The 288358-nt window shown below is 41.8% G+C and overlaps 4 protein-coding genes across 14 annotated transcripts; 1 reads left to right on the forward strand and 3 right to left on the reverse strand.

The window, feature by feature from the left end:
- Positions 1–65230: 65230 nt before the first annotated feature.
- foxp1b (forkhead box P1b) lies at positions 65231–219737 on the reverse strand. 9 transcript variants are annotated; one of them, XM_072382841.1, is made up of 21 exons: positions 219650–219737; positions 215554–215620; positions 199372–199433; positions 180790–180838; positions 165333–165399; positions 146561–146730; positions 118721–118855; positions 101383–101520; positions 101031–101123; positions 97525–97675; positions 91522–91711; positions 85665–85772; positions 81323–81410; positions 80018–80101; positions 75840–76044; positions 75644–75720; positions 74843–74944; positions 73681–73802; positions 72731–72800; positions 72361–72527; positions 65231–69738 (listed from the first exon to the last, which is right to left on the reverse strand). In XM_072382841.1, the coding sequence occupies exons 6-21, from the start codon at positions 146717–146719 to the stop codon at positions 69594–69596; spliced, it is 2034 nt and encodes a 677-aa protein (XP_072238942.1). In that variant the 5' UTR covers positions 146720–146730; positions 165333–165399; positions 180790–180838; positions 199372–199433; positions 215554–215620; positions 219650–219737; the 3' UTR covers positions 65231–69593. The 9 variants fall into 9 exon arrangements, with proteins under 9 accessions (XP_072238942.1, XP_072238948.1, XP_072238941.1 ...); XM_072382847.1 differs by lacking the exon at positions 219650–219737 and adding an exon at positions 219385–219532 and having other exon boundaries at positions 101031–101120; XM_072382840.1 differs by lacking the exon at positions 219650–219737 and adding an exon at positions 219385–219532.
- Positions 219738–225081: 5344 nt separating this feature from the next.
- LOC140303888 (eukaryotic translation initiation factor 4E type 3-like) lies at positions 225082–230407 on the reverse strand. Of its 3 annotated transcripts, XM_072382850.1 has the most exons (7): positions 230084–230405; positions 228891–228963; positions 227518–227612; positions 227264–227324; positions 227115–227181; positions 226855–227010; positions 225082–226556 (listed from the first exon to the last, which is right to left on the reverse strand). In XM_072382850.1, the coding sequence occupies exons 1-7, from the start codon at positions 230266–230268 to the stop codon at positions 226510–226512; spliced, it is 684 nt and encodes a 227-aa protein (XP_072238951.1). In that variant the 5' UTR covers positions 230269–230405; the 3' UTR covers positions 225082–226509. The 3 variants fall into 3 exon arrangements, with proteins under 3 accessions (XP_072238951.1, XP_072238952.1, XP_072238950.1); XM_072382851.1 differs by lacking the exon at positions 227264–227324 and having other exon boundaries at positions 230084–230407; XM_072382849.1 differs by having other exon boundaries at positions 226464–227010; positions 230084–230406.
- Positions 230408–232730: 2323 nt separating this feature from the next.
- On the forward strand, positions 232731–235394 carry gpr27 (G protein-coupled receptor 27). The gene has a single exon (XM_072383206.1). It carries the CDS (start codon positions 233328–233330, stop codon positions 234441–234443), a length of 1116 nt encoding a protein of 371 aa, XP_072239307.1. The 5' UTR covers positions 232731–233327; the 3' UTR covers positions 234444–235394.
- Positions 235395–240617: 5223 nt separating this feature from the next.
- prok2 (prokineticin 2) lies at positions 240618–242506 on the reverse strand. The gene is made up of 3 exons (XM_072383207.1): positions 242279–242506; positions 241092–241217; positions 240618–240848 (listed from the first exon to the last, which is right to left on the reverse strand). Exons 1-3 carry the CDS (start codon positions 242504–242506, stop codon positions 240723–240725), a joined length of 480 nt encoding a protein of 159 aa, XP_072239308.1. The 3' UTR covers positions 240618–240722.
- Between the last annotated feature and the right edge of the window lie 45852 nt (positions 242507–288358).

The raw sequence follows: 288358 nt of genomic DNA on the forward strand, positions 1-288358 counted from the left end.
ATGCAGCAGCTTCATAGCAGTACATAATCATGGAGACTGGTTTGCACTTTCAGCAAAGTGTCAAAGCAGCTACCACGCTCTTTATGAGACTGTTAACAGCAAGATGTCTTTTGAAAGTGCTGTCTCCCTGAAATCTCACCTGCTGGTAATCGACAGCAGAATGCTTTGATAAAATCTTTGATCAAGAAGATGCACTCACTTTGCATTTAAGTGTGACAGAAATCTCTGAAAACAGATATGCTGTGTGACTGAATGAAAATTCAAAGAAAAGACTAACAGCCTTCCTCTGCATTTTCGCCTTCTTTTACCGGTTAACATAACAGCTTTCAACAAGTGATTTCAGTTGGAGGCTGGAGATGATGTATATTCGGCCAATCTTAACTTGCTGTACATGTCAATAATTAGGTACAGAATAATCAAGCCTGCCATTTTCTGTATATCTCAGGGAGTTAGACCTAAAGTCCTCCATTACTTCTAATATGAAGATGCTAAAATGAGGACCACATTTATTCAAAAATTGCACTCAATTAGGCCTGAAAAAGCATGTGGTATTGCTGAATCAAACAACTGATAAGAAAAACTGGGCCAATACCTAATACCAGAGCTTTCTCTTAGCTTTCGTTAGCTTTTGTTAGCTAAACTAGAACGCAGACTGGTAGCTTGAGTAAATGCCTGTCATAGATTACATGGTTTCCTTCGGATTTGACTTCTTTATTGTAACAAGCTAAAATTGACTTAATCAGAGGCAGTGGGCTGATTTAAAAATCCATAGAAAAATTTTTTTGCTCTAAACTAAACTAACTGCTTTTGGTGTTGCGACACAATGGTGGTATATCGATCTTTCGATATGACTCTCAACAGCAAAGTGTCTTTTCCAAAATATCGAGTCCTTTCTAAGGGGATACTTTATCATCTCTGATAAACATTACAAGACTTAAAAACTGCGAGTGATAAAAGACATTATTCCTCAGATTTATCAACATGAGGAGTTGTATGTATGGAGTTGACTATGGAGTTGGGATGCAAAATATCTAAATTCATATTGTAGGTACTTTTGTAAACATCCATCTATCTATACATTAGATAATACCAATTTGACCTGCATAAGATCACAGGGGTGCTGAAACCTCTTCCAAGTTGCTAACATCAGGCGAGAGACAGGTTACACCCAAACAGGTCTTTTTGTAAACATCTGATATATTGATATTAATGAATTTCCAATGCTTACATTTTCACCACGTCTTGAAAATGAATTATTAAATATCCTTTTCTGTTTATTTAACATTTAATGCCAGGAGATTTATTCATTATTGAAAGTCAAACTGTATTTGTCTCGCCTAAATTCTTGAAAGAGCGATACAAATGTATATTGCTCAGGGCTGCATGATTTTATTTTTCTTTAAATTTGTATGAAATAACAAAGCTGAAAACAGGGTTGCATGTTATCACCTTTTGTCAGCTTGCAAAGTTCTTTTATCTCTCATTAGGATTGTCAGTGGTTTTATCTGTCATGTCTCCATGAGCGACAGAAAAATAAAGGGATGGCAGGGACTGATATTTGAAATACAACATGTTGAAACTCCAAATCAGTGCCGCCAGTGTGTATGTTTGAGCTTAGAATCAGCATGATGCTCCGGGGTTATCTAACGAATTAAGTAAGAAGTGCAGCTGGTCCATGCCCATGAACATTAACTGATAGAGAAATAAGGCCTGCAGGCAAACTATGCATTTTTCAGGTTTTGTTCCAGTGTTCACCAAGCTGCACCCACTCACTAGACACTGTGATTATCCAGAGTAGTGTGTCTGAGGATAATTTGACTTCATGTTAAAAAATTGAAATGCATACCTAGATTTGCAGCTCACACTGAGGCATCAAACATGACACATCTTGAAGGATGCTTGTATGTAAAACAAATTACCAAAGGACAAAGAGGAAGCATGACACTATTTCACATTATCAAAAAAAGAGGTTTAAAAGAAATAGAATGAATCAGTTTTGGAGACTTTTTCTACAGACCTGAGTTAAAGTAACTTACCTTCTCTCACCCATGCAGAGTTCTCCTCGGCCATGCTTACTCTCCTTTTGTCTTTCACATCAGCTTTCAGAGTGGTTTCATCTGCCATCTGGTCCATTGCATCACAGATAAAAAATGCACTTAGTATGACAAACCTGATTATCTCAAGCCAAAATGTGTGGCAGCACACAACGGAAGCCAGCCTGATTTAATGTCTAACACAGTGTTACCACAGCTAGCTGTCTTCATACACTCCTCAGCTCTCAGGACGCAACAAAGCTGTCTTGTCCTGGCTGTGGGGGCAGTTGTTTTCCTCATCAAAGCGGCGAGGATCCGGGACAAATTACCCTCTACATTGCATAGGGTCCATTTGGCCTGCTGCCCACTGTACTGTAAGCTTCCTCTGATGTTCCAATGACGTTGGCAAAAAAAACCTCCAGATCCACTCTTATCTAAACATCACCGGGACAAAGTCAGCAACATTTTATTAGTTTGAGTTATTTCCTACTGTGAAGTGATGAGGAAGCCAAAGGCAAAAGCAGAGTATCACTTAATGAAAGGAAATACCATATTCTACCTCCAATTCCCCATTCAAATGCATTATTAAGCAATCAAGTCATAGTATAAAGAGATTTTTTTATGTTTGAGTAATACTGTGGAGGACAGAGAATACCAAAAGGTAGCATCGTTTTTCAGCCTACATTACAACACAATTGTTAGAAAAGGCTTCTCAGTCACTCCTACAAGGCTTTGAACATATGTATGAGGCAGCAAGTGCCATTTTGTTTGCTGGGGCAAAACACAGTGGATAGGGAGCTGCATTCAAATTCCACGAATACAAGCCAACCAATTTACTTTAATTAGGCTCAACTCTAGAGTTGCATTTTAATAGAGGACCCGCTGTGTTTGCATATGTTCAGAGAACAAGAGTCATGCTAATTGAAAAATTAAGATGTGAGAGCATTTGTCGACTGAGCTCTTGCCATGCTGCACTCAGAGTAAATGTAAATCCTAAAGAGGAGGCCTGGTGTTGCTTTTCTTACCGCACTGCAATTTTTTTCTACCTGTGTTGTGACGTGTGATGGAGGATGGAAAACTTAAGCGGTCTACAGTGACGACACCACACTCTTTGGTCCTGTTCGTTTCTCACTGACGCAGCAGGTTTTTCTTTCATTGGTCAGCGTCAATCATGCTGTCAGAAAGGTCCAGCAGGGTTACGTTGTTAATTTGCCTCCCATGAAATTTGCTCTTTGTGAGGTGAGCTGCGTGGCCCTGCATCGGCACAGATGTCACTGTGGTTGACACCGTACCCCATTAGAGTTTTCCCTAATGCAGAGCAAAGTGACAGTCTGAGATCAAGTTCAGGTACTTACAGTTGTAAACAAGTTTAACAGAATTTTGGAGACTTGTAAAGCAAGACCACAAATACAAACCAATAAGAAGTACTCCATTAGTCAAGCTGGACCATCACGATGCAAATCAGCGATTCTCAAACAGGGGGTTCTTAAGATATTTTACTGGGGTTGCCAGGTTGTAGGACAAGATAAAATAACACCTTTTATCCCGAGGAATGGATTATCCTGTACATTATATCAACTGTACCTGTGATATAATTTACATTAGAATAAATATTCATTGAGTGTTTTCATGAGCTTCAAAGTGTGTAAAACAATTCTCTGATGGGTAGGAGTCCAGTGCAGTATCATGGCAAAATGTGAAATTGTATTGTAAATTTGATTAATTGATATGTTTCCACAGACACAATAGTTGCTGTTTTTCGTGCAACTGAACAAGAAAATAGCATAAAGTAATACAGTGTCACTGCATTTTGTAAAATATTCACATTTTAACTGATGCGTCATATTAGATAAGCCACATTTGGAGGTTGGAGGAGGATGGAGACTAAAATCACCAAACAAGCAGGACACTTGACCCAGTCATCCTACTGAAATGTGTTAGAAAGTCGTGTTGGACAGCACAAAAAAAAATACAGATTTCGTCTTTGTCAGCATGAATACTCAGTTTTCTGTTAGATGACTATGTCACAATTTTTCTTGAGACTGTGTTAGGAGTCGCAACCAGTAACTTCATTATTATGACTTGACAAGTTAGGGAACCACTGATCTAAAAAACTCTACATGTACTATATGCTCAATGTGTTACTTTTTCTGGGGTCCGTGCTTTGGTCCCCGACATGCCGTGCAGCGGTGAAAATGTAAAGAAGGTAAAGAGCTGTATAACCATAAATGGTGATGTTCATACACATCAGTCCCTTTGTTTGAAGTATTGAGAAATTCATCCAGACAAATAAAGCAACAGAACCAATACAACTTAGTTTTGGATTGAAAACAGAACTTTTTCATGACAAAATTTTGAATACAACATAGAATACATTTGTTTACTTCCATCCTATATTTGCCTTTTCATATCGTATTATTACTTAATTTTCAGATGCCTTAATAAATGATCTAACGTAACCATATTGTAGTTAAAAAATAAAACCAAATTACTAATCTTCAGCTTAGTTCATTAGGTCTCCTCATCACTCAGTGTCAATTATTTTAATTTCTTTCCATTTCTGAATTGCCCTTTTACAACAAAGGCTATGTCAGAGCACTATGCAAGGAAAATGAGCAAGATAAGTACAATAAATACAGTCTGATTCTGTTTCATCTGCCTTGACCAGGACAGAGACACAAACAAACACAAAAACACCAGATCAGGAATATCTGCTGTGGAAAAGAGGAACAGAAAGTTATTCACAGTAGTGATGGAATACACTTACATTGTTATCATTAGAATTAGTTCATGACACCTAATTAACCTGTTACATCAATTTCTATCTAGTATTGCAATTAATGCACATCTATAATACAATTGCCCTCACCTGCTTATTACCTTGGTGGTTACATTGTATTACTTGATTATTATCCCTTTGTCATCAAAGCATTACCATCTTATTAACAAGTTGTAATGCATTGTAAGGTTTTGCTGCTATATTTGTACAGCAAAAAGGAAAAAAAAAAAAGCTTTTTTCTGTCCTATCTCTTTGGAAGGACAATTCAATGTTTACTTTGTGCATTTGTGCGTCCCCAGCAGGTGCTTCATGGAACTGAACTGGTTTTAGTGAAATGCAATGGTTTGTTGAACATGCTGCCAGTGCAGAGGTCCCCTTTGCCCCTTAATGAGTTCCATGGAGAGTAAGTGTCACAGTTGGCTCTGGTGATGAGAGCAGACTCCCATGTCACCTTGAGGCCGCCTAACACAAAGGGAAAAAGACACTTGATATCATATTAATTCTTTCCTTGTAAAAATGGGTTGTCCTGAGATTATTCTTACAGGCAGATGTCAGTGTTCTAAAGAGAAGAAATGCAAATACAGAGTATGGCACTATGACAAAAAAACAAATTGTTGCTTTTGTTTCAATGATTATGTTTATTCCCTTATATGGAAATAGAACAGGCATGTACAACAGAGCAAACAGTGTATACGCCATTTAAATGATTATTTTACTGAATTACTTTGTTTTCTGCCTTTTTTGTTTTGCTTCAACAGATAATATATTATCTGATGTACAAGTTTAGGAGTGTACTTTAAACTGTGAAAAATCACTATGGGGTTCATGATGGAGCACTTGCTGTAGCTTAAAGCAGAGCTCACCTTGTGTGCTCTGGGGAGTGTTTTCTGCTCAACCCATTAAGAGCACAATAATTCATTTTCAAGATCATTCTGCGCTAATTGCACACGTCTCTTATATTCCATTTTTTTCAACATCTTTAGGACACCTGCCTACCTTTATGACACTTGAAGCGGGAGGGGGAGGAACTCCTGCTGCTTGTCACAGAGGGAAGAAATCACAGTTTCCAAATTAAGATTTCAGATAAATGACCTTACAAAGTAAAGGAAATCAAAGAAGTATGGGAATGGGGTAAATTGGATTCTTTGGCGTCTAACAGTATATGACTTAAACCAACAGGGGATTCTCTCCACAGTGGAGGAAGTGAACATTTCCTAAGGCAACAGTCCCACCTGGGATCTCCTGATGATCCATGGGGTGTTCGTAAAAAGCCTTGAAGTTATTCAACCCACTAAAAGGCTAAATAGATTTTTTTCTATTAACATTTAGACTGTATTGCTCCGATTTCAGGGCCTCTACACCAGTTTCAGGCAATCTATTTCATTTTATTCAGTCAATACTTTGTATTTAATTAGCATAGCTAAATGTTTGAGGTCTCTTCACCCTGGATATGAACAATGATTCTAACAATGGTAAATAATATGCAGTGTGTTTGGGTAAATCAAACACATTTTATACATGATAATAAAGCATACAATAATAATTCAAAGATTTTTAATTTAGATGAGTAATTATGCTGGATTTAACAAACAATATTCTGTCATACTATGTATGACTTTCTGTGTCTTTAGGGGCAAAAGAACAGCTTGTAGAAACACATCCACGTCGATAATGAATTTGAAATCACTTCCGGACACATCCAATAGACACGTAGCAACATTATTTAGAGTTGTTTATTTGTCCATTCTTAATCTTTAACCGGTAAGTCTTCATCAGTGTGTTGCAACCCTTTCTCTGTCTTCACTGGATTCTGACCAAGTTATATAAAATCCTTTCTTTTTTTTTTTTTCTACAGAATACTGTTTGTTACAGAAAAATATAGTGGGCCTTAGAAACCAGAATGATAAAAATAAAAATATACCCCGCAGTAGGAACTTAATGCGGTAAAATTCAGTTTACCTTTCATTCCAGAGATTCTGATCTTCTTTTTTTAATACTTTGTGAGACAGTTAATCCTATTCAGTATGGATACCAGTGAAGTTTAGTAATTTTCAGAGACATTTGTTTTAGTTGCTCATTGCTGGAGGGGCTGGTTTGGTTTATCCGCTGTCTCTTTAGAATACCTCTAAGGTGTTGCATTGAAGTCAAGGTGACCTCGCCTCCTCTGACCAAAGAATTGGCTGTCAGTATTTCTTTCTGTTTTCTTTGACTCTGTCGAGAGATGTTGACATTATGGAGTGTCCTTGCACTAATAACTCCTGAGGAAGCCGTAAAATCCCACTTGCTCATCAGCTATACTGTTCAAGTGGAGTGGAACAACATGTGGCATAGACGACGATAAACCTGAGCTCTATATAAAGTCAGTGTAAAACTGCAGGTTCACACAGGCACCATAAGAAAAATTCCCATTATTACGGACCAATTTGCTCCTTCAGATAATCAATGTTGGCACTGACTCAAGCTCGGATCCACAGGCTAAATGCTTGAATTGATCAGTAATGCCTTCTCACCAATAGGCAGTATAAAATGACTAATTGGGTGGGGCAAAGAGAAACCTGGTTCCTTGCTATTAGTGTAATGATGATATGACATCAGACATTTTCTGTAAAGCATTGTCTTGTTGTTATTGGCCAAGACAGATTATGATTGGGTTTAGTCAGTGCACATTATGAGATGCTCCTTAAGTAGTGTTCATAATGCAAAGCTTCTTTCTTTGTCAGAGTGATAATAAGGGTTGTGATTCATTTATACTAAAGGATTCTAGAGGTGTACCATGTCGGACCTGTATTTTCTTTTATTTGTCCTTGCTGTTGGGGATCATGGATCTTGTGCTTCCTTTGTTACTGCATACATCAGACAGAGACCTTCATCTGGCGAGTCATTGATATGCCAGCTCTGTTTTTACACATTGTCATTTTATCTTTCTCATTACTGTCATTACTACAGACTCAGATACATCTCATTACAAGGGTAATTGGGACAAACATAAAATCTATGCCCCCTGCCTTTAAGTTGGATATCTTTCAAATGCTCAAAGTAGATAACCAGCATGTTAGGTCCACAACAGCTACTAATATTTCAAGATAATGTAGCTCTATTCCCACTGATATCACTCTGACTTTGTGTTTCTTTTGATGGTGTGCAAAAATGGAAAATTAACATGAGTTAAAATGGGTCTACTTTATCTGCATTTGTCTCCAGTAGCCTGGAAGTGCACCTGTGTGGTGAAATCTTTGTCTTATATGCACAACTGCATTAAAGTGTGTATGCACATGGACACATAAAGATTATGGAGGCAAAGATACTTACACACATTTTGGAGCATACACACGTGCATGCTTCTTTTTTTTTCTATATTGGGTGGGCTCCAACTTCTGATGTCTTTTTATTTTTAGCTGGTCCTCTTTTCTGTTGAAGCCCCATGAAGTCTTTTCCATCTACAACTTAGTTCTTCAGCCAAATATTGACTTTGGGATCTGATTATTAAGCAATTTCTACAAAACTTCAAATTACTATCTGAACAATTATTTTAAAGACGTTACAAGACCCAGTAGACCCCCAAGGTCCTGAAACAGATTATGCTAAAAGATAATTGCTATGAAGATTTAAAAAGAATGAAATTGGTTTGACAAACCTATAAGTTGTTAACTACTGCTCAGTGCAAAAGAATACATTTGCTGACAAGGCCACAAAGAAGCGAAGCAGAGGAGACTTTTCCCGTGTGCTCAGGTGGGCGGGAGGTATCGTTCTCTTTATTATCGGAGCTAATGGGCTTCCAGATCTGTCCTCAATTATACAGGACGAGATGAACTATTAATTAATAATTCTTCTGATAGATAAATTGTGCCATGTTCAGCAGATGTGCACTTTTTAGAGATGAGAGGAGACACAGATGGAGGCTATTGACCAACAGTGGCCCCATTTTGTGTCTGTCCTTATAGATGTGTGAGCTTTTTCTCAGCTCTGCGTGTTGTTATGTTCCCTGTCCGCCTGTCCTTCTTTAACTGTCTGCGCTGCTGCAGCAGCTGCCCATGTTTTCCTGATTTAGTGTGTGTAAAGCCAATGTTGCATAATTTGTGTTTAAAGTAGAGATATTAATCCTTCCTCACTTTGCTGAAAATGGATATTTTTTCCCTCCCAGGTTAAACGTACACTGCCTGAAAAATGACACATCCTCAAAGTACTTTTGAGCAAAAGGCCGAGTTGTATAATTTTCCCATAAGCTGGGAGCGTCTAAGTGTAGAGAGGAGGAATTATATGGCTATGAATGGCTTCCTTAATAGTGATATCACTTCCTAGAACAAAAGAAGGTGGCTCCGCGATGAGCTCGGGGAGTGCAGATGCTGGCTCGATTGGCCATTCCCGTGGCTTCCATTAAGGTCACGCAGTGCGCCACCGTGCCAGAGAGTGCATGAGTGACAACACAGCCAAGACGAATGGAGCACTCTCCCACAAACCTCGTTAAGACTGAAATCGCTGAAAAAATAATAGTTATTAAATTAATTGCAGTCATAATCTCGTAAAATATGTGTCAAAAAATTATATGCGGTTCGATTAACACATAACATGAGTGTCAGATCTGTAATAAAACCCTGATCAATAAAACAATAACCATGTTGTTAAAAGCAGTCATTGAAAGGTGCTGCTGGCATTGGGCTCCAGGGGTGAGCAACCCTTTTAATATAAACGGATTTCATCTTTCCACAGTGTCACCTAAATCACCTCAATGTTTGTGTATACAATTAAAATAAGATAATAAATTGCAGCAATGGATGGATTACGAAGGCTCCCTCCGACCCCATACATCAGGTTTTGTCAGCGGCCCAGAAAATGCATGTCTAACAATCTGTTGATTACAATGTGGTGTGAGCAGAGGCCCCTCTGGGGGAGGGTGATGACTGTTGCAGGATACATTATTTTAACATATTGTTATGTCTAAATCGATAAGTTTTAAACGAGCGCTAACGACTGCTATTAATTAAACTTTGAGAATCTTTATTAGAAAAGTTACCAGTTGTATGCTTGATTTAATGAATGGTTTATTATTTCATTCTGTCGGCCCAGACCATTATTCCCAAACGACTGGTCTTTTATCTTGAACTGAAATGAGGCTAAGCGTAGTTTATTTGCCGTGCAGAGACGATAACGCGTCAGTTGAAGGGCATATTTGTTTAAAGCCTTGGAGGAGTAACAGATACGATTCTGCCTGCTTCTACGCCATATTGAAATCATCACACACACACACCCCTTTGCATATTTGGCCTATGAGATATTATTATTTTTTATCAGTGTGTTTATGTGAAACCATTTGAGTGGGGATGTCAATTTAGAAATGAAATTGTCTGTGGAAGGGAATCATTCGGAATGGAAATTAATGGTATTGCAATTAAAACTTGAGAGTTACAGTATTTGGTAACAATTATGATAATGACTGTAGCTGGAGGTGTGAGTTTCAGAAGCGTGGAGGGGGTGTAACATGAGAGCTGTGCTGGAAAGCTAGCAGAGGCACCCTCTTCTTCCCAGTCAGAATTTTTCCTCGTACCAGTTTTTTTCTAATAGAGCAATGCCACTGAGAAAATATCTGAGCCTCTCCTCAGCAGAATATGTGTTATTCCATTACTGAACACAGATAAACTGCCTTTTGTGATATTGCTGCAGGAAGCTCTTTTGCTCTCAAGCTGCCACTGACTGAACGTGTCCTACATTGTGCTGCAGTAATAGAGTGGTTTATCAGCTCATGTTGAAAGTAGCTATAGGCTAAGTATGGTTGAGAGTCACAATTACCAACAGACACAACATGCTGTTTGTCTGCTCATGATTAATGCTCTGGATCAATGCGGGTTGTTGCAGAGATGCAGGGTGATGGAAGATTCCTGTGAGTTTTTTTTCCTCCCTCCTCTCCCTGTTTTCTTCTTTTTTCACTCTGCTATCAGCCAAATTGGATGATCAGTGGGGGAATTCTCCCACTCTCTGGGGTTTTGCTGTCGTTTGTAGATTTTGCCTTCAGGTTTGAAATTCACTCAAACTACTTAAGTCCTTTATCCTTTCTTTTTCTTTCTTTTTTTTTCAATTGAGCATTAAACTTAGGCCCAGATGGGAAAAGCCCAACCCTTACTCTTTTTCTTTCTTTTTTAGCAAGGTAACAGTGTTTGCTTTCCTGCTATAGTTGCAGTCTCTTGTCAGCTAGGATGCACCATGAATATCTGTTTCTTCTTTAACACCATAAATAAGGAATATAGAAATAATAGAGAAGTAATATTTTTTTGTTATTTGCATGTCATTTTGTCTTTTGGGAAATGGATTCATTCTGTTTCCACTTCTTTGTCAGTATTCTGAAGCAGTTTTCTAGCTTGGCTTAATATAATCATTAAAAACATGAAAAATGTCCACCTGGCAGCTTTAGAACTCACTTATTTACATGTTATAACTTATTTCTTTAATAATCACACTTTTTTGTAGTCGGGATTTAGTACTGTTTATAACCTCCAACAAAAAGTAAATGTTGGTCATTAATTCTTCCCCTCCAAGTACTGTCCTGATAAAACATGCTAACTTTAAAGCAAATACAGTCAGCTGGTTATTTTTTGGAGGTCTACTCAAGAGTTTTGTTCAGAAGTAGATGTAGAGATTGGCACACAGATTGGGGCTGCAGTAGAAGTGATAAGGATGCTGTACTAGTCTGCCATGATGAAACTGAGAGGCAAAGCTATTGATTTACCAGTCAGTCTACCGTCCAACTCTCACCTATGGCTATGAGCTGTGGGTAGTGACCAAAAGTCGAGAGTGCAAAAGCAACCTGCATAGATTCCCCTGAAGTGTGTTTGTGGCTCGTCCCTATTGCTCAGTCATTTGATAGAAGCTCAAAGTAGAAACACTGCTCTTGAGAAGAGCCAGTTGAGATGGTTTGGGCATCTGGTCGGGACACCTGTTTTAGACACGTTCCACCAGGAGGAGGCACCAAGCCAGACCCAGGATTGATAGGAGAGATTATATATGTCGGCTGGCTTGGGAACAGCTCTGTTTTCACCCAGAAGAGCTGGAGGAGGTGGCTGGAGAGGTTTGGAAACCTGTGCTAAGACTATTACTCCAATAACCCTGTCACAGAAAAGAAGCAGAAAAAAATAGATCAAATACATGGCTAGAAGAATAATTCTAAGCTCTTCAATGTGTAAAAAAAAAAAGACAAACAAACCAAAAAATTCCACACATATATATTATAGATGCGTATATAGATTATGTATATTTTTAGAAGGGACCTCTTGCTGCCCTATGAAAACCACAGTACACCTGATTGGTTAGCTAATTAATTCAAAATGGAGCTGCTCATTCATTGTTTATGGCCAAACAACTGTGCAAGTATTGTGTTGTTAAATACAAAGGTATCAGATTTTTTTATTCTTTTTGCATGGAGTGTGGATTAGGGGTTGAACTCTGAAATATAATGAGTGCAATTTAACATAAACAAGACCAATTTATGGTATAGGCTGGTCAGTAACAGTGATCTTGTTCTAGCAACCTCAGTTACGCCATCCCTCCTTTTAACTTGTTGTTAAATGACACAAAAAGCTTAAGATGTAGTTAAACATTTGGGTTCACTTAAGAAAGCAAGAAAAGCCTGAACTGAAAATGAGGCAGCACAGGAGCAGTGTCTTCTGTGGGAGAGAATAACTCCCTCTGGTGTGGATTTTCATGCACAAAAAGCTCTATAACACCCTAAAGCAGGGATGTCCAAAGTCGGTCTTCCAGGGTCGCTGTCCTGCAGGTTTTAGATGTTTGACCCCTGCTTTAACACACCTGATTCAGATGAAATGGATCTCTTCAAAGATTGTTAACATCTAAAACCTGCAGGACAGCGGCCCAGGAGGACTGAATGTGGACATCCCTGCCCTAAAGGAAAGGGGAAAACAGCAAAAAGCATAGAATGGCCTCTTTAATTTGTGCTCTTTGGTGAGATGCTGGCAGGCAAATTTTGTAGAGTGAACCGACTTTGCTGCCAATTCTTTTTTGCAGTCTTTATGATAAGCTACAGTAACCAGAATTTTGAATTATGCCTTTAATGAACACCGCCTTTCGTTAAGAAAGTCTAATGTCACTCCAGTAGGCATTCTGAATGCTGCTGAATTGCTCCACCAGACTCAGAGCAGGCCATTAAAATGACGAGTACACTCATCTCAGATTTCAATAGCTTTCAAACAAAAGCCAATCACTCAACATGCACGTCTTCCACAGAAAATAGCAATATGAGGTTTAAGTGCAAAGGCCAGAACTGCATACCAGAGGTTACTTTTCAAGATTTTATGGATAAGCCTGCCGACCAGTATTTAGATCTAACCCTTTCATGGTTCAGACAAATTATAATGTAATATGCTTTCTGGACAGAGACCAAAAACGTATTTAAACGACATACTATCCACCAGAAGTATAATGTTCCTTGTTTTTTTTTTGTTTTTTTTCTTTTACCACGATGTTGAATGCTAAGCCCCGGAGCCTGAGCCGAGAAAGAGAATTACCCATCAACTCCTGAGCAGATTCAGTGGTCAGTAATTGAATGAGTGAATCCCATTGTCCAATTACCCGCATTATCTGTGGATACTCCTCTCATTAAAAGGCCAGGGAGGAAGGAGAATAATTAAAAAGATTTGCAGCATGGGCATTTAATGATGACGCTGCTTTTGCCTGATATACTCTCCAGGACCGAGTGAGATCATGTGGGATTGGAGGCAGAGGAGCAGCCCCTGCAGCGCCAGCTGGCTCCACGGTGAAGCTGCTGTTAAGTGAGAGGGCTTCAGCCACAGCTCTGCAGGGACAAGCTCACAACTGTGGCTCTGGAGGGCTCATTCTGAAGCCATGCAAGCTTAGTGTCTTATTTGCCAAGTTTTCAAAGTCTTCCTCTAAATGTAAATACACTATGTGTATTTAAAAAACACCAAGATACAAGAAAAAGTCACAGAGCCAAAGTGCAGTGTAAACACTAAATTGCTGTTTGGCCAGTGGTTCTGCTGGCAGCTACAAAACATACCTGTGGGAAATGCCTTTGTCAGGTAGAAACGATTTGCCCCATTAAGTTTGGGAGGGCTTTGAGAAATATAATCCCTGCATGTCTTCTTCCATGGCACACAGCTTTGATTGGTGCAATCTCAATGAATAACACCAGTGTAATTTGTGAAGATCTATTTTGCAGCAAGAGAATGCTTTTTTCAAGATGTTTTTTTTACATCATTCCCAAAGAGCGCATCACATGGCCAAATGGGCTCTTGCATGGTTTGTCTGGAGGGTCTTTGTTTTACTCTGAACATGCTTGAAGTGTTGCTCAGACTATAACACAGCCACATGATTTCATATCTCAGTGGGAAAGCTGTCCAAAAATTGATGAGTCATCCCAGTGATGAAACAGCTGGCCATATTCAGTAAAATCTGATTAAAAGTGTTAGTGATGTTTGATGTTTAAGGAACTTCTTAATTGGTATAAATATCAGTATATATGTTTACAGATAGTTGGCATGGGTCAAGAGCCTTTGGTCTAGATGAAGCTGAGAGAGTATGATCTGACCATGCACACACAACTTTTGATTATGCAGCTTCTCGAGGCTGGCCAGCTGATGTGTCAATGAGCAATAACCGGAGCCAGAGTTTAGAAAAGATGAGGTGATAAATATGATCAGCTATTATTGTTGAAAAACTAATATGAAAGTGATGTTGTTTTTTAACTATTTTGGAAAGTCAAGGTGCTTGGGAAAAAAGAGGAAAAAACATAGCAATTCTCTGGTCGATAGTTTCTACGCTTAAAAACAATATGCCAGTAGTGAGCAGCCACTCAGGTATTAATCTTTAACCGATGGCTGGTCGCAATTGGACATTCTTTGGTTGAGAAACTAGTAGTAGAAAGTAACCTGAGTTTGTAAGGTTTGACCTGTTTTTGGAGGGGGAAATTTGCTCTTCATCTGTTAGCATGTTGAATACCTGCTTGCTTGACTCCTCCGTCAGAATTCCTACCTGATTCTCCAAACTGAGAGCACCTTGACCGCCGTCTCCTTCAGGTAAGACACCGACTAATTCTATGTACTTTACACAACCCTACTTAAAAAACAACAACAACTCTGAAATCACCTGTGTGAGTTTTTAGTGAATTGTGAGTCACAATTGTTTCTGCTCTGTAATAAGTTCAATATTTAGTGTATTTCCTGTGATTCTTACTATGATCCAGTGAATTGAGAGATAAAAAAAAAGTGCTCAGAAAAAAAGGAATATACTAAGATAATGTTTACTTTCTATGAGGAGTAATGTGCTTTGAAGGATGCAAATGTGACGCTACAACTCACCGTGAGACCCATTCCTTCACACTGCCATGACCTAGCTGTTATTTACTATGTAAATATCTGATAGTTTAAATATTTACCGCTATTTTTACCATAGTAAATATCTTACATAGTAAATAAATGAAAAGTACCTAAATCTTTATACACACCATGACGCTATGGTTAAAAATGTCCTCTATTTGTTATAGTGATCTCTCACAATACCCAGTAGAGATATTAGTGGTAACTATAACTAGACCAGTTCTGTTGTAACCCCTAAAATAGCTCAAACCCTAAATGAGCAGACATTGCAGTTATCCATGAGGCAGATTTTTACTGTCATCAGAGATATATCGTTTCCCACACATTTCTCCTGTGGAGCCTAGAGATGAAATGCTGTGTAAAAGGAGCCATAAGAATGTCAGTTGAGATGAATCACACTTATCCCTGATCTGTGGTGACATTCCTAACTGGGGCACCTGAAAAAGATGACTTTAGAGCTGAAATTGTCTTGCTCTCTTGCAAAATATCCAGCGCACCAAAACACCCCATAATCCCCCTAAACAAACCAGAGAGGAGCAAGTGAGCAGCTGCTGGATCACAGAACAGAACACTGGTTTTATATAATGCTGAGATGATACTGGTTGTTTGATGATTTATGTCTCTGTGCGCAAATGTGTGGTTATGAGTGTGTTGCACAGAAGAGGAAATGGAAGCATGGTTAGTGGTTAACCTGTGTAATTTGTGTTCCAATTTTTTACAATTTAGGTTCAACTTTCAAAACTGAAACTAAGTAAACACAGGTCAGGAAATGGGAATAGTCTGTATTTTGTTTTCCAGTAATTAGCTTTACTGTTTTAAACTGGTCATTTCTAAAAAATATACTCTCTAATGCTCTCTCTTCTGCCTCACCTATGCTCATATTTATAATGGCAGCAAAGCACATCATTCAGAGTTCAAGCACCTCATACTGGGATGGTAGTGAGGCATCTTTGCCAGCTGGACTCGGATTAACAGTCAGCAATTGTAAAGAAACCTGAGAATAGCCCCCTGTTTCAGGACCTCTTGCTTTGCTGCGTCTCCAGGCTTCATAACTTTTCAGAGAACAGAGTTCTGTCTCAAAGTTGAGCAGCTCAGGCCAAGGATTTTCCTTAACCTCTTTTGAGAAATGGACCGCGGGGTGAATTCATAAAAGAGCAGTCTGTTGGACAATTTGTCTTTTGACAGGAGGGAACATTGGAAGCCACCAGAGGGTGGTCAGCGGTGAGAGGCACAGCCGTGCCTGGGGCGGTACCTGTAGGCCATTCCTCCTCATGATTTGTCCTGAATGTGGAGAGGAGGGAGCAGCAGCACGGGCCGCCATCTGGCCACGACCAGGGAATTAGGTGGTGAGGTGCGGGTGGCGGGTGAGCGTTCGGTGTCAGTACGGCTCCATCAGGGCTGTTTGTGAACAGATGTTCTGTGGTGTGTTCGCTCCAGCATGGCTCAGGAGGGAAGACATGTCTATCAGTGGCAGCAGGCTTTCAGGGGAGCAGCAGACTCTGACCTTGAGTCTGCTGCATGCCAATCCCTGTACCTGGTAGCCCGGTGAGAGTATTAAACGCTGCCCTATTTGGACATCAAATTGAGGGAAAATTGTTCAAACGCAATTTATTTAATCATATATATGAATTCATTAAAGTGGCCTCAGAAGAGGTTATCATCCTTTGGACTTCTCAGTAATATTGACAAGAGTCCAGTCCTCAGTTCTCAGAATGTAGCACCAGTAAAATCTTTTTTTTTTCCAAACCATAGAATCGACTTTGCCTTGGCTTCCTTTGTTTACCCTTCCTCTTGAACAGAGGACAGTGTAAAATGCAAGGGTTAGAGAATCCATACCCTGTCTCCATCATCCGGATCTCCGCAAATCAATAAGCGTTTAATCAGTCAATTATATAGCACCAATTTAACAGCCTGCAGGTAGAGCCGTCTCCGAGCACTTCCCCATGAAAAACAAGCATTGGAAATTTATCTTTTGGAAAAATGTCAGAGCAGAAAATTAAGTTTTCAAAGGCAGGGATGTGGCAGTTCACGATACGTCATCCACGCTGGAAGATAGGGAGGGCAAACTGGAGAGCTGCAGTTTAGGGGAAAGGGTTAAAAATAAGATTCTGTCTGAGCAGGAGAGATTTCTGCTTAGAGTTATCAAGAAAGTGGCAAAGAGAAAGTATTGTAGAGAAAGTGGAAAGTGGGGAATATGCCCCGTGGTAGGAGTCATCTACAAATAACAGTTCTGGTTTTTAATCAGGCAGCGTAAGTGGAGAGAGAAGCAGTTGTGGTCTTGGTAGGGATAGGAATATTTCAACATTACTGATAGGGATTCCATGGAAAAGATCTGAAATATAATTCAGTATAAGAGTCAGCTGCTTTCCTCTCATGTTCATGGTGAATAATGTTCACTTTCTCCATTCCACTAATTCAACTCCTACCTTTTCACTGACATCAGAAACTGAATTGTGCAGGGCAACAAAACTGGCTACTTTTTTTTAGGATTGTACCAAATCCATGTTTAGCACATAAGGAACAAAAACAAGAAGCCAAACATAATTAAACAGAGTTCGATGGAGACCTGGCTTGTTTCAAGTGTCAACAATTGAATTGTTGCAGGGAAGTATTATGGGCATGGGTCAGCTTTGGAGGGTGCAGTCTAGCTCCTTGTTCACCTATAAAAACTAACATCTGCTGAAGCATACATTAAGTTTAAAAATATCTGTGCAGAGATCACCGGGTAAAGTACAGTCAACCAGATGTCGCTTTAAAAGTGCCAGATGGAACAATGAAAGCTGGATTGGAAATTAGAAAGCACTGTGAAAGGTCAGATCAATTAAGAAAGCTGCGTTGGCTGCCATATGACAATTAAGGCAAGTTTAAAGCATGTGAGCTAGCAGGGCAGTGGAGTGAGTAGCTGTCACAGTTTGGAACTTCTTGGGGGCACAGAGAATGTGGGCATGCAGGACGGGGGACCTTCCTAGACTAGAGTGCGATTACACCAGGTCAAGGTTAATGACCTGCGCAGATAAAGCTTATAGAACGCCTCACAGCACTGCTCACGACCTTTGTCCATCAGTACCGAGGAACCAATAAATTACAGCTGTGACTTTAAGTGACATTGAAATTTACTCTGCTGTAATGAGAGAAGAGAATGAAGCAGCAGAGGGGGACACGTGTATGAAAACTGAATGCATCTTATGAGGAGGTTTGGTTACAGGAAGAAATCTATCTAAATCTAAAGAGCCTGACTTGCCCTTTAATTTTGTTACTTACAATTTCAGCACATGTGTTTTTTTGGCCCCAAAGTGTTATGTGACCCTGCAGTCCCAGAAGACTGAAAAAACCCATGAGTGCACATGAACCACAAGGGGGCAATATTTGCATTGTTTGTCTGCATCCTCCCCCGGCACACACACTGATTTACATTTATGTTTTGCATTTGCACATTTAGATCAAGTACAGTTTAGCTGTTCATTTACATTGCAACATATTAACAGAGACCATGATGAGCTGTTTCCTGTAGCGACAACAGCTCACACTGCCTGACTTACAAGACCACAGGCTCTTTATGTTATCATTTATAGCCAATAATAATTTACAGACTAAAACAGCAGCTTCTTTTCTTTATATATCCAGAGCTTATCTGTGTTTTTGGAAGATTTCTCCAGAGCAACATCTGTTTTCTTCATCTGCTCCGGTCTCCTTTGAACTGTGGATTAACAAGCCATTGTTCTAAGTGGTCAAGCATGCGGCGGTACGGCTTGGTACAAAGCACTAGGAGACAGGAGAGCTTTCCCACTATTAAGCATTCAGAACAAGACCATTTAGGAATTTCTTACACAGTTTGTCCAGTTGATTCTTCCAAAGTTCTGCTGTAAGCACTTCTGCAGTGTGCAAACGGAATTATTCATCGCATTAATGATAATATAAATGCAACGGCGACAGAAATTAATGCAACCATGGAGATTACCTTTATTTACTCATGAAAAAGAATACACTGAACTACTTTTTTTGGAAAGAGGGACCTCTGGTAAAAATATTCTTTAAAACTCTGTCCCTGGCACACTGGTAGGGATAAGTGTTATTTCTGCTAAATCTCCATTTGCATGTCCTTTTTATAAAGTTTCAATTATAGATAAGAAAACCCTATGATAGCACCTGTGCACCTAGGGTTCCCTCACAGTATGTTCCCTCACAGCCCACAATTTCTACAGATTAATGTTCATGTGTTCTCTTCAGGATAATAAGATGGAGTCACATACACACACACACACACACACACACACAAAAGACACCCACACCTGATATCAGCTCAAAATAGATTAAATGACCAATAAAAGTAATTTTTATTACCTGGATGTACATGTCCAGTAGCCTTGTACTTCTTTGGTGAAAAACAAACTCTGCAAGCAGGCGCAACATCTCCGTATGCACTGACTGTACCTGTTCAGTAGACTCTTCTCAAAGTGTTTTAGTCCCCACTGAGAGTTGGGCCAGTGTGCTGGAATGTTGGAATTAATTAGACAATTTGTATAATGGACTTCGGCACATAAAGACAAGCAGGGCTCGACAAGAGTGGCAGCATCCCGTGGCTCCCATTGTCCTTGAGGAACTCTCATCCAGATGTTCAAAGGGATTGGAGGCTGACCCCTCACCTGCTCCTAATTATCATCTGAATGACAACATGGCACAGATCAATAGTTCCCAGTCGCAGTTTGAAGATCACAGATAAGAAGCCACCGTGTTGTCAGAGAGAAAATGCTAATGTAATTAATGTTCAATAATCCTCTGCCAAAGAATCTGAGTGTGGATGTTACAGGAAAGTATTTACTGCAAACAGGCCCATGAGAGGGGGGGGGGCACACCAACCTGGAAAACAAGGTTTTAAAGCTTTGGTGGCTTGTTTGTGCGGCCTTGCTGCAGGCCACAATATACAGGAGTGAAAGTGTAAAACAGAGGAGACTTCCTGTTGAGACTGCGACTCCTGATGAGGTCAATGGGACTCTTTAGAGTGGTGTCAGACTTGCTCGCCGCTCTTGCTGTGCTGTAGGTGCGTGTGTGTGGCCAGTTTCTGTAGACACACACTGCAGGCATCTCCGTTGCCATCGCAGACATGCTGTTTAATTACACTTCATCATAACAACACTATAATGTGCATTCTCTTAGGAGGCGTGTTAACCCTTTCATATCTCGTGCTTCTTCTCTCTCTTCCAGCTGCTTTTATGATGTTGTATATTCTTTATCAGCTCTGTCTTGTAAAATCTTTGCACAATTTGTATTATGTTATCATCATTTACTTACTCTTATACTGCTTAAATTCACTGTAGCAGAAAATGTTTCACACTACGCTGCATTTATTTGTTTGCCTTTGTCATTTTGTTGATTTTGCACACGTAATGGTTGTACAAAATTCTTATACATTCAACTACCTATCAATATAGAAAGAGCTTTAAAAAGTTTAACAGTTTAACTTAAATATTGTATTTTGTATTTTGATCTAAAACTGATTTTATCAATATTTTTTGATAGTGATGAATTATTACTCAAATAATGAATAAGTTTTGTGGTGAAATCAGGGTCAGCTCTAACAGTATTTGAGAGTCCACCACTCCTTTCAGGCAGCACACACCTTTGTGTGTTTCAACCTCAGGTACTGCTGCTTTGAACCTATGAAATCTATGTTCTCAAGTTTTTGACTAGAGAAAAGAAAGGCACGTACTCAGGAGTAAGAACTTCTGAGTGACCCCCAAAACCAGCTTGGCGGGTCTTGACACTGATTGCTCCAACTTTGAAAAAGTTATATCTGAAAAGCAACCTACTGTATCAAGGGAAAGACAAAGATCGATATGCAACCGAACACTTGAATATCATCATCAACAGCATCAAACTTGCCATGCATAATAAGCGGATGCAACGAACAGCCTATGCAGCAGCTATCTTGGTTTCATTGCTGTCTTACAGATCCATATCTGCACATATAGCTTGTGTTGTTTTGGTACCTTCGGAACAGATGCCACTATTGCAAAATTCTGATGTCAACTTCTCAATTGGAGGATTATTGCTGTCTGTACCTTCTCTCATATCCTCTCATCCCCCAACTGGTTGGGGGAGATGCGCTCCATGCCCGAGTGTGGTTGTGCCGGAGGTCCCTCTCTTTTCAAAGAGAGTTCTCCTCTCCACTATCCCACTATCATCTGATCCTTCTTGCTTGTCCAGGATGGGGGAATGAATCATAGATGAATCAGCGTGATCCGTTTGTTTCTTTAGTTTGGCAACTTTTCATGAATCAGCATTTTATGAGTACAGTTTGAATTAACCTGATGAGAATTTGAATAGAATGAATAGCATTTGAATGGATTGTAGTTGGTTCGATCTGGACTGTATTTAATTGAGCTTGTACTGAACTTATTAACTTTCTCCACAAAGTGCCCTGAGATGACTTCTGTACTCAGTTGGTTCTATATCAATAAACCGATCTGAATGGTAAAGGGCTGAATTGAAGCTGAATTCTCATAATATTTTAGATCACCATTACGAGACAGTCCATCTCCTTTTCCCTATAGCTTCCACCAACGGCTTCTTAGATGGTTACTTGCAACAGCCATTATGACAAAACACAAATGATTGTTTGCGTATCTCAATTTTACTGTTAAGTGGAAAAGTGTTAAAAGAAAGATGTTTTCTAAAAAGTTTGAAAATAAATAAGATGGGAAACTAGTATTTCTGCATCTGTTTTTTCACTAAGCTTTCTTTTCTGCGCTAACAGGCTGCTGGCTGTAGATTCATATGGAGTTGAGACTGGAGTTGATACTGAGACTTAGAGTGAGAAAAACTACATAACTGTTGTTTGCACACTCAAATCTTACAGTAGGCATGACAAAACTGTAAAACGTGGATTTAAAAATACCAGATATTTCCAGCTAGGGTTACACATTCACAAGGCTGCACTCCTCCTCTGCTGCTGTCCAGCACTGCTGTCTTGTAGTTGCTAATGACACTGACCTGATAACATAACACCCACAGCATCTCTGCCCTGCTGTCCTTCTCTTCAAGGTGTGAATTTCACAACTCTCCGCCTGACTGAGTTCATGATTAACTTTTATCTTCAAAACCTCAGCTAACAACAATGCGTCCCACTGAGGCAATAACAATTTCTCTACGAAGTCTCACTCTTCATGATTCAAAATCATAAACCCAGCATGACTCAGTGAGGATCCCATCCTCGCTTTTTTGCTAAGACGAATAAAGCAGGTTGTCTGGAAATGGGCTGAGATGCCCAATTAAAGGAATTGTGATTGTGAAATAGCTCCAGATCTCATTGGGATTTTGCTCCAGTAGCTATCCTCTTCCAGCTGAAATGATGTATAAGAAAGTTGAGGAGAGGAAGGAAGGGATGTTTATACGTGTGGGAGGGTGTGTTCGTTGAAAGATGGAGAGAGATGGAGCAATACAATTTATTTCTTAAGTGAGGTAAAGGCCATATTGCCCACCATTAACAGAGCAGAACGTCGGCACGGGCAGATAATTAAGTAATCCATGAAAGCATGAGCAATATAGGACAATCACTAACATCCACTGCTTCTTTGGCACATCGAGCCACTCACCATCCCTCCACCCACCTCAACCCCTCAACATCATTTTAGATTACACTGGAAAATATTATTGCATTGTGATTTGAAACTGCTGCTGTGGAGGAAAATGTTCTGCTTGCAGCTCCAAACTAATGATTCCAGTGAGATGAACTCATTTCAAAGATGCGTGTTGCCTGTCACACTTTTTGGATTTGCTCCCTTTTGAAAGTTTGACTTAATATTTGGCAGAACACATGAGATTTGTTGCTTGCTTTGTTTGCCTGCCTCTTAGAAGGGAGGAAGAGCACAGGATTATATGTATACATGCTGTCTCACACTAGTTTAGGGAATTCACCTTTATGAATGCTTTATGGTATTTAATTTCTAAACATTCTATACATAATTTTATACTGTGTTCTGGAAATTACACAAAAACACTTTAGTAGTGGAAAATAGCAAAAGAATAAATCAACAATAATGAATCCACGTGTTTGCTTATTAAATAACAGAAAATCAAAATAAAAACAATATACTCATTAGAAAGCTGTTGCTTGTCATAGATACTGCGTAAAAAAAAAGATTTTTAGATGATTGGTACTTTCTGAGGTTTTTATTCAACATAAATATTCCAACTGATCACACTTTGTATTATGTGGAAAAGAAACGTGAAGATGCGTGTTGGTTGAGGATTTGTCTGGTGTCACATGAGCATTTCCCTCCTAACACATCCTCTGTTTACATTTTTAGTTTTTAAACAACATTTCAGTTCAGTTTGAACATAAACACTGAAGAATAACTAAACATTATGAATACAATAGTTTTTTAATTAAAAAAAACTCTGTTTGTCTTTGGTGCCTGTTTGATCTTTTCACGTGTAGAAAAATGGACAACATCTCAAGCTGCATTTCATCATCTTGGTCCAGTTGCTGCTGAAATATTTATCCAGAGTGCAATTTACAACAACGTACAATTTACAGCAGCAGTCTGTATCATCCATCTCCTTGCTTGTCTAAATGCGTTTCCTTTGTTTCTTAAAAGAAATTGAATCATGGGAGGTTTAAGACAAGACTCTTCAATTTTTTTCCTCGCTTCCTAACAAACGGCAACATTTTAATTCTTGCTTTCATCCCTCAAGACTGAAAATACAATTTCATGATCACCTCACTGCAAGAGCCTTGTTTAATAATTTCCAATTATGCAGTCAGGCACCTAGTCCACAGCGTGAGCCCCACCATGCAGCCTGAACAGCAGCTGGCCCGCTGCTCTGTGTGTGTTCAGTCACCTTGATATCATCGATGAGCATGTTCCCCCATCTTAGCAGGTTACAACACCAGGACCAATGCTGTTGTATTAATAATACAGTACGGTATTGTCCAAGAGGGAGTTTACTCTGTCTCCAGCTCCAGCCTTTTTTCTCCAATTTGTTTCCGCAGTTTACCCAAACATGGAACATGGAGCGTTTAAGGCCCTGCATGTGGTGCATGGGGGACAACTTGCACTTATTATGAGAGAAAACCGCATCCTCTACAAAAGATTGCTGTATGTTTGTGCTTATTTCAGTTTAGAATTTATGTTGCTTCACAGGAAATTCTGAAAGCATTCATAAAGAAATCCACTCTAACGTATTTTATCATGTGAAGTCATGGCTACTTCTGACTCGCCATTCAGACGAAGATGTTGCTTGAGGAATCACCTGGCTGACACATGGCTCTATGTATATGACAGGCAACATCTCTGTTTCTAGATGTTTCAAAGGCTTTCACACAGTGGAGGAGCGATAAAGTTTTCGATTTTTACAAAAGTCCTGTTTCACAAGCTTTTCCTGGGTAAAATGACAGACATAACCATGGAAAATACTTATTATGAAAGTGTTTTGAAATGAATAGACAATAGTAAAAATCTGGGAAAAAAATTCCACTAAAGAGTTTATATACTCAGGAAAGGTGGTTTTCTTTGCCTGCTTCAAGACAGTTTGATGCTTATTAGGGTTAAGGAAAAGAACTACGAAACTGACCTGTCAAATATTACAATTTCCAGTCTGACCCAGCAAAATAAATAAAATCACATGTGACTGATTGATATCTTTCAGATACAATGTCAAATCCCACATATTCCCAGAGTTTAAAGAATCTTTCATGTCTCTTTCATCAGAAAGAGCTTACACCATGCTCCTCTTGTAGATGTCTAATGCAGTTGTAGTTTTATTTCCTCTTCAAGGCTTGTATCTAGTTAGAGCTACTACTTCTTCAACAGAATTACGACCACTAGCAACATAGCCCATACTGCCACCCTTTGGAGACACTACACTAGTCAGCCTGGTTTATTTGCCTCAGACCAGTTCATGGAATGATAGCTGATTCACGTTTCTATTAATCATTATTTTCTTTCTTTTCAAAAGATCACTTCAGCAATTTGAAACCCAGTGTTCCATTTTTTTAAAAAATGTTTTCATCTAAAAACTTTACTTCACATATACAACCTAATTGGTTGTTTTGCATTTAAAGTCTTCTTAACTTCTTACACATAAACTGAAATCCGAAAAAGAACCGGACAGAATTATTCTTTTGAACAAATATACTTTGTATTATACTGGCAGCACTCAGTCTTTTCCAATGCATTCACACTGGCATAAAACACGGCACAATTTTAATCACTGTAGTCCTATATTGGGGATGTCTGTAGAAAGCACGGGCTTATGTAAAAATATTCAAAAGTGAATGGGGAAAAAAATCATTTTACACCCAATGAGGAAGTCAGTGACCAATAACCAGCTGAACTCATCAACTTCCTGGGGTAACCCAGACGTGGAGGTTGTGTTTTGCTGTCGTGTTTCAAAGTGTTTTCTTTGCTCAGTGTGCCTTCTGCATTTCCTTCCTGCTCTTTGTTCCTCCGCTAAACATATCTCTAAGTCACCCTGGGTATCACAACGGGACATGCTCTCACCCTCCAGCAATGCTTTACATCAGACTATCGCCTCAGCGTCTGTTGTGTGGTGCTGCATTAAAGCATTAGTTTGTGTTTTCTTTCCTTCGTTTTTTTTCTTGCTGAATATTAGCCAAGAATCCTCTCATACTTTCATGCCTATGTTCTTTTCATTCCAAATCAATATCACCTTGGTCTTAATGCATGAGGATTAATGAATGGGAGCGTATGCAGGAGAGTATACACACACACACACACACACACCTGTAATATCATTGCCAGAGCATGCATTACATTACACAGTGAAGCTATTCAGGAATGAAAATGTCTCACTGTGGCTTGCCAGTTGTAACACGGTACAGTTCGATATTTTATTTGTCAGTGCTTTCTTCCTTTCTATTCATGTCAACTTTAATACCACACTCCTCCTACATATGGAAACAAGCTTCATATTAGTGATTGCAGGTTATGTTCGGGTCAAAAGTCTGATCAGAACCAGGTGTTCTGAACATTATGTGTACATTTTTCACGTCAGTCCTTGTGGAAATCAATCCTCACAGTGACCCACCCATGGGCACCCAGAAAACACATTTCTAGACTTATTTTACACTCACACATGGCATAAAAAACAAGAAGGATGATATTTACTCACACAGGGAAAGTTTTACTCACTGCATCGAGAGCTCAAACATTGAAGCAACTAGTCTGAGGGTGCGTAACTGTTAAAAACTTTGTTTTGATCTACTTTGACGAATCTCTTCCCTCCATAATTGACCACATCTCATTGTGTAATATTGCTTGTCAAACCCAAATTTTCCTTCACACTGAGCAGCAGTTATTTGATGAAGTTTCTGATCTGAAGTGTCGTTTCATTCGCTCTTCAGGGGAAGATCTGAAACACAGCTTGGAGCACGTGACAGAGGAACAAGAAAGTGCTCGTGTTTATGCATGCGAGGTCAAGGGTGTGTGTGAGTGTGCTTACAGGCACGTGTGCGTGCTGCTTGTTGTATACCATTGTGCAGGGTCTGTGCAAGCCTCTTCAAAGCAATCTCTCCCCATATGGTGTTGTGTGCTGTGAGGGGGTCAACTTGCAGCACAACTCTAGAGAGGGGGATTTTCTCTCGGCCCATTGTCTGTCCACAGGGCCTGCGGAGAGAGCCTGCCGCTTTCAGGACATCACTGCCAGCCCCTAATATGGCAAATGAATGCATGAGCGAATACAAGGGTGAATAACTGAATGAATAACCAAAGACAATTTACATAATTGCACATAGGATATGTATTTTCTAACGTTTTTGAGCAGATATTTGCATATGCGCACTCTATAGAAATTATTCAGTCAATACTGAAGATCCATCATGTAAATACAGCTCCTTTGAAATAACGGAAAACACGAGGAAAGAGGAACTCATACAATAATAATGTTAATGATGTTTTGTGCCCTGAGAGAAGCGCTCATTCCAGCCTCCAGAGCAATTACTGTCAGAATAAGCAGCGTAATCCAAAAAAAATTCAGTTGTGACATGTTTGCTTAGCAGGTAAATATAAAGCAGGAAAAGTAAAAAAAAAAAAAAGAAATCTTACTTGTGTTGTATCCTTTTTCTTCTTTTTTTTCTTCTTGGCCCGCAGCATTGATCTTAGCTCAAACAAACCATCCATTTCAAATGTCAAGGGGTCTTTGTTTCACACATGTGATCACAGTTTGCAAAAACTCCCCGCAATTTGTCGCCACTGTCTTGTTGCATCATTTGAAGTGCTATTTTCCCTCATGTCACCCTCCTTTGTGATCAAGATAGACACGGGGTTCATGCATGCCGACATCTTTTGAACTATTCAAAAGTGCCACTATCACTCCACGTTCCTTTTGTTGTTGTTTGAGGCGGGATAAGAGGCCCGTTAACCTTCACATCGTTTGCTGGAGAATGAATGCAGGTTGCAGCTTGGTGGCGGTGGAGGGGAGGGTGGAAGTGAAGAGAGTGGCAGATGAAGAGGAAGATGGGGAAATAGGTGGGTAGCAAAAGTGTTGTGTGTGTGTATGTGTGTGTATTAACCTGCCTACCCTTCACCTTTTGTCTCACTGTGTGGTGGGGTTGTGAGTGCTGGAGGAGGACGTGTGAAGAGTCGGACTCTTGCCAACAGAATGGCACCCCTGACTGGGTTTTCACCTGCCCGCCCCTTCTTTTTCTTTCCCTCCATCTTGCTGGCCTGCAGCTACAAACACATTTTCTCAGTTAGAGTGGGGGTGGGCGTAGTGATGATGGTCGGGGGGGGATAAAGCAGAGGGGAAACCAAACACATCAAAAGCCCAAGCGTGGAGTATGTAGTTGTGGTTGACCTGGTCATTCAGCATTGTTAGATTTTTACGCAGTGCTGAAGAACTGAAGGGTTCCTCTCACAGTCACGGCATTCTGCAGCTCACATTAGAGTCCAGTTCAAGCCATTAATGCCTCATTTTGCTTATTATACTCAAATTTTTCTTGTTTGTCAACTATAATTCATCATCTCATGAATTAGTCATGAAAATAAATGTTTTGATTTACGACTTAAACCTGTTCAAAAATCCTCCTTGACTGACTTGGCAACAGCACACACATTTTGTGCACGTATTACGTGGCTGCTGGAAGCAGGAGGCATGGAGCTACTGTAGATTCCCGAAGCTCTGTCCTCAATACAGTGTGGGGGGTGTAAATGAGATGGCCTGCGGTCCTAAGGGAAAAAGGGAGGCACTGATCGCTGTCCACCACATTAAGCACTACTCATTCCCTCACACAATCATCTCATCATATGCAAAACAGCAGCTTTCCAGTGAGAAAAACAAAAACAGCCACACTAATGAAACATTCACTTTTAATGTGATTCTGAGTACTATTTCATTTGCTGAAGATGGACTGATGTAGTATTTAATAAGGAATATCATCAAAGTGGAGACATGCTGCACATAGTACAGTGAAGGATTTAGTTCTGTATTAGTGCTCTGTTTTCGGGTCCATGTAGCATCCATCCCAGCTGCCAATGGGCAGGGGGCTGAATAAACCCCGAACAGGTTGCCAGGGCTAAATTAGAGTTCAGTCCTGCATCAAATGACTTCGCAGTAGTCCCAAGTATTTTAGCTCAAGCTCTGACTGGCATTGATAGGAACACAATACCTGGGTGCACATGTTAATTTTAACTGAATGTGCTACACTCGGGGCTGTGAGAGTGGGGACAGCTCTTATTTTCTTCAGAAACACACATTTACCCACTGTAACAGCTCACATGGAGGCTCACAAACTTACACCAACAACTCAGAGACGAAGCAGACAAGTCCAAACCTGATTTCATGAACAGAACATAAAATATTGGTCATGAGTGGATTGTCATTATTATATTAGAATTATACCACTGTGTTTCCACTCTCATTTCCCTTAATCTTTTTTGTGGAGACAGAGGTTGAGTAACGATATATACGTTCTGCGTATACTCAGGTTTTCTCTACATAAAGACATTTACCTGCTATGTTTTGATATGCGATAGCATTGTTCAGTTGCAATGATTAGCTACATGCCAGAGTACACATGTTACACTGAAGAGGAGGAGGGGGAGTGGATGATTGTCTTACCCTCATGCAAAAGATCACTAGTTTGAGACTCATTCTGCGTTACATTTTCCACAGTCCTTTCACGTTTCTGCTTCCTCTGCCACAAGCGATTCTTTATTTTTCTTCTTCTTCTTCTCTCTCACCAGTGATGACTACATAAAGTTAGGAGTTAAAATGACATACTAAGCATATAAATGAATGTACATTATTTTATTTAGATGTCAAAAATACATAGATAGGGTGTGGAAAGGACATATTATGGGTTACACATTTTCATGTCACGTGACTTTGACATGGCCCTATACAAAATAACGGTCTAGTAATACAGAGCCACCTCACAATTTTTTAACCATGGATTGCAACACAACTACGCTTTGGACAAATAGACAAACATAACTATGACACATTTTCTGGTATGACTGGTCTGTAGTACCGCTGTGTGGGCTAAAAAAAATCTAAGAAAAAAAACAAGACTAATTACCTTATAAAGTCATACTTATCAGAAACTGTGGTCAAGCAGAGCCTTTAGGATACAATGTTATGCTATTCCTTCATGTCGCTGCTGTCCCCTGTCAGTTAGATGGGACAGCAGTCAGTTAGATTCAGTAGTTACTGAAAGCAACTCCAATTCTGTGTGTATGTTTGAGCCCTCAGAGAACTGAAGGGTGAACTCTCAACCAATAAAGGATGTAATTGCTCTGTTTTAGAAGATGGACACCAGCTTTAACACCTTACTTTTGCTGTAAAAACTGAGCCGTAAAAATGAAACCCCCCCAATTTTATAATGGCTTATGTGCCAGACTATTTGTTAGCCTGATTAAATTACTGAACCTCATGGCAATGATAAGTCCTCATACTGTATTTATACAGTTTTTATAAAGAACAGATAAAGGACAGATATGTTATGAATCTGCTCATCTGACTCTCAGCGAAAGAGCTATGTGGCATATTTCTCACAATGTTAAACTACTTTTTGAATCATGCTTCAGTTATCACATGCAGATAGAAGAAAAACAAAGGAACCAGTTGTTTGGGCCTCCCTACTCAAGCATAGGTTTTTCTTTGTTTTGACTATTTTCTTCATTGGAGAACAATACGGAAGACAACTAAGCTATGAAATAACCCATATAGAATCCCAAGAACAATAAGTGTTGCAAAATGCACCTCAGATGAGAGTCCACATGAACCCTCACCTAATGTCACAAGATTTGGGTAGTAGGTCTGGGAAATATGGAAAAAAAAGTTTTAAAAAAAGTGTCAAAAGTAAACTAATAATGGCCGCAATATAAAACAAATATAGTTAAACTTTAGAGAGAGTTTATTAAAAACTTCATACCATTAAAACACACCTTGTAATTTACTAAAAACTATGAAAGTAAAACCAAAATCTGTTACTATACAAAAGCTGAGATGATGCTTTACTATTTGAAGTTTGCACTGCAAGAAGTGATGCACCGATTTATTTTTCATGCTTTCTGTGTTGTCACTGGGGTGATATCATTTCACGTGATTAAACCAAATAATTGTGTTTCCCATTACGGTGTCGTTCACCAAACAACAACAAAGTTTACACATTCTATTAATCTGTTCTTCATCATTTTTACTGAATTTTGCAGTGACATACCATCCCATCTGGTTTGTGTTTCAGTGAGATCATTTGTTTTTAACTGAATGAAAACACACCTAAAGGCTATGAAGGTCTATTTCATCGGGGAGAAGAGTACTGCATCAGATGAAGTGGTCTCCACAGTCACCTGACCTAAACCCAGTTTAGATGATTTTGGATTAGTTGGGCTGCAGAGTGAAAGTGCTCAACATATCTGTGAATTCCTTCAAGACTATGAAGCTGAATGGGACATGAATGGGCCAAGTGTGTGCAAAGCTGTCATCGGAGCAAAAGATGGCTACTTATAGGAATCTAAAATATGAAGCTTTTTTCTAGCCTTTTTTTCTTGTTTCTACTCTTTCCTTTAAATGGTAAATTGCAAACTATTGGTAAGATAAATTTAGGTGAAAGAGTGGAAGTTCCTTCAGAGAAATCAACTCTGATGAATTATGGATTCATGCTGATAATAGACATTTCCTGTGCTGATTTGTCAATAGAATTGACTTTTGTCAGTAGGACAAGAGCAGGACTGTGACCGGGGAGGGTCTTCACCAGACTAGACTCAACAGATTCTGACAGTACCGCATACTGCAGGTGCACATTAATATCCCATTTTTGCCAGTGACAAATGCAGCATGAGCCAACACTGCTCATGTATTTTACTCACATTTACGCTCCCGTCCACTCAGCAAACAGTTGCTGCTGAGCTTGTTTACAGCGGTTGCGAGTTCTGTAGCAGTTAACACATTTGTACTCCCTGAATGCTTCATTTATTAAACTGCGTCAGTGCAATTTGTTCACTTAGCTGCATGCCTACCTATTTGTTCCTTTACATGACAGGATAGAGCTTCCTGTCAGGAGTGGTTTTGTTTCCTCTTAGTACGCTTCCAGCATTCAAATGTGCTGAACAAACGGAGCGCAGCCGAGCAGGGGAGGAAGGGAAGGAAAGGAGAGCAAGCAGACTGGAGTAAACAACACTTTAGCTCTTTAAATAAAACATTTGTTTGTGATTGAGGCTTCATGATGTGAACAGCATGACCTGTTTTCCTGGGAGTCTCTAAACAGCCAGCCCATTGCCCTCACAGAAACAGATCCCATCTCTGTACCCAAAGACTCAAGGCCTATTTATATTGCATGAGAACAAATTTTTTTGACAACTTGAGTGATAGATTCATACAAGGCCCAAATGTTTTCTTTTTCTGCTGAGGGCCTGTCTGAGTGACATAAATTGTTATTAATAAAAATTTCAACAATACATGGCAAATGAGTTTTTTCTGTTAACATGGTGCAAGTAGGAGCAAATGGTGCTTGTTGATGGCTTCCTGGGAATATGGGGCTCTGTCTGAGTCAACATTCGAGGTAAGCTGAGGAGGAAAGATAGCATGCGGGCCTTTATTCAGTGGAGTAATGGCACATATAACTGAGAAAACGCAGGCTACAATGATGACAATTAATTCCTCGTCATTTGAATTAATTTAAAATCCTGCAATTCTCTTTAACAAGCTCAGAGAGATTTGCTAACGGTGGAGTTTACGCTTGACTGATGTAAAATGAATCTATAAAACATTAGAGACACTTTTCCTGGATATTGCCTCAATCGATTCTTCTTCATTAGTGTTTTTCATTAAATCAATATGTCTGACCAAAATATGCAATACTTTAAGATGTGCAACATGTCAAATAAAGAACTCTAGAGCTTTTATACATCAGTTTACTCGTCAAAAATAAGACTAATACTCCACGGTGAACTGTGTGAAGATGAAAGATTTTTTCAGGTTGCATCGTGGAAAGTGTAAAATTCAGTATTTCAGGGGCTTTACCCCATTTGTATGATTTGTCTGATTTTTGTTGGAACTTGGAATAAGTTCCCATCGGGGTGGGTGGATCAATCAAAATATTGATTGTATAGATTACAAATCGTTACTGGTATAGGATCATTACTAGCATGAATGGACTGATACTGTAGTTTTAGTTTCTTTCCTTTCCAGGGATGGAACCAAAAAGGGGCCTAAAAGAATATTTCTAAAAGCCAAAGGTTGAGTATGAGAGCGAATCGTAGTTTGTGCTTTTGTTTAGTTATTTGCACTTAGTTTCTGTTCAGAAACACTAATAACAAAGTAAAATGTCTTCTTTTCATTCCACTTCAGAGCTATTTTTTAAATAAACCAAGTCCACACCATTATTTTTGAGAGACGCCCATATTTTATGGAGAAGCTAAGTTACCTTACTGGGGCGTCTCTTTACTGTGGTTGTGAATGGTCATTTTGACATGAAAAAATCATTCCAATTAAAGAAAATGCCTCTTTTCTCTGGTGTGATCCTTGTGAGGGTTTCTTATGTAGAAATAACTCTGAAGGCATTTGCATGTATGGTACATTATCCAAAAACATAAAACACAGTTTCCAGAAAGATGTGGAGTAAAAACTAATTTCAACCAAATCTATCTACATGTTTGATAGGTGTAAATGTTTTTTATGTGTGCTTTTGTGATTTGTTTGAGCTGACATTTTGGTTTACAGAAAATAAAGATTTCTCTGTTTCTTCTTGTTTTTATTTCTCATTCTCATCCTTCATTTTCTATTATTTAGTTTTGGTTCAGTCCTCATTAAAGGCTGGCTATGCTGTGTTCAGAGTCCACACACACACACACACACACACACACACACACACACACACACACATTGTATGAGGCGGAGTGACAGCAGCCAGCCAGGATTCCACAGTTGCCTTTCTCTATCTCCCACTCTCCGTATTTCGCCTTTCACTTTGGCAGAAATAATTAACTGTGTGCATGTTTGAAGGCGGGATTACAGTTGTCTAATTGTAGTGAGCGTTGTCCTGGAGACTATCTGGCCATCGGTGAATAAACAGCCTTACTTGGCAGTGTTTGGCTAAAATGGGGCTTTGTGCAGATGTCAGACACAGATTTATGATGGTGAAACAGATTATATTTGGCAGGGAAATCAATAGGCTGACCACTCTGGACTGGCTGCTTATTTTGATAAACAGCTCTGTGGATGTAACCTGCCCAGAAGCTTGTCTGTTATGTGTTTGCTCTGAAAGCATGAATTAATGCAAAAGTTTACTTACCACAGTAGCACAGCTGGGTTCGACTTCAAAGTTCTACACAAATTCACCCTTAATCGCTGTAGGGTTTTATGGAAATTTTATACTTTTTCAGGACATAATGTGAAGTATAAGCAATGTCAGATTTTTGATAAAGTCCCTTTGAAAGAAAAATTTAATAAATGCTTTAAATATTCTTAAAATTGGATTCTTAAAGCAAAAAAAAACAGTGACCAATGCAATGTTGGTTTGGATGGCTCACTTCAAGGAAAAATCTGGAGAACCTGTTACAAAGAAGATCACCTCATGGAGAATTTCTGGGAATGATTCTCAAACATCTGGAAAACGTCAGTCCTCTTTTCAATGACATCCACAGGTCAATGATGAAATCGCTGATGGCGACAAGCTGATAGCGGAGACAGTTTCACAGTAATGTGATGTAATGTTGATGACATAGGCTACACTTTGTGTGCGTAATAGAAGTTTGTGGTAAAATTTGTAAATAATAGACAAAAGCTGAGCTAATATGGTCTCTGAGTAAAGAGTTCATTCATTTATTCCATCTGGCTGCAGGTATAATCTGCCACATGGAGCACAAACAGACTGATGAGCTCGTTTATACTGCTGCCACCACCCCAGATGAGATTTTTGTTTTCTTCATACTTTCTGTCCACTTTTAATCTACGAAACAATTTCCCCCACGGATAGTGATGATATCCTTAATCCTTTTTAACCCAAACAAACTACACTTGTAGCACTTGACCTTTAAAGGGTAACCTACTGTGTTTGTGTTATCGTCATATAGAAACGCTCAGGAGTTGCTCTAACAACTCGCTTATTTATTGTTGATTATTATCAACCCATTCTACTTTTAAACTTCTGCTGTGTATGATCTATGGGATCTGTTGTCAGATGTTCAGTATGATATTCATAACTATTTACAACCATGTTTATGTGGAGAAATGCTTTCTGTGACGGTGCTAATGGTGCGTGGCCTGCTTCATGGAGTCTGCCATGACCTTAGAAGTTATAAGATAACTGTGAATATTCACACAAGTGACCTATCATATGGTTTTTAGGAGGGCCGTTTGAGTAAGTGCATGTTTAAACATCACCTATTGATTTTCTTGATCTTGATTATTTATTAGTAGTTAAGCAACTTCAGTTCATAACCCAGCTTCCTCTTGGAAAATCTGAAATTATTGTACTAAAAAGCTTGATCAAGGCTGTGTCATCAGTTTTTATATAACCTGTGATTTATGTAACAATGCACATAGTCACTGTGAATACAACATGAATGCTTGGTTGATGTCTTTGTATCTAGCATCAAGTTATTGTAAAAATTTGCTTCCATCATTTAGTTAATCCTCAAACACTGTTAGAATTGACGTTTTAAAAATACGTTTTAACAATATCTTTTATCTTTTACATTTTTATACTGACTTAACATTCTTCCATGACAGTATGTTCTGGAGCTTGCGTAATGCAGCTATCTAACATCTCATCTAAGGCTCTGGTGTGTTCCAGGCATAACTACAATCTCCACTACAATGACTCATACTATACAAGAAGAAGATACATCCTTTATAAATCTACTTTATGCTCATGCCTGCAAACTTAAAACAAATTCAGTTAACAGTCAGGAGAAAAACATTCCAAGACCAGGAAGTCAATAACGCCGGTATCCCCCTCAGGGTGCACATTACCATTGTTGTGCACCAGGTTAATGTACTTCAAACAAGGTTTATTACACACTACACTGCACAATGGTGAAGTAAGGAGTGTAGTGGTCGTGTGCTGTAGATGAGGGAAGGAGCAGATCACTTCTGTCTGTATTGTCTGTAGCTGTGGAGTACAGTGACCGCTGTACGACAGAATTATGGATGTGTGAGAGGTATTAATATTTTGATGGTAACTCTACAATAACATTAAAAAAGTGCTTCCTTTGGTAACTTTTAGAACTAAACTTTACGTATGTAGCCAAGAATTTCTTTCCAAATCTCCAAGCTGTTGTACTGGATTTAATTAATACCATCACACATCTATTTTATACACTTTACTGAACTACAACACATACCAAAATCTTATCTTTATTAGCTTAGGTCTCTTTTTTTACTTGCCATGTTTCCAAGAATCACACATGGACCTTGCCTTGACTTGATACAGCCACGTATACAACAGACGGATCAATAGCTACAGTACAGAGATGACAATTTCAGTAGAAAAAAAAAAGTTGGATTATTTAGTTCAGTTCAGTTCACTCATTAAGCAAAGTTTGGCTTTTTTAATGCTGGGGCTGTATCTAAAACACTCATCAGTGACCAGGTCCTGCCTTTGATCACAAGATCTGTCAGGGTGTCCTGTGGCCATGACATTATTAGCAGATCCTTTAATACCTGCAAGTTGAAATGTGGGGTCTCTGAGGATCTGACTTGTTTTTACAGCTTATCCCAGCAAGTCAATACAGTGAACCCCTTGTCATGTTCTTCCGACCAAATTTGAAAAAAGAAGACAGTTAAAAGACTGTCCTCCACCCACAAATGACCTCATGAGCCATTTGTTTATGCAGGCTGTAATGACCTATAAGTGCTTCCAAAGAATATGTGATCTCTAGTGGTGGTAAGAGCAACTTCATGTGAAGTGTCAAAATTATTTCCGTTAAGATGATGGTGACATAGTGTTGCAGAAAAAAATGTATCTTAGTGAAAACCATAATAATTCTCTAAATGTAACCAAATGATGGTGTTGCCTAAACCCAACCAGGAGAAGACTAAAGTGTTTTAGTGAAGTCTTGTTTTGTTACCGACTTAATGTAACCCAGGAGTGTAAATTTGCTGTGATATCGGGGAGGTCAAAATTCGCGCCCCACAGTTGAGATTGCTCTGTGTAATCACTCCATGCAACCCTACCTCATTCCTCCTTGAGAGAATTTTGTGGCTCATTAAGGGTACAACTTGAAATTGGCATTTGCTTCAATGCGGAAACACTGAGTCATATTTCCTTCCTGCTTCCTGTAGGGACAGTAGGAGACTACTTATATGAATCGTACTTAATGGTACAAAGAAACGACCCATTAGGTTGTTTTGATTGGAAGATTTGTTGAAAATACAAAGTTTGTAACAACAACTTTTGATTAATTCAGTATGTGAAATATCAAGCGAATACAGAATGTCAACACAATGATGCAAAAATCCAGTTCTGCCAGAAAGTGGTCCTGTTGACACCTGATTTACAGCACTGTAGAAGCAGTCTGATACTGTAGCAATAAAGGAAAAATCCACCTGACATGATCAATCCCTGACTTACCACTCCATGTAAAAAAAAATTGTATTGAAAAAAATATGAATAAACTCCAAGGACATATTTTTGGCAGAATGCCACAACAAAAAAAAACTTGCCGTTTTCATTTTGCTACAAGAGATGTATGAACAATAATCTGCTATATTGTGTCACTTTTCAACTTTCTCCTTAATGCCCAATGCAGTCCACAGTTACAAATGCAGTCCATTGGAGTCACCCTCCCCTTTCACTCTAGCTTGCAGTCCACAGGGGGTTTTTAGGCCATGCTCCTGCACCAACGGGCCTGCAGCTCATCAATATTGCAAAGGAATAAAGTAGGCTGGTGGTGATGGACAGGGGCGCTGAGGCCTAATCAACCATCACTGTACTCCAAACGTGGATATTACAGGGATATAGATTTAGGGATACACTTGGCCATATCTGTTCAATAAATGATGAGCTTATTGCACATCCTAAAGAAATTCAACTGTGGTTAAGGAGATAGATACAATGTGTCATTGTGGTCTTCAGGTCTGAATGAGGACCTCAGCAGCTCTTGGTGAGTCCCGAACGGCTTTAGGGTCAGCAGCTGAGCAGGAAGGGACACTCTTTATTCTTTAACAAATTCCCAGCATTACCATGTTGCTTGTTTCTTGTACGCAACAGAAAATTAGAAGCTGCAGCTCAAATGGATGGAAAAATTACTTCTATTTCAGCTATAAAGTATGGATATGATGGACTTTGAACACAGCGGGGGCACAGGAGCCCTGCACAGCTTTTGTTCATTATGCTGTGGTACCTCAGCGACGGCCTACAGTGCTCGCAATAAAAGACCAATGAACGGTGCACATCCTGTATTGATTTGTTTGCTGAATATCAGAGTGAATTTTCAGATGTATTTATAATGGCCTTATTAAAGCCTCCTTTGATCTAAAGAATACAACAATAACAGAATCGTCTGTGTTGTTTGCAGCCAAAATCCACTGTGGTAAAAATGTCAATATTAACCGGAGTCTTTCAGAGCTATTCACTTATTATTTTCTTTTAATCATAAAATGTAGTCTGTTTCAAAGGTGGGGGAGATGAGGAGGGGCACATGCTGTTGTTATTCTTTTCTATCATTGATGTAAAGCTGTCTATCGAAAGGTATTTCTCCACCTGAGACTTTTTTTTGTAAATGAAATATTCTATTTGAAATACAAATAGCTTTAGTTATAGAAACTGACACACTATCTCACTTTGAAAGACTGTCAGCTGTTCACACTGAAGAAAAGAAACAAGCATTCGTGAAGATTGTTATGCTCGACGCTCTGATGTTGAGGACGGCATTAAGAGGTGACTCATCTGTGGTAAGAGATACTGAATTAGGCGGACACAAAGATGAGTGATCTGATGAACTTGCGATTAATGTGAGAGGGCCTTAAGTAAGGATCAACTCTATCTGTGCTTACTTTTTAAATGATGCTTGAGTGGAGCCAAAGGAACAATTGAGACAATATGAAGTGAAACTCAGTGTTGCATTGGTTATTGAAAAAGAATATGTTGGTTTAAACATTGCACATTTGAAAGAGAGGAAATAACCTGGAGCAAGATTATCAGGACTATGACTGCACTACAAAGAGCAGCAGTCAAGCACACAAAGATGCTTTATCTCATCTAAGAAATAAGATTGCAACTTTGGATATCTTGGCATGAAGATTTACAGTCCAAATCATGACAGCTCTCCAGGTCCAGTGTTTCAACATTTAAATGATGGATATTATATTGAAGCGTCACATTTTAGCTGTAATTTCAGTAGGTTTATAACAATATTTGAATGGAGATGTGGAAGATGTATTTTACAACAAATATTACATCACATATACAAACCTATTCTTTCTTTATCTCTTGTTGTATAAACAATCTGAGAGATACAATCTCAAAGGTTACGATCTTTATATTTTAAAGTTGACCATAGCAGTAAGCTACTGTATGAGCTGTAAAAAGTATATAATCGCTGGTCTCAACCTCTCAAACGGTGGCACGAGCTAAAATTGACAACACCATTTCAAGTGTGCCAGGTGGTTTTGTAATTTGTCCTCTGCAAAACCCAAAAACATACCAAATACCACCTTAAAAATAAAAGAAAAAATTTGAAGCTGTGTAGTCACGTTGTTGTATACATTATGTACGTCCTTGTATGACTTCTTCTAGTTCGGTGTCATTTTATTAGTAGCAACACTTGCTATTTAGGATGAACTCTGCAGTGATTCCAGGGCACCTCCAGCTCCAATATAAAGAGTCGAGGCCCTGTGCTGATGTCACAATTCGCTCACTCAACGATCAATGCAGTGAGCATGATCTCATCTTTACTCCTCTCTTACACTGCAGTAGCTAATGCGTGCACAGTGGAGTATGTGAGACCCTGTCGCACAAACTTCAAGGTTTCCCCCCACCAAATCAACCAAGTCCTTTAGCTAAAAAGAAAAGGCTAAAACTCCTTCAACTAAAACGTCTCCAAGCTGCTGAAAGACTCCGAGCTGGGTTTCAGTTTGGAATTGTTTGTGTGTCTTTTATCGAACGTTCTGTCAAACCAGCTATCCACATTAATTTCTTCCTTAAATTAACTTAAGAGGTCTAGAAGTACATCACGATGAATAGTATTGGTCATGATATGCAGCTTGGACTAAAAGCCAAAATGATTTGCAGTTTTGGGAACATATTATCTTAATAACAGACTAAACATCCCATGTTCCCTTGTTTTGGAATGGATTATAGCATTAACAGTTTTAATATCCCATAATTGGTTGTTAAGTCAAATTAAATTAATTTGAATTTGAAAGTCAGTCCAAACTGTCCTCTTCTGGCAGTCTAAGGTTGCATTTGCCATGAAAGTGGTATGTTTTGTAAATTTGGTTCAGTGAGTATATCTACAGTGTCATGGCTCACTCGAGTCGCTAATGAAAGCTGACATAGGGAGTGAATCAGTATTCATGAATGTGTCATGCAAATGACATGAAACTATTGTTTTGGTGATAGAAATGCTAAATAAATAGGTGCTAAATTGATCACATATCTTCATGATCAAACGAGTTGTCTGGTGGCTCATTATAAATTTTTCTTTCTAAAGATTTTTTTTCTGGTACTAGTGGCAGAGAGAGACGTGTAGCAAAGGGCTACAGGCCACCTGGGATGAGGACTTACAGCCTTTCTTTAATGGATACCTGCTCAACCAGTTACATTGCATCCCGATCATTATGTTATCCAAGAAATACTGTTAACAGATGTGTACAGTCTGGAGACAGTAAAGCTGCATTATACCTTGAACAGCCCCTGTTTTCTTTTGTTGGTAAAAATAAAAGTCAGAAATATGACACAAAACTACTCTATTTAACTTCTGAACATTTTGGTTTTGTAAAACATCTACTAAAACTGTTGTAAATAATGGCTACATTTTTTTGTTCAGATCAAATAGTGGAAAAAATTAGGAAATCATGGACCGAAATAACTCATAATTGGTACTTTGTTGCACATTCCCTGACTGTTATGACAGCATGGTCATGGACCTTTAATTTTCCTTATTTAAACTCAGATTGCGATCCGGACTGTTTGCCTATCATGCCATTGAATTTCCCGCAGAGGCAATAACTGCTGTCTTCCCTGGTTCTTTACCTGACATCGACCCCCTATCATCAATGACCATGGAGATGCGCTTTCTTCAAGCAGTCATCTCTATATGTTGCATTGGACCTGCAACAAATCAAAAATTCCAGAATCATCTCCTCGTCCAATGCAGATTGTTAATTCATCACTAAATATCACTCTCATCCAATTATTCACAGTCCACAACTGCTTTTCTTTTGCCAACTCCTCTTTCTACCCTTTCTCTAACCCCCTTTTTGTATCATCTCTGTTTCCAAGGCATTGCTATTTGAGTTTTTTATCCTGATGATTTGATGTCTTCCTTGGCCAATCTGTATGTTTCCCGTTTTCTGCCTTCTCATTTTGTTTGTACCTGCTCTACATTTGGGGAACAAACAATTACTTTTGCCACAGTTTGTGTTAAAGAGTCATTCTTTCCACTGTTTCCACTGACAGCTCTCTTGGTGGAGCAGCATTTCCTGCCAATCTGCAAGGTGTAACAACTTGTCAAGATTTGCAAGAACTCGCTTTTAACTGCATATTAATTGGCATATTTAAACTGCATATACTGCACAAAAATGTTGAGCCACCCCTTTTTCTTCATCTATTGCCAGGAAATGTGGTTATTTGCTAAGCTGTGTAGACACATCCTCTGAGTCTGGTGTCCTCTTTATGCTTTAATGATTCATAGGTCAGTGTTAAATGGCTTATACAAAAGAACACAGTCCTATGTGTCATTGTAAATGGTCATGTACAAGAACTTGACTGAAGTGAGTGAAAAAGCAGCCAATGTCCAAAGAAAAAAGAAAGCCTGGAAATCTATTACTCCAAACCACTTTCAAAGATTACAAGAAAGTCTCTCAAAGCAAAATATAAGGATATGACAAATCAAAAGATCAAAAAAGTTATTATTTACAACCATCTTTTAGTCATGCTTTACAGAGACTGAATGTAATAGTTTAAATAGCTTTGTGTCAAATATCAGATTTTTAAAAAAGATTCAGCTAAATGCAACAGCTGAATAAACACCATCCAAAAGTGGTGATTCTGGTTATTTTTCTTGGTCAGGTGTTGTGACTCTTGAATGTTTTGTAGATTTGTGTTAATTTTTGTGAAACTTCGTAATCTTCAACTGTATTTCCCAAACTGCGACACAACCATAACATGCTGTTGTTTTATAAACCAAGAATCTGTTGTAGTAGAAACTGTGAAAATTGGTCAAGACCCAAGAATATTACTTGACTTGGCAGACATCTCTAAGAAACCAGTTGCTGCTGCCTTCTGTCTTTGTAAATGAAAAACAGAAACAGTTTTACCCCCGTATGGATCCAGTCACTTGGACTTATCAGGCAACCTAATTACAAACCCTCGATCGTGTTGGATAGCACATGCATGTCTGTTTAACATTAATATCTTTACGTCCATAGCAGCGAAAGCTGTCTTTACTTTTCACAAACTCCGCACCGACTACATATGCTCGATGAATTTAGAGCTGCAGGCTATTTGATCCTGTGTTGAGAATTGAGGAGGTATGAAGATTTAATATAGCTACAGATAGTAACTGGCCAGGGACGGTGCATCTTTTCCCAGACTGTCAGTGACAGTTGTGCTCCTTTTCTGAGCATGACATGAGAGACAGTTCCTCAGTTGCCAACAAACACAAATTACTTTCTCTGTATCTAATTGTGTTGATGAAATTCTGCAAAGGTGCAATGTACAGAGTGGCCAGAGTAAACTGAGCTGTGATTACTCAGAGCTGAAACGCTTCCATCTGAGCTGATCAGCGGTCCCTGTGCTCTCTGACAGCAGTGTTTGGTTAAAGCACAGTTCCACATTAAACCAGAGCTGTGAAACAGTTTGACTTGTGCAAATAGCATTCATACATGAAAAAATGTTCAAGCTGTTAGTAATGTTTTCCTTTTTATAGAATCCGTGGCATCAAAAGTTATTTCGCAATTGGGACTTTTTTCAGACAGGTTGTCGAATGGGCCTCATGTAAAAGCACCTCACACACAGTGCATGAAAGCATCAGCAAATCTTAGATATCTATAAAGCGTTTTATTCAAGAAAAGCTGATAGAGCAGGGACCTGACACCTCTCTTCTCTGGAGGTAGGACAATACTGAAGTTCTTCTCATGGTTTTCATTACAGGCGTACTGGAAGCCAGTAGCTGGGGCACCGGTTTGGCTGCTTTAGTAGACAGGAGACAGTGGGAGGGCAGATTGAACATTTGTATTAGTTTAGGATTTCATATCTCATAAGAAAACAGACTGACTGTATTTATCCACAAGTGGTACTGTGCTTTACTCTGCCAAACTAACACCCCTCTGTCACATAACATGAAAGACAGGACTGAGGGACGTGGGCATATAACAACAATAAGTCTCTCATTGCAACACAGCAGCGCCTGGCTCCACTGTAAACAATACCACTGACAAACAACAAGCTAAGTACACCAGAGTACATTCAATCCTTGTGAAAATGTGTTCGTTTGGAGGTGAAATTAAAACAAGAAATGAATAAACAATTGGATTTCTCCAAAGAATTCATTCTTCCGCATTTCAAACGCCATGGCGGCTAATTATAGCCTTAAGTCAAGCGCTTTGATGCATTTTCCCTCAGCAGGAATCCCTTGTATTTCTTTTCCTGGAAGTGCTTTTCTCTTGGTCCTGAGGTAAACTGCCTGACGGCGCACAGTGGGGCTCTGATCACCCTCAGCATATAGTCCCTTTATGTGTAACTGTGTGTATGTGTGTAATGCAAAGAGACAAACTGAGAGAGGGATGACCCCATAATATGTTTAGTGCGCCCCACCGCAGCCTTCTTCGTATGCAATTTCTAGACTTTGAAGGTCTGGTGAAGCAACCACAACTCCAGTTCTTGACATGATACAGAAAATGTGTGTCTCCACAGCAAAAATAATACCCTCCTGTGCAACTCCACATCTGACATTGGCTGGCCCTCTTCTGTTGCGTGTGCAGCACAAGCCCAAAGTCAACAGAAAAGAAAGAGAAACCTCCCCGGGTGTTGCAGACCGCTGCTGTTGGGCCTGTCACACACAGGAGGGCTGCTGCTGTCACACTGAAAAGCAAAAAAAAAAAACGGCAACTTTTCTGGCCCATATGAAACGCTTTGGAGGGTAGGATTAGAGAGGGCGACTGGGGACTTGTGCTTATACAGGATTGAAAGTGTATACCCTGGGTGCAGTACTGTTGTTTCCTCTTGGCTTGCATCCCAATCTGTCCTCAAGGCCACACCTCACATAGGCATCCAGGCCGACTCAAATGCAAAGAAGTGTGAATATAGCGAGGGGGTTGGGAGGGTCACTGTTTGGCCAGCAAGGTTTTATCCAAGAAATGACGCTGCTCCATCGCACTCCTCTCCCATTAAAATCAACCCAGGGTGACATATGACATCCAGACATGCAGGAAATAATTGTTTTTACTGATGCTCCCTGATGATGCCTCATCCATGTATGAGGCTCCCTGCCTCAGCGGACTGCCGCTCATGTGTTTCCCATCAGGGAAGTCTGTGGTTACCTTCCTGATTTTGCTGGACTGGAAAAACATAGCTAATATGGTGTGATCTGGAAAAAGCTTTGATGCAGGGGCTTTACAAATAAACCTCTGAATGCCATATGGTTTGCATTCATCTCTTAATTTATTTCCTATAAATGTCTATTGAATATTCTGCAGAGCCAACTTGTGTGTAACCAGACTTGGAAAACAGAGGGCCAAGGAGAGCAGTTTGTGGCAAAGTGTGATTATTATGATGTGTCCATTTTTTTCCTCCTTGCTGCATGATAGACGAGTCGCATAGCTGTTCCAAGGCAAGCAAACAAGAAAACATACAAACAATTCTCCTCTGATCTTGGCTGTTTCCAGTTCACCTTACAGCTCCAGGCCAGACAAAGAAAATTCCACTTGAGCAGCAATTAAAAAGTAATGATTATCAGCTTTACGATGAGTCATCAGCTGACAGATTTTCCTCCATTAGGTTAAATATTGGGTTACCACTGACAGAGAAGTCAACAGACAGGAGGCGTCCAGTGGTGGAGGACATGGAAGTTAGCTTTTCCAAACGCAGCAGACTTTCCTACAGCAGCTTCCAACACAGTGAAAATGCAGTGTGTGCAAAAGTCTTGAGCCTCTCTCACTTCTTTAATATTTTTGCTTCAAAGCTGCCAGACTTTTTGTAAACTTTTAAAGTGGTCATGAGCAATAGTTCTCCAGGCTTTCTGAAGGTCTTTCAATGTTTGCCTTTAGACATTGGCTGCTTTTTCACTAATTTTGAATCCAGACCTCATACCTGACCATTTTCTCTTCTTTTTCTTTTTTAAATTTTAATTTTGTTAAAAAACTCAACATCAATCTGTGCATCATTCAAGTACAAAAAAAGCCCCTAAGCACAAGGGCTGTCCCCTTTTCTTTTGTTGGATCTATGAAAAACAACAGAGATAACACAGTTTAACAGATGTAAAACAGTATTTCTGCACCAACACACCAACAATGTAAGTGCCTAGTGGAAATCCCAAAAAGCTCTTTTTTTGGTTGTTGTGTGTCATCCACCTGGCCCTTAGTCTGATGTTTTGTCTGAATTCTCAGAGTCATTTAACAGTATTTCCTCAAAACTCTGTCTTATCTGACCATTTTTTTTAAAGCAAGTGTCTATCAGAGAATGCTGTAACCAAATTTAAAGAATTAATTCCAATATCATTTTCTTCAATGCCATGTGCAACTACAGAGGACAGCTACCTAAACTTTACTCCCGCAGAACTTCACTCTCTTGTTGACAGCACTACAATTTCAATGCATACAACATTGGACATTGTTGCTCATCTGAAAATGAAGGAAATCAGTCAGAAGAAGCTGGTTCCTTGATATAATTCTCAGCTGCCTGCTTTAAAGAAGACTACAAGAAAGTTGGAAAGAAAATGGCGTTCTCTCTAATTTAGAAGAGTCTCAATTCGTCTGGAAAGATAGTCTAATGACATATAAGAAAGCCCTTCGAAAAGCTAGAACTGCTGGCTTTTCATTATTGATAGAAGAGAATAAGAACAATCCCAGGTTTCTTTTCAGCACTGTAGCCAGACTGATGAGGAGGTCGAGCTCTGTAGAGCCAGGTATTCCTTTAACTCTCAGTAGTGATGATTTCATGAGCATCTTCACAAATAAAATTGTTTCTGTTAGAAAGAAGATTCATGGAATTCTTCCCACTATTATCATTGATGTATCATCAAGTACAGCAACTTCAGAAGTATCCTTAGAACCTGATTTGTATTAAGACTGTTTTTGTCCTAAGCAAACAACAGCAATACAACTTTGTGATAATTTACACATAAATAATCTGTTTGAAGAGTTTCAGTCAGGTTTCAGAGTGCAATATAGCACAGAAACAGCACTGGTGAAAGTTACCAATCCTCTTATTCTTTTCACTTTATACATGCTTCCATTAGACAATCTTATTCAACAGCATGGCATAAATTTCATTGCTATATTGATGATACTCCGCTTCACCTGAAACCAGATGATACCAATCAGTTGGTTAGACCACAAGCATGCCTTAAAGACTGTGCTGGCCGCACCTGCAGCCACAAAACTAGATCGGTAACTTCATACACCAACACTTTTACATAATGAGAACTCACTATGAACTCAAATTATGAACTCAAAATAATAACTTTATTATTTTCATGTGCTGTGACACATTATCCTTAGCATATATTTATTTTATATTATTATTTATTTTATATATTATTTTTCAAAAAATCCATAATTGTAGCGCGCAGATTTAGCTTTGGCTTTTGTATGTTTAATTTAATCAATGTCTTTTTTTTTTTACGAGTGGTGAGGAGGCTGTTTAGCAGTTGACTTTGGGGATAAGAGCTTCCTGACATGATTGGGCCATACCAAGAAATGCTGCATCATGGGGGGATAATGCAGTTGTTTGTCTTCAATATTTTGTATATTTACTTGTACAAGTTATTTACTTAATCTTGTTTGATTAAAATTAGTTAGTAACTGTTAAACTAACTGGTTTGGTTCTTTGTTAGATTATCTGTTAGTATTTGTTTCACTTTATGTTAAGGTGACCAGATGTCCCTGATTTCCCTGATTTCCGGGGACAGTCCCCGTTTTCAATGACCTGTCCCTGGACAAATGCTGTCCCCGAAAATGTCCCCGATTTTGACACTGAATGGGGGGACACCAGCTATTACGGTACCCATTCAACGCATCGCCAGAGAAGACGTCGTATGACGTAGAGACGCAGCAGCGTCAACAACAACAATATAGAGGCTGCAAAAAGGAAAGGAAAGGAGACCAGCGGCCACGATAAATGGTATGTTGTGTATTAACTTTTTTTTTGACAGATGTTTCACCTCCGCATTGCAAATGTCCCAGATTTTCATTTCAGAGTTGTTGTCTTTGGACCTAAGCGCTTCAGGGAGAAACTGTCTCCTTATATACTTACTCTAAGTATATCACTCACTCTTTCCTTGGCTTCTAGTAGTACAGTGAGGAACGTTGGAGTTTTTAAAAAAAATTTTTTTTACCAGAATTGATCATTTGACGCACATATAAAACCGGTTTCCAGGACTGCCTTCTTTCACCTTGGTAATATTGCTAAAATCAGGAACATCCTGTCTCAGTGTGATGCAGAGAAACTAGTTCATGCATTTGTTACTTCAAGATTGGACTACTGTAATTCTTAATTATTGGGCTGTCCAAAAAAGTCTCTGAAAAGCCTCCAGCTGATCCAAAATGCTGCAGCCAGAGTTCTGATGAGAACAACTGAGAATTTAGCCTCTCTTGAGTAGACTTCAAAATTCTATCACATATAATGCTCTTAATGACCAAGCTCAATCATATCTTAAAGATCTCGTAGTGCAATATTTTCCAAACAGAGCACTTCACTGTCAGACTGCAGGTCCACTTATGATTACCAGAGTTTCTAAAAGTAGAATAGGGGGCAGAGCCTTCAGTTATCAAGCCCCTTCCTTGTGAAACCAGTTGCTAGTATATGTCCAGGGAGCAGACGTCCTCTCTACCTTAACCCTCTGAGGTCTATGATCACGGCGGCGTGATCAGATCGCATGATGTCATTGTGGCGTCATAGAAAACAAACTAGGTCACCTGGAGCGCTGGAGACCAGGCCTAAAACTTTCCTTTTTGACAAAGCTTATAGTTAGGAGTGGTTGCCTACTTGGCTTGAATTGGATTGGGTCTTTGAAGTGCCTTAAGATGATATTTGTTGTAATTCGGCACTACATAAATAAGATTGAATTGAATTGAATGAAGTGCTGAATCTATGTCCTGCTCTTCTGGGAATACATAAAGAAACAGGAGGTGGCCCAGCACTGTTTAACGTGCTTTTTCTTTGAGGCTTTGCTATACGGAGCCCATTTGGCATCAACAGCTGCCTGCGTGGGTGTCGGTTTTATTAAATACACCATCTTGTTACTTTTTCATGCTCTGAGCCGCCTGCATGAAAACACTAAGTAACAAACACGTCAAACGTTTGTTTCACAGTTGTGGTCAACAGTAAGCCCACAATACACAAATTTTCCATTTCATTGACCTTTTCCCCAACGATGTGTTAAATCTCTTCCGCTGAATGCATAAACTGAGCCCATATGTCTTTTTCTCAGTAATATTCTGAAGCACAGTGAGAGATAAAGTGTGTGAGGACAAAAGGCTGTTATTTCTGAATCTGCGTCCAAACAAACAGAAAAGAAAAATGATCGGTGCCGACAGAGTGAGTGTGCTGGACACTAAACAGCTGCTTCGGAGAACATGTCACATTGCATTTGGTGGACAATATAAGCCCAAATTAGATAGTTTTAGCACGTCTGAGGCTCCTGGCAGTTTTAGTGCCACGCTGTGCTGTACACAGAGCAGCAAGCTATTAAAGGATGCACTTCCAGCATGTGACACTTAGCTGCAAATATGCACTAAACCGAATATTCATGTCTATCCCTCTGGTCCCATTGAAGGCAGTTTAGTGAGAGATAGTGGAGTCCTGTATTTACTTTCAGCAGGGTGAGAGGAGGAGAGGCTATAATCACTGATTGAAATGTAAATGTGAGGTAGCTAACTGAAGTATTAGGGCCGGCCGGCATGAGAGTGGAGATATGAATTACAATCTGTCTGACGAATTTTTCTCATCGGACATTATGTAAATGGAAGTATAAGCGCCTGGTAGGATTTGAAACAGAAATCGATGCAGCAGGCGATAAGCGAGAGAGGTTGACGGAGTGGTTGTGTTTTTCCGCAGATATTTTGAATTCAGAGCTGATAATTTGATCATGTAAAGTATATTCATTACAAAAGGGTCCCTCTGTGCTAACAGAAGACAGTCTATGTTATACAAAGTTAATATTTACATGAGGTAAAAATTTAAACTAGATTTTTTTATTCAATCAATGCTTTTTACCTGTTTTAAAGTCAAACCAAAGTGTATTTGTCATCCCATCTGTTTATCTGTTTGACTTGAGGACTGGTTTGGTCAGTATTGGAAGCACTAAAGAATATTTCAGCACACTAAAACAAAATATCAATTCCCAGGTGAGGATAGTAGTTTTATAAAATTCTTCTAATATTTCTGCTTGATGTGTCTTAGTATGTCCTAAATGCGTGCACCCTATCCTGTCATTACAGGCATTTTGAACTAGAAAACAAGGCCCTGTGTGAGGGATCGCATCCTACTCATATTCCATATACATATTTGGCTAAATTCTGTCTGATTTATGAACTATGCCCCATAGTGTTCAACATAGGGAAAGGCATTTTTTTTTGGACGGATGAAAGCTTCAATAACCTACAAGAAGAGGGGTAAGTTAAGATAGGCAGGTGTATTTTTGTGAAGGCTATTGTAAGAAGACATACACGATAGATACATCCTTGATGAAACACCGCTTCCCATCATCCCAAACCCACGTTAGCTTACTGTGAAGTCATCGTTTGAAATTGCAGTGATCAGTTTGATTGTGAGGCTGTAGTTTCTTAGCCTGTTTGATATTACCTTTATCCAACTTCTTGACACACAGTGAGGTCTTTCTCTGCAAAATCCGAAAAGGTAGAATTTTTAAACATAAAAACGGGAAGCAGAGATTTCCACACTTATCAGGAATTACGGGGATTCCCATAGGAATGAATAGTTTTCCATGTGAGTCACATGTTAACATGAAAAAACGGACCCTGAAATATTCATGAGGTGTACTTTAGTGTTGGTAACAGGACTCAAGTTCAAGACTTCACTGAGACAGTTAGCTTTGCACTTCACTGTATTCATACACTCACTGTTAACTTTCAGATTGTTTGGTGAGGTTTAAGCATCACAGCTACTTGGTTAGGTTTAGGGAAAGATTATGGTAGGGTTTTATATATCCTGACTCGTATTGTTAAGTCAGTCAGTCAAAAAACATTTCATTATATTTACCTGGAACTTCGAAAACTGGAGCTAAAGTCTCCTCTGTTGTACAACATTGCAGTGTACAACGCCATGGACGTAAACAAGCTGTACTGAAAAATGTGGCTTCTAAGAAATGTAAAATGGCAAAACACGTTCTCATGGCATTTTGCAAACTGTCCCAAAAGTAATAGAATTTGTGTTGTGAGACATATTTTTACCATGCAATAATAAAATACAGGAGTACAGCACTGTGCGAAACTGTCAAAGATTTACCAATTTTAACAGATGACAAAGTCTGTACTTGGCGTTTGTTTCCCTGACAACAGGCATTTTACTCCAGCAACTGTAGTTGGGTCAAACATGTGTGGAGCATGGAGCTTTTTAGAATGTGGTGATTACAGCCTAAACATTGAAACATTTCTATCAGGAGAATGTGCGGGTTTATGATATATTTAGGTTAGAGACACATTTCCATTAGTTTTCTAATGTTTTTCAAGTCACACAATCAGTCCACTGTACACAACCTACTTTGGCAAATGTTATCTCCTGCTGGGGTGCTCTCAACCCCTGCTACCCTGAGGCTCCAGGCTTAGATGTTCTCTCCACAAATTCACACAAGTTTCATTCACATTTTGTAAATTAAAAGCTTTTCACTTTCAGTTTAGGATGGTGTTTAAATGAGGTACATTTCAAAGAACATAACCATGAGCACAAGTTCTGATGCTGACCTGAAACAACATCAAAGTGGACTCTTGTTTTTTACAGTTTTTATCTTTTTCCTCCCCTGTTTAGAAATAGAGTGGCCTTGACAGGAGGTGGGGGTTTTGATCGGGGTGGACCGGCCTGGTCTGCACCCAGCCCAGTTCCCCATCTGTAAACAATAGGGGTGTGGATTAGTTTGGAAACAATGTGTTTATTTAAAAAGCCCACTTCCTGTATGGACTCAGCAAGTCTCCCATTAATTTTATTGGCGGCGGCTCCAGTTCTGCAAATCATTGTTTAGAGGGGGGAAAACAAAACACAGAAGGCAAGAAAAGGGAACACTTTGCATTTGGGCTTGGTTCCTGTGTGATAGGACGACAAGCATTAATAGAATTGGTTCTCGCTATTTGTGTTTTTTAATCATTTGCAAGGATCTGAGCTTCAGAGGAAAAACAAAAATGAGGAAACATTTCTGTTTTTGTTGAGGCTCCTTTGGCTTCGGTCTGCTGCTGCGTGCTCTACGTGTGCAGTTGTGAGTTTCATGAAAAATAAAAGAAGAGGGAGGGAAAAAAGGAAGCCAAACAATTTTTCTGCTTAGTCTAAACTGCCATCAGCTGTCTGCAGTATCTGCCTGCAGGGATTGAGATTCAGCTGAGGGCTGTGGAGCCCAGGAGCAACGCCCACCATCCCCAACTGCCCAAAGCCACATCCTGTCCAAAAGGAAAAGACTTGCACTTTTTCCTCAGGAGGAACACATACATTAATGTGATCTCAATTACCCATAAAGCAATCCAGCAGCAGCACACACACCTCGCAGCCTCGGTCGGCGTCGATCACATCCTGCCGCACACATGCTCTTTAATTGTAGCTGACTTGACAGCTGCTGTGGAAACATGTGAGGCTATAGGTGCAGGAAACAAACAGAACCCCCCGCCGTGCCGTCACGCCAAAGCAATTTTGCAATACTGAGTAGCCCCAGTGGAGTTTATGAGTTCATTTCTGAGACTGACAGATATGATGGGGATGAAAAGGCATTAAGAATAAGCAGTGCAACCTTAGCACATCCAGACGAATGCTCACAGGCCAGAGAGTAACAGGTAAACTCGGGGGAGGGTGGTTAAGCCTTAGTTAGGCATGTAAATCCCACCCTTTACAGGCAAAGCGCTCCAGTAGATCCCTGTCAATTTCCTGCAGCTGTGCTTGGGCGGATTTACATGAATACACTCTATCACTAGCGCTTAGCCTCCTGTGTTATGCATTTATTCACTTTTGTGTGGGTTCTAAAATTGGTTATTTTCTCTTATTTTTTGTCTTGTACAGTGAAAGAATGGTTTTATTTACAAGCCACCCGGCATGGCTTCTTTTGAAAATTGACTCCTCAGTTTTGTCCACAGGCCAGACACAAGAAGGTTAGCTGCCTGTTTCCCGATAAGCTGGCAGAACCTATCAACCCCAGCAAGAAGATAGTGCTCTGTATTTCTGTCATGCTTTATCATCAGCTGGGGTGAAACTAAACCGGTGTTAAGCGAGAGTAGAGGGACCATTTCCCTGGATTACAGGCGTCAACTTTAATTTCAAAGACCAATGGTGTATCCAGGGAAGGTGCAGGCTTCGCTTGCCACAGATTGGCAGCAGGGTCCTGATAAGGCCTCTGTAGCGTTGTTCGCATTCACCATGGGGGCCTATTGATCTCCGAGTCGCTGGTTCATTTCATAAAATACAAGGCAAATGGTGTTAGAATGCCAGTATGGCTCTCTATTCACCTCACACACTGCTTCCTGTGCCAAGTTGTCTCGACTCTGCGCGGTGATGAACAGGAAACACGCCGCAGGGAGACGGGGCATTTGTCAGGAGTCATTTTATTTACTTCAAAGCGGGTCAGGTTGCAACAAAAGTTTTACTTTGAGACTTCTTTCAGCTCGGCGTGAGATGTTCACATTGGTCAAGTTAAAGCAGAGCTACTGTTTGTAGTGCTCACCGTCTCAGAGTTACATTCATATCAGTATATTGAGCACTTATTCATACTGAAACGTCTCCCTCTGTTTTTCCACACCGAATTTATGAAAAGCATAATCACAACATGAGGGCCCTCTTATTTTATTATCAGTGGGTGTTATTAGAAAACCGTTTCAAATGATATGTCACATGGGAACAAATATCATTTACAAACCACTAATGACTTGCAAACACTCCTCTAGCCTCCGGTGCAGAATGACGCCTTCACACAGTGTGTGCTCTGCTCGCCTCTCTACGGGGACGTGCAGCGGGATGCTGTACGCTTCCAGAATCTGACGGAATAAACAGGAAGACCTCTTTCTCTCTGCTCAGGCCGTACAGTGGCAGTAACACATTAATTCTTAAAAATCATCCCATTTAAACCTGTCATTACTGTGGCCATCTAATGGTTTTTAGGTGCTTGTTTGTTGCAAAAATTCAAATGAGACACTAAAATATGTACATATTCTCTGCAGAGATGGATTAGGTTTGGAGTATTAATAATTAACCAGGCATTATTATTATTACACTTTGCATCCTCTGCGTGGATCAAACTCACCTCACTGCTGGACTGCTAATAATGAGTCATCAATAAAACATTCTCATAATGTCAGAGACACTTGCGTAGATGCAGAGTCTAATTTTACACAGACTGACTCAGTCATTAGTTCAGTACGGCGTGAATCCTCGCCTTGCAAGCCACAGAGGAAGGTTACAGAGGTGGCCTGATGTGGCCTGACAGTTGGAGCCTCAAACCGCTCCTTCATTAATGTTAATCACCTTGATATTGTGAAGAACCAAATCAGTGCACCTATGTGCAAATATCTTAAAGCATTTCACTTTTTAATGGAAAAGGTTTTTTTGTTTTGTTTAGTTTCTGGCACGATAATTTGCCTTGTTTTTTTCTAACCTCAGGCTGTGCTACATGAGAACTGGTCAGTCATCTGCGCTTGAAGCCACATGCAAAAAAGATGAATAGGACAGAGTTATTCAAAACAAATGAATACAAATGACAACTCTATGTGAAAGTTTCTTCTTCCAGTCAGAAATCACACAGGCTGTTGGACTTGAAATCCTCGGAAATTTACACCCATCTGTAATGAGAAACTAAGAAAAGCACCAACCAGAGGCAGGGTGCCATCTTTATTGCCACCCAGACATAATAACTTAATGCAAATTGTAACTAGTTAAGCACAGCAAAATAATATGATACCATTGTCAGCAGCAGATTGGTATTATAATGTTCGCATGTGCAAATAATCACATTTTCAAGCTGATACAATTACATTATTTGTTCTGGTTGTATCATACACCAATAAAAGCAAACATCATATTAGGATTCATGGCACTTTTCGCATTGCGTTATCAATATGTGGAAATAATTGTCTGCTGAGAGATTAAATTACATTATTGTGTATCTTTTTCATGCCTAATAAATAATGATGGATGGCTCTTATTTTCATCACCACCTGCAACCGTTTTGTCTTCTTCCCCCTGCAAGTTAAAAATGAGAACATAAATAAAGAAATAAAAGGGGAGCACGAAGGACCTCGAGCAACACGACGCCTGAGGGGCTCGTCGCTGAAGTTTTAGCGTCTGATCAAGGAGGAGAAACTGCATATATAAGCTGGTTAGACATACTTAAAGTCAACACGCCACTGTCTGTTCATTGATCCAGCTACACACGAGCACACACTTAGAGGTGAAAAAGAGCTGATTGACAAGGAAAGTGCCCACCGGGGAATTTAGAGTATGTGACTGAGCATTTCTCCTTCTGACCGAGGCACTTTTTAAACTGAGATCCAACAACACACCCAAAATGTTCCTCACCCAAGATGTCGAAACTGTCTTTAAATCATAGTATTTATGGAGTGACGTGTTCATAATCTGTTGTAATCTGTCAATAAAGAAGCTGATTACAAGAGCTGAGTGATAAATAGTTAAGATGATGAAGTCTCTTGTATTTATGCTACTTATATGCAGAGAAACTGAGCAACGCATTTATTTAGTTATGTTGATCATTTAAGAAAAAAACAATGAAAAGTATTATTTGAAAAAAAGGGAAGTGGAGATATTACTATACTACTATATTTTTGTTATTGTGTTAACGGCAGTTTGGACACAGCAGCCAACTACTTTACACTTAAATGAATTAGAGTCAAATCCCAACAGCCTTAACCCCTTTAATGTTTTGCTGTACTGTTTAATACAGCATTATATCTCTATAGCTTATCAAAAATGAGTGGAAATAAAGTTGATGAGTCGCCTCCAATCTCCACCTGTTTTGACATTTTGATACAGTTAAAATGAAACAATGCCTCAATCATTTGTTTAAAAAGATTCTTATTATTATTATTGCCCCAAGGAGCTGGGGGGAAAAAAATTGCTTTCTTCTTATTTTTTTCTCAGTGCAAACATTAACTGATTAAGGATCAAAGATTACTTAACTTAATATTGCCACCAAAAATTCTTCAAAAGTTTTTTTAAATTTTCTTTTCTAAAAAAGGAAAATAGTTACATGAAATAAATGTAAAAAGAAAAAGCAACCCTGAAATAAACCGAATCGCTGCTTGAGGGGGAAAAAAGTCACCACTCAGGTTATTTGATATAGAAAACCCCTTTTTTTATTTCAATGAGGTTTGAATTCTTTTGGGAGAATTTTCAGACTTTTTAAAAAGTCTCCTTTAGCTGGTAGTTTTTAAATCTGTCATTTTTAATTGTGTCAAAGCAAGTTACTGAACTGGGCATTTAAGCTATAGAATATCATTCAATCATGTACACTGATAACTTGTGCTACTGGATCAGGTTCCATTTAGTCAGTCACGTGATTTCTGCACAAAAACATCCAAATCTCCTAATGCACCGTGACATCCTGAACCTGAAGTGAAGGTAAATTTATATAAAACCAGTACTGCTCGAACAATGATGCTGAGGTGAATTCAACACCACACGGGACAGAACGGCACAGATAATAAATGCACAGATGTCAAAACGTTTCAGCATGAGGTAAAAGCAGCGCTTAAATTTGACAGTCACACATAAACAACCACATTATTACAGAGCCTTCTGTTGCGTCCACATGAGCCTGAGTGAAGTCAACCTTTAACATGTTGTTTTTTTGAGTCTTGACAAATGTCAGAGATAAACCGCCAGCAGCCAGCTGTGTGGACGCTGGCTTTCACTTTCTCGCTTTTCTTTGCATAGACTAAATTTTAATGACTTCATTTGCACTTTGGTGAGAGATAAGAGAATTGATTAGCCACTACTTTCACCAGGAGCCATCATGTTTGCCTTTTTTTTCCCCCAGGCCACCAGTCTCAGCTGCCAATACCTGAAAGTCGTGTTGCCTATGATGCATTGGTTGGGTGCTGTTGTGCCACGATAAAACAAGGTGAGGACATTAAGCACCCTCCTCCTTCTCCTAGTTAATTGGCATCACAGAGAGAAATTTCTCTGTAACTTCATAACTTCTTAAGTCATGCCTTGTGCACAGCCAGATGTACGGTGTTGTAAAAATTTACATTTTAATGAAATATTTGAATAAGCACTTGAAATTCACTCTACCAGGTCTCCCAGTTCTAAAACCAACATTTCATGTTTGTGTTTTGAATGGCAGCGTCACAGAAATTAGCATGCCAGTCCCACAGATTAGGAGGGCATCAGTGTAAAGTCACAGGCTTCCTCAATCAAGGCTCACTGCAGGTAAACACTACCCATGACATGTTTGAATGATAGCTTTTTTTAAAAAAAAAGGGGGGGGGATAAATTCAGTGGGAAACGAGAGAACCCTTATAGGAATCAGAGCAGGATTGAAGTGAATAGAAACTGTTGCCAGTGAAGACTATCTGCAATTTACAATAATGCGCCTCTTTTTAACCAAATCTGTCAATCTGTCAGTGGACCTCAAATGTAGAATTTTCCACATGAGTGGTGCTTCTTAATCTAAAATAGACTGAAAGCTTGTGTATTGTGTGCAGTTTCATTTAGGACGCTATTGGTTATATATAGTTATTTAGTTGCCAGCCACTGGGTGGGTATACCTTGCCAGCATCAGATTGGGGACTCTTTAGAGTTTAATTCTTCAAACCATAACTTTAAAAATGTTGACACTGGGTGTCACTCAGTTGTTGCAGATCTTATGTTATGATTATCTTAATCTCATATTCAACCCTTACTGAAACAAATGTCAACAGCGAGTTCTATGAAACCCAATATCAGCCCAGTCTCACCAAAAAATGTGTAACATATACGTTTGTCCAGATTTCTAAGACGTAGGTGTGTCACAGTCCGTGGCTGTACAGTGCGAGATGGCAGCGTATCCCCAGGCTGTTGTTTGTTGGGCAGCGTTCACGTTTAATGACGGGAATCGAAAATCTTTAACAAGCAAAATGTGTAAGCCATAAAAATGTTGATTTTTGCAACCATCTAAAACTTGAAGATGTACAATAATTCTGATTTTCTATAACATTTATGGCTCCAGGTATCTCCTATTCAATAAACAAATTTGCTTATCAAATATTAAGTCAGTCATTTTTCTTTTTTTCCCCACAAGGCTTTATGGTCTCTTTAGCTAGATTTCCTACCCCTGATCAGAGTGCTGGTGATATTTCTGAAAATAAATGTATAATTCAGTGGAAATAAGTCTTTTATGTCATGTTAGAAGAATGGCTTTACTCACTCTCCTGATCTACTTATTTGTTCATAGATGGTTAATTCCAGCTCCAGGAAGATCAAATTGGTGAGTGACATCATGTTGGCTACTCCCATCTTTCCTTATACTCCATGTTTGAACTTGCTCTCAGTCATGCTTATGTGTCCACATACACTGAGTTTGTGTTATGCTATTGGCTGATGATTTGACAGGTGCACAGAGGAAAGGGTTTAGTGTTATTGCTACATGAAATCTGTATCAGTCTTGAAACATTAGCATCAACTTGGCTTTTAAGCTATGTGAATCTAAACGAATATTCTGTTTTATTTGTTTATTGGACTTTCCTTTCCAGGGATGTGCTCTAAGTTCCCCATATCTAGGGTTTCTCCTCATCATCTCCTTGCAAAGTGATGTCATGCTGGTTGTCAGCTTGGTAAGCCAACCCGGTTTGGCATAAAAGGGGCAGTGTGGCAGCAGCTGACCAAAAACAAATATGGATCTAGAGCCACAAATGCGTCAGAAGAAGAAAAATAAACTATGATCTACGTAATCTGTATTAAAATGATCTAGTACTGCCTCATAAAGTTATGGGAAAGTCAGATTATACAATAACTACAGCTGTGCATTCCATTAGCTTAATGTATTTCTACAGTACATGAGATCATTTTAGCTCTCTTCTGTTGGGATATCTAATATAAGTATTGTATAAGAGAGAAGTCTTGAGTAAAATAACTCATTTCCATCATCACTTGTAAAAATCACCTGAGCAGCAGCCACTTCTCTGGTAATTCACTATGACACAAATAGTGAGCACGAGTAATTATTCATGTTATTTTGCATCCCTTCAATTGTCAAAACCAAAGATTTCCTCGGATAATGTGGGATGCTGGGACATGAGTACAAATCAGACTGCCAGGACTGCAGCTCAGCGCAGACCTGTAGTGCAGTTCATCACTGGAGTTACTTTGTTTACAGCAGAGCACGATCAACCCGAGGCTCTACGCTCCACAGCTGCTCCACAATGGCAGGTTAGTCAGTTTGCATGCAGCGGTCCAGCATGAACACAAAGACAAGCTATGGTGACTCATTTTTCAGCTCTTTTACTGTGTCGTCTGTTGTTTATCCAACAAATCTAATGAGTTGAAGTTTTTTGCATACCATCTAAGGTCCCAGGTGGTCATTCTTGAAGTGCTTAACGCATCTTAGAATACGTTTCTGTTTGGTATGAAAAAATCAAATTGGTGTTTCAGCTCTAACTTCCCACACAAACACTTCCACACCTGGACAGGACAGGGTGGGGATTTAACCACTGATGTTCTGAGTGGAAAAAAAACACTCTATACCCGAGCAACAGCCACTCCAAAGAATGACCTCTGAACTTCCCGTGGTTTTTTTTAGAATTTTTTAGAAGATAAAGTAAAGGTTAGAGTAAAGGTTTTGTCTCAGGGACAGCTTTCAGCTGATTATAATGAGTTTGTATAAATAAGTATGTAGGAGCACTAGTACTGAGTCAAAATGAACTTTTTTGTAACGGTGCACCAGCGGTAAATAAGATAGCAAGCGGGAATACTTACATCCACTGTCATCTTGGCCTTGTCTAGTTACCTATGTTTGTAGGTTTTTTTCTTTTAAAGAAGAAATGTTGGCTCCTGAGCTAAATACAGATAAAATCACAACAGATTCTGGGGAGCACTCATACCAGAAACTGGGTTTCAAGGCAATAATGATATGAGATTTAAGTCTGTGAAAATGGAGCCAACTAAAGAGCAAGAGGTACTGATATGTATTTTTCTTAAGGTCAAGAATAAGTTTCATGACTGTGCAGAAGCAGCCACTTCTTAAACTTATTACAAAATAAAGCTCATTCTAACACTAGTCAAAAGGCCTGCTAATACCCCCTAACATCTGCATTTGAGCTCAATGGGAAGGTATTTAATTAGCATTCTGTCCCCCATCAAATGAATGCAGGTAGGCGTTTATTTGCCCCAGCTCCGATCAGCATTGTTGGGAACACCCAGATGCACATGCCAATATTCATTGAGGGTGCTGTTCTGAGTAGGTGCAGCTCACTTTTTATGGTGGTTCTGAAATTGACAGCAAGAGCTCACGGATAAAAAGAGGCAAGACTGATACCTGACTGCAAGACAGCTGGCAGCCCTGTCTCAGTCCTGCCATGTGGCGCGAACATCTGCGGTCCAGTCAGAAATGATAAACACTTCTAATTATGTTTGAAAGATGAATCAGAAACTGTGGTCCAACACAGCCTGGAAGGCACAATGTTAGGCCATTCTTTCGTGTTGTTGTAGCTTGCTTGTGCCCTGGGAGGTAGATGTGTTGCTAGGTGTACCTCCAGTTCTGTGTTTGTTACAGCCCCCAGTGCACTGAGAGTAACCACACTACCTCTGGCAGTGGGAAAGGATTGTATCAGCTTGTTGTGGCAGGTGTGACTACATTTACAAGAAACATGTTTAAACACATTATTTTTGGCGTAAAAATGTTACAAGTCAACAGAGTTTCAAGGTGAGGCAAATGAGGGATTACCTAACTGCGTTCATATTTAGTTCTCATCACAGCACCTGCATTGTATTGGAAGTCATCTTCAGTTAGTGAACTCATCAGTGGATCCAACGTTTCCTCCACCCTTAGCCTTCTTTAACCAAGAGAAGGAGACATCTGAGCTATTGACTCAGGGAGCATAATTACCACTGGCTAATCACACGAGGCCTGCAAACTGATGTGATAAGCACCGTTGTACTTTCATCTTCCCTTAGTTCCCATTTTAATTGCTTGTACTCTTTGAAACCTAGCTGTGGCTCCTATTAAAGAAGAAAGCAGGCCCAGCTGAAAATTACCGATTGTTGTGTTGGAGCTGGTAGTGACGCAGGCCCCATGGCATTGTTGTGTATATCTGTGTGTGTGTGCAGGGGTGGGGGTAGCGAGGCATGCCTTTTGAACAGCAGGTGGTAATTGAAACAAAACAAGGGCTGATTAGGGAAGCGTCTGGCAACTCATGATCCAAACAGTGAGCCGCCGAGGAGCCCAAACACAAGAGCCCTGGAATAAAGTGGTCATCATCTAATTAACAGAACACATTTTAATTACCGGGTAAACCAAGCAGTGCAGTGTGTCAATTTAACTGATGTGGTAAGTGCCAGTTTACAATATCAGAAACAGACAAATAATTGGAATCTAATTACAAGCAGGTCTATTGCACACCAGCGCCTGCAGCCCATCTTAATAAACAAATTTTTACATCAAACCATGAATAACAAACACTGCAGGACTGCTAATTGCCTCGCTACAATGTTGGGACTTTGCCAGCTTTGACTATTTGACTGAAGCTCTTGTGTGAATGAATGAGGCTGTGCCATGCTTTAATTAGAATGAAGTGAACAGCAGCAATCCATGTTTGTTTTTGCAATCATACAGAGCAAGACAATATGACTGATCTGTCTGCAGGGCAGGATGGGGCAACAGAGCCTGCCCTTGGGGTTAAATAGCATTATTTGTGATTAATGAGGAAAATTAAGTATAATCTGTTAAAGACTATGAGGAGTAAGTTTGCAAAAACAACGTATTTTCTGACTTTAGATCATTTTGGTTGCATTTATGCAGGTTTTAACACACTAAACGGCCCACATTCCTGTCTTCACTTTAGTGCAACAGAGCCAAGTGGAATTTAATGTCATTTATATTCATGTGGCTCATGTGCGACATGCAAGAAATGGACCAGAGGAAGAACCTGTGGCCAACATTCGTTGAGAAACTCAACTGTCAGTCACAGTGGCCTCAGCCTCATAGTGCATTTTTTGTAAGTTAGTGCAATACAATAGAATCTAAACTGGCAAGTTACAGGAATGGTTACATTAAGATAGTTGCTGTTCCTGAGTCTGGTTCTGCCTTTAAAAGTGAGTTTTTTCTTTCTGCTGTTGCCTCATGCACGCTCAGAACAGGGGGATTGGATGGAAGAGAAGTTTAGATGCAATCTGTTAGTTTCCTTAGCGAAGCAACTTCTTTTTGTCTGTTTGTTTTTTTAATTGGCTTGATATGACTTGGACTCAGTTGGAATTTAAGGAATTTAATTTGATCGGATTATGATTGTTTTACATTACTTGAATTGAAATTGGCTTGAATTGTACTGTATCTTTGAAGTGCCTTGAGAGAACATTTCTTTTGATTTTGCACAATATAAATAAAACTGAATTGAATTGAATGTGGGAGCAGTTGATTGAGACTCCAAATCCCGATAAGTTGAAGAGGAGAGACCAATGTATGACCAATGATGTAGGGCAGAGCAAGGTGGAGGAAGTTTAAAATATTTCTTCCCTTGATTGTCTTTAGGGAATGTGATATCACTGGCAAAAATAAACAAGCCTTGAGTATTTATGATGCAACAACAGGAATATCAAGAACACGATGTACGTGCCTCTAATCAGCTTGTACAGACTGTACGAATAGACAGAGACTGCAGATGGAGTGGTAAGAGTATAGGGATTGCTGTGCTCATTAACAACAGATGGTGCAATCCTGGACACTTTACTAAGAATCAGCGTCTTTGCACATTTTGAACTAAGAGTATCTGTTCGTGTTGTCTAATGAAAAAGGAGGCCTTTGTTAACTGCCGATGCTGCGTGAGACATCATCAACTCAGTTGTTGCCAAACTACAAAACACAACAGTCCACTGCATTAATGGCAGTCTCTGGAGATTTCAACAACACCTCTCTGTAAGCTACAATTCTAATTTACAACAGTTTGTTCAATTATTTTTATTATCGTATTTATGTATTTTTCATCAATAATTTATTCTAACACTTCCTAATATCCCCGAAGGGGTTTCATAAAGCATTACTCAGTTAGATGGAACTATGATTGAAAATCACGTTTGTTTTGAAAAGGAGCAAAATTGCTTTAAATCCAAAAATATTTTTTTTGTGCCAGGCAGTAAACATTACTGCAGTAATCTTATGAATGACACCATAATGATTTGTGGTTAAAAAGTATTGGCTTAGTCATTTCTGGAGAAGTTTACCTCGGTTACCACCAGATGTGAGTCATTGCCTGAAGTGAGATCTGCAAGCGTAAACACTCTGGATTAACAGAGATCAGCTGGTTGTGTGTTAATATAAAATTTTGTTTTTATGTGAGTAAGATGAAAGATGTAAATAGAATATTCTACCCAGAAATGTTTACACTTGATTATGTAATGTTATCTGTCCAGCCTGCAGAACGGGACTTCTTATATGTGTCTAGGGATATGGGGAGGGTTACTTAACTGTTATCTGTTTTCTAGGCACTGGCATAGTCATCTACACTTCCGCATTGGTTCCACTTTTGACAGTGAGTGACGGCATCAATCATATTTAAACAGTACGAGACGTATAATTTGCAGTCAGTCTCAAATTGCCATTCAGGGAACAAGATTTTCTGGGGGATATTTCTAAAGGGATATCTTATTTTATGTTTTATTTCAAAGTTGATGTAGCATGAGGTAATTGTGAGAAGTCAGTGTCTTATCTCCACTAGACACTGGTCAGAGCACTCTTCGTTTGGAGAATCAGGAAGGAGTTCTGGCAACAAGCTAAGCTAAATACATTTTTTACCATGTGAAACAACTCAAAACTCAAAAGTTTCATAGCAAATCGAGCAAACGTGATATTTAGGGATTTTTACACAAGGGCACTTTGGCATCAGACAATTCACTTCGTCACTAATTTCTTAAGTGATGATAGGCATATCTGCGTTGCTACATGTCACTGAATGTCCAGTGTGTATCCTGCTGCTGATCAGCTGTGACTCAAAATTCAGCAGGTTTAATCCCAAAATACCAACTGTGAGACAGTAAAATGAGTGAAAAGCCTATGTGAAACACTCAGAACCTTTTAAATCTTTCCAAATGAGTTGCTATCCAACAGCTGACAGACTTAGCTAATCATCACCACAATGCATGCTGTGATGATGCAATGATGCAACAGTGACACGGTATAACAACCTGCATATGTAACCTTCGGTTCAACCCCTATTAAATTCTTGAGGGGGGAGTTGCTTCAGATGGCAAAAAGAAATCGTTCTTTGCTCCTGAGTAGGTGTTAGCTTAGCTGCCCCATCAGAATTAGTCCCTGATTCTTCAAACTGAGAGCGCTCTGTCTGCTGTGCATACCCCACGTAGACAAAAAGAAAAATGAAAAAATCCCTTCAAGTGTTGATTTTTCAGCGATGAAGATCACCATTTTCTCCAAACTTCCGTAAAAATTAAAAAATATAAGTAAGAAATTATGCACGATAACAAGCTGTGGTATTTCAAAATTGGGAAATACAAGTTTAAAATAATGTAGTATGAAGATAAAATTTTGACCTTGTCAAAGCATAAATGAGTTTTCTTTCAGTATCTCCATTACAATCTGGAAGATCACATCCTGTCATACTTTGCAGTTTTATGCACCAAAATAAAAACAGGTTCTTATTTTTGATAGCATTAGCATAATTAGCATAATTTCCACTCTATTGTCACTGCGGACACAACAAACAAAACTGAGGTTAATTTGAACAAGAACAGAAATGGAGCCTCAGCTCCCTGCAGTGAAGTTCAATTCAGAACACTGACAGGAAAAATATTTTTATTTTTATTGTTAATGAAAAGAGATGCTCAATGGTAATGAAAATGCACCCCCACTGGTAAGAGACATTACTGGGTTTTATGACCCTCAGAAATTAGAAAAAAAAAATTGAATCATATGTAAACACATGCTGTGTTTGGAGGCTCTTTCCAGACTTAGATGTGAAATAGAATAAAATCAAATTTCATTCTAACCTAAGTTTTGCCCAATTAAACTAATGTGTTGTCAATAGTCAGCAAAGAAATGTGGATTTATGTGTGAGACCAGTATTGGCTGATTATGGCTATAATAATAACATCATGGTAATGCCCTTCTATAAGTTATTGAGTGATTCAGTTAGTTCAATCTTTCTGCCCTTTTTGAAATCATAAACACCTTCAGAATCTGTGTGTTCGCCTCAAATTCAACAACGATCTGATCCAGTTTGTGATCAAAGTCGTGAAAACAGCAGTGATCCACATGAATCAGAGTATCGGTGAAATACTGCCCACGGAGAGATTGCTTGTGATTTTATATCGCTTCCATTAAATCTTGTCTTTCACTGGCCTTTATTAATAATACACTTGACATTTATGTTTTCCAGCAATAAGCTAAGCAAGAAACGATTTATGTCACCTAAAGCTTTTTAACAAATCAATGCAACTATTTGTAATTGCTTGTTTCACAAGATTAAAAGTGCTTAGACTTGATCTCTGTCTCCTGTTTAGTGGCCAACATGACCTGCACCTCTGTCGTAAAAAAAAAAAAAAAAAAAAAACCAAGTCCTGGTCATCAGCATTAGCTCCCCAACTCCATATCGCTATTATTTCTGGGATTTTAATGCCGTTACAATTTATAGCTTATCAAATGCAGTTACCTAAATTGCTGTTAGGAAAAAGACAGTTTAACTGTCTCATTTTAATTACGTGGTAATTTAAGGTTTTAGGCTGAGGGGAGCGTCCTCCGATGGGTGACAAACACGGGTCTGTGCAAAACCATTCAGCAGGGTGAAATCGCAGTGAAATGTTCTAAAATCAGGAGTTTCACCTTCGATTTGTGATGAAAAAACATACAAAGAGAGACGCGGAGGAAACAATCTGAAACAACCAGCATTTTATTGCATGTTTAGAATGCTCACGTCAGCCGTCGCCACTGACTACAACAGAGTGGTCTGCATTAGACAGACGAGGAATGATGAGGTTACAGACTAATGGAAGTGATGAGTAATCATATTTCTCTATAAAAAAAGAAGAAGAAGAAAACACAGGAGGAAAAAAAAGGAGAACTACAGAGTACAACTTTAAAGATAAGGAGGGAGAAAAAAAAAAAAAAAAAAACAAGAAAGAAAAGAAAAGCTGCTGCAGGATGAGAGGAGCGTGACAGCTCCTGGGCTGCAGCCTCCCCGCTTCCATCGAGAGGGAAACAAAAGTGTGACGTGAGAGTGGGAGAAAGAGGAGGACGGAATGACAGCGGGCCGGATGGTTGGTGATAGATGAAACAATGGCATTTTAGCTCGGGTGACGCCGTGTGTGTATCTGTGTGTGTGTGTGCTGTTTGGGGGGGGGTCGGATGGCCGCAGTTTGCAGGGCGTTACACTCCAGCAGCATGTAACCTTCCACCTGCCTGCTGTGCTTGGTTTGACTCATTTACAATGACCACTCGAGATAAAAAAATATAAATATGTTGATGAAAAAGGAAAAAGAAAAGTGTGTTTAACCTACATGGCATGAGTGAGGACACATCTTTGATGCGTGGGTGGAAAAAAAAGAAAAAAAGACAGCTTTTAACAATATTCTTTACATCTTGGCACTGCATATTTTTCTTCTTTTCCTCGTAATTTCATATAAAATATCATTAGATTGATACACCCTTATATTATTACTGACCACTTAAACCACCCCCCCACCCCACCAATCTCTGTAACCCTGGGAATAGTCATGCAAGATATCTCCGTCTTGTAGAGGAAATATACCTGTCTGCCCTTTTTTCCGAGCAGGTAATCTTTAACATACAGCCACAGAAGGCAGGGGTTGGACCATGAAAAGGAAGTATCAAAAAACAGCTTAACACAAAGAGGGAAAAATCTGTACAAAATGTTTAGGTCTATGATAACAGAGAAAAGTCTGTTGTCTATATTACAGTTTAAAATCCAAAATCAGGGATTAATAACCCCCGCCTGCCCAGCTCACCCAGATGTGGATGGTGTGATTTTTTTTTTCTTCTTCCCAGTTTGTTTTAAAGCAAGGATTACTAAGTAAAATACATTTGCAGCACAGTTTGCTATTCCAATACATACAGCAGTTTTTCTCATAGCTATTTCATAGTTAATACAAAGCAGTTGCAATAAAGCAAACATCATAACACAAATGTATTTTTTTGATCTTTAAAAAAAAAAAAAAGAGAGAGAGAGAGAGGAAAGGGACAGGAGAAGACAGAGGCTATACAGACATGTATGTACAACCTAACATTGGAGCTCCCTTAAAACAACCCATCAGAACATCAGAGAGGAGACGAACGCCGCCACGCACGGCTGGGTGACGCTTCCACCAACAGAAGGCCTGAGATTTGGAATGGTTTGGCAACAAAAAAAAAAAAGAAAAAGGATGAAATAAACAAGCTCTAATTTTCTTTTCTTTCTTTTTTCTGTTTATTTGCCCTCTACAGTATCAGACTACACATGCAAGACATACAACTAAGTGCAACTGAGTGAAATGTTTATTTTTCTCCTTTAATTGAATCATTCCCTATAGGTTTGAATTGAGGTATGCGTACGAACGGTTTTCTCATGCTGTTATCTTTAGTAATGTGGAGCTACACATGCTGAGAGTGATCTAATCTACCAGCGCTTTCCCTCCTTTTTGAACACCAAACAAAGCAGCCAGATGACTGAGGGCTTGTGGATGAGCTCGGTCCTGTTCTCACGATCCCAGCCTGGCTGTAACTGACCCATCCCGCAGCTGCCTGGATATTAAATACATCTGGAAACGACAGATTGCCCCCTTTTTTCCTTTTTAGCTAATGAGCTGCAAACTGAAACAAATAAGAAAAAACAAGAACTGCCATAAAGTACCTTGTACCCAGCTTATTAGTTGACAGGAGTGTTTTTTTAATATAAAAAGTAATAAGTTGACAGAAACGAAACACAATCATAAAGTTTTGCCAATCTCGACAAAAAAAAAAGAAAAAATAATAATGAAAACCCCTAAAAAGTGGCATACAATCATTTCAAAGGATACAAAGAGAGAAGGAATAAAAGAGGAGAGACACTGAATCACCGTGGTCCAGTTGAAGCAAAGAATCTGTTTCACATTGTTCTCTGCAAAGCTTTTTCCGTTTTCCTAATCAACCTTTATCTACGTGTACACAATCTGCTCCTGTTCAGAAAGCTCCCTTCTCTACCCGCTGGCCCAAAGACAGAAAAAAAAAAGAAAATTTGGTCGTCGTGTAGTCAGCCCGTCAGCGCCTCCCTTCAGTTTTGGTCACCGCAAAGCGTCAATGCAGCTGTCCTGTCCCAGACCCCCCCCCCCTTTGGTTTTAATGTAAGAAAAAAAAAATCAAACAAAAATACGAAGGAACGAAATCAGCAGTCTCAGAAGCGTTTGTTTTTTCTTTTCCCCTTCGATCCGATCGGCTCGGTCAGCGCTGCTGAGATCGTCCAATGGGAGACGGGAGATATCTGGCCTCATCTGCTATTGCATGGAACACACAACACTGACTTTGTAGTTTTATCTTTGGTAGTCACAGAACAAGATATTAAAACACATCAATGACTAAGAGAAAAGAGCCTAATAAAAACATGAATTACAATAAAAACTAACAATAAATAAAACAAAAAGTGGTTGATTGCAGTCGGGTAAATCATGGTCTCTAGAATTTAACTACCAAAAGTGGAATTTTTTATCTTTTGCTGCACCACAAAAGCACATGTGGATTCCACTCGGTTCCATGCTGCAGGCTAAAACTATTGGCTTTATTTGGGCGATGCTGATCGTCGAGGTATCCACACGCCGCCCCCCTACATGTGTGTTTGGGAGCTTTACGTTGGCTGCCGGAGGCTGGAATGTGCAATGTTTAGGTCTGGCTGCAGGTCCTGGGATCGTTTCACCCGCTGTGCGATCGTCATTAACACTCAAAAGTAAAAACTAGTCATGCACGTGATACAAATAAAACCACTGGGAATGCAGGTTTATCTTCGAGCGCTGAGTGAAATGACAGCGCAAGACGCCTTTGATTAACGGTGACAGTTGCGTTCAGGAATCACAATTAGTTGGTCTAAATCATTATCTGGCTGGCGCACACCTGACATTTTCATTTTGCTTTAAGAAACCTGGAGCTTGTAAGTGATCAGAAATTGTGTTGCAGCTCAGCACGCTCTGCCGTGAGGGGCTGTTTTAAAGAATAATTTCATAAGGATAAATCATAACCTGCATGATTTCTCTGTCATTCATTCGCATCTTAAATTAAACTTCATTGATGCGTGGAGAGAGCCTTCATTATGAGTAGTGCATTGCCAATGGACTTCATGAGCAGGGAGGGAGGGAGGGGGGGAGGCAGGCAGGGACTTTTTTTTTTGTTTTTTTTGTGGAAGATAGTGGAATAAATGACAGAAAAATACTACTTGGTATCTGACATTCTGCTTTGTGTGTGTGTGTATGTTTAAAAGAACAGCAAGAAAAGGGAAATCATAAACATTCATCATCAAGTGCTGACCACACAGAATCTCCACAGCATGGGCATGAGGTCTGATCAGTTTTAAAGAAATAATTAAAAAAGATCCAACATCTGGAACAGCATTGAATAATGGAGAGGACACAATATGTTGAGATTTTTATAACATTTCACCCCGGAACGAAAAATAATCCCAGAAGAAGAACGTCCCTCCCGCCCCCTGATGGAATCTAATCAATGAGAAGTGTTGAAGGCAGTGACAATGAACACAAGACTGCAGTCGCTCTTGCTCGCACACACTCACTCACACACACACGGTGGTCTTGTCTTTATCTCTTGCTTCAGTTTATGGTCACATGTGTGTGTATCTGAGAGAATGGGGGTGGGTGGGCGGGCTTGGGGGTGAGGGGGGCATGACCCCCTTTTGCAGTCCGCTGAGTGCAGTCCGTCGTGGCTGCGCAGCGAGGGTCTCCCGCAGTCCGCCCCCGTACCAAACGGATCCGTCACGAGTACAAATGAAGTTTCTTTTTCACTTTTTAAGTGTTACTTAAATCAAAAGTAGAAAGAGATCTGAAAACAAAAACCCCTCATGTGGGGTGTATTCTGTGTTTTACCCTTCTGGTGTGTGTGGGTTCTTATGTATTTTAATGGCACTAAAAAGTCAACTTGGAGACATTTGAGAGCTGTCATCAGTGACTGAGACCGCAGTTCACTTTTATCTGCTGAGAGCCTCCGTCTCCCAGGCGACCCACACTGTCTCGGCCTCTGAGGCTGGGGAGGGGTGGCGCTGGCCTTACAGCATGTCATCGTGGCCGTGGTCGTCATCGTAATCTCTGTGGTGATCGAAATCCGGACTGTGATTGGCAGTCGTTACCAAGGAGAGGGGCCCGTCGTGGTCTTCTGGGTCCAGAGGTTCCTCCTTAACGCTGATGTGATGCCTGGAAGAGGAGGGGAGAATCAAAATGTCACTTTGGTTTTGTTATACTAAACTTTCTTCTGTATTCTTTAGAAGCTTTCACACGCAGGCACAAAGTGATACCTGTGCTCATTCTGTTTATAAAAGAGCGGCAGGGGAACAAAAACAAATGTCTGGCTTCGGTGAGACTGTGAGAGGGAGCCTCACTGGTGCCGATGATAATTTCAGCCTTCTTTTGAGGTATTCCAATCCCGGCAAAGCTGCAGGCTTTTTATTTTCATGGCAACCGACAACAGGGTATTCACTTAGAATTGATAAATGAGGAAGATTAACAACATGAGACGAGGAGAGGAGCGAATGGACTCTGCGGAGCGAGTGGGCTGCTGTTGTCAGCCTCCTGGTGGCGGAGGATCAGCGGCGCGCTGTGTGTTCCCCTTCCTGCTCGTTAACATGCACAACCTGCGAGGCGGGTCTCCAGAGGACGACCCCGAGCCGGCTTCTATCATTAATCAACTTCAAGCAAACACAGCAACCAGACACCGGCATCCATGCTTTAAACTCCAGAATTAATGCATATTTTCAACCAAGTGTCAATAAGGGAAGAAAAGCGCTGGCAGGAGAGGCGTGCGAGGAGAGAGGCAGCGGTGCGCTCGGCACAACACCGCGATAAGAAACAGAGCCCTTATGAGAATAATAACGCTGTCACTTGTAAACAAGGCAAAAACATGAGCCCCCCACCCATCCCCTCCTCCTCAGCTCACAGCCTGGGCAAAAGAGCCACTAAAGAGATGAGATCTGCCAAATTTCTCATTACAGAAGCAGAGCAGGAATAAAGCGCAGAGAAAGGGGAGGCCTGGCTGTGGCAGAGAGGAGAAAAGAAAAAAAACATTATGAGCAGCTGCAGGGGACTCGCTGCTCTAACCTGCGGTGCCAGGCTGCTGTAGTGGAGGCAGTGGTGTCAGGATGAGGCACCGCGCTCATTTACTACAACAACAAGGGACAACTGGCACATTCCTCATCACAAAAGCCCACATTTGATTTTTCCACATCGGGATGTCTTCTGTGACTCGCAGCTATTGTGATGGAGGCACTCGTATGCAAATGAGCTGACATATTTGGGTGTAAATTATAAAAAGGGGGAAAGTAAAGTCAGCTTTTCTATCATTTTCACATCAAAGTAACTCCACAAGTGCCGTTGCCTCAGGTCTGACTCTGTGGCTGCAGGGCAGACATGAAATTGTTATTATTATGCTATTGAACTGCATGCTGATTCTACACTTTGCTGATAATTAGCCTTCTCTGGATACCTGATTTTCATCTGGCTGTGTGAGAGAAAGTGCTCTGGTTTCCACACAGTGTGAAAAAGCTGTGTTCTGTCAACCAGCAGCGTGGTGGAACATGTGGAAAACACACGTCGTCACACAGTTAACAGGAGCGTTGAACTTTTATTCGGAACAGTGAGAGTCAAAGCGTCTCAGAATAACAGGGATGGTTTTGAACATTAGTTTGTCTCTTAGTGTAAGAGTGACGTTATATATGGCATATCATTAAAAATCTGTCAGCACAGAATGCAAGATATGTTTTGTTAATATGAGGATAATGTTCTTTTATAGCAAAAGAAAACAGATTTAACTCATTTTGTACACAAAGCTTATAGACTTTATTATGGAGAATAGCTCTATCAGCCCAAAGATAGAAGCAGAGGGGCAGAGGTAGAAGCAGGCTGCCTTCAGGCCAGCACACCCATCCTGTCTCTGCCTTTCCTGTTCCACAGCCACGCTCAGAGCTATGTTCACAGTGATTAGGGATGGCACTTTCCTCTATTTGGCCAGGAGCTCATTACTGCACCTTTTTTTTTTTCTCTCAGGCAGACTTTCCCCCAAGCTGTGACATTTCAGGAGGCCATCCCCGAGTCTACCCGCGCTGCGCATCGGTGGTCTGCCCCCACATCTGGAAACGATGCAGCGTGTGCTGTATTATTTTAGGCTTCAAACAACTTAGCAGACACTCCTATACAACAAGTGAACGGGGAGCTGCGGTTTCCAGGCCGACCGCAACTTTCCTACAAGAAAATCTTGGATGATGTCTCCCAGACTAATTATGCATGTGTGTTGTTTTTCTTTCAGAGGCGTTTCTGAATGTGTTGCAGCTCATGTTGCACCATGTCAGAGCCAGCGGCTCTGTCACTCTGCGTCCTGGCATTTTGTAAATATTTTAACAAACTGGAATGCTGATTATGGCGTGGCACAGACAGGCAGCGGGACACATTAAGCAGAGTTCATAAACTCACTTTTAAAATAACATGGGGGCTCCTGTCTTCTCTTCCTGACTGGTCTGGTTGTGGAAACTTTGAAAAGGTGGAGTTTCCTTTTCTGCAGGGAGGCCAGCCACAGCACTGGCCATGACCCGACACAACACTCCAATATCATCCCTCTCCCTTTTTATTTATTGTCCCTCTAACATTGTTTCTGTTTGATCTAATGCCACGAGTTAGATCATTTTAGTGCATTCTGGGTGGGCACTGAAACTGTTTGCTGTCTACATCTATCTGAAGTTTCAGTTTAAGTGAAATAAGCAGCCAAGACTCTTTTTCACTTTTCAGCCAGAGACTGTTGTGGTGATAGAAAGTGTGCGTGCCACTCACATAGCTGGCAGGGGCGAGCGTCCCGGGCTGCTGTCACTCCCGTTGCTGTTTCCATGGTCCATCGCTCCATTCATCTCCTCACGGATGGCGTTGGCCAGGGAGTTGAGGGTAGGACTTCCAATGGAAGCAGTAGTGTATAGAGGTATGTTGTTTTCTGCCATTGAAGCCTGAAAAAGCAAAGCCTGAAGCATTAAATGTGAAACGGAAGAGAGTTGTCAGCACTTTCTCAGATGCCCATCACTCTTTTCATGCCAGAACATCGCCCCGAAAAACAAAGACTAAGTGACTGGGCGTAGGAGACGGAGAGAGACTTATTTCTCACTGTCTTTTAAAGTTCAGAGCTAAAGATGAAGTCACTTATTATTTTTACCTGGAAGGCAGCAGAGAGAGTTGGACCATAGCCCAGGCTGGTCTGAATGTTCTTCACTAGGGCTGGACTTCTGCAAACAGAAAAATTAAGTTACAACCACAGACTCATGTCTCACCTAGCATGCACGCCTCAGATACAGTATCTTATTTCATAAAAAGAAATCAATGCACTTTGAACTAAACAAATTTACTGGTGTAGTAATGTGGATATTAAGGCTATAGTTCTAAGATGTTCAATCACTCTACAACACCACACAACTGTCTTCAACGCTTTGCATTTCATGGGAAGGAAGAACAGGTTGATGGAGGCAGATCTTGTGAAAGCATGATTGATGGTGAGCTTAGCACAAAAAGCATGATGGCAACACAGAGAAGGGAGGGTGTGTGGAGGGGGCAGCATGCAGGTGGGGCTTGGGGTCATTGGGTTTTGCAGGGTGGGCGGAGGTGCTTACTGTACGAGCAGCTCGTCAAAGTTCTCGTCAGCGGCGATTTTCCGAGGGCGGCCTCGCTGAATGTGTCGGCCGCGCTTAAACTCCTCATCATCAACTGTCCAAAAGGACCCAAACTCATCCTCTACTCTCACAAAGCACTTATGCAGGGAAAGGTTGGTGCGAATGGCACCCTGGGAGAAGCAAACCAGCAGGGGGAGGGGGGGGCAGCCAGATGCAGATGCAGTGATCGACAGCACAGACGGGGGACGGACAGACACACAGACACACACAGGAAGGAGGGGAGAGGGTGAGGATCAAAATGAAAATAAGCCATTGTGGGTTATGAGGCATCACCAAAAGGCTTCTGAAAGCATGAAGGGGAGGCACGCCAAAGCAAGCAGGGACTTTGGACGCCGTGGCACACAGACAATGAAATGGAGCAGCAGTGGCGGCAGCAGCTTCTTCCCATCAGTCAACGGTGAGACAGACGCTAGTCAGGGCTCAAAGAGGCCAAACGTACCCACTGATCTTTTGAGGCCGTCTCTTTTGGAACTCTATTTCGTCGACTGTCCACACAGCCCCTTTTACGTTTTCTACTCGCACAAAACACTTGTGAAGACTAAGATTATGCCGGACTGCATTCTGCAGTTGGTGTGAAAACAAAGAGAGAAGAAAGGTTTCTATCAGTACAATAAACATGTCGTCATGGGAAAGAAGAAACATTTTGACAGGCACGAGATGAATCCTGAATGAAAACAATAAATAAACCAGAGGGTTATTGGCTGTAAATGGTCCTTAAGTTTCAAATTACTCAAACAACACAAACATATTTAGTGGTTTCCATGGCAATTAAAGTCAGTGACATGTCATTTCTTATCATTAAAATGCAGCTTTTTCAGAGCAGTCAGGATATAGAAACCCAAATGTCCTCACTGAAAAGAAAGTTGTTGTGTCATTCTGACTTTGCATTATAAAAGGCAGAAAAAAAGAGATATTACAACTTAAATGTTAACTCCAAAAAAATATGGCATGAAAGGAAACCCACATAAATCATCCTGTTGTTATTCCACGAGCAGGAGAGTGGGAGAGGAATCCAGTGTTTATAACACCAGTGTGCCCCTATGGAAGAGCTGTCAGCAAGTGTGGGAGCTGATGGAGGACACGGGTGGAGCTGGGTGGTGATACTGTGTGTGTGTGAGGAGCGGTTAGAGCTGTGTGTGACTGATCAGCTCCGGCACAGAGGGGGCTTTCACTGCTTCATCACTACTCTTTTCACTCTAAAATCACGTCTCTGGTCATTTGTGTTGTGTTTCGTTGCTCTGTGTCCAGATGTGCGTGAGTGTTTTGTGGCGCGGTGGAAAACAGAGTGTTCTCCTCTAAAGAGAGAGTCAGGGGCTCAGCCAGCAGTCACTGGCAGAGTGTGGCTATGTCTAACTAATGCCACCCACTATCAGAACATCCCTGCGTGTTACATGGAGACATTTTTTTTGCCTAATACTCTCCCTGTGGATCATATGTTTACATAAGGGGCGGTTCACTTGAACAGAAAATGTGGTGAATTGTGAAATGGATTTGGGCAAAGGTTCGTTTATTGAGGCATTATGCCGGACAAACATTTTATTTTCTCCAACATCAACACAATGTCGACAGTTTAAAAGCTTTAGGAAGAAAAATGAAATTACCTTCCATGTTGCTGCGTTGCGCCTAAAATATGCAAACATTCGTGTGAACCAGTTGTAGATTTCATTTAGTGTTAGCTGCTTTTCTGGAGATTCGAGGATTGCCTGGTTGAGGAACAGTGACAGAAACAAACATTTACACTTTTGCTCGCTTCACAAATTTATTAATAATTCACAAGAAGCACGCAGGTCTTTGTGAGCTCTCCTGAGAAAAACCCAAGACAACAGGGAGGAAACTGTCCATGTAAAGCACACTTTGCTTCCAGAAGTGTACAGCACAGCTGAATTCAAAACAGCAGATTTAAATATATTTTCTTTTGTGGGTGTAAATGAAGGGCAAGCCAAAACATTTCTCAGGCAGATTACAGGGCAGCAATTACGGACGGCTCAGATTAATTCCTGAGATCCCAGATTACTGCGGTCGAGCGATAATTGACTGGCCATCTTAAAGCAGGTTCATCCCTACTGTTGTGTGAAATGAATTTGGTGGCAATCACAGCCTGCTTAATCAAACAAAAATGTCATACGTGGCTGTGCTTTGAGTCCCAAATGCATTCGAACACTCATTTGAATGGATTATCAGCTCCTCTGTCTAAACTCTGCTCAAATACAACAAGAAATGAAGAGTGAAATAAGTTGGAGAGGTTGTTTTTTAATAGGTGAGTGCATCTGCATATGTTGCATATGTTCTACAAGATGGAGGTTGCCAATGTTCCATTAAACTGAAGAAAAAAAAAAAACAAGTGTTACACACACACACATATATACATATATATATATATATATATATAAAGGTTTTCTTACCTGTCTTATTAGCGAGGCGTACGTGAATGGCGGTCTAACATCTGCATTCATGTAAAACTCTTTGTTCTGACTGATATCTGCACGGGGAAGAAATAAAAGGTGTCAATATGGAATAAAACTGGTTACCGATAAAGTTCTATAAGCTTGATTACAAAGCTGCATGTAAATGATCCGTATTTGGGTTGTTGTGCAGTACCTGGAGAGATGGGCATGTTGTACTTTTCTGAATAGCGCCGTCGCATCGGGCCCACGCTGTGGAGGCTGTTGGCTGTGATGACGGAGTGGGTCTGGGATAGGGGTGTGAGGGGTGCCGTGGGTGTGGTGGGGGTCTGGGGAAGGCTCAGAGGAGGAGAGGCCTCAGGGGCTGACTTGGACAACGTAACGCTGGACACAAGGTTGAGCTGAGGAAAGGGAACCAAAGTAAACACACGGAGAGAAACAGACAGAGCACAGTTAGTTTCTGATTACCATCGTGTCTCAGATGCTTCCCTGGCTGTGCATATCTTCTCTCCATTTGCAGGCGCATGCAAAGACGATGGCTCAACATTTGTAGGACCACTCTGGGGCCTCTTTTCTTCAAGCCCAGCTCTCCGTCCTCTAGCTGCCATTTTCCAGCTCTGAGTTTCACTGCCTTTGTTTAATCTTTTGTCCTGTTTAGACAGCCACCTCGTCTACACACTGTGGCTCACCAGCATGGCAACCACTAGTGAGGGTTGAGCTGTGAAGGGAAGATGGGTGGCCCGTGCAGCACTGAAAAATGACAGTTTGATTCTCACCAACCGCTGAGCAGCCCTCCTAATAAGGCAGCCAGAGGAAGAGGCCAATCTGGGCTAATTACAAGCTGAAAATGTATTGTGAGGACTCTAATTAGGAGGCGCTTATAGAGGTGATCTGATGATTAACTACTGTTCCTGACTGACCTCCATCATTAAGGCCAGGATGGCCATTGTAGAGATGAACCTGCAGTGTTTTCACAGACAGGCCTCTAAAGAGAGTCTTTGGTTTCAGTGCTGAAGTCTGTGGGCAGGCATGGGCTGGGTCAGCTAAGGCAAAGGAAGGATTTAAGAAATAATGGCTACAAGGTAAACTAATTATGGCGAGTGCTCCGAAGGTATAGCATGGTTTCCAGCAGCTGGGGCAGCTCCAAGCCGAGAGCCAAGCCTCCATACTGGAACAGCAGTCAAGTGGAAAATTCTAGCCTGACCCCCTGCTCCAGCTATTAATTGGCAGGAAAACTAATGACACATATACATATTCCCGCAAAATTGTTCTAATTGCTAATTTGCCGAAGGAGGCCTGTTTCCAAATGAAACATGACTTCAGACTGTGAGAAGAAGAAAAAGGAGAACAAATAAAGACAGAGGAATAAAGAGGACTGTGTGGGTACCAAGCAACTCATCTTTGACATCACATGATTTTCAGGGATCAGGTGTCTGATTTCAGCAGATAATGGAGGTGACGTGATGAAGGTTTTAACACCTGACACTACACAAAAAATTAGATCCTGCTCAACCATCCAATTACCAATCATATTATTTTTCATTAATCATATTATTAACACTATCACCAGCAGCTATGATATAGATGTCAGAAATCTGACACAGACATGCCAAGAACTCAGAGGTGATTTCATTTCATTTCATTTTTAAACTTCTTTAGTAGAAAAACACACAGAGAATGTCTCAGGGTCGCAAAGTGCTCCCCTCAAAATGAGAGACAACTGTGTTTTTGCAAACCTCCCAGTTTAAAAGACGTGTCCAAGTCCTCACAATGCCTATTTATGTGAACTCTGCCTTTTTTGGCAGAGCCTGTGCAAATAATTTGGATTTCTCCAGAGATGCACGCATGTAAGCTGCATCCTCACCAACAGTAGCAGAAGATGTGTTATTCTAAAGCATGAACAAAATAAATTACACTTGGGTTTGCGTGTTTCTGACACAATGCTATCAATAGAATGAGGCTGCGGTGTTGACTTCTCTTCCTGTGGATTAGCAGGCTTTGTTTCATGTTTCATCCATATTCCCTGGCCATAAACACGGAGAGGCTTCAACAATAGGCCAGACAGGCTGGTAATAGCCTCGCCTTTGTTTGCCTCACCATTTGGGCTCACTCCAGTTCCTAGACAAAATGAGACTTCAGACTGAAATTAATTAAATGGTAATTGGTGATCTAATTATACTGGCTTTGACTCGGCAAGCTGCTAAAGAAAATAAACAAAAAGTCCCTCCTTAATTATGTATGGCGTAAAAGGTCAGATTTCTGACAAGAATGCTTAGTGACACCGGGTGCAGACACCCACCCACTCACATGGAGACAAATACAAACACACACATGGAAACACGCATTGCTAATGTGGCACATTTTGTTTTCACCCCTCTGCCCCCATCTACCTAACAACTCAAACACACACGCAAAAAGAAGAATCCAGTTCATTCCATGCTGTGAATGCACGGTAGCAGTTTGTTTCATTCTAACTAAATGTAAAGCAGTAAGTTCATCTGAGGCAGTTGGCCACTCATACATGCCTTGCTTTATATGCAACACCATGGGGCACGAGAGAAGTGGCAGCAGCAATTACTGGAAGAACACATCTTCATCCGTCAGGGAGGCTCTATTTCCAGTCATCTCTGAAGATGCTTTCATTCTGCATCATCTTTGTGGCTACCTCTGATGCAACCTCACTGTAGCCTCAGTGGGACCACGGGTCCCGACCCGTGTAAGTCCTCCAACTCACCCCGCCAAAGTCAGACACATTCATCACAGCATTTCACAGCAGCTTTCAGCAGGCAAAGCTGCTCCGGAGAATGGGAGTCTATTTATTTGAATAAAAATCCCAGCTCACCCCCTTGAGAGTGTTAACGCTGAGCTCTGACACAGCCGTTCTCGCAGGCCCAGGGGAGAGAGGAGAGGCAGCGAACTCAAGATACTATCTGCCGCCCCGACCACTTTTCATATACAAATGTCCCCGTGTCAGAGCCCTCGTTCCGCACCCTAATCTACACAATCAGAGTGTGTGACACAGGCGCAGCTTTAACAGACAGCTTATTGTCATTCAACATCTCCAGGCGCTTTTTGTTGACTGGCTGAGCTGTGCTGAGCACGCATGCAGCCTCTGGATGTCAATAGCCTCCTCTTTGACTGTAAATAAATGATACAAGCAGCACAGGAACAAGACTCCTGCATGCGTGTTGTCCATTTGTGTGCATGCGTGTGTGATTTTACATTCACGCCCTGCAGTAAAATGATCTCTGCTCATTTGGCTCCCTGAATGAACTGTCATACAGACTGAAATATGATGGCCAGGCCCCATCTTCAACATGACAAAACAGAGCAGATACTTAAATGCCATATGTTAAGCTTTTGCCCCTATAGGATGGGGATTAGGCAGTACCCTTTATAGCATTGGATATAATGTTTGGAATATGTCAGAAAGATAATAGTTTGAACAGCCATTTCAGTTTTCCCCTGCACAAAAATATTCTAGTTTCTTTTTTCATTTTCACTTCACAATTTAAAATTCTGCTGTCGTAATTTCAAACACAAAACATGGAAGATGAAACCAAAACTTTTTCTCTTTTTATTCTTACTGAGCCAAGAGCAGCTCAGAACAGATTCTACCAATTATTAGAATTACTGGAAGGTTGGCTGAGGGTAATTCCTGACAACTTCTTAACCCTTTAGATGAGGACTGAAATGTCCTCAGGGAAGCATCTAAATCAGATGCTGCTAACATCAATACACAGGAGAGACACTGATGTATATCAGCTCGCACCTTTAGTGTCTCTGTCAGGAGTAATGGGCATTACCCTGCATATCAATAATTACAGTTTATCTCCGAAATTATACACTCCACACTTTGTTGAATTTATGGAAAAACATAATGTGTTGGTGTCGTTTTTAATTTTCCACATCTTAAAGTGGCTTCACTTTTCACGTTTTAGAAAATGTTAGTTGTCATACTGATACTGTCAGACAAGAGAGGATGTTAATGTGCCTGAAAAGGCACAAATAATACATGTTTAATGTGATCGTATTCATTTCTTATTTTATTTAGAGTACGTATCCATTATTTCTATTTTCCTGCACTTTCTCATCTGTCCTGTAAGCTCACACGGGCACCGCTTCTCTGAAGCACAGATAGGGGCCATTACAGAGTGTGCATCCAGTTCATCACAGGCACCAAATTGAATCTCGGATGTCAGCAGATGTGGTCCAAACTATATTTACTGCCTCCCTCAAGAGAACAGCTGTTTTTATTTAGCAGATAAATAATAAGATGGAGGAAGGGATTAATGAATACATGTGTGCCAATTAAGACAAACAAAAGGATGGGGGAGGAACAAGAGCGAGATGTATGACAGCGTCGCTGCTCACCGGCTGTGGGGTGGCTTTGGGCTCTGTGGACTTGACATGAAGATGCGTCATCATAGCTTGCAGACGCTCTTTGTCTTTTGCTAGCTGTAATGAGAAAGGAGGAAACAGCATGTATTTAAAGAGCACACACACACAAAATCTATTTCTGTGGCTTTATACTAAAGACATATTTAACAATGACTGCATAGAAACACAATTTACCTTTTGGATTATTTCATTACTTGTTTTCAAAATGCCCGTGGAAGCTGTCAACAAGTCTGCACCTCTGACAAACTCGATTCTGACTGCAAGTCAGAGAGAAAATCTACTGTGTCTCATTCCCTTACATAAGCCCAAGTTCTTTCTACCTTTCTGAAACTCAGTGCTGTCTCAGCTGCCAGCTTAAATTACGGTGACAGGCTGCAGACAGAGGAAGTGTGTGTTTGGTAAACCTTCTCCGATCCCTTCGGATGATAAACCACCAGAGCAGAAACAAGACATTGCCATGAAGTATGGTATGAGCATCTAAACTCTCATAGTTTAAGATCAACGTCCTGTAAACCATAACCGTTTTATACTCATTATCAGTCATTTTGGGGCTATTACATTACTAGTATGTGAACCACAAGTGAACAATGCCCATGGTCTGGAACACATTAGTTTGGATTCTCACTGTATTTGCTTTGCAACTGTTGCAGAAGCTAATAAGTCAAAATATTTGCTTCATGAAATGATTTGTTTAGTTTCCCCCTGAAAAACCAATAAATAACTTCAGATTTGCATTAGCAATGACAGTGATGTTATTACAGTGAACCATGTATTTTTTACATAGTTACATTCTTAATATAGACATTCATGCATATTTTTCTTTCCAGCAGAAAAAAACAGAATTATACGTCCACTCGTCAGGGACAAGGTATTAAAAGTGCAGTTTTGTGCAGTGGGCAACAATAACCTTTCTGTTCCTCTAACCGACTAAACGCTGACTGCCTATCCACACGGCGCTGCCGACTCATTTCACCAAGTGTTTTATTGTTGGTGCCAAACAGTTAAAAGTCATAAATAACTTTAAAACCCAGTAAAATTCAAAATGTAATTATCTTCTCTGCTTAGCCCCAGGCCCTTCATATATCTTTTCCTGGCTGTCATGCATACATAACACATTTTTAATGACTGGTTACTAGCACATGTACAAAATTATTTCACCCCCCCCCACCCTTCCATGAGTGACCCTATGGCTGATATCAGACATGTGAGAGTCTGAGGGAAGTGTCAGCAGAAGAACACACAGAAATATTTGGGTGAAAACAACCGCTGGGACAATACCTGCAGCTCCAGCTGTTGTACGACCTGCATTTGCACCCGACACTGGGCCGTGCTCCTGTCGTCCAGGGCGTGCTCATTGTTAAGATGCCTGGAAAACCAAAAACAGAGAAAGGAGGGGGGACTGATGTCAATTACCTTCCAGAAACATTTTTGGGACGTAAAGAAGGAAAGTCCTATAACATCTGGTTTAGTGTTTAATCTGGAAACGTTTCTTTCAATGCTGCCGCAGTGATTACATGTGCAGTGCAAGAAGAAACACTTCTTTAAATGTATAAGTATGACGATCAATATTTTGTGACAGTCCTGTCTTGCGCTTACAGTTTGCTGATAAGTGGGATGATTGAAGAATTTCAGGTTGGATACCTTTGCTAAATTATGCACCAATGCCCTGATGTCATTTCTTCTCACTGCAGCTCAGCCTTGCTTGGTTGAATTAGCTTCGTTTAATTTTTTTTTTTTTTTTTTTGGCGTGTGAGCGTGTGTTTTGATTGTTAATTTTATCATTAAAATGACAAGAAATTCAAATAAAGCCAGACCAAATGTAGAGGACAACAGGACAAGGAGATGGGATCTGTCACAAACTTGAATTATGGACATAATTATGTGCGATTATTTTATTCAGGAAAGATGTTCTCTTTTCCAGCGCATTTATAACTAATCTAAATAAGTAGCTCGCCGGGTAGCAGACAGGGTTTTTTTTCTGTGATTTATATAAAATGGTGGAGATAAGGTTCACGAGTGAAGGAAATATGATTGGAGGAATTTTATCAGCTGCCGCATGAATTACTGTTTGAAAATGCTTATGCAGGGGCATTTCATTAATCATTTAATCATAATCCGAGCAGGATGTTTGAACTGATTTCACAAATACCCTTTCATTTCACTACTTCATTATGCTCGCTAATGGATCCAATATATTATATATATCATAAATTATATCGCATCTGCGGTGACCATGTAGGTCACTGTCGCCAAGCACGTCTGCGTGTGCACAAAGTGGCGCAGGCAGATGGGAGAAAGGTGAGTAACGCGTCTGCCTCTTCGTGTTCACTTTTTCTGTCATTTACAGCAAATCAAAAATAGCCACGGTCAACCTGCAAAAGGCACAGAGGCAGCGCTGGCTTTATGATGGCCCAATAAATTTGATGCCATTTTTTTTTATGTTCACACAACACATTTGTGCATTAAACACCACATTTACACTCAGAAAACAGACGTACGAAAGGACGGGAAATTGATGGCGTCTTCTGTGCAGCTGCGGTACGTTCAACCTTGAGGTGAGCGATTTAAATCTTTATGGGAAACGTGGACTCCCCTCTTCAGGTCCACCTATTGTGTTTTGATAACACTTTTTTTTTCACAATGACTGATACACATTCATCGCTTGAAGTTAATTATCGTGGCAAAAAAAAAAGGACTTAAAAAGACGTGTTTAAGGTAAACGTGGCCAATAACCCCCCCCCCCCCCCCCCCCCCCCCCCCCCCCCACTGAAATCAATTCCGACTCCTCTGGGCTTTCCATTTGTCTGAATCAAATAAATGGCCGTTTAATTAAGAAGGTCAGAAAATGAAACTGGTAAACATTTCAGGACATCTTACTAAATTTCAAAGAAGAAAATAATAGGTAAAGACATTTCAACTCCAATTTAACTGGCACAGAGTGAATTTTCAATGAAGGGTGGCCTACGTGAGCAGCTTTGGAATTTCTCTGTTCATACGAGACGTGCCCTGCTTCTTTTCATCCTTTGTTACATTCCACTTTATTTCTCCTAATGACATGGAGAGTCACAGTGCATAATTAATAGGAAATGAAATATTCAAATGGCCCTAATGCAGCCTTGAGAGGAGTGTCTGGACATGGGAGCAGGGGATACGGGGAATTGACATCGGGAGAGACTATGAACGCTGGCATGTGTCACTATCTGAACTTCAAATGAAGCCACTTTTAAAAGCTCTCTGGCAGGATGACATCTCTGATGTAAATTGCCACAATAAAACAATTTAAACAGATATTCACACAGTCGGCTTTTTACATATCAGTTAGTTTCCCTTTTTTTTCCTCCCCCCCTCTCACCGTTTCTAATTATATGAGTCAGCGCCACAGCTTAAGGGTGTCTCTGAGGAAGGTTTTATCTTCCCCACAGCTGGATGCAGCTTAAATTAAATGCACACATCTGTAGGTTAGTATTTACATTTTCAATGCGCAGAATTTCTGCACAGATTTGAAAAATAACAACTTATTTCTATATTCAATGCAGAACATAGTTTTTTTCCCATTTTGATTTAACTTGACATTACTTTCCAACGGTCTTATTCTCCTGTTTGCAGAACTCCGAGCAGTTAGAAAACAGTGAAGGCTTGCTGTTGAGGTGTGAGGGATTTTCTTTTTTCTTTTTTGTGGTTTGAGCGGGCGGACAGAGCAGCACTAGAGGGCACTGCCGTGTTTCACTGGCTCTGACCTCTGACTGGACACTGAAGAGAGGGGCCCTGACCCTCGTAAAAACACCGGGCTCTGCTATGAACCCGGCCCCGCCCCTCTGCGTGCTTAACCCAAAAAACAGGAACAGGGATTTGGTGCTTTGTATTTATCAAGATTGTGCGTGTAGGTATGTCATGTTTTCTTTAAAAGATAAAATAAATACACACACAGTTTAAAACAACATTTCAGTCCAGTGTTAGTTGTTACTGTTGGCATGTGGAGCTGAAATCTGTTTGACGTTAGAGTCCTCCTCACCTCTCTGTCTCCCAGTACACTGTGTTCTGCTGACTACACACTCACACACACACCTCACTTTAGTTATATTTGCAACCTTAGGAGACTTTGGAAGGAGCATTATAACGTCTGATGTATTCTTTGTTTTTATTTTTTATTCTTCTTGGAGGCCTGCACTATCAGTTGCTGGGCTTCATGTGGAAGTGCTTAAGGGTTTGAGAGTTAACACCTTGGTGAGCTGCTCGCACTCTCGCCTGCTGTTAAACAAAGGCGGCTTTGTGGAGACTCTCCCCAAATGTTTTCTTAACATGTTCCAAGCGGTTTGAGCAGGCAACTAAAGTAAACAAGATGTTGCCATGATAAAAACACTTGTAAAAACATAGTTGAGTGCACTCAGAGACTTTTTAAGGCAGAGCTCCACCGGGCACACTGACTTTAATTCTCTTCAGTTCTATAAACAAAGGGTGAGGCAATGTCAGAACACAATAAATAATGATAGATTTAAACAGGCACTCCCTAATCTGAAATATGTATGAAAATGTGTGTGTCTGTGTGTGTGTGTAGCACACCGTTTAATAACTCAGTGTTTATATAATCAAAATAGCAATAAATACATTTTTTTTACAGAAACTGTGCTACCATACGATGAACACCACACGACGAGATGAGCATCTCGAATACATGTGGAAGAGGATTTATGTACACAGTCCAAAGAAAATTTAAGATGTTGAGGAAAAGGTCAAAACTTTTAGCAGCCTTTGAGGCGGTCCTCTGCAGCACCTTTTTCTCATGTGTCTGTGAGGAAACTATGTGTTCGCTGAGTGCTTGCTTTAGGATAATGGAATTGTGTCATATCTTGTTTAAAGTGCGACTAATCCGGGGTGACAGTGAGCCATTGATCTGCTGCCACAACAAAGATGTTTTCATCCTCTCTGTAACCATGGCTCTGTTATGTGTTGGATTACCTAGAGCGCACTGCACACAGGGTTGATTAGTAAACCAGGGCTCTGACTCAAACAAGGAATTGGAGAGCAAAACAAGGGCCCATGTCAGGCTGGACAGAGTCCTACGGGCTGTACAGTACAAACTGCAAAGATGCTGCAAAGAACAGCAGGTGAAGCCGACTTGGATTAAGCAATATATACATGTATATATATATATATATCTTCTTTTTTTTTTTTTTTAAAGAGCGGTGTTCGCAGTCAGTTAAATCAACTGCAAAGCTAGTCGCATATGTACAGCTGCAGACAGAAAGGCAAAAATAAAAGAAGGACGGAGCTGAACAAGAAGACAGAAGTCCTTCTGTCCGGTGACAAGGGCAAACATGCAGGGCTCCCTAAGTGTGAGCTGCCACAGATAAACATCCTACCGTTGTTTGTTTGGGAAAAATGGCCCCATCACCATAGGAACTGCACTTATCACAGGAATTAGAGGCCCATGCAGTTCCCAGAAGGAGACCCCACCACAGTACTCTTTTTCAAGAGAGGGCCAACCCAGACTCAGCGATAACGACCAGCTGCACCTGCAGTGCCTCTGTGTTGCCAGGGGTCTAAAACGTGCAATCGACCCAAAAAAAGAGGACAAACAAACTGTGATAGAAACATACCTCCAACTATGACTTTTACTTACTTGAGGAATGACTGGAAATCATCAAAAACTGCCTCACACCCAGGCCACTTGCAGACACCGTGGCCATAGAGAGGGTGACTGTGGTGGGAAGGCTCTTCCAGCGTCGACCTGGAGGAAGGATTCAGAAAGATATCAGCAAAAACCCATCGCAACACGACAAAAGGTCGAAGATGATGATTTCTCCTGTTAATCCGAAGCCTCCCTGTGTGTATTGTATCTTGTTTTCACATGAAAATATTGACTTGTACTTGATCTGTGAACCTTGGGCTTTGTGGAATCAGTGTACCTGTGTGATCATTGCTCTGCTTTTTAGAAGGGGGAACTCTTGTTGTGAAAGCACAACCAAATCAATATGTAATTATTAAGTATCACTGAGCCATGTTGCAATTCACTTTGATCAAGACGGCTAGGGGGCTCCCAATGTTGCTGCTTTTCTAGTGCTGCCTGCTGCATCATGTCCCACAGCCCACCTGGACACAATGCAACACAATATGAAACCCCTACTTTCACACCGTGCACAAACTGTAAACATCCCCGCCTGGTATCAATTTATCTCCTGACCAATTCATGTCACCAGGGGCTGACAAGAATGCATCTATGGGGAGCGTATGGCTTGGTACAATCAGTCTAAATAGCAGGAACATCCCTGAAAAACAAACTTTACAACATCTTCCATATGGCGAGAGGCGTGGAACCACAGCTAACCACAATCAGAGCTGAGAGAAAGCGGCCCGTGTCTGCTAAGAGAGCGAGACAGGCAGCCATATGGACACAGGCACTATACAAGACACACAACTTTCAGATACAAGAGCCTGGGGGACTGGCCTATATTGCTACCACCTGTGCTTCTGGCGGCTCGTGAGCACAATGCTGCTGCTTCTCCTCCAGTGTGAGCCCTGCTCTCTAAGACAGCGGGACAGATAAGGAGATTCATTGCACAACAAACTGTTGTGTTGCCACATGAGAATAACTCCGAGAGCCCTAAAATCTCATTGATATGCATATATCCAATAAGAAATAATGTTCGTTTCTGCTCTGCCACAGTAGGGGATTACTTTTAGGTCAGAAAGGGAGAAATAAATACTGAAAATCACATCTGGCATTTTCTAGCAACTCCTCCGTTTGGTGTGATTTCAAAATTGATCCAAAAACAAATTTGTGAAAAGGAAACTTAACAAGGTGCGGCAGTTTTTTTCATTTTAAACAAGCCGACGGTCGGATTAAAATCTCATTTGTATCAATGTTAGCAAAGCTGTATCTCAAGTAGGAAATTTTAAAGGTCATCACAGGTTTCCTTGTGTTATAATTACTTGCTTAAGAGTTCACATTGTTCATAACATGTGATAATTGCATTGCAATTAGGAAGCAGTCAAGCATTCATGAATGCGGTTAGCAGCTTTTTTTCCCTCCCTCTTTCAAAAATCTGATTTTTTTTCTCTTTATTCAATTATGAATTATGCATTCGCATTAAAGACCTCTGTTTGGATACAGCTAATAAATAGCTGGCTGACGACCATTTATAATGAGTTTTTGAAAAGGAAATTTGTGGACTGGTGAAGGTAGCGCTGCTTTTTAATTTAAAGAGATCTTTTTAGAATTCTTTGTGAGGAGGCTTGTTGGTTAATTCTGTATTAATAAGATATTGAAATGTGGAGTGGGCTGGGAGTCAGCGCGCACAAAGCGCTGTGAGGGGCTGGCGGCTGAGGAACCCTTTTAAACAGTGGATGGCTAAACAGTGGTAAATGACAGAATTTACACCAAATGAGCTACATTAGTGTAATAGGAGAAGACTGTGGTATTCGTGGGGTTTTCTCCCATTTGAGGACATGTTCTTAAAAAAGAAAGAAAAAAGATCAGCAGTTCCCCGTGTTGTGTTAAATTTCACTTGCACCTATGACAGTTCTGTCAGGATGTTATTATTGTCAGGCAGCCTGGGGGGAAGAACACTCTAATGATCTTGTAACAGCGATGAGAAAAACCATGTCATCAGCTTTCTTTAGAGCAGGAACATTAAAGTGCACGTGGACGTGGACAGGCAGAGCGCGAACCTCCCAGGTGTTGCATCGTGTTTATGTGTGGACAGACAGGAGCGCCTGCGCATAAAGATGATTTCGACAGCTGCTGGCCAGTAGTTTTCTAGCTCACTTACTTTGATGAGATGCTTTGGGCCATAAACAAGTCAAGATCTATGGCATCCTGTGCTGATGGACTCAATCTATCGGCAAAAAATGGAAAGATTGATGTCTGTCATGCTAGGTCAAGAGTCTAGCCCTAGTATATCCCCTCACTGTTGGTACAGCTGGCATCTTCCTTCATGTCCTCCCCCTCCAGTCTCCACCCATACCTAATGCCCTCCCCGCTTTAAGTCCCCTGGTCTGTCCTGGATCCTCCTCTTGGTACCGCTGCATGCTTTACCCCTAAATGATTTAATTAGCATTTTTTCCTGGTGTAAGACAAATGAAAGGCAAGAGAGAGATGGCAGAGCTGTGCCAAATCTGATTATTTATCTCCTTAACAGATTGCTGTGTTACAGTCCCTGAGCTGTGGTTACTGATGGTTGTTGGGAAGTAAAGTGGGCCAAGTGCTTTGTGAGGCCGCTCCCTCTTTACAAAGCTGATGCAGCACCGTATTGGGAATTTGTGTCAGATACAGATCAGGCACGTTTGATTTAAATAAGCAAATCACTGAATAAAGATGACCTGGCTCACAGGGGTATACCTCTATCTGTGCATCACTTTACGTCGACGGGGAAACAACACGGTCTGACAGATTAAGTGACTCAGGCTCTGGTCATATCCTGGATGTTATTCAGACAAACAGAAGTCCCAGCCTGCCTTGCCAGGGTGTTTTTTGAAACAACTAAAAGCAAGAACACGTGCCTCATCTTTGGTGTGTCAAACCGGCAGTGATTGAATTTCTCCTCCTTCCTTAAGACGGAAGCGCAAAGCCGGTGAGTGATTCCTGTGGATGCACTTAAGGTTTTAGTTGCAGGCGTCGTTGTGCCTGGGCAGATTTTATATGACACATGAAACTAACTACATGGTACTTAGGGCCTGCTGTAAACCAATCTGAAGCCAGTCGGGAAAACAGGCCCATCAGCAGAGAGGCTTGTTTCTGTTGCATGACAAAAGGACTTGCAAAACCGCATCAATTAAAAGTTCATTAAGTTCAGCACTGGGGGGATGAGTGGATGCTCTCTATTTACGCCCAGACCGGCCCAGCCCATTATCTTCAACCTGATTATTCAAATCCCCAGATTATAACACAGACGTTTTCTCAGAGCCTTGCTTAGAATAATCATACTTAATAATATTTCATTTTTCTTCCCATAGAGTCTGGTTAGAATAGAGTCTGCATCATCAAAAGAAGAAGCTGGGGATAGTTTACGTGCTCCAGAATTAACACAAAAAAGGATTATTGGTTGTGTGAATCTCAATCAGCATCATTCACTACTTAATAGGGAATGTTTTGTGTTCACTTTGTGTCACTCGTCTTTCTTCATAATTGCACGTTTGAAACTCCAGGCAGGTAATCCACTTCCGTGAACAGATGGGGTGGATGAGAATCACCTGCTTGGTTCTCTGACAGATCTAAGATACTGCGAGAATATTCAGACTGAGACTGCCTTCTTCACTTAAGCCTGTGTTAAACTGCTGCTGACATCTTCTTTAATCTCTGACAGTCAGAGCGAGGCAGAGGGGCTGCCAGCTCTCGTGTTATGTCTTCTCCGATGTTTCATGGAGCCTTCAGCTGAGGCTGCTTCATGCCTTTTGCTGCCATCGGTGCTCACCTTGTTTGAGACGATGTTCGATGGAGTGAGCGAGTCGATATCCTCCACTGTGATTAGTCTTACTCTATACAAAAAAACTAGACTTTCAGCCAGCTGCTGGATAACAGACTGGAAGCCTGTGGATACTGTTATCTGTGGGAACATCGCCCATTTTTTTACAGTTTTCTCCACAGACTGTGCTGAAACTTGAAAACAGTGGAAAAAGGATGAGTCCATTCAGGTAAAGCTGAAACCACTTGAAAAGAAATAGCAGCTCTCTAGAAAAGCAGAACACATCCTCTTGGTGTCACTCGCATCATCTCGACAACCCCTCGTGTCCCTCCCCACTAGCAAGCCCCTCTTCACCTCCAGAGGCCTGCTGGTGCACTGTGCTAAGCATGTTTTCATCAGCATTGCTTTTATACCGGCGCGCAGGTTTTGATCACTGTAACACAAGTCTGATGCTATGCAGTGAGCTCATGTGTGCCTGGAGGCTCCTCACTCACAGTTCAAAGATCAGGCTTTTGTGCAAGAAAACAAGCAAGCGTGCAAGATGCCAAATTAATTCCTTCCTTAAAGACAAACTCACTCATACGCACACAACTCGGAGAGCAAATGCCTTTTACAGATGATTCAGCCATGTTTTGAAAATATGATACACCCTGTGTTTGTTTTGGGTTTTTTTCCCAGCGTATAATAGCTTTCTGTTCTTGTTATGTTTTATTTCCCTTCTAAACTGACGAGTTAATGCTACATGTCAACAGATTCCTAGTTTATAGGGAAATATGTTTTTTTTCTTTTAGGAAAAGATACTGGTGATGTAAATGCTCTCAGGAAAAAGCAACTGAAGTCAAAGCTGCACTTCTGCCAAACCCTCTTTATTATTAAGTAACCTGATGCCATTTCGCAATCACGATATTCCCCCCAGGTGTCCACCTGAAAAGGCCAGGTGCAGCAAGCCTCATGAATACTTACTAACTTTAAATGAATAATATCTTTTCCGTTCTATGGGGGCATCGACTGAAGCCGTGTGGAAAAAAAAAAAAGTCTTGATTCAAACCGAAACACAGAGATAAACACCAACAGTTGTCGGCTTGCCCGGGGCGACTAAAACCCTGTGTTCGGGGAAGTGGGATCAGGCAAGTGAAAATAATCATAATGACTTCATTTATTTTTCTGTATTAAAAACTCTGTTGTTGTTAATCGTTCATGATGGTTTGACACGAGTCTGTCCACCAATCACAGGCAACGTTCACAACTGGTGGACCAATCAGAGCCTGTCATTTCTCATTGTGGCATGTACAAACACACAAACACACAGGACAATGGATTAAGGAGCAACCAGCTGAGAAATTGAGAATCGAGACACAAGACTTAATAATTCTATAAACGCTTACGGGTTGTGGCCCAGGTCTCCAACAACTGAAACTGTCAACACGCAGAAAACTGTCAGCACAATTGTTTTAGCAGTTTAATCTAAGAAGCAGATTTTAAAAAGTCTCTAACCGACTTATTGGTTGAAAAGTCCCTTTCTGTGTAGCTGACATCTGTGCTGGTGAGCATGTAAAACCAAATTTACCAGATTTCTGACCTAAAAACACAAAAACATTTGACTTATTCTTACCAGAAACAGCAGGTAAAACTCTGTAACTTGACTCTCTGAGTATTAACAGCAACTTTACTTTTAGAAATGCCCAAATATATAATATAATATATATAATAAATAATTTCTAAATCAAATCTTTGTCAGGATATCATACTTGGATTAATCTTCACATGGTATATTTTGTACCTTTATGAAGTCTTTTTTTTTTTTTTTGGTCTGCTTGACTGCTGGGCAAGCAAAACATGTCTGTCACTTTCCAAAAAAACAAGAGGATAAAAAAAGTCCTAATATCAAGGGCTGAGATGTATGACTTAACAGTGACGTCTCGTATCAACAGACACCAGTTAAAGACTACAAAGAATGATTCAGAAAACCATGAATTTTCAGCCTCTTTACTGAACCAAGGTCTCATGCAAAAACTGCAAGACGCATGCAAATAAGGTAAATAAATAAAAGAGGGGAAGAGAAAGAAGGCGACTCACCCTTCTCTCTTGTGACTCATGTACTGCCCGTTGGTGGCAGCATGCTGGTTGAGGAGGGGGTTCTTTGGCGGTGCCGGGGAGGACAGGTCAAGGCCTCGGTGGCCGTTGTTGCTGCTGTTGTTGTGCTCCTCCTTCACATGAACATTAGTCACCTCTTTCCACAGTTGTTGCAGCTCTGCTGGAATCATGCCTGAGACAAACAAATTGGATAATTAAATCAATTAACAGCTAATCCAGCTCTCTTCTTCATCACCTAATTAAATCAAAGCATCTGTAAACAAAGCCGAGTATTAATTAGAAAATACTCCACTACAGGGTAATGCACAGAGAGCTCAACACTTCCCTCCCCCCAAACCCCCAATGCCTACTTCTCTCCCTCCCTTTTTCCTGTGATCTGAAGCGTGTTTGTATACACAAATCCCTGGCATTCACGCACATTTCATGCCCAAAGTAAATAATTAACATCCAGACAAGGCATGAAATCTGAGTAATCACCATCATTTTCCCCCCAACAACAGAGATGTGCAGAACACACACAAGAAAAAGTTTACAATGGCAACACTAGAAAACATCCCACCCCTGTCTCCTTGAGAAACAGGACCCTGGGGTAATATTCTCAAAAGCGCATTAATGTGCAAAATACTTAAAGCTCTGCGCCGCCTCCAATTGACACAGACGACTTAAACCTCATTTAACGAGTCAAGCACACTTGCAGCTCGCATAGCCTTTTGAAAAAAAAAAAAAAGAAAAAGAAAAAGAGAAAAGAATCCCTTGAAGACAGAAGACATTTTTCTCGGTGTGCTGGAAACACAGCTACAGAGCGGGTGTGTTTACTTCTGCCTCTGAGTGGCGGCAATCCCGGCACTCGGGCCCAGACTTGGGATGAGGCGGGATGATGCTGTGCGTGTGCACCCCACTTTGAGAGAAGAGAAACTTTGCTGGCACACAACACACATTTATCCATCTACTGTACAGCGTGTCACTGAGCTGGAGAGGTCTGTTTTCATGTCACACAAACGGGGGAAAAGCTGATGTAAGATAAAAGCTTGTGTTCAAGAACCTGTGGCTACTTGTTTTATCAGTCTAAACAAAGTGCATCTGGATACGCCTGATATGAATAATAGCAGTATATAAAGTGTGTTCACATGGACTGTTCATTTAAATCTGTGGCAGGTAAGTCATATGTGCTAATGGTGAAAGAAGCCCTTGGATATGTGGTGAGTTTAACCACAGAACAAATGGAAGAGACCATTCATTTTTCATTACAATTAATTAAATCCATTCTCAAAATGAGCACTGGTAAATGAAAGACGATTTGCACATGCTTATCTAGTTGGGTTTATTTTCCCCAGACCCCCCTCTCCCCCTCCACCTCCTGTTTCTCATCACCAGCTCTATAGATACCAGAAGTGCTCCTTTCAAGCACCAGATTGTAATACATTGTCTACAAAATGCTTACTCTTAATTTATTCCTGTTGTGGAAAATAACTGTGAGGTGAAGATCTCAATATGATCAGCAAAAATATTTTTAATTTGATAAGCTACTAAAGATTTTAATTATGCTGGTAATGGAGAACATTGGCCTAATGAGGCGGAGGACTCCAGAGAGACGCAGAGGCTAAGAACTGTGAAATGAGTCTGATAGGATTGCTGTAAATTCACACCAGATCGTTTGCATATCAAAGAGCAGGAAATGATTGCAGGACAAATCAATAACCTTTCCACGTTCCAAGGAGCGTCTTTCCTCATTCGAGTATTTCAACACACTTGCTCTGTTCTGTCCGCCTGCATTTGCCCTTATTCTCTTCAGTGCCTTGATGTGCCCTAATCGAAGTGCACGTCCATGACAGGCCAAACATGCTTAATATTGGAGTCTGTGTTGTAGCATGCTAATCACCTTGTTGTTGCTCTCCAGCTGCATTATCAAAGGACACATTGTTGTTTGATGGTCTAAGAAAATTTGGGGTTGTCCTTTTTTTGTTTTTCTTTTTCAGAGGGTTTAGCAGGGGAAGGTCAATGCTGATGTGAGTGTCCTGTGCTCCGGCAGCGGGAACAATCATTTTCCCCCCACTTGGTGCCCGGTGACAGTGGGCGATGTATTTTTAGCCAGCATGCTTGACAGAGCAGCCCGCACCGGCTCAATTACCCAGCAGTCCAGGTGACCCCGACCCCACTGTTTACTGAGATGAAACCAAGGCAGATAGACTGGCCTGATGAGAGAACTATCGGAGTGGGACCAACGTGTCTCTCGCTGCATCTACACTGTAGTTTTACTGCTCTTTGTTCGCACCTTCATTCTAAGTGCAGCAATCTAACCCTAACCTCTTCCAACTCAACAACAGCTATGGCTCATGATTCCTCATAAATGACAATAAAATATCATTACACAAATGTCTTACTGGGTATTATATTTTGTGCTTGGACAAGATGCATTGAGTTTCCCTCCATCTGATTACTGTGGGACACATAATGACATTGATCTGTAAGTCCCTTTTCTTGGGTCCCTGGTTTGTCCATCCTTTAAATGCCAGATTGGTTTATCTTTCCGCTTTCCATTTTTCAACACAACTGTTCCACTCATTACGACTGGGAAATACGGACAAGCACTTTAAAAAATGTATGTTGTTGGGACACTTGATTGATCACCGGCCTCTCAACTCAATTTTAACTCTGCAGGTAGCTCTGGCACAGAGACAGGCCGAGCTCTTCAACCTTTTCCTGTCCTTGTCCCCGTGTACCCAGGTGACCATGTTCAAGCAAGCAGAAAGTTGATTTAAGGTTCATAATGACATCAGTTGCAGGCCATCATCCCCCAAATAAAAAATGGCCCCCAGTGCTCCGGGCTCTTTAAACCGCGCTGTTACTTTTCACACACAGTGCCGGTGCCATGGGGGGACAGTGACATCGCTATTAGTTTATTGTTCCATCAGACTGGGACCTTTACTGCACCCCTGTTTATGTTGCCGTAATCACTGGCCTGCTGATATGCACCCCTTAGGCCTGAAATATGTCCTGTCTTAATGCTGCAGGAACTATTACCAGCGGCCCACTGCTGGACGTATCAATCACTGACAGGTCAGCCGCCTTACCCACCGCTGTCCCCGGTGTGCTGCTGCTCTGTGAGCACTTCATGGCTCGCAACATTCTTTGCTTTCACATTACCGACAAATTTGTCTTGTCACTGTCCCACTGGCCTCTCTCGGACAGCTTAAATGATGTTGTACGGCCAGAGGAACTCACTCTCTTGCGGAGCAACCTCTGAGGGTGAGGGTCCATTTTAGTCTGGATGTGCACAAAGACCGGCCACTTCTGCAACACACACATGGCCACATGTGCAAAGACATGCAAACACACACACACCTGAGCAGCCAGTGACTCACTTATCAGGTCAAGAGGACAGGCTTTTTGTGAGGCGGGTGAGGGGGGCGGTGGTTGGATCAAATTCATATTTATGAGAGTTACATCCTCCCCAAACACATTGTGGTAATTTATAACAGATACCGTCTGGCTGCTTCCAGGACTTTGAACATAAATGTCAAAAGAATTTATGACGAGAGAGACAAATTTTATGCCAGACAATGTGAGCAATTGTTTTTCTCTCAAAATTTCTATCAACAAGTTTATACTTATTTAATGCTATCAATGGTTTTGTTTGGCTAATGCGAATGCTCTCTCTCGGTCCATCTGTAATGCGACAAAGCAAAAGACTGGTGCAAAGCTATGCTGTAAACAGCATCACAGCACCCAGGAGCACACCTAATTTTCTGTAATTCCTCTGTTATTTGAAAGCCTTTTGTTGCTCTCAGTCTCTCAGCACGTACCAACATGGATACAGCAGATTGCATGCATTAACTTTGGCCTTTTCAAACAATTATACTGATATCTACATTTCTAAATGAAAGAAATAAAAACCATCAGTTAAAAAGTCATGGCAATTTACAGCTTGCAAGTTTGAATCCATAATTGCTGGGATGCAAACAGGCCAGATCAACTCATCACTTCCGACACAGTGCTAACTGCTAGCTGAATATTGCAGATTAGATCTGAGCACCATAGGCCTGGCCCGCTGATGCATGAAAGAGTGTAGTGATGTGGAAAACAGAAAGGTCATCAATAACTTCAAACAGTCAAGCAGAAAATGTGTAGAATAAGAAGACAAACTGGGGCCCTGGAGCACTAACCTAAGTGTTGTAACAGCTGTTGGAGACACAGAGTTAAATATCAGGGCAAACTAACCAGGTCTGACTGGTTGTAACAAACTGAAACAGCACAGCAACTGTTTCTGGACAGATTCAGGTCCTCATACTGGCACGTATGCAAACAACACCCTGGAGAAAACGGTTTATTGTTCTATTCCTTTTACAGCATTCCATATAAAAATGTAATTGTTACCCAATTTAAATTGGAATTCTTAGCTGAATTCTGTCATCTGAACCTTCGACAGCTGACGGGGTATAGTGGTTCACTGAGGTCTCAATCGTTTTATTACTCGTTGAAGTTCCAAATTTGAACAGAATTAATCATGTAGCTCTGACAAAGCACGCTTCTTTAAAAAAAAGATAAGAGACTCAGGATGCCCACTTACCTGATAAGATAAGATGTCTCAGAGGTATTTTATGATACAGAATAAACAGGATGTATGAGTCTATTGTGAAATCCATCAAAAGTACAGTACCTGGCCTTATCACTGATATAATGCTCTCCTCGGGGGGTGTTTGAGTGTTTGCCAGACATCTGACACACAGCAACTCAGCGAAGCGCACTCACAACAACAGCAGCAGTGCCCCACGCCTGTGCCCATGGCAATCGTCTGCAAGCGGATGACTGATTCCATAGCCAGTCCAAACAATAACACCACTGTACAAACCCTGTTTGTGTTTGCCTATTACCTAAGCACCCCCCCCTCCGGTTTTTTATCTTGTTATTTCAAAACTGTTTGTCTTAGCTGGGAATGAATAGTCAATGTCATGCTCTAAAAACCCTTATGACGGAGTTTTTGTCACAAGGGGGGCCACTCCTTTACAAAACATTTCAGGATAAATAAAGACATAAACTTCTTGGCCAAACAACAAGTATTGACTCCATATCAAGTAACAGGCGGTTTCACAACGACAAGTTCACTGGCAGTTTACGAACAATAGATCCAGTCATGTTGGGGGCTGAGGGAGGCTGCCACCAAGATGCCAATCACAGACCCAGGACAATGACTTGATGGTGCATCTTCATTTTTGAGCCTTGGGATATTTCACAATAGTTCTTGATGATATCAAACAAAGACCCAAATTGGAAAGGTGCCACAGACAGCGGACTGCCCAGAACTGAAGGCATAAGATGCAATTTAGTGAACTGGAGAATGTACAGAAGGTGTGTCCTAAGTGAGTGAAACCATGTACGGTGTGTGGTTACACACTTAAGCCGCGTATTGTTTACTTTTGTAAAGCAAATTTGCACAGGTATTGTAGCAGGGAAATAACAGTGGCAGGTCAAACCTGTGGGAGAGCACTGTCACACACCTACACAAGCTGACGCATTGAAATGGATTCCTGCTGAAATTATGAAAGAAAAAAAAACATTTTTTAAACTATGAGCACCATGGGTTTTTTTAAGGGGAATAAAGCTACAAAGTTTGAGTGCAAAGGTCAGTATTCATTTTGCCAAACAAACAACAAAAAACTATGATAACAGGTCATTTCTCTGGGTAAATAACAGTATCTTTAAGCAGAACTAACGCAATTTTAAACATGCAGTCACAAGCTATGCTCAGGTAACTTCCATTATAAGAGGAAATCAGCAGTACAAGATGAATTTTTTACATACAAGGCAACAAATATATCAGTCAACTAATGCCAGAGGAAACTGTCTTGTCAGCTGGCCAAATCTTACCGCCAAAAGACATCTCTGTCACTTGCAAATTTCTGAGTAAAAATAAGTGAAATCGTACAGTTTTGTTTGAAAAGTGCCTCAGCTGGGGGGGTTTGAACTGGTTTGGTTTGAGGTACTGACCCTGAGTGAGCGCGTGCAGTGGCAGGCCGGTCTGTCCTGGCTGGATGGTGAGCAGCCCTTGCCTCTGGAGGTTGAGCAGGTGTTGCTGCTGGACCTGCTGGACCTGCAGGAGCTGCTGCTGGAAAGCCAACTGCTGGGCTGACACCTGCTGCTGATGGCAGACAAAAAAAACAAAGAGAGTCATGCTGAAAGCAAACACACGTACTGTATGTAGAAGCATGAGGGCCAGTGGAGACGTGCATCGGGCTCGTACTGCGCTCAATACGTGTTCTGAAAACAGTTTTAAGTTCAAGGCCACGGAGTTTATAGAAAAGGACGTCGAATGCAACACGAGGCAGATTCATAAAAAACGAGAGTAGTGCATTCTGTTTGCGCTACCACCGAATAACGTACAGTGACTTTCATAAATTTCGCCTTAAGTGTGGGTTTGTCCGGGCACACTTAAGACAGGTAGACCATACATTTCTCTCTCTCTCTCTTAATTAACGAGGAGTCAGGAGGCAAATGACAAACAATGAAACAACATAGTTAATCATTCATAATAAGAGCCACAGGAATTTAATTACAGCCATTCATAATTCAGCAAACAACGTGTGACTAAATCAAAGTGCTTAATAACCACCCGAGCAGCTCACAACTCTCCCAGGCATGGCGCTGAGCTCAGGGATGCACTCTTCCCCCAACCAGCGCAGCAAGCTGTGTTCAATCACACACTGTGGACTGACAGAGGTTTTTGTTGATTTCGCTGCGCTACAGCTGTTTCATCAAGAAGCATTTTAATGAAAAACCGGTGCATCAGCTCTGACTTTGGGGATAGGGGAAAATTCTGGCTGGAAAAAGTGAAACGTGTGAACTTTGATGGTATGAAAAAGTGATATGAAAGTGGAGAGGAAAAAAAGACGGGTCAGAATAATAAATAGGAGGAAATTATCTAATATCCCCAATCTCCTATGAGTCAAAACAAATGAGAGATTCTATTTAGATAACAGGCAGAGAGGGGAGAGATGACTTTTAACCCTTTGATCAATCCCTGTTCTCAATAAATTCACAAAACCTCTGTTAAACCAGCAGAACACCTTCTGGTGTGTTTTTTTTTAGATATAGACAAAATAAGCATGTCTGAGACTCAACAGGATAGGAGGTCTGTTTATGAGTACACAAGGCCAGTTGTCAAGCTGCAGAGAAGCGAGGAGGGGGCAGTAAAAGCAGCGCTGGGGCTGCCAAGCTCTGCACCGCACCCTCTTACCAAACACAGGATACACCACTTTGTTTACTTCTCACAATTGAGTGCATACAAAAAAAAAAAAGGTCTGAACAACATGGCAGCCAGGTCACTTGCGGGCGCCTCTGAAACCACTGAAACAGCCAGATAAAACGGGTCCCCTCCGCCCATCCCTGTTCGGTATGTCAAAAGGGTCCCGCAGCCTTCCTCTGCCTCCCTCCTGTCCCACACCCAGCCCGCTGCTCCTGTGCTGGCAGGCTAAAAATAAAGCACAGATCTAAGCAAATTACCGCACGAGGGCTTCATCTTGTTGGATCACTCAGGAGAAGAAGGCTCTTTGACAAGAGGGTCATAACTGAAGAGTAACCACGTCCATTCTCAGGCTCATGAGTGAGAAGGAGAAAGTGGGACAGGGAGAGAAGACGCAGGTTCGACAGAAATTCAGGATGCAGGTGGCCAGGGATTTTCTCTGATCCTTCCTGTTCACGAAAAGATGGTTAGCTCCTTTCCTCCTTCCACCAGTGTGAGAGAAGTTTCATTTCTTTTGTCGTTCTTTGTTCATCAGCTCCTCCCTGACAGCCTGAGATAAAGATAATAGTGCTACGGGGGTGGGAGTTCACAAGGAACAATGTCTTTCATCAAAATGCTAAATAAATAGAGGGTGGCTTTTTGGAAAAAAAAGAAGAAGAAAGAAATGGAGCACTGCAAATGAATTTAACCCTCTCCCCTTCACATCTTTTTTTCCTTAAGGTCCCATCAGCTGACAGCAGCTCCTGTGCGCTCCCAGCATGCAGACACATTAAAAACCCCAGACCCAATAGACCAAATAAGAGGTTAACAAGAAGTGGCACAACGGCGAGAAAAATACAGTCCCTGACAAATGATAAAGACTGGCAGTGGCAGGCCTTTATTGTCAAGCTTCAAATATAAAGTTAAAGATCTTTGAAAAACTAAATTTTGATGTCTTTAAAATAAAAGAGGCACAAAGCAACAACAGGGGGTTATTGTCTGGCAGCCACAGGGGAGTCACTGCATAATTCTTATTCTGTCTTTTGATGGCTGCTAGAAATGCGAGCGTAAAGGAGGGATAGCGATGGGAAGAGAAAGAAAACATCGGCAGAGGGGGAGAGCCTCTTGAGGCTGCATCCATTTCCTGTGATCATACATAATATGCTTCAAAAGTAGTTTTTTCTTTTATTCTCATGCTCTATTCAACTGATCAATTGCACCCCACCCCCCAACACCCCCCTCTTCCCTCCCCCTCTTCCCTCCCTGGCTCCTCTGCTGTTTACATCAGATGCGACTTGGTGACAGGCCCTATCTGAGGCCGAGGAGCTCTGCTGTCATGTTGATTTATGGGAGCATCACGACACAACTTGTCCAAACTGAAGCCCGCAGTTCATTAATTAAGAAGCTGCAACTTTGAAGTTGGGACTTTCGACAGCACGCGGACGTGTGTGTCCGTGCGTGTGCGCCCGTGGACGAGCGTGTGTCTGCGTTTAACACTGGGCTTAATTTTCTGTGCCTCCGTTACCCTCCAAGCATGGAACTCAATGGGGACACGAGCAAAAATTCCCAGATTGCCTTTGAACTTCTTCTGACCGCGCAATAATAATTTGCTTTGTCCACAGTGATGCCTGTATCCGCCTGTCATTAACACGCATTAAGCTGCTGCCTATGAACAAGCCCTGCTGCGCTATGGGGAGCGAATGGGCGAAAATAAGAGAGATAGAAAAAAAAAAACGGGGAAAAAAAAACCAACGCAGGCAACAAAGCTGGGAGCGCTCTCTGCACTGATATCTCACAATTACATGCCTTCTCTTCCTCTGCCATTTCCATGTTAATTACCGAGAAAAGCCCCTCAGATTTATAGCTCCGTGTTTCTGCCTTTCATTATGTCCTACACAAGGCTCACAGGAACGGTCATCTCTTTGTTGCATAGGACACTCGTTTACTTAAAAAAAACAAAATCACAATGGACTGAGTTGCAGTCTCTGTAAAATAATTCAAAAACAAAATACATTTAATGTGGAGATGAGTCCAGAGAGAGAGAGAGTGTATTCTTAGCACAGCATCAGTCAGTTGTTACCATTTATCCAGCAAGTCTGACATGCTAATCAGAAGCATGAGTGCACTTGATCCCCCTCCCTCCCTCCTCAAGTCTCTGCTTTAACCACAGCCTGAAAGCAGATGGAGTTGAGGGAGGGAGCACACATGCCTTCCATGCTCTGTCTGGCCGACGACGTTTTGGAATAGGCAGGCGGTTGGAGTGATGTCAGCCTACCTCTTTACTCTGCTTGCTGCCTGCATGTTGCTGCTGTAGGAGCTGGAGGTGGAGCTGTTCCTGCTGCTTTTTGTAGAATTCTTGAAGTTGCTGCTGCAGAAGAGACAGGAAGGTGACGTATGAGTCAAAGTCTGTCAGCAGCAGATTGTCAGCAGTGAGTTTTTGGGAGAATTTTCAATATTTTAAGGAATGTTGTCTGTGAGGCTTTAGAAAAGAGAGAATAACGGTTTAAAGTAAATTCATCTTTGTGAGACATGGTCCACACATGGGGGGGGGGTTCATGTATTCTGAAACATGACAGCCTTGCTTGAAGAACTTAGGAGTAATTGTGACATGAATGTTGTACGATTACCTGCTGTAACATGAGGGCCTGTTGCTGCTGGAGAAGAACCTGGAGCTGCTGTGGGCTCAGGACTTGCTGCTGAAGAATCTGCTGCATTTGCTGTGGAGTTATCACTTGAGGTGTCATCATAGCCACTGACACTGGAACCTTCAGAAACACACACAACAGACACATTATTGCCTTATTGTCCCAAATGGGCTGAAACTTTTAAGCAAAACGAACTTTTAAACTTTTAAAACAAAACGAAAAAGAAAAAAGAAAGCGCTAATGAAAAAGGCCCAACTGAGATGGAGTAAAGGACACAAAACAGAACTGGATTAACTCCAATGAGTACATGCTCAGTGCATCCAAACCACATGCCATCCTCAGACCTCCCTCTTCTTGTGCACAAAAGCTTTTATACACCCTCTGCATCTGCTGAAACACCCCCACGAGCTCGCTCTTTATACAACATGTGAAAAATGTCACACCTGAGGACAGGAAAGATTGCCTTAAAAGAAATGTTGCTGTTCAGCCGTCACATGCACACGTCCCGTCCCGTCACGTCACGTCACGTAGGAATATCTCATTAGAGACGCTGTCACCAGCGATCTGTTATTTTGGAGATATAGAGCGCCCGCAGGAGGAGCCACGGTGAAGAACACACAGGCCTCTAACTAACTCTCACAAGAAAGGTGTGAGTACACGAGTCCTCAAAACAAGTGATTTGTTGTGACACTGAAAGAGCACCCACAGTTGTCAGGGTGCCTTAATTGCTCTGGCGACATAAGGGACTCAGAGAGTGTGTGGATGCTGCCACTCACTGCTATGATGTGTAACACCATTAAAAGCTCCTTTCCTTGACACTTGGGTGACAAACAGCGACTTGGACGTGCCAGATACTGCTGCGTCTTAGCAATTGTTAACGTGTTATGTCAATGGTTCTTTTGTGTACACGCACAAACACGTCAACATGTATGTGCATAAGTGAGCATTAAAATGTGCTGCGTGTCAGGCTGCTGTCAGCCGCTGATAGAGCAGACGTAACTGGTGACGGTCCGTCTCCAGGAAGGTACCAACACTGCACGGCCACCTCAGAGCTAATGACAACCCTTTGAATTTTTCATGTTTTTCTGAATGTAATTTAGCTGCTTAAGATCATGCCGGGTAACCAGGACTTTTTTTTCCCCTACAGGACGCACACCCTTCATGCATATAACCTTCAGTCTCTCAATTCTAGCATAAAACAAAAACAAAGCACTTCCATAATGAGCAGCTTGGACTGAAAAAGCGGAAGAAAGGGCGGCGGTGTCAAATAGGACGGAGCAGCTTTGATGTTCTCCGTTAACTTTACTGAGCGGTGCCAGACTACACTGGGCTGTGTTCTTTCAGCCCCCAGAGAATGAAGGAGGCTCAGCCCCACCCAGGACTAACACACGCTTTACATTTCTCATTTCCAGCGCCAGGCGTAGGGGCGCAAAGAGCAAAATGCAATATTAATTCCCCCTCGTATTATGTCTTAATATGCAGTTCATCTTGACTTTTGCACATGACTTGTCCTGTCATTTGCATAGCCTCGCCCTCCCATTTCCTAATTTCACAGTCATTATCCACCAAAGTTTTTTTTTTTCTTTTCCCTGAGCATCACTAATTTTGATGAACTATTTTGAAGGTCAGCCTGGTGGCCTTGTCTAGCTGAGATGCACCCCCGACATATGATGTGAAATATATACATGGTAGTGCCAGTCTAAACATCACCTGTACCCCCCCATACACACAGAAAATGAATAATAACTGCTCTTTTAAAGCCAAACTTTTACGGCTTGCTTGATTCTGCAACATACTGGTCATGCTCTATTTTATCCAGCTGTGCAAAAGCTGCAAATCTGGTCTTAATTTCAAACGTACAATCCTTCTTTCATACCTTATAATACAGTCTGATGTGAGAAAACGGAGAACAAAGCAGATCTCAATACCTGTCGATTTCATTACAAATAACTCAGATGTTCTTGAATGGAACGGTTTTAATTCTTTACACCTGAGGTGTCATCATGGTTTCACACTTTGCCTTGTAAGAAGCGTCTGACTCACAGTAACTACAGCTAGAGCAGCTTCCCTTGTGCACAGCCCCAGCAAGAGGCTATTACAGACCTCCATTTTATTACCCATTACTACTGAGGTCATTAGCAGCAAGAGGGATTGTATGCTTCTTAACCTATTGATCAATGTAACTACTACCATTTAATCCTGTGCTGAAGGAGTGAAAATCTGCCTAAGACTGGGTCCTATTGAGTGGAAGGGCGGGAGGAGCACTTTAACTGAAAAATATTGCCTTGGCCGCTGTGTCATGCCCATTTAACGCAAACACAGGACGCCAGTCGCCATTTAGAGCACTCCCATATGGTGCACTCCCTTATCTCCTGGATAACATCATGACTCCAGATGATCCACAAAAATATATCACCATCTAGAGATAGTCTAAAAGGGGACTCGTACCGGGCTAATAACTGGAGGGATCCACTGAGCCCAGCTCTAATCTACTCTACCAATATGAGGGTGTGAAAAAGAGGACATTCTGAGGATGCCAGAAATAGCTGACGTTTATGAATTTCATGAAGGTGTGGTGCTCTCCAGGTGCCTCCCATACATAAACATTCAAACCTGGAACATTCTCACACAGCTGCAGAGTGACTGGAGGCAAAATACTGTACCAGCACAGGCCTGCTGGCCAAACACACACACACACACACACACACACACACACACACACACACACACACACACACACACACACACACACACACACACACACACACACACACATATCCACACTGTGGCACAATAGTTGCTGCTCGTACACATCTGCAGCCCATAACATATAAAGAGCACAATCATATTTTCAAAATAAAATAAAACACCTCTTTGTTCTGTATATCAGTATTTAAAAAAAACACAAGTGAATGAATTATTAATGTTTAACATTGATAATTCAAATGTTTTTTTTCTCTCCCTTGAACAACAATAAAACTGGTCAAAAATATTCCTTTTGTTCTCGGCCCCATCTCTGACCATGCACCCACATGCAGAGAAATCAATTTATCATTCATGGACTACAGTCGGCCCACTTCTGTTTGCGCACCACTCAGAGAGTAAAAAAAGTGCAAAATGTGGTAATCGAATAAGGCGACCCGCTCAAGTAGATCTGAAAAGGTTAAAGCCACTGATTCACAGTTAATAAGGATGCTCCCTGAGCACTCCGTCCTATCACAAGTCAGAGGTCAAAGCCCAGTGCAGAGGAATCTTTGGTGAACGAGGCTGCATGACAGGTTCTGTCCCACACCGAGGCCATCAAGAGTAGCAGGGATAAGGGACGAGGAGGTGAAACGTCAGTGAGACCACAAAAGGTGCAGCTGAGCTGAAAGAGGAAAAGGATGAAAAAGACAAAAAAAAAACAAAAAAAAAAAACAACGAGAGGGAAAATGATCAAATTTTCATTTGTGCTCCCTGGGGTCATCTTGTTTTCTGGGGGCATCAAATGGAATGGAGAAGTAACAAGAAATATCAAGCCCTGGAGAAATCACAGAGTCGAGTCCGTTTGATGCTGTTATTTTACCTCGGCCTACTGTGGCGCAAGGAAACGACTTCCCGTCCCGACTATGATCTCCTGAATGAAAATGTTGCAGAAATGAGGATTTCACGGGAGCTATTGTACTTAAGTGATGTGTGAACATAATTAGTCGCCGACAAGACTGGAAAGACTAATTCCATATTACCCATTCGGGTTGATTGAAATCTCTCAAGTGGAGAGCATTTTCCTCCTTCTCAGGAAAAAAACGAGTGTGTTCATTAATAGCTTTTCCATCTAATGATAAAGAAATAGTAACAATTTTCTTTTCAATATAAAATGCAGGGAATTGGAATTGTTTACAAAACAGGACAATGAGAATGATCAAGTGGAGCTGCGTAGTTTTAAACAACTAATCCCACATATCTTCAGACCGGCATCATTTCTTTCTCGTCATCCATAATCAAGCAGTTTTAAAAATATTTACAGCTAAGATAAACAGGATAATCACGGCCACATTCTGTCTCCTTTTATCACACACTCAGCATGCTGGATGTGGGGTGTCGGAGCGACCGCACATTATTTGCAGCAACTGTAAAAACAAAAGTTAAAATTGCATTTTAATTAACTTGTCGACTGCAAACAAACAGGTTTTCGCTGGAGCTCGACCCGGTGCTGGGTTTAAACAAACAAGCGGCACGGCGATGTGAGGGAGCTCTCACCCCAACAATAACAGCCGAGCAGCGACCTGCACGCCGTTTCCCACAGTGGAGGCAGCCACCACTGCAGGTGACCGCTGCTGAGGGGAGAGCACGCAGGGTGACCCTCCTCTTCACCCTCCAACACACACACACACACACACACTCCACACCCTTTGCATCACCTCGTGTCAGCTGAGAAAATTCTCTGCATTTCAGAAATTTTATCAAATTTTGTAGCATATTTAATAAAATCAGTCCTGGTTACTTAATGATAATGAAAGTCAGAATACCATTATGTTGTAATTATATGGAAGTAACGCTGCTTATTCGTCTACATTTATTGTTGAAAACATGGAAAGAAAAAGGAAAAGAGAGGAGTGTGAGTCAGGGTCCTGTCAGTCTCTCTGACCTTTCAGGCCACACCTCCGAGTATTTCACAATCCTTTGCTTCTGAAACATGGCTTACAAATTGTGTGTGACTACTGTGCCACCCACCGCTGCTCACTTTCTTCACCTCTCTTCGAACACATCTCAGAATCACTGTCAGCGTAAACTGCGTTGCCCCTGATCTACGGTTCACCGGCTTTGCACAGTTTCGCAACGCTGCACGTTTTCAGAGGTGTTATTTGAGTCGGTTGAGATTTAATTAAGATCACAGCCTCTAAAATCCCTTTCAAATGAAACTGTAGTCAAAAGACAATGGCTGACACATCCTTGTACAGATTGTTTCTATTCTCTGCACACCAGCAACGCAAAGCTAATCCTTGTTTCCATGACGGCAGACAAGAGGGACGCAAATTATGTTGCTTCTTGACACTCTTACTGTTGTTGTGTTATGTGATTCATATTAAGTGCGCAGCCAATTGATTTAAATATGAAGAAAAAATGTCAGGGTCAGCAGCGGGTTTGTGGCACTGACTAAAAATACAGGCACGCCAAAGTACTGTTTGTGCACACACATCTCTAAAACCCCACTTTTACTTTCTCAGTGTATCGTGTCAATACCCTCACGGCACTCGCTGCTTTGAAAATATATAGGATGTGGCTGAGATGAGTGATGAAAAAGATCTTCTGCCATAAAACACTCTACACCGTGTAATCTCATCATTATCCCAACATCTCAACCTTTACAGACACATGGCATCTCAAGTCTACAGTTAATCTTCCTATTGGAAACAGAGACTCACAAACTCCGAGCAGCAGTGACCCTTAAAGAGAAAAAGGGAGAGAAAAAAAAAAAAAAAAGGAAGAAGAAGGCAAGCCATTTTCAAGTAAAAACACGTTTTAGTTGGAAATGCCAGGGAATAGCAGCAGAGAGCAGCTGGTGGCTCACTATATCACTTCTAAACTATTTCCCCGTCTATCTCCGTCTCTGCCTGAATCCTCCACTACAAAGCAAAGATCGTCCCTGTAAAGGATATCCCAGCGAGCCGTGGGGCTCTGCAGGCTACCCCCTGTGCCCCCCTCTCTGGGTACACAGCTAATATCTGGTTGTCTATGTCATGGTTTAGAAATGACAGGTGCTGGCAGCCCCTTGCCTTGACAGGCCACTGCACAAATAACGCTCCTGCCTGAAAGGGCTAATGCACTACTAATGAACAATAAATCAACTTTGATTACAAACTGTCAACCCAATCAGCTCGCACTCCAGCTCTCCCAAAGTGCGAGCCTCGGCTGCACAGCTGCACAGCATTACGGGGAACACTGCCCTGTTTGGGCTTCGCTCTTCTCATCCTCAACCATCTGATAGTCTCCAGCTCCCACTTTCCAAGCACTGATGCAAGGAGCCGAAACACTGTATCCACCAAAGTTTCAGCTAAATGGCGAGTGCAAACGGACTCTGAAAAAACCCTCCGAAAAAAGCGTTTTTTCCCCCCTCTATGTTCAAGCTTCAGAAACAAAAACACTCAAGCTCATTAAACAACTAAAACAACACAGAGCAAAGTCAAAATCTGTTGTCTGAATAAAACCTCGCAGCTTTCAAACTTGAGAAACTGAGCAAAATGACAGCAAACTTTCGCCTGAAATCTACTCAGTAATTCCTTTTATTGTGAAAAACACACACACACACACTCACACACATATGCACACACATATGCACACACAGAGGCCCATACGGACAAACGCGCACTAACTTTACAGAAAGATGAGCGATGACATTTGGAGTGACAACCTGGTCTGTGGTGACAGTGTCAAATATAGAGCTGTGCCAGCCTCTGTCTTAATTCACTGTGACACCATGAGGACAGCGAGAATTAGTCCAGACCATCGCCTGAGAGCAAAAAAAGTCTGACCAGCACTCGTTAACTCAGAGGAGAAAATGATCACAAAATACACAATGAGAAAAAAAAACCTGTGAGTGTTTCAATGATTTTTACCCTGCAAATGTTTCTAACAACAGAACAAGAAATATGTTACAGTGGTTTATGTAGATTTAAAAGAAAAAAAGACTAACCGGTTTCTTGTTTTTCTCAGAGCTTTCCATAATTCCAACAGCACACAGTACAGTACCAGATCCTGCTTAACTGGTTAGCTCACTATCAGCAAAGTAAATAAAACTCACCAAACACTGTAAAATGCTAAATCTACGTCATAAACACGATACAAATTCTTAGGTGAAGCCAGATAAAAAGAAAAAAAAAAAACAGTTGAATAGAAGGAAAGGGAAAATGCTCAGTTTGTGGCAACAATTATGAGCAGAGTAAACAGGTAAACAGAAGCAGTCTCGCCTTAAAAAGCAATACATTCAGGTAAAGTCATGTACAACATGTAATATAATGCAGTCTACAGCATGTGATATCCTCTTCTTATCAGACCGAGCATTTAAAGTGTCAAAGTAAACCCTGGATAGCTGCTCTATTCATGCAAACTGCATGGCAAAAATAACCAGTTCCAATGATAGAACATCAACGGCAGACAATAGATCTCCTTTTCTCCTTTTCTCCGGTCAAATTAAATTGTCAAGTTTTTTACACAAGAAAGCTGGCAAAAATCACAGAAATCAATCATATTGACAAACCTGACAAACTCCATTTAGCTGGCAGGGTAAACAGAGTGCCGGGCCACGCGGTGCGGAGTGAAGCAGAGCGGAGAGTAGAGCGGCGAGGGGGAAGAGAGAGAGAGAGTGAGAGAGCGAGAGGGGAAGAGGCGCACGGGCTGGTGAGAGCGAGCGCTGCTGTGCTGTGGAGTCTCCAACCTTCCTCAGGATACAGACAGATTGCACGCGCTAGGTTGCTCCCTGGCTGACAAGATACAAAACTATCCAATCAACCACGCCCTTCCCCACCAATCACAACCAGCCCTCTAAACATAATCAATTCAAATGGGGCCACACAATAGGGAGCCGCGGTCTGGGTTGCAGGTGAAACTGTGCTATTGTGTGGGGGCCCCTTTAAAAAAAAAAAAAAAAAGGAAAAAAGAAAGAAAGAAAAAAAGAAAAGGCACAGTTGACGGCTGTTAACCCTTTGACCCATGCCGGGACTCTGGCCGTGGAATTGAAACAATGGGAGCTTAAAGAAAAGAAGGCCTTTAATTAAACAAGAGATAAGTAAACACAGCTATCCAGTGGAAAGAAAGAAAAGTGGCCCCGCTATCAGCCCCTTTATTGTTCTGCTAAATGGTATTGTTTACGCTACCACAACAAAGACACAACTCATGGAAAAATAAATAAATAGATAACACAAAAAGGACAAACAATTCAGATGCTTTGTAGTTATTTGGATTTTTTTTCTCTTCCTTTGAAATTTCCCAAGAGGCAATAACAGATGTATCGAAATAGTGAAATAATGCATTTATGAGAACAGTTTGTTTTGCACTGCAGTTCCTCAGGGGATGCTAATCTGTATACAGTTTGTTCTCGCATTACAGCACGCAACTAGTTGCAATATGCAGAAGCAAGTTTGAGTGCATTCGGTCATGAAATCAACCACAGCGGCTTTTTTTTCCCTCTCCAGTTTTTAAACACTTATCCTCCAGTTTGGCTTCAGAGAAGCTAAACCCACTTATATTAACAGCTAACATTACACCAGCTACAAGGCAATCCATCCAACTCCATCCCGATGAGAGCAATTAGCTGTCATGATATCATCACACTCTTCAACAGCAATGTGCTCTCAGTGAGGGAGAGAGACAGAGGAAACAGTACCCTGCCACCTACTGGAGAGCTCCCTGAACTCGCCAGGAGAGACGGAGGGCAGCGTGTCAACCCGAGCTCCTCACAATGTATATACTCTCTTATCCCGGCTGAACAACTCTGAGAGTCAGCAGAAGCCATTTGCTTTTAACTACAATTCATTCTTCAGTACATCTAAGCTTAAGAAAAGGGAGCGAGCTGCTAATCCGTTAAACTTTTAGTCCCAACAATAAAACCAGGTTGACAAAATTGTGCAACCCACTTAAAGAATTCAGAAGAAAGGGCAAGATTAACACCTCACTTTGTCAATTATCGTGACAATAAACACAGAGCGGAATAACAGAGCTCCGAAACACAGCTCATATCAACAACTATAAACCCTTGGCCAAGGATGAAGGAATATTCATGGATGCATTCCAGCTCACAAACACACTGGTAAAATAAACAGAGCGTCGGCATAACAAGCCACTGCTCTCATCTGCTAATAACTAACAATGAGCTCTGCTTAGCTGGCCTGACCTATATAAATTATTGACTGGGACACCTCAAGTGTCAAAAGTGACAATTCCAATACATATCACAGTGAATAATTAAGTGGGAGAAAAGGGGCTTTTATTTTCTATCTGACATGCTCGAGACGGCTCACGCAAAAAAAGACAGTGACGTGCAGGCATGTGCTTACAACTACACGCACACGCACACACACACACACACACACAAGCACAAAGTGGTTTAGGCTACGGCCACACTCTTCTCCCCCGGCACTCTCCCTGGGGTGGCATGTCGGCGTATTCTCAATAAAACACCTTCTTAGCAGTAATAGGCCACTGTTCTCATTTCAACGCTCCCAAAGGCCTCATGATAAATTTAGCAGACACACAGTTCAAGCTTCTCTTCTCACACGGTTTCTTTCTAATCCATTGCCTCTGTTCCTGCGCCATGTAAAATAATTACACATATATGTCGATGTGATACACAAGCTATATAGACTTTTTTTCCCCGGTCCTGCGCGCAGAGAAACATCAATATCTCTTGAGCCATGAACCGACGTCCCTTGTGGTGGTTTACAGAGAGAAGTGAGCGATTGTATTCATGACAGAGTGGATGACATTATAAAATACTCCCATTTCCTGCTTGAGTTAGAGTGAAAGTATGAGTTAATGTCTGGTCTGGCCTGGGCTAAAGATAACGACTCGGCTCCCATTACAAAGCCTTCCCAAAACACTATCGCAGCCAGTGAATAAAGCTGCCCTGGCATGCCAACAAATGCGTTACCGTTACTACATAAAGAGAAGGAGAAGAATGGAGAGGAAGACTAAAGTATGCTCATTCCTTTTCTTGAGAGGCGTTTGTGACCGGGTCCACTGTCATGAGAAAACAAACACAACCCGTTTCTCTCTGTGGGTGTGAAGTAAATGATTGTTTACAAGCAGGAAGGCAGGTGTGGGACCTACAGAAGTAACACCTGCTCTGCCTGGAATCCACAAAGTAACGATACTTTTCAGATTCCCAACATGCGAAAAATATTTCAAATTCAAAGCAAATGACTGAAGCAGACGAGCGATCAACAGGGTTTTCCGAACACTTTGTAACGTCCACACCGAAGCTACATTAAACCTGTAATTTGGCTACTCACCCACTCATTCTGACACAGGACAGGAGTGTGCAGCGTCATTTCGCCAGCATTTAAACAACCGAACAAGAATCTTCTTTGAAGGGAGGCGTTTCTATTCTGAAGTAAAGGAAAACGGAGCGAACGGTGACCTGCTTTTTTTCTATCTGTTATTATTATTATCATGTTACTTTTACTTCTTTTATGTCACACCTCATACGGAAGTTAAAGCCTTTCTCCATTTTAGTACGGCTCATTTATTTGTGAAGAGTTTTAACGAGACTTGTAAAAATAAAAGTGCATTTCCATGCTGTGATATGCCATGAAATTACAGCAAACCCACGTTTAACATCTTGCAACCCACTGATCCTCCCTCTGATACTTGGAATAAGTCATATTCAGAGTGAATGAGGTTATCACCCGAAGCAGAATGGAGTTACAGTAAGTCACGCCTGACTCACTCTGCTCCTCCTGGTCTATTATATATGGGTTTGGTTATTTACTTTTAATTTCAGCATTCAGGAACGCATTGTTTAGTCAGCAAATGTCAACTCTGTATTTGCAAAATATTTCCTGAGGTAATATGCCAACCAGAGTACAACAGAGCTTTGTGTTTCAGCGCACATGTACCGCCTTTTGTGTGGCTTTTCACTTAGTCAAAACAAGAACACTTTTGGCTTTGAGAAACGTCGATTTGGGGAGGTGGGGGAATTTTTGCCTTGTCTTGTTTGGCAATTGATTCACCTTTGATTTAAATTGAAAACTATATCAATACAAAGAAGCTCTGTGCTGAGTGCCTTAATAGACAATAACAGGCATTCTGTGCAAGCTGCAGAGGTAAAAAAAAAATAACTCCATTACTGAGTCTGTAACTATATTTCAGCTAATACAGCTATTATTTTCATAAGTGTTGTCATACTGTTAATAAATAATCAGCTTTTATAAGAAGGCTCCACAGGATTTGCTCTGATAATCAGCCAGATTTTAGCAGCGTAGAAACGTGTTGAGCTGTGGGTTGCTCTTGTCACCACATGGTGAGTCTACAAGTTAAACATTCCTGGAAATAACAAACAAGGAGGAATATTCTTCTTCTTTCCTGTTTTCAAGTAGATTTCTTTTAACTATCGCAACAAAACATGAAGAAAGACATCAAAATATCATTACTTTCCTGTCTGTAGGGTAGGTGGTGATATGTGAAATGTAGAATAGAAATGTGGTATAAACGTGATGTTCCCATGGGACCCGTCTTTTTTCTGGGTTTTTCTCTTGCTGTCAGAGCAAGAATGTTTTTCTCTTGTCTCTTCCTCGCAAAAGTGAAAATGGAATCAGAGTTACCAAGCTGCCAAAAACGTGCCGTGACACTCAAGGAGAAGTTGCATCGTGAGCTGATGCTGACTTGCCTGCACCTTGAGAAGCTGTTAGTGTTTAATGCTATGGCTGACTGTGCGCCCATCCATCCTTCCACCCCTCTGCAGAGGGCGCGTGAATCACTCGAAACAACGCACGCCTGACATCAAGACGTAGTGCCAGAGGATGACACAAAGATACAACAAGTTTCAAGAAGACGTGTGTGCGTGAGTGTTTCTGTGTCGACGGTTGAGTGGGGTGGAGGGTTGACTGCTTGAAGGGGAAACATCAGGGCTCCAATGAAAAGATGGTCCTGGAAATGGTAGAGTGGCTCCCAGTGCTGTGACTGGAGTCAATTTAAGAGTCATCGTCTTGGCTGAGAAAGAGCTCCCAAGACAGCTGCCCTCCTCCCAAGTCTCTGCTCAACTATGTGAAACTAGGACGGATGATTTCATTCTGACAGGATTATCCCCAACCTGGTTCTAATCTATACGTACACATAATACATTTTTACAATATGATGAGGAAAACAAGCTGCAGAAGAGACGGCCCGATCCCCAGCTACCACGCCAGCAGTGGCTTTGGTTCGGGGCTGATCATTCATGACAGATTGTATCACCTCAAAATGTGATTTCATTACAGCATCACCAAGAGACTTTTAACAAACACAAAGACTCAAACTGCCTCTGGAGCTCAAACCTACACAGACTCCAGATGAACAATGAGACTTTACTGTAGCAGACACTTTGTAGACTAACGCAGAAAACATTCTGAAGAACTTTTGCGCAAAATATCTATGCCTTCACAATCCTATAAGAATCAAGGATGGCAAAAAAATGTTCATTTCAATCAGGAGGGAACTCGGGAGGAAAAAGGTTAGATGAGAAGAATCATACCGCTGTTTCTTTCTTGAACCACAAGCTACTTAGCTTAGCTTAACTCAAGGAAGAATCTGACAACTTCACACTGAGGACACATTTAGGAGCAGAATAAGACAAGTCAGATTTAGGTTAGCTCATTCTCCTCCTTATCCTTTGTGCTAATATAAGCCAACTGGGTTTTGACAGCAGGAAACTGTCGAGTAATAACTATGGCTACGTTCACATTTCAAGGCTGAAATGACTCAAATCTGACTTGATTAATCTGAACCTAATATTCGGACCCTGTGGAGATAGAAATCTGTTCATCGTTTTAGATTTTCAAATCCAACTTATGTCACTTCAGTATGCACTAGTATTTCAGCTATATATCTGACAAGTGGCCATGCGACATGAGAGAAGAAGCTTCCATGCAGCCACATGCATGGATGCATCTGCTGAGCATCGTCATCATAAGCCTGCAGCACTACTTTAACAGTGCTAGCGATAGCTGCTAAAAGGGAGAAAGTTACTCATCTAGTTGTTCTTGTGCTTCTTAATCTTGTCCTATATACCTACACAAATTTTGTCAACTTCTCAAGCTTAATGTCGACCACAAATTTTCTGCAATAGCTCTCAATCTAATCTCCTAGACAATCGAACAAAACAGAGGTCTTTGGTTAATGTTACCACAAACGACTCATGCAAAGAGGCTTCTACAGCACATGCATGCTTTTCCAGCAGGCAATTGCATGAAAATCAGATGAAAAGGCAGCTGTAATGATTGTGAACCTTCAGATCTGATCAGTTCAGGAATCTGTTCATTCTCCCGCATTCTTTTTAAAACTCTATTCTGACAGTTTAAATGTTTTTTTAACAGAGTCTAAATTCATATCAAAAGAAATACCCTTTGTTTTCACCAAAAGAATATGTATTTAATATGAAATATTCAGAAAATGAATCTGGACCTGTCTTCTCGCCAGCGGGCTGCCACTGCTTTGCCACTTTGGACCCGTGGTAGACTGGACTGAGAAGGCACCTCAAAATGCTGCCTCAGATCACCCTGCAGCCCTGGCTGAGCTCCACATGGCAGGCTTTGGCTCAGTGCTCTAATGACTTACAGATTGGAGCTCTGTGGTATACATGTGTCAGGACAATGCCATGGGCCTACTGCAAAAACAGTAGGAGAGGGAGGGAAAGAGAGCCGGCGGCTTCTCCCTGTCCTGTCAGACGGAGGCTCGGCCCCTGGATTGTGTCACATCACGCTTCCCCCCAACAGACCACAAATGAAGGATGTGAAGAGCAAACGCAGGGAGGAGGGGCGCTGGAGAAAGGCTCTCCAACTAAAAAGGCTTTCATCCTGTAAACTGAAAAGACATTATCTTTTGACCTGGAGATGCCCTCTGTGAGGCTGGACACTGTGGTGTGAAAACACCGAGTGAGAAAAAGAGAGAAGAAAAAACAAAAAAAAAGACGTGTGGACCGCGTCCTTAACTGAGAACTGTGCAGATAAGGATACTGTCTGTTGGCATAGTGTGAAATATTATCATTGTGTCTGAAGAAATAAATGATGCTCCTTTGACATTACAAAAATATTCAGTGTAACATTTATCACTTATTAAAACAGAGTGCCAACACGTGATTACAATAAATACAAAGTAGATGAAAGGCAAAGGAGACAGATTCTCTGTGTCAGCTTCCTAACAAAGAAACTCCTCCACTTTAATGTGCCACTCGCACAATGTGTTCATTCATTAAGTATATATGTATCTGTAGAGATAGATAAAATATTTTACCGAAATGTGTTACTCATCAATTTAATCTATTTTAGAAGACAAAAAATCTGAAGAAAAAGCAGCCATTTTACAGTATGTATCCATAGATCTGCATTAACATGCAGTATGGACAGTTATTAACTTTGCTTCTCCACAAGCAACCATCTCTGCTAATGCTACATTTCTTCATCATCCACCTTTCTCTCCTTAAATTAGCCTTTCATTTATTCTTGATACAGTCGGAGCAAATTAACAACAGACAGAAAACTCTTTGTTCCATTCAAACAGTGAACTTCACCTTACCAAACACCTGTCACTGGAACAGTGCCATGAATGGCAAACCTCTGTCTCATACACAGTCCTGGATGGGAAGCATGTCGAATCTGGATATTGCACTGATAGCAATAGACACCATGTTGACACAACATCTACTGCCCAGCTGAGTGCCACATAATCCCCTGTAGGAGACAGATGCAAACCTCGGATCCCCTGCAAAGAGGTGCAGTTAACCAGCTAGTATCGTGATCAACGTCACAAACGAGCAGTAGATTCCCCTCCCCCCGCCTCGGTGCTGGTGGACTATCAGCGAGGGTCCGACAGTGTTGTTCCTAATTACCCATTTCTCCACTCCTGATCCTGCGGCTGGCATAATTAGTTACCTGGGGCTGCAATCCAATTTGAAGTGATGACAAGAAAGTGATCCATGAAAAAGTAATAAGTTAAATCCAATTTCAGCCTGCCTCTAATTAAATGCACATGGAACTAATGAGTCAAACCCTACCATTTCACTGATAATGGTAATTAGCAGGGTGGGAGTTGCCGGCTCTCGTCATTGTGCCACTGTAGGTGTGAAGCGCAAAAAGGTAAGAGCGGCATGAATTCTTTTAATTACACGTGTCATTCTGTCAATGTAATTTACTGGCTTTTTGACCAGTCAAGTATGTTTAGCTGCTTTCCAGCTTGCATAGCAGCTGTTTGTTTCTCTAGTATGATTAAAAGGCCTCTGAGCTGCTGAGTATACAGAGCAGGCATCTTCATCCAGAGGCAGCAGTGGGCGGTGCCGAGAGGTGAGTGAGCTTGGGGGGGTAAAACCAAAGAGCCATTTAATGCTGATCAAGGATTCTGAGGCTTGTTTGACTCATATTTTTTTCCCCTTTAGTACTCTACGCTGGTCATTTTTTTTCACTTGTTTCATATACACTGTGCTTCATTATTTTTGACTTGAATGAATTGGAAAGTGAGTCACATCTCCAAATGAGTAAAAGTCTCTCCGCACATCTCCTCGTGCCTAATAGGAAGACCGCTGAGATGAATGAAGCCTCGTCTGCAGATCAGGTGCTTTTATGAGGCGTCAGCTTACTACAGTCTCATAATTGTTGGATCATGTCTTTTGATGACCCAGTCCAGCTCAACAGAGAATCATTATCCTGGCTGTGTGATGGAGATAGTGGATGTTCTGTGTGAGGGGCGCCCCTGTGGGCAACGGGTTTGTTCTCAAAAGAGGAAGTCAGATGAGACTCGGACTGTTTTCCTCTGGTGTGTCGAAAAAATGTTTAACACCAGAAAGCCATGAGAGGAGGGAAAAAAACAAACAAACAAAAAACATAAGAAATAAAGCCCAACACATGCTTCCACAGAGCCATACGCTGATGTTAACGCTTAGCTTGTGTGTGCGTGGTGCTTGGGGTGCATTTAATTAGCAGAACCTGTAATTCAGAGATCAACAAACACTTGTCTGAACCTGTGGCTTCAACCCAACAACGTGCAACTTGCAACATTAGACAGCAGGCAATTTACGGCGTTAGTTAGATACCACAGCGAGTCTAAGCTCTCCTCACAAGAACTGGGCAGAGGAGGGGAGGTGGGGTGTAAAGGGCCCGGCTCTCTTTTCAATAGCTGAGTGACAGCTTGGCCAAGCTCTCTGTATACATTAATAAATTAGAATTTTAATTTTGTCTTTGTCTGCAGGAGATGGTCTCCTACTTCACTATGTACCAACAACTGGCTGTACGCTGGAATCTGCCGTTGTGGTCCCCTCTGTTGACCTCTGCAGCACTATTCCCTGGCAGGCTGGGGAAACTGTTTAGTTTGATCCTTTCAACTTATTTGAATCCTGACAAATATGCACACAACTGAAAGGTCATCACAGTCATATTTCATCCTCTGGAGCTATTCCGAAGACATCTGCACAACAAAGAGGCTTTTCCACAACCTGACATTAGACCTAGCTTCAACAATAGCTCATTAAAATGGGCCCCCAATGGGATAGTCAGGGTATTAAATATTATATATACACACACAAGGAGAACAGGGCCTCTGTATTAATTACCAAATATGCCCTGAAGTCGTTTGCAATTTCACACTGACACAAACAAGCGCTCGTTGTTCAAACAAAGATATACATCTCTGAGGCAGCTGATCTGAAATAAACGTAAATATTGCATCAGATGTGAAGTGCCGTTCAATTTGAAAGTAAAACAAGATGAAATATAAGAAAAAATCCTTTTTTCCCCCTTTTGGAGAGGCAGGCTGAACTGTTCCACCACCTCTTTACCTCTCTTAACCTTTGCACTTTCCTCCACCTTCCTCATCTTTCTCTACTCCACCTTCAAAGCCCACCACGAGGCAGTTCCACCCCACCCATGGGCTGCTCTGTGGCGCCTCCTGCTGCTTGTGGTAATGACTTGCCTTGTCTTTTATTTCTGGGGTGCGTGCGTGTGTGTGTGTGTGTGTGTGTGTGTGTGTGTGTGTGTGTGTGTGTGTGTGTGTGTGTGTGTGTGTGTGTGTGCATGCATGCTTGTTTGATGGAAGCTAAGCAGGGAATGGATGGAGTTTCTTCTGCTTGGACAGGTTCACTTCTTTGTGGGAAGAATACCACTTTCCTGTCTCTACTTTCTTTTTTCTTTTCCCTTTCATAGAAGATCTCTTGCTTAACATCGAAACTATACACTTTTTAAATAAAGCGTCAGTCGAGAAAATACCGTCTACTGTAGATGCCGGTCCAGGGAAATTCTGGATGAACACGTGTGTTCCAAAAATCGTCACAAATAGGTTTGTCTGCCAATTTCTTCCTCTCGTGCAGGATTTTTCCCGGTTAAGATTTGGAAAACACCTGTTCGATTGTGTGCTTGTGCTGCTAAATCACACCAACTGCGAGAGACATATAACTGCAAATGTTGCACTGCTTATTTTAATTTCCTGTTTGTGAACTTAACCCACTGCTGTACTTTTTCTCGCACACTGTGTTCTTGCCAGAGTTGCAAAAAAATTCACTCGATTTTTTTTTTCTCTGTTTCAGAAACCACAAAGTGAAATAACCAAACCACCTGATGCCAATCTGCTAATCGGAACTGATCAGAGATTGGCAGATTTGCAGTACCTGGAAGCTCTGCTGCTTGTCGTTGGATTTGGGGGATTTGCGGCCAGTGTTTTGTTGAGACTGCTGTTGCCGCTGCTGCTGCTGCTGCTGCTGCTGCTGCTGCTGGAGGAGAATCTGCCGAGCCACCAAGACGGCCTAGAGGAGAGAAATACAAAAAAAAAAAATGTTAATAATGTAGGAAATGCTTGAGGTAGATGGGCCTAAAGCCTCTTCACAAGAGTTTGATACATTTTACCAGAGCAAATGTGTCCCCTTATAACAATACTCCCACAAACATCTTTCAAACTCTCCTGTTTGGAGTAATAACACCAATGCAAGCGTAAACAATTAATAGATGTCAAAACAGACCACAAAGGGAAAAAAATGGATATTTCTCCAGATATCCAGAGGTAATATGTATCTGTTGATAAGTTGCATTCACTGCAAACACAGATTGTCAAAGAGCCTAATCTAAGCTTTTGATCCTCCTTTCACTCCATCGAACTCGCCTCCAGAAAGCAAATAAAAGACTTTATGGCTGCTTCACATATCTGTTAAAGGACACGGCCTTCTCAGTGGAAAACAAAATACAGTGCAGACACATGTTTATTGCTCCAGCTACTCCCTTTTCCCTTACGATAAATAATCAAACATGCCATCCAGAGCAAACAAAGCTGGAGAGAGGTGGGGAGGGTGGGGGGGAACACAGTGGTCTCGAAAACGGTCAGCGATACCAAGAAAAGCAAGCGTTGTGTTCCCACAGTGAGCTGGCCAGCCTCACACCTCCACCAGTAAACCATCTGGGTAAATAACTGGCCTCATTCTTTCCGTGTTCCTCAGACCATCGCTCCCACAATTACACAAACAGTTGCAGGGCGCATCCAAGCTCATCTCAAAGTCAGATCTGTCTATCGGCAGTCTGGTCGATCATTTGAAAACTTCTGTGATTGCAAAAAAAAAAAAAAAAAAGTTTTAGTGGAATGTTTGACAAGAAGATAGTGAGAAAAACCACAGAACAGAAATGAGAAAAAACAGCGATGTGTGAAAAAGTGAGTAAAGCCTGTAAAAGAGTGTGTGAAAGTAAGATATCAACAGAAACGCAGTGTGTGCAGACGAAAAACAAGAGATGCCAGGAAAGTCGGACAATAGTTTAAGACAGAAAGGGGAGACGCAGTTCGGGGGTTGAAGCGAACAGCTGTATGATGGTCTGTATGTGGGTGTGTGCATCGACCCACCAAGACGCACGGCTGTCGGATGACATCATGAGGCAGAAATATGACCACAGGCTACAAAGAGGCCACACTCCTTGCACTTCACCGTAGGAGGAGGAAAATTCTATCTCCCTTCGTCCGTCCGTGCCCCCCCCGCCCCCCCCCCCCCCCCCCCAAGCTTTATATTCAGGGATAAACGACATTCGAGAGACGTGCATCGCTCTGCGTGCCCAACTGTTTTTTTGCACTGAAATTTGTGGGGGGAAATCCCTCAAAGCAACAACACTCAGATAGAAAGTGTTTAAATTCAAAGCAAGAACTCTGTGAGCAAGATTCACTCCCACGCATGAGGCCAATATTTACATTTTGAGTGTCACACAAGGTTTGACTCCAAAGCACCTTAAAAGTCACAGCAACAATTTCTGAAGCAGGGTAGAACTGAAGAAAAAATTTGTTGGAAAAAAATAAAATAAAAAAGTTGGATGTGCTTTTTTTTTTAATTCAAAACTTTTCTTTTGAATAAAAAGAAAAAGAAATATTCCCACATAAAATCCCTACATCTACGTTGCAGGTTGTAAACATTACTCACAGATGAATACGCTTTTTGCTAAGAGGGCTTCATCCAAAAGGTCAGACGAATAGTTTTGCTTTTTTTGGAAGCGTTTACAGTGACTTAAACGGGTCTGATACTGAAATACTGATAAATTCAGAAGGAAACTCAAATGAAAATGACGCCCAAGGTGTGGTATTACCGGTACAATGAAGAGTAAACAATGTTCGGCGTTTTCTTTCCCTGTAACTGATGACACATGCAGTGAAATGTGTGTGCGGTGTGTGTGTGTGTGTGTGTGTGTCTGGGTTTACAAACGAGGGTGTTGGAACAAAGATAGTTGAGTCAACAGGATATGATAGGAAGTTCAGACAGTAATGGATGAAAAGATACATTTCTGGGAAGTCTTTCCTCGCGGTCATCGAAGCAAAAAGAAAAAGAAAAAAGAAAAGCAGGCCGTAAAAAGGCCAGTTTCAACAAGTGCTCGAAGAAACTGAAGCTGAAACTATGCGGCATTCACAAATGCATTCATATTCTAACATCGACGCTGAAAATAACTCAATAAAGGTACTAAAACACCAGCTCACAGGTAGTCTGTGGTTGGAGTCTTACCTCCAGCTTAATGCAGGGGCAGTAACATGCCAGTTCTAACAATAATGCTATTTTGTTTCATGAAAGGAAAATTAGCCTTTTCGACAGCTTCATCTAAATACACTTCAGACTAAATTAAGGGCGCTAATTATGCGATCATTCCCCTGAAATGATAATCACTGATGGTCTTGATGTAGGCAAATGAAGTGAAACCATACCGCAGCCCGAACATGCTGACTTCACAACAATGACCCCGCTGAAAGCCAGCTTTACAGGATGTGTTAACGCTGTTGTTGGTATACAACAGCAACAAAAAAAATCTAATTCATGTGTTCAGCGTCATGCATCAGGAATGCTGCTGTCAAGTTTGTGTCAGTAAAAGGACGCCGGAGGTGGCGTGCCTTTGAGAGGCCCAACGTGGGGCTAAAATAACCTATTGTGAAGTGACACTGCTGTGTTTACACAGCACCCACTTTCCTATGTCAGAGCGCTCCGCTCCTTCTCCTGCTCTATCTCTTCATAGTATCTGCTTTTGATCTTACATTCAAAGGTGCTGGACGGCTGATGGACAAGTGCATGTAAGAGCTGCCCCGGATAACGGGATGAATTTGAAACGAGCATCGAACAGATGCAGCACAAAGAATGGAGAGAAAAAAGAACTGATGGCTTAGAAACTGTTAAGGGTAGGAGACGGTAACTGTGAGCTGCACTGAGATCTGGGCTTTTGGACGTGTTTGTGAGAAAGCAGTGACTTTTCAACCGGTCACGAGCTGCATCAGGTGGTTGTTTGCTTTAACACGCTGAACAACGTCACTGCTGTGCAGGTCGCGAGCAGCCACCAGTCAGTGACTGCAGCCGCTGTGCTCTACTGATGCAACGCAGACAAAAAAAACAATCTAAAAGTGAGGACTCACTTTTAATGTAACCTTACAGACATCTGTGTGTCATGTTTTCAGAACCAGCAAAAAATATTCTTGAGCTGACTCAGAATTCATTTTGAGGTCACATGAAACCTTTACTATTGATATGAGAACTGTTATCAGTTCCTCCATGAATAAGAATGAACATCTGTGTCAAAATTAAAGTGGTTTCTTCAAGGCAATCAAGATGTATCACCTTCACAAGGCCTGGGAACATGATGCGTTTACAGACAACACTCAGACTTACTGCTTTACCAAATTAGACCTGACCTGATTAGACCGAAAAAGGTTCAAATGTTTCTGTTAATGTTCTGTTTGGATGTGAAAACTACAGAAGTCCTGTCGTAATTCCAAAGTGAGGCTGTGTGGAAGGGAACACCCCTGCACACACAGACAGCTACATTTACACACACCATACATACATTCATTGTTTGACAGTTACAGGTACACACACACACACACACACACACACACACACTCGCAGATAGCACGAGGGAGTGAGTCCTCCAGGTGATTAGAAACTTCCATCACGACACTATAAAGTTTTGTCAGCAACAAAGACGCTTCAGTTTGGTTTTGTTGTCATTTGAAATTCTCTTTTATTTTCCCATTTCAAATGTGTTCAAAGTTCACATCCTCTTCGCCGTGTTAGCACAACTTCCTCAATAAACAACAAGCGTTTTCTCTCTGCATCTACTTTCACACCATATTAGTGAACAGAGGCCTGCGTCTCTTATGCCTCTGGGCTATCACGCTGCGATAAGGGAACTGCTAAGCACTGGATGTCTTTATGTGCAGTCTGCACATGTGGATTATTTACAGGCTTTGGGGTTTCCTGCTGCTAAAGCCAGCTCTGGGTGTCTTACAAATCCCAGCTCAGAGCATTGCCACACAGTCATGTCTGCTTTCTGCTGAATCCCTGGCTGCACCTTTTCCCCGTTGCAACAAAAAACAGACATATTTCAGATAGACCTCTCCTCTCTCTTCATGCAACTTAACGGCGCCAACGGAACAATCAAAAAACATATCAACCAACCAGAGGAGGAAGCAGAAGCGTCACTCCACTTGAATAGAGTGTAACACATGCACATAACTCAAATCCTTCAAGACTCAGAATCTCTGTCATGGGTCAAGCAAGACGGTGGGAAACTACAGGCCTATCAACAGAGAGACCTATGTGTCTATATTCATATAATCGGGGGCCTCCTGCTACAGCTAGGGAAGTCCTTGAACGTGAACTGGTTTCAAGCAGATTGCTCTTAATTGCTAGAAGATGTGCAAGCAGGTGTAACTGGACCCCTGTGGCCACTGACAGAAGAGGAGAAAGAGTGAGATGTGCGCCTATTTGTGAGTTCCTGCTCGTGTGTGTACGTGGGCGCTTCCTTGCGTTCACTCAGCGGCCATGTTTCGCCAGGCTTTGTTAAAGCAGGAGAGTGAGGCTCAGAGACAGACGGCAACAGCACGACTAATAGGTTAGCTCTTCATGTAGTCCAGCTAAGACAATAGCAGGCCCCCTTGGTCTTGCTCTGCAGCCTCTGTGGAGTTTTCAGTACCAGCAGCCTAAATGTCAAGGTTATCTGCTCGACTTTCTGACTGACTGCGCATCTCAGCTCACCTGACATTTATCCTTCCTCTACAAAGTTCCTGTGCGCTAGCCAAACAAGAGTCAGGTTCTTCCCTCACCAGTTTCTTTATGCAAGGAGGCAGCAGACTGAGCTTCTTAAGAAAGCAAAGTAATAAATCATAATGTGATTGTAGCAGGTGGTAATGAATCCAGTAAAGCCATAAGCTGATGTTAACATACAGGTAGGGGAGTGTTTACTATGCAGCCATACAGTAATGGAATTCACTTGCAATGCTTGCCATTCTAATTGAAATGCATATGATTTTTTTTATTATTATTATCATCACGAGGCAGGGGGTGATTTTTAAAACATGGAAGCGGATATGCAGTGTGGATCATGTCTAACTGTGTTATTTCCATTTTTTCCTCTTTTGCTTTCCTCAGTATTACAGACGTTTATCTGCAATGCAAAGCAGGGAGAGTCTGATTTCCCACTAAGTATATAATTAATGCCATTTCCAAAAAGCCACTCCACATGGAAAACAGGTCCTGATGCTCAAACCTCGCACATTACGGGGCTCTCGCAACAACACTCTCCAGTCTGTGTTTAGATTTCCAAACTAATTCATGTAGAATACATAAATAAATCAACGTTGTCGACCCACTTCAAACCCTTAGATTCCCTTCCTTAACTGCACTTCTCAACTAATCTATTAATATTTATGACAACACTAAACATTTCCCAAATCCACATTTAAACAATAAGGCTGAGTGTGGACTTACATGAGACCAAACCTGACCTCAACCAAAAGCCTGTTTTGTTTGTCCAACGCGCCCCCCCCCCCTTCGTGCCCGCTGGTTTTTCATCCAGTAACAGGTAATGTGGTGCCATGACAAATGATTTGGGGAAAAAAATGACTTTAGGAAAAAAAAGCAAAGACATTAACTGTGAGTGGAGGTAAAAAGAGGAGGCTGTGAAGCAGGGCTGTTGATGGAGGGAGGGGAGGTAAAGGGGGATGGGGGGTGACAGATGGAAGAAGAGAATAACAGTGGCCAACAGAGGAGAGGGGTATGGAAGAGATGGAAAATGTAGCAGAGGGGAGGCGGAGGCTGCAGGAGGTGCAGAGGGGAGGGTAAACAGTGCCCCAACCAGGCAGTTCGGGCACTCGGCGCCTGGTACAGAGGGGTCATCCCCCCCTTCCCTCACTCCCCATAACCCAGAGAGGTCAGCTCAGCTATGCAGGCCTGACAGCTTCCGTTTGCTGTGTGCTCTGCGTTTGTTTGGATTCCCCAGCCTTGCTTAGCCAGCAGCTTAACAACAGATGGCTAAAGAAGGCCTCTATTCAGAGTGGTCGGGATCAGAGAGTCACACCAAGGAAAGTACACAAGAGGCAGACAAAACACACCGACTCACTGCAAGCACACATATGCAAATGACATAGATTGTCAGAGTTGCACATGCTGCAAATGGGAGAAAGGCAAACAGCGATTTCATCGCCACGGAACGCACGCAGAGAGATGCACGCGACCGACAGAAACGCACGCACGGTGTTGTCGGATCCCACCGAACAACCTCCCGTGAAGATTCAATAACTGAGCAGATCTCAGCGAAAGCATTTCCGTCCCCCGCCATTATTAAACGAATACTGCCTTTATTACAGCTTTAGTGCGGTGTAAACTCATAAACACCCTCCCAGAGTACAAGAGGAACTGTCAACTAAATATTGTTTCTCTCAGGAGTCGCTCTTCCACCTCAATTACGCCTTTCAACATCACAGGCTCAGTATGACAAAGTGGCAGTAAAAATCATTCACATTAATACACCATTGTGCATCTGCTGCTAAAGGTAATTAAAGAAGTAAATGACTCATAAGAATAGACGTATTAGCTACAAAATGAAAGGCAACTGGGCTGCCTCATGAAAATATGTACCATTAAGATACTGCATTTTCATATTGAGGTAATCAGCTCCACTAGCCTGATGCTGATTTAATCCACTCCAGTGGAAAGTCTATCAGCGCACAGCCGCGTGTCACTATCTCCTGCTCGCCAAGAGCCAGGCGTTCTACTTTAGCGCTGACTATGAATGGCTCTGTGAGAAGGGGGGAGGTCACACGCAGGCAAATCAGCCGGAGGAACGGTGAATGCTTCGGTGTCGTTTGGAGACAGATGGAGAAGAGTTTTGAGAGAGAAAAGATAATAAAAATGAGAGCTAAAAAGAGTAAAGGGAGAGGCCAAGCGATCTGGGAACAATGCAGCAGCGAGATCCCAGCAGCTCCTCTCTGCCTGACCTCAGCTTTTTGCCCTGAGCATACAACGCCTCAGGATGATCACCGCTGAATACAGCCATGATATCCGTCAAGTTGATGAAGTGAGAGAAAGCAGCAGAGGCAATGCCAACTGTGCTGGGTACTTAGAAGGACAGTTAGTAAACGCACGCTCCTCTCCATTGCATCTTTGTTGGAAGTGTTGCATCACTTCGTAGCAGGGAGCGTTGTGCTTGGGAAAGTGTGTGCTTCCAAAGACCCAGCGTGAGACCGAGAATACTCTGAGCAGATTGTATCATGTGTGAATTATATTGTTTAGAATGGGAAGACCAATCTGCCTTGGTCTCATAGACAGAGGACTCAACGTTATGGATACATTCGAGACCTCCGGGATCTGACCAGTAAAACCCCTAAATCTTCCAATTTAGTCGTGTCGGATATAGATGAATGTCTCCTGCACACAAATGTAGGGTAGTGTTTGTGAAGGGGAGTGGTGATCAAACAGCTGAAACAGTCAGAACATCCCAGTGCTTGAGGCATAAACTCATGGCCTGTGTTGTCAGCTGACCACTCTTTGGCATCTTAGACCACGGGGCATGTTGATTAACTCTGCACAGATGCAAAAGTAACTCATCTAGATGAATAATCCCACTAATCAGTAAAGCAGACAACAAAACATGACGCTGCCCAAAGCTACTTTTGACTGTTCCCGAGAAGATGGATTGAAAATGACATGTGCCCAAAGAGCAGATGGTTATCTTGTTGATCTGATTAAGAAACAAAAACTAAAAATCCCTCTTCTTGAAGTAAACAAGCTTGTAAGTCTTGTATAACCTTCACTGTAATTCCGTCTGTGGTTTCAGATTCATGCTCAGTGCCTTAAACAATCCTGACCCGAGACCTTACACATCATGAGCTGCCGAGGAAGAATTCCCAGTGTGTGTGTGTGTGCGTGTGTGCGTGTGTGTGTTGAACGAGAGTTCCTCCGAAGGAGAGGATTTTCTATAAATCACAAACCAGTCCAATTGGGTATGGATTGAGTTGCAGCGGGGAGAGACAGCTCCCTGGGAATAGCAGCATCTCTGCTGAAGTCATTCCAAGACGGGTAATATGATCCTATGCCGCCAGGAATAAAGGAAGGAGAGAGAAAAGCAGGGGGGTGAATCTGATTGACCAGGCCATAAAGAGGAATAATTTCCAGCAGTGTCCAGACACATCACCCGTCACGCTGGACTGTAATGTATTACAGTCTCACAGGCAGATGATGTGGGGGCTTGACTTTTCTCTTATTTCAGGTATCATCAACCTACACTGACTTAGTAGGAAGATAAGACAGATGAAAAGAGAAACTTTTTTGCCACTTCTGGAGCCAAGGGCGACAGAAATCTTTGTTTTGGCTACGTTGACAACTTGTCAGAGGAAGTAATCGAAGTGCAGAAAAATGTTTTCCACTGATCCTAAAAATCTGCATCTGGAGTCATTTTCAATTCATACGCCGCCAATTTTGCAACTTTGAAAAGCGCGCACAATTACAAAAGTTGCATCAAGATTCGTTCCATTTCTGATTTTACTGTTGATGACTTGATGAATCTTAAAATGACCAAACAAATCCACACAGCTACTTTTCATTCAGGAATGGTGAGTCGGGCTGGCTGGGATGCTGAGATCAGGGTGCAAACAGCTAACGTGCCGCCTCGTATGAGTCGTCTTATCAAGGCCGCTGTTTCAGGTAAGTTCGTTAAAAGGAGTTCGCTTTTCACTTTTTTCCCCTCCTTATTCACTAGCTGATCTTTGCTTTCCTCCATCATATCACCAAACATATGAAAGTCCCACTAACGTAACATTTCATCCATAATTCAATGCAAGCACGCCGTGAACTTCTTTCGTGAGTTTTACGGCAGGTTAACGTAAATATGGGCATAACGGTGAAACTTTACATACTGTGTAACAACACCTGAGAGTCACCATTCCTTATCTAACACCATCAGACTGGGGATTTACAGTATAATACCATTTCATGTAGCCTGAAAACTCTCAGTTATGTTTTGTCGCAGCGTGGCTGCAGACTCTTTCGCGGCCGCAGCACAATGCGTTACAGAAGTGAGAAATTTCCATCTCTTCAACCTCTACTTATCTCCAATATACACAACACCTTAACCACATCTGGATGATTTACACTATAATGAAAAAAAGTCAAAAACAGGACACAACGGAGAGTGAAGCCAATTTGAATAGCTAACTTGCATTTATATATAATAGACAGTCGGGGCGACTCCACTTGTTACAAAAAAAACAAGTCTGATTTTCAAGGATCTATTGGAAAAACGACCCTTCTTCTTGCTTATTCTATATCATTTCTATGAGGGGAAGAAATGATCAAATCTTTCATACATTGAGATACGCATGTGGAAGATTCTGAAGTGATTCCCAAATCTCAAAAACAGACTTTCTGCATGGCAACTGGTGAGGTGGTGGTGACAGAACACAAAAGGAGGAACATGGAAAAGTGGAGGTGAAGCTCCCAGACAGGCAATGACGGTGCCCATCAACTCCAGTCCTTGGACAACACTGCCCTGCATGTTTGAGATGATTCCCTCCTCCATTACAGCAGATTCAATAAAATTGGGTCTCCTTAACAGCTTGTCCTCAAGTTCTGCACAAGCCCGTTAACGACCTACTAACCTGAGCCAGGTATGTGGAAACATCTAAAACATGTGGGGCAGAGGTCCCTGAGGGCTGGAGTTGAGGAACGCTGGTCTGTAGCATGCTGAGCTGGCTGAGTGATAAATCACTCTGCATTAAAAGCTAGTACATGGAAGCACTCTGGCTACTATGAAGTTAAACTAAAACATTTTGGAAACACAAAAAACACAAGAAACCCTGTTACATCTTTGTATCTGGGGAAAGAGGGAAAGACAGCCATTTGTAGTTGCTGCCAACCACAGGACCACCGAGCAAGCAAAGCTTCGGCCAAACTTGGAAAGGGGCGAAGCAAATTTCAAGCTCTATCACAACATTTACTGCCAAGGATTTGGGTTCACATTCAGTCTCTTTTGCCCTCTGCTGCACTCTTTGGGGCTGAGATACAACATCGTTTCTCAAAGATATTTAAACGATAGTTAATTGAGATTTATCATTTTTCAAAAAGCAGGTAGAACAGCTCAGCATGTGGAGCGCGCCACATGGCCACACAATCTAATGTCACCGGAACTGGACGTTCCATCACAGATGGAAAGGTCTTGTGTGCTCCAAATAAAAGCAGTGGATGACTGATCATGTTGCTCATTGCACATTACATGAGGATGTTGGCTGGAACTCTGTTATTTTTGTTAGTGATTCAGAATATGCGGACATCTGTATTAATTTAATTTATTTTGAAAGAAGTATGCTGCTGCAGGCGCTATTTGTCTTTTCCTTCTGGTTCTTTTCAGTGCTGGAAATTACGTTGGCAAATGTAACCCTCCAGTGAACTGGCTATTTGTTTTAATTATGGAAGATATTGGAAGTAAATCAATTAGGGTTTGTTACAAACTCTGCATTAAAATCACCACGGAGTCATTCTGTAAGGGAAAAAAAAAAAGGTCCTGATCATTGTAGAATCGCAACGCAGCCGTCTGAATTGTAATGAAATCAAATTGTGAGGTGCCTAGAGGTTCCCACCCCTAATCATTTCATGTCTTTATAATGAGTTCAAGATTTTCATTTGGTAAATTATGGACCTATTTAGAGGAAACCAGATCTGAAAGCAGGGTATGTCTTAAAGCAAATGAATTTGCCAATATGCTTGGAGAATGTCTGCAGCTCCCAAACAGATCCACTCGGTTGTTACTTTTAGTTTAATACGACCAGGTGGCCAAAAATTCTCATTTTAGAGGCTTATAGACAGTAGCCTACAAACCAGCAGATTTATGAGCCCAGGAATCCCACACTGATGGTAAAGCCAAATGGAGAAATAAAATAATAATAACAATAATACTCATGACAACAGCTCAAACCTGAGAATGTACAACCCTGAGACAGTGGAGACACTGTGTACAATAAAAAATAAAACCCAAGTGCAATTATTTGCAAATCTCATAAATCAATATTCTATTCAAAACGGAGCATGGAAAGTGAAACATTTTGATACTTTGTGAAAATTATGACCTTGTACTGAATCTGATGGTCCAAAAAATGTAGGAGAGGCAAAAAAAAAAACATGCTTGAAAAGTAGTTGGTGGTACTAAAAAGAATCAACTGGAGGATTGGGCTGGAAAGGAGGAAATTAGTACAATGAAGAGCAAAGAATTGCTAAACATTTAAAGGAACTGGTGACATCTGTGGCAAGGCAACGACTGATCTTGGTTTCAGGCCATCGGTTACACATGCAGCTCTGGGACCGGCCAACAGTACCGGCCATAGGGAAGCATCGAGAAGCACATGATCTGTGAAGAACTTATCCACAGTTCACAATTCTGATTTACAAATCCCATTCCATTTAAGCCTTTCTCTGGTGTGTTTATGGACTAACAAGTAATTTCACTGCTTTCATCGTAAGCACTTTTCTTTAAACCACCTCGGGCTTAATTAACATGCAGAGTGCGACGTGGTGACAGAATTGGTCACCCTCAATCTGCCTGAGCCACCTTCAGCTTTAGCCGCTGAGACCTGCGAGCTGCAGGCTTCAATAAGTGTCGAAGGAGGAAATGATCACAACTCAAATTAAGTCACGTATTAAGCTTGAAGGGCTTACATAAACAAGTGATGGAAAAATTAAATGACAACAAACTGAGGAGAGAGGAAAACTTTAGTTTAAAAAACAAAACCAGCCTTTTTCCAACTACGCCTTCATCTGAATTAGTGCAACTGGGTGAATCATTTTCCCAGATGTTTAATTTTCATTGATGACTGAACACAGCACATACATACACAATAAATCCCAATCCCCCCTTTTTTTCCAGTGAGAGATACTAAAAAATGAGAGGTGGAAGTAAAATGCAGGAGGCAGAAGTGGCCCAAACAACAAGCACTGCAGGAACCAAGGGCATGTGGGCTATAGAGCTGCTGGGGTGGTGGGCGGGGGGATGACAGACTGCTGTTCAACTCCATTAGCTGCTATGTGAGAGGGGTGCATCTAGCAGCACACGACCTGTGAAGAATCTTAGATCTCACTCTATCTTGGAATGGGGACTGCCGCATTAATTCTAGGAAACTGTAATCTCTCAAGCAAATCAAATTACTCTCATTAAGCGCAAGAAGAAAACTGCCTCTGTAATAAGTATGTATAAAAAGTATTTATTACCAATAATCATCTCTTTAATATGAGCGCGCTTGCGATGGCTTTATTTTTGCTGATTAAGTTTAAAAATGGGGGAAACAAGGAAGGGCACATGCTCATGGACACACGCAAACACTCAGCGACACACAGCTCATGGACTTTATGAGAGCGGGTTGATACAGTGATTAAAGGGGAGGGTAGAGGGATACAGTGCTTAAGGGCCTTGGAGAGGACATGCCTCACCTAGTCATAAAAACACACCTCTGTCTTCAAGCCGGCACCAGAATTGCTCTCAAAGGGTTCAGCTGGAGGTGAATCACTGAGGAATTTACATGCAAAGTAGCACATGTCATCACCCAGACAGCACCCTTGGACATGTAGCATTGTGCCGTAACTTGGCACATGCTCATTGACTGCCGCATATTTGCGACGGTTTGTGAGGTCGCTGGCCTGGGCGGGCGTACACGACAACAAAGCTATTTCTGAGACGCGCAGGAAATTTTTTTTAAAATTTGCATCATTTGTTTATCTAAAAGCCAAACTGTGGCACCGAGCAGCCAACAGTGTGCTAATGCTCTGCACGTATGAATTCAAACTGTAAACAACAACGCTAAATATCACTGTGGGCTAAACTGGTGGGAGGTGAGGTCTTTGCTCCTCTTCCAGGATATGACATCATTCCACTAAGTACAAGCTGCCACGTTTAACTGCCCTGCCGGTAAATGGAACACACACAGCTTTCCTCCCACCCTGTTTCTAGTGTTCGCGTAACCAATTAATTACATCTTTAAAAAGAAAAAAGAAAAAAGCGACCAGACAGTTAACAAAAACACATGAAAATGGGTGACAATTAAAAAAAAGATTGGAAAAAAAGTGATCCGTCTCCACAAAATCAATTAGGACTGAGGGTCAGTGGGTCATTCATTTACTGGTTCAGCATAATTACCTGTTTTCTTCCTCTCATTTACTTCTTTATTCATTTGGGACACTGATGTCCCTGCAAACCACAAGAACACACTTTTTGTGATTATTCAAATTAAACATCGACTCCTGAGAGAAAACGTCTGTCAAGCTGCAATGTGGCAAAAGCTAATATGCTCTAAAAACAAACTCCCCCGGAGCAAAATGAAGGAATTCTCTTCAGCCTCAGCCTAACATGCTGTAAATTTCAATTTGACTCGCCTAATTTGGTAATAAACAAAAAGAAAAATAGAAGTACATTATGTCTCTATGTGCTTAGCTAGAGGACAGGTTACAGCAGCTCTGCTGCCCTGTGGCTGCGTCTGCTCCAGTGTGATTCACTGTGGATAGAACAGGAGGGTGGCTCACTTTTTTCCTTCTTTTTTTTTTCCAAGATAAAGCTGTAAATAAATTTATAAACTACTCTGCTCCTATATAAAGCAAAGGTGTCGGTTTTTAATAGACAGGAGCATTTATCATGTTCAACACATAAAAGCTGCCTCAGTTGGTGCGCCTGCAGAATATCACATTAACACTTTGTAAACATCCACCCATAAAGATAATTATTTTGATTGCATGAGTCTTGTGAGGCTTTTCTTCCTCTCCTCAACATCTGGTTAAAATATGGGGCAAGAGCTGACTTTCTGGCTCCCGCTCAGGTGGTTAAAACAGACTGCACACACACACACAGAAATAAAGTGGGTAAATTTTTTTTTTACTTGGGGCAAGTCAGCGAAAAAAGCAGAAGCTGTGGCTCCCCACATCACACCTGCCAGGAAGTGATTCTTTTCTCTGCAGCCAGTGAGGTAGACGGGACGTGCCGGGACACGCAGCCGCAGAGCGAGCATTAAGCTCGGCGCTCCGACAGGCAGGGTGTTGGGAGGCACACGCAGCGGGTTTTCATCCATTATGAGCCAGCTAAGAATCACCTGCAGTCGCGGTTCAAAGCAAAATGCCCTCTTTGGGCCACATTTTGGATTCAAGAAGAACGGGAATGACCCAAAAATGCAGCACGTTTGCTTTGCATTCAAAAGCCACTAATCTTAGGGCTCTTGGATGTGAGTGAAGCCACAAAGAGGACAAAAAGCCTCGAGAGTGGAACAGAGCACAGGAGATTGTGATAATTGACCAAGATGCTGCTACCACAGAGTCTCCCCCTGTCCCCTCACCTCCAAATCCCAGAAGCCCCGTTTTCAATTTAACACGGACTTTAGCAGATTTCACTCATTGCAGGGCTAAGGCACATCCTTGACACTTATACCTTAGAAGCGCAGCTTTCTAATGACTAAAAAAAAGAAAGAAAAACCAACATCCCTCCCCCTCCTTCTTTCTCCCTCTGTAAGGTGGCAGAGGGGGTAATGTGAGAGGGGGTGTCCATTTCCTGTCCCCCCTCTCCCTCCAGAACAGCCACAAATAACTCACAGCCTACAGTGCCTATCTTGATTTCATTCTAAAAGATAAGGACACCATTTATTGTTTTCATTGAGCTGGAGTGCTAAGACAGAGAGCACCAAATTACTCTCAGATTGAGATAAATACACCACAAATCGCTAATTCAATCCATCTTCAATGCCGGTGATGTTTTGAAGAGAGGCGAATATCAAAGGATCACACTGTGAAACTGGAATCTGGTGGTGTGATAGCAGCTGGAGACCTCATCAAATCGAGAGAAAAACTAGCTTGGAACCCCCTCTGGAGAAGCTGAGGGCTGGTACAATGAGCTTTTGGTATTGATAAGAAATCTTATTTATGCACAACTTTTATAGAGCTGTGATAAATAAAAGAATGTATTTGTATCAACATTTGGAAGAGACGTTGGCGACATGATGCAAAGCTGGAAATGAATGCCTCAGCGCGCTGCTGGTCGTTGTGGGACGGTGGAGGGGAGCGGAGAGTATTTACTGATGCGGTTATCTTGTTCTGTGACAGGCGGGATCACTCAATCAGCCGGCAACGACTGGGCTCGGGCGAGCACTGCGCGCACATCCCCGTACTTCTGTGGAGGAGGTGTCAGCCAAGCCAAATCTGATCAACAAATGCAGTTTCTCCTGTGCCACAGCTATCTGAGATGATGGGGATGTTATGTGGAAGCGAACAAAGTGATGGAGACAGCACAGGGAGAAACTGAGAGAGAGACGGAGACACGGTGAGACATGCTTCTTAAAGGCAAAGTGTCTCTCTACTGGAAAGCAAAGAGATAACATGCTGATTTATTTTAATAAGAAGCATGCGTCTTGCAACACTCCCTTTCCAAGATCAAAGAGCCAAGCATTTATATGTTGGAGATAGTCTCGCATTAATTATCAAAATCTGGAATTAAAAAATAAAAACGTGACTGTCCAGAGTTACATACCAATTAAAAACACAATCCTGGCAGAGTCCAAATGACATTTCTAATGATACTTCTTTTTTTTAAATTACCGACATGTACATGTTATTAAAAGGTTAGAGAAATTTGCATTAAGCAATGGGGGAAAATAAATATAGTGTTGAGTGTGCAGATAAGAGCTCAGTAATTAGGAGAAAAGCATTGCAGTGGTGGAAAACATTTGAAGAATAAACCTGGAATAGTTTGCTTCTTTCTCTGTTGCCCTACAGATATTTTACATTATTCAATCCAAAATACCATCTTTCTGATTCTAACTTTTCTTTTGCATGTTAATGTTTAATAAGAGCCCTCGGCTATCTATGGGCACAATTATTAGATATCCGCAGAGAGAAATTGAAAAATTAATCATACTCTCAATTTTGTACGTCTCTGATCCATTGGAAACGGGTTTAAGAGCTGGGGCTTCTCCCCTGTCAAAGCCTCCATCTAAACACGAAGCCTCTGCTACCGGATATGTTGCAACAAAGCAAAAACAGTAATTAACTGATTATTTATATGTTGGCACTTGTCCTAATACAGAACGCGCTGATAAGCACGACACGAAGGGTGAGGATTACAAAAATGCTTCTCTCAGGCCTGGAATGGGAACACTGAGCACTTGCATATAAACAAACTCTTCCCAATATAACACAATGTGACGCTGAAACACCGTCGAGCTAACACATGATCCACACCGTGTACCATCATATATCAGGATGGACTGTTTTTGTTATGCCAGGTGTCTTGTGTTACCAGTTATCTGTTCACACAAAACAATTATTTAGACTAGGCCCCTGCTCTGTAGGTGTTTCAGCAATCCTTGCTTTGGAACTTGACATTACTGCATGGAATTTATGCAAATACAGCGAATAGCTTAGTATGAATATGCAAAGAAAGCAGCATTACGTTAAGTTAGCTCCTGACATGTGACCTGACAACCAAGCTCAAAGAGACTTTTCTGATCTCACACAAGCAGATGGTTGTTCTTTCTGATCAAATACATGTAAAGTTAAAGCAGTAGCCTCTACATATGCAAGAAGTTTATTTTCTTTAGTTTTACGCAGCGACTTTTCCTGAAAATAAAAATAAAATGAAGAGCTTGACATTGTTTAAGAAGAATCTAAATGTTCACGCTGACGCAGCTTACAATGCGCCATCACTACATAATTTGGTTTTTGTAAGAAGGAGGAAACATCTGGATGTGTAGCCGCTGTGCTCCACACAGATCTGAGGCGCTCACCTGGTGAGACGTCGGGGTGAATCTGTGGAGGCTAATAAGGCTAGCAGCAGCAGCAGCAGCAGCAGCACAGCAGCAGCAGCAGCAGCAGCAGCACAGCAGCAGCAGCAGCAGCAGCAGCAGCAGCAGCAGCACAGCAGCAGCAGCAGCAGCAGCAGCAGCAGCAGCAGCAGCAGGAGCAGCAGCAGCAGCAGCACAGCAGCAGCAGCAGCAGCAGCAGCACAGCAGCAGCAGCAGCAGCAGCAGCAGCAGCAGCAGCAGCAGCAGCAGCAGCAGCAGCAGCACAGCAGCAGCACAGCAGCAGCAGCAGCAGCAGCAGCAGCAGCAGCAGCAGCAGCAACAAAACACGTTGATGTTCAACACTTTCTCCAACATCTCAGCCACTTAGCCATCAGAAAGGTCAGAGGTCACAACAGCAACTATTGCTGGATATGCTAATAATTTACGACACAACGCCTACATTAAAACAGTGCTTAACGATCAACTTGACAACATTTCTCCAGCAAGCGTGACCCAGGCTCGTTTCTCAAAGTTAAGAACGAGGTCAAACAACAACTATTGAAAGCATTTTTTTCCTGTGCTGTGGAGTAATAAAAATAGTTCTGACTCCCTTGTATTTCTTTAAAAATGTTCACATGAAGGAAATGCACCAATGACACATTTCTAGACATGCACTGTTTTCATCTAGAAAGGTAAATACATCTCCAGGCTGAAGGAGTGTCCAGAACGGCGTGGGCTCGTAACGAATCCAACCGGATAAAAACGTATCGTCTGGGAATTGTATCGTGCAAAGAGGGCGACACGCCGAAACGTATTCTACCAAAAAAGAAGTCAGTGAAACCAAAGTAAGAGGCTAACACTGCAGTAACATCTGATCATCTTATGTCACAACTGAACTGTGTAACTCAAATGGTTTACAGGCCCTGTGCTGTCTAATTAAATTTGTTTCTCCATAAATCAGGTGGAAGCGTTGCTTTGTTTTTTTAAATCACAATTCGAATCTGAGAGAAATTTCTTGTTTGTTTTTTTTTTGTTGGAATTAACTTTCCCAACCACACGGATATTAACACGGACACAATTCACTCCCCCACTCTTTCTTTAACATCTGCCCAGAAGCAGCACTGCTGCCTTTTGTCCACTCTCTGTCTCCTTAGGCATGTCATCCAGCTCTAATCAAGCAGAAAATGGTCATAAATATTTCTTTCTGCTAGATTTCACATTCGCATTTCACGCAGGGACATGATATTTTCCCCTCCTACCTCCAGGGAGCACCTAATGCAAAAAACAGTTACTTATATTCAAGGCTCATGTTCCTTCAGTCAAATGCAGAACATATTCCCCCGTCTACAGGGAAAAAAACAAGGAAAAAAGGGGGGAGAAGAAGAGAAAAGTGGAGGGGCGAGACATAAAGGACTGTCTTATTTTCTGTGCCATTTACTGGCTAGTGCTTTCACAGCCATCCTATTACATCATGTCAAAGATTGTAAACAAGCAAATAACAACAGCGTGTCAGAGACCACAGTGAGAGAGGGGCACACAATGTTCTGGAGGTTTCTCTGTCACCAACTGGGGAGATGAAAACATTTGTTTTTAGCGTTCATTTAAATAATATATATATCTTTTTTTTTGCACGAGAAAAAGGCTGCACGAGGATTTATATGAAGCATTGTCTCTGGCCTGGCCAAGTATTTATGGCACATGTCATTCACAGGATGCAGAGCTGCCATCACTGTTATTTATGACGAGACATCCCATCATGGCCCATCATTCTCTAAATGGTATACAGCTATTCACCAGTGAATACTGACCTGTGCCATTTTTCTCTCAAATAGAGGCCATGTCACTGCTGAATGCACAGTGGGGCCGTTATTAATCACTGATACACACTTTGATGGGTGAAAACATGTCAAACAATCAAAGTCACTCTAACAGACCTGTACATGGCGTGACCGTCCACGCATATTTACTTCAATGAAGGCTCATTTGATCATCAGAATTGGTAGTTTATCATATTCCACCCTGTGTGCCAAAAACAGAGCAGTTGACTTTTTTTCCCCCATGTATCACAGAAAAAAAAAGATTTTTATAAATGATTGTGTTATTTTCATCCACGAAGCGGCAATCTTTTAAAGCCTTGCTGTTATTTCACAGAGCGCGTAGTTTCTCAGAGTTAACAAGGACAAACACTTTCACGGCTATAACGGTAAGATGCATTCTTACTGTACGAAAAAATGCATCCAATCACACGATGCATATGTGAACGTTACAGCCACGGCTCATTTTCTAGCCCAGTATTCCAAAGTAGCACAAAAGACAATCAAAGCTGGAAAGGAAACTACAACCTGATGAAGATGAAGTCATTTGGAATGAGTAGGTGTCCACACCTTTCACTGCTACTACATGAGCAATTAAAGAAGTCCAAGAAGAGTCATTTGGGGACTAAAGATTAGCCAATCAGATCTATGGGAGTGGGCAGCAGAGGTGACAAGCTGTTGTCATGTGACTATATCAGTCTTTTGGGATTGGTTAGAGTGAACTAAGTCTCTCCCAATGGAAATCGGTTACAGTGGAGTCAATGTCAGCCTGGAGAGTGTGGCAGTTTTCAAGATGACAATCCACAGTTTGGTTTGATATCAGGCAAATCAAGCTAAGAACTCACTGTGTAATCCTCGCCTGGTGTGTCCAACCTCTTGCGTTCAAACGGTGGTTGATTTGGCTTCGTCACCACTGCTGCCTCTGATTTAAAGCTGCAACAATCAGCACCGTTAACATGCACAGCTGAGTCGAGCTGATGTGTGAAAAATGTGTGAATGACAGCAGCTTTACTGAAAATCCAGCTGTAATAATGCATGTACAGAGCACTGAAGTCCACTGGAGTCGAGCTGGGCAAATACACGCAGGACTGATTGGATCCTAAACCACATTCTTCAGTTTTTGACAAACTTTGTATGATTTTTGTCAGGTTAATATGTTTACATGCATTTTAACTGGCCAGTTCAGTTTTGGACATTGTATCACAATCTTACTAAGTGTAGAAGAGGCATTAAACACAGAATCCCACAGAGAACCATTCTGCATGTCAACAAACGGCAGCAGGTGGGATTATGCTGTACAGTTTTCACTGTGCAATCCCCCAGCTTCTCTTAGAAGCCCAGAGCTTCCCTCTGACACCCAGGCTGACCAATGCTTGCAGTCTGGTGCCAAAAAATGGGCACTGATCTCCATTACCCATATGGTGCCACAAGATTATGAATAAGATATAAAACCCAGGCTCACTACACGGTTTTCACATTAACCTGGCTGTGTAGGTGATGTCCTCCGCACATGCATGTATACGAACATGTGCACAGGCTGGCATGAATCATGCAACACACGTGCGCCAACATCTTTGATAACCAAACAGAGTCTGGGTGAACTATGAGCCAACCCTACCTTAGTAGCCATTCACATGTGCACCCAAAAGATGCCTTAATCTGCAACAAGGATTAAGCTTCCTGAAACAAATATGTGTTTTCAAAGAAGACGGTCCCGGTTTCAATTTCAATAGCTCATTTAACCCTTATCTGTCTAAATCCTTGGGGTCCATTCTATGTTAATTGGATCTACATTGCACTAGCATTGGGGGTGTTAACAAGCACAGCCTATGAATATTAATTACCCTGAAGTTTTCTGCACAGGAAAGACTTCACTGATACATATTAATTCTATGAAGTTTTTTAAAGGAGTGCTCTCATTAAAAATGAATAGGCACTGCTCTTGAATGTTTTCCCAAGAGGAATTGTGCATCCTTAAATCTATCCCTAATAAATTGGGTCAGATTGGCTATGCTTAAAGAATAGCTTCTCCTTAAAATTGGCATTATAATTCAACTCAATGTAAACATTCCAATCTGCTGGAGAAAAAAAGGCTCTTGTTTAAACTGTGTTTTGACAATGCCCATTAAAGTAAGTCATGTCTTGGCGTGTACTTTCCCAACCCACAGTCTCCTGAGGCCCTGTTAAAATGGTTACTTATTTACAACACTAAACACACAAGTTGCTCTGCTAAACAGCACAAAATTACTTGTGTGTGTGTGTGTAATTGTGTGTGTGTGTGTGTGTAGGAGGGAGGGATTTGTGTGTGCATCTTGATGTGGAGCGTTCACAGGCGGCTGTTGGCACTACTTTAAATAAAACATTGAAGATGCATTAGTCCTCTGGCTAGCTAAGGCCTCTCTCGAAGTCATTTTAATACCGAACCAATGCAGACGTGTTTCCCAGTCTGCCTCCAGCCAGCTGCCTATGACACCTGCTCAAAGTTTGGAGTTGCCCACTTCAGCACAAACATGCACATCGTGGCCATCAAAGACCATCCGGGCACCGCACAATGAGAGCCACTTCACTCCTCCTAATGATACCAGCATACACTTTCATCATTAGCATGGGGAGGTATCCGCACATGCACACGTCTTTCACGGGTTTCAACATCCACTTTTTTTTTTTTGGGAGACACACTGATGCAGGATCATTTCTCTCATACTTTCACACACACAAAGACAGATGAACACATTAAAACTGGTTAGAATACGCAGAACTGAATGATGTGTTGGACTCTGCTCTTCCACGAGTTTCCATGCAAAGTTGTACACCAACCCCCAAAGATATGGGTTACCATTCGAGCTATGGTGAGAGATGTGTGTGTAGGTGTGTGTGTGTGTGTGTGTGTGTGTGTGTGTGTGTGTGTGTGTGTGTGTGTGTGTGTGATCCTACGGGTGTCCATTTTGATTACCACAATGTCAAACAATCCCCATGATCCCCCTCCTGCTGCCCACATAAGCAGGGTGTGTAAACAGGATGTCAACCCGAGCAACACTCAGCTATTTTAAACTATGGGCTTCGGCACACATGCGACCTGTGCTTCATCTCTCCTCAGTCAGAGAGCGGCGGCTGGAGGTAGACTCAACAAAATGGATGAGTTCATAGGATGGCTGTCTTGGAAGGCTTCGAGAAGACAAAGGAGAGGTCCTGGGAGGTTTACCTCCGAAAAACCGCACGGATGAAACCAAGGTGACAAAAGGATTTGAAAAAGTTCCACCTACACTGAAAAGCCCCCCCCCCTCCCCAATTAAACAATGCTTGAAACTGTGTTTAAAGAGGAGTATGACTCAAGTGAAGAAAGCGTAAGCCTTAATAGAAACATTCGAGATATTTCAGTGACAGAGATGTCTTCTTTTTTTCCCCTTTAATAATTATTTCCCATTTTTTCAACACAGCAACGCATCACTGTTCAATTTTCACCTCCATCTGTGTGATTATTAATCAGATCACACATCAATTGCCAGAACCAGCAAAGAAATTCAGCCTGTAATAAAACTGTCATGTGCCGTAGTATAAAGACAGATGTTGCCAGTTGTGTGATAACATAATTAAACTGTTCTGTGAGGGATTCCATAAAATTATTCAAATTGGACGAGCACTATCATTTTACCAATAAGCAATTTAGGGCAATATGCAGTGTCATAACACTGATGTTATCCTCTCTGCCAGATTTTCCAATAAGCTGGAGCCTCTCTGTCTGGCCTCCTGTGGCAAAATGAACAGTATACATGAACAAACCTGAGAGCTCCTAGAGGTGGAGGGGTATGCACAGGAAGCCTCTGGGGATCCTTTCAGCGTGACACCCTGCGTGGATGTACATTTGCACGCAATGTATGCGAGTGACGACAAGTGTCAGGCGGGAAGCGCAGAGTGGGAAGAAGCAGCTCATGGTCAAAAAGTACCCAGAGTAAATATTAAGAATTACACTGCTCATGCGGCAAATATATGAAATTCTACAGTCGATGCATAGGTTTCTCTTGAATTCTCTTTCTTTGTCTGCTATACATCAGTAATTACTTTGATCTAGGCACAGCTTGCTAACCATCTTGCCCTCAACTCTGCAGCAGAGCAGAGATGTGAGGCAGAAAATGCTCTCTGGCCTCCTCTCTCAGTCGCTGCTGCTGACTCTTTGACTCTGACCATAAGCCTACATAATGAATTTGATGCCAGAGACCGGCAAGTCATGCACGTGAAGGCCTGGCCTTTAGGCCTCTATGCCGTCTCAGCATGCTTGTGCTCCTCGGTCAACTGTATTATATGTGCATACTTGTGCGAGTGTTCTGGGATGGCCAGTCTCCATCAGGTAGCGCTTCTCCCAAAAGCCTGGCAGAACAGAGCTCGGTGACGGTGCATAAAAGGGAGCATTTCCACCCTCCCGAGCCTCAGCAGGGGACAGTGTGAGACTTGCATTATGCAAACAGGAAACCTGTGCCCACTCAGCTCTTTCTGTGGCCACTGTAATCCGTGTCACTCGGTTCTCTCTGTACACGCAACCAGACAGACACTTTAACCAGGGCAGGAAAAAGAACAGCTACAACTATCTGGTCTTATCTTTGGAAGGAGATGTATGTTGATGCTGATGAAAAGTCAGGTTTCCGAGTCTCATATTTATATATATATATGAAATATGTCACGAAGAGGTGGCAGGGGAAGTTCTTTCTTTAGCTAAATGAACAATACATCTGCTGATGACATCTTGTTTAACTTTAGTGTCAACTTGCCACCGAGGTACAGAAATTGGAGCATGATCTGAAGTTAAAGATGGGTGAAGATCAAGGTGAGGTGGCTGGATATTTTCGCTCTAGGACGAAAGGGTAACGCAGAAATCAACTGCAAATCTTAACAACTCTGTAAATGAGATGTTTTCAAACCCTAAACGAATGCCCAGTTTGTATTTCCTTCTGAAGTTGTAAGATCGTAGTAACTCCGGACATCCAGAGATAAGCTTAGAAGCACAGACACAGTTCTTTTTTCCTATATGTCTCTTTAAAACACAGTCAATTCTTAATGGCATGTTTGACAAGGCAGCCAGAGCAATTATTCATCCCCGTTTTATTTTCTCTTCTGCATGAATAGCATCACCAAGAAGAAAAAGACAGAAGATACTTAAGAAATCTGTTCAATTTTATTAAAAGAGCCTCTCCAAAAGACAGGATATTAATATTTGAAGCTCTACAGTTGGATTTGAGGAATAGAATAGCTTGCGTGGCTAAACAGGTGAGATGCTTTGCTGAAAATGACCATAAATCACAGGAAATTTTGGTAGGGAGTTGAATATCCTGAATACAGCAGCTCCAGAGTTAATACAATGGCCCTCACATCATTACTGTCACCGTATATTTATCTGACATCTACAGCCGCACGACACAACTTCCCGTTACAAAATCATTTCAATCACAAAACAGGCTATTGCAAAAGTCTTTCATCCAACTGTTTTTGTTTTATTTTCTCCCCCCTACAGTATCTTCACTTCCTCATGCGGATAACGTTAAAACCACAACTTCTGCGACACAAACAAGAAAAACACAACAACACCCCGGGAGAAAATAAACAGCAGATTCTGGGGCAGGCGCACACAAACAAGATCAAATATTCCAATCGTGATCCAAAAGGAAAAAAAAAAAAAGAGATGCTTTTATATTGCAAACAAAACACACAAAAATATTTATGAGCACACCAAAAAGGTCAAAGCATTACGACACAACAGATACCACATTTAGTTCCCCAAACAGTGAAATCTGTTCAATTTCAACAGCATCTCAGAGGGAAAGAAGACACACAGCGTTTTTTTCTTTCTTCTTTTTTTTCTTTCCCACACTTAGTTCCGAACAAACAGTGTTTGACTCACTAATAGAGATGCTTAAATCAAGCTTATGGTCCACTTCCCCCAAATCTGACTCGCCCCACAAGATGAATTCCCCTGTCAGAATCAAGATGATCAAACAGATTACAATTATTTCATCCCCCATCTTTATTAATGAGGACTGTCTTTCATAGTTATGTTCCCTAATAAGAATAAATGATATGCCACTGCCAGGTTTGTTGTTCCCACTCACTCAGGGGAATCTCAGACATTTTCACTTTGAGTCTGAGAACATTCAAGATTGATTTTTTTTTTTTTTTTTGGATCACCCGAAAGGGGTAATCGCATCTTGGATGTTTTGTAGAGAACAAAGAAAAAATAAATAGGAAAAAAAAAAGAAAGAAACACTCAGCGTGTCAGTTAGAGGCGAATTAGTCCGAGCGACAAATAAAACTTAAAAGAAAAGACTGTGAAATGCCACAAAAGTTGAAAGTTATCAAGCAACTGAGAAACGATGGTAATGCCCTGAGGACAATTAACACGGTTCATGGTGCATGGGCGAAAATCCTGGGTTAGCCTAATGGGAGGATAAAAAGAGCCACCGCCTGTCTTGCCAGTAACACCAACCTGGTAAGTAGCCTATCAAAGTCCCACGTCAGGAGCAGAGAGTGAGACATCTCGTCCTTCGTCTCCATCCAAGTGTCATTTATCACACACAACAATTAACTCACCTCCCTCTATTCCAACTAAAACACGCGCCATAAAAATTAACAACTGGATTTGTTCTGAGAGCCGTAGAACAAAAAGCTCCTAACTACAAAGCAAAGGGCAGAAAATGTGGCTGCTATAAAATGAGCTGGGATGAGGAGAATTGCTTGTTTTCCTTTCTTTTAAACGCTGGGGCAAAGCTGGGAGTGCAACGGCTCGTTCGGGAGGAGCAGAAAACAGCCACCATTCTGGGACGACTGGCTCTATTCAAGCGGGGAGGCTTTATTTCCATCCCTCCTCGGTGTCAAGTGTGCATCCACGACACTTTCCGATCCCCCTCTCCCTCCCCCCTGCCTCACATTCATCAAAGTTGTAACCCTGTTGTCTTTGCAGAGCGAATCAGAATGTGCCCCTGGCAAAGAATGAAGGAAAAGTCAACAGGAATTAGGTTTCAGTGCAACTGTTTACTCAACTGTGGCCTGCAGTTATTGAAATTTTATCCATGGTTTTGTGTGACTACTGCAGTAATGAATTCAGTATGGCTGTGATTTTCTCACTGACAACACGCTCGTTCTGAGCTGGAAAAAAAGAGGGGTGGGAGGTGGGGTGAGGGACTGGGGGAGAGGGAATGAAGAGCAGATCTGGAGAAACCTGAGGGTTTCACGGCCTAATACGAAAGAACAGGTCACAAACTGACCCACCCCTTCTATTAACACTTCTTTAACAGCATGAAATGTGAAGTCCAGTATGGAGACGTGGTGCTCTGATGCAAGATGAGAACACATATGTGCAAACTGAATGTGCACCTCTCTAAAAATGATTTACATACCTTATGCATCCGTCTACACAGTGTTGTTTATCGGTGCACAAACATGTAGATCACACATTTCAAATCTTACACAATGAAGAACAGGAAATAAAATTACTTTTTCATTTCACAACTCAAGAAATCAGCTGTAGGTTACTTTGTCCAGTGTTGATCTTTACACAACACTGTGTCCGCCTGCACATTCTGCTGCCACACAGTTAACAAACATCCCAGAGACACTCTGCTCCTGTCCCTCCTCGGCATGCAGCCGGTCCAGCACACGTCAGTGAGCACGTGCGGCTCACTCGGCCGGCGCGGCGGCAGAGAGGGCGGGCGTTTAGGTGGCGGAACTTCTCGCGGTATTTTGAAATCGTGGGGGAAAAAGACGAGAATAACATCTCTGTGAAATGCATATTTAATGCAGATTTAAAGAAGCACCTGCAGGCAGCTGCACACCACTGATGGTGCTGCTGTAGCGTCAGCACTGCCACATGCACTGAGCTCCACAATTGTAAACATGATTGTCAGTGAAGTGCCGTAAAGGGGATATTGAATGACAGTAATGTTATTTGCCTACAGAGCTTCGGGTTATACTGTCATGTCAAAAAGAAAGCACGCCATTTTTCACTTCTAGGGTTTATGCATTTGAAGATAATGAGAAAAATCCTTTGGTCCTTTCCAGAATCAGGTAAATATAACTCAGATGAACAACCATATATTGACGTGATGACATACGACGTAATGATGACATAAAAAACTAAGCCAAAATGAAGAGGAAGTGTTTGCTAAGCTTACTGCTTCCATAGGATTTAAAGGTACAGTATCTGATCCCCTTGTGCGCACCACAACAAATGTGACGGTGCTACAAAATGTTAAGCCATTTGGCTCTGTTGCTCAATGAGACACCAAGGAATGTGCTGGGTTTTTTTGGTTTTGTGTATCGCAGCTTCTGAATATAAATCTACCATCATATCACCGTGACGATTCTGCTGAAAGACGATAAATGATAACACTGAGTTACTGCTCAGCTCTATATGTAACAGTGCCATTTCCCCTCCCATCTTCCCTGCTCCAGGACTGTTTCTCTCCTTGTAGGCAAACTGATGGATGTGCTGTGACAACAGACAACAGCACCGAGCCTGCGCATCATCACCAAACAGCTCCTGACAACAACCCTAGTGGTGTTGTCGGATAGACCGAGATAGCAGAAGACACACTGATCTTTTCAGTGCTGCTTCCTTAAGCGTGCTGTCGTGTGCCACACATAACGCTGACACCAACAGAAAGAGCTTGTCTGTTTGCCTCAAGTCTACCGTGGTGGAAATGCTTCAGCGTCACGGCGGTGCGCGTGGTTAACACGTGGCATTAAGTTGGGAGTGCGAAGTGCGTTCACAATGAGCCAGAGGAAAACACTGCCATCCTACTGGATGTCATCATTTCTTAACTGTCTACAAAATCTGGCAGCACCTACAAGCTTAAAATATGCCTGAACATGTTCATAAATATTTCACCAAAATGCAGATGCTGCGTGCTACAATAAACACACTCGCAAGCAAACAATTGCACAGAGAGAGCACTTCCCCTTCCTAAAATATTCAAAAAGGGCCTCAATATACATAAATAATAATAATAATGTGTTTGTGTACGAGATGTACTTTGAGGTGGAATTAAATATTAAGCTGCACTTACAGCAGAGGATGGGGCCTGCTGTTGACATGGCTTAATGAAAAGAAGACAGGTGTGAAGAGGCGAGGGGTCTACCTGGTGCTGCTGGAGATGCAGGAGGTCCGCGGCAGTCACATCCACTGACGGCGTGGCGCTTTTGGGTCGTCCCTCTCTGGGTACGCCTTCCACGCTCGCTCCTACATTTTGATTGGCTGGTCCGTTGCTCGTCACCTCCGTCCCAGATTCTTGCATCATGACTTAAAAACCTGACGCAGAAAAAAGAACCCAGAGAAAGCAGGGACAGAGAGAGACAGCTGTTAAAACACACAGCCACGAGGTCGCATTTCAACTGGGGGCCAAACTATAAACATCTGTCGGATCCTTCCCACACCATTTCACTTTTAGTGCAACTTTCCCCTGTTGGTTTACGCTTCCCTCTGTCTTGTTTGTTTGCTTGCAGCGTATGAAATGAAGCAAACACACACAGACTGCCTCTAAACAGAGTAATGAACTGCTCCTTTGTTTTGTCTTTTCCGTTGCAGATGCTTTGCAGATGACAAGTCCACACTGGGAAAGAGAAAAGTGAGTGGGACTCAGGTTTTGTTTGCGTTCTCCATTATAGGGCATGTGTGGGGGGTGTGGTGGAGGGGTTGGGGTCCTGCACACATTGGAGAGGAACCCAACCTGAGTTGAGCGAGAGCAGAGGAGCCCAAGAAAACACTGGACCTCCAAAACAAAACACTTTCTATGGAAATGGATATATTTACTTGCATGGCTCCCAGAAGAACCACGGCAGAATGGCTTTTTAATGGGAAACAGGGCCAGCGTGTGAGGCCTGCCAAAGGATCTCCATGAGAAACATCCAATCTGAGGCCACGCAAAAACAGTCAAATCTTGACGGGGTGCTCAATTAACACCAAAACACAGGTCTGAATATAAAAAAGCTCCTTTGAGTTGGAAAAACTGTTGCCTTTCATAACCTAATCTAACACTAAATGACAACATACAAATACCAGCAGTGTAGTTATAGGTTTAAGTGTGTGCATTATGTAAAAATATGCCACAAATCAATGTAAATTGCAAACACACCAAATTTTCTTCCATCCTCAGATCCCTCTCTGGATACACAGAGGCCAGACAGTCACGCCGCCTCGCCCCGACACCTCGTCTATGTCCCTGGGGATGAGTGCCAGTGACTTTAGTGCATATCTGCGCCTGTATTCCTAAAAATCAGGGGAATGATTTACAGCTATTGTGTGCTGGTCACAGGACTCCCCGGTGCAACACATCTAGCCTCCCAATTCCAGGGCAGTTAATGAAGCTGACCAAGTCAGGCGGAAGCAAATTAACTTGGCTGATTAATTATTTATATGAAGCAGAATAAATGCCTTTAAAACACTGGACCTCATCATGAAAGAACGTGAAAATGGAACCAAATGCAGATTTATGGTGTTGCATTCATGGCGTGTAATAGGATGGCCAGTGTGAGCTTATATGAGCTCAGGTACACAGGCACGGGGTCTCCTGAGATCAGATCCAAACAAGATGCAGACGCACTCCCAGACACCGTGGGGACGCACACTCAGGCTGACAGATGGGAAATTGAGGTTGACAACTCGTCACACAAGAATATTTACAGAGCAGGGGTGAGATAATAATCTAGGCATTGGATTACAAAAAGAAAGAGTGGCACTGCTCTTTTAAATTGTGGTTCTCAGGGACGGTTTCCCAGCTCTGAATCATTATTGGTAGTTTCAGGCCACAGGGAGCTAAAACATAGCCCGAACAAAACTCCAACCAAAGAGCAATATGGTTTACATCTCCTCTACTGTACAACCCCCCCCCCAAAGAAGCATAACTGAATGAGTCATCTGACACTGCAGCCTGTGCCGTTTCAGTTGTGTGTCACAACGCCCCCACACTTACAGGCCTGTCTGTGCAGCTCGGCTCCTGGCCTCCAGGCCCCGTTCTCTGGGACGGGCTACAAGCGGCCCCCCTCTCCCTCCAGACAGATGTTGACCCGGCTCACCTCTTCCAGTCTGGCTCAGCCTCCCTCCATAATGGGATTTTCTAAACAAGGAGTGAGCAATAGGAGCACTGCGGGATGGGACGCAGCCAGTCACCACCTCCATCTACAGGCCGCCGCTCACACCAGTGGCCCTTCTGAGGCACTGATCACAAACGCACTCTCGGAATAAATCGTAGTCATTTTGCAGGAAAAAGACTTTCGTCCACAGGCGGGAAAATAAAAAGGGGGGGGGGGGGGTCTTCGTTCTTAAAACATAAAAAGAGCACAAGTAGTGGCTATTACACGTGCACTGTCATTCAATGCAAAATTTTCATAATTGTAACGGAAAGGCGTAAATTTCCGAATGCACGGCATCTCCAAAAGTAATCAAGAGAATGAGCCGCAGGGCTATTTTAATGTATGCAAAACTAGTGACCCACAATAAAGGAGGGAAAGACTCCAATGAATGCAAAGTAATGCGCACATGCTTGGAACCGGCACTGATGAGGGGATGGCTAAAATTAACACCCAATTAATTTTCGAATTGACAAACAAATGAAACCCATAAATCTACTTTCTCATTAATTTCACCACAGAATAATTCAAAGCTGCAATATCATGAATGAATAAAATTGGAGGAAAAAAAGAAAATGGAAAATGGGCATTATCCATCATAAATATCAAGCAGATAGGAAAGAGCCTTATTAGAGAGTTGTGCTGATAACGGTGTTAATCTGCGGAGCACCGAGGCAGGGAGAACATGGCGAGCCGAGGCCGGGCGGCGCGGCCATGTGACTTGGCCCCGCGTTTGTTTATCTCTCCATTTATTTTCACTTTGCTCAGGGGACAGCATCCTGTGCGATGACTCAAAAAGCTCAAAGTTTTTCCATTCGATTCCCTTTTTTTTTTTTTTTTTTTTTTTTTTACAACATGCACAAATTTAGCTGTAATTATGGGTCAAGTGTTCTTCTAAAAAGGGGTGCAGTTGCCAGGGTTACGAACGTATGTTTTTGCATGCTTCGAGCGCAAACACAGGACAATGCACAGAAATACGCATTAATGGGCCATGTCGTGGTTTTATTCCTGCGCAGGGAAAAAATATATAAAAAGAGGAATAGAAATAATGGAAATTCCAGGAGATCAAAACAAGACAGCAGATTGGACGAAAAGAAAGCTGGCAGTGCGCTCCGATCCTTGGGGGGGGGGTTGCTTGCGAAACACAAGTATTTGGAACAAACACTGGATAATAAAAAAGGTCAGAGTTTCTGTTTGTTTCAGGTTTGTTTTGTTTTTCCTGCCTCAAATATGAGGAGTACAGTACAAACAAGAGTCACATGCGTCTCCCACCTGACCAGACAGGTTGAAGGTTAAGAACAGCCGGCGGCCACAGCTCATCAGTCCACCTCGCCATAGAAATCTAATGCCTGTCCCTCTGTCGGGCTCGCCTGGAATCCAACAGCTCAAACAAGTTAGCAGTCGATTCAAGGTAGGGTCGGCCCGCGCAGCTGTGCTCTGACCCTTCTCCGTGTTCTGTTTTTCTTTAACGCTCATGACAGTAAAGCCTCAGCGGCCACCTGCTTCGATTCGCAGAGTTCTCACACAGCCCTTGTTTACACAAGCACACAACAAAAGCACAACATTTCTTGGGTGGGAGATAAAGGCACAAAGGAGGAAACAAAGGGTGGAGGTTCACTTTGGAGCTGTTTAGGTTCGGCTTGGCTGCTAGACTAGACAACACATCAGCGCGTACCAGAGGTGCAACAACAGAATGCTTCTCAAGGTTTTTTAAGGGGCTTATCTTTTGTTGTATTTTGGCTCCTGATTCTGGGGAGAAGTCCAAAGACAAACACAAGCTGCATGTTAAAAAAAAAAAGGAAGAAGAAAAAAAGGCCCTTATCACAGCCCTCATCCCTGATAGCAAAGTATCTGTCTCTTGAAAATATTCCACTGATGACGAAATTTGGATAGATTCACTTTAGAGTCCCACACTTTTCAAATATCGTCTCCAAAGGGGGGTCTTTTTCATCCCAGAACCACCTCGATCTAAAAGCAGCTTGAACGTCCTTTTAGCCACTTCAAACAAGCCGCAGCTAGCATAGCACGTCTCCAAACTTCTGGGACAATACAGAAGTAACACATCAGCCCCTGCACGTATGGCCCCCATCACAGAACCTACATCATGCACCACATGAAACACAGAGTCCGTCCCAGAGCTCGTACAGGGTGTACGCAGACCACTCTCACTGGCAAACAAAGCAGCTGTTTGTTTAATAAGTGATTGTCGCCATGGCTACAGTAAATAGGACGAGCAGGGGTTTGTGTTTATGAACAAACATTTCCTTCCAGGAGCCATTTAATATTAACCAGGTGGAATGATCAGCCGATTTCCTTGGTGACACTTGGCGCGAGCATCGTGTAAACAGCTTCGAGGAGGAGAGAGGTGGGGGTGTGGGGGGGCTGGGTAATCAAAGTTGACACAAATACAGCTTTGACTAGAATAAACACTGAGGAAAATGTCAAGATAAACAAGAAGCCATTCGTCTGACATTTGAAGACACATTAGGCTGGCAAGCCCCCGTGACTGGGAACAAGAGGCGATGGTGGGGTGGGCAGCCGGCGAGGTGGTCTCCTATGGAAACACATCATTGTGGAGTGTTTCTTCCAGACCCAACAAACAGTGGCTCCTCACAACAGCACAGCGAGGAACTTGTAAAAACATGTTAAACATTTACCTCATTTAATTATTCAGTAACTGGGTTTGTGGAAGGAACCGAGGATGTCTGCGGGCTCCATAAAATGGCCCTCACAGCATCGCTGTGTGGAGCCAAAGAGATGGAAACAACACAAACACGAGGTGGAACGGCATTAAATCGTGCTGTCGGATATTTTTTTCATTTCTCTGACTTCAGCAGTAAGATCGTGACTTACTGTGTCTTCTAAATCGAAAAAATGTAATTGCCCAAAAACAAGTGATTACAAAAAGACTATTCTGGAGGCTTTTTAAGCTGCACCTCACCTTGACTATGAATTTTTCATGGATACACTAAATGCCATCTGCTGAAGTGAAGCCATCCAATGAGTGTTCCCCTCGCCAGAATCCATAGTGTGTTTTTCTCCACATACCCTACTGATATAATGTAGTCTCCAAAATACACTTAACCCCATGACAGGGAAGCATCAAGTATGAGCAAAACACACATTTAAATCACATCGGGATGACTGCAATGGGATTCTCCAGCATGAAATCTAGATCCAAATCTATTACTCCTCCGTAAGCAGAGGAGAGGGGCTTAACTTCCAAACAGTGATACCTTGTGTGAATATCAACCTGTTATCACGCTACAAGCTCAGATAAATTAATAAGAAGGGGAGTCTCCAGGAGAGAATCTGAATAGATCCATAATTTGAGAAAATACACAAACCCGTTTGTCTCCTTAGCGCCGAGCCGTCTGAGAAGCACCTCGGTGTAAAGGCCTGCTGTGCGCAGACAATGACAGAATGTGCCAAAGTAAGGCAGGCCATGGTATTTTTAGTACAACTAGGGCCGATGGAGACTAAGTAAATAGAGAAGTCTAATGAGTTTAAATCTGGTTGCGCATGAATGGAATAGTAATTCTGGGATGTGGAGCCTCTTTTAGGAGTGGTTCGCCACACATTTTCTCAGCGACTCTCCTTCATCTGACTTTGATAGTTTCACTCACATGTGACTCATGCCCATTAACACTACAGCGAGAGGACAGACACCAGGAGACGAGAGGGCCGCTCTTTCTGACCACGGGCTCAACGCGCGCACTGCCTCCCTCAAGCTCATCTTGCCAATTAGACCTATGCATACCCAAAGAAAAACGCAAATCCAATCAATCCGTCCTGCGCAGAAGCACCTATTGTTGTAGTGTTACTCAAAGTATGTCACATATTTTTAATCATTTTTCCTACAATCCCGGTTAAGGGCTGCTCCCACGTGAACTTGTGTATAGAAAATGTGTCAGACGCATTTTCCAGTGAAAATCATTGTTAGCCTTGATGAACTTGTCTAATTAACATTGCGTGCCCATGCAATGAAAGGACAATATTATTAGAATTGGTGCCGTTTGGAGGGAGACGTCAGTTCAGCGGAGTGCACGCCTCCTTTGTGAGCTGACAACGTGAAGCTTAATCATTTTCGGGAAAAGCTCTGCAGCTCTGTTAAATCATCGAGACAGACCTGTGGTAAACCACAGCTCTCTACACAAAGTGAGCTGCTAATTACTGTCGAGTAAGTCATCAACTCTGGTGGATACATTTATTATGTTTCCTCATTCACAAGCGCGTATGATAACTGGAAGAAACTGGTCTATCCACTGCTGCTGGAATCATTCTCAACAGAGTTAAATGTTTCTCAACAAACAAAAACAGGAAGTCGTGTTTTGTTTGGAGTTATTCACAAAGAGATCAAGTTTGACAAGTGATTTTACAAAAATGCTTTTTTCAGTGGTGAGGTCATGCAGTCAGTTTCATTTCAACAGTCCAGAGCTTAAATGGAAACACCTACTGTAGGGCAAAAAAGATGTTTGTACAATTTTAATTATCTGAACTGATTTAATAGTATAATCTAAAAGTCAATGGTTGGTATAAGCGCCTTTATTCTTCCACACAGCCTGAACCCTGTTAGACAAGCTTTCTTGTCATTTCATTAAGCAGAATAGAATAGAACAATCTTTATTGTCATCGTACAGGCATCGATACAACAAAATTGAATTAGCAACCTCTGAAAAAGCATCTCTAAAAAGTGAAAAAAAAAAAGGGTTAAAACTAGAGAAATAAATCAGTAAAGGCAGACAGGACAATATACACAATGAACCATTTCTAATTATTGCACTGAGGCTGATATTGCACTTAGTTTCACTGAGATATTATTGTAGTGTGTTCAGATGAGAGTTTATTGTCCTGACAGCCCACAGAGAGAAGCTGTTTCTCAGTCTATGTGTTCTGCTTCGAATGCTTCTGTACATTCTGCCGGAGGGCAGCAGGCTGAGCAGGTGGTGAGCAGGGTGGAGGTGGTCTTTGATGATCTTGCCAGTTCTAGTGAGGCATCGGGAGCTTGCAATGTCATGCAAAGAGGGCAGGGGCCAACCGATAGGTTTTTTTTTTTGGATACTTTCATCACCCTCTGCAGTAGTCTCCAGGCTTCTTGAACGACATCACAAAGCTCCTCTTTGCCTTTTATTCTGTTCTCTGTCAGATGATCCCACACTGCTTCAATAATGTTGAGGTCCGGGCTCTGGGGAGGATTCATCCCTCCATAAGACCTGTTGCCACTGATTTTCAGTCCACTTCTTGTGTCATTTGGCATAGCTCAGCCTTTTCTCCCTGTTTCCCTTCCTTAAGAATGGCTTCTTAACAGCCACCCTTCCATGGAGACCATTTCTGATGAGGCTTCAGTAGATGGATCAACTGACGGTCCAGATTTCAGGACATGACTTCCAGATGTTTTAAGGACACCACGCTGCGATATGCCAGGTTCTCAACTAGTAGCTCTTTTGGAATCACCTTGTTGATGTAAAAATGTTATTCAATGTCTGTCAAACTGCGTTATTTAACATTTTTCATAGATACACCTAAGAAATGGGAACAAATATGTGTCTTTGTGACATACTAAGTCAAGTAGATCTAAAGACAATTTAAAACTGCTTCTTTGCTAAGTTGTCCGTTATGTTTAGACAGCTCTCGGGTTCATCCTTTGAGCCTTTTTATGCTTCAATGATTTGTAGGTCAGTGTTAAACGCATACTGGGTCAGGTACAAGGACTGAAGTGTAAATGAGTGAAAAAGCAGCTAATTTCCAAACAAAAACTTTGAAAGATCTTCAGAAAGCCTGGGTAGCTATTGCTCAGGACCACTTTTTAAAATGACAAGAAACTCAGGCTCCTAGCAAGCAAAATAGTAGAAAATGAGGGGTGGCTCAAGACTTTTACACATTACCTGTTCAACTAAATTATACTGCAATTCGCTAAAAGGCGTCTGAATCCCTGTCATTGGTAAAGGAGTCTCAGACACACCCGCCGACCCCTCCTTCTATAATTTCACCCCCTCCCATCCAGCTCCTTTACTTACCAGAGAGAGGACAGAAAGGGTTAAAAAGGGAGGGAGTCTGTGACTTCTATTACGCAGTTTTACTGAAGATAAAGGGCACGAGGCTAAATACAAAAGGGCCCGACATGAATTTCTGCAAATTTAATGGAATCAGGTTTTAACAACTCTTTTTTGTTAAATACAGCCCATGTCAGGATGATGCGTTCCACTCATAAAGCAGCACAGTGACAATGTACAGTGGCACTAATACAAGGACATAGTTCATCATGACATTTTCTGCAATTCCCAACTGATTAGGGTCATTATGTTGGAGGCCTGATTTATGTTGTCATTTCCTCTCACCAATCCTGCATCAATGAATCTTAATGAATTGGTAAATAAGGGTGAAGATTACACTGTGTGACACCGCAACATTTCTCACCCTCAACGGCCGAGATTTATGTAGCCAATTAGAGGCTAACACAGAAAATTGGCTGGCAGCAAAATAATATTCTTTATGGGACAAAATGGAGGAGCATTCTCAGTGAAGGGCAATTGTATTGTCAGTCCATAAACCATCCTTCTAACCCACCTTCAGAATGCAAAGGGATGTCGCCCTGTGTTTGCAGGCAGACGATGGTGAGGCTTGTACTTTCGCAGAGGTGCTGATGCCCGCTGCTGATCCAAAGTCTTTAACATTCACCGCGGCCCATCTCACATGTTTGATCAGCATAAACACACCCCGGTATGACAAACATGTTTACCTTCTCTCTGCACACATCAGACAATCAGACACCATGAGGTGCTGCTTCTCTAATGAAGACACAGGAGCTTTTATCAAGGCCAGCCGTGCCAGAAATATGCCTCTTTCATACAGGCTTAAAAAAAAACAAACGTGTGTACAAAGAAGCCAATTTATTAGAGCTAAACATACAATAAGGCAAATTTTTTTCAATTAGTTTTTTCCCCCTCTGCGTGAGGAGAGAAACCTTTTGTAGAAAACACAACCAAAAGGCCCTTCATCTTTTTTTCAAAGCAGAAATATCCGAAAACAATCACCTCTTTGAGACGCATCTGATCAACACGTGGAGGGAGATACGAGCAATCTGATAAGAACGCGCTTTAATAATTCCTGGGTTCATCATTACTGCAGCCATGATAGTTTTTATTTCTTACATGCATATTAAGAAGTGCTTGGGATGATTACGGTGAGGGACAAAGCTGTTTTTATGTATCAGTACAAAGCACAAAAAGCTTGCCTGCTTATTAATACTAACTTCTTAAAAGGGCACTTAGAGTTATAATGAGAGCCTTTATGTATTACATATTGTGGCTAGATTTAGTGTGAGGAAGCGGCTCTCCACATCAAACAAACTGGCTTGCTATTAGGCACCGGGGCTGAGGGATGCTGTGTGAAAAGGAGTGGAAAATTAAAGCTGAAGCAATGCAGGAAAGGGCTTAATTTACTGGCATGTACAGTATGCAAATGAGATTACTCTCAGCTTAACTGCATCATTTATGTCCATAATAACAGCATCATCATTACAGGGCTCAAATTAAATTACACTGTAATTAGCATATCAAAGTGATTGGTTAAAGTTTAAAACAAATACCCAATTTTGTTAATGAACATCTGTAATCACCATGTAGACTCTCAGTGAAAACATCCAAAACAAATATGTGTTTTGGAGAGGAGGCGGAATATCCTCCACACGTCAGTCTGTCTGCGTGCGGTGGGGGGTGTTTTACCTGGAGAGCTCAACACATTCGGGATATATTTCCCAAACTGCAGGAGATCAAAGATCCAATTTCCCACACTTGCCACTTCAAGAACTCATCAATAAAATACTAATCACTTCACGGCTGATTCTGGAGACTGGAGCCTCAGCAAAAGGCTTAAAGAGACTTTCATATCACCAAAAAACACCCCAACTCTGACTGCCTTGACTGTTGTTTAATGTGCACACACTCCAGCACAGATGCCCATTTTATATATATATATGTATATGTATTAGCTGTGGTCGTGTTAGCCGTCTTACGTTTTCCCCTGAAAATCAAGTGAGTTCTGACAGCGAGCGACACAGCTCCTCAGGCGTCCGACTGAAACAAACGCACCTTATTACATGCACATATTAATGAGCTTCAGCACATGTGGCCCGTTACTTTTATCAACCACATATCGGCGGTGGGTTTCAACTTTTGCAGAAAGAGCGAAACATCACCACAGAGCCTTAAACGTTTCCTCGTGACCCCGCTTTGCCTGCAGCACAACAGAAAGTGGACAGCTGCTCAACCGTGGCGGCATGCGCCAGCGGAAACGCTCTCGTCAAATTTTAAACAAGTGCCATCTTATTTCATTCATTAAGAAATCCATTAAAGGGCCTTATTCCTCGCGAGTAAGTAAAAGATGTGCCTTTCAAGGTAGAGCTAGGGCAAATCCACTCCATCAGCTAATGACGGCACTCATTACACGGAGAAGCCGGCTAATGAAGGCGCGGTGGCCGGCCGATCCCCTCGCCCAGCATAAAGCCCTATGAAATGCTAATATCTCACTTCTAATTAAAGGATACTAAGTCGAAATGCACCTTCACGGCTAGTAGCTGGCAACATAAATTTTTATTTTCCAACACTACACTACACCCAGAGATGTGCCTGAGCAACATTGCATTAATTCCCATTTAATGCCCCCACACTGCCTGCCTCTCCTCTCCTCTCCTTCTCTCTTGTTTCAGCTTTACATTGTTACGCTCTGCAACAGTCTTTTTTTTTTTTTTTTGGTGCTTGCTTTTTGTTGGTCCACGTAGCACTTTGAAGTGCCTCCAGGAATAAACACATATGCACGGAACAGCTTTTATGCGTGTGTCACGGGGGGAAAGGTCAGGAAAAGAGAAAAGAAACGGGAGAAGCTGCCTGTATCGTTCCTGCTGCACCTGTATACATTTACAATGTTTACACATCTCAGGCTGTAAATATGTTTACAAGAAAACCTGCCTCCATTCTCTGAAACTGACCTTGAAGCCGGTAAACAACCTTTCACAAAGTTCATTAACGTCAAAGAGGGTATAGTCTTTCCACATCAGACGAGGGGGGGGCAAAACAAAAGGTCAGTGCCATTAGCTTATCAACAAAATATAGCTGCGATGGCGTGGAAATTATGTTCAGGCGTGAACAAATTCTGATAAAATAATGAAGAGAATGTTAGCCTGAACTCTGGTTCAAACTAGTTGTTAAAAAAAAAAACAACATGCATTAATCATAGCAATCACTGCCGTGTGTTTACAGCTCCCTCTGTGTGTGTGTGTGTGTGTGTGTGCGTGCGTGTGCGTGTGTGTGTGTGTGTGTGTGTGCGTGTGTGTGTGTGTGTGTGTGGGTCACCAATCTTTAAAGTCAGTGTGACTCACTCTGTTGTATGGATTTAGTTGGCGGTAATCAGATCAACTAACAGATCTCAATCCTTTACCGGGTATTGATGAAAATGACACTCCTTTAACTATTTGGTGCATGTTTAAACTACTTATATATCATATTCAGGCTCCAAATGGATTGGATTTGTAGTATAAAAACAATTATATGAGAAGAACAGCAAGCTCCGCCACACTTGGCATGCATAAGACCATTACAAACGACCTTATCTTTTTAAAGGCAAAAATTGGACTTAACTTGCTTTATTTTAATGACGAACCGGATTTTTTACATGTGGTGCATCACTTGCAGAGGTGAAGCAGTAAAATGTGTGACTTTAAAGGTCAGTGTTAAGAACATATCACATGATGTCTGTTTGATCCCAGACCAAGTATTTTCCCAAGGATTCTGTGGCTCTGTGCTGTGTAAATCACGCAGTCTGACCTTCTACATTCCTCATGCTCTGTCCTCCCATTCATCCACAGGCACAGATAATACTGGGCAAATATCATAAACGTGAGGATTTTAGGATTGAGGTGAGGCTGTCATCATCCTCTGCCAACTGGGGAAAAGAAAGTCCGTGTGTCTGAAAGAACCCTATTTCCAACCGCAGCCGGACTCACCTATGGGAAGGTTACCTGACCCTCACAGCTAATAGCAGCGGAGCATTTGTCCAGTGTGGACGTTTTATCTTGACTTTTCTATTGCTAACTCCAAAAACGCTACATTTCCTCAGCAATACCCAGGATATTTTAAGTTTGTGCAGTCATGGGTTCATTTAATTACCGTAAAGGCTCTCTAAGCATTGCCAAAATGTCTCTAGTTCAAACGCAGCGTCAACTTCAGGCCAGGGTGTGACCTGCAGCTGAACCGGCCTCTGCTCGGCCACATAGAGGAGGGCAATATCCACTCCAAACACATCACCCCACCCCCTGATAAATAACTTCACACAGCAAACAGAGGTCCATCAGTCAGCCTGCACATAGCTAACAACAGGACAGGGACAGAGATTGATGGAGAGATACAGACAAATAAAGAAAGACAGAGAGAGAAGACAAGATTGGGGGAGGGGGGGCAGAGAGGAGAGGCGGGGGTATATTGTGAGGGCATCTAACACTGGAGAGCAGATAAAAATCACACAGGAGCCTGAGCCAAGCAGCTTGGAAGGCCAAGTACTGTAAGGCTGTGAAAGGCTGGCTGTGTTGCCGAGCTGTGACATTTGTTTCTTATTGTCTAAGTGGCAGCTGCAAGCGTCCCCCTGCGAGGGCCCCTCGGCTTTGCTCTGGCCCGCTTTGACAGGGAGGTAACCATATTAGGACGTGTATGGTAAAGTAAACAATAACATAGTTGCAATGAGATGGAAATTTTTCAGCTAATGGTGTTTGTCATTCCTGTTTTCAGTGCACTGAGCCCTGTGTTTTTTCTAGCCAGCCAGAGAGACTTTGTTTATGAAAACAACGCAGGAGCCAAGGCTAAAACCAGAGAGGGGGGGGGAATTGTAAATAAATATCAGTTTTTCAGAAATGCCTGCACTTCTTTCATTTGATTACACAAATAAACCCACTTTTGGTTAGGAATTGCCTTTCACTTTCCGGGCCATGACGACACCGTGGCGGCTAAGTTTGAGGCTAAGAAAGTTTCCTCTTAACTTTGGCGCTCCCTCCAATCCACCTCCATTCCCACACTTCAACTGTACTCTTTCCATTGTGGATCAGTCTGAGCACAGGCCACAAATTTAGTTGAGTGAAAAAAAAGTAAAAAAATAAAAACCCAGAGAGGGGATCGGTTGATTAGTCTCAAACTCCAGGTTGCTTAACGCGACATGCTAAAGCAAACTATCTCGACCGTGCTGACCCATAAGGCACCGGGAGCAGAAAATTCAAAAGATGTCAGCGTCGGACACTTTTATCCAGCCCGCCTCAGCTGGAGTATGATTCTCTCCCCTAAACTGAAGCAGTTGCACATACAGATAAGAGAAGGCAGTTGACGGTGTACACATGCGTTTTGAATAAATAGTGGAAACTGAGGGATCACTCTAACCCGCTTATTGGCTTTGTAAAAATGATTCTCTTTTCAATGTAAGGAAATGTGTGAAAACACAGAGCAAAAGAGCATGGCCCCCAGAAAAGTCCCCCGTTAGCAGCGTCTCTGGTGCCTCTATGTGGACAGAATGAACAAAGACGAATCTTCTTTGCATTAGTGTAACGCACTGAAAAGGGTGCATGATGCGTTTGGTGTTTACACACAACTCAGGTTGAATGTGTCAGTAGTTTGGTGTCTTTTACTAATGAAACAAATCTGCAGCGATCTTCTGAAAAAAAAGAAAAACAAGAAAAAGTGAAACAGACTTCATCGGTTTCCGCTGCCGAATAAACTAGGTGTGGTGTCGCCAGAAGGTGGCGGTATGTGCTACGTTGCTCATGGTTGGAGTTCAGTAGAAGAAGTAGTTGTTCTAATGTGAAACAAAGCTGGAGGAGGAGAAAACAACAACAACAACTGCGGTGGACATCTCCAAGAGGAAAATGGAGAGGTCTTTTTCAGGAATTACTCTCTGGGAACATCCGGGATATCATATCATAGCTGGGGAGACGAGTTGCGAGTTTACCGTAAACCGCTCAGACCGGAAAGAGCTAGTGAGTGGTGTCATTTCAATCTTTAACAGACAGATTATTTCCATTCCCCCACATGTGCATGAAGTGTTACGACAAAAACTGTCCAAAGCAAGAGCATAAACTATGTCGCACATTTTCCATCCACCTTTTCTTTTTTACATTTTCAAAATTAAAATAAAAAAACATCAATGGAAAGTTTTTTACGTGGAGAATTTTCATACTTCAACAACAGAAAAAGAAGTTGTTGTCTTTCGTTCTGAATGTATTATTTTAAATATTTTGCCATTAACATTTTCCATAACTTATTTGTTCAATTATATTACATGAATCAGGGCGGGGGGGAACTCTGAGTTGAATTAAATAACTCAAGAGATCATTTAATACACTTGCATTCAAGGCTGGTTTTGTCTTTCAGTTTCAACAGCTTTTTGGGCTTTTATCTAACACAAATGTAACCCTCAAATAGCTTTACGTTTCCTCCCTGTTCACTCCCTTTTCTTTGGCTCTGGTTATCGTCTTTTCCAGGTTAAGAAAAGGCATGTTTGTGTATGCGCAAGTCCGGAAAACAAAGATATTTTCCAACCCTTTTGAATAACTACTGCTGACTCACTGTTCTGCTATTCCAAAAATATCCTTTTTTTTAATTAAAAACAAACAGCTTTACCTTAGCGTGGACCTGAAAAAGGAAAGTCTCACCAAGCGTCAGTTGCACTTCTACAGCCATGCAGTCAATTCAAGTAGAAAGTAGAAGCAGACGTGCAACTCCTCCACTTGTGTCCTCTTCACATGTTGACTTTCTTTGTTTGGTTTTTTTTTTGAGCTACCTCACTTCAGCTCTCACTCTCTCTCAGCCTCATTCCTAATCTCACACCAAAAATGCAAGCTGTTTATTTGCGCAGGGCTGAAGCCATTCCATTAAGTAGCCCCACCAGGTGCTTTATCCCTAAAAAGGGATTTGTTTTCTAAAATAAACGGAGAAAGCAAAGGACTGCCAGACTCACATTAACCAAGATATGAAGCGAGTGCAACAAAGTCAAAACCATCCAAATAAGAATTGCTGTGGCTTGCAGGAACCTTTTCAAATTTCCTCCCGCAGTCAGAAACTGGTAAGAATCCTAAGAATGGGTCTAAAATGCAAATGCATCATTTGTCTTTGAGTATGGGGACAGCATGCACATATATTTGATATTCCATCACTCCCAGTTAAGCATATTGCTTTGCTGTAACTTAAAGAAGTGTCACTCAGACAGATGCTTCTCTGGTTACCACAAAAAAAGGAGTCATTCTGCTCAGAAGACAACAAATCAATCACAAAGCCAAAGCTGAAAAAGTGAGTTTGTCACTTTTTCTCTCACTTTTGTGATTTTCTTTTCATCTTGCTGTGAGACGACTCATCTGCAGATGGATTTTGCTTACTTTTGTCGCCTCAGTCAATCTCACACCAAGAGTCTGTCATGTTAGCCGTCTGCACCTGGTAGCCGACTGACATTATCAAAGCTCCTCACTCGCTGAGCCAGACCAGTGTGTATACATCAGTCAATATGTTTCAGGCCAAAAGAAGACGTGTCTGTTGGATGCTGATAGAAAAATAGATTGAAACTTGACGAATGTGTTTTTGCCGAAAAAAGATATTTTAAGTAGTTTCGAGATCACACATCTGCGATAAGATTATCAGCACGAATCCACCCACCTCAAAGCAGAAGATAATTCATGCGAGGGCTGCAAGAGAATGTAAGGATGCTGCTCTGTTCTGTAACATTTTGTATTCGGCATAAGACGTGCATGTAAGTGTGCAACCTGTTTAGTCAGACGATACAGAGGCGGGTGGGCGGTCTGCCAGAGGGTGTCCTGATAGCAGCTGATGCAGCCATGGGAGCGCAGCATCAGATAGGGAGAGCAGACGGTGGCCAGGTGAGGGTGTTTAGAATGCTTTGACACATCCTGTGATCTCAATCAACAGGAAAAGGCAGAAACACACAGTCGCTTTGTGCCTCTGCCTCGGCCTCTATTGTGACGTCTTTGGAAGGATGATAATTTTTCATTTTCATGCTGCCTTGCATCTATTCTGCCTGTCACTGTTTGTAACTGTAGCAGATAAGCTTAGAGAGTAGATTACGGTACTTACTGTGCATGAAAAACACAGCAACTAAACTGCCAGTGACAGAAGCATTTAACTTTCTTGCTAGAAATCTCCCCCATGTGGCACTTTCGCTACAGCGAGTTGTTTATTATGTTCCAAGCTAGGCATAAGCGATTAAAGGAGCTCTTAAGAATCAAAGTGTTATAAATGCATGGAAACACAGCCGGCTGTAAATGCCACAGAATTAGAAGCTTACCAAGCCTAATACTAATACATGGCAATTTTCAGCTTGATGCTGATATAAAGAAATGACTTTTTTTTTTTTAAAGTAAGCAATAAATGCAGTCAAGGGAACGATTACAGAGGCCCTATTTTCATCCCAGCATAAATCTGAGCACGACCTTTCTGCGGGACCAAATCATGAAGCCACTTGTTTATCCCTACTACTTCCATAAAAAGTAGATTAAACAAAGAAAGTTCAACAGCTAAAAGGAAAAGCTGTGAAAAGCAAAGCATTCACAGCAACGGGAGGAATTACAGGAAACCTGGTGCTTGCACAGTGTGCTCTTCTTTGCCTTACATGGATTCATGGAAGGCAAATGAATTTGATCACGAGACAAAGCCTTCACACGTTTTGGGGGAGCTTTTTTTTCTTTTTGTCATCACGTCTGAATGAACAGGCCTCCGCACAGCGCACATCGGAGGCTGCCCGATCACCTCTGTGATGATAAAACATTCCACATTTCTTAATCAAAACTGTTGTGGGACAGATTTGAGCCTGTATTCCGACTACTCTTATTCTAATTCCTAACGTATGCTTGATTAATATGGAGAAAGAACACCACACGTTTTTTTCTTCCCTCTTTTACACACTCTGTTTGACTCTACTGCACTTTAAAAGAGCTTTTCACAGCAAGACGCATTAATCCCATAAGCTGCCGCGGGGATTTCTGCATTAGTGATGCAATCAAAATCACATTGGAAGCTTGTGTCAATAATTAAGCTGATTTTGCCACATTAACATTAATTAGACAACCATTTGGAAGATTTCAGCGCTGATCTTACATCTGGAGCAGGCTGCTGAGGGGCCTGGTGGAGCAGACCTGAATATGTGCAGAGCGAGCTTTAGATAAACTGCACCAACATGAATCTTTCACTTTCTTTGTCTCCAAGGCTCTGTTATCTAAATGTGGGGATGACAAACTGATCCCAGTGCAATCTGAACATACTGTGGGCCTCTTTACCGTTCACCATCAGCACGGCTCGTCCGTCAGCAAAATTCTGCAAAAACTTGCAGACGAACAAGATTGGATTTCATGAAAGTTGTTGGGAGGGGCGGAACATGGGCAAAGAGAGAGGCATTCAAATTTTGCTACAGATAACTTTCTTTGGGAATGAAAAATGCGCTGGCTTAAAGTGCCCCTCTCATAACTGATATAACTGATACATGTCACTTTAGTTACTTTAGTCCTTTCATAAATTTATTAAGAAGTTCCAGTGATTAATTTTAGGAATCATAGATGGGTACAGCCTGATATATCAGACTAACATCAGTACCGGCGAATATCCGCTACTACAATCAGGATATCAACAAGTAGGATAACGTTAACCAGTGGCAATTGGTAATAGTTTAACAAGCTAAACAGGCCATTGTAACGTTGTAAAGGTTCTAATAAAGTTTTTTTTTTTATTCATCTGCATGAATGACTGGGCTTATTCAATGATAGTGTGATGAGGGTTTTCAGTGCAAAATACCAACTTTTAGACCAGAAATAAAATATCAGCGTTTAGCTCGAGTGAATGGAAATAAATAGCCGTTTATGCTTCATAATCAGACTTTTATATGCATGATCCCACTGTCTCTGTCAGACATGAAGTTCATTATTCTAAATATTATCAAATCAAACACGCATTGTAAGACAAGCACCAAGTAAACCTGAGTTTTATCATAAATTTGGTGCTGTGGTGCTCTGTAATACCTACAAACAATGAGGTCAGTGCCCAAACATACAGTTACACGTCTACTGTGTCTCTACCTACAAGTCACAACAAGTAAAGGTAGACAGCGGGTGAGAGACAAGAAAAGAAATTACTTAAGATAGACAGACACACTTCTCTTCTGAAGCCCTGAGCTCCTGAAGCGTTAAAACCCACTGCTCACACACACACACACACACACACACCAGTCTTACTTCCCAAAAGTCATACAACTCCTCAGCCAAAGGTTCACATCCTCAAACCTTCTATGAAAATGAGACGGGTGTGAGGAGCAAACACGAGATATCAACCAGAATAGCTGAGATCATAACAACGCATGTGTACTCAAACGTTCCCTTTTAGTTTTGTAAACACGGCATTATCATATTTGAGCAGACAACTTCTCCAAACTGAGCAGCTGCCCACACGTCCTTGCATTCAACAGCGTCTCACTCACAGCGACTTGAATTTGACATTAAACCACAAACCAGAAGCCTAACTTCCATTGTCACCGTCAGGGGGTCTGTCCCTTTCCTACTCACCACGCTGGTCTCAGAACAGCGGCTTGTCAAAAGCCCGTCAGGGTGCACCTGCCCAATCCCCAGCCCACCCCCGCGTACACACACACAACATGCAGTACACAAACAAGAAAACCACCCTGCATTTAGTTAATTATTAAGCCAATTCAATAGAGCATTCACACACATACAGCGGCTGGGGTGAATGATTGTGTGTTTACCTTCTACGATGACTTGCTTATCCAAAGCAATCCCCAGTTCCAGCGGTGGTAAAACTGCCTCCTCACCCTGCAGACACAAAATGGAGAATTATTTACACTTACTGAAATAATGACCACACATGACGCTTGTCATCAACACCTACAAGGAAGTGTATTAAATAGAAACACAGAAAGCACAGGTGTAGAACTAAATGGTACCAACAAGGCAGCCGGGTGCTATTGATTAGACTTGATAACGTGCGCAAAGCGGTCGAATATGTTCTGAGAAATCATCAGAAAGAAATCAATCCTCTGCATTCCTGTGCTGTTTGCTTTCCTTTGTTTATATGAAGCTGTACCAGTCAGTGTACCTCCCTCGGCTGCAAGGAATGTGAGAGCCACCATTACAGCTCCGACCAGGGAAGAAGGCACCTCTCACTTATCTTCCTGTAAACCTACTATTGTCATCCTTGCATTTCCATCTGTCTGTTAACTATAACTACACCCACTGATGATAACACATGAACAATGGGGCATTCTGTGAGAGCAAGGTCTATTTGCAAGACAAAAACTTTTCATCTAAGTGATGGCGAACGCTCCTCTCGGCCCCCCCTGCTGGTGAGCACGCCGTCTCTGTACCTGCTCTGCCCTGACTCAAGTCCCTTGAGCGGCCCTGATCTGCATGCACAAACCTTTCCCAACTGAGCACTCAACCCAGGCAGAGGAAGATGGAGGGGGAAGAGAGAGAAGGAAACAAAAGCTTATTTTTATGGTAAACTGAGAAGTGACTGTGGGGCACTATCACAGGTGAATTTGAATAAAGGCATTAAAGCATATCCAAATATGAAAGGAAAGGGGGGGGGGCCCTCAGACTCCCCTCTCCCGCTGTTTTGCCGTTTACATTTGGCAGTCAAAACTGTGGCTGGGCGTTTGTGCAAAAGTATATCTAAAGCAGAGTGAGGAGAGATTAAAAATTTAAAAAACGCCCCAGCCCAACTAGCCCTGGTTCAGCATTAATTACGAGTTAAATGTCCTTGTTGAAAACGCAAGTCAACACGCAGCTCACTCTGAACTCTACCGAGGGCTGAACAATCAGCCAAAAATGGACCATTCCCACATAACTACCCTATTATTGTGATTCATTACACTTCAATTAACATATCATCAATGGAATCGTAAATCAATGGCGAGTGGTGACAAATGACAGATATTTTCAGTTTCAAACTACTAAACATCATTAATTCCCATCACCTGAAAGAGCCCTGGGAGCTAAATGAGTTTACCCAATGCATAACATCCATTTAGATAAATGTTCCATCATTTTAATGATGGAACATTTCTATGGGAGAGAAAAGGCAACAACAGGATCCTGATAGCAGCTGTACGCCTTTTTCTCCTTGTAATATAAAGCGCATCTTGTAATACCTAAACAGATAATTGTCTCCATTTCAAACAGCACAGGGCTGTAATATTGCCATTTGGAACAGTGGGGGTGCAGAGATCGCAGGGTGAGGATAAACAAGCACACGCTGCTTTGCCCGGTTGGGAAAACCGAGTCCATCACGCACTCCCGCATTGAGATTTTAGAGAATGGAACAGCTCCTGGTTGAGATAATTACCCGCCTAGGTGGGTTATGTGCATGCTCAGTTAGAGGCCTGAGCCGAGAATAGGAATCAAAATGCAACAATTTTAAAAGACAAAGGAAACTGAGGAGCATTTTGCAAGGTTCTCCTGTCTAGTCTTGAGATGATGTTGCAGATCTGCTGAGTTAAACAAAGTGGAAAATAGAAAAACAAATGACTTTTGACAAAGAAATATCTCAGAGTAGCTGCAAGGCACTTGTGTGCAATAGAACCCTTATCGCGATACCTTTAGAGGATCAGATTATCCAAATACATGTTTCTGTTTTCAATGCAAATAAGACGGGTATCACTGTAGCCGTTTGGAGGGGGGGGGATGCGCGGAAAACTGCCTATTTTCAGTGGAAATGTACAATCAGAAGGGTTTTTTGCTATGATAATGAACGGCTGTAGTTACATCTGAGCACGAACAGAGACTCATTGTATTCTGTCCACAAACCTGTGAAGTGGGCTCACCTATTTGTGAAGGGGCCGCAGCTTCACAATATGCTCTCTAGTCCCAGCCATGTTATCAGTGCCTTTGGCTTTTGTTGAAAGATTGCATGTTCAAAATATGAATTAATACCCCTCCAATGAAACGCATGCAATCCCAACAAAAAAACCTGCATTCACCGTGGACAGCTCTTCAGCTCCTCTAATGGACAGGCTATCCTCTCTCTTCACACAGCGCAGACAAAAAGATGAGGGCCCATGAATATTTACCACTACGTAAAGTTATTCCATTAATTACTCTAAGCATGCTTAATACTGTATCTGCGGCTACTTCTGTGGCGGCCCGTAATGAACCTTCACACATCATTACCATATTAATTAATGCTCAGCTCAATGGTTGTCAATAGGAGGCTGGCAGAGTTGTCTCGGGTTCTCCGCAGCTCATCCTGGTTGTTTGGACCAGCATCTGAGTTCATTCATAGGTTCTATTTCTCACATCAGGACCTCGGTGTGTTTGAACGCAACAAAAACCTAAATACACCTCAAGGCACACCTCAAGGCTGGTGGATCTCTGTGTAAATAAAAAGAGGGCGTAGGAGCGCTCCGGTTGTGTGGAGACGGTGATATCAACACACAGGGTCACTGGTGTTTGTTTTTAGGGTGTGTGCACAATATTTTCCAAGCCAGTGTCTGCGCTCCAAAACACAGGAAAATCTAAAGCATGACTCACTTCTCAACAAATGCAGCTGCGTACTGTATGATATGATCTGTTAAAAGGGCTGACTGCACACTATTTTCTCCCTCTTTTCTTCTGGCTTTTTATTAAGAAAGACTGATTAAAATGAAAAACATGACCCAAGTCTCATAAAGACTAGAAAGTCAGCATTTGAAAAAAGTTGTTTTTTGATGTGATTGGCAGCATCTTGGCGTTATGATGTAACACCCAAACAGACTGTATACACACACACACACACACACACACACACACACACACACACACACACACACAACAGCACTTTCAGACACGTAAACACACTCAGAATCCACCAATTAAACCCAAGTTCAAACCAGCCGGCCTTTATTCGGGCTGCTTTTTGGGTTTTTTTTATCAGTTATTTTCTTGAGCTCAAAAGGCAACAGAACACTGGTGAATGTCAGCCCCCCCCATTATTCAGACCTGCCTTCAGATTTTGCTGAGCAAGGAGCAAAGTACACACAGAGTTATCCTGTCCAACCCAAAACAAACAAAGCCCCGCATTTCTTTTCACTATTATAATGCACGCATTAAAAAGACAGAAGAAGACACAGAATGAACACCACTCTTGATGAGCACTTATATATGTGGACCCCTTTCAAACCAAAGCAGTTTGAGTTCAGGGCGGTATTAGAGCCAATTCAAAGCTGATTCTATAAAGAACTGGCAGAAGCAGTAAGTCAGAAAGAATATTTCTCGGGTTGTCATTTTGACACCTTTCACTCGCTGTTTAAAACTTCAGGAGTCCACATGCCTTTCCTGGTGTAAGGCCAGTGTAAGAGCTGGTCTCATTTTCCACAGTTGGCCATGTCGTTATGTCACGTTAAAACATCTCTTCCAATACATGTGAACCTGAACGTCCTGCTATCACTGACTGTATTCTGAATTTCTGCAGCGGTCCAGAGTGCAGGGAGACGGTTTACTTTCACAGAGCACAAAGTTTGTCTCATTATGACCACTTTGGTTTATAAACGCTGTTTTTAACCATCAGCGTATGTGAGCGCTCCTTGCAACGGACGGTGCTGTAAATGGGAATTGTGCGTGTTGATTCGAGTTGGATCTATGAACGCCTGCTGGAGATATCAACACTCGATACGAGTTCACTCGATATGAACACTCGACAGCGTTCAGAAACATGGCTGCAAACCCTGCGTAAGTCCAGCTGAAAAGAGCAACTATAAATGCTGCTCCGTGCTGTGGGCAGCACAGGAAAGAGGGGCTGCTGAGCTCACATGCCGGCATTGCTGCTCTGACTTCACAATCGCGTTTCTGCTCAGTTCTTCATTGTTAACTCTTGATTGAGCAGAACAGGCCTTCTGCTGGATCATGGCGGTTGTGACATTTTACTCGGGTGGTGTGTCTCATCACCCAGCCTCCAGCGCCCTACATAAGCGGTTCTTTGCTCTGGCCCAGCAAAGAGTGCAGCCTTTTAGGGGTTGGAGCCTGCGTTTTAGAGGGCGAAACACCAAAAACTGGCAGTGAGTTAGATTCTGGGTCTGGGGAAAGGCCCCGTACAATCCAGTGTACCAGAGGATAACCTGCGTAATGAACACTAAGCCATTCTATTTTTTACATCAAGCCCCTTTTCACCCTGAAAAGTAGGACCATCACCTCTGCAGGTCTCTGCTCTCGCCGGGGTCCCCGCTCTTCTCCAACCGCAGATCCTGTGCACTTCTAACATTAATAAACCGATGACAGCAAAGGCAGAACAAGATGCAGTCAGTGAAGGGAGGAGCCAATACCCTCACACATCAACATGAGGTCAATACTCACTCTCACCTTCAGCACAGAAAAACATGAACTTGTACACGGTGTTCAAAGCATATGCAGCCTTTACACATCAATAGTACCGTGTACACACAAACTAAGCACCCTGTTGGTAGCAGCAGTCACTGCTACGTACAAACTATATACATACGCCCTGTCAATCACTTACAGAACACACCCTAAGCGAGACAAACACACTTTCACCCACCACAGTCCCATAAAAAACAAAGGGGGTGGGGGTGAATGAGAGAATGTGTGGGAAACTTAATGGAATCTTTACAGACTTACCAAAGAACTGCTAAACAGACTTTCATCATGTTCATGATACTTAACACTGATTCAGATTCCCTCCAAGCACTGGATGTTTGAAATCCACTTCTGAAGAGGAGAAAGCTGCAAGCGTAAGTGGCAGGTATGAAGTAGCTGAAGTAGCGTGTGGTAGTTAAGTGTGTTTCACGTGTGTGTATGTGTGAGAGACAGAGAGAGAGAGACAGAGAGAGAGAGCCAGAGTGAACTTGAGCCCAGAGTGCAGAGCTGAGAGGGACTGGAGGTATGTGGTCAAAACACAACAAAAGCTGGTGCCTTGCTCTAGATTAAATATGCAGGAAGAGGCCCCCTTTGCATAAACACAAACACTCAGCAAATGAAGAAGTGGCACAGAGCAGCTGCCTGCTGAGAGCCCTACCTGTCCTGGCCTCTTTTAATTAGACCAGAGCAGGCAGAACAAATGAACACCAACACAGTCACACAAGACAGAGCAGAAGGAAGGAATGAAAATATTTTAAAAAAAGAAGACACTTTCTTAATCCACACAAATGTTCTAATGAGAAGAGAGGAAGATTTTTGAAGAAGCCTGAGCTGGAGGCTGTTTACACCCCGTCAGTGAGTAAATATGACTGTTCAACATTTAAACAAATAGGGCTGTCACTTCCACTCGTGTCACTTATTGCTGAAATTCAATAATAGCTTTGTGCAGAGCATGAAGACTTCGACATGAAACAGCTTAATTACAACGTAAAAGGCTAATTAAAATGTACAATATTACATGTAATTAACTTATGTGGGTCACTTTTTTGGTGTAGGTTTTCATTAAGTGATGTTCTCCCATTTTAAAAAAAGTACACCTTGCAATTTTTTGCTCCTTAGAAATCCTCCTCTACACACCTCCTGGTGGAGAGGCAGGAAAAATTGATTTACACCAGCACATATTGTCCAACAACTTGCTTTCTGAAGACTCTTATGTGCCCACTCCCCCTCCCCTCTTATTCTCTTCATCCATCTTTCTCCCGTCCTTTTAGGAGAGGAATGCAGAGTTGTGTGGAGTGGGGGGAATCTCCTGGAGAGGAAAGAAAAAAAGGAAAAAAAGTGGGAGAAAGGGAGCTGATCCCATCCAGAAAATCCAGAGAGAAGTGACACATACTGAGGTGGGCAGTCAAAGGTGTGGTTTTCACGTGAAGCCCTCTCAAATTGGACCAGGGGACAGGGAGATGAGAGGATGAGGGGTGAGGTGACACTGGTTGACAGGAGGGTGGGGGGTGAGAGACAGATAGAGAGAAAGGAGAGCAGGAATGAGACCTCTGGAAAATAAACAGGGTGTATGGTTTCAAAGGCGAGGGGGACACAGGCATTCCATTGTTCAGGCCAATTATCAGTGGAAAATAATAACAACAGATGGATCCAGAGCGGCCAACTTGTGCCGGAGCACCCTGGCGCTGGAGAACAGATGATGAAATGTGAGAGTGCTGTTGGAGGGGACGGGGAGGGGGTGCTGTCCCACACACACACACCTCCACACACACCAGATGTGAACTTCCACAAGGACAGCTTAATATGCGCTCTCTGGCCGCCACTTGTGCTGCACGGCTTCGGCAGCATTCCAGACGACGGCGGCGTGGTCAACACCTCCGCTCGTTCAAAAGGGCCATCTGAAGTCAGATGATACATATGGCTCCCGTGTTGTTGTGTAATAAATTCAAATCTGCGCATTCCTTTCATGTTCAACAAAGCGGGGTCATTTGATGGCAAACACATGCTTGCTGCTGGAAGCGGAGTGCTTTAACAACACTGCAATGTTTTAACACTTAAAATGAAGACAAATTTCCTTCCTTTTGTTGTTTTTTTGCCCTTTTTTATTCAAATTAGCACACATCCCTGATGACCTGTTGTGATGTTCCCATTTGATGTTTGCCAGCGTGCCCGACATTCACAGGCAGGCACATGCAACAGCACAGCAGAGACAGACATCACTGGCTCTGGCTTCATTCACAGACCGCTCATATCAGCCACAGAGTGACAGGCAGCAGAGAGAGGAGGGGGGGCTGCAACCTTAAAACAAAAACCAATTCTCTGCGTGCCCTCTCAAGGGTGGGAGATGTCTGCAGATACCAGTACAAAAAGATCTGCCCTTCCATTCCACAAGAAAAGAGAAGTTTTCGTTTCATTAACTCCACACTAAAGCGTAATTATCTCCCTATAGACCTTAATCACCAGCTGAAGGATAACAGAACAAAAAGCAGCTTCTTCTTCACTCATTAAACTTTTTTTTCTTTTTGACTTGTTGTTCTTTTTTTTTATTCCCTCTACACTTTTGAGTCCATCAAACAATGCAGAAGATTAAGAGAGGTTAAAGTGGAGTCTCCTTTTCAAATATTGGTAGTTTTTAAAGGGTGATTTCGGCCTTTAAACTCTTTTTTTTTTTAATCAAGCTGCTTGACCTGCTGACCGACGGCGGGGGGGTGGGGAGGCACCAGAGTCGGTGTCAAATGGCTCCGTTGAAAATGTTTGAAATGAAATCAGGCTGAAGACCAAGTCACCGCGTTAGAATGGTATATAATCTAAACGAGTAACGCCGCTTGAAGGAGCTTGTGATATTCTACTCCAAATGACAAATCCCTGAAGGACTGCGGAGGAGGATTTCTACCGCAGGAGGGAAAAAAAACAGAAAACTTTGCCTAGATTTAATTAGCTTATGGGAAATAATTGCCATTAGCAAATCCTGTCAAATGGGGTTGAGGCAATTTTCTGAAAAAAAAAAAAAAAAGTCATATTTTTGGACAATGAGGAGTCAAAGGGGTTTTCAAACAGGAACTGGATGGTCATCAGCCGTTTACTGCGCTGACACCGAGGTCGAGTTAATTAGACTATTGTCATTTTAATCAGGACAGCTCGGCCGTCACTTCCTGAAAGAGTCGGTGGACTCCGAGCAGCTGAGGGATTTTTGTGCATGCGCATGTGACTGTGTATGAGGTCTGAGGTGTCACCCGGCCACGGGTTACCGAGTCTGGTCTGGTTCTCTCACATGCTTCGAACATTAATGAGCTGGAGACACCAAGGAAACAAAGGAGGATCACCGGGGGAAACTACTCGCCTCTGCTCTGCTCATGTCTTAGTTCATTTGAAAATAATTCAAATATCAAATATTTGAAATAATTTGCCTCTCCCTGGCTATCAAATTTTGAATAGGGGGTCTTTAATGTCTTTGTTATCATGTTTCTGCTGGCATTAGCTTTTAAAACATAATTAGTCTAACCATCATTTTTGAGGTGCTTATCATTATGTTCAAGTGATGGTTTGTTTCTTGCTCTGATTTCAATATTCCATTAACACAGCAGGAAGATCGTAACAACAAACTGAAGAATTAAAACAAAACATGGCTAAATATCATTCATCGATCAAAACAGAGCAAACCTGCTCTAAACGAACACGATGAGATTGACTTTGGGCCGATTCTGTTCAAAGGTGAGATAACATGAAGGTGAGTTTGCCAATCAGCAGAGGTGGAAACGGAAGCAGCTCCACGTCAGCACCAAAATGTCTTTGGAGCGTTTCCCCTGACCACCGTTCAGGTCATCTGTGGACAAATGCTGGTGAACTTCCCTCTGTGACGCGGCTGTCAGCCCCAGGGCAGGACGGGCCGGTGACATGAGCAGAACAAAGTAGACTGCAGCAACATTTTTTTCCAATATTCACCAACCTCACGGGAAGCTGCCATGAAAGAGTCGAGCAGCCCCGGCTTACTTGAGTCCAAGCCACCACCACCACTACTACGTCTGTTTATGATTAAATTAATGGTTCCGTAGGATCATCATTTCTAACATTAGTCATTAATATTTCACGGGGAGTTAATATTAATCTGATCAGAAATTATCTTCCCTCAATAATTCAATACAGGCATTAATAATTCAATATAATGAATGTTCTGCGGAGTTGAGTCGAAAATACTGGAGACGTTTCATCACTAAATGTGGGAAAATAAAACTCGAAAAGTCAAATCACAGCACCAGCGAGGCTAAATACGGCGCAGCAAGAAGAAAAAGTCAAACTCCAATACCCTGGGAGCTCCTTCTTGTGAGGTGCAGCATGGAGAGCTAAAATGGATGGTGTAAAAAATGATAGCAACCTTCTTGTTTCAGCTCAGTCTGGTTTACAGTCCAGACTTAAATGCACTAAGCAGGCACTGCACAGGTAGCCGTTTCCACATGTGCGGATAAAGAAGACACGCACACGGTGGAGCCTCTGTGCCATTGGAAGCCCTGCGCTGCCAAAGTTCCTCTATGGGAGATTTACAGGGATTACATGTTGAAATAAAGGCCTGATCTTTATTTGACAGGGAAGCCAGTCTGTGGCTCTCTGGTCCAACCCTCGCGGTGGGGCCCTCTCTCTCAAAACCCACTTTCGCTGCTACACACCTCAGGCTTATTTAAAACCACATTAAGGCTGTACACTGCGTCCTGATTGAGGTCTCAATCTAATTATCACCCAGAGAAAGACAAAGGGAAGGATTTTTGAGTTGGAAAGTGGCTGATGACACAGTGCTGGAAAGACTTACTCTACCTACAAGAGAGTGAATTTTAATGACCGTTTCCTTGTGTAAGATACGCCTGATTGAAAATCTAACCAATTTCTATGTGCAGTTTAATGACAGATGGAAAGAGATATTTCATAGAGATGTATAGTGGAGACTGATAAACTATTAATCACGTTGCTGGACAATGACACCAGCTAAATTTAAACACAAGTGAAAAGGCGTCAAGTAACAGCCTCCCTCGTTCCTTGAAATATTCATTACAGAGAGACGTTACTGCACAGAATACGGAGTTAGGAGAGTCAGAGATTCCACCTAAAAGCAGCGAGTGCTGTGGCGCCCACAGATGTCACTGTTTGGACTGGCAATCCTTCACCATGTTTAACCCTGTCAGACGGTGGCTGGGTCCTTCTCCTCCTCTGCATCAATCTGCTCCTCGTTTAACCCTCAGATTCACAGCCAGTGATAATGGAAGACAGGAAAGTAAAAAGAAAAGGTGAGGAATTGCCTTTGGTTTTTTTTTTTTTTTAAACAAAAAAAATCCTATTAAAGTGTGAAAGGGCAGTACAAAATATGATCACTTTTTGAGCCATTTCTTCATATTTTGCTTCCAAGCAGCCGGACTGGTCTCGTTCTCCGGGCTTTTAAAGTCTTTCCTTAGATATTGGCGTGTTTTTCACTTATTTTCATGCCAGTACTGATACCTGACCAGTTTCAGTGGAATATACATTTTTGGTTTGTTAAGCCACTGAAAGAAACCTGACCCGAGGGGTGGAAGTGTGTTGTGTCTCCACATAACAGACAACTTAGAAAAGGACCGGTTTGAAATATTTAGACTTTAGACTCTTTGGTATTTTTTTTGTAGGTGCATTAATATACTACTAATAGAGCTACTAGCTGAAAACTTGAGGAAAGTGGAGTGACAAAAGAAAAAAAAAACTATCTACAGTATCTGAAAGTGGTGTCCATCAGAAATAAGAGGAAAAAAAACCCAGCAAAGACCTGACACAGAACCCGAGAGATGCATCTGGACCGTCAGTTGATCCATCTACTGAAGCCTCATTAGAAATGGTCTCCATGGAAGGGTGACTGTCAAGAAGCCATTCTTAAGGAAGGGAAACAGGGAGAAAAGGCTGAGCTATGCCAAATGACACAAGAAGTGGACTGAAAATCAGTGGCAGCAGGTCTTATGGAGGGATGAATCCTCCCCAGAACCTCAACATTATTGAAGCAGTGTGGAAGCATCTGACAGAATAAAAGGCAAAGAGGAGCTTTGGGATGTCGTTCAAGAAGCCTGGAGAACTGTTCCTGAAGACTACTTAAAGAAAGCTTGTCTGAGAGAGTTCAGGCTGTGCTGAAGAATAAAGGTGCTCAGACCGAATACTGACTTTCAAGCTTGTTAGAATTGTCTGTTTTTTCCTTCCGTGCTGCATCTGTTTCGTTTTCTTTTTTTTTGGCCTGAATTCAAACACACCACATCTCATTCGACCATCGTCAACAGTGTCGCGACCCCTGTAAATCTCAGTTGCTAATCTGCTAAATATAAAGTGTCCGAGTCATTCACTGAAAGAAGCTAATAATTCAGTGTTTTTTAATGGAAATTGTGAGGTTAAAGACTTCACATTTCACTTTAACTGTTGCTATGCTGCATCTGACCTCACCACACAGCGTGTCACGAATGGCAAATTATCTCCACACAGTAACTGCATGTTGTCTTTATTCCATTCAAATTCCCTGCAACTGTTGCTTAGTTCTCCATTTACGTCTTTACTTGTATTAAAAACCTCATCTTTATAATATCATTTTTACAATGGAAGCTGTGCTCTGACAAAGAAATGGCCAAATTTGACTTTATAACCTCCAACATGTAGAAGACATTTCAACTGACAACAACATCTGAACACTAATAATTCCAAAAGTGTGGAGCTTCAACAGAAGCTGTTTTTACCTTTTAATTGCAGTGACATGTTAAAAGTGAACTGAACAGTTATCATGTATCATTTCCTTATGACTGCCAGACAAAGGCTTTGTTTGTGCTCTCCACATCCTCCACTCAGTGTTTCTCCCTCTCTCTTCCTTGTTTTATCCCCAGCTCACAGAAGCAAACAGAGTTGTATGCAAATACTGAAAGCCATAACGCATTATATTGTTTGGTGTTAACATTTGAATGGTATGTTTTAGATCTAGATATTCTCATTTCAATTTCCATATACTGTGCATGCTAAATGCGAACAGTTAAGTTTACCCTCGTGGCAGGCTGAAGACCTTGCATGTGTGTGTGTGTGTGTGTGTTTGTGTATTTGCATCTTTTCCCACACAGCACGAGTTTGACACACGGTGATTTTCATGATTATGTTCCTGCCGCATACATACTTGTTAAGAATTTAAGTTACCTATGTTTAATAAATGACTACTGTATGTGGCCCGTGACAGAACCACAGAGTTGGATGTGTGAATCACCCACGTACGTGCCACTTAACCAAATTGGCAGAGCTGATAAGCCATATTTACATAGCAGTGTTGCTGGACGTGATTACGATCAGTAAAACTTCCCCCCACGCTTTAATGGAAAGTTGGAATATAAGTTAGTGCGGGTTACAGCTGCCCTCAGGAAAATAGCTCAATTACACCCGTGGATATAAACACTCATGTGGCTGTGGAAGTGGTAAACAGATGTGGGGGTGACAGTCTGTAGTACGTGCTCAGTCAGGCAGCTGTTGCTGCAGCTTCATTCATTTGCTTGTTCTGATGATGGATCCCCGTTTCTCTCCCCACATCTCAACGTGAAGCCGCAATATTTTCTTACAGGGAGGAGGCATCAGTCAAATTAAGCTTCTCAGATTAGCGTTAACGTGTTCGCTGTGTAAAGTTAACGGACGCTGCCCTTTTACTGCCCGTCAAACACAACGAGCGGTTTGCATGAAGTGGACATCATGGTGGACTGAGTGTGACTTTAGAGGCCTTTCTGGTCTGCAGGAGCCCCAACGACACTGTGTTACAAACTGCTTTCCAAACTGAAGAAAGAAAACTCAGAATGACGTTACATGATGTTATTTTGTCTTGTGCGTTTGTACTCTGACAGAGTATTGAAAAGGACATCCCTTCTGGCTGTTGTCTCATTGGGAGCCTACCTGTCACGCGGCTGATATGACGCTCTTTGAGTGCAGTGTGTACATGTGATCAGAGCTGCAGCGAGCACCCCAGATGACAAAGTGACTCAGAGTGTCAAAGCAGCCTACAAACAGGCCTGTCCTTTTCCAGACAGGAAGCTGGGAGCAGCCGAGGCGCTGCCTTGTCTCATCTGCCAGCAGCACTCGCTGCCTCCCTGCCTCATCACAGCAAACATGTCTGATGGCGTGCACAGGTCCATGCTGGATGGCTGATTTGATTTCGGCCTGTGTGACGCATCTGTTGCTTGTCACGTCGTGTCGTGCCTGTCTGTGAGCGGAGCGCGACCGGGGCCAATGTGCTTCTCATCGCTCCTTTCATGTTCACAAACAGGGGCTCGCGCTCACAAACAGGCCAGCATGATACGCGTCGTTCAGAGGGTCGGGGGGGCGTCGACGCACAAGGTGCATCCGTGCAGCTGATGCCCTGAGCCATCACTTCTCATATCCTGCTGCAAACTGTGCAGGCTGCACAATGTAAAGACTCTCTATCAACAAAAAATGCATTAACACGCCCCATGTGAAATCTCAAGTGAAAGTCAGAAGTGCATCCAGTGTTGATTGTATATAAAAGAAAACAAAGAAGGTATAGATCTTCATCACTTTATCATCCTGTAAGAGTTCACGATTACTTGATATTATCTATTGAAAATCAATTATTCCTCTCCCTCGTCTAATTAAGAAAATTTGCTACAGCGGTATATCAAATCAGTATCAAGTGTGCATTCTTCCCCATGTGCTCTTTATGGGCTTTTAAAGTACTTTGCAGGAGGATTTTTCTTTTTAAAAAAAAAAACTACCAAAATGAAGGCTATTCTACACAAGACTTCCACTGTCAGCTTAAATACATGAGCAATGACCATGGCTAATTGGATCCATCTAATCCATCCATCTATGAAGTACACTTGCTATATCAGCGAAAATCAAACGACATTGTTTCAGTCAGTGAAACCAGCCCAGCACTAAAGAAGCTGAGAGGTATTTATTAATGGAATGCTGCAGCAGTTTAGGAGGGCTGCATTCACAATTCACATTTCACTCCGTCTTTCCAATTAATATTCAAAAGTGCCACATAATTACAAGTTTAGGATTCATTTCCATGCACAGCGCGGCCATAAAACGCTTTGAAAAAGTTCTGCGAAAGGAAGCTTTTATTCTTAATCTTAACTGGTTTTCTTATTCATCTATTTCCGATTCTTTTCTTTTTGTTTCCAAAATGTTTTGATTAACAAAACGTTTCGACCCAAAACGAAAGATTAAAAAAAACAAAAAAACTGGAAATTGAGAAAAAAATAAGGTTTTTCTACGTGAACAATTTGCATGAGTGTCAAACCCCAGCCTGTTATGTAAATGCAGTACCTCTTAAGAGGGTGGGGAAAAAATTTTAGGTGGCTCATTTACATTGTCAAATGACACAACACTCATACTTTCCATTTACTATCAAACTGTTTTGCAGACACACTAACCTGGAAATGATCACTGAGTGTAGAGCCTCACCACTAAGTCAATGTACGGCTGCTGCTGTAAAACACGCTGAAATCAGGCTGAACAGGATACGGCGTGATCGAACACCATGACTGCCGTTTCGACCGGCCTCATCATCCCACAAGACAACGCGCAGCAGAGGAGGCACAGCGGGGAGGCACGACACTTCTATGGGGCTCTAATATATTCAAAGAGGGATCATTTACTTAGGGCTTGCATCCAAGGATCAGTCTGTCCTTCATTAGCCTCGATCTGACACGGATGTGAACAACATGTTGGCTTGCCACATGAACACTGCCCCTCCTCTCTCTGAGCCCACAACACTCGGCTCTCCTCCCTTCTCTGAGACCTGCGCTGCAAATTCCTCTGAAAATATCACAGGTTGTTAGCATTCCAGAGAGAATTTTACACGGGTGTACGCTCAGGCCTTAATTAGAGACTCTATTTGATCATTCAGCAGCTGGGCTTTATTAAAAATACGGGTTCACAACACAGCGCGGTCACCCCCGGCTCAGTGTGAAGGAGCTAACAGAGACAGAAAGGTCTGTGAAAGAAGAAAATGAGTGTTCTGTACTAGATGAGTAGGGCCGGTATGAGAAATCTATACCCTGAAACTAAGTATCTATAGCACTTAATATCACTCCAGTCACATGTGATTATCATTCCTGTCCTATTTATATTTTGAAGAGTATTTCAAAGCTTTATTTTTTCTACGAACGGCAAAAATAAACAAACAAAAAAAAACACTGATGTTTGTATCACACATTGAAAAATATATGGAAATAATATTTCTGGATCAAAACGCACCATTACAGCTCTTTGGAGGGTTCTACAGAAAGATTCGACCTCGATGTCAACACAAACCCTCAGCTACGTCGACCTAAGCAGAACCGGAGATGTAAACTGCGCCCGACCAAGGTCGAGAGCGACTATAAAACAAACAGCAGGTTTAAGGTGAAGTCTTCCCTGCGTGAAGGTTAGCCGTGTTTTGTGTTTACACTACACCGCCGGCTTTGAAATTGTTTTGCAGTGTGGAGTCTGCCCAGGGTCATTGTTTGTTTTTGACGTGTTTATACACCACACGAGGAGTAATGACTTCTAGGATAGTCTGGGGATGCAGACATCAGCCAGCTGCCGTTTTCTGCACTTTTCAGGTTTCAAAGTTCCCTTTAAACAGGACTCCCACGGACGGGGGCCAGCGTCACTGTCAGCATAAGCTCTGCATTCAAACTCATGTCAATGAACAACTGCATCAGGAAATGAGGACATCAGTTATTATGCAAAACCTTTCTTATCACCTTGGGGCATTCAAACTCTAAAACTATTTTCATATAATGCCCCTCTTTAAAAAAGAATTGGTGCAAAAGCTGGCACCTGACTTGTGTTTCTTCTCACTGCTGTCTGCTGATGTCAGTGTGAGGCACTCACCGTGCTTTGATCTCTGGCTCCACAGGACGTCAGCACTGGAGTCTCCGGGCTGGTCCAGCAAGCAGCAGATAGATTGTTGCAGTAGAGAAGAAGAAGTAGAAGAAGACAGGAGGAGGTAGGAGTGGAAGTAGTGAGTTGAGAGTGGTGGAATGGAAAAAGAGAGAAATGGGGGAAATTATTTGAATTATGGAGATAAAAAAAAACAACACTCCCCCCCCCCACAATCACCTTATTCAGTAATAGCCATCGCATCCGTGATGCTGCTGGGTTGATGACACACACATGCACCTCTGAGGTAAGTATGCGAGCAGTAGTGAAGGGACACGTTCAAATTAATATAGACTCCGGCAGAATTAAACATCACCCCCAGTGTTCCCCTTTAAATATCAATGGATACACATTTAGCATCTTAAACAAGATTAAACAAATAACGATACATTCCCAAAACTATAACTGAGTCCAAACTCATTTGGGAATTGCTCTAATTGCATTTAAACCCTGCTCCTCCCTAACCTTAGATCTACTACTATTTTTTTTCTAATTACCGGCTTCTAAAAGAGTGAATCCCCACAGCACCGGTGGGAAAATAAAAATAGAGTATGTTTTTATTCAGAATGCAGACATCTGTAATGGCTTGATCACGATGTTAGTGGTCAGGCGCTCACAGCTGAGCTGTGTCATTCTGCGCCTCGTGCCCCTTCGCCTTAACTCCTTCCCACCGTTTGCAAACACACAGGGAAGAAACGGCAAAATGTGTTTCCTGAAAGGGAGGAGAGGTGGAAAAAGCCCATCCTGCCCCCTGAATCACCGCCGCCCCGCCAGAGTCGACGCCACTGGCCTTTCTGCAGAGGCAGCAAAAGTTCCCTGAGAGGGGAGCGTCTGCCAACTCAAACAGGGCTCATTCCCCTCTCTGCGGGCCGCCGGCCGCCCATGCGGGCCTGTGCTGGGCTTCCTGAGGGCTCGCTGCAGCTGGAGGACTTTGAATAAAGGTAACAGCAATGTCACAGCTACTGTAAACTTGCTGGGCTGCTCCTGTCAGCAGGACGTTCCCAATCAAAGCAGAAACAACCCCACCTAAAACACAACGCATTGTTTTTTCCACTGGCCCCTAGTCCAAACTTCCCACAAATCACAAAGAGAGCACACAGGCGAGAGGGCAACCGCTGTTCCCTGATCTCGCCAAACAAAATGCCAAAAGAGCCGGAGCGACATTCGGCTCCAGGGTTTAAAAATACCAGCAATTTGAAAATGATTAGTCTTATTTTCTTGTTGAGTGCCTGACACTGGAGAGGAAACCAGAACAATCACGCTGACTTTTTTTCCCTTTTTTTTTTCCTGCTGAATTTAGAAACACTAATTAGTTTTGCTCTCGTAAAGCCAACCTGAAAACGACCAATTAGAAAGTGAAAATGAGATGTGCAGAGGAAACAAGAGCTTGTCATTTGCACTGTTTAAGTCCCATATGCACAGCTTCACTGTGATGACTTTCACACAAACTCAGGATGATTGGCATGCCGCCTACTAAACCTGATGTCACCAACACTCTAATCACACGGCCTTTTGCTTAGCTAGAAGGGAACCATTATATTTCTGTGTGGCCACATCAAACCAGGGCTGGGCAGTCTGGCCATGCAGATGTCTGAAGCACCAGGCTGGGGAGAGGATATAGCCCACCAAGCTGACCACAGCACCAGCTGGTTTCAGCTCAGGGCCAAGCCATCACCCCCTCACAGGTGCCACGTTTCTATGAATTTCCTCTTTCAAGGGTAATGAACAATTCCTCTGCATGTAGTATTGTTTCATTCTAACCACAGGGGCCGGTACCTTTAGGTACTTATATCTCACACACGGTGTATTTCACCTGCAGAGCGGTGTTGGTTCATGTTAAGCCAGTCATTAGAGGTGAATGTAAAACTTGTGGAAATTATCTATTTGCAGGAATTTCATTGCAGTTCCCCAAGCAAACAGTGGCAAGTGTTTCATCACTGCCAGAGCGAAGACGGATGGGCTGTCAGCGCTTTCCCCCGTCCAGGATCCAGCTCCTGGGCTGGGAAGTGGCTAAAAAAGGCCGGGGCAACGCTTTCCAGGGCTGAGCTTTTTACTGGGAGCAATTCTCAGATGCCAGATCGCTGCCAACGTCCTTGCAGCCAATGGCAGAGAGGCCAGTAAGTTCACATTAACTGCAGAGTGTAACTGCACTGAACATCTGCTCATGAATGAGAGCGCTGCCCACTAACTCAGCGAGTTGAAGCCCACTGATGAAAAATTCAACGTTCTCCTCGTTGGCACGCTTGTTTTGCACTATTCTCCTGAGCCCCCAGAATTATATTAAGAGTATTTCAGCATGGCCCGGCGTATCTGAGAGAACAGCTGGCACTGAAAAGGGATCTGCTGCTTGGCGAGAGCTCTGGGACTTCACACAGGATCTGCCTTCTCCTACATCATTTGTCCTTGAAGGAAAAAAAGAATATATCAGTGCTAAGCACCCAGGTAATAATAAGAAGGCAAAGGCTTTCACTGATTACACCACCCATGTGTGCTACAGCGGACAGAGAACAACCAGCAAAGACATGAATCGATGTGGAGTGGAAAGGGAAAATGGAGGGGCAATTGTGACAGTAAGTAGCTCCCCCAGGAGACCTATTCAGATCGCCTCTCCTTTGTTTGGCTTGTTTAGCTCATTAGATTGTTAACTCGGAAGAATATGGCCCCAACTCCACAGATTGGAATCAAACTAATCAGAAACAGAAGCAGTCAGTTAGCAGGGCAACTAAATCAAAGACTTTGGAAAGTATGACAGGAGTCCCACAGTCCTGACCTTCAGTCGCTGCAATTATGTGCCTCATGATGTTACTTCAGAGACAGAATGTCAAAATATATTATGGAGTATCAGTCAAATGCCAAATTTAACTCTGTATTTAAAAGATCAACACAGGCTATCAGTGAAACTAGAGCCGTGTTCACACCTGGCGTTCCCACGGATCTTTGGGGCTCACCGGTGAGAAGCTCTAAACACAGATGTGAACGCATCATACAGATGTGGCCGGTTCCTCAGAAAACAGTCGAAGGTGGTTTGTGATCCATAAGGCCACGTTGGTTCAACAATATGAACTGATCAGCCGCTGATTGAAATTGGAAAATATTCAGCTCGACCGGCTCCGACCAGTATGCACCAAGTAGATCTGGTGCATTGGTTTTAATTTCCAATAGTACCAGTAAAGCGCTGACTTTTATGAGCCGAGACCAGTAAAAAAAAAAAAAAGAGAAAAAGCTTTCGGACCTATAATCAGGTGGAACTTCATTTTCTATTGGACTGTGAAGGAACACCTCCATGCAACAGACAACAGGCCCGTAGCCTGGTGCACCTTTGTAACTCAGAACTTTATTATATGGGTTTATATCAGGCATAAATGCAGCCCAAAGCGCTTTATAATTCAAGAACAAACATAAAAACTGAACTAAAAGAAGTGACATGAAACCATGTATAGAAACAATATGGAAAAGGCAATAAAAACTAAAGTTGAAAGGTTAAAAAATACTACAAACAAAAGAGCATATTTAAACAAGTAGCAACTGGAAAGATGTGCAGAAAAGGTACTAAAAAAGCTAAATGTTCAGTTAAAACAAAAAGATGTTAAAGAACATCAGGTGAGGCGAGGAACGGCGTCTCGACGTGTTCCGTCACAGCTCCACCTGTGAGCCTCGCAGTGAAGGGTAACGGCAGAACCTGACTTGGAGACAAGTGGATTAAAGATGTGTTCAGGTAGCCTGCTGAGCTTTGGATGAGCAAGCGGACGCAGATCTGTACACCTGAACCTGAGCTGAAAATAAAAAAACTTATTCATCGTCATTGACTGAGTGGGGAGGTGAGATCTGATCAGTGGGGTGAAGAACTCTAAGGCCAGGTGTGATCTGACATTATTAGAGCTGCCCACTCGTGATCTGATCACTCAAGACGCATGTGAACGAGACTTAAACGTAAGTCTTTCAACCGAAAAATGATGAAACTTGTTTCTCCTTTTATAAATGTTGACTTTAAGGAAGTGATGACTGCGAGCAAACACTAAGAATAAAAGATTACCAAACTCGGTAATTTCACTTCTTTCTTTCGGGAAAACAGATTTCTATATGTCAGCACAGAACACAAACTAAGTGACAGGGATGTTTATCTCACTGTTGACTTAATCAAACCCACGGTTTCTGTCTTAATCTGGATTTGCACAAGGGGAGGCTTGCACGACTCACTTTGGGTTCCTGGCTCTTTAATGCAATGCACTGAATAATGTGGAAATCATAGCAACAGCCCAAAACAGGATCAGTGAGTATGATAGTCCAGTGAAAACCAAGAGGCTGTCTGGAGAGAAGCTCATTTAGCTGGTGACAAATGACGGCACTTTGTCTTCCTGACAAGATCCCTCCTTCATCAAATGTCCAACTTCACACGGAAACAGGAAATCACACATTATCACACTGACAAACAATTACAACCGTGTCATTAGCAGCAACCCTGGGCCTGGAACCATTAACAAAACACAGTGTTGCACACCACGCTAACCATCAGAAGAAACACAGGATGTAGATGAAAGTACACTGACAAATCAATCACGACACAAACAACCTGATACTCATTGTCGGGGTCATTTAAACGCTCGGGAATGAGGGGCGATAACGGCCGCGCCTGCCGCTTAAATGAATCACAAAAATAATCTCAAGCTATCAAAAGTTCTGAACAAAGATTTATGTCTTTGTTGATGACAGAGCGCTGCTCGGCTTATATTAAAAAATCAACACTTTAAAAGAGTTTTTTTTCCCCGTGCATGACTTAATCAGATAGAGAACATTAGTATCTTTTTTAATACATCTCCCAGTGTCAGCCTGCAAATGAAAAAGCAAGCCTCTGTAAATATGACTGCTTACTTCTAACACAAAAATTGTTGACACCTAATGTAATTTCAGCGGGACATCCAGCTGAAAGCACACCGGGGTAATATAATGCTCTTAATGAGAATTCCTTCCAGCTTGAGACCTCGGCGAGATAGCCATAATGCATGGCTTCGCTTTTTAATAAAATAATTGTTACAGTTATTAAAGATGAATCTCATCACACTGGAGATGACAAAATAATTCATTACCAAAAGCAAGGCTTTAAATAGCTGCAAATTACGAAGCCCTACCCCCTACCCCGTTGAAAACGCTGCCAGATAAATGGGTTTGTTATTCCGTATAAATATTAGATATACGCTGCCCTTGAAAGGAGAGAAATATTGCAACTGTCCTTTAAAAGTTTGCAGACGTAAAATGCATCATCAACATGAAAACCAATGATTAAAAAACGGTCCAGAGCCACTAAATCTCACTCTACTTTTTCTTTTTTTCTCCACACTTACTTACTCAAGTTGTAATTCATTCAAGTGGTACTAAAACAATCTTTTTTTACTAATTATACATAATAAATTCTGTGTTCTCATCAGTATGTTGTTCAGAGATTTTCTAAGGGTGACCTGTATTGTAATTCTTTTTCTTTTTTACTGCTTATCTGAGGGCCCTCAAACATTTGGGATGCATAAAATCACTGAATGGAAAATACAAGCTTGAATCAACTCAATATTTTATGATATATACGTGTTCACTCTCCCGGTTTCCCTTATTTGTAGGAAACCGAGTTGATTTGTGTTTTCGAATTAGTCAAATAATAAAAAAAAGTATATTAATACAACATTTCCCATCTTAAACAGTCTTGTAGAGACTGTAAACAGATTGTAATCTCTTAAAGATCTCACAATAAACAACCAAATAAGTGATTTGTATACCTTAAATTAAATAGCGCATACATCCCTGCGCTGACACAACCAGACTAATTTGCTACATATTGGGGTTTGTCTTCTTTTAGAACCTCCTGCCCTCCTGCTTCTAGCACCTCCACATGTGAAATAGCTGGAACACTTTTGAAGAAAACCAATCGCTCCCACCCCCACTCCTTCCTGTTCACAAGTCTCTTCTACCTTTATTTATGCATTCAAAAGAGATAATTCACAGTGATGGCATGGAAACTTCCCAGCATGCCTTTTAACCTGTCGTTTTTCACTCTCTCCGCAGCAGGATGTCCAGAGGAAATGCTTTATTAAGATCCTGCCGACATGAAGAGCTGCTGTGACTTACTGGTGCATTACTGTCTAAAAGGCAAAGTTATTTAGACCAATAAAAGGCTAATATATTGTTGGAGTGGAATTACACAGAAGTTATCTCTGCCTTAATAACATCACCGCAACCTCTGATGTTGTTTAGATCAATAAAGCCCATTAAAGTACAGACCTCAAGCAAAGATAAGGCTGCACTGCCACAGCAGAAATACTGCTTGCAAGCATCTGAGAAAGCTAAGGTCTTCCTCTGGCACATAAAAGTGGCCAAAATGAAGAAGACTCCTCAGACCGTGAAAAGCCTGAATCCAGTGAGGCTTACGGTTTGCAACATGAGGCACCCAGGCCTGCCAAAGCAAAGATGAAGCTGTGCTGCAACCCTTCCCACCTTCACTGCTGTGGCTTTCCTGTTAGGAAAAGGTGGGCTTTAAACCCCTTTTGTACTTCAACACTTTCAACAAAACCCCTCTTCTGCACGGCAACCCTCCCCCCTTTTGCTTCTTGTGCTTTTGTAAAAGAGATGAAATGTTTTGATATAGTTTTGATATGTGCTCCTGATCGTTTGCGTCTGCTCTGATGGTGTCAAAGATTTTGCAGCATTAAGAATCTAAAAAAAACTTTGGAAAAAAGAAAAAAAGAGCAACTACAGACAAAAAAAAACTGTCTGTGTAAGGCCACTTACACGTAAATTCATCAAAACGCACAATCCCATCATGCCCTGCTCTTCTTTGCAGTGTCCACCAGGTGATGCACGAAAGCATCCTGGACTACGCCGCCCCCCAGCACCCGAGGACCGACGACCACAGAGGGCTCTCTGACCCGGGTTACAAAGGCAACACGGAGAAGAGAAGAGTACTCAGGAGCCTATCTGTCCGTGCGTGCGTGCGTGCGTACATGCACACTCACTTCTGGAAGTGCAGACAGCATTCACGTGCGCTTGTAAATTGCAGCACACAGAGACAAGACGAGAAACCACAGGAAACAAGCTATGACGCTATCGCTATCAGTGCACAAAATGACAAACAAGATTTTTTTTTCCTTTTTTCTTTTTTAAAGTACAAAATGTCCCCTTTGGCTTTAACGCTGTCAATAGGAAGTTTACACACACCACGCTACTCAGGTGGGGGAACTGCACACGAGACATAAACTATGTCAGAAAAAAGAGAAGTGTTTCCTCTCATCTCACAGAGTCCGGACAGATGCTGCAACTCTGGCAGAGGAGCAGGGTCCAATACCCTTCCACAAATGTTTCCCCTTACTTTCATACAGTAGAGGTATTCTCCACCCCTCTGGCTCATCGCAGTCACTGTAACACAACAAACAGGCATTTCATGTGTAAAGGAGGATGTTACACTCACTTTCCCCTGGCACAGAAAGTAAGAGTCAGGTTTCTACCCTCAGTCAGAAAGTCCATGACAAGCACAACTAGACCACTGTACCCTTTTAAAGAATAACAACACCCTTAAAAGCTTTTGATTTAGGCAACCTCATCTGAATCACTTGCGGGGGGGCAGGGCAGTGAACATAGAGACAACATTCATCACAGTGATGACTGAGAATAATAACGCTGAAAAATGATCAGCTATGATAATGTGATATTATCCAACAATAAATACACTGCAGACAAAAAAAGCGAGAGAAGAAAGATGAGGGAAGGGAAAAGGACATACAAGAGAGAGCAAATCTCCAACCAGCAACCGAGAGCATAAATAAAGTGTGGCACATCTTTTACCTTCTTCAATTATCTGCCTTTTGACATGCAAGCTGAGCACAGTGTAATTAACATCTCAGGAGATAATGGGGTCGCCACTGACTGATCAATCTCACACGTATATTATCTTCCTTTTACCAATCCAACCGCCTGTTATTTCAGGAGGGAAATATTCCAAGGCAGATATTTTCTCTCTTTTTTTTTTCCTCTTTTCCCTTTTTTGGGTGGGGGCCTTTAATAAAACTCGGGTAATAGGGCTAATGACTCATCCAATTGAGCTCATCTTCCAAAACATCAATTAGGCGAGGACCCAACTCACAAAGAGCATTGTCTATCAGAGTAAACAGTAAATCTGCCCCAATTCACGCGAGAGGTAACACTTTGTCACTGTCAATTAAAGACAGCATCGAGACAGAAAAGGAGGAGTGGGTGAAAACTCCTCTCTGAAACTCCCTTGTATTTTCATTTGTACAGCTTCAGTTTGGCTAATATTAACTACAAAAAATAACATTAGAACCGAGAACACGTCCCCACTTCAGTACATATAAACCATACGGATTAACTCAAAGCCTTGTCGTCATGACAACAAAATGTCTAAAATGCCTAAATATCTCGATACGAAAACTGAAATTGTTCTTCTACTTGTTCATTTCAATAAGTTACAGAGAACTTTTAAGACAGACTAATCAATAATAATATCTTAGTTGGGCAATTTTGTTTTTGTTTTTCACGCTCAAGAAAACAGGTTTATGTGACATCACGTGTTCTTTACTGAGCGAAAACAACAACAACAAAACAGCACATGCCACCTTAATAATTAACAGGGCTTTTTAAGAAATTCTCATAGCCTGACCTGCTAATTTTCTTTTTCAAAAACTATAATTACCTGAAATAAATGTTTTGTTTTAATTAAGCATTCCACCATAAAACCACTGACCGATAACAGAAATAAGATAAAAAGTGTACCACGGCCTCCTCTTTTTCTGTCGCTGGAAATCCAAAAATAGAAAGTGCGTCAAGTAGCTGCATAGAGGTATTTGTATACAGTATTTAAACTACAGTATATCTCTGTGTGTTGTATGCACCAGAATAGCAGTTTGAAGCCTCTTTTTTACTCATCTCAAATCATAAAAGTAGGCGGTGTACTTTTGGACATGAAAACTGATGTACCAGGTAATAAAAACTGCAACCTGGTGCTCTGAGTCTTTGTCAACAGATGTAGGTCCAGTCCAATGATTTGGACGTCAATGACACGTTTTTCCTCTCTAACAAAAGCTCTCGTCACCAGACAGTCCGTTTGTCTTTTGGTTTACAATGTTTCCAGCCAAGCTCAGCGCTCCATGTTCCCCTTACAGATATTACAGATTGCTGATCTTCTACTCGCAGTGAAAACGTCCACACCACAGACGTGCCTTTCAGTTCCTAATAATGTCACAAGAACGTTAGCAACACCACAAAGAGCACCGTGAGAGGGGTTAAGACCATTTCAAATCCACCAGAACCAAAACATCTGCCCACGTAATGGCTCTTTCTGTGACATTATTCATAGAATGGTGCTGTACCTGACCCCCTGCACTGATGCACACAGGTTCTCCCTCAGGTTATTTACTGGATGCCTCTGAACATACCTAAAATCAGCCCTGAAATGCAAGTATATGTGTGTGTGAGTCTTTTCCTTCCTATGTGTCGTTTCCGTCTGGCCCATAGCAAAGCTCTGTACCCTGATGGGACTGACTGTCAGAGAAGAGAAAGGGTTCAGGGAGCAAGGAGGGCCCACATCAATGTCCAATACATGTGATTCCAAAAGCACATACAAGGAAAGAAGCCACACTTCCTCTTTAAGAGACTGAGCCGGCAAAAGTGTGGAAGCTGCACCCCTGTCATTACAACAGCTGCTTGAAGTGCATCTCTACGAGATTTCTGTTTATCGTAGTTCAAGTATGAAACTGCTTCTTATTCCATGCGCTGACTTTATGACAGAGGTCTGTTACAGTCATACTTCTCTTAGTCTACACAAGCAGCAACTTTAAAAGATGACTGGATCAGGTTTATCCAAATAATGTCAACTTTTGTATACAATTATTGGTAAAGTATTCAGTCTGAATCTCAGCGGGATAGTCGTTTAGTCAATCATCGTGTGTGCTTCAGCTGGCTCAGCGATAACTGGAAAGAATATTCTCCCAACTTCTCAGCACAGCTAAAACCTTTGTGGTGATTTTTCTGCTGGTTTACTAAAAACTGAACCATCCTTTCTGGGAAATGTTTTTGCTTGTCTGAAATTAAACATTCTGCTAAAGTCCGAAACTTTGCAGGAAAAAAAAAAGTGAAAGATATGAGTAGTTAAAAAAAAATATAAAGGTGAATATAAGTCAATCACTGCCGTAGCATCTGCAGGGAGTGTTACGAGCTGTACTTTCAGTGTATTATTAACTCAACTCTGCTTGGACACGTGGGGGCTGTTTTACAATTTAGGCTTTAACAGATGTGCTCTTTATGTGGCAGGTTCTCCTGACTTTAGAAGCCGCTGTCCTCGTCGACGGGCTGTAAGGCTGCTCGTAAACTTGCTTTTGAAACTTTGCGAAGATAAACGCAGACATGACAGCGAGTGAGCGGAGATCAGGCCGGCCCACCTTTGCAGCACAGGCACATGTCTACCATTTGATATATAAGCAGATGAGAGCCAGAGAGGACATGTGAAAGGTTGTCCCGGATACAACAAGGATGTTCCTCTGAGTCCGACTGTGGTTATACAGTTTCTGGGTTCTTTTGTGGTATGAAATGATGCTGCACACAGTTGTCTGTTTCAAATCAGCAGTTTACTGTAAAGTGAACATCAAACTATGGGGTGACAACAATGGCAATTGTACTACAACTCCAAGATAGAGTTCAAGTTGACATATGATGCACCAGCTGACACCATTTCTGAAAAAATGCATGTGACTTGTTTAGGTCAAAATGCCACAGAACGACAGAATACCATGAATCAACACCCCTACTGTTCAAACTGATCCGTTTTAGGGCATGGAATGACCGGCTCACTTCACTTCAACTCTCTCTTCCGGGCTACCTTGTTTGTGACTGTAAGGCCAATAACTATCATGATATAACAGATCATACAGTAAATAACTCTTACAGTAGCACACACAGCAAACCGAGCTCAGACTACCACCCACAAAACTGAAAGGGAAAAGCCTGATGGGCAGTTTTATTATCGGAAGCTTAAATTTTTCTTTCAGTTCAGCGGCGACCAATTAGTACTGATCCCTCTTTAAGGCACAGTCGTGTTCCTCCATCACACAACAACTCCATGAACCCTGGGCTTCACTTTCAGTTGATTCCTCTGGGTTTTATTTAAGTCTTTAGTGGCTAACGGAAAGAACTTTTGCCATCTGGACTTCTTTCTACCAAAGTTTACACGTTTATTTTGGTAAAACGGGATATGAGAATTTTCTAAGGTTTTTTTCCTCGGCCAGGATGTACAACATTAGATAAAGACCTGGGAGAGCATCACTATCTCATTTCTATCCTAGCTGAACTGAATTAACTTCTGATGTGAATTTGCTGTTAATAACAAAGCGAAATACAAGAGTTTCAAGTTTTCCACCCCCCAGGTAGAGTGAATCTATCGGGATCTGAACTTGAAACTGGGTGGAAACAAAGATTTGGAGGCTGGATATTTCCACTCTGAGCTGGGAAGTGTGACGTAGGAATCCTCTGCACATATAAACAGTTCACTGAACGGGATATTTTCAGAGCGAGGGGGCCCAAAAAGCAAGTAGAGTTTTTGAGATGATTGTAACTTCAGATATCCAAAAATAGGCTTGAAAGCCAAGAAGAAGGCATTTTTTTTCAGAATATATCCCCTTTCGGCTTATCTCAGGCTAAATTTTGCTCCCTTTTTTTTCTTTAACTTGCATTATCTAACACCTAAAGACAATCCTAGTGCCTCACACCCCATTTTCTCAGTGACCCGTGCTGACTTTGGTACCACCTCCTGGGCCAGGCAGGAAGACGTGCTGAGTGAGCTCTCTGCTGGCTGTATCCAGACCCAGCCTCTTACACAATACTGGCTGCCTGTCCCTGCAGCAGGCCAACCCCTCCTCTTCAATAACCCACTTCCCATTCTTGATCAAACCTGGGGATTGTAGTGTGAGGGTGGAGATGAGAAGGATGGGAGGAGGAGTGTGTGTGTGTGTGTGTGAGATGGAGGGGGGTGGCACATCCTGCGTGAAACCGCATCCTGAACAAGCATCGCTGCATCTCACTGTAAATAAATACTCTCTCCTCCGCGCAGCTTCCGTCAACTGTCACCGCCTTGGCTCCCAATCACCTTCAAGTCCAAACAGGAAAGTGCAGGGAGGCGAGGGAGATGGCAGATATGAGCTTTAATTTGCTTCTCACTGCACTTTAGCCCGGGCGAACACTACTTCCTATTCTCCTGCTCTGACCAGCTGCCCCGGCTTCGTTCCAGACCCGAGTCCTTCCTGTCACCTTTCATTACCACATTATCCTGGAGGAGGCTCCCTGTGCAGCCGGGAAATCACCATTTGGTCTTACCCCCCGCCTCATTTATGTTGTATTGTGCGAGACATTGAAAGCCACGCGCAACATCCTCAAAGGACTGCTGCTGCCTTGTTACCTGCTAATCCCTGGTGCATAGTAACAGGAGATGCAACTGAGCAACCGAACGTGACGGAGACAACTAAGACATGACAAGCTCTCAGTCCGTAAACTGCTTTGTGTTCCCAGACTCTCGTTCGATCAGTGCTGTGTGTAAATATTTATTGTATAATTGGGTATTAAAGGTGAGCATTTTGTGGGCTGGATTTACTCTATAAAGATCTGGAGAGGAGACACAAGCAGGAACAGAAACAGACACATTAGTAACATTGCATTTAATCGGACCCTTTTTCAACTGTTCCTTAAAGAGTGCAAGCAACCAGGCCCACTTCTTGCATTGTTTTATTACACTTGAATGAGCTGAGCTGAAAACTGCACGCAGCTGCTGACTGCAGCGCATCAGTGTTTGGACTGAGCTTAGCTTTGCCCATGAGGCTTGAACAATCATGAAGTAACTGATCTGTCAAGGGAAGACTGTAAGTCACATCTACGCTCTTTAAAAACCTACAAGTCAATAAACCAAAATGGCCACATATGGATTTGTACAGTATGTTTAAATGACATCCAAAGGGCAGTGATGTAGCTGATATAAAAGTCAAGTTAATCAAATAAATTCTTTGTGCTGCCAAACGTTAGTGGACAGGATGTAAGATTAGAACGGGCCAAATACGAGCAATACTCCCTTTGAATTTAGTGAAAATAACCAAAAGAAAGAAGTCTCTGACAAGCTGCATATTTCAGTTCCAGTTTCAAACAGACACACCTCAGTACTGTTCATACACAACAAATCAGAAAACCACAATCCCTCTGCATTGCATGGCAATTGTAACAATCAACAATAACACAGTTTCAACAGATAGAAGACAGCACCCTTTCAGGTTGTGGCTAACATCACGAACGTGGCTCACAACACAACAGGAGTGCAACAGAATCACATGGTTACAGGATGGGAACTGATCCCAACACAATTCAATTTTATATTGATCCATTTCTCTCCCGACATACTTGGAGAGAGTTTAGACCTTCTGCACAGGCGAAGGCGGAGCCTGCCACTGTGAACCTGCTGCCAGAAGGAAACAGCCTGCTAACGCGTGAGCAGCCTACAAGCTCAGCATGTTCTTCATTAAGAGAATTCTCATTTGTGCAAAAACAGCAAAAGCTTGTGTGTGTAAAGGGAACATTTCAAGGGTGGAAATGGGTTTTAAAAACCGAGAAAACCCTACACAGAAGACACCCGATGCTTGTCCGAGGAGCGATTAGCTTCAACAGACAACAAATGTTCTAACTCATACCTGCACAGAAGGAAGGCTCAGACTAACACTGTGTCCACTGGATTCAACGTCATTTCCGGCCCATTAAATGCAGAAATGGTTAAAAACATCTTACAACTTTATAAACTATTTTTTCCTATGGTTGTCCATCATGCTGCCAACCGGCCCCCACTGCAGGCACAGGGAGGAGATGACCGCCTTATGAGTGTCGTAAGGACTGGTGTACGGAGTTTGCTCCAAACTTAGGGGCCGCTAACTAAAGTCGACGTATCTGACATGATCTCAGTTTGGTCAGTGTGTCAGAGAGAAGCTCTGTAGCTGAGAGAGACGTGAGAGAGAGGCTTTCCGTTGCTTCAACCGTGACCTTTTAATGGAAATAAAAATGCTGTAAAACTAAGCGAAAGCTGCAGAGGTACAGCCCACGGTGATGTGAGATTTACAGCAGCTTCATATCCAGACCAAATAAACTAATCTTATTGATTTTTTTTAATAAATTAGCGTTTAATTTGTGAGAAGTTCCCGATTATAGAACTTTTGTTTTACATTTTTTATTTTCTTACCTCTACCTCAGATTCGGAGCTTTAGCTTTGGCAACAGTGAAATGTAACCCATATGAACGTACAGAGGAACGGACTGCCAGTAAGAACTCTGACTTTATGGTTCTGTATATGATGGAGACTGGCTGTTATGTCACTTCAGTGTTCTTATCTGCTGTACAAATATAGCACGGTATGCCATCTCTTTGGAAACTTCACAGTCCGCGTAAACCTCGGAGAGCCACCAAAACGGTTTAGTCTGAATGCACCTAGTGTGATTAAACAGGAGACAAATGTATTAATCCTCCCTCCTTCAGAAAGTCAGCAGTGTCAAGTGAGCCCTGCGTAGCCGCTACATTTGTGTTAAGCTGTGCCATCAGACGCTTACAGGCGTCTTCCGCTTTGCCTGAGGAGAAGGTTCACTGGCCAGACACATTACTTTTAAAGGCCAGCATCTCGCTGAGCACGTCTCAGCCTGCCCAGGGGGAGCGTGAGTGTCTCTGCATTTGGGTGTGTTTACGTTTTGTCCTCAGGACCCCCGATTGTTGTTCGTTTCCTGTGCAAAGACAAAATAAGCACATAAAGGGCCAAAATGTGCTCTTCTCTGGCCTTCACCCACATCACAGCACTTTTCCGCACAAGTGGCTAACCAGAAATAATTATACAATTAAAACAATTTTCCACATCTATCTGTCAGACCGATCTAATTCACCATTCGAATGACACTAATGGAGTAAGCCTCTTTTTCTCTCCCTCCTCAAGCAAAGCCCTTTTTTTTCCCTTTATCACAAAATGCACCGAAGCCATCTGCGACAGAGGAAAACTGGGGGAAACAGAGAGGAACAGTGTTGTTATTTGTTTAGCAGGATGTTAGTGAATAAAGTCAGAACCAGCAGTTTTTCATTACAACCCACGGCGCAACGAGGAAATAGGGAGGTTCATTTGATTGTTGGTTCAAATTAACCCTTGGCTGTGGAAAAAAAGAAGAAAAAAGAGTGACCCTCTTATTTTCTGAGACAACACTCCCTTCACACAGTTGTGACATGAATAATTCATCATGACAAAATACAATACCAGAGAAGCTGAATGTGTAAAAAATAGGAGAGAGAGAGATAAATGTGACAAGAAAACAGCCACATTAAAGCTGGGTTATGACATTCAGCAGCAGAATGTGAAAGATAAACTGGAACAACAATACTCATATATATTCATACAGAATATTCTGTCCAGTGGCTGATCAAAAGAAAACTATGAACTCGGACTGTGTCTGTTAGACGGACCAACAAAGGGTGTGAGTGAAAAGGGAGGATTTAGACAAACCTTGACCTGGATATCCTGCATCTCCGTCCACCCAGTGTGGGACAAGGAACACAGATAGGAACTACTCCTACACAAGTTCAAGGGAAATGCTTGCATGGCGTGTCGTTGTTCTCAGCCTGCTCCACCAAGTACAATGGCAGCAGAGAGTTTTATGTTTATGAGCGGTCCTGATGGGGATACACATATCCATTAGATATGAGTCTGCCTGTAGAAGGGATCTGGTATAAAACCACAAGCAAGTGCCCCATCAGCAGAGAGGAAAAAGCTGCCTTTTATGGCAACAGATCACAGACTCAAGCCATTGGCCACAAAGCCCACAAATGAGGCGTTAAGTGTAGTAGCAGGCCAGCAGAGAGATATGACCCCTTTCTCATCCATGCATGAATCTACTGCTTTGTCCTTATGTCTTGCTCTCTGCCACTCCTTCGAGAAAAAAAAAAGAAATGGAATAACCAAATAGCATGATCAACCACCCAGCACAGAGTAAAAACTATTGCCTGAAGCAGTATTAATCACAACAACAATCAAACCTTACTTCTGTAAGAGAATATTAGCTCTTACACAATATTTGCAGACATCTTTAATGGACATTTTTTGTAATTAATTGCCAGATAGAGGCAGGGTTCGGGTGGCAAAGTGAAAAAACACAACCTGACGTGGAGATTGGGAAACAGAGAGCGGCGAGGGGGCCTGCTGGGACGGTTTCATCATCGCGCCTGACCCCCCCTGCTGCTGGGAATGGCGGGAGATGGGGGAGCAGGGAGGAGATAGGCTCCTCTTCACAGTCAGAGATTTAATTGCACGCAGATTCCATTACCTCTGCACAAATGTCACATTTTCTTCTGATCAGGGGGCACAGCAGCCTCTGACAGCATGGCTGGCATGCAGCCAGACTACAGTGCAGAAAGTGTTCAGCCAATCAGGCCTCTCACTGCAGACAGAGGTGAGCAGACTACTGTGCAGCAAACCCGTTAGGAAGCAAAGTCGGGAAGTCAGAGCAGCTGACGGTGCAACATTTGGAATGAGGGCAATGTTTTATTAACAAATAGGACAAAAATATTATCATAGAGCTGTATCTATTAGTTGTTACTAACACCGGACACATGAAATTCGCATCATACTCATTTTACATTCATTAGAAACTGTCACACCATGAGAATGAAGTTCTTTAAAGATTCTGGACAATATATTGTTTAATATATCAATAGACCACATGAAAATATTATTCTTCCCATGTCAAATAATGTTTGATTTCCTGTTTCATTCAGTGATCATTTCTTTTGTCAACCATAGGAAACTTTTAGCATCACTCAAAGTGATGTTTTGTTCCAGGTCCAAAAGATCACCAAGATAGTAAACACCAGTGGAACAAAAAACTATGAAAATCATTCTCATTAGACCAAGCTGGAGGTGTTGAATATGCCTGATTGTGGGTCATAAATCGGTCAATTCAGGACTCCAGGCGACCAGGTGACCATTTAGCTGCTTTTTTCCAGACATTTTTGACACAGTGCGACTTCATTTTCAAACTGGGTGCATCAGAGCAACTCGGAAACATGATCTCAATTTGAGTTTGTCTATAGTCTTTTACTAAATTACTGGCATAGATCAACTGAGACAACAGGAAAGAGATGTCACTTGTGTCCAGACCTCCCGTCTTGTTCACTCCACAGAGCTATGGGTTAACTTCTCAAAAGGAAAAGATCACAGAGACCCTGCTGGTGATCCGGCAGGGTGATCATCAGAAACAGCCCACAGGTTCTGATGAGGACACGACAAAGATTTTCTTCCTCCGACATAAAACGCCTTGCAAATAAATAAAATAAATAAATAAAGTAATACCGTGATTTTCACTTACAGCTTTCTGTGCAACCCAGCATTTGTGGGGAAAACTTGACCACATACTTCAAACATGAGACACTTGTGAGGACACGGTATGACACAAAGTATCCAAGGACAGATGCTCTGAACTGCAGTGTGTCTGCCTGCAGCATTTGTTAACAAGGACAGTATTAACCCAACACAGTGCTGCTACTTCAGTGAGGGAAGATATGCCATCCACTAACTGCATGGGTCGCAGTTGCATTATTCACAGAAACAGTTTAAGTGAAGCCGACAAGCAGAAGGAACACAACATGTGTTCGCTTCATTGTCAGACATGAATGTGTTAACCTAATTCAACCTGCGGTGCAGTACATTCAAATTTCTTTCATATTTATTACATCACTGACAAATGTTCTGCGGTGAAATGATAATAGAAATACCTTTTTTTTAAATAAATAAATAAAGCAACTTAACTTTAACTTAATGATTTTTTTTACCTAATAAGAAAAAAAAATCCTCCCAGGTTCTTCATTTAAAGTAAAAGGGTAGTCTGGCATTTCTTTAAATTTCCTGTTTACCAGCAAGGTGGCGTCAGACATGTCATCATGATGGAAAAATATCGAAAGTGTCCTACACATTTCATATAGGAGCTGCTAGTGGAAAAAGTTACTCAGGAGCCCCACGTGCTGTCAGGAAATAGCAGCTGATCAGCTGACTAATTGATTCGGCCATCTATCCTCTTGGCAAGAACATTCTAAAATCAACCACTTTGATTAATGCAGAAACCAATTCAATGGTAAAAATTCCAGCTTTTGGTAAGACGTGTGAGCTCCAAGGTCATGGGCTTTTTTTTTTTAAATATGGTAGCCCTGACTGCCTAAGAAAAAAAGCCATTCAGAAGAGCAGTCCGTGCTCAGTTTGTGCCTGGAACAAGACTGAACAAATACAACAGTGGACTTGAAATCATTTAAAATAACTGAAGTGCTGCTCGGTCAAAATCACACTCAGATATTTTCCCCTCAAAACACTGAGATCTCCTCAGAAATAGTTGTGCTTGTTAGTTACATGAAGGCTCAGTCTGTGAGGAAGACATTTCACAGACAAACAGCGTGCACATCACTATACGCAATAAATGAAAGGTTAGTGGGAGGACCGACACGTACCCTGATCACTGGTGCTGAGCAGACTGGCACTCCATTCCTCCAATAAGAGTTCAGCTCGCAGTCTTGAAGGCAGGACCGTGGAGATTTCGCAGAGGACACAAATACACGCACGCAGAAAGAGACGGAGAGAAGGAAGGGGAAAGAGACAACGATTACAAACAGGAAGTAAAAGGTGGGGAAAGCCCCTATTCTGGTCCACTGAGCCCACATGTACAGAAATGACATAAGAACAGGCAAAAGTAAACGTGATCATCGTTTGCCACAAGTATTTCTAAAAGTGTATGACAAACTGATTCCTGTTGCATCTCCTGGCCTACATGCATATAAAGTTGCTTTTCTTTTATATCTGAGCAGGGAAATAAGCAACTATGACGGTTGTCTTTCTCACAGTCCACAGCCTCCTTTGGAGTGACAAATCACAATGAAATACAGCAGCAAAAGGGTTACATCATAGTAACTGGTTTCTGTGGTACGATTCTCCCTTTCATCCCTTGTTAGAAAGCTTGAAATGCTCACAGAAAAAGCTGCCAAAGTAACTTCCAATAGTACGCAAGTAGTTCCTGTGCTACTACTAAATACAAGATTTACAAACTGTGACAGATAACAATTAATAAGCAAGAGTCCAAAAGTTTAAAACAGCCACAAGGTCCAAATAACCACAGCGGCCTTCAAAACAATTGTTGGGCATCTTTGGTTGTCATTAAAAGGCAAACATTTGAAGCTTTGCGGCTCAGTTACAGCCAAGACGTTGTTTGGCAAAAATCACCAGACACACGATTTCGGAGGCAGATTTTGACTATATTTATATGTAAAATAATCAGGGGCAAAGTGGCAGAATGCCTTTCTAACAGTCCACAGCCTCCTTTTGAGTGACAAATCAGAAAAACAACACTGCGCATGTGTAAAGAGCTCATTCCCGGGCACTGCTGCTCGCTCTCTGTGTGCCGCTGACAGAGCAGAGCAGAGCAGAGTGAGTGAGGGGTGCCAGCAGCAGGAGAGAAAGGCCAGACAACTGTTTATCCAAAAAGTTGCTGCACTGGTTTTCCAAAACTCATTTGAAAAGTGTCAGTCACTGAAGAAAATATCAAATACATATTCTTTTTAATTCATTTCATAACAAGGTGAACTGCTGTGAGTGAGAGATATGATTGGAGCAAAAGCTCAACCTGTATATAGTTACACTGACCGACAGCCTCAGTCTAATGCATCTATAAATCGTCATAGTGTGAAACTGTTCCACCTTTTTGGCTGCAGAGAATTTTCAAAGAACAAAGAGCAATTTATATCATTGACAAATGCAATAATGTAGCAACGAAAAGAAGAGAGAAAGTCACACTTGTTGGTTTCTAGGCAACGATGGGAAGAAGGAAGTTTCTCATCATGTGAGAGGAAAGTCAGAGCTTCACAGTGCTGCAGCCAAAGAGGAGTCGAAACGTTAAAAGTGAAATAAAAACAAAAACTGCCACAGGAGGAAGATTATGCGACAGCCACATTTTTAACCTGGCTTCGTGTTGATCTGAGCTGCAGTCTAAGAGCACATTTTGTGTCGGTTTGAACAGCATATGTGGTTGTGAAATAACGTTGGTAAACTGGTGTCTGTATTGACACACCTCACGATGAGGCACTGTGTGGAACTGCCATCTGGAATGCTCATTTGTAAAGTGTGCTAGCGTAATGAAAGCTGTGATCCAAAACTGCAGAGGAAATATTTGACATTTACACGGCTTCACGAATGAAGCCTCCTTGTAAAACTCTGCTGGTGGCAGCGCCGTCATATACTCCGTGTCGTTCTGATATTGTGTAAAACGCCCTACAGCTGCATGTTAATCAACCAAACTGAAGAATCGTGCCCTTGACCTAAAAACAGACACCTACCCAATGAAGGAACATCCAAGCAGAGTGATCTAGGTAGTGTAAAAGAACCACAGATCTACATAACGGTATGACAAAACAATCCCAAAAGTCTGATTGGGCAGAAGAAAGAATTCATAACAACATACTGAATACTAAGTCTTGCAGTGACCCCACCTTAGCAATAAACCAGTTTTCATCATTTTTTTCTTCCATAAATGATGCAACACGTGTGTCATTGCAACATGTCTGAAACAAGCGAGGCATGAATGCTGTTTATCAAAAGACCTTGTAAAAGCTCAAAAGCATTCATCTGTAGCCAGATAAACAAGTGGAAAGATGCTAATGACTTCCATATACAATTCACATCATGCAAATGAGGCAGAGGAATGGATGGCTTCTGGTTTTGTCCATGTCACAGAAGGCACGGCAGCATGTGTGGCTCGTTGCCCCATGATGCATTTGTACCATACTTTGGTCTTTAATGTGGCTCCGTTTCTAGCAGCGCAGCAAAGCAATTCGGTTCCCAGTTAATTGGCCCGCTCAGTGAAAGAAAAAAAAAAAAAAACAGCGTGTCAAAGACTAAATCTATAACTCTACCTCATTGCGTCGCTGTGTAGCTCTGCTACCAGACACAACAAACCACAGCCGCGACATCCCAACTCCTCATAATTCACCAGTGTGGAATTCAAGCAACCCCATTAGTGTAGCTGTTGTTTCAACAGTCCATCCACATTCCTAGACCTTCCATCGGCCCCAGATAAGGCCCTTCTGATTGCTCACCAGCATGCCTGTCATTACTCCCAAAAACATGTTGATCCTAACCGACAGATCCCCTCAGCATAGATTTATGGCTGTACCATGGTGTCTTCATGCCCCTCAAAAGAAGCGCCTGCTTTTAAGAGGACTCATCACTGTATATGTGATCAGCAACAGAGGGTACCGCGTTTGTCAAATGTAATGTACAACGCTCACACTTTAGTTACTACAAGGGATGTTTGGATAATATGGGATATGGTACTTTAGAGTTAACTCAGACTTTACTTCTTTATTTCAAATACAGACACTGGACTTTAGTAAAGTAGTTATTTTGGTGTTATCTGTCCATAAAAAACCATCTTAACACTTCGAGATATACAACATGTCAAGACAAAGTCATTAAGCTAAAACACTACCTCGGACAGAAAAGCACTCCCACTTTGTGGCCTTTTTTGAATGCCAGCTGCTCAACACTCGTTCACTCCTACTCTCAAAACATGTGGTTATAATCCCACTTTTTCACTCAAATTACATGTCAGTTTCTGAAGGAGCTCCTCATCCAACCACTTTACAGCCCGTGTGTTAACTGCAACTCATTTGTGAGTTTCCAAGCAACCCAGACAGGTATTTGAGGCTGTCCAGCCTTGTAGAGGGGGGGCGAGCACCCAGAAGTCGACCAATTTTAGGTAAACAAATCAGTACGGGTCACCTGCTGCATTTTAAACTTTCAAAAGCCCTGAATTTGAAAACAGCTGTTGCTAAACTATAACCACCAGTCAAGCTGATGGAAGTGTAACCATATATGTCACCGGTGACCATTTTTGGAATTGAAAATCATTTCAATCATTTTAGATGCAAAGTATAAACTGCAAACTTTTGCAAAAGACTACTTGGTTAGATTTAAGTTGTCAAAATGAGGGGAAAATGTAAAAGAGAGGCACAAATTAGCAGCCCAACCTCACACATAAACAAGGCAATTTTACACAGTTGGTCCACAACTCAACATGCAATAGTTTTACAATGAAGGCTGTAAACAGCGAAGTGTCTTTACAGCCAGTTGGGGGAGGGAGGACTTACTCCTGGAAAATTTAACAATCGAAAATGAAGCTTTTTTCTTTTTAAACATGTGGTGAACATTATGAAAGGGTCAATGTGAAACTACACCTTGATCTTTTTCAGTACAGGACCAAGCAGTCCTATGCTTAAACCAGCCACATTTTGTGTGTAAATAACATAAAACTATGTTAGAAAAGTAAAAACCAGAAAAGAAATCACAGCGCTCAACAAACAAATCAATAAATCTTTTTTTTTTTTTTTTATAAAGTCTGGATAACGCAATTTACCACACAGGTCACAGAAAGCTTTCTCCTGGGTCAAAGTGAAACACCACCATCACCCTTCCAACCTCCTTGCAGTTTTACATTAACACTGTGGTGACCAACAATAAGGAATCTAGAAGAGACATTCACCAGAGGGCTTGTACCTTTAAGAGCAAGGGCTTATGGGATATGCCGGTTCCGAATTCTATTGTTTTGTTGAGAGTAAACGGACTCGACTCACCTTCGTTTCCTGTCTCATCATTATTATTTACATCTCCACAACACCACCTTTTCTGCTAAACTAACACGCTCTGGGTCAAAGTGACTCTTGAAAGTAATCAAAGACACAGAACTAGAGTCAGTCATTTATTTATTGTGGAAAACATAATCTGAGCTGTAACATAGTGTGTGAAACTCTAGGTTTAGCAGTGGATTGTAAGATTAAATTTGAGCTTCCTCAATCAATGGGATGACAACCAGGTGTGAGTGGGCACCCTCTTATAGTTTTAAAGAGTATGGCTCTATAAAAGTCTGATGTTCACAACACACATCTGTGGAATAGTATTATGACCCAAATTAAGATTTAAGATTTCTGAGGACCTCAGACCATATTTCAAAGTTTATATTCCAATACCCCATAGTCACGGAGGAAATTCAAGACCACTGTTACCCTCACCAAGGGTGGTCATCCTACAAAGATTACTCCAAAAACAAAACGTGTAATAGCAGCAGAGCAGAGCTGCACAGAGAACAGAGAACACGAGTCCCTCTACTAAAGACTGGTTAAAGAGGAGTAACGTTAATGTTTAGGAATCATCAAGTCAAAGTCATGATCTTAATCCAATAAACATGTTGTGAAAAGACCTGAAACACACCAACATCCCAGAGTTGAAGACGTGCTGTAGAGGGGAATGGGTTACAGTTTGTCCAAGCCAATGCACAGGACAGACCAACAGATATTAGCTGCAGTTACTGCTGCACAAGCACTTTTCCTCTCAAAGGCATGTAATACTGGATCATTTTTCTAAATAAATAAACCCATCCATCCATTCTCTAAACCCGCTATACAGGATTGCAGGGGCTAGAGCCAATCCCAGCTGTCACTGGGCGAGAGTACACCCTGGAAATGACGTAAATCAATAAGTAAATGCCAAAGTAAATTATGTTTAGTCTCATTTGTTTATTGGATTCTCTTTACCTACTTTTTGGACTTTTTTTGAAAAGCGAATGACGTTTCAGGCCATACTATGTGGAAAAATTCTACAGGATTTTGCTAACTTTCAAGCACCAAGCAGCTATGACTCGTTTCATTCTGACATTAGGTTGCAATAAGCAACACATAAACAAGAAATGATATCCTCAAAAGTGAAGTGGATACCTGTGTATCAAACCAACACTTGAGCAGAGTTAAGCCAGCGATCAGGCATGGCAAAGACTGCAACCGCAGCAGAGAACACTGGTGTTGTATCGGATCAATGGCTTGACCCATTAAGTCACGCCACCACCAGTACCTCATCTAATAAGAGCCAATCTTTGGGAACACCCCCAGCTGACCCATGCTGCTGGGGACAATTACAACAGAGTGGTCTTTCAGGACCAACGCCCACTTGACCCAGTAGCGTAAAGACGTGGAGGAGATCTACATGATTTAAACTCCTCCCTAAGACGTGCTGACAAGGTTACAGGGTCAATGCAGACATTAACAGGTCAGTGTGTGGCCCACTTGGGAACAATTACTCCCAGTCACAGCTAAGTGGACACTTGATTGAACACGACGGAGGCAGGACACACTTTCCACAGATAACAATCCCCAAAGCCATTTAGGATAAAAAGCCCTTGTGATACAGCCTTTATGGGCAAAATTCATCTTCCTTTTTCCTTTTAAAAGAATGCGAGAGTGTGATAGAGAGCCGCTCGGTGGAAGCGACGAGTCTCTCAAAGCATTACCATTTTCTGCTCGAGACACAGAAACAATTACAAGGTGACTGGGAGAAAAAGGCTAAACAACAGGATGAGCTGTTAAGGTTTAATTTTTCATTAATGGGGGGAAACAGGGCATCTGACACAGAAAACTGCACCGCACTTCAACTTTGGCAAAATCCTCATATTTTCAACAGCAGCTCAAAAGGAGGTGAACGTGTTGGCATAAATATCTCATTTCTAATTAACTGTGAGGGTGCTGCAGTTTTTTCTTTTTTTTAACGGTGCTCAACCTTTAACCTACTGACAGTTTGACCCCTCTCCCACCACAATGACTAAAGCTTTGCCTCGAACATCTGGTGTCTTATGCATCAACACAGTAACAAAAACAAATAGTTGGTGCGTTTCATCATAATGTGTGGGTTTGACATGTACTGTAAAGGAGGAAAAAAATGAACAGATGTTTTTGGGTAGCTACTGCAGATAAAACAGCAAACTTTATTATGTGCAACTCTGTGTAAAACGGTCACTCTTGTCCTGCAGTCTCTTCGTAAACAAATGGGGCTTATCGATTGACGAACACATTTCGCCTACATTTGCATAAGCTGTGTGTTGTTTGTGGCATTTGTTTCTCTCTCACTTTTTTTTTTCCCCCAGAGCTTTTGTTTATTTATTTCTCTGCATTAGTAAATCAGTTCCACATTGTTCCCCCGATCTGTAGCGGTGGTGGCTGATGCTGCAGCTGTTGGTTGTTAGTGGCTGGAGACGACACAGTTCACCACTTTTCCAGAAAACAGTGCACCCAAAGACAGCTGCAGAGGAGAGGCTTTGCCTCTTTTTGAATAAGAAGATAAACAAATCAGTCTGCTGACAAGCTGATATCACTCAAGAGGCCCCCTTCATTACTTTTCTTCTTTTTTTTTTGGACCGAGAAACCAGGAACCCCAACATCAGCTGTGAAAAACAAAACGTCTCGCCCACGCTTCTTATTAGCAGGACTTTCTTCTAACTCATTTGGGAACCCTCACATTCAAACTTCCCAAAGAATTCAGCACAACAACACACTGAGACATGAAGAGTGCAAAAGCAACAGGCTCACCAGCTGACGCACTGGTTGCTGTGGTCGTCGGCTTTATTCCCAAGGACCGTTTTGTCACCAAGTGGGCATCATGTGAATACCATCTGGGTATCACTTATTTAAAGCTGGCAGCCGGCGTGGAAATGAGGAGAGGGGAATAAATTGCATCATTTAGTTGACATGCATTTACCCCTGTGCCCGTTAAAAGCCCATGACTAAGTCATTTATTTTTTTCTGATGCCCGTTTCTCCTGTCTGCCAAAATCGTGCTGTATGTGCTACAAATGAAGCGCCTGTCAAAGGGCTGATAAAGGAGGCATCGAGATGTTAACCACATAAAAATCACATTTACCACCTAGTATATTAACAGCCCTGAATCCTTTTACACCAAAGAAGTCTCCCAGTGCGTTACACACTGCACAGAACCCATAAACAGACAATAAACACATTGTAATTATAATGCCAACTCTTTAATTACGTGTGTCATTTGGGGACGGTCGAGCTCACTAATTGTCAGAGTGATGTTAAAGGACTGGAGGAGACTAAAAGGAGATCCAGCCTCGGGCCCAATGAAAACCGTATTCCCCACTCTCCGAGCGTGTTAGAAGGCAGAAAATTCAATTGGCACGGTTCCAAAAAGAACAGTCCAAACAGCCATAATCAGCAGGGACAAACTCCATGCAAATCATTTACATTAGCACAAGTATAGAGAGCGGAAAAACATCTGAGGTTTCACTCTCCGAATGTGAATGTGAGACAGCTTCTGGAGCCTCAGTGCCAGGTTGCTTCATTACAGAAAAGAGTGGTTTCAGTTGCCCCTGACCAATTCTTACACCATCTGAAGATGCACACTTCAGATACCACTTTCTACTTGTATAGACCTACAAACCTGTGGAGCAGCAGTTTACATCCATCTCTCCTTCAGTGGCTGTGTTATGGCACTGAAGAAGGGCAACAATAGTGTTTGATTGGTGCTAGATTGCCACATCTGACAGAGGGAGACAATTCAGACTTGACAAAGAGCCTCAGAAACACTGTCATTGCTCCAAAAGCACAAGTTCAAACAGAGATATTTGTACCTAACTTGAGCACCTATTTCTTTATACATTATACTTATACTCCACTATGATTCAGATATGCTACTTTTAGCTTCCCTAAAGAATACACTATTAAAATTAGGATTTGACTTGCAAAAATTTTTATATTTATAATGTTATGTTATATTTCAAAATATATTTGTAGGAGTTCGAAAAAATATTTACGAATACCAGGAGCGTCAACAGCTGCCTTAGACAACTAATCAGAGCAGAGTAGCGCCTTTCGTCGACTGAGCCAAACAAGCACCAGCTAAAGTGCTGCATGATGCTTTCAATGGGCTCTAATATTCATGCACACACAGTATAAGACAGAAAATGTGATGGATGAAGAAACTACAGAAACTACTCTGCAAGATGACATCTCTCAGTTGAATCATCAGACAAGGAAATGTCAGTTAGGGTATGAGAAACCGTCTCCTCCATTGTTTACATATTGGCTGGCACTCTGTGGTTGACCCTGATGAGAACAACACACAACCTCAATGGGTATGATCTCATTCGGTGGAAAAAGATCACCGTCACTGTGAATCCTGTAGGAGGGAGTGGCACTGCAATCAATCAAGGTGGAGAGACTTAGACACAAACAAAACCAATCTATTTTTGGTCTAACGGCAGAAAATCATACATTAGCTAAGCTCACACTGAAACAGTTGCTCCTGCAACAGTTACTCTACAATTTACGGCTCAATTTGTTCTCACCTCTGCTTTTTTTTCCCCCCCATTCCACTGTTTGTGGGGGTCAAACTCAACACTCCACTGCACCCTGGAAGGTCTTTCGCACGGGTTTGCTATTGATAAAAGTGATCAGAATGACAGTGAAAGTGAAAGAGTGCGTGAAGCATACAGAATTTTCATCTTCAATCCATCTCATATTCTAATGCAGCCATTATGCTCTAAAAAGAGACTGCTCATCTATTCATTTTATGGGGCATTTGCAAAAAAGATGACACTGCAAGAGGGCTGGTCAGAATGATTAAAATTCTTTGAATTAGCCCTTCAATCACTGCATACAATTGCATATAAAGTACACAGAAATGCACTCAAAAGCCTGGCCCAGCTCTTCTCTGTAGCCGAGTATGAGAAGATTGATTTACCCATATCTCACTAGGAGTTGTTTTTCAGTGTGAGGAATTGATTGGTCAACACATTAAAAGCTTGTACATCATGCACTTCCATACACACAACATGAAAAGGCTTTTAGAAAAACATCCAATAACTCTGATCAGCTGATTGCTTAAACCACATCATATTTACAGCAGCAGGTGGAGGACGTTTTCAACAAAAGGCTAAAAATAGTGACTAAATGGTAAGAGGAGTGAGCTGGGAGGAAGGCAACGGTGCGTGAAGCAGATAGCTCTTTGTGAGTGTGATCTGCTACTGCGATCATTTACAAACTCGTGTTTGTAAACCATGCTTCTATTATCGCTGGACAAAAAGACTTTTTGTTTGTTCGTTACTTCTTGAAAACAACAAACTGCAACAACGAAATTCAGTTCAGTTCGTTTCAGTGAATGTCCCTTTGGGTTTAAAGTGCAACCAAAAACAAGCCCTGGCTAACAAATATGGAGTCGGCACGCTTGTAAGAGGGTTTTTTTTTTTGTTTGTTTTTTTAATTTTGTAAAAGAAAAAAGAAGACGCAGATTTGACACGAAAATGATTTGATTCAATAACTGAACACGCTGGCTTTATAAAACACACCCAAAACAACTTTATTTCCACTATTACTTTTCAGGGAGACTGACGTCCACCTGTGCAGCTACTGTAATGCTAATGAATCAGCAGTTCCAGCATCAGTTTCATCCACTCATCCACAGTCCGTGACTGCTTCTCTTTGGCACCTCGTTTCCTTCTGTTTCGCCGTTACCGATGGTTTACGTTATTCCCTGTAGCTGGTTTCTGAGAGTTCCGTCTTGCTTCTGTCCATTTGTCATTCATTTATTTGTCATATATTTTCTGTTCTCAGGCGTAAAGCTCTGAGTTTTCCATCCTGACACTTGTCCCGTATGTCTCCCTTTTACAGCCTTCCCATTTTGTTTGGACTCTGTATGGCCGAAGGGGAGCGAGGAAAACTGATTTTTTTCGCCACACTTCAAGGCGAATTATATTCTCGAAAGAAGATTTATAATTCCTTCCATGGTTTTCACAGTTCGAGCCATGTTTCCTGTCAACCAGCCAGGTGCAACAGCTCATTAAGCTTTCCGAGCACTCTGTTTTAAGTGCAGACTCATTTGCATGTTTGGACTTGTGCATGTGGTTGTTTCAGAAATACAAATTAAAAAGTGCTCTTTTTTTCTTTTATCTTCTTCCCATTTCATAAATCAAAGAAAAAAAGTAGTATTTAATTAAACATTTTTTAGGTATGTTTATCAAAGCCAGAATGTCCGGCTGAAAGTCGCTTTGTGTCATATCTAAAATATTAAATAAAAAAAACTAAGCTAAAGGAACATCCTCCAGGTGTGAGAATTCCATCACTTTTACCATTCTAAGCAACACTGACAGAGTAGTTTCCTCCAGTCTTTCAGCAAACTTCAAACATTAGCCCAACATCCAGGGACACAATCTTTCCACATTTTGAAAATATACCCTGAAAAACACCTTAAACATCAAACTGGACTTCAAAGTAGAGCTAAAAGTGCCTCCTCTTCAGGGAAAAACGTCATATTTCTTTAACTCTCGTAAAGATACATTTAACGTGCCAGATTGGGTGCTTTTACTAGAAGGAGATCATTTTCCCATTTGTAAACATAACTAAGAACAAAGTTCACACTTTGGCACATAAACAATGCCTCTTGTGGTGAAAGTTAAAGAGATTTTTTTTTCCCCAAGTAAATGTCAATTTTAAATAGCAAATTCAATGAATCAATAACACTGATTGATCATCCAGCGCTAGGTTATTGTTGTTAAAAGAATTCTCTAATAATTAGAAAATGGTATGGTCTAAGAACTACATTCAAAACACATAACATGTTCAATAAATGATACCACAGAGAAAAATGGCAACAGCTGAAGAAAAAGCTGGATGACTTGGATGAACAGAAGATGAAATATATTTGCTGTATGTGACACGTTATCCACACCTCTGTACAACTCCAAGCAAACTCCACACATTCCGTTCACTTCACTGCTTCACAGTGAAGGCTTTTTCTGCTGCTTTTTACTCCACTACCTGCTACAAAATAAGTACCAAATACGGTTTCAGTTCTAGATCCATTTTTTTTCGCTCACACTCACCCACTCATAATCCTTCTCTTTTTTTAGTTGGCAGACAGTAGCTGTGTAGACACAAGAATGTCTTGAAGCCACAACACGACATTATTTCCAGCCCTCACACAGAGGGTTTGCGCTATCATTCAAAAGACAGCCAAGAAGTGGCCAGGGCCAGTATTACCCATTCAGATCAACTGGAAATGCTGCTCTGTGACAAAGTTAGTCAAGCTCTTAAGCAAGAGCTGATTACTACACTCCTGTTTTACAAGATCTGCTTTTTGCCCTTTTCTTTTCCTCGCTACAATCACACACTCTTTTGCTTTCTGACACGTTTTACACATGAGCTATGCGCTTGTTGTTACTGCCTGCTGTCGTGTCACCTGAGTACAGGTGTGCACCGGCGCACCTTCTGTCAGGCTGTAAAGTATGTTCGTCTTTAGAAACACGGGAATACTACCAGGATTGGATAATAAGTAAAAATGCTTTTGATTTGTTTGATTGTGCAACAAGTTGTTTCCTCATCTAGGTTTTCAGTTGGTGTGTTTTTTTAAGCCTACAATGTGTACGGCTGACTAAACTAATACAGGCAACTAATACTTCCAGCTCGCTTTCTGTGAGTTACTGAAACAAAAACTGTTGCTTTCAAATATTTCACTGATTTTTCAAATCCTTAACCTTCCCCGACCACATAGACTGTTCTTGCACGAAAAAAAAAGTTTTATCAGTCGAAAAAAGGAGCAACAGCTGCATTTAGCCGGTGGCATGAGTGCATCATGCAGCAAGCAGTCACCTCTCACCCCTCGATTCACTGCAACAAGCCTCTGACAGCAACGCTGAAGTAGTGGCACAGCAAGGTAATGTTTTCCACTCTCGTAAAGGGGCACTGATCGTCCCAATTTCCTTCTTCCTGACCATTTCAACTTGACACTGGCTGCACATTACAGAAGGGATTGTGGAGCTTGCTGCTGTATGATTCCGGTGAGACCTTTACAGGATCAGCAGCAGCTCCTGACTAAAAGGGACTTATAGACATCAGCAGCCTCTGATGCTGAGCCCCTCTGTGAAGGCCACAGACGTATCACACCTGACAAGCATCTTTGGGTGGATCTCAACTTCACACTTATCTGATAAACGCAGATAATTGAGTGGCCCTAAGTCAAGATAGGGATGAGAAAATGTATTTCTACCACAAGTTGATCATCTTTTTATTCAAATGCTGCGATATTTGAAAAAAATGCTGCGAGTCGGAGTAAAATCGTGTCTTAACTGAACAACTTCATTGTATTTAGAAAATATAAACAGATGTCAAGTTTGATGCCATCAACACAAAAAAAAAAAGTTGGGAGTGAGTTTTTGGAACACACTAGTAACACCTTTCTAGAAGATTCTACAACCAGCATATTAACAGACAGGTGAGGGTATCAGGGTTGGATATAAAATGAACATCCACCAAAGCCTTTGTTTGGGTTGAGGTTCACCACTTTTTGAGCCAAACTCCAAGTTCAAGTCCAAGACCCATCAATCAGTTCCACGAAATACTGCTCAATGGAAGATAGCAGAGAACTCTGGTCTTTCGGCATCTGCAGTGCATAATATTGCAAAAAGTTTCAGGGTGTCTGGGGAAATCTCAGTGCTTGAAGGCAAACCGTGAAAATCAGCAGTGATAGGATGCGCCTGACCTTCGAACCCTCAGGCGGAACTACATGAGAAACAATGATGATCAATAAAGCCACACAGGCTCAGGAGTACCTTGGAAAACCATTTTCATTCAAACCAGTTGGCTGCTGCATCCAGAAATGTAACCTGAAACCGTATTACACAAGGAGGAAGCTATACATCAACGCTGTGCAGAGACGTCACGGAGTCCTCTGGACCAGAGCTCATCTCGGGTGGACAGAACGAGTGATGGGGCGCACCGGGGTGAACGTGCCTCTCTCCCATGGGCATCAAATCTGAAATGGTTTGGGCTTTCTAAATACAGTGAGAACACTAAAGATCATTTCTTTGTTCTAGTAAAAAAAAAAAAAAATGAAAATTTAAGTTTAAATTTACATTTGAATTTAGATTTTTTTCTTATACCCGAAATGATATCAAAAGACTTTAATCACAAAAACAGCAGCAGCAACGTGTTTATCTGGCCAGCACATGCAGTTAGTCACACTATCTGCTTCAACACATAATTCCACCCCAGGCTAATCTATTGACCGAAATGATAAACAAAAAAATAAGTCCTGTGAAAATAACCATCTCCAACTGGGTGGTTTGGGAATGGAGCCCCACCCTGTTTACAGCACTGAGAACAAAAACAAACTCCCTCAAAGGAGCCTGGGCAAATGCAAGTCACACACTCCAACCAGTGCAGGCAAACAACAACAATGTCTGAAGATCTTCTGGGAGAGCTCGCTATCAAACAACAGCAGCCTGCACACAAACGAGGTGTGTGTGTCTCTGTATGTTAGAGGGAGTGCACTGAAGAGTGAGAGAAAGTGTTAGCGAAAGAGACAGAGAGAAAGCGAGAGTTGGTGTGAAAGTGGAATTGAGGTAGCAAACAAAGTCAAATACCACCCGCACCACCCCAGTCTCAGGTCAACTGAATCATCAGGAGTCAGGGAAGATACCGTCACCACCTTCCACGAATAGCTCACCAAACCACATCACAATGACTTCACCGTGGCAGGCGCAGTATAGTTTGAGAACACTTTCCCTCAATATCCAAGGGACTCTGAGTGAAGAAGTAATGAATCTCAGTTAACAAGGCCATTATCAGTGAAGGAACAACATCATCAGGACGGAGCCCAAATCCACAAATCCCTTACATCCACTGGCCTTTTTATGGCTGCTTTTAACTGCTCAGGTATGCTGCAAACAACTGTACCAGAAAAAAGTGCTCGGATGAAAGTATCATGTCATTAATCTTATGCAGTGCATCATCACAATAAACAATGAGACTGAGTAAGGGACACAGGCCCAATTAGCCATCTCTGCTCTTAGCTGTCAAGTGTTTTAACAGCCTTCAAGGATGATAACAGTAACCTGCACACTTTCATCTGTGCTCCAGACTCATCAGCGTGGTAGCACCTTTGCTTAAAGCACAGCACTGCATCTAGGGTAATTACTGCTTCCCAATTACCTCCCAGCTTGTAAATATATATCAAATAAACAAGCAGCAACCCGTCAATTAGGAGCACCCTTTTATAATGGAGGTTCAAAATGATGTTTTATGTACAGACGCAGGAAGGCAGCAGAGAGAAAAGGGAGCATTCCACTTCAAAGTGAACTTGAATCTGCTAAATGTGGTTAAGGGTACATCTGAGCACAACAGTTTGTAAAATAATTTAATCACATGTTTTTGAGTCAATTAATGTGCGGCTGTAATTAAAGGTGGCTTAATTGCCAACAGGGCAAAATGCACAACACAGGAGCAGATCGTTCCGCGGAGACAGGACTTAAAAATGAAACTTGGCCTTTTTCTTCACAGACGAGTGAAGAGGGACAGCAACACTGTTGAATTCAAAGGCATACAGAACAGCTGCAGTAACAGTCTGTCAACAGAATTTGCATTGCTGCTCTCTCCTCATCTCCATTACTCTCTCCTGTCTCTCCTCAAGCCCGTGGAGCTGCCGGCTGAGATCTGAGTACTCTGATGGCTTATCACATAGCGAGCAGCAAGCTAAGCCGGAGTGATGCGCCCAAAAGACATGATCAAAGCGCACCAACTTTCCACCCAGCAATGATGATGGAAGAGCAGGCCCTGCCATGTTATGTTTCTTATTAGACTGGGACTGCCGACTGAAAACACAGCCAAGGAGTCAAGGATGAAGGCCCTAAAAGTGTCTCCGGCAAGCGTATTTCATACGCTGCCTACTACATTTATCGGGGTTTAAGTGATAGTTCACATTAGCAAATGTCAGTTTTGCTACTCTGATTATCCCATTACTTTCACCACAGCGGTACGGCAGAAGCAATGATTCAATCTGAAGCCAGGCCACACAGCCTTACATTCCGAAGCGCTCCACTTCCAGCTTTGAATAGGTTTTTAGGCTCACCAGCAGGTCCTGCTCCGAGCAGGCGAGATAGCACAAGGAGCCACAGCAACCGAAGAGAAAGACAACAGAGTAGCAGCGAAAGGAGCCTAAACAGACAAAGACAAAATGTTTCACAGATCTAACCACACTGTGATTTCAGGCAAGGGCTGCAAAAAACAGAAAGAAGAAGAAAAAAAACTCTGCAACCTGTTATGAGAACATCAAAAAAAATTGGTGTTTCATCTGTACCAATTACAATTTCTATGTATTATGAAGCCACCTTTCAACCCCAGCTGACCCTGGAGCCAGACGGTTCGTCATATTTAATTTACAAATCTGGATTTCAACAATTGTGAAAAAAGGGAGATAACAGAGATAAGCAATGTGTCATATTTTGTTGTGCAACAAAGCCTTGGCTCTGGTTTGTGTTATAAAACCAGCGCACCACTTTTCTTCACAGTAGTGGCTTTTGCCTCTCCCTTAAACTCACAACTTGCCAGGCTGCGGCATGTTTTGCTGAGTTCAAAATTCTCTTAATTCTTAGCGGGATTTTATCTCGGCTCGGTTTTTGTTTTCCTTTTCTTTACCCTTTTGTTTTATTCAATAAACACATGATAAATCCATCGCCAGAGTCAACTGGTAGTCATGTTGAATCATTTTTATCTCAATATTGACCAAAATAAAAAAGGAATCTCGTCCCTGAAACTCTACGGTCACCACCACATTATTTTTCTCTTCTTCTGACCGAAACTTCCTGGAAGGATAAGGGCAGAGTATCAGGATCAACGTCATTTTGTGTGTTGCGAGGTTTAGTCTTTGTGACAGATCAAAGCAAGAGAGATTCAGGCTGTATGTTATGTGTCGACTGTCTGAACATAAACTTCTGAACACACAATGGAAGTTCAAACAGAGCGATACACCACTCACCGTTCTGATGTAATCAACTTTCACTGGCGGCTTCAGATTATTCAGTTCACTTCCTTTCCATGTTGCTCTGTAACCATAAACAAGACAGCAAGTAAGTATCTCAGCTCATCACAGAGTAAACACCCAAGCTTTGCAGTGTAAATATTAATAAATGCATATTTCAACAAACAAGAAATTTCCCTAAAAAGTAACCCCAGCTCATCAGCCACGTCCCGAACACACACACAGGCCGGACAGCTGATGGAAACAGGTGCTGAGGTTTGGCCAGGCAGCTGAGCACAGCTTGTAGCATATGTCTGAGTCCCCCGAGTCTGGACCAAAACGTTTGGAGCTTACCTGCATCCTTCTCTAAACAGACAAGCGCTGCGCTATTTAAGAAACTTGGATTTTCAGCGATTGCTTTCCAAGAGAATCAGTCGAAAGGAAAGAAGAAGGGAACTCTATCGTGATTAGACTGTACATGTCGTCAACTCTTGGCGTGGGCTAAAAGAAATCAGGAGCGAATGGATGAAGCAAAATTGCATTTGGTCAAGCAGTTCCTAAACAGAGTATGTTTTGATTCATTCAAAGCAAACTAAATTTGTATGTTGTAGATGCATTCCATTGGCTTATAGGTTTAGTTAAAATCTCCTTTTTTTACCCATTGTAGGGGGCTTCTAACTGAAACGCTTACTCCTCTCTTTTGTTTGTATTACTGAAATCACTTATATATAGTTTATTGTATGAAAGAGGTGATGAAGAAGAGGCTGCTAAAAAAATTCTGTGCAGCACATACAGTCTAATTCAACTGCATGTACAGCAGGCCAGTTATTAGAATGACAATGCAGCTTTCATCTGGAATCAACACGTGACCTAATACACAATGCACAAGCCGTATTCCAGTGTTGCTCAGGATTCCTAAAACAGCATCAGCTGTAAACTTCATATTCTAACCCAAGTTAATTGATTGTAATTGCGTCCTCCTTCTCTTCCTGAACATTTTTTGCCACCATCCCTCCCTTTATTAAGGACAGATGACAGTACAAGACCATAATTAATGGTTGCAAGAGTTAATGGCTGTCCTGAGCGCTTTTGCGGTCTCCATAGAGACCGAGGAGCTGCACAGAGCTCACCTGACGCTGCCCACTCTCAGACCAATTGCGAGGAACCGTCTGCCTGATCGCGCCACAGGGGCCCGGACACACTAACCTTTTACCCTGGAAATATTGTCACGCTTTCTCTTTGTTATCACCTCCATTCATGTAACACAGCGCTAATGAGCGTGCAGCACTCAGATTCATATAGCTGTATCTGAGTGCTGCTCTTCCCTTTTGTGCTGTGCAAATCAAACACGTGGAAAAAAAAAAAAAAAAACTCCCACGGTAAATTCATTTACCAGGAAATTCTTTTTATTCATCTGTCACTTGTCTGGCTTTATGCGACAATGTTTCAAGCAACTGCTGATGAAGCCAGCGAATAAATCTGGAGAGAAACATATAGCAAATGCAGAGCCTTTATTCCCACACTGGACCTAAAATAAGTCCTCCTTATCATTCAGCTGCAAGCGAGGGTGCACAGTCAGTTTACAGCCCCTTGGTACCCCGCACAGGGTATTTCAATGTGTGTTCACAAATACTGAGCAGTCAGATGAAAGAGAGGGCCGCTCCTCTCAGGGATGGGAGTCCTCACACTGAATGCATGAGTGACTGATTACTTTCTTACCAGCTGAACCTCAGCTCTCCACAAAGAGCAGCTTCGGTCCAAGCCTGAGGAGGACAAACCAGAAACAAGGGCTTTCCAAATAGAACAATAATCACACTTTAGTGTGTAAAGCACCATCAGGCATCACAGTGCATACAGCTGATCCTTAAATTTCAAGTTCATTTTTTTCTGTCAACTCAATTAATTCAGTTGTGGCATGGGGCAGAGAAAGTACAATCATTCTTGTTTCTATAAACAAACTCGGGGAGACGGCGTAAGATTGTTGCCGTCCGAGGCGGCAGAAGGCTGTCTGTTCGCTTGTAAAAGGCTGTGTCAAACAGCAGGCCAGGAAAAGTTGCGAAGAAAGCTCATCCTGCGTTTTAAAACCTGGGTCAGCATTTGTGAAGGTCCATTTCTGCATAAGTGAGCACACAAACCCCAGTGCCTGTTCAAATAGTCTGCAGCTCGCTCTCTCTCAGGCAGCTCATGACAACAGCCCAGCAGCAGCACTGTTTGATCTCCAATGTTTTCCTTAATCTGGGTTGTCAAGGTTCGCTTGTTGGAGGCTGTTTACTTTACTTCTCCGACAAAAAAGTGTTTTTTTTTTCCACCCCTCAGACAATGACTAATCCAAAGACCAAGAAGGAGGGAGCACTGCCAGCAAGAGTTGTTAAAGCTGCAGTTTCCCCCTTTGTAAAATTTCAGAAGGTTTTAGTCCTGCTGTTGCCAGCCGAAGACTTACAGCAGAAAATATCGGGGCAGTATTTTTTCATTCATGTGCATAAAGTTCCTAACAAGCGAATGTGCCGAGCTTTTATCTTTTTATTAATTTATTTTAATTATTAATTTATTTCTGGTCTAAACACTGAGTAGTTTGATTCAGTGATATCAACAATAACAGCAATAATTAGAATTATTATAATGTGACTACATTGGATGACTGCATCTAAAGTGTAAGCTGCACAGTAAAACCAACTGTTGTCTGTTTTATTCCCGTCATTTGTCTGAAATACACCTGCTATAAAAAATTATCCAAACCAGAGGAAAAGATTTTTACAGTGTAAAAAAAAAAAAACAGCATTCCAGTGCAGGGCACAACATATGGGGAAAAGCAGCTAATGCTGACTGATAATTGTTAAAATGTTCATTTAACCAACAACAACAACAAAAAAGTATTAAGTAAGTCATAGAGAAGGCATCTACAAGTCCGGTCAGCTTAGATTTAGGAGAGTGTTCACCCGTAAGCAACACTAACTGCTTCAATGAAACCTTTGTCCAAACTTTGTCCAAACTAACAGTGTGGCGTCATTTTGAATACTTTACACGCTGTGGTTTCAATTCTAAATTCAATTCCGAGTTGTCGACTATTCAAAAATTAGTCCAGTAAATACTGTGTTCAAATAAAAAGTTGACTAAGAAGTGAATATCCGCTTTACAAGTGTTGTGTGCAGTCTTACCGCTGAGCAGGCGAGCCACACAACCTTAGCAGCCTTCAATAACGCAAGTGGGCAGCTAAATAAAAGTACCTGCTTATACGTTAAGGCTATAATAACTTCAGGTAAGAGCAGTCCTAATGCCGTGTTCCTCCGGTCTTTCTAGGAGTTTAGAGGACTGCTAACACGTGGGGAGGGGGGGAAGCTTCTTCCCCGGGCTTACTCCAAAGAAATCACGGCTCTCAAACTCCCCTTTCACCATGTAAAGTTAAAAACTTGTAACGCCGCAAATGTATTCTTTGACACGCAACCTTGTAATCACAGGCTGTTAGCGGCTACCGCTAGCAAGCAGTTTGAAGCCACCGAGCACTAGCCGTGCGAATAGTTTTCCCTCAAAGGTGCATTTCCCCCCAGGGTCTCATGTGTAGCCTCAACTAAGTTATAGAAACCCAACTATCCAACAACAGGACAGAACAACAATTTGCACAAAGACATAAGTAGCAGCCACTCGTTACAGCGACATGAAAGAATGCTACCCACCACTCTGCGTAATAACAGTACTTTTTGTTTGTTTGTTCATTTCGCTCCTTCTTACAATTTCAGAGGAGAACAGCAAAAGCCGAAGTCAAACTCCGAGCGAGTATTTGAGTGCAGCGGCAGGTATCTAGCTACCAAACAGCAAAGCTAACGTTAACATCATGATAACAGTCAAACTTACCAGAATGGAAAACGCTTTACAGCTGCTAAAAGGCGCACGCGGAGGGTACCGATTTGCTAGTAGGAGATAACGAACCTGTGCACGCGAGCTTGTGTACCGAGAAACGCCTGCGACAACAAATCACACTGTAAACACCAACAGCAATACTCTGCCCGCCTCGGCGTTAGTCAAGGTGTGTGCGTGCGTGCGTGCGTGCTGGAAGTGTGTGGCGGCTGTGGGGTTCTAACTAAGAAACTTAACTATGAGGAGAAAGAGATAATCTTACCGAGGGCGTCGAATTCATGCAAAATGTGGAGTTTCACTCTCGCTGCCTCCCAGGCTGTCTTGCAGGGAAAAGCACGAGCTCCTATCGTAATGTTGATATTAGATTTTAACACGCCGAGGGAAGAAGGAGCAAAAAAAAAAAAAAGGGAGAATCGCGGATTTGGTTGTTGTTGTTTTGATCTTCCAAACGTGACGTCATATCCACCTGCTGGTTGTAAACAACGTTCATAGCATCGCAGATCCTTCACAGAAACATCATAGTCACAAGTACAATTCAGTAGCACTTACTGGCACTTAGTGGGTCCTTTCTATTGGGAAATGTAATGATATGCATTAGTTTTTGCAGAAAGTGTGACAGCAGAGAGGGGGCTGTCAGAAAAGCTAAAATGTCTAGGCTAGACTAATTAAAACAGAGGCAAAATGAAGTAATATTTCAGAAAAAAAATTTCCCGATCCACCATTCATAACTCATCCAATGCCAGCGTCTGCATAACAGTGGACTACTGGGGGGAAAAGAGGAAAAATTATTTGACACACTCAGATGTTTTAATTTTTAGCCAATATAAGGACTGCTGTGTGGTTTTAAAAATGACAGTGAAGATAACCAGAGCATAGGTTCCTTCAGTGCAGAGTAGTTGTAATTTCAAACATGTGGGCCAAATCTGCACATTGTGAATGGAACATGACTGCACCTAAAACGTCAAACCGGCTGCTCGGTCTGAATGCTGCATTTAAAAAAGTTCTGCACACTCGGTGACAAGAAGAAAAAACACATAAAACGAGGCCTGATTAAAAGATCAACCACAAGCAGTTAACTCTCATTGTAAAGCAACCATGAATCGAACTTTTGTCTTTCTCTCTTTCGTTCACACCAAGTTTTTCCCTCTTTTTTCAAATAATTGATAAAGGTTTGAAAAACTGTGCTCATTTCACCTTCAGTTGTATTTAACTTTCTCGTGGCTGCATCGGAGAGGAATGCTGCAGATGGGCCCGTTTACTAAAGGCTGTTCCTTAGTAAAGAGCGCCACCCTCTGACCATTCCCGCCAACAAGAACATTTGGTCAGATATCCACACTGAGCATAGATGCACAGGCAAAGTAGAGTGTGTTTTTTACTTAACGTTACAAATCCTCACGATACCACCCAAACCCTGTCACTTACATTTTTCAGTTCTGCCTTTAACATTTCTTTCTGTTGGTGCTTTTTCAAATAATCAGACTCGGGTCCCATTTCATTATTTTGTCCAGCACGTAGGCTCCAAAAACGATTTTTCGTTTTTCCAAAATATATTGACATCCTCCACCTCGATCTACGCATGATGTTGCACGAGCCACCGGGAGACTGCACGGTAACTCTGCGTTACGGTGTTTGGAAGAGTTGTGTCCGTCTCTGCGTCTAAACGCGGGGTTGATCACTTAGCGCAGTTTTTTTTTTTTTTTTTACTTTGTTGCCATCAGACAACCTTGATCTCTGGTGCAGTGAACCTGAACGTGACGAACCAGCTGTTAAACAAGAAGTGTAAAGTGGCACGGATCCCTTGCTCCACGGTCACAGTGGTAAACAGGAAATTACGATTCTACATTCACAAAACCTGTAAAGACCTTACGCAACGCAACATGTTTTAACTAAAGGAAACGAGAGTGTAGCAGGAAGACAAATGATAAATGTATCATCTTAAGTTAAGATGGCACGGGAAATGCAAATGACCTGTTTTTAGTTTTATTTTCAGTTCATTGCAGACAGTGTGAAGCACAGATATTTCATATTTTGTCTTATCTTGACTTTATTCCATATTCATGCGTTAATATTCATGTGTTTCTGTATTTCAGGCCTGCAACACGTTTTTTTTTTAAGTTGGGATGGTAATCTTTTACCTGTGAAGCTACCATCCTTTCTCCCAACACTTAAATTGTGATATTGAGAATATCAAGTGATGAGGCTATTTTGTCCCATCACTGTGCAACACTACAGGGATGTCACTTTTTTTTTTGTTTTTTCCTTTTCAAAATTCTCTCCACACTCCACTAAGGAGTGCACCCAGGCCCGTCCAGGCCCCATACCCTCTTCTTCCTTAGTCGTGACGTTGTAATGTGCACAGAAAGTGGTTTTGCATTCTCTTGTTGAGGAACAGATGGGAGTCCAGGGAAAAAGTTGTTTTGAACACAGCACACGCTGCTTTAAAATGTCAGAGTACTTCTCTGCGTCAGTGCTGCCATCACAGAAGTATAAAGAGCACCGATACAACCCCATACCATCACACTACCTGGCTTTTGGAACGTTTCCGCTGTGTGATGGTCCATCCCAGATGCCTCCGAGCCCAGAGAAGCTGGCGCTGCCTCTGTTCAATGTTAACATAACACTTCTTGTTTGCACAGTCAAGTTTTTAAGTTTTATGCTGTCCTGTAGTGCTTGGCAGAGGCAAATTCCTTCAGGTTCCTTAAATCTTTAACCTTATTCTGCCCTGTAGGGGGGGTATCTTTAGGGAACTTAAAAAACTTCAATGATGTTTTCACACATTTGTTGACAACCTGGAGGGGCCCATCTTTGCTCCACAAAGAGTCAGCCTGCCATGGCTGCTGCTTTTCAACCAGATAATGATCACAACACCTCTTTTTAATTCCGTTCTTGTTATTTTTGACCTCATTACTAGGGCTTAATTGACCTCCTCCCAACTCTTTTATCGTAATGTGTTGTGGGTCTAAAAAAAAAAAGTTTTTAAAAAAAAAAAGGGGGGGGGGGGGTATTTTGTCTGATTTCAGACTGTGTCTCGCATACACAGCTCATAATGCAACAAGAGAAGATACAGAATAGATGCTGCACGTTATTGCAAGTGTGAAAGCTTAGGGACACACCAGTCGTTACTTGGCCTACATCCACGATGTTGCGTTTAATGACACCAGGGCCCAAGTTGAAGCCAGAGCAACACAAAAATGTCATTTGAGATGAGCTGATTTCAGACACGTAAGGGCACAGAACACACAGCCGTTCGCACACAGCATGCCGCATTTAGCTAAATGTCCTCAGCTGGAGGAACATTAAGATTACAAAGTTTACAGAAAAAACATCCCAATCCCAGGAAGAGAAAACTTTGACATCCAAAGTATTCTTATCGGACTTTTTTTTAAGTTTCAAAGGCGCTCTCTTCCTTTATGAAATCATGGCTTTAATTCTTCTCATTGCACTTTCACTACAAATAATCTAATCAACAACTTTTATTGGTATCACTGTAGTTTTTTCCCCCCCGTGAGGTTGTAAACATGATCGTCTGATATAGTTAACAAAAATAAAACCAAATCTATGTACCGTCTTATCTAAAGCCTAATCTAAGCTTTGGAATCCTTCACTGGCTTGATCTACATGTCAATACTGAGTGTCTGAGCTCAGCGGTGCCACACAGCCACGAGTCTGTGTCGGAATTTATTATCGTGTTTGTTGGTGTCATGCCGGTGATGTGTTGGGTGGATTAGGGCCCTGACTCGATGTAGTACGGTCGCAAATTAATTGGGGATCCCTATCAGTTATGTAACAGCCTCCCCACACGTACGTGTACACAACAAAGTAATTAGCTTTCTGTTAATTAGGTAATTAAGCAAATGAATAGGAGCTTCTCTTGATATCCAAAAGGGGAAATGGGTGGGTTTCAAGCGGTGTTTCTCCCTTGCTGCTGGAGGCTGTAGCATGTGATGAAAGGAGGAGAATGTCTGCAGGTAGTGTGCAGATAATGACCAGCAGAAGAACTGCTAAATGGATAAAGGTTTTAGGAATCGGGGCCTCGGTTACCTCAGGCAGCATTCTGTCTCTGAACACATTAATGAGTGAGACAAAAATAAGCCTCTTCCTGCAAACAGATTCTTTTCAAAGTGTTGACATTTTAGGATATTTGACTCATATTTGTTCTCTTCCTTTACGCTCAGAAATCCCCTCTTCAGTGGCACATACATACACCAAACTGTTCCAGCTTTGTTCATGTATCATTCATAGCTTAAACCCAATATCTAAGTAAAAAGTGATAAAACTGGTTGTCAACAATATTCAAATTTGTTTAAAAGAAATGTAGGGAGATCCGCACATATATGGTCTCAGTCAATACCTCATTTGAATATTTAGACCTCAAATGTCAGAAAGCTCATTTTACAAATTAAGTTGTCTCTTATTTCAAACCTTATTGTCATATCTGTTATCTAAGAATCTGAACTAGTTCACCTGTAGTGCGTTCTCCTAAAACAAGCTTGATGCAATCTTGAAACACAACGTTTTAAAATGAGATAAAGCATATTTAGTGTTAAGAAAACCAGAAAAGAATGAGGAATTTCATGAAAAGCACACCTTTCCTATGCAGGGAGGTGGACACACCATGCTCTGGGCTTGTGTTGCCGCAGGCGGCACAGTTAAGAAAACACGGTCTGTAAAAAGTCCACAGATGAAAAGAGAGTGGCTTCTACAACAGGATCGTGATCCCAAACACACTTCAAAATCAACAATGGATGGCCTCAAGAGGTGAGAGCTGCAGGCTTTGATGTGGGCCGATCTCACCCGAGCGGCCCATTAAGGGTATTCCAAGAATCTCACACAACTGCATGTGAAGAATCGCAGCCATCACATGCTGCGATGCCTGCCTCAGGGCCTGCTGCACTGTACTGACCAACAGCTTTCCTTTAACTTAAGACAAGTAATGTGTCATCTTAAATTTCAAGCCTTTTGAAAATCAGGTCATTTACACTCATCACTAGTTAAGCAACACCTTGATTACTTACAAATCAAGTTTGGGGGTTGTTGAGTACATAGCAGCTGCTTGTAACCACTCAAACGCTGTAGCTTGGCGTGACCACTGCAGAGTAGATGCTCTCGAACCCTGAACAGAGCTTTCCATGCAACTGCTCACTCTCACCCTCTGCACATGAGGCCTTCACATCAAATACTGCTGCGGGGGCTTGGGGTCCAAACCATTTGTGTTCTTGTGCTTGAACGAGGGTTTAGAGAGCTTACAAGAAGAAACCTTGTAGCAGCTACTTGTGAATGGCATCATTTGGATGGGTCTGGCTTTTTGGCCTCAGCAAAAATATAGATTTCTATTCATCAGTCAAGGCAACTCTCATTTCAAAGCAGAGGTTTTTTGTGTGTGTGTGTGTGTGTGTGTATGCGTTTAAAGAACCCCCCAAAAAACCTTACATTTTACACAGCATCCCATCTTTTTTTTAATTGGGGTTGCATTACTTCTGTAACTACTAAAGATGAGCTTTGAGCAGGTTTTCAGTCAAAACACTCAAAAGTGAGCCTCCTATTTTACACTGAGAGGTCATCGTCATTCCCTTCCAGGGGAGACAACATTAGGAGTAATGTGCGACTGGAACAGAGCTGCTCTGAACAGATTTCAAACACATTTTTCAGTGACTGTACTGTGCAAAAAAAAAAACAAAAAAAAACAAAGATGCGTGTATTTTCAGCTCCATTTTATTGCCTTTGTCCATGTCACTGCAAAAAAATCATGTTTATAAAGAAAATGTCCCTTTATAACTATCGAATAGTCCAAAGTTGAACTAGAAAAGCAGCGCGAGACAAAAACACCAGAAGCGGTCCAGTTACTTTGGCCTACACTGGAATAAAACAACAGTATGCTAACAGGGTTAGTGGAGAAAAGTCAGATCAGGTTTCAGAGGAATGGACCAGATGTAGCAACTAAACTGACAACAGAAACATCTGTCCTCCTTTTCTGATTTTCGTCCCCATGCGGCTACTAGTTGCCGAGTTGGCCGTTTTCATTTCTTTTTAAAACAGCAGTCTAAGCTGACCTCATGGCTACCGGCACTCATCACATCTCTGAGGCGACCTTCCTAAAGCTGAAATGTGACGTGTTCCGTCTTCCTACTGCTAAATACAGGAATAACACGACCCTGCTCCTCATAGAAAAGAAGCTGCACTATTCCTCACGCGTTACGGTGGCAGCAGAGGGACGAGTTTACAGGCAGAGAAACATGAGCACATGTAGCATGTCCTCACCAATGACTGTCTGGCAGAGCAGGGGATCTACTTTCAACGTGCACAGTGACAGAAGTTTGATGTGCTGAGAACGTTCCCATAGACACTTTTCAGGAGGGGTTTTCCTCTTAAAATAAAGCTGTTAAAATCTTTTTTTTTTTTTTTTTTTTTAATCATAAAATCTGGACACCAGGTGCACGGTTCTGAGGAACCTGGATTAAACTTTGATTCTGTATGACGGCTTCGTAACTGAGGGACGACAGCGATAAGTAGTCATGTGCAAAATTTTCCAAGTGCTATCCTGATCTGATGGACACTTGAAGATTCAACAAAACAAACAGGACATTCACTCCACTCAAGTGGAGAAAAAAAAAAGCCTAGCCGAGTAAAACACACTGATGATTAAGACACAAACATCTTAAAACAGCAGACGAGCGCTTTGGCACTGCACAAGCTGAGCGGATCATGATGTGAATGCAGACGTTTTACATATTCAACAGTTAAAAACAGACTCTACGATGCAGCTGCTACCGCAACACCAGAAAATAACTTGTTGGGTCCACAAGCTACGTGGAGGACGGGTCCAAGACAGGAAGTCTAAACCAACACGTGCTAATGAATTCTGGATGAGATTTACGGTCGAATGTACATTCTCCAAGAGCTTCAGAGCTCCGGGACCCATGTTGAGATGAAAACAAGGCATCAGTCATTAGAAGTTAGAAAAATATATGGACACATTTCCTTGTCAAAAGCAAAAAAAAAAATCCGTAACTAGGGTGAGGGCGTTGCCTTTTTTGCGTAGAGGCAGGTACAGAGTTCAGCTTTTAAAAAAAAAAACTAACAAAAAAAAACAAAGGAAAAACAAAAGAAAAAGTGCAATACAGTCTAATGTCTTGAGCGTCCTCCCTCAAAGGCATGATGCTCCATGTGAGCTGAAAAAGTCAGAGTGATCGATGGTGGTTAGAAACCTTTGATCTGTTTCACATAACCAATGATTATTACACAGATTGCATTATTCCAGAGACAGTTGAAGGACTCAAATCAACTCCTGCCTTTTTTAGTTACAATTTAGCAACGACTATTTAGCAGGTAGCAACACGACTGGCCTATGTGGGTCCGCCAATCCAAGAAGGACCGATGGTATTCCAGGTATTTGACTTTCCTCTGCGAGGCTTTAGGTCAAATCTGAAGGCAGAACACATGTAAGTGAAGAAAAACAGGAATACTTACACTTATAAAAAACCGCTTTGAAGGATATGTACGGGAGCAGCTCAAAGATTTTGCCCAAGATATTTGCCTCGTTCGCGAGCGTTGCGTCTCTGTTCCATACTTGAACGACGTCTTCCCGATCGCGCACGCTAACGCTGACGCCAACCACCTCATCGTCTGGGAAACCAAACGGTTTTAACAGTTTAGTTTTCGCCAAAGCAACCTGGCTTGTGTTGCTTTTAAGTAATTTATTCATTTCAAAGGGAAAAAAAAGCACACACCTGAGGCACAGTAATCTGCAAACTGTTCTCCAATAGTAGCGAGTAACAACTCTTTCCAAACTGCTGCCTGAAACAAAAACACAGCATCCTCTTAGCATTTCTGCAGCGTCACAAAGGGAAAGGCGGAGAAAACTAAAGATGGCACCTACACTATTTTCTTTTGGTATTTTCATCTTCCATACTCCACCCTTTGCATTACTTTCTTCCTCCCTGTCAGTGTAAAGCATTAAAAAGAAAAAGGAGGGGGGAAAAAAGATGTTAAATATGTTCTAAATTCAACAACCTATTCAAAATATCAGTTTATCTCATATATCCAATAGGAAACCTGTAGTAATTGACAGTTACTGCATGATCTGCATTTTATACTGAGGTACGATCCCAACATTTAGAACAAGAGACTCACCACAGCGGCCTCCGCTCTCCACGCATTAAGTGATAGCTACACCTCAAAGGCAGCGCTGTGACCGGAGGGATGTTGTTATACACACTCCAGAACATCTGCAAACAGAAGAAGAAGAAAAAAAGAAAACATCATGTTCAGGCTGCGGCAGTCTGACCCGTTACATTTTTTTAGGTCAATATTTGAATTGTGACCATGACGTGACACAGAAGTAAAAGAAAATCTGTCCGGTACTGCCCCCTGCTGGACAAACTATGTAACAACTGAAGACACTTCAGTGATGTAAGACACTGAAGCCAAGTTGTGCATTCTTGCACCACAGCTTCACACAGAACTGTGGAAAGGTGCTTGCACAAGTCTAACGAGCATAAAGTCAATATTTGCTATCAGCACCTTTATTTTTCAACATATCATCAACCATCTCTCTGTTTCTCTTCCTTAAGAATGACATGATGAGGCTTAAGTGAACAGTAGCTGGATCAGCTGATGGTCCAGGGTCAGATGTTTGCTGGATTTCTCAAGGACATCACTTTCAGATACTCTTCATCTGCTGTAGACGTCACCCAGCTGGCAGGTGACTTACCTTTCAGGTTTCTTACACTCGACTCACATAAACCGTGGCTGTATTTTCTGTGCTCAAGTACAGCCGAAGAGGAACTTCTCCACTAACCAGACAAAACCCTCTGTCAGTAATTCACGAGATTCCCCTTTTCAGTCGCGCGTCGAGTCGTTTTCACACACAACCAGAGAATTTCTGGAGATCGTGTGAAGATTGTGGTCCCCGACTTTCCCCGCAGCTGCCGTTCACACGTGCGCTGCGCAGCCAGAGGCGTCTTCTGACAACAGGAAACACTCAAGTGTCATCAGGTAGAATGCACACGCTACCCAACAGTGAGCCCCGCCAAGCGGCAACCCTCATCAACAACAATGCTCCAAAGCCTTCGCTGCTGTATTCACACGCGGTTTGAACTCGGTGACCTTCCGGGCTCCTTTACTAGATCGCCGACGAGGATGTGTGCTCACATGTAGCCCCTGTGGAGGACGTCTGGAACGTTTCAGGGCTGTGTCGCCTGTGAAAATAGCTTTGAACAAACATTCGCCTCCAAGTCCCCATAAAAAGTGAAAAGTGACTTTCCCTTCATGCAAAACAAGCCATCAGAAAGTAGTAATGTTGACAGAGTAACACAGCAATACGCTATGAATGGGAAACGGTTTATTCCCTGCTGCCATCTCAGCTTACTGTAGCTTTAATTGTCCACGAACTGCCGTCACGGAAGCCCTTCTCCAACTAAATCTGACTTTTTTTAGCCGAGTCATGCTGGTGATGGCTATGCTCACAGGACGATGGCGCTTGTTCAGCTGACACGGAGTCTCACCTGAACCGTTTGCACGGTGTAGATCTTCTTGAGATTGGATTCACATTCTGCAGCTGTCGTGCCCGGTAATGACCTGGAAGAGCGAGTGTTTTTAGGTCAAACGACACAAGACAATAAGAAATGTGCAGACATGCAGAACATGTCAGGAGTTTGGTGTTTTTTTTTTACAACTTTTAACAAGCATCACAGAGTTGAGTTGTTGAAACTTACAGCGCAAAGGTCTGGAACAGTCTTCATGCTGTAACAGTGCATGTATTTATAGATCATGAGGGCAGTAATGTGAGGAAACTCAGAACGCCAGATTAAAATGAGCAAAATTACCCTCTTTTACTTCTTTTAAAGGATCCTAAATCCTATGTAAATTCTGACCACATACAGTAACTTCTTATATCTATTAAGCATCACAAATTAGGGAAAAAGAGGCAACTACAAGTTTGAAGTGCCTCATATGGCCTGTAAATCCTTTAAAAACACTATGTCAACCAAGAAAAGCGTCACATTTCAGGAGGCTGAACTCTGGAACGTGTCTTTGTCGAAACTTTGATGTGGTCTATAATCTGGGTTGTTTTTTTCTTCTTCAGTCCACTAAAACTTGAATTCCTAAATATGTCAGGCCAACAAACTCATAAAAGATTAATAACTTATAAATAAAACAAACAACAAAAGCATCGAAATGGCGAATAACATTCCCATGACCCCGTACAGAGAGACGGGGATGCGTTTTAATGACAGCTGGAAAGGAAGAAAACACAGCATTCCAACAAGACCGCAGTGTGTTAAACTAGCTGGAGCTTGAACAAAAGTAAAAAGATAAACTACTTTTTTCTTTGACAGTTTATAGGAAATTTAGGAGTTAATTTGCCCCCCCAAACCCTCCGTTGCCCTTCTGCTGGGAAACAAAAAGTAACTTGGAGTTGCATAACTGAATAACACCAGGTGAGAGGAGCACTTGTCCGCTGTACTGCGTAGGAGTTGTTTCTTTGGACAACGACCTCCTCTAACCTGCCTCTGATGTTGGAATTTGTCAACAGAAGAAGGTCATGTTAAACGCAAACACTTCTCCCGCTTCGTACGTTTTGCTCCGGGAGGCCTTCGGAAAAGCTGTGGCCTTGAATAATATTGTCCCCGCATCGTCTCGGCTCGTCCCCAGGCTCTAAACTCAGAGACAACGAGGCACAAGCTGAAACTATTACCTGTCCAGCCAAAACGTCCACGGCGAGTGCAAAGGCAGCGTTGTTGTGTCGTCTTCCCGTTGTTTCTTTGTGATGTTTTCCAACTCTTTCTCGTCGATGTCTATGTTGTTTTCAGGGGAAACTGTCTGGTCGCTCAGGGCACCTCTGTCCATCTGAACGTCTGTCTGACCCGCGGGAACCGCCATTTCAGCAGGCAACAAACTAAACCCTTTTCTTGTTTCTGTGTGAATCCTCTTAATAAAGGCACCCGGTTCAGGCTTTATTTTCAGATACCGAAACACACTACCGCTTTTCCGCCCACCAACTGCTGACGTCGCCGCGTCACTGAGCAGGAACGTCGCAGTTGGTCCACCCCACAGATTGAGAAAAAGAAGAGATGGCTCACTCTTCCCCACTTTCGGTCCGAGCATACTGAAGCCTCTCACAAACTATAATACTCGGTCACAAATAGATTTGAAACCAATATGGAATTACACAGTAACAGCGATTCTCCAGAAATATAAAAATCAAAACCACACAGCTTAATATTTTTTTTAGGAATTCTTGCATTTCTGTCAGAATTTGGCCATAAAGTGTAGCTTAGTTGGACCAGATTCCAAAAATGTACTCACAATTTGTAGTCTGTCAGATATGTAAGGGGGCAAGCTAGGTTCAACCAAATAATTGGCCAGTTTGACCAGATTTCAAAAGTATGTATTGTATGTGCGCAACTTTGCAGTAGAAAGTGCCAAAGAGTTCTGTGAAGGGTATGAAACAATACTTGATTTGTATACCAGATGTCTTCAACCACACTCTATAGGAACATTGTTTTGTTTGGGTAATGTTCAGATTAAATTAGTAGCAGCCACTTTATTATTTTCCTGATTTTACTCCCAGATACTGACATTGGTCTTCATTTGGCCTGTAACGTCATATATTTACAAATTTACTCTAAACTGACCATCAACAGAGTTGACCCTAAGTTGAAGCCTCATTGTTGGCTCAATGCCACTATTTTGTCTGTTGCCTTTGGCATTATTATTTTTTTGTTGCTGTTGTTGCAACAATGGAAATGGGATCAATTATGAGCCTTTGCAATAAACAAACTTTTCACATGTTACAAGACCAACAGAAAGCCTGGAGAACTATATCCACTTCAGAAGATTGCAATAATCTGACTCCTTTGTAAGCAACATATGAAGAAATTAGGGATGGTTTAAAACCTCTGCACAGTAATGTACCTGATGAATGAGAATTAAACAAGAAAAAACGCAGTCTCAAACAGAAGTATTCATAAGAAAACTTGGAAACACCTCGCACAGACCCCAAAATGCGGACGAGTAAAGCATCTTTCCATTGCACCACCTTCGGTCGGAAGCCTTTTGTTTGTTTTCAGCCTCTCAAGCTCCAAAGTGTGTTATTTCTGCACTGCTATGCATGGACTAAAATTTAAACAGGACATTTTATGATATAATTTCTTACTAGAGTGTGTGTGCTCTCCAAACCTTCCAACCCATGCTGCACTCACCCAAACACATGAAATGAATGTACCATCAACACATTTAACCATCAACGCAGTTGCATCGCAGCACATCAAAAAGCTGCCAAACCTGAACAATCCGAGCACCGCCACGTACCTAACAGGCGAAAGCATACGATTGATCCTGTGATTATATTTGGATTTGCATTTACAGCATCCGCCTAAACATTTGCGGTGGATTATTTCTTTGAACTTAAACTATTTGAATCTATGGGATGATCACATGTCTGTGCAGCTTTGTCACATGATGGCAGCTCCAGTTCAAAGTGCATAAGTCCTGCCGAGTGAAAGATTTGGGTAGTGAGTTGGCTGTATTCTGTTTCACACTGAGTTTTCCCTCTTCTGACAAGTCACCAGGTGGTGCTGTTCAATATCACCATATTCTTATAATGTTGATAAATTTTTTATATCAAACTACTCATCGAATCCTTCACCATTTCTTTACACCCTATGTGAGCGACAGCTATCTGCAGCAAAAGCTCACATCAGAACACTGAAGTCTCTTCATGTGTTTTTTTTTTCTTTCTAAAACAGCCACTGAAACCCTGTTGCCTCGTAAGAGATGATCTTCGGGCACAAACATGGATCAGTGCTGTTATATTGATTGACATGAGTGCGTAATTGTTTTACAGCCTTGAAAAGAAAGCCAGGGTATTATCTGGTGATGCATAGGCTCAAAGCCTCAATATGCACAAAACCTGGTCTCCTATGATAATCCACTGAGTCATGTGTGCACTTTGTTTATTTCAGCCTTATAACACAGACCAACCAGATCAGCCGCGTGCTTTATGTAACCATGCAGCTATAAGAATTGAAATGTTTGGGGTGTTTTTGGCATAAAGGATATAAACAAGTTACAAATGCTGCAATCAGTTAACTGAATGGATTATAAAGGCGCTTACAAAGCAGCTTATTGTCATTGTCTGTGTACATATTAGGGCCATATTCTTCTATTTCTGATGTATTTCACAAAGACTAAATAATTATCATTTTTTTATAGAAATAAAAAAACAATATGGGCTGCTTATTTCAACGGTATCCACACAACCTGTACACCAGACAGTGCGCACTGTTCCCTAAGGTGATCTGTCAGCCTGCCAACATCTGCCATCAGCGCGTGGAGACAGACTCCTGACTGATCCCAGGCCTGCTCGCCACATCCAAGCGGACGTGCGTCGCATAGGTTACGCTGACGAGCGAGATGCACAGATAGACCCAAGCCAACGCTCCCACCGCTCAGAGCCTCCGACCTCCGCTCAGCTTCGACGAACATGTTCGCCGCTGCGAGCCGCGCAGGCCCGACCATTTTCGCAGCCGTTTTTTAACGAGACTGTCCGCTTTTTTGCCTATTCGAACGGGAGACCTCCGCCGTCGGTGGACACTGAGATGTGTTTTCTGAGCCGCTCGTCGCCCGCCGTGCGGACGCCTCCTGAAATGGTGTCTAATCCTAAAGCTGGCCGCCTCTTTTCAGCAAAGAAGGGGAGGACAGAAAACAGTGCTTTTTGCAGAGGACACTTGTGAGATGAGGGATAAGAAGAAGAAGAAAATATTTGGGTTTGTTTTTCTTGGGGATTAAAGCACACAGAGATGGGATCTATTCGTGAGCAGCTTTTATTTTACCAGCCCTGTTAGGGCCGTTTACTTGTCTTATTCATTCAGCTCTGTCAGGATAACAGCGCTCGTCGATGATTTGATGTGGGAATACACGCATCCTCGGCTGCATAGATGGCAAACACCAGTGAGTTTGGGGAGACCAGCTCGTCCTTACAGAACTACGCGCCCACGGCCTCTGCGTTCAAGCTGGCCTCCCTGGGGCTGATCATGGGCATGAGCCTGCTGGGCAACGCGTCGCTGTCGCTGCTGCTGCTGAAGGACAGCTCGCTGCACAAGGCTCCCTACTACTTCCTGCTGGACCTGTGCCTGGCGGACGTGGTGCGCTCGGCCGTCTGCTTCCCCTTCGTGATGGCATCCATCAGCGGCGGCTCCTCCTGGCCGTACACTGCTCTCAGCTGCAAGATCGTCGCCTTCATGTCGGTGCTCTTCTGCTTCCACGTCGCCTTCCTGCTCTTCTGCGTCAGCGTCACCCGGTACATGGCGATCGCCCATCACCGCTTCTACTCCAAGCGGATGAACCTGTGCACTTGCGTCGCGGTCATCTGCATGGTGTGGACCCTCTCCGTGGCCATGGCTTTCCCTCCGGTTTTCGACGTGGGCACCTACAAGTTCATCCGCGAGGAGGAGCAGTGCACCTTCGAGCACCGCTACGTGAAGGCGAACGACACGCTGGGCTTCATGCTGATGCTGGTCGTCATCGTGGGAACGACGCATGTGGTTTACATAAAAATGCTGTGCTTCGTTTACGACCACCGCAAGATGAAACCCGCTCAGCTGGTTCCGGCCATCAGTCAGAACTGGACCTTCCACGGCCCCGGAGCCACCGGGCAGGCCGCTGCCAACTGGATCGCCGGCTTCGGCCGAGGACCCACCCCGCCGACGCTGGTGGGCATCAGACAAGCCTCACACCCCGGCAACAGGAGGCTGCTGGTATTGGACGAGTTTAAGATGGAAAAACGCATCGGGAAGATGTTCTACATGATCACACTGACTTTCTTCATTCTGTGGGCTCCTTATATAAGCGCCTGCTACCTGAGGATATTTGTGCGCGGGGCCCCTGTTCCGCAGCTCTATCTGACCGCCGCGGTGTGGATGAGCTTCGCCCAGGCAGGAGCGAACCCTATCATCAGCTTTCTGTTCAACAAAGAGCTCCGGATGAGACTCAGAGCCTGTTTACCCTGCTGCCTGGGAACACAAACACCCATGGAGCCATACTGTGTCATATGAACCCCACTGCCCCCCCCAAAATACTGCCAAAGACAAATTTTTATGTCCTTTCAGAATGTACACTGAATGCTCCCCAAAACGTGTTAATATACATGCAGACGAGGATTATGTGTGGCGACGGGAGGGCCAAGCCCAGTTTATTTTACGTTTTTTTTTTATTTGTGGCCAAATGCATATCATTTATGTTGATCTAACAAAACTTTGCAAAGACTCCACAGAGTCAGAGTGATTCAAGTTAGCTATGTCACGCATATCCAATAAAGGTACTTAAAGTGTGATAATAAGAACAAAGTATTTCACGACTGACCTTTACATTTAGATACTTATCATTCCAAATAGCCTCACACATGTAACAAACATGTCATTTTAAAACATTACAGCTTTTCCGCATATCTTTTTTTTTCATGGTAATACATGACATGAATGGCATTGTGGCTATTTGTCTGTACATTTTGAAATCCTATCCAATTTGAGGTTGTTTGCCCGATGTAAGATGTGAAAGATATACTGCAGCGCAATAATATGCGCCATCTCTGACATCTGCAACATGCTTGGTCACTAATTGATTGGATACCACAAATGAAACACAGATCTCAGTATATTTTTGATGAAGGTATGCCAGTGAATGATGTAAATACTGTACAGTCCCCTCACACTATGCTTTCACTTTTTAAGAAAAAAAGACCCAGTGATTAGATATGTTGTATATCATCTATAAGCATTCTTTGTGTGGAACAAAGTGTTATAACTCACTTTTAAAATAATTTGCCAATTCTTCTTCTTCATCAGTTGTGTGGAGGAGGGTTGATTCACACTGGCTGCAGGATATACACTAGAGTAAGCGTCCTCCCTCTGTGGCTGTGGACATTGTCTTGGACTCTGAAAATGTGAACAACTTGGTGCTTTGAAAGGATTCTTGCATTGTTTGTATTTATTAAAAAATAAATAAGAAATGGAGGATAAGTCGTTTTCGGCTCTCGCATCTGTTTTCAACAGCATGTAATTACTTGAACTGCTTCTGCTTCTGAATCCACTCTCAGGTCGTTAACTTCCTGTTGAGTAGGCAACATCCAGCCGAGCCTCATATGAAGACATCTAGAACATTTGTTCATGTGTCATAAAAATAGTAGTGTTACCTGGCATTGTGAGATGGTGATGTTTTAGTTTGCCCCTTCATTAGAGGGCAGTATTCTTGTGATGTGATGTCACCTGTGACCATGTATTGATCATATTTAAGCCTAATGGCGTACTTCTTATATCCAAACCATGTAGTTTTAATGCCTAACCATAATCAACCACATCTGATGGCTACGTTGATAAGTGACAAGTCCTTGGACAATATCGGGTTGGATTGGGCCAGTGAGCCAGAGCATTCTATCTCTTACTAGTGTGGCACAGAAATTGATGTCTCTATTGTTTTTCTTGCACGAAACTATAGATCTAGTGTTTATAGTTAATTTACTCGTAGAACTCTTTGAAGGACCACTACTGGTTGTGTGGGTGGGTCAGAGGGGCTTTGGTTCAACCCCTGGATTGGGCCAAACTCAGTTTTTCAGATTTAAAAAAAGACACCTTCATTTTCTCCCTCTCTCTGCTGTGACCTCAATGGAAATCCTAATGGAATTAAGGAAAGATGAGGAAAAAAACGATTCTTAAAAACTTAGGAAAACAAAACCATGCTCAATGCGACTTACACACAGTCATGATGTGGGTCTGCAGCACTGAAACTAGATATGTTCAATAACTAATCCACAAAAAGTGCTTTAGATACTTACCATATTGTCAGACAAAGATTATCTCTCATATATATATATATATATACAAATGGGAGAGATAATATAGAATGTTATCTTATTACCAAGGAGTTGTAGTTGCCCTGTGATGGACTGGCAACCTGTCCAGGGTGTACTCTTACCTAATGACAGCTGGGATACCCCCCCCCCCCCCCCCCCCCCCCCCTAACAACCTTGAGTTGGATTAATTCTATATTTAATTCATTTTATTTGTATGGCAAGACACTTCAATGATACAGTCCATTTCAAGCCAATTAGAGTTTAATTCATTGTAATCATAATCCAATTAATTCAATTCAAAATTTGCCCAATTTTGTCTATTACACGGGTATAGAACATGAATGGATGGATGGTTCATATTTTAAAGGATGGTACAGTGTTTCTTATGCTAAAGGAGATCTTATAGGAAGTATTTGAAAGCATTTAGAAAATTCAAACAGCTCTTCTACTTATGGTTGCTACTCAGATACTTTCAGAGCTTTAGTTTGAGCCAGGGTTTCTTCTCACTTTTGGTAGGTTCTGAGCTAGCATTTAGAGAAAGTACCTGAGGATTTACAGTACAAGTGAATAACTGTCAGGCTGGCTGACAGCAGTCTGGATAGTGAGCTGGGAACTAACTAGCAGTAGAGCAAAGTCTCAGAAGGATGGTGTTAAGAGGATTGACCAGGAGGGGACAAACATGGACAAACATGCTTCCTTTTGTAATATGCCATCTCTAGGGCAAAAGGGATAAATTAAATTAAACATAATTTAACTTTCAGGTGACAGCAAAAAAAACCCTGAATATTTAGGTTTCTCATTAAAAAATGTGTTTTCTAGCAGACGCAAAGGCTGGAGGCAGACGGGCTGGCTGAGAGGCATTTTATTGGAAACTGTCAAAACAATGGAGTATGAGGCTTGGGCCAAAGCTGGGCCATAGGGAAAAGGGGAAAAGTAGTTAGAAACCAGGTTGAGAGAGATCTGGAGAGAGATGACCGGAGGCACACACAAAAGAGGGAGTTTGTTCATTAAAATTGACAACGGAAAAAAAAAACGAACAAGCAATGTTGAGAACCCACAACCTGTCGGAGAGTCTATGTTTTGGCAGCGAAGCAATGAAGCAGAGTTGATTGTAATGCAGTGCGGCTGGTGGGCCTGGGCTCTGGCTGCACACATCTGCCTCCAAACCTACAATTAATAACATACGGGAACAGACAAACAGGCAGAGAGATAAGCTGCTGACAAGGAGGCAGCAGAGGTAGATGTGGGGGGCATGACAATCAGGGTGGGAGTGTAACCTCCAAAAGCCTCACATTCACAGTTCTCAGCAGAATCCTTCTTCAGCAGTTAATGAGACTTTTTTTCAACACATGTGAATCTGTGTGGCACCTGCTTCTCATTCTAAAGCCAAGCAACCTTCTTACTGATAAAGCCATTAGCAAGCTATTAATTCAGTGATTGTTATGGCATTAATTGACATAGGCATTAATAATGGCAAATTACAGCTTTTTAAAGACAATATAATTACTTTGAAGTGTCAATGAACTTTAGTGGGGTGTTTCTGAGCAGCAGTCCTTTCCATAGCCATCACAATTGCCACATGCATGCGTGCTGAAGACAGCTGGCTGTGCTTTGCTGCTGGCATGAAAAAGTCCCCTCATGTTATCTTCATCATTCCTCAGCTGCAAGAATACCCTCACCTGCACGATCTCTCGTGTGATGGATGCATGGGACTATTTTGGTACGATGTGCAAACTCCAGGGCAAGCACGCTCCATTGTGATGCTGGAGAAATGTTACACTTTTCCCTGAGATTCACAAGCTGACTCATTTATTGACCTTTTCAAGTCTTTCTAACCACTAAGCAAAGCTGATTACCTCCACATTGTTGCTGAAAAACTGCACAAACTAAAGAGCTGGAAATGTAGACCGTGAAAGATGCTATTTTCTGATAGGGTTGGTGCAGTTTAAGCATCCAATTAATCAGTTTTTAACTTTGCGTTTGGGGAAAAATAACTTTAAAAAACCCCATAATTTTAGCATTGCGTTCCACTAACACCGTAGGGTTAAAAAAAAAAAGAAGAATAAGAAAATATGAATGGAATGCAATGACTTGTAAAGAACTTATTGAGGCATTTTAAAACTGAATACATTTTTATGGGATGCACAGCGGTGAGGCGCTCAGCACTATCACCTCACAGCAAGAGGATTCCTTCTGTGTGGAGTGCATGTTCTCCCCATGTGTGTGTTGGTTCTCTCCGGGTACTCCGGCTTCCTCCCACTGCCCAAAAACATGCATGTCAGATTAATTGGTGACCGTAGGAGTAAGTGAGAGTGTGCATGACTGTTTGTCTCCATGTGGCCCTGTGATGGACTGGCGACCTGTCCAGGGGGCATCCTGCTTCTGGGATAGGCTCTTGGCCCCCCACGACCCTGAGTGGGTATAGAGGATGAATGGATGGATAATTTTTTCTTTTCTTTTTAAAATACATACTCAAAGTCAGCTGCATGTTTCAGAAAATTAAAGTCTATCAGAAGTAAGGATGTTTTAAGTCCAGAGTTCACTTAAATCACTGCATCAGCTGAGTCAGTGAAAACTAATTCATTGTTGCAAGCTCAAAAGCAAGTTAAAACTCTACCACGCAGACCAAAACCTGTATAAGCAAGATCCAGAGCCACTGCCATCCTCTTCAGTGCACAGCATTAATGATGGTATTGATGCATTAGTACAAATGGCATGGGAAGATTGCACATGTTGGAAGCTCCCATTAATGCTAAACAATTCCAGGTTTAGCAGCAACACATGCTGCCACTTAGATGAAATTACATCTTTTTCAGGGAAGGCCGTACTACAGGAAGACTGTACTAAACCATGTTATACATGTATTACAACAGCATGGCTCAATAATAAAATAATTCAGGTGCGTGACTGCTTTTGAGACGACCCGTTGAAATCATACAGCATGTTATGAAAAACTGTAACAATTGGTCTTCTCAGTTCCAAAACTGTTACAGAGGGTTGTTTAAAAGAAAAAGTGATGCAAGACAGTCCAAACTATTTTCAAACATACTGCTGACGTCAAATTCAAAGTGAAGACACATTTAAACATTTGTTTAAACATTTGATTTAGTGTTTATGTACTATTTTCACTTAAATGCAGAATTTAATGTCAATCATTGCTTTCTGTTTGTGACTTAACACAGTTTACCAACTTTGTGTGAGACACTGCGTGTGAAAAGTAAAAAAACGGTGTCGATGACGTTACAGTTGTAAACATTTCCTAACCCTAACCAAGTGATATTAAGTTTGAGAGATGGACGACTTCTTGGTAACACATAACCTGGAGCTGCTAACTACTACTGATTGTCTGCATTCTTAAACAGCTCATTAATTTCAGTGATTAAATGTCCATCACACATGCCTCAGACACATCTCCCTGTTGCTTGTTTTGTCTGAGCAACAGTCTAAAACTAAACAGTCAATAAGAAATTTTTTTGGCATTATTGATTCACAGCAGATAAAGTTCAGATTAATAGAAATCACATTAGTCAAAGAAAAGCAGTTATTTTTTACATGTAAGAGACTTAAATTAGTTAAATTTAGCAATTTCTTCTTAAATTTTTTATCAGAAATATGAATTGACAACTAATTTTGTGTAAAGCAACTACTCTGATGTTTGAAATTACTGGGGAGTTGGAACGATTCTTGTAATTTGTGGGTTTTTTATTTTGTATGATTTTCAGACACTATCAAAGAGTTTATGAGCTCACATCTATCACCAGATAATACTGGCCAGATACAAGGCCAGTATTTGTTACGATAACGTTCAACTGATTGAGCTAATGCTTTACACAAGAGTGTAAATCTTGTGCCTTGAAGAAAAGCTCTGAATAACAGCCAATTCAGTTTAAAGCAATCTAACCATTTTCCAGCTACTTTTGAGACCAGTCCATTCTAAATCAACTAACACCAATTTCAAATGTCTGCACAGTTTTCCTTTGCTTCCTTTTGTGGTTCAAATATCAGTCCAGATGTGAGTATTGGTTGTGGCTGGCCACATAAAGTGTAATTCATTGTGAATCAGTCCATCAGCATGTCGTATCATTACCAGAGAAATAATGTGTTTCTGCTCATGTTTCTGTGGATGGCAGTGTTACTGTGAACAATAAAATCAGCTATAATACAGAACTATGAAAATGTCTGTTCCATGTCTGTGTTAAAAACACATCAGTTTGTTGTGAAACTGCATAGATAATTGTGTTTTATGCTCTTTGGTTTACATTTATAAACAAAGTAAATACAGATCAGAAAGAAGTGGCAAAGAGGACAAAGACCAACAAATGGATTTTCCTTTAAATATATAGTTTAATTGATGCAGAACCAACATGATGATGCATTATGAAATATATCTCTATTCCAAATAATAAAAAATAAATTGGAAACAAGTTTATACAGGCGGAAAAGTTACGGTGCAGGTAGCAAATAGTGTGACTGGAAGTGTTGGTCCTTAGAGGAAAAAGTCTGGATACTTGTAGGGTGAGAGGCATTTGGATTTTCCCTCCTCTACAGAAATGCAGGACAGGTTGGGCAGGCAGGGGCAGGTATGGTGCAGTCTTTTACCAAAGAAAGGGACCTAGAATTAAGGATAAAGACGTTATAAATGCAGCATGAAAAGCATGAAATCCAATGGTAACGTTTAGGTCCTCTACTAATGATTTCAAGTCGAAAGCATCATTAAAAAGCTGATGCCACATCTTTGTAATACCTCCAAACCTGCATCATGACCGCCATGACATCACGGAGTGGAGACATATCCATGTGACAGCTTACAGATGAGATCACAGAGCAGAGTTCAGACTGCTGCAGAGGTCCTCACCTTGTGGCTCAGAGGATGACAGTTGTCTCCTTCCCGTCCCATTGGCGTGCACATACGCAGGCTGCGGATCCACAAACTCACTGCACAGCACATCCCTCCTCCACATTGAGAGTCCCTCTCACAGGCCTACACACAGTTTCACACCGTTAACACACAAACCAAGCATGTGTGAACTGACCAGCACATAATTATGATAACAATTTCCAGTAAGGTTTTATTGTCATTTACTAGTTCATATCGTTCAAAATGGACTCTTTCATACATTATATTAACAGTGGTGTAGTTTAAATGGAGAAAACCCTCTTTTTTTTAGTTGTCACGTAGATCAAAATGAAAATTGTAGTAAACTGTATATGAACAGAAAAAGGCAGCATATCATGCTCCCTGAGCTATACCTGAACAGAACAATTCAAGTTTGAGTGTTGGGATGAGAAGCTGAGTGACAGCTCTCACTTCACATGGCATGATGGGAACACAATGAAGAGGAGTAGCGGTGATTCCAAGTGACAGACGCTGATAAAAACCATTCTTTGTTTTATGACCGCACGCTCCTCTCGCAATTCCCATCAGCAGCTCGGTGCGAGAGGGCTGCAGCGACAGACACGACTGCTCTGTCACCTCAGATTACGGATGTACTTTATGCTTATTGTGTCATACAAAATGGGATTTAGATTGAAAAATCTTTTGAAAAAATACATTTGCAGGTTGATTGGTCGATGTAATGTGATTTATGTTTATGTGTAAAATGGTTATCTTACAGTATTGCTTTTAGAGCTGTAAAAATGCCAGGTCTCTGTCTCTGGAATGAGATTAATTTCACAGTGGCATTTGCATCGCTTGATTTTTTTTTCACTTTATTTTGGATGATTCTATTTTTTTTTCTTTTAATTTTCTTTTAAATCTTTTATGTAATTATCTGAGCTTATATTTTAATCCAGAGAGCAGTACACCTGTAATTTAGCTGAAGCACATATTCAATGATAACATCACATCATATATTTTTTTTAGCTTCTTCAATGTTATAAAGTGTAAATTGTTCAAACAAATCCCAGCATACATGTGAAATATTTGTCATTAACATCAAGGCTAATATTAAGCGGTACACACCAGACATAAGGAAAGGATCTCTTTATGTTGAAAGCATTTCATTTCCGCATGGGATATCTACCTCTTTTGCTTGCACTTACCCCAGTGATGACGGCTGAAGATCCGTTGGACACCAATACCAGGGAGAAGAGAAGAGGGAAGAAAGACTTCATGATGAAGAGCTGTCTTTGTGTTCCTGTGCCCTCCAGGAAGAGTAAGGATGCTGAGACTGACAGACCTCGCTGCATCTGTGACAGACAACAGAGCAAAGTGGCCTCCAAACTCTCGTGTTGAGGGTGGCTGGAGGTTTTATACACCCAGCCCGCCATTCAGAAGCCCTGTGACTCACTCACACTAGCATTCTAATGCAGGGGCTGCAGAAAAGAAAGGAACAAGGTAAACTTTGACATGACAATGACTCTGACTTTTCAAACCATTGACAATGCATGGAAATAGTTTAAAGCTGGCCATTGGTCCATATTCAGTGTAATCTTGAGTCTTAAGCCTTGCAGCTTCTTTATCCACTTCACTTTTTCAAGCTGCAAGGCCACTGTTTTGAAATGTCTTTTCAAAGAAAAAACACAGTGGTGTTAATAATGAAAGCAGCTGGAAGGACATGAATTTCTGAAGTTAGTGTACTATTGAAAATAAAGATATCGTGATTTATCACTTCAAACTATGATTTCAGTTTTTTCTTAATCATAACAACAGTCAACAAGTACTATCCTATCCTATCCTATCCTATCCTATCCTATCCTATCCTATCCTATCCTATCCTATAGGATTAATAAATATCTGATTGTTTGGTCCATTCATATATAAAGTCTAAGTAAAGCTTCTGCTGTCACTAGTGTCCTGCAAATATTTCCAGGTCCACACTTAGATGATTTTCTCTGTTTTTATTTGTTTAAATGAATTTTTTTTGCTTCACCAATCCCTTTCCCAGACAAACCTCATGAAAGACATGTTTGTTCTGAAAGTTAGTGATGCCAAGCTTCCACAAATTTATAGCATTTTGTATTGACAAATGATTAAAAGCTTAAATATAAATAAAACTGGTCTGTTGTTGCCCTCCACCATAGCATCTGATTCCTTTTTAGATTGTATCTTCTCAATATTTTTTTAAATCACTCAACTTGCATTGTTGTATTTTTGGACATGAGAGCTCAGTTTATTGTGGGAAATGTAAAAATCGCCTGAAATCACGTGTTTCAGAGCACTGGCACTTTGAATGTAGCTGAGTGACATGACCAGTCAACACTTTGTGAGCTAAATCTGTTTTAATCACAGCTTGGCAGACTGACACTGACAACATACAGGAAGACAAAAATCCAGCATGCAGACGTATTTAATGAATCAATAAAGATGTTTCACCGTAACTATTGCACTGATCAATGCACATAATGCGAGACCTGTTTATTTAGACAGTACGATATAACAGGATAAGGATAATTAGGTTAGATTTGACAGTGGCACATAGTTAAAGTAATTAACATGATTGTAAATGATGGACATTACACAGAGTCTCGGATAAGTACATTTCCCTGTCTGAAGTTGCCTTGTTGTAGTCAGTTGTGTAACAGTAAAGTTGAGAGGACAACTTTCTTTTGTGTTTGAGTACATCTGTGTCAAGCAACTATATTTATATATATCTTTTTTTCATATGACGTCACTACCGTCAAACTTTGTCAGCTCATCTGCCAATCTTAGGTCAAACCAGACAGTCCTAAAAGATCTAAAAGATGAGCTGCTGGTCAGATCCTGCTACTGACACTTTGTTATTGTCACATCTGTTTATTTTGTAAGGTTCTGGTCATGTCATTAGTTTTTACATCCTTTCCTTATGTCACGTCTGTTAGTTTTATTATGTGTTAAGTTCTGTTAAGTTTTGCCATGTTTTCCCCTCAGTCACTCTTGGTCATTAGTTTCACTCACTTCACCTGTGCTTTCCCCCTTACTGCACTCCATCTCTAATCACCTCCCTTCAGTATTTAATTTCCAGGTTCTGCCATGCACTTTGCCAGATCCTCACCGTTCTATGTCACAGTGATTCGCTGTCATTTTGCTTAGTCACCGGCTTTCAGGTTTGAGGTTTGTCTTTTTCATGTCAAGGTTAGTTTACTATGACCTCAATCATAGTCAGGTTTTGTTTTATTAGTTTTTTCATAGTCTCAGTTTGGAATTGTTGTGTTCTGGATTTTTTTTTGTTCTGTTTTGTCTGAATAAATCAAGTTTTACTTTAATATATCTGCATTCAGGTCCTACCTCCACGCCAAGCCACACCACAGCAACCACAGCTAACCCGCTCTGACAGTTATTTTACAAGTAAACCAGAAATTTGCTTGTCCCTAAAGTTACTTAGTACATTTTTTGTGAAAATTTGTTATACTTCCACTTTACTCTGAATGTGCTGAATTAAACAGATTGACAGCAAAGGTCGGATGATATGACATGCGTCTGTAATCCTCCTTACTTATTCAACATTCTGCTAAATTGTCACCGATGTGTAATTAATACACAGAAACGTATTTATCATTAACAGGCTTTCTTCGTCCCATATTCTTGTGAACTTCACTACAAATTCATTGTATGGGGCAAAGTTAATTATTTTGTACATCAGGCAAACATATCACTTTTGAGCAAATAATAAATGAGGGATTTTGTATGTTTCAGCAAGTGGAAAGACTAAGTAAAGCCAGTCCAGGTAGGCTTTACATCTTCCCCTAAGTGTGTGAGCACCGATAACTGAATCCCACACTCTTTTTGGCTGCATCTTTGACAGTAACGGTTGTGATCCAAAGAAGAAAGAGATATTGGAATGGGTGCAGATGGATAAACGATGTGGTTTACCACTGGAAATATGCAGACATGTTGGATTTCTCAGTCTACAGCCAAAGCTGTTGTAAATCTCTCATCATCTAGCTCAGTCCTTTTTACTGCCTCCAGCCTCATTTGCCCCACATCTTTAAATATGTGTGAAGGACACAAGCCAGTAAATTATAGCAGTTTTCCAAATTTTAGATTCTTTTTGCCAGAACATGTCATTAGAGGATCAACTCCTTGGATGACACATCACTGCACCAAGCTCTCCAACTGTCCTTGTCCCCTAGTTTGTGCAACACAACATGCTACCATCTCTTGATCACACATAATCTGATGTTTTTTTTCCTGTATTACATGACCATTCAGAGGGTTTCATCGGGTTTCTGAATGTGGGTAATGCCAAATACCCACCTGCTGGGACAATCCCACAGTCGAGATTAGAGAAGAGTATGGTTGAGCATGTGGTCTTTCTCTCATTTTCTTTTTAATCCAAATCTTTACAATAAAATACAACAGAGGATAAAACCCCTTCACCCACTAAGACACAGTATAAGATAAATAATAGGAATGGAAGATTATGGATTTGTTGTATTCAGGTTGTAATTTTACAGTTCTTATGTAAAATTAGCACTTTATTAAAGCAGCTCTGTTAAATATGCTTTGCCTTGCTCCACACTCATTCGTTTTTCCCTCAGTGGTATACTGGTAGAGCATAAATGTTGTCCTTGGCTGTCAAAATAACAGGACTGGATGTACAAAAACTGAAGGACTCGTCCACAGCAGCTGATTCTCTGGGAAAATTATTCTGACCGCTCTTTCAAGGTGACGAAATTCAATTTTGACAGAATTTTGCTGCAAAACAAAATGATTATACTGGAGCCAGAGTTTGATCACATTTGTCTTAAATCTTGTCTTCTTGAATGCGTCACATATGTGTGCACATAAAATACAGGTGGCATCTGTTGGATGTATTTGCCCCCCAACATCATCATCTTTGAGTTTGACACACTACAAGCTTACATTCATCATTCACACTTATGTCACAGTATTAATCTAATTTCCACTCATGTTACTGTAATTGGTGAGTGGTTTGTATACTCTATTTATATTTCATCTACCATGTTTATTCACTGTGACTCCAGAGAAGGTGGTGGAGTGCAAATGGCTCTGAGAGAGATTAGTCTCTCTGATTGAATAGAGAGATGCATACTTTCAGTTAAGATCAATTTTGAGAAAAAGAAAGCTAGCAAGAGCTTTGGAAGCCTCAAACAATGATTATATATATATATATATAGTATATAGTATGGGTCAAACTTTACTGTACAATAAAAATTATTTCTGTAGCTCTGTTCCAATTTTAATTTATCAAGAAGAAGTCTCCATGGAATAACAAAGTGTAGCATAACACACAAAAGAAATCCAGCAAAAGTATCCAACTTTAAATTTAACATAAATCTAGTTTCAACTGTCTCACTTTTTAGATTTATATCTGAATATTCCTTGTGTCTACAGAAAAAGTGGCCTCTGAGTTTCTGAAATATTAGCTGAAGCTAACAGATCTGAGGTAATCTAACTAGTCTGTTGTTCTTATCATAGCATTATTGTTATAATTTTCATTTTGAAAGGCTAATTTGGAATCTTTCTAGTTTTAGTTACTATTAAACATTACTTCATCAGGTGACGAATCAGATGGGTTGACCCAACCAACAGCTTGTTTTTAGCTTTGCTTGTTAAGTTAGCTACCTAAAGAGTAAAATTTCACATTGAAGTTACAAATAGCAACCACTTTCTACAAAAATTAGGCTATGCTGTTTAACCTGTTTTTATTTAGTTATACCGTACGTGGATCTCTGGTTACAGTAGTAAAGGCCTGTGTTAAAATTGTGAATTTAAGTTTGATCATTTGCAGAGCTGTTAGAATTGTTATTCCTCCTTGAGATTTGTTTCTGGTTAGCTAATTTACAACCTCAAGCAATGCATCCTATACTGCCAATATCTGCCGACAATATGCTGCATAGTTTTCCCTCCAAATGGCCAATGGAAAGGTTGAATAATTAATTGAATAATTTCATATTTGCTTTGCAACTGAATGGAAACCTGGCTAATGCTCCCTAAAACTTTTTTGCGGGCAAAGTTTCAAAACTCTGCTACATGAAGCACTACAGACCAGAATATTTAGAAATGATCTTTTAGAAACTGAAAGCCTCAGATGATGAATCCATTTAATGCACGCATACCTTCAATTTCTTTACAGTCATATGTTCAAATACATTTATTTGTGTGAATTTCTACACACAGGCCTTGTAGCTTTTTCAGTATATATAACACATGTGAACCAGAGTGAGGACTGCTTTATAAAGACATTGAAAATCCAATGTGAGTCAGGTCTACAATCATTTTCACCTTCTTTCTTTATTTAAGATTGATATTTTCAGTGGGTGAATGGAGTGAATAGTGTTGCTTGGGCAAGTCAATTGATTGACTTTACTATAAAAAGGAAGGAAAATGGCAAATCAAACACATTTTTTATCCATAAAGAAGAAAAAGAAGTATGTGAAGTTCTCTATAAGCATTATTCTCAATAGTTTGATTAATGTACTGTGGAAGAACCATACTTCAGGTCATTAACTGTAAGCAATATATGACTGATTTTGCATGTAAACATTTTACCCTGTGGCCTCTAGAATTATGTTGTAATCAAAATATTTTTTTCTTCTTTTTTAATTATTAAAATGATGGAATAAAGAAAAATTAAAAACAAACACAAGTAACAGTTGCTCAGTGGGCACCTATAAAAACATTGTACATAATCTGGAGTCAGACCCAATAAAGATGTTGAAGTAAGTAGACTGGCTTGAACCTCAATTACTCAGGCACATCAGAAAAAAGGCTTTAGTGAGAACAGAAGAAAGAAAACATTTTAATAAAGAAACATCATTCTTGGAGCGCATTACACAGGTCAGAATGTCCATTGGGATGTACTCCATTATTATTCTGTACCAATCAGATATAGTGAGGCTATTACAAGAATTCTATGAAAGGGATATGTTTTATGAGTACTGAACAACTTTTTATTGTTTATATAGCTAATTCCTATGTTAAGAGAAGACTTTCTAGATCAAATTTAAGCTAAAAGATTAAGTGGTCTGCAATTCACAAAGGAATGCCTCCCAATACCTCTATAATAGAGTACAGGACCATAAACAATGTCCAAATATGCTGAATAAAGACGTGATGAGTTTAAATTTGGACAGCCGGTCAAACGATAAACACATTCTGTCATATCTTTTTGGAAATGTCATGCCTCAGATCTATTACAAATTCTTTTGGAGCTTTCCAAAGCATCCTCTCACATATTTTCTGAAAGCTTCACCTCCAGGTCTCTCACCTCGGTCTGCCTCAACTCCCCAGTATCAAGAGCACAACAACACTTGGGGGCATTTTAAAGAGCACTGATGGACAATATCCATGAACTCAAACTTCAAAATCAGTTGTTTTATCTCAATGTTCTGGAAAAAAAAAAGTTCTGAAAAATGTCTTTAAAGGTCTTCTTTGTGCCAAAGGAGATTATGAGATCTTCAGGTTGATGCCTATGCCTGAATTTGAAGATGTAGAAGTCTTCTGATGTTGATACACAAACCTTAACAGAGCCAGTTTGGTTAGTTTTTAATTATGCTCTGTAAAAGACTTTCTTGGTAGATTGCTAAAATTTTGGATAAAATAGAATTTTGATAGATGACTAAATGCCACTCCTAGCCTGTCTTTTTAATACCAATCACCTGCTTTTTCCCAACAGAGCACTTCGCTCACGAACTGCAGGTTTATCGAGGGTTGGGACCGAAGAAAAGCTTTGGTGCAATCTTTTGGTTTCCTTTGCTAGAAAATTGATTTTGAATTGGCTCTATATTGTCAGCTTTCCTTTTCCACAAGCCCATATTAAAAATCAGAACTATGAGGCATAATGTTACTGAGTTATATCTTACTGAGTCATCAAAAATGTATGCGTGTGAAAATGTATAGTATATGATTTAAAGACAGTTATTACAATTTAAAAACTCAATTTGTGTTTATTCAGTATCATAGACAAGCAAGATAACTATCTATAGATGTTGCAGAGAGTGTGACGTATATTGGCAACAGTTAATGAGAAAACACAAGAAATTGACGAGGAGGATTGGATCAAAACAGCCCCAGAGACTCTCACAATGAAGTAGATCAAATGCAAACAAATAATATGGCCGTCCACTTGACTATGTTAGCAAAGAGCTAATAACGTGTTGGTGATTGGGAATATAGTTTACCTACACTAGCATTAGGATTTATTCCAGAGTTGTGTGAAAATGATTAAACTCTGATTCATCAGCATAGTTAACCCCATTTTGCAAGTTAACTGTTCCACTGCAGTTCTAACGTGGAAATCCTCAGAATACATCTTTCAGCATACCATAATCAGCATAAAAGCATGTTAAAAATGTAAAAAAATTGATTTTCTCTGGAGGCTTTCCCTGAATCCGAAATGCACCCAAACGCTTGTCATTTTGAAGCTCAACCACAAAGTTATGTATATACTGCACAACATCAGGATACACATCGCTTTCTTCTTTGACATTTGCAAACTAATCCAGTAATGTCAAAGCTTAAGAACTGCCTTCCCATTTGAGATGTATTTTTCACACCACCCCAAGGACTATTGCATATCTTTCACTTCAGACATGTTGGAGATGAATCTGAAAAAGTTGTGCTCTTTGAGTGACACAGTAGTGATGCGGTGCACATAGGGGCGACTGAGACCCGTGGATAAATGCTGTGTTTCTGTAGGCTACAACATGTTGCCAACACACAGTGGCGTGGGAGAGTTGGATGAGTCTTGATCCTGACACTTCAACATATCAGTAAGGTCAGTTAGGTCCAGGGTGGTGGATTACTATAATCAGTGTGTGCTGGCAACTGATTGATCCAAGCTTTTTCCACAAGATTTATTGTCACACTTGATGCTAATAACCTTTAATATGTCCTCTACCGGTGAAAATCACTTTACTCAACTTGACTTATCTCATAAGCTGTAATTAACTGCTTTCTTACAGTCACTGCTGTTGGAATACTCAGTACTTTTAATACATCTAAATACATCTGAAGGTACCGGCCCAGTATAGGCTGAGAGAAATTACACATGAGTGCCTGAGCTCAAATGCATGAAGAAGCTCTGAATGATGTCACAGCTGAAGAGTGCATTACTAATGAGGACTAATTATGGCCGGGGGGTTCGTGACCTTGTTCAGTAAGATACATAGACATGGTGTTCACTGTAGCAGCACAAACTGAACTGCATTTTCTACGTTCTGTAATTCTGCAAGTGTGTGTGTTTGGGGGGGCGGCATAAAAGATGACAGAATACCACAAGATCACTGCGACCATGAACATCGAACATCCAACAATCTTTTTTCAGTCCTTCAGCCGAAGAAAAATGACTCTTTGTGTCTTTTTCCAAAATCCAAGGCCTCTTTTCATTTTGACTTTCAATAGAACCACCTAAGCCTGTGGGATTATCGGCTTGGATTCCTGTAAACAAGCAAGTTTTAACCTTTGTGAAAGTCAACCCTCCGCTGAATCTCCGAGACAAAACTAACACAACCACAGCTTATCCGTCATCAGAGGATCTTGAGTTTGAGAGTATTTGAGGTTGCAGATCACGTCCTCTGCATACCTAGCTGTAACACTGTAAACGAGCAGAGGTGCTACATGGATCAGTTGCTTCTTTGAGTGAAGGCAATCAGAATCCAATCTTTTATTAAGCTTTAATCTCTATAAATGATGTCTTTCTCACTGTGGACTAAGATTTGATGTTTAAAAGAAAAGAGACTACACAGCAGAAGTCTGCAATATTAGCTCTTGGATGCTCAGTATGTTAGAACTACACTGCACCATATAATGATGTTCCAGGCTCCCAGCACTTTGTGTATTGTTACCCCATACTCATGACACTTTAAAATAGCCAGAGCAGGACAAAATGCTATTCAGTATGATCATTTTTATCAATAGAACACTTAGAAACTGTTTTGATCAATAAACAAATCTGAGATAATTTGAGTCTCAAAACATCATATCAGTTAACAAACTCTCCACTTTTCCTTTAAAAGTAACTTTAGCCTTAAATAACTTAATAAATGTGAAACAAGTGAACATGATAGGTTATGAATTCATTACTTTTTTAAAAATGAACTATAAGCTGAACGACAAATAACGGTCGCCACCATTCCGGAACATTTCTTGAACATTTCGGGACTCTTCTGCGTGTGTTACAAAGGCTAAACAAATGGCCAGGCAACAGAGTAGTGACTCGTACAAATCGTGAAAACACAGAAATATCAACTTTAGAAGAAGCTCCTGGCAAGCGAATAAGCAAACTGCCTTTTCTCACAAAGTAACCACATTCAGCAGCAAAGATATGACACGACAGACAAAGAGCCAAAACAAATATAAATATTGGTGCTACTCTCCTTTGCCAGAGGGAGCTTTTGTGGAGCAAAGGATTGAAATCTATTCCAGAGCTTGCAACCATTCCTCTGGGTTGGTGAGAGACCTTGTGTTGTCAATGAGGATGCAGTTCCTGTTGCAGCAATAGCTTTTCTCTGCTGATTCTACAATGTCAGCCTGCTGTGTGTATTAATGTAGGCTGTAGCTCAGGAGGAAGAGCAGTCGCCCACCAATTGGAAGGTCGGTGGTTCGACTCTGGCTTCCCCAGGATACATGTCGAAGCGTCCTTGGGCAAGACACTGAACCCCACGTTGCTCCCCCAGTTGGGGGTATGAATGTGTGTGAATGCTTAGAAAGCACGTAGTTATATCCTAAGACGTGCTGTATGAATGTGTGTGAGTGGGGCAATGTAGTGAAGCGCTTTGAGTGGTCAGTTAGACTAGAAAAGCGCTATACAAGTACAAGTCCATTTACCATTTTAATGTGATACTGAGCTTCCTTGACGTGTGTGAATTAACAAAATGGAGAAATGAAGATGTATTGTTTCGCACGTAAGTCTGAACAAGTTACAGTGTCTATATGTCTGCTACCATGTTTGTGCTAAAAAATAAGCTAATCGTATAAACTGTACAGATGCAAAGGTACCTGTGTCATGGTGCAAATAGGTGGTTATATCCTCTAGCTGTCACCGGTGGACTAAAATTAACTAATTATGGGAGTTCTGATGTAACTGGCATCACCGGATTTTATTTAAGGCCTCGTAACAAAATAATTGAATATGTACACACACTTTCGCTGTTTGTGTTGTTGTTGGTTTTTTTTACGGTGTCCATCAAATGAAATCCAATAAATACGTTTTCCAAAAACTACGGTAATCAAACATATTGTCCCGTGTGTATGGCCTCAGTTAAGCTTGGCGTCCTCAGACACATGTTCCGACATAAGAGTGAACAGCATGAAAAAAAGCAGTCCCATATAACAAGGTGGTCCTCAGGCAAACCCTGTCCCCATCATGTATGTCATGAAAAAGCCCATTATCCTTCACAGTGTCAGGGTCTCAGAGGAGGAGCATTAAGGCTGTGACTGCATGATATTTTAGTGGTTATATGTTCCTCTGTATTTATTTTTTTCATTTCTTGCTGTCTCATCTTGTAATGGTTCAGACATCATGTCTCCTCCTCAAATGTTTGAGGAGGAATAAGAACACGATGCACGACTCTATTCTAAGGAGTTGTACAGCATGTCAAACACCCTCAATGAGTAAACACACAGTGTCCGTTGGGAGAACTGGAGCATCACTTACTGTGCATAAATATGCAGAGTGGTACGCAGGTAGCTCCGCTGGGTGTTAATGAGCGGTGTGATACAAGCGCAGAATTACAGCAGCTCCATCTAGCTTCTTAATTACAACACACCACACAGCACAGTCATTCAAGGTGGGAAGACAGCAGCACGGGCAAAAGCAGCATGTATTGAGGATGCTGATGATATGTTGCACAGCAAATAGTAAAAGACTACTGAACATGTTCAGAGAGCGGCTCGTAAAGCTCCCAATCAACAAAGTGAACGGAAACAGATGTTGCCACTGGTGTCTTTTTTCTTTTTTTTTTCTTTGTAGGAAGACAATGAAACAAATAACCAGCACAGTGTAACAATGTATGGTAGGATAGTTTAAAAAGCATCTATCAGTGTGACTTTGCATTAAAACTGGCTGTTTTTCCCGCTGTGCCACACTCACAGCTTTGTTCCACAAGTTAAAATGGGACAAATTAAACTTTTATTATTCTTAGTGCATTGAAGCAAGTCATTGTGCATTCTCTTTCATATGAAATCCTGAATTTCCAAACAATGAAACCTTATTTACTGTATAAGTTCGGTTTACTGTGATACTGTGCAGAAACAAAGCTTATCTTAACCTTGTCCAGAGGCAGTGTCAACTTCTTTGAGCTCTGAGGCATCTGGGATGGACCATTGTACAAAGAAGACATCTATTGTTCCCAGATGTAAGTATTTTCTTTTTTCCTCTCTTTCTTTTTTTAGGTAATCACTTTGAGACAGACAATCATAAATATAACCATGTTGAATGCATGTTAATTTGCACTTCAGTGATGATAGCTTTAATACAGAAATGAGCGTTAAGATTTTAGAGCAGCAAATACTGCATTTAAAATGAAATCTCCTCCAGGGGTTGTCATTCAGTTTTCAATGGTAAAATGTGAATCTCCACACAAACAACAAACTACGCACATTGCAAAGGCATTGGCTGAGAAAGAAGTCGGAGAAAGATGCCGTACGGGCCCTTGATATACATTAAAATTGTTTATTTAATTACTTTAGAATGTACCAAAATACTGGTCAATACATTGATCAGTTTCAGTGAAAACTAGACAAAAAAACTGTTTCATCCAGAAATAAACTTTGTAACATAAATTAGACCAAACCATATACAATGTGTTTCTGTGTTTTACTTAAACTCCAGCACCACATTAAAGACAAATACACATCTGATACTTCAACAAAAAAAAAGCCCATTCAAACACATTCCCTTTATTCTCCTAATATTTTTAGAAAGACATTTCCTCCCTGTAAAGGGCCTTCACATGTATTATGCAAGATGCTGGAGAATAGCACCGACTCTTCACCTTTTATCTTTGGAGCCAATCGATTATTCACTTAATTCTATTTCCAGGAATCCAAATTCCTCTCTTTCTTTTTTATGAAGGATGAAAGTGTCATGTAAAAATGTACAAAGTTTTTCATAAATAGAACTTTCTAACCAACTCGGTGTACACTTGATAAAACAGGGTTGCTGTAACCGGGGAGCCATTTCACATACAAGGTTTAAGATGTTAATGTGATACTTACAGGACAGTCAAGTTGGAAAAAAATTATATAATCCAACACTCAAGATTTACCTTCGAATACTTCTGTTGTGTGAGAATTCCGTTTGCACAATTGTGCCACAATGAATATCAGCTGTTATCACTTGTTCATGTGCAGCAGTCATCAATGTATGCCACAACATATCGTGAATGCGCTCGAGGAGGGATCATAGGATCAGTTGCCACAATCTCTCCACTATGAGATGGTTAGCTTTGAACCCTGGCTTAGAGTGTGGACATGAAGAGGGACAGGTAGGGTAGGGACAAGGTGAGGGATGGTACGAGATGGATGGATGATTGCCTGAGGCAGGTAGGAGACACAGCCTGTGGATGTGGGTGCACATACAGATGAGGCTGATGCAACTGATCCAAAAGGTGGTGCTAATTTGCGCCCATGTCATCAATGGCGTTAAACATTTTTGCCTTAACTGCCTCTGTATGAGGTTCACTCTTGAACTGCATAATTCTTCTGTCTCAACTTACTTCTTCTTTTCATGCAATTCTTGCATTTAGCCAAAGTATTTGGACAGGAAGTTACCAGATCCTGGCCAAGCACCTCATTGTCCTCTAGGTCACTGTTCCCCCCTATGAGGTGCCAGATGGAATGAAAACAGTCGGTTTGGCTGATTATTGTAACATATAGTTCGACTGTTTAAAAAAAAAGGGGATTTTTACATAGATTCTTTCATTAGATACTGGACCCTACTCATCAATGCCACTTATCTATCTGGGCAGGTGTTCATTTGGCCCACTTTGGTGGTTTGGTTGAATGCTTCAGAGTCAAGTGTGGTTGTCACCTGGTCACATGTTTATCTGTAATAAAAATGATCTCTACACATCTTTTGTGTATCTTACTTCTAGCTTTTAGGTGTGAGTTTTTCTTTAACACCATTGTGGATATAAAAGATGTGTATATAAAGTGAATCATCAAGTCTGATTCTGGCTTTTTACACCACCGTGCTTGACAGCATCTTTCACACTTCCTTTCTCCCTTGAAGGTATGCTGAAATGTCTACTATCCACTTCACAGTGGATGGTCTCTGACAGCACCATGAGCGGGGGTCAGATATCCTGCAGAAGGCAATGTGTGTCTGTTTCTCTCTCACACAGTTTTATGTATAATGGCAAAATAAAAACGCAAAAAAACACACACTCACAGATAGCTAAGCACAGATATAGCTACAGGGAAACAGCTGACTGTTTTGTCCGATTGACTGTCAGAGGCGACAACCTTCATGGCAGATGTGCCACTCTGACAGTCAGGAATATGCATATGGACAATAGAAGTGTTTCGAAAGGGAAGATGTTAGCGTTATGTTTATTTTTGTGTTGGTACTTTTGCTTTCTAGCCTCAACTGAAATAAATCGGAATGGTGTTACTTCATTCCTGACGCATGTCTCATGATTGGACATGGCAGGGCATCACAAAAATGAGTACATTCGAGAACATGTCAGGCCGGGTTCACTTAAGCCGCTGCAGCATCTTGACTTTTAGTGTGGTATCTATCTCAGCAAAATACACAGTAAAATCATTTGTAGTTCCCCAAATTGACCCAATATCTGAAAACCAATACACCTTTCAGCACAGTTTTATTGTGTAGGCAACAAGTTAGACATTAAAAACACAGTGTACGTGTTATGTTGATTATTGATGATGAGGGATTTCAGTTAATTTCAGAAGCTGCATATTATAGCTCTCCAGTTACAGCTGGGCAAATTTCATACCTTCACTTTTCGAACTTATGTAAAAATGATAGCTTACAGAAAACTCTGCTTATTTATGGTAATTACCAGAGGCTTCCCTGACTTAAAATCAACTGTGCAGGCAGCTGCAGTGCCACAGTAGAGTCACAGCAGAAAGATTGTTAGTGTGAATACAATCATGTAGTCATGAGGCAGCACTTCAGCAAGGCATGTGCTACAAACAAGCTACATTACTAGTGTAAAGCTGGTAAGGTAATGCAACACTTTGAGAACAAATCTACCAGTCAGCATCGACTCCCATACTCAGTGGGTCTACATGATGAGATTAATTCGATTATAGCTATTGTTGGGTTATGCTCCTTATCTGAGCAAGAGTAATTATGTGCAGCACCCATTTTAACTATCGCTAATAGAGCCACTTCTGGTTGACGTCTTCACCACCAACAATAAAACTAAGGCATTCGAAAAAGATGGCGAACGAAGAGCAAGATTAAGCTACGTCCCTCTACATTTGTGATGAGCATGGTTATAGCACAAACGCGATGCAAAACATCGCATTCTCCATCACTTTATTTGTTTGTTTCTGACGGTGGCGACAACAACAGTAATATTGTCTCCTTCGACTTCGCAAGCGATCACAAGCATGTGCAGAACGCTCGATCCGATCCACTGTCGTCTACATGCACATTCAGTGGGCATTTGGATTGAGTTATCCCGGGCTGGCAAGTAACCCGATCCAATTCAATTTCTTGTCAGATTAAGGTGTCTACATGAACTGAATAACTCAATCTTATTGTAATTTAGCCAATAATCCGACCCAATGGCCCGCATGTAACCGCACTGACTGTGACTCTTCGTCAGTCCAACTGGATCTGAGCTAGCTGCTCACATGTGCAGGCAGCCCCGTGATTAAAGACCCAGCCTAACGTTTACTCCTTCCACTATCATTTTACCTGCTGGAGGGCAAGGCTATCAACTCTAATACACTTCTTTTTCTCTAGATGATAATCTGACTTCCGGCCTTTTTAATCATTGTCACTTGAATGACTCTTATCCCATTTGTCACCCCCCCCCCCCCCACCCACCACCACCACCACATCCTTCAGTTTCTCCTGAAAGAGCCTGATGAGTTTATCCGTGTTCTGCAGGCAGAAAGTGCTCTTTATGTATTTCTGTCTGTTTGTTTTAGGAGTTTGATGACATCTCTTACCTGAGTAAATCTCTTTGGGACAGGACTTCAGGGAAAGCTGAGCTCACTGACGTGAAGATACAGGCTCTTGTTCAGACAATAGAGGACAAAGACAAACATCAGTTTCGTAGATTAAAAAAGAACAATAAGAACAGTAATTCTTAATTACACACTGATCAGTTTGTATCCTTCTCTGTTGGTTTATTAAGTAATCAGTTACTATTAATTCTATCATAGGGCATCAATAAATAAATTGGATTGGACACAGTGTGAATTCACTTTTCATGCAAGCACTGCTTCTGATTAGTTAGTTAATTAAGCTTTGCTCTATTGAATTAAACAACGTGATAGGCCTAATTTTAATGAACCCAGACTTGCTGTTGATATAGTAATGCAGTTCAGAAAAGGTAGCCTTTGGACATTTAGAGTAATTTGATACAAAATGTGTAATATAATAGGATCCACCCATCCATCCATTATTTGCCGCTTCTCAGGGGATCGGGTCGCGGGGGCAGCGGCTTGGGCTGAGAAGCCAGGATGTCCCTGTCCCCGCCCACTTCTTCCAGGTCTACCGGGGGGACCCCTAGGTGTTCCCAGGTCAGCCGAGAGACGTAGTCTCTCCAACGTTTCCTGGGTCTTCCCTGGGTCTTCCCTGGGGTCTACTCTCAGTGGGATGTGTCTGGAACACCTCACGAGGGTGGCATCCAGGAGGTATCCTAACCAGATGCCCAAGCCATCTCATCTGACTCCGCTCGATGCGAAGGAGTAGCGGCTGTACTCCGAGCCCCTCCCGCATGACCGAGCTTCTCACATTATCTTTAAGGGAGAGCCCAGATACCCTGCGGAGGAAGCCTATTTCGGCCACCTGTATCTGCGATGTCGTTCTTTCGGTCACTACCCACAGCTCATGACAATAGGTGAATAGGGACGTAGATTGACTGGTAAATCGAGAGCTTTGCTGTCTTGCTCAGCTCCTTCTTCACCAAGAAATGGCCGGTGCAGAGCTCGCATTACTGCTGACGCCACACCTATCTGCCTGTCAATCTCCCGCTCTATTCGTCCCCCACTCGTGAACAAGACCCCAGGATACTTGAACTCCTCCTCTTGGGGTAGGATCTCATTCCCAACCCAGAGAGGGTGTTCGAGCCTTTTTCGTTTTCCACCATTTTTCCAACATGGTCTCGGATTTGAAGGTGCTGATTATCATTCCAGCCGCTTCACACTCGGCTGAGAACGGCTCCAGTGAGAGCTGAAGATCACGGACCGACAACGCTAACAGAACCAGTCCATAAAAATTATGAACAAAATCGGTGACAAAGGGCAGCCCTGACGGAGTCCAACCCTCATCCGAAACACATACAACTTACTGCCGGCAATGTGGACCAGACTCTGACACCGGTCATACAGAGACCGAACAGCCCCTATCAAGAGGTCCGGCACTCCGTACTCCTGGAGCACCCCCCACAGGACTCCCTGAGGGACACGGTCAAACACCTTCTCCAAGTCCACAAAATACATGTAGACTGGTTGGGCGAACTCCCAAGCACCCTCTGGGACCCTGCTGAGGGTGTAGAGCTGGTCTACTGTTCCACGTCCAGGACAAAAACCACACTGCTCCTCCTGAATCCAAGATTCAACCATCTGACAGATCCTCTTCTCCAGTACCCCTGAATAGACCTCACCAGGGAGGCTGAGGAGTGTGATCCACCTGTAGTTGGAACACACCCTCCAGTCCCCCTTTTTAAAGAGGGGGACCACCACCCCGATCTGCCACTACAGAGGCACTGTCCCCAATGTCCACCTGATGTTCCAGAGGCATGTCAACCAAGACAGCCCTACAACATCCAGAGCCTTGAGGAACTCTAGACGGACCTTATCCACCCCCGGGGCCTTACCACCGAGGAGCTTGTTGACCACCTTGGCAACCTCAGCCCCAGAAATGGGAGGCCCCTAATACGAGCTCCCCGACTCTTCCTCATCGAAAGGTGTGTCGGTGGGGCTGAGAAGGTCCTCGAAGTATTCCCCCACTGACTCACAATGTTCCTATAGAGGTCAGCAGAGCCCCATCCCCACCATACATGGTGTTGAAGGGGCACCGCTTCCCCCCGTGAGCCGAAGGACGGTGGACCAGAATCTCTTCGAGGCCAAGTCGTTCTCCATGGCCTCACAGAAATCCTCCCACACCCGAGTTTTTGCCTGAGCAATTGCAGAGACTGCATTCCGCTTGGCCAGTCATTATCCATTAGCTGATTCCAGAGTCCCACTGGCCAAAAAGGCCGGATAGGACTCTTTCTTCAGCTTGATGGCTTCCCTCACCGCCGAATATATATGATTGTTAGGAAAAATTGTCATATAGGACATCTGTGGAGGACAACTTTTCGGGAAATTTTTCATCCACTTATTCCGTATGCAACTAACAAGTTGTTTTTGAGAATTATTACATCCATGTTTCTGTCTAAAGTGAATCAGATGTTATTGCATTGACTAATACTTGAAAGAGGTTTTAGGTCTGAAAATGGACTCCATGCATCCACTTAAATAAAATGCAAATGTGATGCCCACAGTCAACTTCGCACCAGATCACATGGAAGCAAAGATGCGGCTCCGGCAAACTGTTCAGCTAAACTGCCAGTGCTCCTCCATAAATAGGGCACACAGCTGAGAGCTCAGGGGGATGTGTCACGCAGCAGAAAAAAGGGGCTTTCACTAAAAAGCAAGAAAAAAACAGATTATTTTGAAGCCCTTGAAGAGGGATGATGTAAACAGTAGGCTACACAGAAACTACTTCTCAAAACATGGGGGGGAATAGGAGGTTGGGGAAATAAAGCTGCTCCAAAAACCCTGCTTGCCCTTCATATAAGATGAGCTTAAAAAAGTGGAAGCATCCCATTGAGTTGGTTTGCAGGTTCAACGCAATTTAAGTTTTTTTTTGCTAAAAATTAGATTCTACAAAGCCCGACAAGAGTCCGAGCTGACAGCAGGGACAGTGTTTTTTCTCTGTATGAGTGAATCAAAGGAATGCTTTATGAAGACTTAAAGAGCAAAACTGGGCTCCACGCTAATCTAATAATCACTGTTGATTTCTGCAGAGATGGAGTGAACTATTTAAGAAAGAACAACTTCATTCCTATTGATGTTGCATCCTAGAAGGAGAGGTAACCTGTAAACAACACATAGAACACAGAAGCAGTGAACAGAAATGTGGAAACCCAAAAGGAAAAATATAGGCAATAGGGCTTCTTGACTGCAAAAAAATCCAAGTCAAAAGTTGTTTTGACTTCAACTTTTCTATCCAGATTCTTCTGTGTAATCAAATGTTAAAACATCAAGACTGGACCTGGATATAAACAGTTCGACATGTACAATCCCAAAGCAGTAAATCAAGTTTCAGATCTTTGTGAATTGGACATGCTGAATCTGAAAGAGCCAGTGGAGATTTACTATTGCAGAATTAATAGAAATAAACAATTCTGCACAAAGAAACCTCTGCGCAGAACATTTGCACTTTTACAGGAATGACTTGACTCTTCAGTGCAAAAACCCTGATATTTATATTATATTATTATCATTAAAAACTACCATTACTTCCCCTTCTTTGAATCTGAACATTTTAACAACTTTAATAAAACATTCAGTAAAACTGAGCCTGTCAGACGCCTACTGGTAAAACTTTGACTTGCCATGGCTAAAACCGTAAAGACTCCAACTTATAGGACTCTGTGGCTACATGCATCAGGAAATATACGTGCATTTCGTTAAAGAGCTTTCTTATCATTATTCTTATTCTTGTTCAGGTGGATCAGGAGCAAAAAACATAAAATGCACCTGTTGGGGACTATGAGTCACTGGACCAGCATTCTCTCTGAAGAGAATCTCTCCATTTACATATCAATTCAATTCAATTCAATTCAATTTTATTTATATAGCGCCAGATTACAACAATTGTCATTTCAAGGCACTTAAATAATATAGTCCAATTCAAGCCAAATGGAATTCAATTCATTGTAATCATAATCCAATCAATTCATATAGAGCTAATTCAAAAAATAATATCCTAGCTAAAGAAACCAACAGATTGCACCGAAACTTGTCTTCAGTCCAATCTCCCATCCTGAGCGTGCCTGTGGCGACTGTGGAAAGGAACGACTCCCTTTTAACAGGAAGAAACCTCTGGCAGAACCAGACTCAGGAAGGGTGGCCATCCGCCTCGACCAGCTGGGGTTTGAGAAGACAGAAGAGAGGAAAAAGAGGGGGGAAAAGCATTGTTCTACTTCAGTTAAGCTTGTTTAAATGCATCTAGACTTAAAATCCTGATAGTGTAGAGCTCAGCTCAATCGCCTGCAATGGCTCAAGGTGTTTTATCAACAATGCATTGTCTGTCAACAATGCTGAACACTCACACAAAAGACTGAAAGACGTGTACCGACGTTTCCGACGGTCGACCGTCAGCTTGGTGAATTACTTCCTTCAGGGCTTTTTACACAAAGCTGAAAATCGGTTATTGGGAACATCTGGAGCATTGTGAACCCCTGCCTCTCTTGTCTTTTTCAGTATGTAAAGGAAAGTTATCTCTGTCGGACCCTGTCGACATCTTTTCGGGCCGATTCAATGTGATGAATCGTGCTGGGTTTGTTAGTGAGAGTATAATAAATAAACTCTGTAGTGTGTTAATCTGGTATTCATTGTATTAATGAAGAAGAATCCATATGATGTGTTTTTTTAGTCTATTTGCATTAAATCAAGCCACACATTGGTTTGACTACCTTTGTAACTCAATGAATTATGTTTGGACTCCTGCTCCTTTCTACTCTGCAAACTTATATCCTCTGGTGGAGGATTGTGGATCTGTGGCAACAGGACAACTGACACCGGTACAGATTGGTCCCATACAGGTCACATTTAATTAACTCTTACCATAATCAACATATCTACAATACAGTATTAACATTTAAACAAAATGTGACAGTACAACACCTATATGGTTTACCTTTCTATTATTCAGTTCCAGCTCATGACTTTGTTCTTTGTTATTCTTCCTGTCTTCGGTGTAACTGAAGTTTGTTCTCTCTCTGTTGTTAGGAGATTTGTTTTTTCTTTCTCTGCATTCGCTTTTCAGTGATTTATTCATAGACAGAGCTAGCTTGTAAACTCGACCTCAGAAATATACTTCAGTCGCTGAGGAATGACTGTGTGAAGAAAAATAAACAAGAAACAAAAATATCTCTTGGACGCGATACAACACTGTCAGACACCAAAGCACATCCATTCTTTAATATTTATCTAGCAGCACCTATCTAATAAATAAAAGAAATTAGTACAACCATTTACAGAGAACACCAACCTTAGAGTGGCAGAGTACTGTGCTGAAGTGTTTGTCTTCATTCCGTTGTTCACACTATAATATCTCAGAGGTCTCCTCAGTAGTAGGCAGTAATACAAGACTATAAATGGCATTTTCCCACCCTAACATATCATGCTTCAGCTGTTCTAGTACATGTAAAATAATGTGGAAATGATTTTCCCTTCATAAAATCTCATGTACGTGAACTTGGTTTTATTGGATCCTTCTCTTGCTCTTAATGTGCAGTTTCATTGTTCTTGGCTGAGTCCCATCTCCTGGACTGAGACGTTGTGCTGATACTGAGTGAAATGACCAGGAGGCAAAACTTCCCTCTCTGGTGTTGTGCCAACAGCTGGGCTTCTGTGATATCTGACATCACAGCCGGACATTTCACTGCATGAGTGGGGAAAAAAAAAAAAAGGGATGATATTTAGAGCAGATTCCCTGCGCTCTCTGTGAGGTTGAGTGAGTGGTGAGTATGACTCAAGAGAAAGGAAAAGCTGTGTTTCTTTTCTCTTAATTCTTCATCAGAGGAATTTATTTTCAATTTTTTTTTCTGGTGAGTATGAGTCTAATTTGTTTTCACCATTGCAGAGAGTATGTCTGTTTTGGTCTCATTGGCTTTATGTAGCAAATGTATTGCTTTGTTTTTCACACACGTATGTACATATATCTGCCAATGCATTAATATAGAGTTATCTATAATCATTAATTTCAATCATACAATACTAATCCCTGAAGGGAAATTATATTGCTGCAGTATAAACTATTAATGCATATGTGCGATTGTTATAGATTAATAACAAAATAAGTAAATAGAATGAAAATCAGCAGACAAACATTTAGAAGTGTGGTTGGGGTGTAGCAGAGACAGGTGTGGTTGAAATCTTAACAGATCAATGGAGTGGGGTGTTGTTTTTTGGTGCTTGGCAACAACTGAGCTGATGATGTCACTCACAGCATCAGCAGGTGACACAGGTAAATTCTCTCAGTAGATAACATGGATAAGAACTCACAGCCAAAGGTTCCAAATCTGAGACGTTCCTTCTCACTAACATGTCCAGGATTACACCATTTATTGTTAACAAGACTGTAATTCCTGAACCTTCAAAGTTACCTCTCTGTCTGCCCATAAAGTGTCACGACTCAAATGAGCCAGTGTGTAAAAAGAGGACTCTTATGCAGGACACAGAGATGTTTATGGTAAAAGAGGTTTATTGTAAGGTATTAACAAGGTTAATATGGATATCTGAGGGGTTATTGACCAGTTGCTTTGCGTGAATGAGAGAGAGTCTTACAGGGTTCAGGAGGTTTTCCACAAAGGAGCGGAGGGTCACTTGGCTGTGGTGCAGAGGTCCTGAGTTGGCAGAGGGTGAGCAGGCAGGTTGTTAGTATGAGGAAGTTTGAACAGAAAAGAGTTATTTCCACAGGGGTCTTCATAGCGAGGAGTCCACGGGAACCAGTGCATAGAGAGGAATGCACAGCACACTTGAAACTAGAGGAACAGAAGTTAGTTGAAAGCTAGAAACTTGGATAAACACATTGAACAGGAATTGGCCCGATTACCACCAAGGCTGGCTGGGCCTGCTGATCCTTAAGAAAGAGTCCTGATAAGGTGTATTATATACGTACGAGGAGCCAACTAGACTCTGCCCAAGCCTTCCATGGAACCTGCTCATCCTAAGACTCAGAAAGCAACACAACACTACATCCAAGCATGATCATGGCATATAGTCTTAAAGCTGAGGTATTAGAGCTGTTCCTGCAGCCATTTTTCAGTGAAAGAAATAACATTGCCTTCCTGATATTCCTGCCACATCCTCATTTATCCACCAGTGATCTCATGCTTCACATTATGATCAAGGAAGTAAATTGTTTAAACTTTCTCCACCTTTTTTTTTTTTAAGTTTTGTCCTTGCTCTCCATCCTAGACATCTCCTCTTCAGCTCATCTGGATATGGTGTCTTATTCCTGGCATTACTTGGATTTGGAAAGCTCGACCAGTTGCTCCCACATACAATCAACTTTCCCATTGCCAAGTGCCAGAGATACTAGCAGAAATTATTTTGCCTTTCAGTAAGCCAGCACAGACTCCAAACCAGCAGAGAAAAAAGTTTAGAAAATCTATATTTCACCAAAAAAGATCTCAATAGAAAATCTCCATGATGATACAAAGAAAGACACAATATGTCCAAGGCTTCTGCAGCAGGCTTCCTCTGGCCATTTCAGTCTGCATAAACGTAGCCATATTTCAGTTATTTAGTGAAATACCTGAAATGATTTGCTTACTTGCTCCCTAATGATGCTGTTTTTATCAGAATATATATATTTTTTCATCATGGACGCCTGCTAAGGGTTTTATGTATATGTTAGTACTCACATACAATTAACTGCATGATTCGGAGTGTGATAGCACAAACTTAAAATACATAGTTCTTTTACCTGCTTCTCTTAGACTAAAAAGTTTGGGCCCTTTACAAGAGCATGGGGATTTCAGAGTATTTGTGTTGCTGAAGAGCTCAGAGAACAATGTGTCAAGATTTCTCAAGGACTCCCTCCTTTCATCTGGGAGAGCAGTAAGGTGCGTGGGTGTTTCTCTTTCCTCTTCATCTCTGCGCACCTCAAATACAACTTTGTGTGGGCAGTGAGCCAAAGCTGTGCGTCACTAAATTAGTCCTCTGGTCTCCTAACACATTGTGCTGCTTTATTTTGTCCACTTTCAAGGTTTCTTTGTGGAAATTGCTTACGGCATGCCTAACTGAGGGGAGAATGTACCATCATAGAGCACTGGATGGAGACATTCAAGCTCCAGCTGAACACTGCCCACCCTCTAATGAAAAAACAAAGACTCCACAGTCAAAAAACAGCTAGAACAAAATGGCACAAAAACCCAATTCTAATGTGATAGCAAGTTTCTAATCTACACTTTTTACCATAGTTCTATTTAGAATGAATGAATAGCATATCCACCATTTGTTTTGAGCAAAGTATTTATGGAGACATATTCAAAGAAAAAGGTTTTCAGTGATTTATTTGACCAACCTCATTCGATTCAGAATATTTGAACAACCGCTTATAGAAAGTTCAGAAAGAAGCATGTTTACCATTGTGTTACATTGGCCTTTCTTTTTATTACAGCTTTTCAATCATTGGGGAATCTCTAATCGTTGCAGTTTCTCAGGGGAATCTGATTTCAGCTGCTTAGCAATCCGTTGTTGCTGTTGTCTGATTCTGCTCTTCATAATGTGCCATACATTTTTAATAGGAGACAGATCTGAACTGTAGACAGGCACGTCAAGCATATATACTGCGAAGGACAACACACTGCTGTGAGTCCTGTAGAATGAGTTCTGGCATTGTCCCGCTGAAATGCTTCCCCAAATTTCCAAAATATATCTCTGCATCAGCAGCACCCTGATACAAATGTAGGTTATCCATGCCATAGACGCTGATGGTCCCCTTTACCATCACAGATGCTGGATTTTGCACCATTCCCTGATAACGGTCTAGGTGGTCATTTTCATTTTTGTTATGTAGAACCTGTTTGTCACATGTCGATGGTGGCGGCGAGGAAGGAGGTGGTAACAGCGAGGCTCTGGCAAAGAGGGAAGGAATCCGGGAGTTTAAATATAGAGAATGGTGATTGGTGAAGGAGTGCGGCTGAGGATAAGTGAACGCAGGTGAAGGGAGTGGAGCTGATGAATATGCTGAAGAGAGACTGAGGAAACAAATGAGGAAGTGACAGAACCCAAACAACAGAATGGAAAACAAACATAAAAAAACATCAACACCACATGGATCATGACACTGTATAGTTATTCCCCAAATCAGTGGAAACATGGAGTCATCTGACCGCAGAACATGTCTCCATCTGAGACTAGCTCATGCAAAGAGAACTCCACAGTGTTTCTGCACAGAGTTAATGTATGGATACTCCTTTGTGTGATATAGTTTCAGTTTCGGGATGCAGCTGCAGACTATGCTGAGTAAAAATTGTTCCTTGTTATGTCAGTTGACCTGTCACACGATAGCTTGCTTTTCCAGCTCCAGGTTTAGCCGAGTTCCTGGCCCTATGTAGCCCAGTCTTCCTGGAACTAGTGGCTTCTTACAGTTAGCTCCAGTTTGACCAGGAGCAAGAGAGCAAGCTTTTCGCTGCCTCCCACAGAATGCCAAATGCTACGCCCAACCCTGCAACTAGTTAGAATTGGTTGTTGCTGGTTCCACCAAATATTCTATGCAGAACACATGGGCTACCACGATTTTCTGAGACTTTAGGTGGTTTCTATTCAGATTAAAGCACAATCCTCAGTCACAGCACTGATGGCTGATTTTGCTCATGATATCTTGTAACACATAAAAGATATATCATGAAACTGTTGAAAGGGTTAAAAACTTGATATAAAAAAATGAGAATTTGCCTTGAAAAAATGTTTGTTTGTATGTATAGAACACAAGTTCTTCATTACTTTGCAAAAACACCAAGCTCTAGTCATACATAATGGATATGACATCGAAGACAGATGAGGTTTGTCTTCATGTTTTAGAAGAGAAGATCAAGAAGCTTTTCTCTTTCTGCCACACACACACCTGCCTTCCATCCTCCAAGCCTAAAACATGATAGCAGGACAGTAAACTGTAGAGGCTCTTCAGCATTTAACACAGTCACACTCCAGCACTTGCTTTCTCTGTGAAATGCATCCGACATTATCCTCTAACACTGATCCTCAAGCAACCTCTGCTGTAGCAACCTTTACTAGAAAGCATGGCTTCCTGCTTGGCACAAGCACTGCCAGCCAGGATTAAATGCTTGATTTGCTGCCACGCTAAAAATTCAAGCTCTTTCATTGAAGTGCCAGGCAACCACCAAATGCTACCGTATTACGTTATATGCACGAGAAAGGCACAGCAGCCGGTGTATTGCATATTCATTTTCTGAAAATCTCATGTTTCCTTAATTGACTTGGTTTCACAGCTTGTCTCGCAGCTCCAGCTGACGCTTTTATCAACTTTAAACCGAAAAAGATTGCCACCACTTGCACATGCTGAATTTGGGCATCAAGGAAGTCACACAAGTTAACATAGATGTGAGTATTCATGAGTATGATGCTGCTTTAGTTTCTGTCTACAGATGTGTGTTTGTATTTGTGTGCACATGTAAGTGATAACGGTGGTATATGCTCATACAGCGAGTTGTCTTCACCTCAGAGGCAGAGAGCATGATGATCAGAGGGAGAGGGAGGTGGGGAAGAGGGCAGAGATAGAGAAAGAGGAATCTGACTCCAGGCAACAGATGCTCAATTTACATATCCCCATAATTAGGAGTATGTGGAGGTTTGAGGATGAAGATGTGAGGCCACAGCTGTTGTTGTCCATCTTAGGCAGCATGGAGCTGCCTGAATATTCATGTGACATTTTTATGACTTTTATGACTTCAAGCGAGGATGGTTGTTTGTTGTTCACCAGTTACAGGACCTTAACGCCTCATGTTCATTAGAGCGGAAAGAGTCTAATTAGTGCAAACTCAAAGTGTCCAGCAGTGTTGATATGCTGTAACAGGGATGTGTCGTTCAGTGTTAAAATAGAAGATAAGTCAGGTCATCAAAAACAGAAGGATGATTTGCTTTTGTATCATCATGAATATACTGTACCCTCTCTAGTATACTATACGGGAATGTTTACATTTTCTGCAGTGTAGAGTCCCTGCAGGACACTTTAATATGTGCAAATGCATGCAAATTTATACTGATTGGCAAAACTTCAAATAATTGTAATAATGTGGTTAAATGAAATTGTACTCCAAAACAGTACTTGTACTCTTTAAAACATACAGGAGAGAATAACGAAGAACAAAAGGAGGGAGTCAACCACAAGCTCCAATTAGCTGTCAGTTCAGGAGCTAAGAGCGGAGCAGAGTGCAGCACTCACTCCTCTGTCTTTGTCAGAAACTTCTGCTCCAGTAACTCTATCCGGCACAGCCATCAGGCTTTTCTTTGTGCCCCGGTGACGCAGTAGAACGCTTCTTCACATTCAAGATCAATTATTCAGACGGCTTTCCTATAAATATCAAGTCTTTTAAAGGAAGTAGATGACCAGGGTCTGTAGAGCGCTGCACGCACTACAGAGGGCCAATTTTTCATGTTAAAGGAAAAATTACAGTATTTACCCTGTTACAAGACACACGCTTTTTGAGATCCCACATCAATACATTTAAGTTGTGAAATCCAAGGCTAAACTGGCCAAACTGTCATTGTTCGGTTATTTCAAGAGAGAAAAAAGTTCAGTGGTGTTCACTTTATGTGAATTTTAAAGTACTGATGCAAAAAGCGTGAAGTTAGAATTCTAATAGCAGATATGTTCTGCTAAGAGTTCAGCTGGGATACCGGTGCAGTATGGGCATGCCAGCATGGGAAATAGGAGACTTGATCCACCTGCAGCAGCTATGTATCTGTGTTTCTTTTAATCCCAGCCGTCTCTCGAAAAAGTTTGTAAAACTACCAGAAGAAATGAGGTGAGTGTTGCAGATGATCCTCAAATGCCCTGCACAAAATTAATTGACTGAGGATCCAGTGATCATTGTTACTGATCAAACTTTAATTTTCTTAGTAGGTGCAAAACACCCTGACTTCCATGATGCAGTGCTGGCTCCTCACAGGGAATAAATCTACAGTATGTAACTCCAGCACATGCTCATGGTTGGCTCTTTACTCCAGTGTGCCTCATTTCCTTAGCTGATGTGTTGCCAGATTGCAAGCTGATAGGCAGATAGGATTCCATTTCAGTGTTGGGGGGACAATGACCAGAAACATTTCCAAGTTCAGTGTTGGGGGGGACTTTGTTGCTGCAGTAATGGTTGATCATCATCATTCATTGTGCTCCTGTGCTCTCATTTCACGTCTCAGCTTTTCCTCCTGACTCTGATCTTTCCACCTCTCCTACAGAAGCTGAGCAGCGCTGTCTTCCCATTTTTATAGCTCTTAAAAGGTAAAGGGCTTCATATATCATAGCAGTGATAAAAGATAAACTAACACTCCAGAGACTGCATGCCTCTCTGTTGCTGTCCCTATCTGAGCCCAGTTCTGTTCTCTGTGTTGCTTAATGACATCGTTATAAAACGGTCTCATAAGAACTTCACTCCTTTCTTCTAAAGACTCAGTCAAACTACCTTTGATATAACTGGGGACATATTTTTCTTTTTCTTTTACTTACTTTGTGTTTTGGTGCACTGAAAAACAACCAGATGTCTCTTCTCTGTTGTTTCAACTCATACTAAACTGACTGCCTTGTCTCTGTGAAAAGGTCCAGAGAGCTAAAACAAAAGAACACCAAGAAACTTATCCAATATTTAAACGTTATATCATTTGTATTTCATGGCTTAAGCCTTTATTTTACAATTTATAAACAAAATAACAGAATAGAATCTACCGAATATTACCTAAGAAAAAGGATCACGCTTAAAGCTGACTGTTTGGGGTAAGATGAAACTTAGAGTTATTGAGAGTTTTGACTATGAGAACATATATGTTTAGATAACGTTCTGGTTTGCCAGTCCACCACAGGGCTGCAAATAAGACAAACACCCATGCACACCCTTACTCCTTAGATCAACTTAAATCACCAGTTAACCTAATATGCATGTTTTTTGAATGATGGGTGGAAGGTGGAGTACCTAGAGAGAACCTACACGTGCAAGGGGAGAACATGCAAAGCTCCAGAAGAGCTGCACAATGGTGTGGCGCCTCCAACAGTTAGGTGACTCCTAATAAGAGAACCGACTTCAAGGAATTGTCACTGCCACACTGCAAAATCTGCAAAGGAACAGCTCAAGAAAAATGACGATGAGCGCAAGGCATTGACCATACCAAAACTCAGCAGATTACAGTCTGGACGAGCACCAGAACAAATCCGATCAATGGAAACCTAAAAAAAACCAAATGATCCAACTTCCAGACACTACAAGAGTTGTCTCAGCTGTTTTGATGGTGTATGGGGGACCTGCTGTCACACCGTAATGAAGTGCGGGCCCCGGTGCGGTCACAGAGTCAGGAGAACAAGAACTCTTAGTTCAAACAAAAGTTTATTGGTTAACAGAAAATCTCACAGAGGAAAAACCTGGCCTGGTGAGCAGGGAGGTCGGCCAGCAGAACCGGAACAAAAAACCAAGGTAATCCAAGAACTGAAAATAATCCACAAAACACCAAGGGTCAGGATCCAGGTCGTGAACCAAACAGGCATAACAAATACATTAACACACGAGCAAAGAAAGGCGGAGAAGACCAGGTATGTAAACTAACGGGCAATCAAGGGAAGATGGAACACAGGTGAGTTACGAACCAGGTGTGACAGTACCCCCCCTCCGACGACCGCCTTTAGGCGGCCCACCAGGCTTGTTAGGGTGGGTTCTGTAGAAGTCGGTGATGAGGGCATGGTCCAGAATAAACCGCCGTGGAACCCAAGAACGCTCCTCCAGCCCATAACCCTCCCAGTCAACCAAATACTGGAAACCCCTGCCACGACGTCTGACATTCAGAATCCGATTAACTGAGAAAGCAGGATGGCCATCCACGACCAGGGGGGGAGGAGGAGGTTCAGCTGGAGGACCAAGTGCACAAGAGGTGACTGGCTTTAAGAGGGACACATGAAACGTGGGGTGTACCTTAAGGGAGTCTGGGAGCTTAAGGCGCACAGCCGAGGGATTAATGATTCTGACCACTGGGAAAGGACCAATGAAACGAGGGGCCAGCTTACGGGAATCTACCTGCAAAGGCAGGTCCCTGGTGGATAACCACACCATCTGCCCAGGCTGATAATTAGGAGCGGGCGAACGCCGACGGTCCGCCAACAGTCGGTTCCGGGCAGCGGACCTAACTAAAGCAGCCCGAGCCTCCAGCCACACTCTGCGAACTCGTCGCAAGTGTTCCTGAACAGAAGGGATGGACACATCATCCTCCTGGGAAGGGAACAAAGGGGGTTGAAAACCATACATTACCATGAATGGCGACATACCAGTAGCAGATGTGGAGAGACTGTTATGAGCATACTCCACCCAGGGTAGCTGAACACTCCAGGAGGATGGGTTACGTGCACACACACATCTTAAAGCGGCCTCCAGGTCCTGGTTGGCCCGTTCTGTCTGGCCGTTCGACTGAGGATGGTACCCAGACGATAGACTAACCCTCGCCCCCAATGCGCCACAGAACACTCGCCAAAACTGGGAAGAAAACTGGGGTCCCCGATCAGAAACGATGTCCATGGGGATACCATGGAGACGAAAAACATGATGAACCAAGAGCTCAGCAGTCTCCAGAGCAGAAGGGAGCTTCGACAGTGGTACAAAATGCACAGCCTTAGAAAAACGATCGACAATAGTAAGGATGACAGAGTTACCTGCAGAAGGAGGCAGACCAGAGACAAAATCCACCGTGGCCTTGAGGGAATGGGGAGAGGGTTCAGCAAGCCAGCGGGCCGTTGGTGCGAGGCCTTCCCTCGGGCACAGACGGAGCACGCTGCCACAAACTGATTGGTGTCACGGATCAGCGTGGGCCACCAGAACCGCTGTCGAATAAGCTCAAGTGTGCGTGCCGCCCCAGGATGGCAGGCCAATCTGGAGGAGTGCCCCCACTGCAGCACCTGGGACCTAACGTTCTCAGGAACGAACAAAGAGTTAGGTGGTCCGATCTCTGGACGGGGACAACAGGAAAGGGCCCTCTTAACCTGCTGCTCAACCTCCCAATGGACCGCTCCCACAAAACAGCTTGGAGGGAGCACAGGCTCAGAGGGATCAGTCAATGGTTGTCTCTCTGTCTGACGGGAAAGGGCATCAGGCTTTAAATTACGGGAACCAGGTCTATAAGAGAGTGTAAAATTAAATCTGCCTAAAAAAAGTGCCCATCTGGCCTGTCGAGAATTGAGACGTTTGGCTTGCTGAAGGTAGGCCAAGTTCTTATGGTCCGTCCAAACCACAAATGGATTTTCTGCTCCCTCCAGCCAGTGTCTCCACTCCTCTAATGCCAGAACGACTGCTAAAAGCTCCCGGTTACCCACATCATAGTTGCGCTCAGCTGGAGACAGCCGGCGAGAAAAATAAGCACACGGATGCAACTTCTGTTGTGAGACCTGCGAAAGCACTGCTCCCACGCCACTGTCAGAGGCATCCACCTCCACTACGAACTGCTTAGAGGTATCAGGGTGGATGAGAACAGGCTCAGAGGAAAACAGCTCTCTAAGTCTTGAGAATGGCTGGGCAGCTTCAGAGGTCCAGGTAAAAGGGCTGGAGGTGGAGGTAAGTTGGGTGAGTGGAGCAGCCACCTTACTAAAATTCCTAATAAAGCGCCTGTAAAAATTAGCAAAACCAAGGAAACGCTGAAGTTGCTTGCGGTTCTCAGGTACTGGCCACTCAACCACCGCCCTTACCTTGGCTGGATCAGAGCGAATCTGACCTCTTTCAATGACAAAGCCCAAAAAAGAGACTGACTGGACATGAAACTCGCATTTCTCAGCCTTGACAAATAATCTGTTCTCAAGCAATCTTTGGAGAACTAATCTGACATGCTTGCTATGTTCCTCCAGCGTGCTAGAAAAAACTAAAATGTCGTCCAGATAAACAAAAACAAAACGGTTGAGCATGTCACGGAGTACATCATTAACTAAGGATTGAAAAACTGCCGGTGCATTAGTTAACCCAAAAGGCATGACCAAGTACTCAAAATGGCCAAGAGGTGTGTTGAACGCCGTTTTCCACTCATCCCCCTCTCGAATATGGACAAGATGGTATGCATTCCGAAGATCTAGTTTGGAGAAGACAGTGGCTTGATGAAGGGAGTGAAAAGCTGAATCCAATAGTGGCAGGGGATATTTATTCTTGACAGTGATAGCGTTCAGACCACGATAGTCAATGCAGGGGCACAAGGTCTTGTCTTTCTTAGACACAAAAAAAAAAAACCAACACCTACATGGGGAGGAAGAGGGGCGAATGATACCTGCTGCCAATGACTCCTGTATGTACCTCTCCATAGTCTCTCTCTCTCGGGACGGGAGAGGTTGTAAAGGCGGCTGGAGGGGAGAGGGGACCCAGGCAGTAAGTCTATGTGGCAGTCATAGGGACGGTGTGGTGGGAGAGAGAGAGCTTGATGTTTGCTAAATACCTCAGCCAAGTTATGATAACAAGGAGGAACCCCAGAAAGATCAGGAAAGACGGAAGGAACTATGGCAGGAGGGCTCAAGGCTGGAACAGCAGATCTAAGACAATTATTGTGACATGCTACACTCCAGCTAATGATTGTGCTCTGTGTCCAGTCAATGTTGGGATTGTGCAGTCTAAGCCAGGGGAGACCTAAAACCACAGGAGTATGAGGAGCAGGCATAACAAAAAAACTGATAAGCTCATGGTGGTTACCAGAGATAAGTAAAGATAAAGGTACAGTCTGGTGAGAAATTACAGACAACCTACCGTCTAGAGCATTTACCTTACGAGGTGCTGTAAGTGACACAACAGGAATATTATGTAGTTTAACAAAATCTGCGGAAATAAAATTCTCATCTGCCCCAGAATCCACAAACGGGTTTATACCCACCTCCTTAGAGTCACAAAACAAAACGGCAGACAACTGAGTACGTGTGGAAGGAAAACAACTTGAATCTTGGCTTTTGGCAGATTGGGGGCAGTTCTCTCGAACGTGGCCGGGTTGGCCGCAATAAAAACAAAGCCCTGCCTGAAGTCTTCGTTGACGCTCCGTCAGAGTCAATCTGGCCCGTCCAAGCTGCATGGGTTCAGGAGGGGGCAGGACAACAGGAGTGTGAGCACCTGCTGGAGTGGACACCTCCACCTGTTAGCCAGAGGCAGAACCAAACAACGGGGTACAGGCGGAAGCGATGCAGCTCCGGTCACGCTCCCGGCGTCTCTCTCGCACGCGGTTGTCCAACCGCCTCGCAAGGTCTATTAAATCGGCCAGGGACTCTGACTCATCCCGAGCCGCCAGCTCATCCCTCAAATTGTCATTCAGGGAGCGAATAAATATTCCCATCAACGCAGCATTATCCCAGCCGCTCTCCGTCGCCAGTGTGGAGAACTCAATAGCGTGGTCGGCTACTGACCTGGAGCCTTGGCGCAGTGAGAGCAGTCGGTTGCCCGCCTCTTTACCACGAACAGGATGGTCCAAGACCCCTCTCATCTCCGCCACGAACCGCCGGTAGGAGGAGCAGAGCTGGGGGTTGCCCTCCCAGTTGGCCAGCGCCCACTGTGCAGCCCGTCCGGAGAGGAGGCTGGTGATATATGCCACCTTGGCGCGGTCCTCCTGGTACATCCGAGGCTGCAACTCAAACACCAGAGCGCACTGGAGGAGGAAACGTCCACAGGCTCCCACGTCCCCGCCATAACGCTCCGGCGTCGGGAGATGGGGCTCAGGAAGAGGGGGCGTTGATGGCAGAACAGGTGGCGGATAAGCAGCACACAGTTCCAGTCTCTGAGAGAGGGAGGCGACGCTAGAAGTCAAGGACCCCAACGCCTCCATAATGTCCTTGAGGTCCTGGGCACGCTGTCCCAATAAAGAGCCCCGGGCTGTCAGCGCCTGGTGAATCGACTCTGGATCCGCGGGGTCCATTTGGCTCGTGTGTTCTGTCACACCGTAATGAAGTGCGGGCCCCGGTGCGGTCACAGAGTCAGGAGAACAAGAACTCTTAGTTCAAACAAAAGTTTATTGGTTAACAGAAAATCTCACAAAACACAAAACACCAAGGGTCAGGATCCATGTCAGGATCCATGTCGTGAACCAAACAGGCATAACAAATACATTAACAAACGAGCAAAGAAAGGCGGAGAAGACCAGGTATTTAAACTAACGGGCAATCAAGGGAAGATGGAACACAGGTGAGTTACGAACCAGGTGTGACACCTGCACAATGTTAAGGTTATGTGTGACTTTGATCATTGTTCATGATGGGTCTATGCTATGAGAGCGCCACAGACATAGACTGCTTTGATTAATATACCCTAGTTTAGTCTTACACTACAAGCCCACATAAAGTACACTTTCTCCATTATAAACACACTGACAAATCAATGAAGATGTAAGAGGTAATGCGGTGTCCAGTGTCTTGTCCAAGGACACTTTGACACGTTGACTGCAAAAATCAGGGATTTAACCACCAACTTTCCTTCTGGCATATGACTACTCTTCCTCCTGAGCCACAGCCCCCCCACATCTTACATCTTGCAACACAAAGTGGTATGTTTTAGGTCAGAAGAAAGCATAATAAACTAGTAGGGACATGAATGGGGGCAGTTTTGTTTACTGAGAAGGTCACCAAAAGGTCAGCAATGAAAACTATGTGAATCATTTCCAATTCGACACTTTATCAATGTGTCACACATCCTCCACCAACGTTAAAGATTAAATGTGGGAATATGTTTTAGAGGATTAAAGCGTATCCCCTTAGTGTAATTCCACAAGCTTAGAGGATATGATGAGAAGCTTTAACCCAGCTCTGAATCTCTAAAAAAAAAGAAAACAAAACAAGGAGAAAAGGTGCTAAATTGATTTAGTAAATACATTTAAATCTAGGAGTCTTAAGGTGGTTATATATTTTCAAAATGTACAAAGTAAATTTCAAGGCATTTTCATAGTTTTATTTGTGTTTTTTGTTATGTTTGATCACTGCATGCCTTCAAATTCTGGTCACTTCAGATGTCATCAGGTGTAATTCTGATATCTGCAGCAGGACATGTGACATGTGATGAAATAGCACTTCCTCTACTGGTGAAAGTAGGAAATACAGGATAAGGCCATGCAGGATGAAGAACCCCGACAATTAGAAGCCTTCACTGCCTGATGCCTCCACAAGACGTTGCCCTCTAACAGTTAGATGACTTCTAATCATTTTTGGTAAACTTAGTCCAGTTTTATACCAAATAATACTGATTTTCTGTGTTTGTGTCTTTCTCACTGACTTGCCTAAACATTTACCACTTTTTTCTAAATGTTTTCAGAACTGTTGGTTGAAAAAAAAATATCATTCACCATCTGAGAGCAGCTGAAGTCTGGAGCCAGGGTGCTGTTGACAGAATCACAAGTGGGCATAATGATAATTAACATGCCAATTAGACATCTGCTGTGTTTCCAAGGCTGTTTGAGCATTTACAATTAAGAGGAGATCTCAAATGAGCAAAGAGGTACACATCATCTCGCTTAATAGCCAACGTTCAACAGGGGCGGGGGCAGATTCGAGTGGAGACGGGTCGGCCAGTAGTCTTTGATTGTCTCCTAAGTGAGGGCCCGGGGATGTTGTCATATTTCATTAAGTGGAGGAAGATGCAGGGACCAAATAGGCTGAATGGAGAAGCAAGAACCAGGAGCGTCACATTACCACTGGGTGTCACCACTGATCATGTCATATCATCACTCCCCTCCACCCATGACAATTCAATCAATGCGCTAATTGACTGGGGACAGGGATGCTGTCACAACAGGCTTCAGTGCTCAGGGAATAGTCAGGCTGCAATGGAGATTTATTTAGAGACTGTAAATGGTTTACTTCAGAAGCAAGGATTTGGTTCAGGGAAAACTCTTTTTAACAGCAGTTTTAACCACAAGATGGCAGAGTTGGATTACAAAAATAAAAAAGGCAGCTCCCTCTTTTCTCGCTGGGTGTTTTTTTTTCTCTTTTTTTTTCTTTTGTTTTATCGCAGACTGTAAAGTCTTTATGACTCTTCATCAATCTCTGAAGTCCGATGATGACATTTTAAAACCTTTAGACTTATATAAATAGTTATATATGTCAAGATCATAACTAAAGAAAAACAGCCAAGGATTTTTCTTCTTTTTTTTCTTGTGCAGAAATATCTCCTCGAACAGCGTGTTGTAGCTAAAATTCTCTCCGCTTGCCTGCCATAACACCACAACTGTAGTTTTTTCCTCTTAGTTCCAATATATTCAGATACATTTGGATTCTGGCTTTCTTGAAAAGTGTGGGAATACGGTATTCTAATAGAGTGGCCTGATTTGACCTTTTTATTGTATAAAACAGAATGGCATTAAATATTTTAATTACAACACTATTTCTGAAAAAAAGGTGGGATGCTGTCTAAGATGTAGATAAAAACAGTAGGTAATGTTTTTGCATTTGCATCTCAAAAACCAATATTTTTTTCATATCAGAATATAGAGAACATGATTGATGCTGAAAGGGAGACGTAGCCTATTATTCATGAAAAATATTAGCTTATCTTGATATCAGCTTATCTTTTAAGGTGTACTCCATCTTCAGATGTTGATGGCAGCAACATGTCTCAAAAAAGTTGGGAGAGGGTCATAGTTACCACTGTGTAGCATCCCTTCTTCTTCTAACAACAGTCTGTAAATATCTGGGAACTGACGAGACCAGCTGCTGAACTTTTGGGAAAGGAATGTTGTCCCCTTCTTGCCTGATATGCGATTCTTTCCTGCCCTGGGTTTTCTTTGTTGTAATTTGCATTTCATGTTGAATCAAATGTTTTCAGTTGGTGAAAGGTCTTCATTGCCGGCAGGTCAGTTCAGCATCTGGACTCCTCTACTGTGCAACCATGTTGTTGTAATAGATGCAATATGTGGTTTCGTACTGTCTTGCTGAAATATAAAAGGCTAGCTCAGAAAAATGGGAATAAGAACTAAAACCTGTGTATACCTTTCAGCATCGATGATGCCAGCTGCCAGTTCCATAAGCACTTCTGCACCCCCATACCATCAAAGATGCAGGTTTTTGTTCTTAGTGCTGATAACAAGCTGGATGTTCCCTCTTCTCTTTAGTCATATGGATGAGGTGTCTATGTTTTGCAGAAAGAATTTCAAATTATGGTTTTCCACTTTCCCTTAAGCCATTTTAAATTAGCTTTTGCCCAGAGAAGACGGTAATGCTCCTGGATCGTGTTCACATATGGCTTCTTCTTTGCATGATGGAGCTTTTGTGGATGGTATCAATCAATCAATGAATCAGACTTTATTTATATAGCACTTTTCATACAAGAAAATAAAGCACAAAGTGCTTTACAAGATAAAAGCAAATAAAACAAAGCAATGAAACCCAAGGCCATATTACACACCAACATACATATGTACAAGTATACATATGCACACACATACACATACACACGTATGTGTGTATATACATACACACACACATAAAAAGAGATATACATATACTCACATATATACACACGCCACACATACTGGAATGAAGGTAACAGAAGCGCTATCTTACTGTCAGCGAGTTGCAGTGAGGAATCACCAGAGACTGGGCAAAACCAGATAAAGGAATGGAGCTAAAAATAAGTAACACAAATAAATAAATGGAAGACTAAAAAACAAATAAATATAAAAATTAAAAGATGTTAATAAAACAAAAAAAGGATCAATTCAAACCAAAATAATAAAAAAAAGGACTTTGATGGACATCGTTCCTGAGGCCGTGCGTGACAGAGTTTTTATGGCCCCAACATCAAGGACCTCTAAAACTGATTTTCAGCCATTTGCGTTGCACACAGAGATGTTTCTGGATTTTTTTAATTTTCGATGATAATATGAACTGTAGATGATAATTTCCCCCACATGCTCTTTAGTTAGAGGGGTTTTTGAAAGTTCTCAGTGTTTATTCCGGCTTGTTTGATGTAGGTAGTGCAGACATCTGGCTCTGATTGCACTATAAGCCAAAGTGAGTTTGTTTCCAGCTCCCCTGCTGTGCAGGCGAGAATGAGCCGGGATTACCACTGGTTGGCTGTGAAACAGATACAAGGTATCTGACTGACTGAGCCCTTCCTGCATCGTCTGCTTCCTCTTTAGAAGCTTGATGGGCAAGAGATCTTGCCAACAAAGTCCTAAAGGAAATCCTCCCATCTGCCAGGTATTCTGTCTGCATATGCTCTTGTCCTTAATAATGGCCAAACCACAGACACAAAGACACATTAAGGGGCCAGCGAATGGCTGGTCTGAAACACATTTACTAAATCAAACGGTGTTAAGAAGTCATAACACATTTACTGTGACACAAAATGGTCATACATCTATAAAAGTAGACGTATTTCCAAGGGTTGCCTTTATTTTTCCTTCAATGAAAGATAGAAATCACTAAAACTGTCACATTTGTTCATTGTGAATCACATTTTACATTGTAACAAATTGTAACATTTACATTGTAACAAACGGATAGGCTTCACAATAGAGTTAGAATGTAATTGTAAAGGGAACTGTTACATGCTAACATTCGGTGCGGTTACATGCGGGCAATCGGATCGGATCAATGGCTAAATTACAATAAGATTGACTTATTCAGCTCATGTAACAAGATTGATTATAACAAGAAATCTGTTATAATTGGCTTTGATCTTAGACATTATAAATTCATATTCTGTATTTTCCTAAATAACCTATGTTCCTAGCTGGTACTTTTCCACTCTGCTCATACTGCACAATCGATGACCTTAAAATGGTCCAAGACCTTAGAATGACATAAACAACTGGGTCAGACAAAACATCTGTATTAGGGCAGATAGGTCTGGTACATTAGATCCACGCCTAAAACAGCACTCACACACACACACATTGTTTATCACATCCAAAGAACACAACAAGGACAGCAGCTGGCCTGAGCATGTCACCCAAAACTGGCCAATTATACTCTGACAAGTGTGAATACAACTTCTGTGAGATAAAGCTGAATATAAATATGAAATGTTTCCGGATATCGGGGCTCGGCCTGACGGATTTCCTGTGGCACTCCGCTGCAATATACTTTACTTGTGACCACTAATAAATACTTTTTTAATAAACGATTTCTCCAGCTTGTTCTTGAGCTTCCAATGAAAAAATCGGGCTAACAAATCGAATCGGATCGGGTTACTTGTGATCTAATTAAGACCCCAGGATAACTCAATCCGATTGCCCACTTAACGTGCCTGGAGACGACAGTGGTTGGAATCGAGCGTTCTGCGTATGCTCGAGATTTTTTCCCGTGATCGTCACCCGGAAGTCAAAGGAGACGATATTACTGTTGTTGTTGGCACCGTCAGCAAGAAACAAACAACGTGATGGAGAATACGCCGCTGTGCATCGCATTTGTGCCATAACCAGCTCATCACAAATGTAGAGGGACTAGCTTCATCTTGCTCTTCGTTCGCCATCTTTCTCGAATGTCTTAGTTTTGTTGTTGTTGGTGGTGAAGACGTCAACCAGAAGTGGCTCTATTAGCGATAGTTGAAATGGGTACAGCACCACTTATCTACTGTGGTTTTGCATGCTTTGTGCCAGTGATTCGATACATTCACCGCCATGTAACAAAGGATAATTACCCTTACTCAGATGAGGAGCATAACCAAACTATAGCTATAATCGAGTTAATCTCATCATGTAAACCCACTGACTGATATTTCTCAAATCCATAATTGATTAAATGAAAGCTATTAAGCAAAGCTCTTGATTTACCCTTGGCCCACTTTCAGCCTTGACCGACTGAATGTTAAGAGGCTTTTAGTGCTGCAACCTGTTCTCATTCCCAGAGCATCAAATACTGACATTCTGTCAAAGCCGCTGGCATGTCTGACTTCCTTTGGAGTCGCTGACCAGAGGCATCACGTAATATAAGACACTGAGCACAAAACAGAGCACATATCTGCACCAGACAATGCACCTTTTTGTTTTTACTGTTGATTCAAAGAGCTTAAAACAAAAGATAAAGGCATCAAAACCAAATGCATAAGCAACAATAAATATAAATACATACTGTAAAAGAGTTAAGAAAATAGTGAGAAATATTACAGAAAAAAACCTAATGCAAAGAACAAGGTGATGATGAAATTCCGATCTGAGTCCATAAGGACAACTGGATTTCTAGTTTGGTTTGTGATTTTTGACATTACAGACCGACCATGTGCACAGATTTTAAACAGTTGTTCAGCTTAAAATGTAATTACCTTTGTTTTCTGTTTGAACTTTCTTTTAACTGGAGGAAACTTGAGGCATACAGATGTTTATTTGTTCAAGCCACTTAGTAAATGCTTGTATGGTATAATAATCCCCCGGCCATGTGTTTGTTTTACATTCGTTTTGCAGAACTATGGCAACATTTCGTTATTTTGCATAATCTGACAAGGCGATAAAGTTGTTATAAAACAGCTGAAGCAAAAGTGGGTCTGGAGTTTGATACTGGCCTGGCACCTTTTTCACTTCTCGGTTTCCATTCACTTGCTGTACACTTTAACTTTGGTTAGGCCTAACCATGACAATTTTCTGGTTAATTTAGGGCCCAGAGCTACTTGCTTAGGTTTAGCTTGAATATACGAGAACACAATACTGCATATCTGGTGGCTTAAAATGTGAATATATCATGATCACAGTGAGAACAGACTTGACTGTCTGAATGAATGATTGGGAGGTGGCCTCCCACTTAATGGCAGCATGACACACTGACAGATTTATGAAGACTTAAGTATACATTCACCACCCATCCATACTGACTATGCAGCCAGCTTGGTTTAAAACCATCCCTCAGGATCAACCCGTTAAAGGTATTCCCTCTGGACCTGGGAGAGGGGCATCTGGGGGAGACCTCGGAATTATTGGATTTCCCAGCTGGCCTGCAACCAAGTTGCCCTTTTAACCTGATCTTCGTACAGACTAATGTAATGCATGTATGAATAATCCCTGTGGGAGATTCTGAATGCAGGGTCAAACAAGGAAGAGGGGAAAGAAATCCCAATATTGTACAAGTCAGCCGGTTGAACGGAGCATCTTTCTCACAGTTCTATAAACAATTCACCTCTGCCGGGGGATGGTTGTCACATTGAGCTTAAGTCAAGTGATGATTGATTCAAAGTTACACTTGTAACATGGAGAAACAGAAACATATTTTTTTTCAATTTAAAAAACATAAAAATACTTTTTTTGTTCACTATTTTATATATCATCATTCAATGATTGGCTGGTTCCAACTTCTTGTGCTAACAGCCCGCTGCATGTTTGACTTACAAACACAAGTGTGGCATCGAGTGGCAACACTGATGAGTACACTGCTACCCGATTTCCAGAAAGAATTTCAGTTTTTGATTTGTCCGTTCTGTCCGATTTTGAATGGGTCCATATTCACATGTTTTACTTTTCTCAGCAGGGTGTGTGCAATGCTCAGAGAAACCTTAAATAGAGCTACATCTCAGACTCTACATGCCTCAGTTAGTGTGTTAAATGTTAAAGTTCATGACAGCACAGTTAGAAAAAGACTGAACAAGTGTGGCTTGTTTGGAAGGGCTGCAGGAGAAAGTATCTTCTCCCTAAAAAGAACATGGCAGCACAGCTTAGGTGCTGACATGACAGGACAATGATTCCAAACACAGCAGCAAATCTACAACAGAATGTCTTAAAAAGAAAATAATCAAGGTGTTGCAAAGGTCCAGTCAAAGTCCAGACCTCAACCGGGCGGAAATGCTGTGGTGGGACATGCATAAACGAATCTCAATTAAATGAAACAACATAGTAAAATAATAAAAAATGACTCCCAAATGATGCCAGAGACTTATAACACCATAGAGAAAAATATTACTTTACTTTACTACTGCTATAGGTGGCTCAATGAGTTAACAAATCACAGAGAGTACTTACATTCCACACGGATGGACATGGATAATGACACAGTGTAATATGTCATGGGCTGTTGCTCATCTGAGGTTATTATTTTTTTAACTTTTTAATTTTAAGACCTGGTAAAGATCAGATGGTTTCTATCATATCCTGAAAGAATTTAAAGGGGCTGGACTTTCTTTCTTTTTCACTGTATGTACAGAAATCATTATCAAGTCACTGACTCACTGAGTCAACTAAGGCCAACTGATTATCATTGGTCAGGGATCTGTCTGCTGTGGTTGGCCACCTCACTCTTTCCACAACAGTGTGAAGCAGCACAGGCACTTAACAGCACCGCAGCCTGCTTTCACATTCATAGAAATCCTCACTATTAATTTGCAAGAATGGAGGTGAGTTCCAATGCTGATGAAATATATGAGAGGAGCAGAAGCAATTTCTATCTTTAAGCCAACAGACAGCCCCTTCACTTCATTCTGCTCTGGCTGGTTGGGGTGGTGAGGTAGAGAGTAGGGAAATTTTTTTTTCTGCATTTCAGTCAGACTTTGAAAACATCCCTCTGGCTTCAGCTGTGAGGGAAAATGGAGGCTGTTTGGCTGGTGATGTAAACAAAACTGCTATTCACGACTGCTGCAAACAAGGCAGAGCAACAACATTTCCACTCTGCCCATATATTTGTCTTACCTCTAAATCTCCCCTACAGTTCATCGCAAAAAGTGTGTCATACACGCGTTGGCAAGTCGAGGCGAGAATATAAATGATTAGCTGGCTCGCTGACTCTGAGGGCCCATGGTGCTCGGTGGGCGCTGCAGGGGAGACGCTCAATATACAGTGCGAGTCGTGCCAGTTGGCAGCAGGGCGCAGTCGGTTGGCACCTCTCGCAGCCCTTACTGTACTGACATCTTCAACAGGATTGTAACAACCTATACACCCTCTCACCACCACCACACTCCTCCCCCACTCCTGAAACCAGACAACCATCCTCACCAGAGCCTGAAATAAGACCGAGGCTCATACATACTGCGCTCCGTCTCCTCTCAACATCTCATTATGCTCCCTGCTGCAGAGAAAATAATCAGGCAGTAGCTAAGGCACTTTTCGATCTCTCCAGAGCATAACAACCTCTTTCTCGTGAATTAAATGACTCAGCAGACACTCCTTTATTTTGCCTCCCCTCAGATTTCTAATCCTCTCCCTGCTCCTCCTCTTTTTCGTCCGCGTCGCCTAATCAGTTGCTCTTCGGAGCGCTGCTGCAGCGACCTTTCACTGTTGCCTCCGTGAAGAAAAGAAGCCTCAACAATCTGCAAGTGTGGAAACCAGAAAAGCATCAAGGTTTTAACTTCACAGCCAACGACATAAATCTCTTTAAATACCGGCATGTTGTGTTATCTTTGATTTCCCAGCATCGTGTGTTTGATGAAAAGTGAATAGTAGCTACTCACTTCAACAACCTTTTCTCACAGCAGTCTCCAGAGTTGTTGTGTAGCGTGGAAACTCTGTGGTCCCCCTGTTGTGACACTTGGCAAAGAGGATGCAGATTTTACGGTGTTGTATGAGTTTAATTTGACAGCTGTAGCTGCAGCAGCAACAGAGGTGTGACTGCAAATATACACTGGCAGCACAGACTCCTCAGTTGGAACGTGAGTTGAAAGTCACGCTTTCAGCACTTCATTATTTCATCTCTACCTCAAACACTGAATGGCAAAGCTGTCAAGCTGCGCTCTTTACGGAGATGTAATCTTTTGATGTAAGCACATTTCAGAGATCCAGTTTAGACCTCGTGGTGGATTCCTTTACTCTGCTGTGATGTTTAAATTCCAGGTAGGAAAATAATCTTCTTTAACCCAGGGTCGCTCCGAGTGAACGAGTTCACGTTAGCCGAGCTGCAGATCCTGGATCGCTCAATGGGAGCTTGGCTGAGCGCTCAGGGTTTTGTTTGGATGGCTCCCAAATGGAAACACAAGTTTGTAGCTGTGCCAGACTGTCGGCGTGGTGCAGGAGTTACAGTATGAGTGATGGCCGGCTGCTCAGTCGGTGCCTACTTTGTGTCCAAATAAATGTCAATCACTCAGAGCAGTGTGACCAGACTCAAAGATTCATTCAAATTTGACACACGCACACACAAAAACATCCAAACATTAAGCTTTTGTTTTTTTTTTATAGACATTTTGTTAAATATCCATCACCCTGATTAAATCCAGGACATGCATTTAGAAGCAGTGGGAAAAAATAAAACTAACCCAGAAATTAACTGTAGATTATATGAGCAAAACTGAGCTAGAAATCATACGGGTGTTAAATGGTAGTCCTATTTCATGTCAGTCTAAAGAATTTCCTATTAAATGAAGGAACATTTTCCTGTGTAGGTGTGTTTGACCCCTCCTTCCTCCGTTTGTCTCAGCTCTCAAACCCTCCCCTCAACCAAGTCTTCCACTTCCTTTTCCCTCTTTTCATCAACAGAACCAAAACATAAGAAGACAAAGCTTTCCAAAGAAATCTTTTTTTTTTGTTGGTGGTATTCAGTCAGTACACTGTTGTGTATTTTGTGGTCTTATTTTTGCAGTCTGAAACAGATTCAGTTACAAACCATGTCATCTTGCTGCCTACTGAGTCTCCAGCCAGAATTCAAGCTTAGTTTGGCTGCCTGTCTGAAGATTCCTACGGCAGGGCTCATTGTGTGTGTCTATCCAGATTAAGACTACCTAATACACATCTAGATGGGGTAGGATATGATTCAGGGATGATACAATATGATTTGTGGTTCAGTGTAATGTAGTGAGATTTAATTTTATGTAGTTGGATACCGTTTTGAACATTTCTATTAATATTTCTATAAACATTTTTATAGTCATATCTACAGATGTGGCACTGGTTATCTCGTTACTTTCAAACAGATGTATTTGATAAAAGACTGGAGAACCTATGCGTTTTTGGTACTTCGCCATGACATCTCACCAGGTGAGAGTTCAGATACTTTGTGCTTGTGCTGCATTTATCAAAAGCTTTACAGATTTTCTTCCCTGTTCTTAAGTTCTTCTTTTATAAAACTAACTGTTAGAATTGACAGTGTTCAGGGCCAGTAAACCATATCAGTGTTAGCTGTCAGACTTGTTGTATTTGTTTTACTTCACATGCAGCAATGGTGAGCAGATATGCCACTTTCAGTGTTGGATCTTAGCAGGGCATAACAAAAGGCAGACCAGCTGTTACGCAGTTTAAAAGGTGTGCACTCTCAGCCCAGTTATTGCACCACCAGTGCATAATGGAACAAACCCGCTCTTTCTGGGATTGATCGAAAGATCTTGCTTTGACTTTGCAAAGAATCTGCAGTAAAACCTTAACTAACTGACTTTTAAAGACAGAATCAGCCCATCAGGAGAGTTTTATGTATTTTTTTCTATCTTTTTAATTGAACTCTGTCTTTCTCAAACACAAACATCAACAATTAATCATGATGAAAAATATTTTGGAAAGACAGGGAGTTTGTACTATACCTTCTTTCCCTGAATTCCCTTGAACACGGTTGAGCTTTTAGGAGGTTAGCCTGCTCCATTGAACTACAATAGCCACATTGATGGAAAGAGCACAAAATGCAAAATGCGTCATGGGACACAAGACTCATGGGCAGGAGGCAGGTGCATGAGATGTAAAATAAACTTTTATCAAACAAAACCAAAAGCAGTGACATGACACAGTGTCCAGGAGTAGAGATCCAAAACACAGGGACCAGTGATGCAAAAACCAAACTAAACTTGGCTAAATAAACACACGGATTAAATAACTGTACACATTAACAACAAGGATCTGGCACTGAACATAAGAAACCAGGGGCCTGTACGACATATGGCCTGGTGAGATAACGTCAGGTTCAGCCCTGGATTTTCAGTATCTGCTTCACTTCACACTGGGTTGTATCACCATGGCAGCTTATGCAGCAAACTTCTCAGGAGCAAGTTGGGTTCAATGATAAGAGAACAACACGTTAAAGCACCTCCTCGTCACCAATCAATTCTCTTAGAAAATTTTGAAAAATAAAAAAGACATCAGTGTGTGAACAGTGAGAGTCTGCCCAACTCATTTAAAGTCAAAGATATCTCTCATGATTCCTCATGAGATGGGAAATATGCGGATATAGAAAATGGATGAATGGGAATTTTTTGAGTGTGCAATCCATCAAACTCCCTAAAGTTCACCAAAAGAAGTCTACGTTTATGTTCGTATCCCCAGCCACATTATAAAAGGCTTAAAGCTACGCTTTAAACAGGCATAGATTTAAAGTCATGACACAATGCAAAACCTTTTTTATAATATAATTTCAGAGACTGCGGTAAAAGATTAACTTAGACATTTACATTAATCCCACTGACTGCCTATCACCGCTTTTCTGTTTGCTTTTTATTTGGTACAAAGAGCAACTATAACAGCCAGTGTTACATCTAAAAGAATAAGACTGGAACATTATCACAGGCTTCAATAATACACCTGTAACACATTCATTTATTCAAATACACAATTGTACATAATCAGATGTGGCTCATCGTGTATTCACAATGTGGCAGTGATATAGATCAGTTAAATTTACGTGTTCACACAGTCAGCTTTCTTACTCTTGTTTCTTATTTTAACTTCCTGCTTTGTCTACAGCAGCTGTGCTGCTTTAAAGCCTGCTAAAAATATATAATTGTTATTAGTCATCTGATACCAACTCTGCATGTGTTATATGAATGCACAGACAGCCAGCATCTGAAAAATCTGGGTTGACTTACTGAGTTGACCAGCGAGATCTTTATTATTTGGGCTAGTTATACCCTGGACAGGCCTCTGGTGGTGTATACACTGAGAGAAGTGGTGACTAATAAAATGCAGGTGTGGGGAAATTGGTAATTGAACCCAGGTGGGAAACAAAGATAGGAAAAAAACTTAACAGAATACACAAAAATGTACAGGAAATCAACCTAAAACATGCAAAATAGAAATGCAAAAATCAAAACAAAAAAGTTCTGAGCGGCGGTTGACGACGCCACAGTGAGGTCAAGTGCAGCATTCTATTTGGCTCAGACTGAAATTCACTGAAACTTTGAAACCAAAAAAAAACTGCTATCAAAGAAGAGGCCGTTGGTCCTATTGACACACATGACACACCGTGAGCACCAGCAGGTTCTCCCACTCACATCGAT

This window comes from Leuresthes tenuis, unplaced genomic scaffold, assembly GCF_036924035.1.
Source record: "Leuresthes tenuis unplaced genomic scaffold, fLeuTen1.0.hap1 SCAF_3, whole genome shotgun sequence".
Taxonomy (NCBI): domain Eukaryota; kingdom Metazoa; phylum Chordata; class Actinopteri; order Atheriniformes; family Atherinopsidae; genus Leuresthes; species Leuresthes tenuis.

Bases quoted from the DNA above. Each gene is read 5' to 3' on its own strand.
- prok2 (XM_072383207.1), bottom strand. From the start codon at position 242,506: ATGGCGGGCTGGGTGTATAAAACCTCCAGCCACCCTCAACACGAGAGT. The intron at 241,218-242,278 runs GTAAGTGCAAGC...AACTGTGTGTAG, and splicing joins CTTCAGCCGTCATCACTGGG to GCCTGTGAGAGGGACTCTCA. The intron at 240,849-241,091 runs GTGAGGACCTCT...CCTTAATTCTAG, and splicing joins GTCATCCTCTGAGCCACAAG to GTCCCTTTCTTTGGTAAAAG.
- foxp1b (XM_072382843.1), bottom strand. From the start codon at position 146,719: ATGATGCAAGAATCTGGGACGGAGGTGACGAGCAACGGACCAGCCAAT. The intron at 97,676-101,030 runs GTAGGCTGACAT...GTCTGCCATCAG, and splicing joins GCAGCAAGCAGAGTAAAGAG to CAGCAGGTGTCAGCCCAGCA. The intron at 91,712-97,524 runs GTCAGTACCTCA...TGTTTGTCTCAG, and splicing joins ACTGCACGCGCTCACTCAGG to GCATGATTCCAGCAGAGCTG.
- gpr27 (XM_072383206.1), top strand. From the start codon at position 233,328: ATGGCAAACACCAGTGAGTTTGGGGAGACCAGCTCGTCCTTACAGAAC.
- LOC140303888 (XM_072382849.1), bottom strand. From the start codon at position 230,268: ATGGCGGTTCCCGCGGGTCAGACAGACGTTCAGATGGACAGAGGTGCC. The intron at 228,964-230,083 runs GTAATAGTTTCA...TCGCTCTTCCAG, and splicing joins TGGACGTTTTGGCTGGACAG to GTCATTACCGGGCACGACAG. The intron at 227,182-227,263 runs GTAGGTGCCATC...TTTTTGTTTCAG, and splicing joins AAATACCAAAAGAAAATAGT to GCAGCAGTTTGGAAAGAGTT.